Source organism: Hemicordylus capensis, chromosome 1, assembly GCF_027244095.1.
Source record: "Hemicordylus capensis ecotype Gifberg chromosome 1, rHemCap1.1.pri, whole genome shotgun sequence".
NCBI lineage: Eukaryota > Metazoa > Chordata > Lepidosauria > Squamata > Cordylidae > Hemicordylus > Hemicordylus capensis.
The window spans coordinates 334,907,397-335,195,754 of NC_069657.1; the positions used below are offsets into that span (position 1 = coordinate 334,907,397).

General features: G+C 44.2%; 2 long non-coding RNA genes across 2 annotated transcripts; one reads left to right on the forward strand and one right to left on the reverse strand.

Annotated features, from left to right (window-relative positions):
- Window positions 1–2,891: 2,891 nt before the first annotated feature.
- LOC128346338 (uncharacterized) lies at window positions 2,892–35,611 on the forward strand. The gene is made up of 3 exons (XR_008316910.1): window positions 2,892–3,013; window positions 6,403–6,477; window positions 35,566–35,611. It is a non-coding gene; the product is annotated as an uncharacterized LOC128346338 (long non-coding RNA).
- A 32,170-nt stretch (window positions 35,612–67,781) lies between these two features.
- LOC128340996 (uncharacterized) lies at window positions 67,782–231,843 on the reverse strand. Its single transcript, XR_008314137.1, has 4 exons — window positions 231,734–231,843; window positions 228,186–228,252; window positions 203,984–204,022; window positions 67,782–67,834 (listed from the first exon to the last, which is right to left on the reverse strand). It is a non-coding gene; the product is annotated as an uncharacterized LOC128340996 (long non-coding RNA).
- Between the last annotated feature and the right edge of the window lie 56,515 nt (window positions 231,844–288,358).

The following is a 288,358-nucleotide window of genomic DNA, read 5'->3' on the forward strand; positions in this document are numbered from 1 at the left end:
TTTTGACATTAAACAAAGCCCAAATGAAAGCTTGTTTCAGAAACTCCCTCACCCTCGGACAGCAGCTAAAGAGTCATTATGACTCACAGTTTCTCACATTCTCAGAGGGTGGTAATTTTATTGGCCATAGAGCCCTACTTGTTTATCCTCTACTCTGCTATGTCATCTCCTTTGGTAAGCCAAGTCCAACTTCCAGAACTTCCATTCCAGAGTGATTTGCTCCACTGAAGCGCTTTGTCCAAAGTTTTCCTTATTTATGTATATAGTGCCATCAATGTATGCTTCACAGAGTTTTGTAAACAAAAGAAAGAGTATGTGCCCCAAATGAAGTCATTATCTGAATTCAAGGAAGAAGACAGACTAGGATAGCAAGGGATGGATGTGAGCAAATGCAATAACAGACTTAGCGCTAAGTTAGCCAATTTACAGATTGTATTATCAGGGCATGTGTCACAGGACAGTCATGCTTCAATTTATTTATTTATTTATTTATTTATTTATTTATTTAATACATTTCTATGCCGCCCAAAACGCAAGTTCTCTGGGCAGTTCACAAAACAATAAAAACAGCCAATAAAATATTAAAACATTTCAACAATTAAAATTAAAAAGTTAAAACTATTAAAACACAATTAAAACCATATCTGATTAAAAGCCTGGGTGAACAGATGCATCTTGACTGCCCTTTTAAAAGTTGTAAGAGAAAGGGAGGCTCTTATTTCAGCAGGAAGTGTGTTCCAGAGCCTCGGGGCAGCAATGGAGAAGGCCCGTCCCCGAGTAGCCACCAGATGAGCCAGTGGCAACTGCAGATGAACCTCTCCAGATGGTATCAATGGGTGGTGTGGTTCATAGCGAAGAAGACGTTCTCTTAAATACCCAGGGTCCAAGCTTTATAGGTTATGATTAAAACCTTGTACTCTGCCCGGAAACTTACCAGCAGCCAGTGTAGATGTTTTAAAATAGGAGTTATATGGTCTCTCCAAGATGACCCAGAGACCAATCTGGCCACCACATTCTGGACCAACTGCAGTTTCCAGACTATGTACAAAGGCAGCCCCACATAGAACACATTGCAGTAGTCAAATCTGGAGGTGATGTACTAACGTTTTGAGGTCATTTAGGTTTGGCACTGAGTTAGACAGACAGTTGCGGAAACTAAAAGCCTGGTTTCCTGGGGGTCAGCCTCCTTTGGGACAACAGTAGGAAAATCATGAACCCTAAACCTGTGCAGAGAACCTAGGAAAGGTGGAGTCTACTAAAGGTGTGTGAAACAGCAGGATTCAATTGGAGGCCTGCCTCGCTACTTTAAGGAGGTCCTGATTAAAATCGGCACCGGCAGCGGAGGGTGCTTTTACTTAGCTCGAATCAAAGCATTCACAATTTGGAACCAAGGCTTCTCTCTCTCTTTTAAAATGCTGCAGTCCTGGGAAAGGCTCAGGGTTCTTTGGGAAATATAGTCTTTTCAGAGGCTTCTACAATAATAGAAAAGACCACACTTCCCAAAGAACTCTATGCCCTCCCCAGTTTAAAAAAACATTTTTTAAAAGTGAGAGAAAGCCATTTCTTCCTGCAGTTTTGAAACAGCAGTTGTGTGTTGCAGCTTCTGATTCTTCACCATGAAAGCATGCTGCCTCTCCTGCTGCACAGTCAGATAAGTACAGAGGAAGGGGAGGGGAGGAGGGAAGCTTCAGAGGCTGAACCAGTACAAATCTAACAGATCCAGCTTCAATTTGGTCCTGGTTGAAATCCAATTAGATCAGGTCAAAATAGGCAGAATTGGACCAATTTGACCTATGAAACATTGCATAGCATGCAAAGCATTCTGCAGATGTGCCCACTTCTAGATCTGTTCTCACCCAATGAGCCAGCTCAGTGATTACATAAGCTCTATTCAGATGTTATGTTGTATGAATGTACAGGTGTCTGTAAACAAGTACATGTATTTGTGTACCTGTACCAATGACTTTACCCATGTTCATTTTTAAAAGGCATCTCAAATGCATGGCACAGATAGAAAATATATTGCTGTGCTTGTGTTCAACATATGTATCTGTGTACATTGTACACTCCCAGATTTCAGTTAGGGTAGAAGCAGCATCTTCTGGGCCCATATGAGCCTTAAAGTGGGACATGTGTGTCTGTGTGAGGTGGATGAATAATTCAGAGATTATGTTGAACACTTGAACAACTAGTGTACAGTGTACATAAGAACAGCTCAGTGCACAGGTGCAGTTATTCACATGTTATGTTGAACACGGGTACAGTAGTACAGTTTATATATGTGTCATGTATTTGAGAGGCCTGCATCCAGGTTCACTTTTAAAATGAATGAAAGCAGGTTCAGTCATTCACACAAAAACTTGTACATAAAACAGAATGTCTGAATATTTATTTATTTATTTATTTGAAACATTTAATATACCGCCCACTCTGAAGGCTCCGGGCGGTACACAAAAACATGCAAAACAAGACAACATTAAAATTACATTCTAAATTAAAAACTAAAGTAACAAAAAAAAAGAAAAAACCAAATAGGTAAACTACAGGGCAAAAATGTGTGTATTATCTATATTATTATTTCTCCAAGACAGGCCATGCGTGGCGACGTGGTAGGAAGGAGGTGATTGGCTGTTCTCCAAGACTGGCCATGCGTGGAGACGTGGTAGGAAGGAGGCGACTGGCTGAGTTTGCAAGCAGAAGCACCTGATTGGGCACTGGGGATTCCATATGCAGAGTGTGCAAGCAGAAGCACCTGATTGGGCACTGGGGATTCCATATGCAGATAGGGAGAAGGAACCTGTGAGAGCAGAAGCACCATGGTGATTTGGTAGTGGGGATTCCCTATGCAGATAAGGAGGAGGGGCCTGTGATGGTTAAGGTCAGTTGGAATGCAGCTGTTACTGGTCTGAAGATGTTCTGGATATAAAAGGATAGCAAGCAGGGGTCTGCAAAAAGACAGGTCCTGAGGGAGGAAAGAGCCCCTTCAGGAGAAGGAGGATGCCGTTGTGTAAAAGTACAAAATCTGTTAACTCAGGGATGGAGGGAGAAAAAAACATGAAGGGAGGGGGAATAAAGAGTGGAGAAGACCGAGTGGAGGAGAGGGAAAGAGAAAAAGAAGGGAGGGGGAAGAGAGACAGAAGGAGGGCAAGGGTTGGGCCTGAGCCTGTCAGCAGCCTGACAGGGGAATGAGTGGCCATGGTGGCACTGGCAGCAAGGAAGGGTCCAGGCAACCACTGCTGCTGTTTGGGGCTACTGAGGCCATTGTAAGAGGGAGGCAGGCAGGCAAGGGATGGGCCTGGGCCTGGGCCTGTCAGTGGCCTGAGGGGAACGAGCAGCCATGGTGGTGGCAGCAGCGAGGAGCGGCCCAGTCAAACACTGCTGCTGCTCCTGAAAGGAGGAGCAGGAGCGGGGTTCAGGTGAGGGTGGGGAGGTCGCTGGGGATAGGGGGCTGCAGTTTGGCCAATAGGCAGCAGCAGTGCTGCAGCCATGACCAAGAAGGGTGAGGAGGATGGAAGCAACGGGAGAGCGAGCGAGCGGCGGGGGGGGGGGGGAGAGTGAGCGAGAGAGCTGTGTGGGGGAGAGCAAGCGAGAGAGCTGTGGAGGGGAGAGGGAGCTGTGGGGGATGTCACAGGCTCAGTACACAACAGCACAGATGCTCTGTGCGGTGTCAGCTAGTTAGTCATTTATTTAGTGTCTGTGCACACAGGAAGTCGGTTTCTTTAATATGAATGCAATACCACTTGACTTATGGCATAAAGACACATTCAAACAGAGCTGCACTTATATGAATAATAAATACAATTAGAAATACAAACCTAGAAAATAGAAAGAAAAAAGATTAGATTTTAAAAGTAAAAGTAAAAACTAGATTTAAAATGCAAGGTGGGGGTGGGGAATGAGCAGTGAAATGCCTAAGGAAGGAAGGAATATTATAGGGGGAAAGAATCAAAAGAAAATCCAGGTTTAAAATGCAAGGTTTGGGTAAACTGACAAAATAAAAGAAATGACTATTCAATACCCATTAAGCAGAGGAAAGTAACAAACTATTTAAAAGAAAAGTTTTTTAAAATCAAAGGATGACATCAAATAGCATTGGAAGTGGGGAGAAAGAAGGGGGGAAATGGGCAGAAGAGGTCTTTCTATCAAGTACAAACACACTCTTTCAAAAAAAGTAACTTAAGATATTGCAAAACTAGTGAAATCAAGAGAATGGGCAATACAGATTTGGGGAAAGAAAAAGACTAAGATGAATATTACAGCCACACACACACAGTAGATCACTCTTGCATTCAGCAATAAATGCAACGCTCTCGCTCTCTCGTCCTTCAGAGCCACTGCTCAACAGAATGACAAAAGAAGGCACAGGAAACCCAATACATACAGTTTATCTCTGGGGTTAAAAACAAAAAAGGCAGCCAGGATTGGCAGGTTCAAGTTATACTTATTAAAGATCGGTCCTAATTCCTCCCCTCCCCCTCCCCAATGTCTCAAAACAGTTTTAAAAACTATGTTCACAGAATTGATAATCAAGAAGCTATTCAACAAAATGACAGAAAACAATACAAAGAATGACGTGTCATTGGGATTTGCTGTCATTTCAGATGGCAAGCAAAATAACACAACATATGTTGTTGATATACCTCTGTCATCTTAAAATGACAGCACATCCCTACCCAGTATAGGGGGCAGAATGGGAGGTATTGTTGAAGACAGGAGACCTATTGCTAGTAGGGATGTGCACGAACCTGTTCGCTGAACAGGTTCGAGCACTGGGCACTTTGGAGAGTTCAAAGGCAGGGGGGATATCTTTAAAGGTGCACTTAACACACACACCCCAGCCGTGTTTCTCCCACTGGTGCTTACCGGAAAACTGGACTGGTGGGGCAGCAGTGTCCCTTCTCCCATTAAGAGTGGGAGAGGGTGCATTCCCCCACACCTTAGAACTCTCAGAACCACCCGAACCTGTTCGGAGTTCTGTAAAAGGGCCTCCAAACAGGTTCGTGCACATCCCTAGCTGAGGGTGCCATAAAATGGTGCAACAGAAGAGTATGTAAATAAGGAAGAGTGTCATTGTTTTCTGTATGATAGATATGAGGATTAGCTACTCCAAAATGGAAGGGGGGCGAGGAGAGAGAAAATGTATTGTAGTTGCAGAGCATGCAACCAGATACATTTCCTTCCTACACTGCTGTCTGAGAGTTGATTGTCAGTCCCAATGGGGCAGATTCCAAAGGTGTGGAGGAGAAACTAAGGTGGGTTTAGACATGGTGGCTGAGGAGAGACAAGGAGATAGAGTTTTCCATTAGTTGTCACATCAGATTCTTGCCATTTCTTATCCCAGAATGCTCCTGAGAATGATATCGCATCATTGTATATTGTTGTTCCTAGAGGCAGTAGAGGACCTCTGCTGCTGCTGCGGCTGCCACCACAAAACTGATGTGGCTGCTTTTTCTAAAGTCCCCCCACCTTGGGCCAGATGAACCTGGGAAGTGGAGCGCAGATTATCATTTTCCAGTTTGCCAGTTCAGGATCTCCTTCTGGATCCAGCCCTCCCAGGGGTCTCTTATCCTGGAAGCACAAAAAGCAGTTTGCCGAGTCACATATCTGCTTCTGGTACTTCCTGTAACATATAATGATGCCTTGGTATTTTGGGAACAATATAATAAATATCAAAGAGATGTCTGAACCTTTTAGAATGAACAGAGATCTCATTAAAAGTAAGAACAAAACTTCCCAAGTAAGAAGTAAATGCGGAGCAAAGCCATACTGTACTTTATCCCTGTTACTTTTCTTACTCAGAGATTTTGTTGTAACTCAGTCCAGGCAATTTAGTGAATCCTTTAAATGCCAAGCTTTGTTAAATCAGATGGATTTTAAAATTGTGATTCATACATTTCATCTCAGTATTTGCTGCTTCAAAAATTCACACCTTATATTCAAGATTCTTTTTTAAAAAAAACTTATTATTTTTCTCATTAGAGAATTCTTTCCAGTCTATATTTCATAGAGAGAGCAAATGAACAGTCTAAGAGAAACGGTGAAGTCCATTTGTAACTATCCAAACATGTTAGACTTGATTCTGCACTGCCAGCTGGTCATATTAAGTCTTACAAAGATTCAGAGAGGGCACCGAGAGTGTGTGTTAGGTAATAAATCTGCCAAAGATTATGGAGGTTTATATATTTTACCAAACTGTGATGTGACCTTAATCTCCCTAAATCTAAAGAAAAAGAAATTCTGCCTCTTTATAAAAGATCCATTATCTACTTGTAGATGCTGCTGCTTGCAATTTAATTCTGATGTTGACATTTATTTTTCTTGATGGGTATTTGGCATGTAATACAGAACAATGCAGAAGGGAGGAAAGTCCTGTAATAAAGCAAAACCATATATTTTGGATAGGATGAAAAAATGCTGCATGTTGTCTCCAGAGGCATTCATTTTTGGAAAGGAAACTGAGATTCACATTTGATGATGGTGAGTAGAAAGTGTAATTTACAAAATTACAAGCACATGAAAGTATTGGGAAAGTACGTTTTGTTTGGATTTTTTCCTGAAGGGGAATTTAGATTCAGATTATTTCTGGTATTTTGATTCCAGACATGAAAGTAAATATATACCACAATGTGACATTGAATAATGGAAACCGGATTCTCCTAGCATTATGTGAAAGAATAGACAGCTTTTAAAAGCCTGCTGTAGATTGACAGCTACCATTAAAACACACACACACACACACACACACACACACACACACACCACTAAGTTGAAAGTCAGTGTATTTTCAGAGATCATGGAAAGGCCAGCAAATACATCTGTACCCCAATGCAGCTACAGGCCTATGCCCAAGGAAGCAGCTACGCCATACCATATTTCGAGCTGGATAAAGAACTGTATGCATTAATGGGTGTGGCCTGAATCTAATTTCAGAGAGGCTCCAAATAGTGCCAATCAGCTGCACAGGATGTTGAAGAGAGATAGATTTCGTTTCAGACAACTCTCTTCACTGCCAAAACAGATCATCCGTGCTATTGCCATTGTCTAATAGGACTGCTTGTGTGCACTTCTGTTTTGAGTGCACATACAGGTAGGTGGGTTGGGACTATTATGTTCACAGAGTCCATATTCTGAACAAGATCAGACCAATTTGAAAATATGTTCCAAAAAGAAAGGCCAGTCAGAGTGAAACTCTGGCATGATCGTGAGATCCAGAATGCTATCTGTCATGGTCTGTAAAGGGTAGAAACTGAACCAGGGGCCCCCACAATTTAGAATGGGGTTGTGGTGAGGGGTTAAGAGGTACTACTCAGCAAATATGCTTTCTATCACAAATCAAATAGTAGCTTGGATAAGTGGGTTCCTATTGGGAAACTAGCATAGAGGGCAGAGGGGTTGCCCCATTTTCCACACGGTTTTCTAAACTGGGAGCCCCTGCTGCTGCATTTCCCCCTATAAAAGATTGCAAAAGATCTGATCACAGTTCTGCTCTCTTGGTTGTACTGGGAAACAGTACTTTTTCTTTCCATTCATACTTGTCTGACCAGTACTGTAAACTACTTATGTTTTTGTGGTTGTAAAAATGTCCTCCTCTTCCTCCTCCTCCTCCTCCACATTGCATTCCTGCCATTTAAGCAATTATGGTCTAACAAATACAGACTCCACCATGCTTTTCATAAAAATAACAGTTTGTTTAGAGAGGGGATGGCACATACTGCATTTTCGGAGTGGCCAGGCTCAAGTCCACACAGCAACTGTTGAACTGAGCAACTGTCAGACAGGTTTTCAACCTGGACATTCACTTAGCTCTGGCTAAAGGGAGCAACCGCAGGAAGGCTAGGCATTCCAAACAAGACTGGATTGCTGGCATCTCACCCTACAAAGGGCTGCCTTTTAAACAAGTATTCAGAAACACCCGTTTATCCAGAATGCTGGTGCCGGTTCTATGGCATACAAGATTCCACTTTTACCATTTTCACTAGAAGCTAGTTCTTTTACAGGCCCCACTGAAAGTGGGCCCTTACCTTTAATGCCTGCAATTCTTTGGGATCAAGATATTTTAAAGGGCCATCTCCTACAATGTAGTTTTATGCATAGACATACAGTATACATAGACATCCTGTGATGGAACATATATAGGAGTTGGTGAGTGAGTGTGTGAATGTGTGTGGGTTACCCTAGTAACCAGGCACAGAAGGTTCGGGGTGTGTTTTTTTTAAAAGGCAGTTGAGACAAAGAAGAGAGAGAGAGAGTTGGATTTAGTTGTCTGGGAGTAGGAGGGCTGAGAGATCGGTTGGTGTGTTCTGAACAGGAAAGATTGTTCGGGGGTGTGCAGAGGGGACTTGAAGGGTGAATGTATGGAGGCTGGAGAACCAGGAGCGTTCTGGGCAGCTCCTAATAACAGACAACAAGGTCTGGAGGAATTCAATAAGTTTACAATCCCAAGGTTAATTACCTCTGTCCCAGTTATCTCACCTCCTTATATGTTACATTGTATCCAGAACAGCTAGTGTACCTCGTAACTTGGTAAAGAAGCTTGTGTGCCCTACTTTGCAAAGATCTTTATTCTAAACTGTAAATAATAAACTTATTCTTGTTTTTCATTTCGTTCCTCTCCCATCTTTAGAGGAAGTGCCGTTTTATAAAACTTGGGGAACAAGCAGCCGGGAGACCTTTGGGGGGTGGGGATGGAGCAGCCGGCTGTTTCCTCTTTGAAAAAACTTTCAAGTTTTTTATACCTCAAATTTTATTTCATTTTATATCCTGAACATTTACACCTATCCTGTGCTCATGAGGCTACGCTGTCAAAGGTGTTGAGTACCAAGAGCAGGGTAACAATAATTTATATGGTGGCAGCGAGGGAAAGTAAAAGCTGAATGAATTCCCAGAACCTGGAGACTAAACTGTCATAGAACAATAAAATCAAATAACCTCCCTAGAATTGAGAGGGGTGTCAGGAAGGGACCCTGACAGGTCCATATAAAGATTATATACAACTAGCTTAACCTGTGCAGAGCATCTGTGTGCTAGTACTTGATTGCTCCCATCACCCCCTGCCATGGCCCCCCTCACCTCAGAGATCTCTCCAGCCTCAGCTGAGCCACACTCCTGCTCCTCTTCCTACATCTGGTTGCTTCCATCCCCCTCACCTCTCTTGGCCACTCCGCGATCCCTTTACTCCACCCCCTTCACCCTCACCCCTCTTGATCATGGCTCCAGCATTGCTGGTGCCAATTGGACAAGCTGTAACCCTTTAACCCCAGAGACCTCCCCACCCTCACCTGAGCGCCACTCCTGCTTCTCCCCACAGGAGCAGCAGCAGCAGTTGACCAGGCCCATCCTTGCTGCTAGGGATGTGCGGACTGGTCCGGTGGTCCAGTAGTCCAGTCCAGGGGTTTGGGGTTGAACCAAACCACCTCCCCGGTTCCGTCGGACTAGAACTGGGCCGCCGGGCGCAATTTTTTTTTAAAAGTAGGTTTTAAGTACCTTTAGCCCCTTAGGGGGGCCTGCTGAAGTCATGGTAGGGGGATCTGCATGGGTTCCCTCTGCCCCCACCGGCCTTCCTTATTACCGCCGCAGCCCGCTGCAGCCTGCCGCAACTGGGTAACTGAGCATTTTCTGCCCTTTCGGGCCTCCTTATGGATGCGCGGCCACAATTTTGGCAGCCGCCATGCATGTGCCAATGCCCTCTGTGAGGCCATGCGCGACGGCTGCCAAAATGGTGGCCACGCGTCCATAAGGAGGCCCGAAAGGGCCGGAAATGCTTAGTTACCCAGCCATGGCCGGCCACAGCGGTAATGAGGAAGGCTGGCGGGGGGGAGGAGAGGGAACCCGCACGGACTAAGGGCTAAAGGTACTTAAAACCTACTTTATTTATTTATTTATTTTTAAAATCACATACCAGTCCGGGACCGGACCAGGGGGGTTCGATGAGAAGCCGGACCGAACTGGCCTGGTTCCGTTTGAGGCCGGTCTGGCCTCGAACCGAACCTGGCCAGATGGTTCCATGCACACTCCTACTTGCTTCTGCCACCACCATGGCCCCTCAGTCCCCTCAGGCTGCTGAGATGCCTGGGTCCATCCCTTGCCTGCCTCTCTCCCTCTGCCAGTGGCCTCGGTAGCCTGAAACAGCAGCAGTGGTTGACTGGGCCCTTCCTTGCTGCTGCCTCCACCATAGCCACTCATCCCACTCAGGCCACTGACAGGCTTGAGTCCAGCACTCGCCCTTCCTTCTTTCTCTCTTCCGCTCTCTTCTTTTTCTCTCTTTCCCTCTCCTCCACTTGCTTTTCCCCTCTGTCTTTCTTTCCCTCCCTTCACAGGCTTCTCCTCTCTATCTGCATATGGAATCCCCACTATCCAATCAGGTGCTTCTGTTCACAAACTCTTGTGAGAGTTGCCACTCACAGGATTAGCCACAGGTACACCTTGGAGAATGATAGATAGATAGATAGATAGATAGATAGATAGATAGATAGATAGATAGATAGATAGATGCATAAGCCAAGAAGGGGCTTTTTAAAATCCTGCCACCAACTGAAATACAGCTGCCAGGATGAAGGAAATTGCCAGTTCCGTGCATATCAATATTAGCAGCCTGTATTGACTGAGCAGGGGGTGGGTAGTAAACAAGTCATAGGTGTTGGCTTGTTTGCACTCACCTCTCCTCACCTCGCCTCCACACCAGTGTGTTAACCATTGGCCATTTTTCACACAGGTCTTGTAAAGCCCCTTAGCTCACATCTCCTCTGGAATGGAGGCTGTGTGTTCACATATTGGGCAGATTTACCTTGAGGTCCCTGTGAGCCATAAGGAAACACTTCCCACACAATTTGGGTTTTTCACTCAGTGTTTGAGCGTAGCGCAATTTATATCTGGGGTTAAAAAAATCCACTTTTTGCATTATTTTTTGAGATAACTTCGAGTTCACAGTAAAGCCTTGCAGTAAACTCATGGTAAAGCCTGCTGTGTGAAGAACACCCTGGTATGCAGGCTGCTCATCCACTCTGTTCCCTAGTCTAGGCAAATGAGCAGCTTGTGCACCTGGGGTTAACACAGTGGTGGGAGAGGTAGAGCAGGAAGAGGTGAGTGGGAATGAGCTGCACCTGTGGCTTGTTTACCCAATCCGCCCATATGGGCTGCTACTGCAGAAAGATCAGATACTCCATGGCCCCTATAAATGTGTCTAGGTCAGGCTTACTGCTCTTGCTGACTGCCTTGCATTGCTTTACGCTATATAGCGGGTGAAGTCTGATGGAAAGGGTTATAGTAACAGAAATCCACTCATGCCAGTCTTAGCTTCATGTCAGTGGCCTTCACAAATTTAACACAGAAATTCTAAGGTGGAATTCCAATGCAAGAATACAAAGAAGCTAATTACCAACTATCAATCAGGAGCACAATATTACTTTTGATATATAGCAGACAAATGCATGCACTGACTACAGAGCTCTTAAATGCATGCACTAAAAATAATAGAAATACAATTTTAAGGAAAAATCATTGATCTTTGTGTTACTAACACTAGGAGTGTGCACAAATCATTATTTGCAATGCAATTAGACATCAAATCGAATAGCAAAATATCAAATCAATTCATTGAACCAGCCAGCCATAGACATCTTTCTTGGCTTTCTTTGGGTTGTGTGTTTGGCAAAATGTAGTATTATGTTCTGTGTTGGGAGGGAACATGTGTGCTTCTGTTCTGCCATGTTGTTTTTCAAGGCAGTATTGCAAAATGTGTGCACACTGTTTGTTTTGTCCATAGGGAACAATAGGGGTGTGCATGGAACCGTCTGGCCCAGTTCAGCTCGAGGCCGGACCGGCCTTGAACCAAACCGGGCCAGTTCAGTCCAGCACCCCATTGAACACCCCCGCCCCGGTCCAGTCTGTTTCCCGGACCGGTCCGCAACTTTTTTGTTTTAAAAATTAAATTGTTTTTTAAGAACCTTTAGCCCCTTCAGGCGGCTTGCTGAGGCCAGTGTGTGTGTGTGTGTGTGTGTGTGTGTGTGTGTGTGTGTGTGTGTGTGTTTCTGCATGGGTTCCCTCTCCCCCTGCTAGCCTTCGTCATCACTGTCAATTTTTAATTAAATTAAAATTTTAATTTTTAAAAAACAAAAACAAAAAATTCGCGGACCAGCCGGACCAGACCCAGCGGTCCGGTTCCAGTCCAATGGAACCGAGGTGGTGGTGGTTCAGTTTGCCCCCGAACCCCCCAGACCAGACTGCTGGACCGGTCTGCACATCCCTAGGGAACAATGAGGAACTTGAATACCCCATTGTTCCACATAGGTAGGTCCTAGGGGCACTAATATGGGTTGGGTGGTAGGGCATCACCCAGCCTACCTATCACCAAAATTACAAAACAATCTTTCAATCGGGAAATTTTAAATAAATTTTTGAATTATTATCTGGGTTAGTAGGTCAATGCCCTTTAAGATGGGTATTAAAACAGGCTGTGGGGTCAGGGGTGGTCTATATATGCTGTGTGTGTGTGTGTGTCATACAGAGTGCTATCTATAGCACTGTAGTGTACACACAGAAACTAGAAAAATTTAATCCCCCCAAATAAAGCAGGCTCTAATTGGAGTGGGGGGATGTGTTGCTGTTTTTGGAGGAAAATGAACAACAATTGGGCAGGTCTAAGTGTAGGGAAGGAAAAGAAAGGCAGGAGATTACTGTGGCCTCTCTCTAATGTACCGTTCCTGCCCTACAGTCCTGCCACCTAATCCCTCCCTTCCCCAAACTGGGCCATATTTAAAGAACTCTAAGTCCTAATAGCCTGACTGAAGTGGGGTGTGTTTGTGTGTGACTCACCTATCTGCAGTCTTGGGCTGAGTAGACACTGAGATTCAACAGCTGGGGGTAGGGCAGGTGGGCACCAGTCAGGCACTCATCCACCCAAACAATTTTTTAAAGACCAAAGAAGAGGGAGCCTGGTACCCAGGCCCAACCCACCAGCCTAAAAAACCCAAAATTAATTCACCAGGCACAGATAGCAGCAGCAAAGGTGGTAGTAGGGCTGCAAAATAACAACAACAACAACAATAATAATAAAATAACCACAGCACCCCATTTACTGAGAAACAACAAGCAAACAAGGAATAAAATTCCAAGCAGCACCCAGTTAAAGCCTGTGGGCTGCTGGTACAACTGAAATAAAATTAGCAGGGGGGGTGGTCACAGCACCCCAGTTATTAAAGGGAGATAGCAATGATATATAAAAATAAATTCCAAACAGCACCCAGTTAAGCCACTGGGCTGCTGCTACTATTTTAAAATAATTGGGGGTGGGGAACCAGCACACACAGCACCTCAGTTATTAAGGCACCAGGGGTGGGGCTGGTTAAGAATAATAAATTAAAATTCAAAGCAGAACCCAGTTAAAGCCACTGGTGCTGCTGATACAAATTAAAACAAAAAACGGATAGGAAAAATAATAATAAAGCAGCATTTGGCAACTTGGCACTGCAAATTATCTTATTTATATATTTATTTTTCAAATGTGTAGACTGCCCCAAACTTCCATCTCTGGGTGGTTTACAACAACACAAAACAGATTAAAAATTAAAACCTTAAAATAATTCAAAACCCCATTTCAGTTAAAAAGCTTGGGTGAATAAATAAGTCTTTGGAATCTTTTTTTTTTAAAGTTGCCAGAGATGGGGAAGATCTTATTTCAGGAGGGAGCACACTCCAGAGTCTCGGGGCAGCAACAGAGAATGTCTGTCCCTGCATAGCCACAAGACAAGTTGGTGGCAACTGTAGACAAACCTCTCCTGTTGATCTCAATAGGCGGTAGGGCTCCTTCATTCATTCATTTAATTTATATACCACCCAATATAGAAATCTCTAGGCGGTATACAAAATTAAAACATAATATAAAATATAAAGCATTTAAAATTCATAAAAAGATAACAATAATAGATTGTTAACACATTAAATTTAAAAATTTTGGTTTCAGTTAAAAGCCTGGGAAAATAGGAAAGTCTTCAGGGTCCTCCTTCACCTCTTCATGGTGAAGAAGGTGTTCTCTTAAATACCCAGCACCTAAGCTGTTTAGGGCTTGTACCCAGAGGCGTATCTATAGCGCTTAGGGCAAGCAGTGAAATTGCGCCCCTGTCCAAACATCTGACACTCATCTTTCAGAAAACTTTACCATAATATAGGTCAAAAATACAACTCCAGACACTTTCAGGAGAAACAGGTTGGAAGCAACACACACATGAATACACACATACAACAAATACATGTGGCACATATGTGCCAGTCACCTTCCCAAGGAAACGCAGCACATCCATGTGCTGGGCATGCCTCCATAGAGCTAAGCAGTGACAGCTCTCTTTAGCAAATGCTCTGTCACCTCAGCACACCTCACAACAGGTTGCTGCCTCCAAGAAATTCAGGGATAGGTTTTTTCCCCCCTGTCCAAACAGCTTTTGCCTTAAAGGGAGATGGTTGCAATGGGAAATCCTAGGGGCCCCAAACAATCTGAAATTATCCAGCAGCTTACAATAGGCTTGGATCCAGCAGCCTGATCAGGAAGAAGGTAGAAGTTGCAGCTAGCCACAGAACAGCAAAACAGTGTTATATTCAAATCAGAAAAATGGTGTGTGTGTGTGTGTGTGTGTGTGTGTGTGAGAGAGAGAGAGAGAGAGAGAGAGAGAGAGAGAGAGAGAGAGAGAGAGAGAGAGAATTTATAACAATAATCTACCCTGCACTATCATCACCAATTTTCTGTCTCTGCCACACTGCAAAGGTTTGGTAAAAGGCTTGCCCCTGCTCCATCCTCTCAAGATCTGCCTGGTATGCAGAGGGGAAAAATATTACCAGCTAGAGCAAGCTGGCTTCCCTGCAAAGTAGCTACAAGCTGAGAAAGGGGGAAGGCGCACCAAGGGCCAATGAAATAAATTAAAAAGAAACAAATTGTTCAATACAGAGGCAGGCAACAGGCAGACTGGACAGTAAACTTTATGTCTAATTTATCAAATGCACTAGTCAATCAGAATCACAGCATGACTATTCAATATGTCTTTTAAAAACAATGGTGTTCAAAGTAAAAAGGGAGTTGCACTGATTATTTTTAAGTCGACATTCTAAAATATAACTTTTTTAGAAGGCAAGGAAACTTGAGCAAATCTGCTTTGGATGCCCAGGCAATAGAAACCCGAGTACAACTCAGCTAAATTGAAGGGAATAATTTGCAGCACGTTAACCACTTCTTTCAAAAGAAAAGCCATTTCTCAGTATGGTAAGACTGCACAACACAGGGATAGCAATACATTGCAAATGCAACATTTCTGAGTGTGAATTCTTACAGCAGGTTTTTGTTTTTGTTTTAAGCACCACATAAGTTAAAGGCAGGCACTTTCCAAGTTTGAAATCTCACAAACCTTATAATCAGATGGCTTGACAAATATGCAGATAAAAACAGAGCTCTGTATAGAGAATTAAACAGCATGTGAGAGATGGTGGTTGTCTCAATTGCTGTATTTCTTATACATCGTCTTCATCTAAAATAGTGTCCACAGTTTGCAGCAGAAGACTGGACTGAACTTGTGGAGTCTACAGTTTGCTGCGAAAGGCTGGGGGGAAACAGCCTTCTTAACAACAACAAATTGCTATTGTTTACTACCACTCTGAGGCTTTTCATCTCCCACCTCTCTCTCTCTCTTTTTTTTTTTTTTGCATGCCTCATCTACAACTTTCCTTCTGACCCCTGCCTCCTTCTACTCCTAATCCATGTAGCTATGTTACAACAAGGAAGTGTATTTGAAACATGGCCTAGTGAGAACTCTTATTTCTCTTTTGGTCCTTTCATAATGAGTTTGTTTTTTGTTTGCCAGAAACCTTAGGTAATAGGTCCCTGCTTTTCCAAGTCCAGCACTGCCACGGTTGTGTTTCCAAGCACTTGTGTTGATTCTTAGTCACATCTGCATGGTTATAGTGCCCTGATTATAAGTTGCAGGTTGCATAAAGATAGTTGTGTCATCTTCTCCTTCTTTTCAATAGTACCCCAGCTGCCTGCAGAAGCGGCAGAAAGCGATTCACAAATGTTTCCAATGCCATCACAAGCAATTTGCAAGAGGGTCACTAGATTGGAGATAATTTTTTCCTCCTTCAAGCTGCAATGTGGTTGGTGAGCCATGAGACCTGAGGCTGTATTTGTCCACCACTGCTGTGAAATAGGCCCTCCAACCTACCAGAAGGAAAAACGAGGCAGCAGCTGAGGCAGAGGGTGGTTCCATTAGGATTGTGCAGGCATATGGGCAGCTGACTGGTCAGATGTGCCCTGATGGGCTGCTAGCACTGGCACAGTGTTGACAGAGCCACCTGCTGCCACAGTTGCTGTTTATCAAAGTAAGGATGTTGTCTCCTCCCCTTAGCTACTGCTCAGTGGATGTGGCTGAGTGCTGCCTCAAGCCCCATGCCTCACCAGCCAAAATGGCAACTTATATAGGAAAATATAAGCCTCCGGGTTCCCAATCTGGCAACCTTCTTTCCAATCAGCCTTAATGTTATATTAGTAGGAGTCATTCTGTGTTAATAGTATTCCAGATGCTCTTGTTTCATTGCATTAAGAACCAGAAGTCTGACTTTGCTGTATTTTATACAAGTGTAAACATTGTACCTTAGTATAAAGAGTGGCTCTGAGAACTGTATGGAAAACACAGTGGAAAACCTAGAGCAGAGCAACGTGTTAAAGAATGCAGAGGACTGAAATGATGAACTCACAGTGAGAGCCCCATTGTGCTGTAATGAAGTTAAATTAGGTGCTCAGAAAAGCAGGAAATGAATTAGATTTCTACTCAGCCAACAACAAGGGAACACACACAATGCTTTTGCAATTATATCCATAATAAACATAGGAAGAAAACTATTATGTACAATTCAACCAAAGCAACACTTTTATTATGTTGCTCTTGCCTTATTTCCCACCATTTTTGTCCTACTGAGTGCATATTCACACTTTTTCTGTGCTATTTATATTGTAATATGGGTCTTTTCAGACGGCAATAAACTGCAGGATATCCAAAGCTTTAGTGCAAGTTCCAAGTGTGATCTTACTCTCCAGACACACGCTACAAGTCATGACTACTTTTGTGGCAACTTGCTGCAACAAGTGTACAATGAGTAAGATCACACTTAGAACTTGTGCAAAGGCTTTGAAAATCCTACAGTTTATCATCATCTGGAAAGGCTCAATAAGGCTTGTGCAGAAGGTCAACTATGGTAGTTTAGTGAATAGACATAGAGAAGATGACCATATCCATTGACACATTGACATATCCATTGACACTGAAACCCTTCTGTAGTTTCAGTGTACTGAAATACACACGTATTGAAAGTGTACTGAAATACACATGCATAAGCTCTTTCCAAAATTAGGCTGAAAGAAACCATAGATGGGATATGCTAGGTGCACCACCTTGCATAGGTCCAAGACTTATATTGATTGGCTAGTAGGGATGTGCATGAATCAATTTTTTTGATTCAATTTATACCAAAATTGAATCACCTCCAATTTGTTTTAGGTCCAAATCTGACCAGCTAGCACAGGGGTGATTTGTTCTGTCCACAAATCTCCCAAAGCAGGTAGATTCGGGTACAAATAGTTTTGTACCCAAATCAGTTTGCACAGACAGCAGACACAGGCAGTGATTCTCTAAGCAGCAGGAAGGGGGTGAAAAAATTTTCTTCTACTCTTTTCCTGAATCAGGAAAGCAGGAACAATAAGCAGAGTATCCACTCCAGGCAGCAGGTGGGCAAGGCAAAGCAAAGCTCCTCTGGCTCTCGCTCTCTCTCTCTCTCTCTCTCTCTCTCTCTCTCTCTCTCTCTCTCTCTCTCTCTCTCTCTCTCCCACAAGGCAGAAAGATAGAAAGGTGGCTGCCTGCCTCCTTAAGTACATTTGAAAATTCGTCTTTGAACTCCCCACACCCTCTTTTTTTTTGACCCTTTCCCTAGCCAATGTGGAGTCAGTCACCCCTGGGAACACAAGATTTCAATGGAAATGAGCCAATCTGGAACCCGGGGGTGGGGGGGGTTGCCAGCCAATTGTTGCACACTGTAAGTCACCAATCTGAACCTTAGGAGGACAGGATTGTCAAAAACATTTCCTGACACAAAATGGAGACAACAAGAGAAATAACCACAAAATGGAGATCTGGATCTACAAATTTTTCAGGTCCGAAATCTGGATAATTTGTTTTGTACCCAAATCTGGCCAGCTAGCACAAGGATGATTTGTTTCGTCCACAAACTGCCTAAAATAGTTAGATTTGGTTACAAATCATTTTGTACCCGAATTGATTCGCACATCCCTATTGGCTAGCACTTAGGCATACAAAGCATGCAGCTTACATTTCACTTCATAGAATTTTAAAGACAATGGATACCAAAAAACTTGCAGCAAGTTTTCTGAAAACTTGCAGAAAGTAAAGAGTCTCTCTCGTTGGATTAAACTGGAGATAATATACCTGTAGACCCTAAAAATGCTGGAGTTCCTTTGCCAACTACAGCTTTGCAAAATCATTTCAGAAAACCAAAGCTAAAACTAATGCAAACTCATCTAGCATGCACAGCTTGTATTTCAAAAGTTGGGATATGTGCATCCTGACCTTATGCATGTTTACCCAGAAGAGTTACTTCCAAGTAAGTATACATAGGATGGAATGTTACCCTCCAACATGGCATAGATTAAAATAGACATCGCATAGATTAAAGCAGTCTCACTCCTATTTTCTTACCAAATATCACTAATTCATACTTTAGAAAAGCTTAAATTCAGACATATTCAATGACATGCAGGTAAGCATAATGTGAGCAGGTAGCCTGCTGGTAAAGCAAAATCTTGTTTTGTACAGCTGTACAATCTTCTCTTCAAGACTGAGCTTAGGAAAAATCTATTCTTACTGATGGTAGTTCCTATGTAGTTTCTTCCATGCTGTGTGTTCCTAGTAAAATCTTTGTCTCCCATCCCTGTGCTTAAGGCAGATAGTTATGTTCTATGCTAGCATACTAACCCCTCAAGACTTTATTTATAGAAACACACTCATATTAACAAAGTTGATGAATGAGTGATTAATGCTGTCAAGTCGGTATTGACTCTTAGCAACCACAAAGTTTAGATTCTCTCCAGGATGATCTGTCTTCAACTTGGCTTTTAAGGTCTCTCAGTGGTGCATTCATCGCTGTCCATCCACCTTGCTGCTGATCGTCATCTTCTCTTTCCTTCAACCTTTCCTATCATTATGGACTTCTCAAGGGAGCTGGGTATTCCCATAATGTGTCCAAAGTATGATAGTATGAGCTTGGTCATTTGTGCCTCGAGTGAAAGTTCTGGATTAATTTGTTCTATGATCCATTTGTTTGTTTTCCTGGCTGTCCATGGTATCCTCAAAAGTCTTCTCCAGCACCAAAGTTCAAAAGCATCAATACTTTTTCTATCTTGCTTCTTCAAAGTCCAGGTTTTGCATCCATGGAGTGTCACAGGAAAAACCATTGTCTGAACAATTATAATCTTTGTAGGTATAGACAGGTCATGGCATCTCAATATTCTTCCCAAGGTTTCCATTGCAACCGTACCAAGTGCTAGTTCACAGCATATTTCTTGACTGCTGGATCCGTTACTGTTGATGGTCGATCCAAAAAGGCAGAAGCTATCCACCACTTCAATGTCTTCATTATCAGTTCTGAGGCTGGTTGCTGTACCCATTGTCATTAGTTTAGTCTTCTTTACATTTAGTCGTTGTCCCATTTTTTCACTGTGATCCTTGACTTTCATTACTAGAGTTCGCAGATAATCTGCATTCTCAACTACCAGAGTGGTGTCATCAGCGTAGCGCAGGTTATTGATGTTTCTTCCTCCAACTTTAAATCTTATTTATTCAACTTATATGCTGAACTTAACAAATGTTACACAATACCTTTTCAGAGAGTTGAGGTAGCATGACAAAGCGATTAAAAACAAACTAGGCTGGACGTATGCAACTTGGAAGACAAAATATTTTGCAAATGTGTCAGAGCACTTCAGAGATTCACAAACATATAATAGTATTTTTATTGTTGTGCAAGAGAACTCCAGCACAGAGGATCTTGGGCCCCTGCCCCCATGTGGACCCCTGTTCCATTAAGATCCCCTTTATCACCCCGGGACCCCAGGAGCAGCAGTGATGCTGAAGCATGGATGAGCAAATTGCCTGCCTGGCTGCCCAGGGCTCCCTCCCAATGGGACTACCTGGGAGGCAGGAGAAGCAAGCTCAGATGTTTGGTTTAGATCAGGGCCTGGCTGAACCTTTGCTGGTGCAACAGCTCCATATTGGGAGCTCCTATAGAGTTTCCTTTCAAGACCTTTGCTCCAGCCTGACTTGCTTCAGCCTCTGCTTTGGGCTTGGCCCCAGTTCCTTCCTAACGTCTCCTGCTGTCTGCTCCAGCCTCTGCTCTGGCCCTGGCTCCCATCCCAGCTTTGCTTCCTAACATGGACTTTCTGTGCTCTGCCGGGCCTCAGCACTGACAGTAAGTTTGCATAAAGTGCCTTTTGTGGAGTGCAAGACTGGGAAACAAAAAGACATAATAAATATGCAACATCCTTCAAGAGAGTGAATATATTTGTCAGATTTATTTAACCAGGAAATATACTGTACTTGAAAGGAAATGTACTTTATAAGAATTGAAGGTTATTCCTGAAATAGAAAGTGGGTATATTTTGCTCTTGCATCACTGCAATAGAATAAATTGAATTCCAACATTGGTGAGGGATGTGATTGCTAACAGAAGGATTTCGGGGCGACACTATGCTGATGTGATAATCGGAACGCATAAAGTTCTAAAATGATACATAGTCAAAACATATTAAAAACTCAAGAGTGCTAAAGTAAAAACCATGAAGGTAACATGGTAGGTGCTCCAAGAAATGAGTGAGTCATTTGATATCGTTGTTGTACATTTAAATTTCCATATCTTTCCATGTTGCACCCACATCCAAGTTGCGATGCCAATAAAGACACAGAACACTAGATTGGGGGGAAAGGGCCACAACTTTACTGAACAAACTAATCTGGATTTGAATAACTCATCACACCCATATGGGGGAAAACTCGTCCCCAGGTGGGCCTAATCTAAACTGTGGGTCAGACAAATCGCCCTTCCCTGAACATTTGGGTGACACACCCAGGCTCAGAGCCTGGAATCACCACCATACTGATTCCTACTCATCTTTGCCAACTCATATGGGTCAGGATCCTTCATCATCTTCACCCCTCCCAAGCTACATAGCCTTTGGGGTATATGAAGTCCCAAAGCAGTTAAGAGTGTAAACTGTAATCTCTATGTTGTGATGTCTATAAGGACTAATTAATCACTCACCTGTTTTAACTAGTCCAAGGATGTTCACTGATGAAAACCCCACTGTTTCTGAACCAAACCCATTGCACCTGCTAGTTGTAATTAGAATGGGAAACAGAATGGAATAGGTGAAAAACAAATTCCCACCACTTACTATTCAGGTGGGAGGCAAAATATTCCAACTTGACCCCCCCAAAAAACAACCAGCAAAGCACACTCTGACTAAAGGGTGGAAGAAGAGGAGAGACCACACAGCAAAGACTGAACTGGGAGGAAAGCATCAGCCCAATGGCTGGCCAAGCCATGCCCCTTCCCTGGGCTCTGCCAATCAGCAATGCCTCTTGCCTCCCAAGTATTGGGGTGAGGCAAAACAAAGGCATGGGGTGGCCACATACTTTGAAGGACAAAATCCACATACTAGTCTAATAAAATATTGGCGGATATCCTGACTAAATTACTTGACAGCCATGGCATCAAAATTAATAGGATCAGTCATGGTTAATAATTTAGTCAGGATGTCAGCCATCCTTCAGCAGCACCAACTGTTTGTTTTAAGCAAACAGTTTTCAGTTTGACTTTTGCCCTGGGTTTGGGACTGAAACTCCTTTGGTTGCCTTGGTGAATGACCTATGCCAGGAATTAGACAGGGGGAATGTGTCCCTGTTGGTTCTGCAAGCTCTCTCAGGGGCATTTGATACCATTGGCCATGGTATCCTTCTGGATCACCTCTCAGGTATAGGGATTGGGGGTGGTGCATTGGAGTGGTTCTAGTCCTTTCTTGGGGGAGGTTCCAGAAGGTGGTGCTGGGGGACTTCTGCTCAACTCCTGGGCCTCTGGTCTCTGGGGTCCCGCAAGGCTCAGTATTGTCCCCCATGATGTTTAACATATACATGAAAATGCTGGGAGAGATCATCAGGGGTTTGGACTGAAGTGTCATCAATATGCAGATGACACTCAGAGCTACCTGTCCCTGATATCAAATCTTAGGGAATCACTGGATCTACTGAACTAGGGGCTGGAGGCAGTGATGGGCTAGATGTGGGGTAGCAAACTGAGGATAAAATCAGACAAGACAGAGGTGCTGACAATCACTAGAAAAGTCAACTGGGATAGGGTGATTCAACCAGTTCTGGATGGGGTTGTACTCCCCTTGAAGGAGCAAGTATGCAGTTTGGGGGTATTGCTGGGTCCAGCTCTGCTTTTGGATGCTCAGGTAGAAGCGGTGGCCAGGGCATGCCTTTGCACACTTTCAGTTAGTATGCTAGCTGTGCCCCTTTCTTGAGAAGGTAGATCTGGCCATGGGTACCCATGCCTTAGTCTCATTGCAGCCAGATTACTGCAATGCACTTTACCTGGGGCTGCCCTTGAAGAATGTTTGGAAACTTTATTTGACGCAGAATGCAGCTGCCAGGGTTTTCTCTGGAACTGCTTGCTTGGAGCATATTACTCCTATTTTGAAAGAGCTGCACCAGCTGCCAATTTGTTTCCAGATCCAATTCAAAGTGCTGGTTGTTACCTTTAAAGTCCTTAATTGTTTGGGCCCTAGATACGTGAGGAACTAGATACCGGCTCCCAAGGGTTTCTGCCCACCCAGCAAGGTTTTCAAAGGGCCTTTGATCCTTGTGCTGACATTGAGAGAGGCTAGATTGTCATGCACACGGGACAGGACCTTCTCTGTTGTTGCCTCCAGTGTCTGGGATGCTCTCCTAATGAATGTCCACTCTTTGATATCTGTGGCTGCTTTTAAAAAAGCAACTCAATACCTTTTTATTTGTTCAGGAATTCCCCACCCATGGGTTGTCAGATCTCTCAGCTCTCCTGCTTCTGTTTGTCTTTTTTATGGTGGTGGGTTTTGTTTTTTTTTTTTTAAATGGTTTTTATTGTTTAACTGATTTTAAGGTGTTAAATGTGATTTTTATGGAGGCTATTCACATGAGCATGCAAAACCAGGCTAAGGGAGCCCAGCCCAGTTTTGCATGCTCATGTGAACCACCGGGTTTGCTCCTGATCTTCGTGGCTACACATGCGGCAACGCATCCTGGCACCATTACCCCCGGAGCTGCCGGGCAAGCCACAGGTGAGCTGCCACTCATCTGGGCAGGTGATCTGCCCGCCCAGAGAAGGAAACACTATTGTTTGTGTGGGAAGGTAGGCTAAACCCACCTTCCCTGCAGCAGACCGCACCAGAGCTCTTCTCACCAATCATGAGAAGAGTTCCATGGAGTTTTATCACATTTAAACTTTTGTCAACCACCTTGGCATGCCTTATGAAAGGTGATATAAACATTGAACAATGAATAAATAAAATAAAAGGCCATAAACAGCTTGCACTATACAGACCCCTGAATTTCACATACACACAATATTCGACCCCCAAAGACCCTTGTCTATTTGACTCATTCCATAATCCTTATTTATGTTCCTCCTCCAACTTTGGTCACAGACCTTAACTTTGTTGACTCAGATCTATTTTTCTAGAAGATTTTGCTCCTGCTCTGTTTCCTATAGTGCCACCAGTCAAGGCTCCCCAATACAGGACTGTGCATAGAAGTGAAACAATAGCCCTTTCCTCATGCAGTCCTTATAAATGATGTGTGAAATTTAGGGCTTGAGTCAGACACTGAGAGCCAGATTTCTGAGAGATAGTGATCTGGAATGTGGATTGGATGTATGCAGGGTGGATAAAGTGGCTTCTGAATGGTAGGGAGGGCTGAGGACAGCAGAAGAACAAATGCACATCTTACAGTGGAAAATACTTTCCAAGAGTGAAGAGACACTCATCCTCACAGTTAATGAAGACCTGCCAATGGTGCATGCAGGCATATAAGTGGCCCGTTTGAAGTGGGGCATCAATGTGGTGTTGAGGGCTGTGTTGCATTTGTTGACAAGATATGCAGAACTGCTACTTGGGCCTCTCCATCCACCCTTATCAGGTGCATAAGGGCTGGTGCCAGACTATTTTGCACCCTAGGCAAGGCTAAGTACTTGCACCCCACCCCCCAAATTTCAACTTCGATTTTCAAAAACAGATGTTTTCTAGGGGCAAAAATGAAAAGCACAAAACTTGAAATTGCTAAATTTATTTTAAATTGCAAGCATAGGTAATACATCAATTTTTGATTATATTTCTCAAATACAAAAGAAAATATTTTGGCACACAAATCATTTTGAGCTAGAAGGGCACTCGGTAGAAGAAGAAGACATGCCCACCCAAGCCTGAGGGGGATAACCCCACCCCAGTTCTTTCAGTCCGAGAAAGCAGGAGGACACATGCACCAAATTCATAATAAGAGCTAGTAAAAGGAGAAAAGCACACTGAGGAGATATGGCTCCCAGACTAGTGTTGAATTGATTTCATTGGCAGCAGGCCAGAGCACCAGATATAGCTGGGTGGGCCGAGATGTCCCTGGCATCAGCAACCAGAAGAAGCCTTTTTGGTAAGTGAACCAATGCTCCATTCTCGATTGCTAGGATGCCAGGGACATCTCTATGGGACATACCACAGCTGGCCAACTAGGGCGGGAGCGCTCTGGCCTATTGTCGTGGAAGAACCTGCTGCAAGACTCGCCTACCGAAGGATGCCCGGGCTGAGGCATATTCATCGATTTTACAGTGCCTCGTAAGGGTGGATGGAGAGGCCCAAGTAGCAGTTCTGCATATCTTGTCAACAGATGCAACACAGCCCTCAACACCACATCAAAATTTCATTTTGCGTGCCTTTTCCTTTGCCAATTTTGTCACTTATTCAATCAAATCAAGTCCTGATGCCTGTTTATGTTCAACTGATATAGTTGCCAAGCCAACTAATCCCCTTTGCAACATTGTTGAGCATATGTAAGTTTTTATAAGTTTGAGCTTTGAGAAACTATGTTTACCACTTGCCACTGATACTGGAACTGTGAGAAGGATCCTGAGAGCAACGGAAGCATTAGGCACATTATCCAGGAGTTTTTGTTGTGGTATGAAGAGAAGTACTTCTTGTGGCAGCATAGGCTTTGGAAGTCTTCGAGCTATTGCTATAAGTTCATGACACAGATCTTCAGCATCAATATCTTTATTTCCATTATTCATCGATGATTTTCCCAAATCCTTGCATCTTCCGTAGTTTTTTTCTTTATAATGTATATATCATACAGAAAGCCAAATAGGGAATTATATTGTTGTAGCTGTTGGAATCTCTCTTCAGCAGATTGTACGGCCATGTCTAAGACATTATAGTAGAAACCTACTTTGAATATATGAGATCACTGTCATATAAATTGAATTAAGTTTAATAGTATTGTTAGTGTTGAAAACAATGAACTGGTTTCCCCCCTCATATTTCTACTCATATTACTCATATTTCTACTCATTATTCTGGTTTCTCACACTCTTAACACATTGACACTCTACACCCCTCTGAGGTCTGCACCCTAGGCGGCTGCATAGTTGGCCTAATGGTAGCACCAGCCCTGCATAGTATTAATTCCTGTCCAGCACATGGGAAAGAAGGCAGAAACAACATCCATTTCCATCATGAAACTAGACAAAGAAAATGTCATGGCAAAGAAATGTCGAGGCAGAAACAGATAAATCTGTCCAGAATTTCTTCATTCATACACTGAATTTTTCAGCTCCTGAAGAGAAGTGGTTGCCTTGAAATGTAATTGTATAAGTTATAGCGTAACATTAAATACAATTACAATATTCAGGATAGAAATCATGATAGGGAGACTGGAGGTGGGGCGGGTGGAGAGAACCCCACAAGGATGCATTGCATTCTTAAAGGGGTTTTCTTGAAGAACAGATGCTTTGGATCCTATACTAGATGTGAGACTGGAATTCAATCAAAGAGTAAATATTTATATTGTAATGGATTTTAATTGTAGACCACTTCAGTAACTCATCTCAGCTGGAATACAGTGTATAGATTTATATATTAAATAAACAAATAAACCATTGTCTCGGTTTTTCTTTAATGGAAGTTTGCATGGGGCAGCCAGAGAAATAATATATATGAAAATAGGAAGGAAAAAAAATACTATAGTTATTTTAAAAATTATTTATATTACTTAATGTAGCAATTACACTGGATTTACACAGATTTATTTACACTGATTATGTATGATTACACTGATTACTTTACGTAGCACTGAATATATTACTTAATATAGCACGCAGCCTAAACTTACCTGGCTAGGGGAGGGCTCAGGGGAAGACAGGAGCCTTCCTGCCATCCCCCACATGATCCAAGCCACTCATGGGCTTTCCAGTAGAGCACACCCACACAACCGGTGCATGGCAGCTCCAAGAGTGGCCAGGGAGTGGGAGGAAAGCAGGCTCTGGCCTCCCACATCCCACAATGCACAGCCTAACAAGTGCAGTGCAGTGGAGGATCTCCCTGCAACCTGGGCACTCTAGGCATTTGGCTCTGTGTCCACTTGGGCTGCCTACTAGCCAGAGCAGACACATGACTGAGGACCTGGGTAGAAGGGTGCACTCTCGTCCTTCTCCCCAGGTAAAAGTCTGGGGGAACTTCCCATGCTCTCCAGTGAGGCAACACCAGGATCAGCCATGATCCTGGTTCATCACACGAGCAGTCCCACCCTGGTAGGGCTGCCCGTGTGAACAGGCTTGTTATATTATTTAATGTAGCAATTAGCATTTAATTGAATTTATTCAATGAAACTTGAATAAGTTTCAAAAGAAACAATCAATTCCATACCATTTCTCTTCTACTATAAGACATGTTCATATATGTACATTTATATTGAGCCTAGCCAATTGGATCCTGCAGCCTGTTGGAAGCTCATAGATCTAGGTTGTATCCAAATAGTCCATGAAGAACTTCCTGCTGACATGATTAGGATCTATCAATCTCTGGAATGACAAAGGTCCTTATCAGTCTTTGGAATTAGATGACTCAGGTAGCAGACATAATCACTCATAAGTGCCCTCTACTACTAACACTAAGTGCCCTCTACTACTAACATTTAGCTACCGGGTGATCGGTACCCTAAGGAGACTGTGATGATGAAGAACACGGCAGTGTGAAATTAGTTTAACCATCATGGCATACCCCCAAAGAAAGTATACTTCTTTCTATGAGGCAAGGTGAGGTGGTTGCCACAAGCACCAGATTACTGTGGTGCTGGCAGGGTGGCAAGATGTTCCCCCTGCCACCCCGGCATCTCACTTACACCCACCATTGAAGCAGCGCTTTGCCCAGCCATGGCACAGCCATCACCTGGTAAAAAGCTACTTCATCCCTTCATCACCAGCACCACCTCCTCCACCTTTGTGCTACCACCACCGCTGCCTGCTTGCTTTGGCACAGGGCATGTGTGCCCTCTTCTCCCTCATGTGCTGCTGGGCTACTTATGGAAAGAGGGAGGTAGTGGAAGAGGATGTAAGGAAAGCACATGTTGCATGGCAGCAGCTATTGCTGCCACAAAGGAGAAGGAAGTGAGTATGCACACATGCACAAAATCAGGAAGATTTAGAAGAAATGAGGAGGAAGATATGCACCCAAAGGTGGGCTGGTGGTGACAGCATTTGATACCGTGCCTCTGGCACACAGAGGTCTTAGGCTGTTTTGGCGTGTGGGGAATGTTTTCAACATGCAGTGTAGATATGTATGAAGATGGCTAGAAGGACAATTTGTTATGGGGCAGCTTACGAATAAAGTTGTTTATTATTAATTACTACTACTACTCCTACTACTTTGACAGTCCATGCTATCCGTGCTATTGCTCTGTTAGATTATTGTAATGCATCATATATTTGATTGTCCATGAAGATGGTTCAAAACTTTAGTTGATTCAAAGCATAAACCTTTGACTGGAAGCTGTACTCCTGACCATAGAATACCAATCCTGAAAGATTAGCACTGGTTTGAAGTCTGTTTCTGGGATCAATTAAATTTGTTGGTTTCAAATTTGAAAGCCCTAAGTGGCATGGAGTGATGGAACCAAGGCACTTCTGTCTTCAACCAAGGCACTACTACTGTACGAACCTGACCAAGTTTAGATTTTAATTAAGCCTTCTGAGGCTTAGATTTTTTTTCCTGGTTAAAGTTCTTTCCCCCCCTCTATCTGACAATTCATGACACACAGTGAATCTTAATGCAGTAGAAGTGACTTAAAACTTGATCCATTCGCCTATTATGTGGAATTGGTTGGATTAAACCAACTCCCATGAACACACAGGGCACGGGCATCCTCATTTTTTCAATTTTATAGGATTGTGTCTTATGCTGTCTCAGCTCTACAGTTTGCTCAAAGACACAAAATACGTATCTTAAGATATTCCATAGTGGATCGCTGGGTAACATCTAAAAGGAGCAGTCAAGAACATTGCCAGTGTCTCTGAGACTTTCTCACAAAGATCCTGACATTATTTTATTATTATTTATTTGCTGTCTATAACACCCTTCCAAAGATGACTCAGGGTAGTTTACACAGAGAAATAATAAATAAATAAGATGGCTTCCTGTCCCCAAAGGGCTCACAGTCTAAAAGAAACATAAGATAGACACCAGCAACAGTCACTGGAGGTACTGTGCTGGGGGCGGATAGGGCCAGTTACTCTCCCCATGCTAAATGCCCTTTCCATAAAGCAACGTGGTACATATTGATGATAATTGTTGGTAATTAAACTACAGACTTAAGGAAGGGGGGATCAATAGTATATGCAGTACTCATGGCCTTAGATGTCTTCTTGTTTCCAACTTATGTAACACAGCAATCATATTATATAAGACATTAAAGTGACAGTGGCAAGCATTCTTGCTAGTTTGTTCAAGTTTGTTTTGTATGGAGTTAGAGTCAAATCAGATATTGACAGCAATGTGCCCCATCTAATTTGCTGGCCTTTGCCATCAAGTGATAACATTCTTTCTCCTTTATAATTTTGTCAAAATCTTCTGAGCACTTAACCGTTGAACAGACCCTGAGACTCTATTCTCAAGAGTGCATTTCTGGAGTGCATACTGTAGAGACGACTACATAGCATTGTCCATGTGATATAAAGCCAAATTATGTCCAGTGCACTAGCTGGTCTGTGCCTACTGCTGGGAATCTGACTATCTGACATACTCCAAAGTACTAATGGTATAAATGTAGGGAACAAACTGTGGCATCTCAACCTTTGGTGGTGCCTCATGCAATCTAGGGAATCTCCTTCTACATGCGGAAGCGGAGTTATGCTCATGTATGGACTTCTTCCACTTGTGAAATAGCCTGTGTGTGAGCACAACTCACCTTCTGCTCAGAAGGAAATTCTGTATGTGGTGTGTGTGATGGTTCCTGTATGGGCTGCCACCAGTTATCTTCAATAGTCCTCTCCTAGAATATCTATTGGCATGAGATATTATGCCAAAAGAGTAAGTCCAACTATTTTAAAAATAAAGAGGATGAGGTGATTCGCACAACCAAAAACTTCCCACTGACTCTAAATTCTAGCTTCTGAGGTTGATAGAACTCTCCCTGTCTATCCCAGTACCTAGCAACAGTTGCCATGCTTACCTCACTAACCCCCAGACTGAGCAACATATAAAAACATAATTGTTAACCAGTGAGTTCTTCACAGTGTCCCACACTGTGAAAGGTCTGGATGATAGATAGTGGCAGCACCCCAGCCCCCTCACCCCCCCCCCCTCTTCTTGTCATGCATCTGGGGCCACAAGTCCAAAGTCAGGACTGGGAGAAACAGGAGCTCACTGTGGTGAGGCAGGGCAGGCAGTCAGAAGCCAGAAGGTCAGACAGAAGCCAGATGTCAGGAACACAGCAAGGGTCAGAGCTGGGGAGTCTCCAGTATACTGCAGATATCAGAATACAAGAAACAAGCACCATTTCTTAATTCTGGAAAGTGTGAATGCATTTCGGCATATGTTCTTTAGAACTAATGAAGGTGCTACTTCAGTTCTTTCCACATCACTGTTCCTGAATATTTTTAAGGGACACACTTCACATTTTACATATACAAAGTGATCTTTATCATTTATGAGAAGTACTTGGATTCTGTTCTTGGTATTCATACACAAGCACAAAATGTAGCATAAAATAAGCACTTTGACATCTGGCTTATTAGTGGCAATAACAAGTTAAATTAAATGCACAATGTCACATTGTAAAGGAAATAAGTCTAACATGAATATTGCGGTGTCGTTGGTTACTTCTTGTTCAAGTACATACAAAACAGAATTCCTCTGCACAATACTTAAGCATGTTTTAGCAACAAACACCATTTCAAATGAGAGAAAACTTGTATAGTCATTACATTTCATCTCTCTATTTTATTTCATCTCTCTATCTAGGGATATTTTTGATGTCCCCAGTTTAAAAGGCATTGTTAAAATAATGACAAAGCCAAGTTAGAAAATAGAAATGTTCAAATAATGTAGTTACACTTTAAGTAATAAGGTCAGGCAGCCATCCAGATAGGATGATGCTAAGCGATGTCTGGATTGCAATTTCCTAAGAAAGCCTGCTTAAAAGAAGAAGAAAAAGTCCTCAGCACAGGCAGACACAAGCATCATGCCTAATTATCTCCACAGAGAGAAAACAAAGACTGCAGCTGGTTAACCTGAACATCACCATGAAGGGATTGGTTCCTAAACACTTTCTCTGCCAGAAGGAGAAATCATAGCCAATTACAGCCATCCTGCATGGAAGCCATGCAAACTTTCAAGTTGACCAAACCATTCCCTGTTGGGATGAAAGTGAGAGAATCCTGGCAGATCGATTAGTACTGTGTCCATGAGGACCCAATTGCCTGAGGTTTAAAAAAAAATAGCTCTGTACAAGGCTTACATTCAGAGATAAAGGCAGCCGATGGTTTGCCTTTTGCTCTTTCCTGCAGCACTATGAATAAAAAGGAAAGTGAGTAAACCTTTAGCAGTATGAATTAAAGCACCCTGGGCAATCTGGACCATCATTTACTAGCCTGCATCATTTTTCATGCTCTTTTCATGACAAGAGTTTGGAGGATGGTGACTAATGACCATTTTCAGAGAGACTTATTGTTACCAATCACACAGACAGCAATGATGCAGTTGCTTTTGAGCAAATATCAAAGGTTTTTTTAGGCAAGGAAAATGCAATCATATAGAGGAGGGACAGCAGGGTTAGTAACAAATTAGTGCTGGATTCCAGGCCTGCATCAGTGAAATAATGGTGTGTGAGATGTTTGCCATTACTGTGAAAGTAAGGGCAGCCCTCAGGTGTGAGAAAAACTTCCCTGCTTTTCATTCTTCAAGCATCAGGCCCAGTTTTGCTCTGGGGGAAAGATGGGCTGCTCTTGCTCTTTCAGCTAAAGGTGTGTTATCACTATCAGGAGCACAAAGACAACTGGTTCCAAGCATCACTGGTTCATTGCTGTTATTCAGAGCCAACTACCATATTCTCCAACATTTCACTGATGAAAAACAGGGCATGTTTGTGAAGGTGTAGGGAGTGTGGCAACCTGGGAAGTGAGGCCTACAACTCTGACAACAAGCATGCCACAAGTGTAGAACAGGTAATAAGTGCATGCAGAGTGTGGTATTCTAGATTACTAAAACAAATGAGCAAAATCCATATTTCCAATATTACACACACGCGCGCGCGCGCACTTGCAGCAACCAATTCTTATGCCAAGTATTACCGCTCAAGCCCCACCTCTAATAGTGCTTTGCTGGATTCCATCATGATATGCTATGCACTGCATAGTGTCTCTGTGTTATGCACCTCTTTACCTGCAGGTGTACTAGAGACACAATGCAAACGCCAGGGCAGTGCAGCTATGTCAGTCGAACAGGCATGTTGGACTGACATGCCACCTGTTGAGTGTTGTTCCATCGTGGGAGTCATCTAACAGTCAGAATTGTTGAAAGCAGTGATTTGCTTTATTCAATACTAGCCGACCCCGCACAGAGCATCTGTGCGCTCTTTGGGGCCGGTGGTTACCTCTCCCCCGCCCCTTCTGCCCCAGTCTCTGCTTCCGGGTCCAGCCACCTCTCCTCCCCACTGCCACTTCTGCCCCCTTTCTTTCTCTCCTCCTTGCATCCGTGGCCGGGCCCGCCACCTCTGGCCTCCATGGCCGGGCCGCCTCCACGGCAACCAATCCTCCTGGGTGCGCCTCAGCCAATCAGGCGTGTCTGCCGCCCAGCCAATTAGCCGGGCTCTGGGACTCACATTCCAAGGCACACCCAGGAGAATTAATATAATAGAAGGTAGTGACTTTTTTGATTGAGCAGGGAGAGAGCAAATGGACCTATCCAACCCCAGTATATCATCCATCCAGTGGCTGTTGCTGCTGTCTACCTTATGTTTATTTTAGATTGTAAGCCCTTTGGGGACAGAGGTCCATCTTTATTTATTTATTTAGATTTCTCTATGTAAACCACTTTGGGAACTTTTGTTGAAAAATGGTTTATAAATATTCATCATTGTAGTAGTAGTACAACTGTCCAAAGCCCCCTGCAGTTCTGGCAGAACAATGCAATCACCAAGGCAGGGCAGCTGTGTCAGACGATCAGGCATGCAGGTCCTGTTTAAAAGGCACCCTTATTTTCCCCCCATAAATTCTCTTTTAGGACCCCAAATGGCTCTGGGATTCAAAGTTTATTCTGAGGCTGCAGCCATGGCCTGTGCTGCTCATTGATCATTGTGTTGATGTTTGACCAGACAAAAGGTGCACTGTGTAGTAGCGTGCTAAGTATTTGTGAGATCTGCTTTTCATTTTGAAAGCTTCTGCTGTGGAAATATTTGCCCAAATAACCATGCCCTCCAGGCTTTCATGATTTTTTACTTGCCTGTCTGCAGCGATTGTTCTGCTAATCTGCTTTGGGAAAAAGTGGAAATTAGAGCTGGTTTGATTCTCTCCCTCAATTTTGATGCCCCTTTAACAGAAAGTTTAAAGGGGTGGTCATCAGTTTTGTGAGATGGTGAACCCACAATTTTTAATAAATTGTGTGCAGGGTGGGTGGGTTACAAGGTGGTGCCAGTTGCACAACTGCACGAATTGTGCAAATGACAATATGCAAGACTAAGACCATTATTTCCAGTGGACTTACTTGTGTACAACATCATTTGTGCAGTTTCATGATCTGCATGCATGCAACATTATTGGGCTGATGTACCCTCATGTGGCATGCCAGCACATGGAAGCATACTTTGAGGCTGTTCTCACAATCAGTCAAGCCCAGGATTAGGGAGCCAAACTTAGGCTTGGATGCCCCTGAGAACCACCAGGATCCATGCAGATCCCAGCAGTCCCATGGTGCCAAACCCAGTGCAGAAGCCTGACTTTTAGCTGCGCTTAAGGGCACAAATGTGCCCTTAACCCGGCACCCAAAATTGTGTGTCACCATGAGCTGCTTGCAGCTTGTGCTGACACATAGACAGGCACCTAGAGTGCCTGTCCAGTGGGGGAATCTCCTAGCATATCCACTCAGCACACAGTGCACTGTGGGATACTCACAGGCCTGGATAACAATCTCCGGGCTAGGGATGTGCAAAAAATTTCGGGCACAGATCAATCTGTGCCCGAAACGAGCAATTTTGGGTGATTCGGGGCTGAACTGAATCACCCCCGATGCTCCCCGATATTTTTCAGGGCCAAGCCGAATCATCCGAATTTCGGGGCTGAAAAATTCGGGTGATTCGGCTCATGACCGATTTTTTGGGAATTTTTGAAGTTTTAGTGACTTTGGGGGAGTTTGGGGGCATAGCATGGGATTTGGGCAAAAAGAGTGGGGTGGGGTGGTAGAGCCTAATGGGTGCAGGCTACCACCCCAATTTCAGGGGGATTGGCCAAAGGGCTGATTTTTGCGGAATTTCTGAAGTTTTTGTGTCTTTGGGGCAGATTGGGGCAGAAAGTGGGGCCCAGGGCAGAAGAGTGGTGTGGGGTGGTAGTGCCCAATGGGTGGAGGCTACCACCCCAATTTCAGGGGGATTGGACAAAGGGCTGATTTTTGGGGAATTTTTGAAGTTCTAGTGATTTTGGGGTAGTTTGGGGGCAGAAAGTGGATCTGCCCCAAAAGAGTGGGGTGAGGTGGTAGTGCCTAATGGGTGGAGGCTACCACCCCAATTTCAGGGGGATTGGGCAAAGGGCTGATTCTTTGGGAATTTTTGAAGTTTTGGTGTCTTTGGGGCAGATTGGGGGCAGAAAGTGGATCTGCCCCAAAAGAGTGGGGTGGGCTGGTAGATAGTGCCTAATGGGTGGAGGCTACCACCCATCCCCAATTTCAGAGTGATTGGGCAGAGGGCTGAATTTTGGTGAATTTCTGAGGTTTTTCTTCATATGGTGCAGTGTGCTAGATTGATCCATTCATCATATTCTTAGTAAATGAGAGTGTGAAAAAGTGAAAGTGGGGTCATGAGAGTTGTTTAATTGAAAAAAAATTCATTTGCTATCATAGAATGAGAATTCACACCTCAGAAAATAAGGGAATAACATCCCTTCAGAAAAACTTCTGAGGGGATGGGTGAAATTGGGGATGGGTGGTAGCCTCCACCCATTAGGCACTATCTACCAGCCCACCCCACTCTTTTGGCCCACCCCATGCTATGCCCCCGAACTGCCCCAAAGTCACTAAAACTTCAAAAATTTCCCAAAAATCAGCCCTTTGCCCAATCCCCCTGAAATTGGGGTGGTAGCTTCCACCCATTGGGCACTACCACCCCACCCCAATATTTTGCCCCTGGGCCTCTTTCCCCCTGAATCGATTCGGATTCAGATTCGGATTAAATCCAAATCCGAACCGAATCAAGGGTGATTCGGGTGGCCCATATTCGGGCACAAAACAGAACAGGGGTGATTCAGTTCGGGTCCCAAACTGAATCACCGAAAAGCCGAATTGCACACCCCTACTTCGGGCTCTGTTGATCTGAGCTGCTTCCAGCAGCATGGGTTGTGTGTGTGCATGACTTGCGTGCCACTGGAACTAAATTTATAGAAATACTTGGTGAATCCCAAATTTATAGAATTACTTGGTGGAATAAATCAAGCCAAAATTTATACTAGGGATGTGCACAGTTCTTCCCCCCACCCCAATTTGATTTGTACCTGAATCAAATCACCCCCGATTTGTTTTGGGTCCATCTTGCCAGCTATCACAGGGGTGGTTTGTTTTGTCCACAAATCTCCTGAAACAAGTAGATTTGGGTACAAATCATTTTTCGAATGCACAGGTGGCAGGCTCAGGCAGTGATTCTCTCAGCAGCAGGAAGGGGGTGAAAATAATTCTCTTCTCTTTTCCCCAATCAGGAAAGAAGCAGGAACAAAAAGCAGATAATCCACTCCAAGTAGCAGGCAAGCAAGGCAAAGCATATCTTCTCTCCTTCTCCCTCTCCCTCTCCCTCTCCCTCTCTCTCTCTCTCTCCTCCCATGAGGCAGAAAGGCAGAATGGTGGCTGCCTGCCTCCTTAAGTACATTTGAAAATCCCTCCTTCGAACTCCCCCACCCTTGTCCCTTCTTTGACCCTTCCCCTAGCCAATGTGGGGTCAGCCACCCCTGGCAACACAAGAGTTGAAGGGAAATGAGCCAATCTGGAACCGGAGGTGGAAATCAACAGCCAATAGTTACACACTCTAAGTCACCAATCTGAAGCTTAGGAGGGTGGGTTTTTTAAAAAAGAATTTCCTGACAGAAAATGGAGACAGCAGGAGAGATCACTACAAAATGGAGGTCTAAATCCACAAACCTTTCAGGTCCAAAATCTGGGCGGTTTGTTTTGTACCTGAATCTGGCCAGCTAACACAGGGGCAATTTGTTTTGTCCACAAATTGCCCCAAACAGGTAGATTTGGATACAAACAGTTTTGTACCTGAATCAATTCACAAATCCCTAATTTATACCATATGGGTAAATTTAAGACATTCAATCAAATAAAATAATTAGTTGTTGAACTAAGTTGTTCATGGTTTCAATTGTTACAACTAAAATAATTTCTTTTTTTCTCACCAGGTGTTACCCATGGCCAGTAGATACCTGACAGAATTTGAGATTTTTGTGTTAGAAAGTAGCTACGAAGTAAAATGATTGATTTATAAGCTCTATTCGATTGTGTTAAGACAAGAGTTAAAACCTTTAACTGTATGAAAATTTGGGAGATGGACATACCAAAGGTCTTTAGTGAAGGAGAGTGGAGGGAAATCTGGTCTAGTAAGTTTTTACATTCAGTTTCAGCTCAAATTAAAGAAAATTATATTAAAATAATCCATAGATGGTATATGACCCCAATGAGGTTAGCTCATTTTATTAAGAATACATCACCTAATTGTTTGGATAATAACTGCCAGGATTAGGGGACTTATTGCCATCTATGGTGGATGTGCCCAAGAGTTAGGATTTTCTGAGAAATGGTTTTTTTAGGCAAAAGTCACCAACCAAGCAGATTTGGCCGGACCACTTTTCAGCCTTGCTAGGTATTTTTTTCAGAACAAGAGTCCTTGAAATCTAAAGACTTATTATCTTATATGTTGAAATCTAAAGACTTATTATCTTATATGTTAATAGCAGCCAGCCTGATCATAGCTAAAAGTTGAAAAGAGGGAGTGTTATCTTTAGATGATTGGTATAATAAACTTTGGTATATAGCTACAGCTGTATACCAAATTAACCTATTCTTTAAATACTCCTAAAGGCATTTGATCATTATCATTCTTTATGATTTGGAATGACCTCATAAAAAGTATGGAAGTAAGAGAACAATTCAGTTTATTCAAGTTTGGAAAGATATATTTGTTTAAGAATGATTTTGATGTCATAGATTGTCATTTATCAAATGTTTTGTTTTTCTTTGGGTTTTTTCTTCTCTGTATTGTAATATTGCATGGTTTTTAATTTTTTAAATAAAATAAAATAAAAAAGAACTGGAAAGTCATGGAGAATTAGCATCATTACAGAGTGAGGTGCTTCACATGAGCCATGTGAAGTGACTTACTGGGCTCTGCAGCATCATGCCTGCAGCCCTGGGCAGCTGGATCAGTTGCCCACACGACTGCTGGCTCCATCACGGAGCTGGTGGGGGCTTCAGGGATAGGGGACCGCATGGCCCCCAGAATTTCAAGGATGCTCCACACAATAATGTCCCGAGGCCGGGAGGCTAGCTGCAGCCTCACAGTTGGGAGTTTACTTGTGTGTCGTTGCGCGCTGCGGTGGCACACAAACAAAAAAAATGAGGTTAACGGAGCGCACGCTCCATTAACCTCATTTAAGGGGGGGAATTAGGTGGGCTAGCTGCCTTGGAACCACTAGCCTCGCCAGCGAGCCCGGTGGTTCCCACAATCAGTAGAAAGCAGGCTAGGTCCCCTTAGCCAGCTTTCTACTGATCGTGGGAATAGCTTCATTGACTCTCATGGGGATTTTAAAAAGCAATCGCCTGGGGGAAGGTAGATTGAACTTTGCCCCCCCCCCACCTTCCCATCCACACATGCATGTGGATAGCCTCTTTTTATTGTATATGCCACACTCCTGTAATGGGTGGCAGCAGTACTGAAAGCACTAGTGGTTTTCCTGGTGGCTAGCTCCTCTCAGACACCATTTTTCACATTGCCATTGTCCAGTGCATTTGAGGGAGAGAGAAAAGAGGATTTTGTTTTTAAATTAATCAATAAAGTGATTATAAAAAGAGCATGCAAATGAGGATGTAGGATGAAGATTTATAAGATCTAAAAGTGCATGTCATACAGCCACTTGGCATGACTTTTAATGTGTATCTCCATCTACATTCTGCCCCAATTAGAGAACTAAACAGAACTGAGTTACATCATCCAGTAACTTCAGCAACAGCGAGGTGATCTCTCTTCCTTCACAACCCAGCCCCTTACATAACAGTTTCATACCCTTTCACAAAGAGATATGAAAAATGAAAACACCAAGAAGGAGGGCCCACATTTTACAGGGGATAAAAATGTTCAAGTTATACACCCCTGTTTTGGCTCAGGACCAGTTCTGCAGGGCAAGGGAGCAAACCATTTGGAGTCCAAGCAATGTCTTGTCCTTTCTTTGAACCTACAAGCACTGAACCTGCAATTGGCTTCTAAGATCAGAAGAGAGTGGGAATTCATTTCACAACACATAAAACACTGCTAATTCATACAGGATATACTTCATATCAGCAGAAATGATATTTTGCCCCATCAAAGCTGCAAGCAAAACTGTTTGAGAAATCCAAGCCTTCCTTTCTTTTTCTTCTCTTCTTTTACCATATCCAGTTACACACTCAGAGGAACTTTCGCTGAGTGGAATGTAATGAGCCCAGCTGGAATTTTGCCAGAGCCCTGGGGTTAATACACTCTTTGAAAGAAAAAAAATAAGAAGTCAAACAATCTTAATTACTACAAGTGGTCAGAACTGAGATTTAGCTTGAGTGATGACACCACCAACAATGAATAACACCTTCCAACCATACTGAAGGACTGCTTTAATACTCTGGTTTTATTATATATGCCAAGACTCATTCCAAAAAAACCATATGTTGACTCCAAACAGAGCTCAGTATCACATCCATCCAAATGTTCTGCTTTGAAAAAACAATATTGACTCAATTCAAGTGATAGCAAGGACAAAACAATCTGTTCCAGCTGATTTGCAACATTCTTCCATGGAGCATTCATTTTCTCCTGCTTTATCCATGGGAAAAGTGAACATTCACAGAGATTTATCAGTTTCAGTGCATTGCTGTTTGCAACATAAATTGTAGCAAAGAATCTAATGCGATAGATTAGACCTGCTGCAAATGAAAGTTCACTTTCTGAGGTTTTGGGGAACACTAAACAATTACTCCTCTTCATAAATATACATATCACCTAGACAATATTTATTTAATAATAATAATAATAATAATAATAATAATAATGAGGCATTAAAACATGTGGTAACTGTACAGTGAGGGAAATAAGTATTTGATCCCCTGCTGATTTTGTCCGTTTGCCCTCTGACATAGAAATGACCAGGCTATAATTTGAATGGTAGGTTTATTGTAGTTGTGAGAGACAGAATAACAACAAACAAACCCTCAAAAGCCCAGTCAGCGATGGATTTGCATTGTAGTGATGGAAATAAGTATTCGATCCCTTCACAAAAGATGTCTTAACATTTCTTGTAGTTGGCCACCAGGTTTGCACACAACCCAGGAGGGATGTTGTCCCACTCCTCTTTGCAGATCCTCTCCAAGTCAGAAAGGTTTCGAGGCTGATGTTTGGCAACCCGAACCTTCAGCTCCCTCCACAGATTTTCTATGGGATTAAGGTCTGGAGACTGGCTGGGCCACTCCAGGACCTTCATGTGCTTCTTCTTGAGCCACTCCTTTGTTGCCTTGGCTGTGTGTTTTGGGTCATTGTCATGCTGGAATACCCATCCACGACCCATTCTCAATGCTCTGGCTGAGGGAAGGAGGTGCTCACCCAAGATCTGACGGTACATGGTCCCGTCCATCGTCCCTTCGATGCGGTGAAGGTGTCCTGTCCCCTTAGCAGAAAAACACCCCCAAAGCATAATGTGTCCACCTCCATGTTTGACGGTGGGGATGGTGTTCTTGGGCTCATAGGCAGCATTCCTCCTCCTCCACACACGGCGAGTTGAGTTGATGCCAAAGAGCTCGATTTTGGTCTCATCTGACCACAACACTTTTGCCCAGTTCTCCTCTGGATCATTCAGATGTGCATTGGCAAACTGCAGACGGGCCTGTACATGTGCTGCCTTGAGCAGGGGGACCTTGTGGGCACTGCAAGATTTCAGTCCTTCACGGCGTAGTGTGCTACCAATTGTTTTCTTGGTGACTATGGTTCCAGCTGCCCTGAGATCATTGACAAGTTCCCCCCGTGTAGTTCTAGGCTGCTTTGTCACCGTTCTCATGATCATTGCAACTCCACGAGGTGAGATCTTGCATGGAGCCCCAGACCGAGGGAGATTGACAGTTATTTTGTGTTTCTTCCATTTGCGAGTTATCGTGCCAACTGTAGTCACCTTCTCACCAAGCTGCTTGGCGATAGTCTTGTAGCCCAGTCCAGCCTTGTGCAGGTCTACAACCTTGTCCCTGACATCCTTCGACAGCTCTTTGGTCTTGGGCATGGTGGTGATTTTGGAAGCTGAGTGATTGCTTGCTTCTATGGACAGGTGTCTTTTATACAGGTACTGTAACAAGCTGGGATTAGGAGCACTCCCTTACAGAGGGTATTCCTCATCTCATCTCATTACCTGCATATAGTGAAAAGACACCTGGGAGCCTGAAATCTTGCTGGTTGATAGGGGATCAAATACTTATTTCCCTCACTACAATGCAAATCCGTCGCTGACTTTTGGGCACTGGGCTTTTGAGGGTTTGTTTGTTGTTATTCTGTCTCTCACAGCTACAGTAAACCTACCATTCCAATTATAGCCTGGTCATTTCTGTGTCAGAGGGCAAACGGACAAAATCAGCAGGGGATCAAATACTTATTTCCCTCACTGTAGTTAGCATTTACAGCAAGCTGAGTGCTATGTGTTGAAGCTGTCTGACAATAAGGTGACTAAGTGTAGCTTAAGGACCACTCATAGCTTTGCTCCGAGTGGACCCAAAACACAATATTAAGGCTGCGTTACTACTAGAACCAACAATGTAGGATTGAAAGAGATATGGAATGATATAGGGCAATTTGAGAGACTACAAAAGAAAAAGTGGGTTATAATTTTCCTTTTATAGCCTCCCAAATTACCCTGTATCGGGTTATATATGCCTAAAATCAAATTCTCATCTGAGTAGAATTGTCACAAGAGAGTGGTGGACATGCAGGGTTGGATAAAACTAGGTTTTGTGATGAATCATGTAGACATAGAGTGGATTTATGCGTCCTGCTTCAAGTCAGAAAGTGGGAAACATGGTAAAATGTTGGGGTCCAAGTGGTGGGCATGACATCCAAACCAACCCAAGTCCAGTTTACACATAGTGTTACCGATATTTTCCTGACTTCTTCCGCTTGACTTCAAATCCTAGTTACAGAATTTTTGTGGAAGTTGGGAGAATGTCAGGCAGAGAATCTTGGGAACCAGGTTTTGGTGGGTTTGTAGGACCCACTCACCAGGAGAGCGTGCTGCCAGTTCTGACATTTCCCCTTTCCTTCCTTCCTTCCTTCCTTCCTTCCTTCCTTCCTTCCTTCCTTCCTTCCTTCCTTCCTTCCTTCCTATGGAACGTGTGAAGTTGCCCATATAGCTGCCAACTCTCCAGCATTGGCCTGGAGTCTCCAGGAGTTGGCATCAATTTTCAGGTCAGTATAGAAAGCATTCCTTGAGATTTTAATGGCTTGATATTCTGGGGTGGGGGTGGGGGAATGTAGGGGTGGGGGATCTCTAGGAATAGCTTCGGTTAGAGTTGGCAAACTAGAACGGTGGCAGGTCCTAACCCAATTGAATCCAGCTTAAATATCTGAGAACTGCTTCATGCATTTCAAGGAAGAAAAAAGGGGAAGTATGAATTATTCTTGCAGAAATTCCCCCCAAAAGAACCCCACAAGCCATTTTCTCACACTTCTTTAGAATGAATAGGTAAAGAATGACTCTGGGTGAAAACTCCCGAATAGCAGCAATAGCAAATTGCAGTGTAGGTTGAGGGCACAGTTGAAAGCAATGGGACTTCAGAAGTGCACACAATTGTATCTTGGGATCCCAGTCCACCTGAAGTTATGTTATAACTATCAGAGGTCATTCATATGACCAGCCTTACAGGAATAGGACAAGGCTACCCCCAGTAGGGCAGGCCCTGTGCAGTGCCAGGTTTGCTCCCAATCCTAGTGCTCAACCTCTGGGTAGCCCTGCTTTCAAACCCAGGCTAAAGTGAGGTAGTTGTTGGGTTGTGTGGGTGCTCGGGTTGCTGGCAACTCCTCCCAGGCTACCAGTAGCCATATTTTCCATAGAGCTGGTGGAGAAGGAGTGACCTGGAATCAGGAACTTTCCAAATGCACCATGCTGCTCTTGCAGTGCATTGTCGTATTCTTTGTGGCCCGGTTTCCTCCCCCCTTGCTCCCACTCACTATGCCACTCATCTGTCCATGCAGATAGTAGAGTTACCAGTTTCAGGGGAGTAACAGCAGGAGAGAGGGCATGCCCTCAACTCCTGCCTGTGGCTTCCAGTGGCATCTGGTGGGCCACTGTGTGAAACAGGATGCTGGACTAGATGGGCCTTGGGCCTCATCCAGCAGGGCTATTCTTATTTTTTGGGGAAGGCAGGTTACTCTTGCCTTCCCCCCAGTGCTACCCAACCCCATTGGTTGTGAGAATGACCTCATGGTCTCATGTGAAGTGCATGGATTCTAGTCTTCTGGATATATTTTCTCAACTTCAGGCCAGTGTACATGTAATATATCGTTTGTTACAAACAGAAACAACCAGAAAAATATAATCTTTATTTATTAGTGCAGTGTTGTCTCCCAGAGAACCTACCAAAAATTACATTCTCAATTTTCCAGAGCACGTAAAGAAATATTGTGGCGATTATAAATCCTCAAAGTGCACAGAATCACCATTTGGTATCTGTGAAATTCTCTGAATTATCTAAGAGTCTGGTCTAGATACAACAACTGACAAATCAATGGGATAAAGAATCTCCTATTGTCTTTTGTCATTTGTAAGTGTACACTCTGTACACTTTTTGCAAGTCCCAGGGACAAATACATCAAAACTTCCCTAAGTTCACAAAGATAGCTGCATTTATATCTGGAAAATAGGCAACTGTGTGGTGAAAAAGCAGGAAAATGGGATTAAGCTCAAGATGAAAGAGGGGGAAAGAGGCATGCAATGCCAGATGGCCTTAGCCATTCCAAAAATGTGTCCTGTTCTTATCTGTCAATATCTGCCTTAGAAAGCATGTAAGTATATTAGCACTGATCCCAGAGGGGGAAATATCCTTAACTATACATCTCTGAGAAAAGGACATATATTACTATATAAATATTTGCTTCAAGTTGAATGAGTTGTTATTGACACACCAGGCATTTAAAAAAATAGCCTCAGCTTTAGAAATGGTCTTTCTATTTAGAGACTTTTCTGTAGCTCTAAAGAAACTCATCATGCTACAAAATTAGGTGATAACCTGTGTTGTATTTGAATTTTAAAAAATATTTAAAAATCCAAAACAATCATTTTAGCTTGGAGATGCATACATATGTATGTGTGTGCTATGCATGCATTTCTGACAGAAGAGAAGGAACACATGCTCTAGGCTTTTTGTCATTGGCTTCGTGAACTATAAGGAGCAATACTGCAGTATAGAAATTGATACTATAGGTAGATTTGTATTCAGAGCATGCAGGCTGCAAAACCTACACCTATGCATATTGGGCATTTGTAAGAGGCAACGATAATGGATTGGGCCGTTGATGTGACAGATCTCTATGCCAGCACAATTTGGTCCCCAGGGTCAGCATGATGCTGAAGCAGGGACTTGTGAGTCTGCCTGAGGGAGCTTGAGAAGTAATTTGCAGTAATGGATCCAAACATTATGCAAGCACAGCTTGGACTACAAATCCAGATAGGCTAATCATATTCAACTCATTCCAAAGTGACCATTATGAACCCTGAAATTTTAATATGTAAAGCTCAGTGGAATCTAAGCCCCTTGCCATGCCACACACACACTTTCTGTCCCCATCTCCCACCCTCTGTTTTCCACCCAGTTGTTGACACCGAGCTTCCTCCTACCTCTCTTACCTTTTGCTACTCCAGCCTCAGAGGAAATAAGGGGATCTTTCTGATCAATAGTACTGGGAAAACTTTATTTCCCAGCACTCTTTGCCCCTGGCATGTAGTCATAGCTCTCTGCATCTAGCATGCAATGCAAGGAACTCTGTCCCTTTTTAGAAAATGGTAACTTCAAAAAATAGAGATGCTCTTCCCACAATCAAGCGGGAAGGGCTACCCTGTTCTGTGGGGAAGAAGCCTGAAAGTGCTTACATCCCCGCAGACGATGGGCACTTTCTCTCTGGGTGGGCAGATCGCCCTCCCAGATGAGCGGCGGCTTCGCTCAAGCGCTCCTGCGCCCACTCGGGTGTTCCGGAGGTTGGGCGAAGGGAAGCGCCACTGCACAGTGCCCTGCCCCCTGGAGCCCCAGTAAAGCACCGTGTGAGTGCATAGTTCATTTCTGGGGATCTCCCTACCCCTACCCTGAGTGTGCCTGCCATGGTTGCAAGCAGCCGTGGCAAACACATGACCAGGGGAAAGGGGTTAATGGAGCACTCGCTCAATTAACTTCATTTAAAGTTGAGGGTATTTAGGCGGACTGGCCGCTGCACCGCCGCTGGAAGCTGCATGGCTCCCAGTGGTTCTCACGCACAGTGGAAACTGGGCTGGGCTGCCCTAGCCTGATTTCCACTACACATGAGAATAGCCTTATTTGTTTTATTATGGGTGCTGAATAGAGGTTGCAATGATTTTCTTTAAACAGTTGATTTTTTTAACCAGGGCCATTTACTTTGTGCCGCAGAGCAGCAGGCTTTTATTCCTTTCTTAAATAATTTAATGCTGAAAAGAAGTGGTAGAAAAATGTTGGGTGGCTGCCTTTCAATGCCCTGGAACAATGCAACATCCAGAGCATTGTGGGGAAAACTGCTGACACTAGAAGCGGCCGCTGAAGGCTACCATTCCATTTCAAGCTTAAATGGGTTGGGTGGGGGGGACTGCTTCCCAACAAGATAAGCCCCACTTGTGGAAATGAATTAACCTCTGAATGAGTCAAATAGTATATATGCCATTTGGTTCATTTAGAAACTTTCCCCATTTGTTTTGTAACAAATGAAAATAAACCAAATGGGCCAAATTTGGACTAATTTTTAGCCTACTTTATTTATTTATTCATTTATTTGTTTATTGTTACATTTATATACCGCCTTTCATTAAAACAATCCCAGGGCGGTTTACAGCAAAATTTAAAAACAAGATGGTAAAAAAGACACAATTAAAATATTAAGTGAAAAATGTTAAACAAATCTGATTTAAAAATTTAAAACAAAAGCATAAAAGCAATACAGAGTACAAAGAGCAGCAGCAGAAAATCAAATAAAAAATGCCTGGGCAAAAAGCCAAGATTTTACACTCTTTCTAAAAGCTGTGATGGAGACCGAGGAGCAAATAGCCACCGGGAGAGCATTCCAAAGTCTGGGGGCAGCAACAGAGAAGGCCCTGTCCCACGTACACGACAACTGAGCCTCCCTCATTGTCGGCACCTGGAGCAGAGCCCCCTCAGATGACCTCGTCAAGTGGGCAGCAACCCTTTGGAGATACCAATCCTCAGGTATCATGGATCCAAACTGTTAAGGGCTTTAAAGGTCAAAACCAGCACCTTGAATTGGACCCGGAAACAAACTGGTAGCCAGTGCAGCTCTTTCAAAATAGGTGTGATGTGCTACCACCGGGCAGCTCCAGATAAAACCCTAGCTGCCGCATTTTGCACTAGCTGCAGTTTCTGGATATTCTACCTTTCAGTAGGCTTATGAAATCAGGCAGCATTCCGTGTGTGTGTGTCCATGTGTCCTTTCATGTGTGTGGTTCCCTTCCACGATCAACTTCACAATGCCTGGACCAATATGAAGCAAATAGGTACAGCTGCAGGGAAACATAGGGACACCTCAATGGCATAGTTTGTGATTATGTCATCTACACGTATTCAAGATGGTGGATGCATGAATGTTTGAGGTGCAAGAGGGCCAACTTGTGGACCCCCTAACTGATTTGAACCAAATTTGGTACAATTGTAGTGGGTGACACACAGGGACACTTCAACAGCCTGGTTTGTGATGATGTCATCCACCCCAATTCAAGATGGTGGACACATGAACATTTGAGGTGAACTGCCTAACTAATGGGAACTAAATTTGGTACAGGAGTACAGACACATAGGGATGGCTCACGGGTGTAGTTTGTAATGATGTCATCCATCCTAATTCAAGATGGCAGAAATGTGAACATTTGAAGTGCAAGTAGGAACCAATTTGGACCAAATTTGGTACAGTTATAGGGGCAGATAGGGACACCTCAGATGCATAGTTTGTGATGATGCCATCCATCCCTTCTCAAGATGGCGGACACATGAATGTTTGAGGAGCAAGTGGGCTAACTTGTGAACTGCCTAACCGATTTGGACCTAATTTAGTCCACTTGTAGGGATAATGAAATGAAAGGCAGATTAGTTCTTACTAGAACAATTTGTTCTTTCATTCTGAAATGAATGCATGCTCCTAGTGGTTTCTGTGTTTCAGTGGGCCACTGATTTAATTCATTTTAGGCCCGTTCTAAGTGATATGATGAAGCATCCACGACAGAAAAGCTCTGCACCATGAATACAACAAACTTTGGGCAGATAAAACATGCCAGCACAGATTGACGATTGGCAGATGACTATAGACCCTAAGGTCATGAGAACTGGCCCTGAGGAATAAGAGTAGAAATGGTTCCAAGGGTGGAGGAAACCACTTCATGTATCACTGTAAATAGTCAGCTAGAGTTTGCTCGGAATTATTTTAATAAATGTTTAAATGTTCATATACTTTTGTCTATCATGCAATATGGTCCATCTATTATGTACTATTTAACTGAAATATATACAAAGTATAAAATTCATCTTCACAATAAAGGAATTATCTCCTTCCCTCCCTCCCTCCCCTTCCCATATATCAGAACTGCACAACTTGGGCCCTCCAGCAGTTTATGTACTACAACTCTCATCATCCCCAGCCACAATGGCCAGTTATTAGGAATGATGGGAGAGATAGTTCAACACTAGCCAGAGGGCCCAAGTTGTGCCACCCTGAGATATATAATAAATGATTTCCTGTAATGTACTTAATTAAAACAATTTGTTTGGTCAGTTTGAACTTGATATAGAAGTATACAAGGACTGGCTGCAAATAGCCAGCACCTTACGAACAGTGTGGTAGTATGAGAGGATTAGAACATAGCTTCCCATAATACAAATGTACATTGTGCACATTTCCTCTCTCACACATCCCACCCACATCTGTCTGTCTTGCACACATGTGTGCACAGAACCGGGGCTGTAGGTCAGTGGCAGAGCACATACTTTGCATGCAGAAGGCTTAAACCCTGGAGAACCACTGCCAGTCATTGTAGATAATACTGAACTCAATGGACCAAAGATCTGGTATAAGGCAGCTTCATATGCCCTAGTATGGGCTCTGATAAAAATAGTTCAGTGAGGTTTCAACACTTTTATTATTTCTTGTTTACACAGTCAGACAGGTGTTTTTGACTGGTTTGTTTTATCCAGACATCGAGTCCTTCCCAAGGACCTGGGATGGCTAGATTTTATTGTCAATTGTTATAGATATCATCGCAGAATATAGGCTGTTCCCAGTAAAGCTGCTTTTTGTAATTGGCTGATGGTGATTTCTGTGGCCCCTATGGTGTTGAGGTGCTCTTCAAGGTCTTTTGGAACTGCACCCAGGGCGCCAATTACCACTGGGATTATTTTGGTCTTTTTCTGCCACAGCCTTTCAATTTCAATTTGTAGATCTTTGTATTTGGTGATTTTTTTCTATTTCTTTTTCTTCTTTTCTGCTATCCCCTGGTATTTCTATGTTGATTATTTTAACTTGTTTTTCTTTCTTCTTGTTATATCTGTTATATAGTTATATCTGACGTATTGTGTGGCAGATGTTTCTCTGTTTGCAATCAGAAATCCCATAATATTTTTGCATCTTCATTTTCTTCAACTTTTTCAATTTTATGGTCCCACCAATCTTTGGCTACAGGTAGCTTGTATTTTTTGCAGATGTTCCAATATATCATCCCTGCTACCTTGTCATGCCTTTGTTTGTAGTCAGTCTGTGTGATCTTTTTACAACAGCTGATTAGGTGGTCCACTGTTTCATCTGCTTCTTTACAAAGGCGGCACTTGCTGTTTGTTGTGGATTTTTCGACTTTTGCTCTTATTGCATTTGTTCTTAGTACCTGTTCTTGTGCAGCCAGTATTAAACCCTCTGTTTCTTTCTTCAAGTTGCCATTCTTAAGCCATTGCCAGGTCTTGGTGATGTCTGATTTTCCACTTATATTGTGCAAATATTGACCATGCAGTGGCTTATTTCTCCATTTTTCTGCTCGGTTCTTGACTTGTTCTTTCTTGTAGGCCTGCTTTGTTTAATTGGTGTTGAATAGTTTCGCGTTATTGACCATTGCATCTTCTTCACTGTCCTTGATATATTCTTCAAGGCCTCTTTTCTCCTTCTCTACTGTTTGATGGACTTGCAGCATTCCTCTTCCGCCTGAGCTACGAGGGAGGTATAGCCTATCTACATCACTGTGGGGATGCAGAGCATGATTGATGGTCATGATTTTCCTGGTCTTACGATCTAGCGTCTCTAGCTCTGCCTGGGTCCAGTCTATTATCCCTGCAGTGTATCTGATAACAGGTATAGCCCAGGTGTTTATGGCTTGTATGGTGTTCCCGCCATTGAGTTTGGACTTGAGGATTTTTCTAACTCTCCTGATGTATTCACTTCCAATTTTTCTTTTAACTTCAGTGTGTGCGATGTTATCAGCCTGGAGAATGCCCAAGTATTTGTAATGTTCTTTCTCTTCCAGGTTCTTGATCTTGCTTCCATTGGGCAGTTCTATTCCTTCTGTTTTTCTTATTTTCCCTCTGTTCATTATTAATGCAGCACACTTGTCTAGTCCAAACTCCATTGCTATATCGCTGCTGAATATACGGACAGTGTTTAGCATTCATTCAATTTCTGACTGGGACTTTCCATACAACTTCAGATCGTCCATGTACAGCAGATGGTTGATTTGACTTGATGTTTTAGATGTTTGGTATCCAAGGCCTGTTTTGTTTAGTATTTGTGAAAGTGGGGTCATGGCGATTACAAACAACAGAGGGGATAGTGAGTCCCCTTGGAAAATGCCTCTTCTAATGCTAACCTGTCCAAGTGTCTCACCATTGATTGTTAACTGTGTACTCCACATGCTCATTGCTTTTTATATAAATATTGGAATGTTTTTGCTGTTATTAATAATAATAATAATAATAACTTTTATTATTATTATTATTAAAATATTATAGCTATCTACAACAGAGGAACAAAAAAGGTTCAAAACCATATAGAACGAGAAAAAATATGTACAGCTGGAAAATATGTTTTGTTTGATTTCCTGAAATGCAAATGAAGCCCATCCCTTGATAAATCCAGTTTGTCTGTTGTTCTTACTGCGCTCTCTTATAAATCAACTTTGATGCTAATGCAGTTGTCATTACAATTACCTCTAAGGCAGTGTATGCAACTGTTGCTTTGAGTACATGATCTAAAATTAAGTAAGTCCCATCGTTTTGCTAGTTCAGTAGAGCAGTTCAAAAGGACCATATCACATATCTAGCCCAGAATATCAGTTTAAATCACCAACAGAGGTTCTGTGGATGAATATAAATTCAACTTATTTTATATCATACTGAATACTGAAATTGTATTATCAGTAAGTTCTCTTTCAAGTCAGCTGACATTGTTGGATAAAATGTTCCTCCATATCCATTTCCTATCTGTTATTTGCATTTTATTTTGGCCTAAATCCTTCTCCCATTTCTTCATATAACTTATCAAACTAATTATCTATATTCAAAAATACAGAGTAAAAGCTAGTAATTAAGCCCTCTGAGTTACCTTTCACAATTGATTCCAGAAAGTATTTTCTTACTCACATCATTATGACTCCTACATAACAAGGTAGGATTTGAACTGAACTCATAAAAACACAAATCCTCCTCTCAAAAGGGAGATGAAATGTGAATCAGTTGTTGGTAGGCTGTTAGTAGGCATCTAATCTCCAGTGACACATAACATAAATGGAGCCAAATAACACACATCCCTTTCCGCATCTAGAGCAGTTGTGTAATATTCAAGACATGTATAACAAACTTGGAGGAGCAACATCATGACAGCAGGTTCTGTCCCCAACCTACCTTCATTAGAGCATCTGTAGAGTGCTACCACATGTACACCTGTATGCATAGACTAGAGAACTCTTTTCATGCAGAATTCCCACTCACTTTTCTAGGCTTGATTGACACTACTTGTAGCCTAAAGTTAACCTGAGAGGTTAATTTAGAATAGAGTTGTAGCAAAAGTCTTGAAGCTCAGGCCTGGAAACCTGTTTTGCAGTTTTGAAGTCACACACACACACACACACACACACACACACACACACACACACACACAGCCAAAAGAGGGGCAAGCTCCCCAACAGCTTCAGAATTTGAGGTCAAAGAAGCTATTTTCCACCCCACAAATCCTTCCCACCAGCTCTCCATCCCCCTCACCAGGACCATGATCTCCCCACAATGGGGAGAGTGGGAAAGGGACTCCTTCATCCTGTTACCATGCTTGCTCACACCTATGAACACTCCTCACATCTGTATCTATGCCACTGGTTCCCACCTGAGTTCCTCCAGATGTTGCTGAACTTCAACTCCCATCATTCCCAACTACAATTTATTATGGCAGGGGATGATGGGAGTTGCAGGTGAGCAACATCTGGAGGAACCCAGGTTGGGAACCACTGATCAATGTTTCTAGACCAAACTGGAGCAATGTACTCAAAATCAAACTTGCAAGTTTGAATAACAAATAGATTGCAATCTAAACAGAAGGAAGCTAGTGTTAGGGTACCCCAGAGGAGGAAGCAGACTCAGAGCCAAGATTTTGAAAAGAACTAATGTTTGTTATAAAGCATTGGCACAATGTAAAATGTGATAATTGGCAACCTTAATGCAATCCTGGTTGCACAGGAAGTGACGGCAACTCCCAGGGAGAATTAAGAGAGAGTGGAAAGGGAGAGTGGAGACTTATAGTTTTGCAGTTGGTGAGTGCTGGAATGCAAGCAGAAAGAGGGAGAGAAACAGAGATAAAGTTAGAGTAAAGAGCAGCTTTTAATACCTGTCCTTAATCTGCTGTTTTGCAAGTGAAGCTGAAGGGACGTCTCTCACTGGAGGAGATTCAAGGGTCCCAGCCAAATTAAGAGGTGAGGGAAAACAGCAGGGTGCTGGCTTTGCACGGAGTTCCAAAGGCTATGGTACTCTGTATGCCCACAACAACAAAGTGAGCACTGGGTTTTCCAAGACAGTCAGGACAGTCAAGAGAGGAGAACTGGTCTTGTGGTAGCAAGCATGACTTGTCACATTAGCTAAGCAGGGTCCACCCTGCTTGCATATGAATGGGAGACTAGAAGTGTGAGCACTGTTAGATATTCCCCTCAGGGGATGGAGCCGCTCTGGGAAGAGCATCTAGGTTCCAAATTCCCTCCCTGGCTTCTCCAAGATAAGGTCGAGAGAGAGTCTTGCCTGCAACCTTGGATAATCTGCTGCCAGTCTGTGAAGACAATACTGAGCTAGATAGACCGAGCTAGATAGACCAATGGTCTGACTCAGTATATGACAGCTTCCTATGTTCCTATGCCCACACAAGGAATGACCCAGTCTTAGTGGTTCCATTCTAAGTTGAAGTGATTTGACTCTGAAGTTCGGGGGGTTCTGCTCAGGGAGTAAGGATCAGGAATTAGCCTATAGCAAGCCCACACAGAGCCACCTAACAGTGCAGTGGGGAAATGACTTGAATTTCAAGCCAGAGGTTGCCAGTTTGAATCCCCGCTGGTATGTTTCCCAGACTATATCAGGCAGCAGCAATATAGAAAGATGCTGAAAGGCATCATCTCATATTGTGTGGGAGATGGCAATGGTACACTGCTCCTGTATTCTACCAAAGACAACCACAGGGCTCTGTGGTTGCCAGGAGTCGACACCAACTCGATGACACACTTTACCTTTAAGCCCACACAGAGAATTACCCAAAGACTCTTTGATCCAAGAATGTCTAGGGCAGTCTTGTGTAGGTCTCTCCCACAGCAAGCCTATGCAAGGATCACTCACAGTTATTGTTTTCAAATCAGCAATTCTGGATTCTGTAGTCCAGGCTTCCAACTTTAATATAGGGACAGTAATTCACCTTAAGCAGAAGGGGTTTGAGTGTACCATGGACATCCAGCTGTGCAGATCTCTGGGTAGTAGTAGGCAGATAGTGCCACCAATCTCACATGCAAACTTTAAGCAAAGGGTTTGAGAGTAAATACTTCTTATGGTCCCCTCCCTGCCCCCTCTGTAGAAGCCCAAGGACTGGAAAACTTAGAAACAAAAAGGGAACAAAAGGGAACTTTCCAGCAGATGATCTAGATGAGATGTGTGGATGGGACAGTAATTATTCAAATGGATTGCAAAACTAAAGGGCTCTTTTGTGCTGAATCTAATTAGCTGCCTGCAAGCTTGGCTTGATTGCTCTGTAGGGTGCAACTGCTCAAGTTCCCAGGAACAGTCTTTTGTTGAAGAATCCTGGCTTGTTTTGCCTGGAAATCTGGCCTTGTTAGGTATACAAGGAATTCAGGATGCATGAGTCTCTTTTTCAGTGAGCTCTGCACACTGGCTTGGGTTTGCATTACACTTCTGAGTACTTGTTCCCTTCCTGGTGACAATTACCTGTCCATGCATGGGCCAAGGTTTCTAGTGTGGGAGAGAGGCTAACTCCACTGCTGCCCTGGCAGAGGTACTCCAAGAGTAAAGAAGGGGATGCTAACCAGGCATTTCTCTCTCTCTCCTTAGATTAGTCCTTTGCTCTGGTGACCAGGAAGGAATGTGGAGCTGGTAGGAGTTGGAACAGGCCCCACAAAAACTTTCTTCCTGATCAGTACAGCAATGGAGGAACTTGAGGGATGCAAAAAGGAAAAGAAACCTTGTGTGTGCTCCATACTTGACCCCTGGACTTGGTGTGCCTTAGCAATGGTGGCAGGAGGGAGGAGCCACTACTGCTGGAGTAAGTAAGGTGGATGGAGGACGACTGCTGGGAGGACTGCTGAAGGACATTTCCCAAACCTCATATTGGCTTGGAAAGACTTCTTACTTGTTTCCTTTTTTAAAAAAGTAGTAGTAGTCATCAGCTTGTTGCCAAACCAATGAGGGCTGAGCAGGAGATGGTTCACCCGTGACTAATGTTATTTTTAGGGAATCAACCAACAAGATTCTTGATGCCATTTCTCAGAGAGGTCACCTTTATTTGAAAGTGACATGGTGCAAATAGCCCAGTCCATGTGCGAGCATTTTCACCATGTTCACATGGGACAGTCACCACTTGGTGGCAGCCCAAGGATGCATTAGGTGAATGGAAGGTTTGTCCGTAGGTCCTACATCCCTATACAGTCTTCCTCTTTTGTTTGGTGAAAGTTATTCATGCTCTAGAGCACTAGTAAATTGGATTAAGGAATGAAGGATGACACAGACGTCACATTCAAGTAGCCTCCATAGGCAACCATAATACATAAACTGGCCATAACTTTGAGAACTTATTTGAGAATTTAGATTGCCTAAGGGTTTTCCCTCCAAACACAATAATCAAGTACCACCACTTATGTCCATCTACAAAAGTGGTGGTGGTGGAGTGTCTATTGGTGCCATCTTGTTATATTAACTGAAACCTGCATGCAACATGTCGATTCTCTGCATGCAGTAAGCTAAGGAAAATGTTAGAAAATCTATACCATAGGTGATATGAGATCAGGAAATTCCTGACCACCAAAACATCAAACAGATATGGACCTAACTGACATAGGTTGGAAATACAAACAGGTTTTTGGAAAGATCTAAGGTTTCCATATGGAACCATGCTCTCTTTTGAATGTTGCTGAGATAAATGAAAACATGCTATTAAATGCCTCTTCAAATCCATTTGACCCTATTTTGGCTATTTAGGTTAAATAGCTAGCAGAAGCTCATTTTGGAATTCCATTTTAATTGGTTTTAAACAGGGATCATTCTTCTTCTCTATGAGCCCCATCTCCCATTGAGGTCATCCAGAGAGGTTAATCTGCTGTTGCCACCAGCTCATCTGGTGGCTACACAGGGACAGGCCTTCTCTGTTGCCACCCCGAAACTCTGGAAGGCACTCCCTGCTGAAAAAAGAGCCTCGCCATCTCTGAAAACTTTTAACAAGTCTTTAAAGATACATTTTTTCACCCAAGTTTTTAAATGGTTTCAAGGTTTTTATGTCTGTTTTAATTTGTTTTATGTTGTAAACCAACATGAGACAGAAGTTTGGGGTGGTGTACAAATATAATAAAAAAATAAAAATAAAAAATATGAGCAAAATATGTGACAATTGAGATGTCGAGGACAGCTGTACTGTCATAACTGTGTAAGACTGTTGTCAAAAAGCTTAACAGAAATAAACATTAGCTTGGAAGTTTTAAAGGGCTTATTTCTCGTGCTTGTAATCAAACATGTACTGCTATCAACTACAGTATTTCACAAATAAAATGTATCTATAAATATGATCTGCTTACTTGAAAATTACATTAAACAGTGACTGGGAACTCTGATACATGCCCCTATATTTCACAATGGGTTTGGGTAACCTTCAGCATGCATGGGCATTGTGAGTAATGAGATGAGGAAGTATCCGGAATTCATAGTCAAAAGTGGCAGGGGGAGTCTCGTTATCCCATATTCAGTAAATTACTCCAGAAGAGATTACCGACTGTCTACCTGTGAGGCTAAGAGACATGGAGATAGAAAAGGGAGAAGTGAGACTGCAGAAAAGCTGCATAGCAGATTATGGCATGAACAGATGAGCACAGGCCTCATACAGAGAACATAGGTGGCTCCTGAAGGTAGAGTCATAATTCCTAAAACAAAGGCTTATATTTAAGAATAAGAGCAGAGTAGCATGGAATAGCCATGACTGATGCCAGGTGAAAAAATACAAATTCTGCTTTGTAGGACTCTTATAGCCACTGTGACCACACAGTTATCTTAAAGCTGTCTTTTAAGGGCTAATTTTCTAAAACTTTCCCTCCAAGGGAGTGTGGTTTACAGTCAACTACCACATGGCAGCAATCTACTAAACCATATGAATTCACCCTATGTTCAGCTATCTATTACTATTAGTACTATTACTACTACTACTACTATTACTACTACTACTTATATGCCACTTTTCAACAAAAATTCTCAAAGTGGTTTACATAGAAACATAAATAATAAATCAATAAGATGATCCCTGTCCTAAAAGGGCTTGCAGTCTCAAAACACAATACAGAAACCAGTAAAAGCCACTGGAGGGATGCTGTAATGGGGGCTGGATAGGGACAGCTGCTCTCCTGCTGCTAAATAGCATCACTTTAAAGGGTGCCTCTTTGTTCAGTTAGCAGGGGTATAGCTCCAAGCAAAGCAATTAAGCATCTGCAAGGCAGGGGACATCCTTTTATGAGGCGAGATGAAGTTGTTACCTCAGGCAACAATATTGAGTGCCACCACTGCTGCAAGTTATAGTAACCTCTCTGTTCAACTGACCATACTGTGAATGTCTTTTTCAGCTTCTAATTTTTCATACAGAGAAACCTTTATACTGTCATATTTTTGAATTAATGAATGATAATGATAATGATAATAATAATTATTATTTTATTCTCTGCATTTATAGCACATTGTAAGTGTTCAAACTCCTTTACACACAACTCAGTAATCCTTACAACAGCCTTGTTTGATAGGCCATTATTTTCATCCCACAATGCAGATAAGGACCTGAGATACACTGTGGAAGCCATTAATATAAGGCCATCCACTGAACTCCAGGGTGTGGTGACATCTGAAGCTGCAGATTCCCAGCTCACAGCGTACCCTCTTATCTGCTGCACTGCTCAGATATTTGCTTCACTGTTTACAAACTACACGGTTTCCCAGGATATTTTAATAAGTATGGCAATAGAAATCCTGACAGTACTATACTCTCATGTTCTCAGCTGGGTGCATCTACTGGTCTGCTCTCATAATGTGCCACATTGTCATCTGAGAGCCTGGTTTACAGAAAATAATAGTGGTCAGAGAGCCTTTGGACAATGCATCTCTCTCTCTCTCTCTCTCTCTCTCTCTCTCTCTCTCTCTCTCAATCTCTCTCTCTCTCTCACACACACACACACACACAACACTTCTCCTGTAATTTAATGCTTAAAATATTACAGGCAGTTTGTGTAAACTTCCCTGATTTTTCTGGCAGCAGTACAAGTCAGCTGTGATTTCCAAGCATAATAAATGCCTTGGTTCAGATTCTCCTCTTTGCTGCGTGTCGGGTTTGTCTGCAGCTCATTAAAATGCTAAAGGCTCTATCCAGAGTCCAGATGTGGTTTTAAATGTAGCTCAGTGAGTAATAATTGAATATAGTGAAGAATCTTTCCTGTCTCTTGCAGTTTACACCAAGTAAGTTTCACAACCAAGCACCCTGCTGTAAAATTATTATAGCCATCAGCAATTATTTTCTAAAGGAAGTAATGACCAGCAACTAGAGTTCATGGCATTTTTTTAAAAAAAACCAAACCCACACCCCAACACATTGCATTCAGCAATTCAGAAATTAACCATCTGCAAAAGTAAACCTTGAGCCTAACATACCTCCGAGAATTTCCTAACTTCAGCAAATATAATAAACAAGGCTCTTAGGCCTGGGCCAGTGGTGTAATGAAGTCAGCAGGGGCTGGTGATCAAATAATGAACATGGACCTCCACTCGATTTTTTTTTTGGTGTGCCTAGTGGCACCACAATCTTTTTTTTTCTTTTTTGGATTGTGGCAGCAGCAGTGGTTGCTAGCAGCCATGGCTGGCAGACTGCAGAGATCCTGGCCAGCAGTGATAGCTGTTGCTGCCGCCTCTGCCCAGCAGTGCCCAATAACATTCTCCTTCCCCTCCTGCACCTCCTCTGCTGCTGCCTCTTGCTCGTATGGTGCTGGTGAAACTAAACACCATGCCTGGTGTGTGAAAAGCCAGTCACTTTTAGTGCACACCTACCACCATTCCCCAGCTGACCTTTCACACACTGGGCACACTGTTTAGTTCCTCTGCTACAAGCACCCCAAGAGATGGTGGCAGGGCTGAAGGCAGCAATGGAGGAGGAGGTGGCCGTTTACGGAGCTGGAGCATGGCACCATAGCCCAGTGCCAGATTGCATGGCACAGGGCAGAGGCAAATGAGGGGCCTGTGATGGCATCCCTGAGGGCCCTAGTGTTCCCACAAGAGCCCTAGCACCCCCGTGGACTTATGGTTTGTAATAGCAGCCTAATGCACTGGAAGTAAGATGGTGGGATTCCCCCCCCCCCGTCATGAAGATGTAGTGATGGGGGTCATTTCACTGGGGCTGCACTTCTATAGACACAGTTACCTGGAAGTATGCCCTGCTTTCTAACATAATGTGTTAGAATAAAAGAGCTAATCAACAGAGTGAATGGATACAAAGGAGGGCAATCTGTGCCCTTGCAAGTTATGTAAAACAAATGATTTCCACAGATGTCACTTGTCAAGGGGGAGAAAATTTGAATTTCTTTCTTCTGCACAATTATAAGTGGTAGATGAATGCTGCACTCCTTTGCCTCTGCTCGCTCTAATGGTCAGTAAGCTCTCCTTGCTCTGAAGAAGGTACAAAAATAGCTCTATAGCTAGCTGCACAAGAAGGAAAGTAAGAGGAGTTGTGAAGCAATAAGTTATGAGATAAAGAGTCTGTAGGCAAGGAAGTTAGACAAGATGACTATTATTGCAACTGTGTGGAGGCATCCCACTGTTGCACTGCTCAATGAAACAAACTACAGAAAATGGTCCTTCAGAGTGAAGATGTTGCTTCATTCTGAAGAGTGAATGGAGAGAAACACTGAGAATGGGATTCCACAAACAAGCGAGCCATGGGACACATATCTCTGAATGTAACTGACCAGTTAATCAATTATATAGAAGAGAGATGTGGGAAAGATTGAGGTCTTTCAACAAAGAACCACAAATAGTCAAGTTCCTCTTATGCTGCAGTTGTATAACAAAAGATTCAAATAGGAGAGAGTTTGCAAGAGCATATATGCTCATTTTGGGGAACATTGAGAGAATTTGAACTGCAAGAGATAAATAAGCCAGAACCAGCAAAAATTGGACTTTTGAATAATACTTTGCCTAAACAATATGAAAATATTGTCAATTTTCAACAAAATTAAAGAAAATTTGACACAATTTTTTGTAGGAACATTTGCAAGAACATAATTTGAAAAAGCAAACAGAAAGGGAGCGATCAGTTAAAATCTAGGCTACAACATTGCTGATGGTAGGCAATGTTTTATATGTGGAAGTACCTTGCATTTGAGGAATGCTTGTTCTTGTAAAGAGCAAGGCAATTATTCTCGAAAGAGAAAAGGGAAGAAGATTAAATTCCAGAAAAATAGACTTTCTAACAAACAAACTTGCCATTGCAAATGAAAAAGCAATGAAAATAATGCCGAGAATGATTAAACATTGTGCGCTGCAAAATAAATCAACTGCAGGGTTCATGAAATTCAAAGTAGAAACAAAATATATTTGGATAGTGGAGCTACTTCACATTTCTTCAGTAATTTGCAAAATTTCTCTGAAATAAGCATGGAAAATAAAAGTTCTATATACCTTGCTAATGAGTAGCAAATGTTTGCAGGAGGAAAGATCTTGGTGCAAACAGAGTAAGAGAAGTGTGTATTCCAGAGACATACTATGGTCTATGTTTGCAAAACAGTTTAATGAGTGTAAAAACAGCTACAAGTTTTGGATGTAGAGTTCGTTTCAGCAAGGATCATTGCTTTATTTTCAATGGAGGAAAACTTCTGATGAAAGGCATGTTGAAAGGTGATCAACTGTATGAAATAGATTGCAAAAGAGAGAAAGCTGATGCTGCAAGTGAGTGTGCACACAGTTTATGGCATCACTGATCTGGGCATCCAAGCAAGGAATGTATTTCAATTTTTTTTTTATTTTAAATTTTTGTTGGCTTTTACCATAGCTTTACATTCAAATTACATCCATTTATTTAATTCTACACATAAGTAAATATTGACTTCCCACTTACCTATCTGCACGGTTCACGATAACCATACATATATACCATTGCTATAATAATTCAAAACATACATACTCCACACTACTACTCGATTTTACCCAACCCAACCTGCTGTTATTACTATATTTCAAACCCTACTGAAAAGTCCATATTAGAAAAATAGTTCTTGAATGTATTTCAATATTAGTAAAAGTACAATTGGCAAGAAACCTGCAAGTCAAACCATGCAAATCTGAAGTCAAATGCATTGGATGCTCCCTTTTTCCAAAAGGTTTAGCAGGAAGGAAGCCCTAAAGAGCTTACCTCCCGACAGACAACTGAGGGTGTCCTCTTCAGTGGGCGAATCACTCACCTGGATGACTACTGGCTGCTAGGGGTATACAACCAGGCTTGAAACTGAACCGGTTTGATATTGAACCAGTTCAGTTTGAAGATTTGGGGTCGAGCTGAACCCTCTGGTTTGGCTCGACCCTGAACCAAAATCCCACCCCCCAGTGCGGGGGTTCGACGAGCCTTTAATTATTATTATTTTTAAAAACCTTACCCCCTCTGAGGGGCTTCTCCAAGATGGCGGAGGTGTCCACGGAGGTTCCCTCTACCCCCGATAGCCTTCCTTCCTTTAAAATTCACCTGGTTTGGGCATCTTTGGTTCTTTCCAGGCCTATTCCCTGTTGCAGTGACCATTTTGGAGGCTGCCGTGCCTGTGCAGTGGGACCCTGCGTGGCCAGGAACCATTGGAGTTCCAGACCCACCATCACCTTGGAGAAGCCCTCCAGAGGGGGTAAGATAAAAAATTTTAAGGCTCACTGAACCCCCCTCAGACTGGACTGAAAGGAGGGGGGGGGGTTGAAGATGGCCAAAACCAAACTGGCCCGGTGCAGTTCAAGTTGGGTTCAAACTTAAACTGAAGTGGGCCAGGTGCTTTTGTGCACATCCCCTCTGGCTGCTGCTAGTAGCTCAGAGGGCCAGGTTGCTAGGACATGTCACACCATGTCACTCTGCCCCCTGGAGCTCCAACAATGCACCATGTAAGTGTGGAGTGCATTATGGGGATTCCCCCCTCCCCTCCCTGAAGCTGGCCAGGATCTCTGCAGTCTGCCAGCCGTGGCTGCTAGCAACCATGGCTGACCAACAATCATAGAAATGCTTGCTCTCCTAACCTCATTATAGAGGGTGGCTGCCCTGCCTAGGTGAGTTTTTCACTGAGGCACCACCGGGATCGTTCCCAATCCCGGCAGTGCACTTGCACAGGCAAAACCAGGCTGGGCTTCCTTAGCTTGTTTTGCCTGCATGTGTGAATAGCTTCAAAGAGTTAAAGCAAAACAACAAGGGGCACATAATCATCAACCACAGACAGGCAATGCAGTGAGAGTTTGGATTTGATCCACAGTGATATCTGTGGGCCCTTCCCAGTATAGACACCAAGAAAGAATCTCTATTTCCTGACTTCCATAGATGATTTTTCTCACTATAGTTACACTTCCTTATTCAAAGAGAAAAGTGAAGTGTTGCTAAAACTTACAGAATATGTGGCTAGAGTAAGCAACAAATTTGGAAGAAAACCTAAGACTTTGCACACTGAAAATGTCTGGGAATATACTGGGAAAGTAATTGAGCAATACTTAAAAGAACAAGGAATTAAATAGGGATGTGCATTTCATTTCGGGCACAGATCGTTCTGTGCCTGAAACAACGAATTTCGGGTGATTCGGAGCCGATCCGAATCACCCCTGCGCACCTCCGAAAATTTCTGTGCCCGATCCGAATCACCCCGATTTCGTGAAAAAAAATTCGGATGATTCGGACCTCCGTGGGCATGTCTGCAGCCTCCATTTTGTGGCTGCAGAATTGCCTTCTTCTTCCCCCTCCATTTTAATTCTGACAGCTCTTTGAATTTCCCGCCTTTTTTCTCCATTGACTTCAATGCAGAAAAATTTTCCCATTCACCTCCATTGAAAATAAAAGTTCCTACCTGCAGAGGAAAATGACCAAATAAGGTTTGGATAGTAAATCACACCCTCCCATTGGCCAGGTAGAGGTGGAGGTAGGGTCAAGGGTGGGGGTGATTTTTGGAGGGCTTTGCAGGAGGGTATTTAAGGGGCCACCAGTAGCCATTTTCTTCCTTTCTGCTGCCTTGCGTGGGAGAAGAGACACAAGAGAGAGATCTGCTGCCTTGCTTAGTAAGTCTTGCCTCCATTTTGATTTTGGATTTTTGTGGGTGCTGTTTTTCTGCATTTACGCCAGTGCTCTGCCTTGTTGGTTGGTTTTCTGCTATATTTAAGCAATTTTTAAAATAAAGAGATAAGAGGGTGGAAATTTTTTTTAAAGAAACCTCTGCCTTGCAGAGGTTTCCCACTGCTCATTTTTAAATCCTTGTTGGGGCTAGAAGAGGGGGAGAATTTTTTTTTTTCCTAAGGAAACCTCTTCCTTTCAGGGGCAAACCACTTTTCAATTTTTAATCCATTTTTGGATTAAAAGAGGGTGAGATTTTTTTAAAAAAAGAAACCTCTGCCTTGCAGAGGCAAACCCTCTGCTCATTTTTTAATCCTTGTTGGGGCTAGAAGAGGGGGAGATTATTTTTAAGGAAAGGATTGGAAGGAAACCTCTTCCTTGCAGAGCAAACCTCCTCTTCCCATTTTTTAAAATCCTTTTCTGGATTAAAAGAGGGTGAGATTTTTTTTTTTTTAAAGAAACCTCTGCCTTGCAGAGGCAAACCCTCTGCTCATTTTTTAATCCTTGTTGGGGCTAGAAGAGGGGGAGATTTTTTTTAAGGAAAGGATTGGAAGGAAACCTCTTCCTTGCAGAGCAAACCTCCTCTTCCCATTTTTTTTTAATCCTTTTTTGTGAAGAGAAGAGGAATAGATTTTAGATTTTTTTTTAAACATCTGACTGCCTGCAAGCATTGCCAGCCTGCAGCCCTTGGTGGGAAAGGAGGGTTTTTTTTCTCCTTTTGAATCCCCCCACCCTATTTTTTGCCAAACCACTTTTTTGGGCAATTTTTTTCTGCGGAGAGTCACTGCTGCCTGTGCCTGCCTGCCTGCCTGCCTGCCTGCCTGCACTCCAGGCCCGCCTGTGTGACCAGCCACCAGACCAGACCCTCAGAGGTGGACGCCAGAGACCCAGCGTTGGAGAAGCCTACACCTGAGTGAGATTGGCCCAGCCATTTTATATTTTACACACGCACACAACACACAGACACACGCACGTCACACACGGCATTCTAATCTGTAGTGTTCCATTCTTTAACTGTGCGTTTGGGGTTTATTAATTTTTCCCTGTTTTTAGGTTTTTGGGGTTTTCACTTTTCTCTATAGGTGTTGTGTGATAGTTGTTGTAAGATTGGGTTTTAAATAAATAGTGTTTTAAATAAACAGGGTTTTAAAGTGTTGTGATAGTTGTAAGACTGGGTTTTAAATAGTGTTTTAAATAAATAGGGTTCTAAATAACTAGGGATTGTGTGTAACCTTCCCCAGTAGCTAGCTATTAGGAGGAGGTTCAACTGTAGAGTAGCAGTAGACTGTAAGAGTGGCCTGGCCTAGTAGTGCTGCAACTTTATATTTCTGTTGCTGCTTTTGTGTATTTTGCAGAAATATTTTTTAAGGGCCTAGTCTGCCCACAGTTACTTTTCCATCTTGTTTGCCTGTGTAATTGACACAGAGATAATATTTTGAAACATTTTTGTAACTGTGTGCTACTTTCAGACCACAGAGAGAGTAACTTTCCCCTGTGGTGGAGTGCATTCGATACATTAGTAACAACAACACAAGTTACTTGCAACAAATAAATTCTCCAGTCTATTCCATTCAAAGTGACCAGCAGTCAGAGAAAGATAATATAACTAAACTTACTTTCACTTCTACTGACTAAGTGCACTGCACACTGTGTGCGCAAGGCTCCAGCCTTAAATAACTCCTCCTGCACCTGTGCACAGCACAGCAGCTGAGCTAGTATCTTAATTTTTAATTTTTACATTTTTTTGTTGCACAGCCTGCTTCTGTTGTATCGCGCATCAAGTAACTCCCACTGTCTCACAGTCCCTCTGTGGCTGACTGACTGTGTCGTGTGATACACATTCATTGCACGGTGTAAGCAACTTCTGACTGGGATCTTGCTGCAGCAGCATTTGTGCCAACAACAACAAGCCCTAAGCAAGGAGGCAGTCACCGGCACCGCAGCACATCCACTGTTTTTCTGGCCCTCTAGTACCTGCTGCCCCCTGAGACAACTACCCCTTCTTCACATTTTGAAATTTTTAAAAAAGTTTTAAAAAGCAATGGTTGGGAGGACAGCAGGAAAAGGGAGGGCGCAAGTAAGTGGGAGGCTTGTCTTCCCTACAGCTGGTCATGGCAGGGGGCGGCAAGAGGGGCCTACTCCCCAAGTCACCCCCGGCCCTGCTTCGGCGCGCAGGCTTGACTTCTTCTCGGGTCAGCCTGGCCCTATGCCAGGGCCTGCGTCCAGGCAGGATTTAGGGGGGGGGGGCCTCCCAGATTGCCAGGGAAGAAGATCTTCCTGTGGCAGCTGAGGAGGTGGTGCTGGTGGAGGAGGTTGGCAGTCCAGCCAGATCCACCTTGCGGACCCCCCAAACGGTCACTATGGGGGTTGGTGGGGGGCTCAGTCTGGCATCTGAGGGGGCTCAGGAGGAGGGAAGATCTTCTCCTGCCCCTGGGCCTTCCCATGCCAGCGCTGAGGGCATTGGTGCTGGTATGCCCGAGAAGGAACCAGCAAAAGTTCCACCAACAAAGCGACCTCGTGTCGCTGGGGAGTCTGGCAGTGTGGTCTGGGATCACTTTGAGCTTAGCCCTGGTGATCCCACCCATGCTGTGTGCACCCACTGCAAGGCACTGGTCAGCAGAGGCAAGGACCCTATGCACTTCACAACCTCGGGGCTGTGGTCGCACATGCGTCGGCGGCACCCAGGTGTGGAGACCTCTGCTGGCACTGGCAGTAGGCCCGGTGCCTCACCTGGTAGCAGAAGCAGTAGTAGTGGCAGCAGTAGCAAGCGGCCAGCGGCTCCTGCCCACAGGCAGGAAAAGCTGACCGATCATCAGTGGGTGCAATCTCTTGGGAAGCGGTCTGATCGTCCAAAGCCTCATCTCGTGACTCGGGCCATTGGTGAGATGATCGCTCTTGATGACCAGCCATTCTCCATTGTCGACAATGTCGGCTTCCGGCGTCTGCTCCAGCTGCTTTCTCCGGAGTACAAGATCCCCTCAAGGACCACTTTCAGCAGGAGGGTGGTCCCCTCCCTGTACCGTACGTGCAGGGGGGCCGTGTTGGCCAAGCTGCGTGCAGCTGGGCCAAACACCAGTGTGCATTTCACTGCGGATATCTGGACTAGCCGCAGTGGGCTGCACACTGCCTTCATGTCCCTGACAGCCCATTGGTGGGGGCATGGGGGTGAGGGGACATCTGGCGCTGCTGGTGCTGTATCCAGCTCCTCCCATGCATGCACGCCTTCTTGGGCAGTGTTGCATGTGGAGGCGATGGACACAGACCACACTTCAGATGAGTTGGCTGCCGTCATGGAGCGGCAGGTGGGGGTGTGGCTGGCCGGGGAGCCAACCCTCCGCTGGGGCTTCATGGTGACGGACAACGCAGCCAACATCACCAAGGCTGCTAGGCGGGTTTACGGTGTGAACATCACTTGCGCTGCGCACACCTTGAACCTCGTAGTGAAGGGTGCGCTTGGCCTCAAGGAGGCGCCGAAGAAGGCCAAGGAGCACCAGCATGTTCGGGGCTCTTCCAGTAGTTTAGGTCAGGATCCTGCTGCTCCCGTGGCCGCCCTGGTGGAGCGTTGCCGCCAGGTAGCGGGCCACTTCCACCGGAGTGAAAAGGCAAGGCGCCAGCTCAAGGCCAGACAGATCGAGCTGGGCCTGCCCGAACACCAAATCCCCCAGGATGTTCCTACCCGGTGGAACTCCACCTTTCTCTTGCTCCGGCGCATGCATGAGCAAGAGGGAGCACTCAACAGCCTGGGGACGCGTGGTTGCTTGGATCTGTGCAAGTCTCTCTATGATGACTGGCCGGTGATCCGCGAGCTGGTCTTAGTACTAGAGCCGTTCTATTCTGCAACGAACGACTTGTGTACTCAGACCGCCACGCTGAGCCTGGCTCTGCCCACTGCTATTCTCCTGGAGAAGGCAATGAGCGATCTCCAGACCACTCTGACCACTGGGGTTGCGATTGCCCTGGCAGGTCGGTTGAGGACTGGGGTAGTTGAGCGGCTCAAGACACCATGGGCCGCATCTGCATGGCATGTCCTGGCATGCATTTGTGACCCAAGGATGAAGGGCAGCGCTGTGCCTCCTGGCGAGCTGCCCAGGTGGAGGGGCCTCCTGGTCGAACACGTGAAGCGTGAAGAGGAAAGGAGGCTAGGGATAGGTGCAGCAGACGACCAGGAGGAGGGGTCTTGGTCGCAGGCTGGCACTGCGCATCCCACCCCCAGCAGCAGCAGCAGCAGCACTGCCACCACCCCCACTTCTTCCCAGTCCAGCGGTGTGGTTTCTCCGGCAGTGGGACCAGCAGAGCAGCCAGTGCGACCTCGAACCACCACCCGGTGGCTCAGGGGCTATGCTAGTCTCATGCCGGGGAGACGGGAGGAGCCTGTCCCTCGCCCCAGCCGTGCTGAGCAGACTGTTCTGCAGTACCTGGAGGAGGCGACGGAAGACGAGGAGAGTGAGCCGTTCCCCTTTTGGGCAACGCGTCGCAAAGTCTGGCCGGACTTGGCGTCTGTTGCTGTCCGGTTTCTCTCTTGCCCGCCAACCAGCGTCTCGAGCGAGAGGTTTTTCTCCATGGCCGGGGACGTGGTGACTCCTCTGCGCTCACGCCTGGATGCTGATTTGGTCGAGCAGCTCGTCTTCTTGAAGGCCAACCTCCCCCTGCTGGGCTACCCCGAACTGGCCGTGGAGGGCGAGTGACTCGCGTCACCCCCCCTATGCAGCGCCTCCCACGCCACGGCAGTTCATCCCGGCCAGAAGATGTGTCACAGTCCATCCCTCTAAGCCCACCCTGCCACTAAAACATGCCCCGTGCTGCTGGCACATCCAGACACGCATGCATACACAGGCACCGCTGCACTGTCAGCCTGGGATGGTGGACTGCCAGGTGAGTGCTCCCAGCATGAGGGAGGGGTTACCACAGATGTGGCAGAGAGAGACTACAACTCCCATTTCCCACTGTCCCGATGGCTGGCCACCATCAAGACTAGGGACAATGGGAGCTGTAGTCGCTGTCTCTGCAGAAGAAATCTGTGGTGGGCCCCCCCCCCCCGATGCTGGGAGCACCCACTTGCCCAGTGCTGAAGGCTGGGCCGTAGGGCAGCGCACCATCCATCCACAACCTCAGAGACAGGCTGCTGCGTGTGCGTGTGTGGGGGGCACAGTCAGGATTGGAAGGGACATCCCTGGGGGAGAGTAGTGGCTCTGTGCAATGGGCCTGTGCCTCCTGGCGAGGGGGGCACACACACTGTCACTGAGTGGGCTTGCCGCTAATTGCTAGCCTGCTTGCCTGCTAAAACTGTCATCATTGCTTCCTCCCATGAACAATTGCATTGAAGCTGAAATCTAAAAAAGGTCTGTCTGCTGCGTTTCTCAATGTGATGTAATTATTTCTGATTTCGGCTTGCTTGTCAGGTGATGTCTAGTTTACTTCTTTCTTAATCTTCATGCTCTCCTCTGTTCAAATCCAAATATGTGGTTTCCCTTGGTCTACTGAGCTATTAGGTTGTCGCCGCCGCCGCTGAGTGAGATGGTCTGCTCTGCTGCTGCCTGCTTTTTCTGGCCACAATGGGAGTAGTACTACTGCTGTGCCTGAAGCGGCACACACACACACATGCACCCCCCCTCCCCCCCTCCCCCCAAAAAGCTGTGTTGCCAATGATGAGCTTGATGCTGGTGCAGCCCTCACACAAATGTCTGTCTCACGCAGACAGAGAGAGCACACATTGCAACCTGAGGCGACACAGCCCTTTTCAGCCCTAACCCTCTTGCAGAGTGAGTGACTTGAGCAGCAAACCCGCACAGTGCACACACACAGGGGAATAAAGGCATCTTCTAGACTCCGAACTAGTGGTAATGTCGTATCATGTGATTGCACAGTCTTTCTGCCCAGTATCTGCGGCATGCATTGGGATGCAATCCGAAAAAGCCTGCAAAAATTCTAGCTTGCTTTGTTGCAGAGACCTCTTCGTGGTGTGTGGTGTTGTTGTGTGATGTGGTGTGGAGTGGTGTGTCCGTGTGGGGCCCAGTAAAGGACAGGACAGGTGCAATTCACTGTGCCTGTGCATGTGTGTGGGGAGATGCATCATTGCATTATGTTTCCAAATGAAGATCGGGTCATGTTTGCGAGTTGATTGACAGCATTTTATTTGAAGATTGTGCTTGCCGATACATAGATGCGGCGATCTCATGCCACAGAGTCAGACAGGAAAAGAAATGTCCAGAGACACGTGCGTGCTGCCATTCTCTTCTTATCTGCCATCATCATCCGTTACTCTTCAAAGCTGTGTGGGCGAGGAGGGGGCAACAACAACATGCAAAGCCTTGCTGCTCCACTTGCGGAGTGTTGTTGTCTTGTGTGCGTCCTCCACATGCTATGCGTGTTCCCTCCTGGCTGTGCCTGTCTGTTTACTGTAGTGGGCGAAAAAAGTTTGGATGAGGTGAGGTTCAGGGCAGGGCACTGTTGCTGGACTTGGAGTGGGATATGGGGCAGCAGAGTGGGGTGGGGTGGGGTGGTAGTGCCTAATGGGTGTAGGCTGCCACCCCAATTTCAGGGGGATGGGGCAAAGGGCTGATTTTTTGTGATTTTTTGAAGTTTTTGTGTCTTTGGGGCAGATGGGGGGGGCAGAAAGTGTGTCTGCCCCAAAAGAGTGGGGTGGGGTGGTAGTGCCTAATGGGTGTAGGCTGCCACCCCAATTTCAGGGGGGTGGGACAGAGGGCTGATTTTTTGTGAATTTCTGAGGGTTTTGTGTCTTTGGGGCAGATGGGGGGCAGAAAGTGTATCTGCCCCAAAAGAGTGGGGTGGGGTGGTAGTGCCTAATGGGTGTAGGCTGCCACCCCAATTTCAGGGGGGTGGGACAGAGGGCTGATTTTTTGTGAATTTCTGAGGGTTTTCTTGGGTGCAGCAGAGCAGAGTGCTAGATTGATTCATTCCCATACTCGTCATAGTAATTAAGGAGAGAGTGAGAGAAAAGTGAGAGTGTTAGGGTCATCTAGAGTTGAGAGTACTATATGTTGCATGAATGAATGAATCAATCACTCTGCTGCACCCAAGAAAATCCTCAGAAATTCACAAAAAATCAGCACTCTGTCCCACCCCCCCTGAAATTGGGGTGGCAGCCTACACCCATTAGGCACTACCACCCCACCCCACTCTTTTGGGGCAGATACACTTTCTGCCCCCCCCATCTGCCCCAAAGACACAAAAACTTAAGAAATTCACAAAAAATCAGCCCTCTGTCCCACCCCCCTGAAATTGGGGTGGCAGCCTACACCCATTAGGCGCTACCACCCCACCCCACTCTTTTGGGGCAGATACGCTTTCTGCCCCTAATCTGCCCCAAAGACACAAAAACTTCAAAAAATCACAAAAAATCAGCCCTTTGTCCCATCCCCCTGAAATTTGGGTGGTAGCCTACACCCATTAGGCACTACCACCCCACCCCACTCTTTTGGCTCCAGGGTCCTTTTTGCTGATCCGAATCGAATCGGATTCGGATTCAGATTAAATCCGAATCCGAAACAAATCGGGGGTGATTCGGGTCAGCAAAATTCGGACACAGAACAGAACAAAGGTGATTCGGCTCGGGTCCCGAGCCGAATCACCGAAAAACCGAAATGCACACCCCTAGAATTAAACATGAGAGAACAATACCTTAAATGACAGAGCAAAATGCAGTGGCAGAGAGAAAGAACAGAACTTTGATTGAAATGTCTAGAAGTAAGCTTCTCGACTCAGGTCTGGAAAACAAATACTGGGGAGAAGCTGTAATTACTGCAACTTATTTGCAGAATAGTCCTCCAACTAAAACTCAAGGAGTAACACCCACTGAAATGTGGAATGGGACAAAACCTAACTTAAAGCATATTAGAGTATTTGGATGCAAAGCATATGCATATATTCCTAAAGAACTAAGAATAAAATTAGATTGCAGGAGTGAAGAAGGAATATTCATGGGTTATGCACTGAATTGCAAAAGCTAAAGAATACTTGATCCTATCACTGAAACTGTTAAACTGCACACAGTGTGGCACATTTTGATGAGAGGCAAAAGTGAATGCCAATGTGATGTCTGACTGTGACGTGGATTTTCCAATATGTGAAAAGGCTGAACAGCATCCACAGTAACAAAATGAACAAGTAATCACAGAGTATGACATAATAGAGAGACTCAATAGAGAGGGGAGACTGAGACAGAGCTAGAAAGATCCAATCAACGAGAGAACCAAAGAGTTCCAATCAAGAAGGGGAGATTGAGATGGGACAAGAAGTGAGATGCACAAGGAGAGTTAATAAAGGGATTCCACTTAAAACACTGTCACCGGCAGCCAGAAAATGCCAGAACCTACAGACTGGCACAAAATTGAATGCATGCCAGATAAAGAGGCAGATAAATTGCTGCAATTGGGAAAGTAAAAGATAGCATTACATAATAAAACAAAACGTGAGACTCGGAATTCAAGAACAAGACAATAAGAAGGGAAATGTTGGGATTTTTCCATAGACATTGTCAGCTTCTTACTTGCTGACTTAAATTTAGAGGACTGTTAGCCTGTTTATTGCTTCCTTATCCTTTGTTTGGTAAGTAATAAATATCAAACTCTTGTTTCTTAGTTAAAGTGGCTTAATGTTCAATTACTTATTAAGGATAAGTAATTTCTCTGCAACAAGAAGTGCCACAATATGTTTCATTAATGAGTGCAAATCATAGGAAAATTGTTAGGAAGGGAGAAACACATTTTTTTTAAATGGAGGGTTCTGTGAGTTGGCATTTTCATATCTGTTAACTTGTAAATACCTTTCCCTTCAAAACAAACAAACAAACAAACATAGTAGGAATTATTTGGGACTAGGGACTAGGGTTGCCAACTAGGCATTTTTATAGAGGACATGTGACTATTTGGGTGACCAAATCCCATTATTTTTTTCTTTTGGCATTATGAGGATTAGAAAATATTTTGGGGACCAAACAACTTTTTTTTCATGTACTGTGTTTTAATTGTTGTATTTTTTTTTTAAAAAAAAATAATTGTTGAAACGTTTTAATCTTTTTATTGGTTATTTTTATTCTCTTGTAAACCGCCCAGAGAACTTGCATTTTGGGCAGTATAGAAATGTGTTAAATAAATAAATAAATTGTAGTGTCCCAAGTTCTGGGAAGCAGCTGGAACATTTTGTTGGCCCAGAACACGGCTCCCGTGAGCAGCTTCCCCTTTTCTGTCTCCTTCCCTACTGACCTTCTATCCAATAGGGAAGCCAGAGGAGAGGTTCTGCTTCAGTGGCAGGCAGGTTGGAGACCCACATCATGCAGTAGCAGAGATAGGTGGGCCTGTCAGGTGCAGCTTGCTTCCTTCAGGTGGTGGAGGAGTGAGAAGTTAGCAGTTAGCTAACTAATTTTACTCGATTAGCAATTAGCTAACTCACTACTCCAGCTAACTGAGTAAATAGGCACTTTTAAAAGTGGTAAATCTCTTCTGTTTATCATGGGGAGAGCAACTGGCCCTATCCAACCCCAGCACAGCATTCTTTCAGTGGCTGATGCTGGTGCTACACTGCATTTCTTTTTAGATTGTGAGCCCTTTGGGGACAGGGGAGCATCTTATTATTTATTTTTCTATGATACCCACTGTGAAACCTTCTGCTAAAAAGTCATCTATGAATGTTTGCAGTCATAGAGAACAGCAAGTGAGCAACCATGCATGCAACTATGCATGCACCTTGCACCAGCATGCAAAAAGGCTGGCTCAGCTGCTAGTTGGCTGCCCTGCATCAAGCCAAGAGGTGAAATTGCTGGCCTGACTGGGGAGATCAGGCTGGGTGACCGATGGGGGAAAAGAACAGAGGACTCTGTGTGTGGTAGACCTAACCAGGAGATGGATTTACAGTTAAGAAGCAGGCGCCTTGACAACTCTGCACCTAGGCGAGAAGGTGGGGTGCAAAGTAAGAAGGCTTGAACTCTGTCGGCTCCTCTGCCTTGCTTGGACTCTAACAGCTGGCCCCCTCTGTTTATGGAAGCTCCAGCTTCGTCTTCCAGCCTGGATGAAGGGCAGGCTGCCAGCCTGCCATCTTGTTCCAGCTGGCTGCCTTCCAAGATTGCCTGACACCGACCACCTGCCACTTGCTCGGGAGCTTCTTATGAGAGGAGGGGCTGCTGGGTTCTTGGAGGCATTTATACCAAGAAGACACCCCCGAGGCACAGCCATCGGTGTGGCCAGAAGTCTGCCTCTAGGGTGGCCGACTGAGGTCTATGGGGACCTTATACTAGGGTGGGGCAAGAGGTTTGGGCTGGAGTGTGCTGGTTCTCCATTTTTATTGGGCTGTGTCAGGCCACTCTGCAGGCATGTATAAATGAGACCTGATGGTGGAGGCTAGTGGTCTAGTGTGGGCTGAGATTCTCCCACCAGGCTACTCTGTTGTGGAGCAGGCTAGGGGAAGTGGGTGTGTGTGGAGTAGCTGTAGTCCATGAGAATACCATTTCCCTTACCAGGACCCCTGTGAGACAGTTAACTTATATTCAACAGTCATGACCCAGGCCATGCAGAGGCCCAGCCCCATTGCACAGGTGCGGCAGGCTCCAAAATGGCCACCATGCAAGAGGAAGGGCTGAAACGAGCTGAAGAATGCCTGAACAGGTCTGTTTTTTGCATAAAGGCAGGCGGAGAGAGAATCTCCATGGAACAACCCCACCACCACCACCTTGGAGAAGCCCCAGAGGGGGTAAGTTTTTTGTTTAATTATAGTAAAAGATCCAAGAACGCCCCTGAATGTGCGGGGGGGGGGAGTCGGTCCAGGGTTGAGCTGAACCAGGGATGGTTCATCTTGACCCCAAACCTTTGGACCAAACCGGTTTGATGTTGAACCTGATCAACATCGAACTGGTTTGCTTATCCCTCACTTCGGCTAATTCAACAGTGGCATCCATTCCTTGAAGAGGACAGTCTCAAAACAGTGGTGCATCAGCTGGTACTCTCCAGGCTTGACTATTGCAATGTGCTCTACATAGGGCTGCCTTCATATGTAGTTCAGAAACTTCAGTTAATTCAAAATGCAGACTGGTTGCTGGGGTAACCTGGGGAGACCTTATTATGCCTTTTTAAAAACAGTAGCACTGGCTACTGATGTGTTTCCATTCAAAATACAAAGTGCTGGTTATTACCTTTAAAGCCTTGGCTGGCTTATGTCCAAGTTACTTTAGAGAGCGCCACCTTCTGCATGATCCCCACCACACATTAAGGTCATCTGAGGAGGTCTGTCTCCAGTTACCACCAGTATGTCTGGTGGCAACTCAAAGGTGGGGCTTCTCTGTAGCTGCTCCTGGGCTGTGCAATGCACTCCTGGCAGAAATCCATAGTTTGAGTTCATTGTTGGCTTTCAGAAGAGCCCTTAAAACCTATCTGCTTGGCCTGGCCTTCCAGGGTTTTTAAACTGTTTTAAATATATTAATTGTTAGTGGTTTTGTGCTGTTTTTAAATTGTTCTGTAATGATTGTTTTTTAAAGGATTGATTTGTAGGGGGTTTTGTTGTTAGTGTTGTTATGCACTGCCCATAGCCATTTGGATGGGGTGGGATATGAATGTAAAATAAACAATAAATTAAAAAAACTAATGGACAGCAGACCAAGCAGATATACAGCTCACCTGGTCATCAGCTTCACAGTGGTGAGCTGTATTTATTCTCAAATTATCCAGTTTTTAATCAAAATATTCATATACACATATGCTAATTGTATGCAAAGTGGAAACTTTTTGGATACTTTTAAAAAAATACTTTTTTGGTGAAAAGCACCGTCTATATCCATCTTTTTCTTTTCTTTTCTTTTCTTCTGTTGATGCATATCAATGTTTTTCACCATCTGGACCTGGCAGCCCTATTTGGGACACTGTTTTATGAGCTTGTGGCCGCTACATATAATGCCGACATTCATGCAGATCATCTTCCTTACAATGTTTTGCAGCTGTACATTTAAATCTAATCACACTTGTTGTGAGTAAGATGTGGCAGATCCGCAAGTCTCATTTCACAGAGTTAATTTTGAGCAAGATCGCGGGGACCTTAAACTCCTCCAGCCATTGGAACTCCACTAGCAAACAGTCCAGCTGATCATCTGACTCTCTGGAGGTGCACTAAGAGGGTTAATGGTTTAGGGGCAAATTGCTCCCGGCTTAGCATTAATTGACTTTTAGCTGGTCTGAGATCACTCTATGATCAGATCAGAAGCCAGACTGCATCAGTTTCATTTCCTTTCTGTCTTTTTCAATTTCTTCCCAAACCTCTCTTGCCATTTAACCCAACCTGCAAACAAACAGATGGGGCATCTCTTAGAAGAAAAGGAAAAAGAAACCTCAGTAAGGTCTCCAGGTCCCAGAAGTAGCTGCTTAAACCTGACTCCGAGCACAGATGGTGGCGGGGGGGACAAAAATATCTGGTTACTTCACTCCAATTCCCAGGGCTTCTTCGAAACCGTAATGGACAGCAGGTAGTGCCACTTATGAGATGCCTTTTTCTGTGTTGGGTGCTTTCAACAAGCTAAGATGCGCTAACAAAACCATTTATGAACACCAAAAACTAGAGGGGCAGCTCTTTGTGATCTCAGGTCTGTGTGAAGAATCCTAAACTTGTTATTAGTATAATGATCTTGACAGCGGTAAAGCCCTCCCATCCTGCGACTTTGTGGAAGGATGTCTTGGCTTAGTCGCAATTAGCATCAATTATGATGGAGCTCATTGGGAACTGTGGGCCCAGTCTTCTTAGGCTGCAGGTGCAGGGTGATTATTTCAGTGACCTTTCACTCCCAGAGCACATATTGACGACAAGGATGGGAAACAGTCAGAAGCGAGGTTCATGCCTGTTCATCTTCCTTAAGCATTATCAGGTAGCTTAGCTATTCACACCAGATTCCAAGAAATGAGATCAGCTTCAAGAAGCGACAGGAAGAGCAACATGCTGTATCCAGGACACTGGCCTTCTCTGTTGGGGGCTTCTTTTCACATAGACGCCTCTGTCCTTTGTTGTTGTTCCAGGACAGAAATATTCTTCCTAAAACAGAATGCAAGCTCATAATGATATCTGTGAATGAAAACTGAATTAGAAGATCTATACTCACAAACAGATGCTGGATTGGCTGTCCTAGTTTCAGGCAGTGACATGCAGAGAACACATTTTGTGGGCATGCTCTGTTTCAAAACCTCGGCTTTTAGGTGCAAATGTGATCCTGTGACCTATTTGAGTTTGAATGGGTGCTGATTAGCCGTTGTCATGAAGTCAGAGCATGCAAGGCTAGAGATCTTTCAAATGACATGCAGAATAGGCAGGTGTTTCCTCCTCAAAGGGAGTAGTTTTGATGAAGAGCCAAACAGCTGTTTCAGGAATCAAAAACTGAGTTTAAAAAATGCAGTGCGCAACATGTTTTTTTAAAAAACAAAACAACAATAACCCTAAAGATTTTAAGGTTCATTTATCTGATTGTTAGATGATGGGTGGTGTTGGTTAGAAATCCATTTTTTAAAACTCCATTTCCCAAAGATTTAAGAGAAAAATTAGTGTTTACCCAACCTTAAGACTATAGCATACACAAAATAGTGTGACTAGAAGTAAAACACCTCACAACAGAAATGAAAAAGAAATATCTTGTTGAAGGTATAGCATCACAAAACACTCCAAAATAAAAAAGGCCACACAGACCTCCTAGTCCTGGACTGGGACGTCACTTTTGGATCACAATACCTCATAGTAATACCATAGTAACTAGATAATAGGGCTGGTCTGACCGGCTTGTTGAACCCAATATTCCAATGTAGGAAGTTTGTGGAATGAATTCCACCAAGATAATTGAAACTCCAATCCATCCTGTCCTGGTGGAATTTTATCAGACTTCCAACATGCCTGTCAGAATCCGCCCCCCTCCCCGCCGCCTATCTCCCTTCCTTGTTCCACCCTTTCCCACCTTTCTCCACCCTCTCCACCATCTCCCTCTCATACCAGGGATAACAAACACCATGACATCTTCACTCCTATGGAGCACTGTAGCTATCCACCTGGCGCACCCTGCTGCTGCTTCTGTTCAAAAGGCACATCCTCTTTAATCTCTTCAGCACCCCAGCACAGTATGTGTAGTTCTTTTTAATGGATGTGTGACTGCATCTGACACAGTCTTAACAGACTGGAGAGGGGGACGCATATCTGCCCTTCCAGCAATTTTCCTGTCTAGTTGGGTCAGATCTGACATTTTTCCTGATGCACAGGTCTGCTAGATAGCAGTGATAATAAATCTAAAGGCAAATGAAAACTTCAGATATCTATTATTATTATTTTACATTTTATATCCTGCTCTTCCTCCAAGGAGCCCAGAGCGGTGTACTACATACTTAAGTTTCTCCTCACAACAACCATGTGATGTAGGTTAGGCTGAGAGAGAAGTGACTGGCCCAGAGTCACCCAGCTAGTATCATGGCTGAATGGGGATTTGAACCTGGGTCTCCCTGGTCCTAGTCCAGCACTCTAACCACTACACCACGCTGGCTATCTATCTATCTATCTATCTATCTATCTATCTATCTATCTATCATATTTCACTTCTGGAGCAGAATTCTGGCTGACATCCAGACTAATGCTGCACTAATGTAAACATGTTGCATTAGTTGCACGGATGTTACATTCACTTTCTCAGGAGCTCAAGTCAGGAACTTGAGTTCTGGATTAATGTTGCACTAGTACAACAGAGTGCAGTCATGCAAATTCTGGTGTGCCATCTGCTATGAATTATCTTCCTTGTTTCCATAGATGTTGCAGGGAATTATGCAAAGCACTCTGCTACATTCATTGTTCAAGCACATTGCTTGCACAAGTGGAGTGAGACAACAAATGATTGTGCAATGTGGAGCATCCATTCATCTATGAGACCTTCTTGCACAAGTGCATCTTTGCTTGTTGCATTTTCATGCAAGTGTAGGTAATTCCAGCAATGCAGATGGGCTGTTGCAGGTTTCTACACAATATTTTGCATTGTTCCATAGTAGTAGTATTTTTGCCGACTTGCCAAACAAATGTGCAACACCAAACTCATATATTAAAAGAACAAAAAGGGAAAGTGCTATTTTTAAGGATTCGTCATAAGACTTGCTGGATATGTTGCTTGCTAGGCAAAATGGACAGAAGCAGATGTAGAGTCTAGAGCTCCTACTGTCGATGACAGTTGCAAAGCCACAAAGGAGGAAGCAGCTGCAACTCTTCTACGTAGTCAAGCAAAAATCTTGCTTGCTCAAGAAAGTGGGAGAAGAGGGTACACTGGGATGGCAGAAGCTGCTGGAGATAGGTGGTTTCTCCTAGTTGTCATATGGAAATGCTTGCTTGGTTTGGACAATACTTTTGCTTTCCAAACCTGATGAATGATTAATCATTAATACTTAACTAATGATTGATTAATCACATGATTAATGAGATTAAACTAGTCTTTGGGCCATGGGATTTGGACCATGTGGGTGCATAGAGTGGTGGTTCTGATGAACTGACTCCCCATACAATAAAGGAATGCACTGGGACATCCACAAAACATACCAGGATGTTTACTCTCTCAGCACAAGCCCCTTCTATTAGGGATGTGCACAAAACCAGCTGGCCTAGTTCAGTTCAAGTCTGAACTGGAGCCAAACCAGACTGGGCCAGTTTGGTTCTGCACCCACTCCAACCCCCTCCCTCCCGTTCAGTTCGGGGTGTGTGTTTTGCATCTATCTATCTATCTATCTATCTATCTATCTATCTATCTATCTATCTATCTATCTATCTATCTATATTCATTCACCCCCTCTTGGGGGGGCTTCGTGGAGGGGGTGTTCCTCCCAAGTTCCCCCTTGCCCCTGCTGTCCTCCATTATGGTAAAAATCATCCGTTCTGGGCATTCTTCAGCCTGTTCCGTGCGTGGCAGTGGCCATTTCAGAGGCTGCCATGAATGCCTATTGGTTGAGATTGGGCCATCAAGCTGAACAGGTTCAATGTCAGACCTGTTCGACATTGAACGTGTTTGCACATCCCTACCTTCTACACAGCATGGGTCACTTTGGGGGTGGGGGGGTGGGAGCTATCACCTGAATTGGTCCTGTGAGATTCAGTGCAGCACCACAAACATAACACTGCAACATTCTTCTGTAGACAATATGTCTGCATGGAGACACACATGCTAACCAAATGCTTAAGCTCAGATTCTTAGAATTCAAATGGTAGGCAAGTGCTAACAGCATATACAGGTTTACCTGCCTCCTTATAGTATTGCTTCAAAATATTTGAATTAAGACCAGGGAACAATAACCTGAACATTCTCACTACTTCTTGCATATGAGATCAAATTGCTTTTATTCCCAGGAAATACACCAGCAAAACCCGTTTTAAATCTATAAGGCATTCACAGAGGAACAAAAACTTGCTGTGGAATTACAGTTCAAAGGAAATGGAAGGGGAGCTGAATGGGAAGGAAAATCCTGTAATTTTATCAACTCACAAATGAAAGCCGCACTTTGTGTTAATTTAATCACTTTACAGAAGGAAACTGGAAAACAAGTTCTCGATAGGAAACTTGAAGCAATTCAGAATTCAGTGCTGGTCATTGTGGGCTGGCATTCCAAAGGCTCAAGGCACACAATTGCCGAGACATGCTAGAAGTACTACGTGACCAAATTCACTCTCTCTGCAATGAGGAGTGTATCTGTGTACACCTGCCTGTTTAAATCTTAACAGCTCACAAAGGACACAAACATTATCTGAGGGCTGCAATCAAAAACCTTTAGTTTACTCAGCACAAACACTTAGTAAACTTTTTAGATATTACCTATGGGAACAGTATGAGTTGAATATATACTTGTCACATCCGGCCCAACTCAAGAAGCTGTCCAATTATTCTGGGCTGCCAGAAATTCCATGGTGCGGAATCTAATTGGGAAATCCCTCAAGGGGAAACACAGGCTCTCACCCAGGCCCTTGTACAACAGATTCTGAAGACTAAGGGCAACTGTGAGCACCCCTTTCCCTCACTCCCTATACAAGAGAATCAAATGTAAGTATTTATTAACCTGGATGGAGCAGCAGGGAGGAAGGGGTGATAATGTGAAACCCTTCAAGGAGGAGAATACATTTCCTTCCCAGTGTGCTCTTGTCTCCTGGGGGAAATAATGCCTCCCTACATGAAACAAGGGAAGAGAACGGGTCACCGTGCGCTCACATGGTACATTATTGGGGCTTCTGGGACAGGGCGACATGCAGCAGTGTGCCCCGGCATCCTGAACCCTGGAGCTGCCGGGTGAGTTGCAGGCAAGCTGCTGTTCATCTGGGCGGGTGATCCTCCTGCCCAGGGACTCATCAGAGATCGTCTGCGGGGAAGGAGGCTAAACTCTCCTTCCTCACAGACAGCCTGTAAACTCTTCTCACCGATCATGAGAAGAGCTCCTACATACGAGCACTGAAAAATTTTTCCCTTAGGGGATGGGCTCTGGGAAGAGCCCTTTCATGCTTGCTCACAGAAGGTTCTAAGTCCACCAGCCCTGCCTGGCATCACCAGATAGGGCCGAGAGAGTTTCCTGGCTGAAGATTTGGAGAAGCCACTTCTTCCAGACACCCCTGCGTATACATCCATGAAATGCTCTGTGGAGTCCATCAAAGCTTGCAGGGTCATGCTGTAGTAGTGCTTATGGTTGAAGAACTCATCATGGCGGCACATTTCAATGTGCTCCCCACGCTTCTGAGAATTTGCAGTATTGACCGCCTCTGCTTTGATCTCATTCTGGCTACCTCCTCCATGTTTTCCAAGACCATTTCCATTGCGATGTGAACTGCCATGATGGTGACCTGGCCACCATTGCTCAAATCTTCTTCACTGGGAGAAAAGGAAGTGGATGTTACCCGTCATCCCTTCAGACACTTTACAGTGCGCAGGTTGCCAGCCAGGTGCAACCTCTGTTGTGATGAAGCGGATGGGTGGCCGTGTGTGCCTTGTCAGTTCCTCGAATAGCAGAGCAGAAGAGTCAGTGTCCCCACAGAGGACACAAGGAGAGTTCTCTTTGTTCAGTTGGAGGGTGGGGGAGATAAGTGGACACAACCTCCTGTGGCAGTTGTTCCTCTGGGGGGTCACAACCTGGAGAACCTGGAGGGAGAATTGTGAAAAAGGAGTAGGAGGCAGCTGTTAAGAACCATAGCTTGAACTTGGTTTAAAGTGGTTTGGAAGCAGCATAATAAGCGTGTTTGTAGGAATGTCTCCATAGACCACATGGTTATTCTTAAGGAATAGTTAAGAGTTTCTAGGAGCTGCAGAAAGTGTTTGCATCTTCTCTCTCTTTCCACCTCACATTACTTCTTCTGTGAACTATATATGTCTGAAAGTTGCCATTTGTTAGAATGTCAGCTGGAATCATGTTTCAAATGATTTTACATTAATTATCATTCTGAAACAAAATCCCTGCTCTAAAAGTTGTTCCCTGCATATTAAGGGGAGGCCTGGACAAACTGAGCTCTATCAGTGTTGCTGGAGGACAACTACTATCAGCTTCAGAAACCTATGGCCATGGCTGATGGGAGCTGTATTTCAGCTCCTTCTGGCAGACCAGTGGTGCACGGGCCTGTCCCAAGATAGTATCATGGTCTACAATTTGCACATCATTGCACCTGTTATCAAGTGTAACAATGAATGCAAGAGTAGTTTGTAGCCAAGATGGACAGTGTGCTAATTGGGCATTGTATTCTGTTGAGAATGCAGCTTGCATGTAGCTGTCCTTAAGAGCTGTGCTCCTTGCAACTTGTTCAATTTAAGAGGATGGGCACACTCACCAGCTATGTCTTCTTACTGCAGACAAAAAGAACCACCATCTTCTGATGCATTGTCTGAACCACCAACTCCTTCATCGAGCAAAGGTGTAGGTGGGAAACGCAGAAAAGTTGTAGCTGCCCGTCCTGAAGAACCCGCCAGTCAGGGAATGAGAGAACAGTTCCTCTGATTCCTGCATGTCCTGTGCTAGCTCCAGGAAACTGCTTGTCCAGAGTGGGATGCCCTGCACATGCTCCCGCTCTAGCAAGGAACCTTGGCTGTCCTCTTCCACATACTGGGTGGGCGTTAGGTGTTCAAGGGCCTCAATTTGGGTCTTGTTGTCTTCCTTCTCAGAGCTGATGGATTACAGAGCAGACTGAAGTGTCTGTCCCAGGGCATCTACAGTCTGCACAACCACAGGTGCAGTATGTTCTTTGCCTTCCTAGGAAGCTTCAGTGGCAGCAGCTTCATGCGTGTGCTTGACAGAAAGAGGAAACCTGTGCAAATGGCTTGCCACCCGAGAGCACCTTGCAACCTCTGTGGCCTGAGACTATAACATTAACATAGTTGCATGTTGTACCATGTCAGTGGTTGCCATGCATCTACCTGGATAGGCAGAGGAGGTGGTGGCTGGTGAGATGGTGGCCAACATAGTTCCCTGGGCAAGGGGTCCACTGCTCCCTGCCATGCTGGTCAGTGGTGCCATCTGGCTTGCCTTTTGCCTTTTCTGTGAGATGGGATGTCCACTCCCAGCCATGCTCCCAGGCATGATGTCCCTCCAGTCCAAGAGGACTGAGGCCAGCTGATCATGGCATGGTCCATGACTCCACTCCCAACATTTTGTTTTGGGTGATCACATCCTTGAATTTCTTCTACAGAAACTGCAGTCTTTCCTAGCACTGTGTCCAGTGCATTGGAAGCACCTCTGCACCATCTGCCTAGAGAGCCAGTTGAATGTGGTCTCGTTACAGAACTGCTGCTGCAATTGTGACTGGATATGGTTAGAGGCCCAGAGGCCCATGAACACCCCTGTCATTGCAGGAGGAGTTTGCACACAAAATCTAGGATCTAGTAGCAGCAGAATTCAGGTGATATAATGATGCCTTTGAACTTTAGGTTCCAGTAGTTAAACTCACAACCAAGTGAGAGTTCAAATACAGGTTTGGAAGCAAAAATTAAGCCACATTTGTGTGACAAAACTGTATCTTCACGCATTCAGACGATCACAAACTCTGACCTCTGGCACGTTTACCTTGGTTTTGGCATTATGTCCAAACAGGACCTATTTATGAGACTGGAAAAGCTTAACTTTCTAGGGTGCTCTAGTGACTTTCATGGAAGTATTTCATATTAGGTTCAAATAAAATGGACCTATCAGCCTCTTCCCCCCCCCCCCCCCACACACAGTTCGCTTAGGCAATCTCCTGTTCTGAATTAGTGCACTTCCTTGGGCACATACCCATTGGGCATATACCCACAGCTTTAGCCCCATTTTGTTAATAATAACACTTAAGTAACAAAACTTTTTTCAGTATCTTAAAGTTATTGCAATCTACTTAGGCCCATGCACATGTTATGCACAACACTCTTACAATGACTGTACAGTGTATACAGGTACAGATATGTATACAGGTACAGACATTCACATGTTATGTGGAATTCAGGTACAGAAGTAGCTTTCCTATCTATACCATGCATTTAAAGGGCTTGTACAGACTCACTTTTAAAATGAACCCAGGTACAGTCATTCACACAAACACATGTACAGGTGTATAGACTGTACAGTCGTACAGCATAATGTCTGAATTGGGCTCTTAAGTGCCAGCAATGGTTATTGGAAAAAAGTTTCAAAACATCCCCATCAAAAGCTACTTCATTTGAAATGGAATTGTTCAGACATTGTTTGTTCACTGCTTTGTGATATTTCAGCCCTAGTTAACATCCTATGGTAAATACAAGTACCATCTGTATACAGTGTATGCCTATATGCATGCATAGTTACATTATTATTATTATTTCCTGTTTACACAGCCAGACAGGTGTTATTGACTGGTTTGTTTTATCCAGACATCGAGTCCTTCCCAAGGACCTGGGATGGCTGAATTTTATGGTCAATGTTGTTGCTGTTGTTAAAGATATCATCACAGAATATAGGCTGTTCCCAGTAAAGCTGCTTTTTGTAATTGGCTGGTGGTGATTTCTGTGGCCCCTATGGTGTTGAGGTGCTCTTCAAGGTCTTTTGGAACTGCACCCAGGGCGCCAATTACCACTGGGATTATTATTATTTCTTGTTTACACAGTCAGACAGGTGTTATTGACTGGTTTGTTTTATCCAGACATCGAGTCCTTCCCAAGGACCTGGGATGCCAGAATTTTATTGTCAATTGTTATAGATATCGTCGCAGAACATAGGCTGTTCCCAGTAAAGCTGCTTTTTGTAAATGGCTGATGGTGATTTCTGTAGCCCCTATGGTGTTGAAGTGCTCTTCAAGGTCTTTTGAAACTGCACCCAGGGTGCCAATTACCACTGGGATTATTTTGGTCTTTTTCTGCCACAGCCTTTCAATTTCAATTTGTAGATCTTTGTATTTGGTGATTTTTTCTATTTCTTTTTCTTCTATTCTGCTATCCCCTGGTATTGCTATGTCGATTATTTTAACTTGTTTTTTTTCTCTTCTCGACTACAGTTATATCTGGTGTATTGTGTGGCAGATGTTTGTCTGTTTGTAGTCGGAAGTCCCATAATATTTTTACATCTTCATTTTCTTCAACTTTTTCAATTTTATGGTCCCACCAAATCTTGGCTACAGGTAGCTTGTGTTTTTTAAAGATGTTCCAGTGTATCATCCCTGCTACCTTGTCATGCCTTTGTTTGTAGTCAGTCTGTGCGATCTTCTTACAACAGCTGATCAGGTGGTCCACTGTTTCATCTGCTTCTTTACAAAGGCGGCACTTGCTGTTCGTTGTGGATTTTTCAACTTTGGCTCTTATTGCATTTGTTCTTAGTGCTTGTTCTTGTGCAGCCTGTATTAAACCCTCTGTTTCTTTCTTCAAGTTGCCATTCTTAAGCCATTGCCAGGTCTTGGCAATGTCTGATTTTTCCAGTGATACTGTGCAAATTTTGACCATGCAGGGGCTTATTTTTCCATTTTTCTGCTCGGTTCTTGACTTGTTCTTTCTTGTAGGCCTGCTTTGTTTCATTGGTGTTGAATAGTTTCTCGTTCTTGACCATTTGAAGTGCATCTTCTTCACTGTCCCTTATATATTCTTCAAGGCCTCTTTTCTCCTCCTCTACTGTTTGATGGACTTGCAGCATTCCTCTTCCACCTGAGCTGCGAGGGAGGTATAGCCTATCGACATCACTGCGGGGATGCAGAGCATGATTGATGGTCATTATTTTCCTGGTCTTACGATCTAGTGTCTCTAGCTCTGCCTGGGTCCAGTCTATTATCCCTGCAGTGTGTCTGATAACAGGTATAGCCCAGGTGTTTATGGCTTGTATGGTGTTCCCGCCATTGAGTTTGGACTTGAGGATTTTTCTAACTCTCCTGATGTATTCACTTCCCATTTTTCTTTTAACTTCAGTGTGTGCAATGTTATCAGCCTGGAGAATGCCCAAGTATTTGTAATGTTCTTTCTCTTCCAGGTTCTTGATCTTGCTGCCATTGGGCAGTTCTATTCCTTCTGTTTTTCTTATTTTTCCTCTGTTCATTATTAATGCAGCACACTTGTCTAGTCCAAACTCCATTGCTATATCGCTACTGAATATACGGACAGTGTTTAGCAGTGATTCAATTTCTGACTGGTATTATTATTATTATTATTATTATTATTATTAATTTTACATTTATATCCTACTCTTCCTCCAAGGAGCCCAGAGCAGTGTACTACATACTTAAGTTTCTTCTCACAACAACCCTGTGAAGTAGGCTAGGCTGAGAGAGAAGTGACTGGCCCAGGGTCACCCATCTAGTATCATGGCTGAATGGGGATTTGAACTCGGGTCTCCCCGGTCCTAGTCCAGAACTCTAACCACTACACCCACGCTGCACATTATGGTCAACACACATAGAAAAGTTCACTTTGTATCTGTAGCCTACAATTGAGGAGGCCTGTAACCAGTTTCATGTTTAAAATGAACACATATGCTATCATTCACACAGACATACACAGACAACCACATGTGCATATAAAATAATGAAGCCATTCTCATGGGCAGCAAAACCGGGCTAGGGAAGCGCCCCCCTCCCAGATTTTTGCTGCGCATGAGAACCACCGGGAGCTGCGTGGGTCCCAGTGGTTGCACGGTGGCAAGCCCTCTCAATCAGTCCGCCAGTTAGCCAGGGTTTTGGGGTGCGTGCACGTCCAAAAACTGGGCTAAGTGATTGTGTGTCTGCTGCGGCTGTTTGCACACTTGTGGGGGGGAGGGGTCCCAGTAATGCACCGTGCACTCGTACAGTGCCTTATTGGGGCTCTGAGGGGTGGGGCACCATGCAGCACTTCCTTGTGCCTGACCACTGGAGCTGCCAAGTGAGCCGCAGGAGAGCTGAAGCCAAACCACCGATTGTCTGGGCAGGCAATCTGCCCACCCAGGGAATGGTGAGTGCTCATTTGTGGGTAGGGTAGGGCAGGGCAAATCCGTTCTCCCCACAGACCTCCTTTCGGCTCTTCACACTGCTCATGTAAAGCACCTCAGTGTCTGGATGGGGTTCTAGTAAAGGTATTGACCTACTTTGGCATTTGGATTATTTTGTAATGGGTCTACATGACATCCTACAATATTTCCAGACGTTCTGAAATTTCAGGACGTTTGAAACTCATACTCATTTATTTATTACACCAGTATTCAAAAATGACTTTTCACTTAGAATTTAATCAAATCTTTGTAAGATTTTTAATTAATTGTAAACATGTATCAAGGTAGGTGTTGTATTTATACTGAAGCAGTTATATGCTTACAGTTGTCAGTGGGTAGACTCTTGGCTGAGTTTTAAATGCAACACCTGAAGATATCAGTTTAACTCTTATTAATGTCCTGCTTTTTACATTAAAAGGGTAAAGGTAAGCTAAACCTGGCAGATATTTCCTCTCTGTTTATTAGCATATGCCTAACCCAGGTTGTTTATCATCCCAAATAAGATTTTGGAAGGGTGATGCAAGTTATTCATGACTTACAAAGGAGCGGTTCTCCCTTCAAGAACTCCCCTCCCCCAGTATACCCACTTTGGTGTCAGTTGCATTCATTACATCTTTGCTGTTTTCTTTTTAAATCAGATTTATCGGCTTCAGCAGTTGGTACACCATGACCAAATTAGCTCAAGAACTTAATTAGCCATCTGGAATTAACCTCCTTTAATACATTTCACATTTTCCAACTCTTTGTCTACCATGCTTATTTGCCATTGTTATAAAACAAAACAAAGGGTCTAAAGTGTAATAATCTCTTAACAGCTGCTGTAACATTACCTTTATATGCCTGGTATATGACCAGAAAGGGAGTGCAGTCACAGCTATCCTCCAAGATTATTTCTGACATTTTGTGACTCTGGGTAATAAATCTAGCTATGGTGTGATATTAATTATCTCCTGAGCCCACAAGGGAGAAATATCACTTATTAATTGTAGTTATGCCTGCTTTGTTATTATTTGAGCAACTCTGTAAATACAATCCATTTGTAGCAGAAGTTTTACATATTACAAACATCTCAGTTTGAGGAACTTTGAAGAATAAGCACTTGTAGCATTTCTGGTAATATGAAAACCAATTATAATATGATTTACACAAAATGGAATTTTGTTCAAAGTCTTGCAACATTTCAGAATTTAATTTCAAGGGTTTTTTTTATCTTTTCTGTTTTTACATTTGAAAGTTGACATTGAAAGAGACTTAAACCTTCATTTTCTTGATGCACTTAGGGCAACAGTGAGAAGTATCAGCTTGCCCACTTCCGTGCTTTGTATCTTTTTGTTTAGTTTTGTGTACTTAAAATCTCTAACCTGAATGGTATTCATAACTGGGAATGTTGGGAGAGTCAGATTGGGAGATTAATGTTTTTTATAAGCAAATTCAAATAAGGAGATTAATAACTGAGATTTTATTTTTACTGGGATTATATTCAGATCACCATGCTATTGTCCATGATAATTGGCATTAAATTGTCAATGTTTTAGAAGGTGTGCTATGTCCAAGCAACATCTCTTGGCATACTTTTAAATATGATAGAAAGGCATGCCTTCTTCCTGCAGAAAGCAGAAAGAAATATATTTTAAAAATTCTGCCAGATCAGCAGTTGCTGGAGATATTTTAAAATGACATTATGCTGACTTTTTTTTTTTTTTACAATCTCAACTGCTGAAGGAGTGATAAAAATAAACTCCAACTAATCTGGTGGGACAGGCTGTAGGCTCTGGACTAAAGGTCAGAAATTCAAACCCCTCTTCCTTTTTTCTTTTATTTTCACCTTCTCTTAGCAGCAGGCTCCACAACTTTCAAAACTAACTTAAAAGAGCCAGAGCAGCTGCAAAGATATAATTTTCAAAGTGGTGCCAGAAATGAAAAGAACGGGGGGAAATGTCACCCAGCAAAAATAATTTCACAATTATGAAATAACTTCCCTGCATTCTTCCAGTTTTCTTGGGCTGATGTATCTAAGTTCTTCTGAATTCAGGACAAATGTTAGAGTAGTCAGGAAGCGGCATAGAGAAGTCTTTGCGGTTATGATGGAGATTCAATGAAATGGTTCCTTCCCTGGAACCACCATACTATAAAGAACACCACACTAATAATGAAAATGGGAAACATACATCACTGCCATGTCTCAAAGCACCCAGGCTGGGCAGATGAGGAGAAACTCCAGCTGCAGTCCAAACAGGACTCAGAGGTGTAGCAACACCACCTGTAACGGGGTTGGTTTCAATCACGCAACTCTCTTAGTGGGGCTCCTCCTGACTTAAATTGACTGATATAGCACTCGCCAGCACAGGCCCTCATCAGTAACTGGTTTCTCATCTTTGGCCAGTCTATCTTTATATAATACTGGGCAGTCTCTGCAAATATTGTGAGATCTCAGACCGAAATGAGATCTTGCTCAGAGATCTTACGAGAATCCCCACAAACAGTGCATGGCCTCAGCCCTGTTCTGAAGCTTTGGTGCTTTTCCCTGCTTGGGCCATCCTTGTCCCGGGCCAATGACAGTGGCACTGCTGCTATGCAGGCGGGCCAGGCAGTGTGACAGCTGGGCTTTCCCCGAGATCGAGGCAAGTTCTCTTGCTTTCTCCCGCCCCTGCCGGACATTCCCTGACAATCACATTCACTTAAAAAAAAAAAAAAAAAAGACCACTTCATATGGTCATTTATTCCTGATGAAAATGTACCCTCCCTCTCAAAGTGGATAATGAATAGATAGATAGATTAGATTCAATAAATCTATCTAATAGCAAGATCTATCAATCTAATAGCAAACTCAGGTAGTATAGTGTCTATAATTCTGGCAGGAAAACAGGGTTACCCCAAATTTAGTAGTGGCTTCTAGATATGCAGGGGCGTCCCTAGATATGCAGTATATAAGTCTGAAAATAAAAATAAATTGTTTTAAATAAACTCAAATGGCATCTGTGAGCTTCCAGGACCAATGAAACATTGAGAGCTCTTTAGCCAGAGTAGGTTTAAAAAAGAGGAGGAGAAGGAATAGTCATCTACATATAACTTATAGCAAGTCTCTGGAGAGATTATGGTGGGGAACATGATGTTGAGAGGGTAAAAATTTATTTTTTATTTTATTTATTTATCATCTTTCATATATGATAAATATATCCAGGTGGTGTACAAATTAAAACATAATATAAAAACAATATAAAACAGTTGAACATTCATAAAACAGGTAAAAAGAGTCATACTAAGTAAAAGCATACTAAAATTAAAATTTCAGTCAAAAGCTGGGAAAACAGGTATGTCTTGAGGTTCTTCCTAAAAGGAAACAGAGAAGGAGATGCTCCTATTTCAGCAGGGAGTGTATCCAGGGCCCTGGGCAGCCACAAAAAAGGCACAGTCTTGAGTTGCCACAAAACATGCTGGCGGCAATCATAACCAGACCTCTCCAAATGATCTTAATAAGTGACAGGGTAAAAATAGCATGATGTTGCAGGAGAAAGAAAAGGGGAAAGGGATACCTTATCCTTTTCCTACTTTCCAGAACGATTCTCCTTTGGTGGGGAATGATGCCCAGAAAACAACTGCACTGATAGAGTGGCTCCCATGGCATGCTCTTTATGTCTTGACTCTTCCAAGAAGTGGACCACTCCATTTTGCACCAGCTGAAGTTTCAAACCTGTCTTTAAAGGCAACCCACCTAAATCATCTTGCAGTAGTGAACCTTCAAGGTTACAATGGTATTGACGATATTTGCTAGATCCCGCTTCTACATCCCTTTTTGAACAAGCCAGCATACTAAAGGTGATTTAAGAAAGCTCCTGCCACTATTTGCATGCTTGGGAGCAAAGCGAGATTCCAGGACCACTTATAGGCTACATACATCCTACGAAGAGACCATATAACACCAGTTTTGAAAGAACTGCAGTGGCTGCCAATATGTTTCCGGGTGAAATACAAAGTACTGGTTATTACCTATAAAGCCCTTAAACCTGGTCCAGGATATTTAAGGAAGTGCCTCCTTTGTCATGAACCCTGCCACCAGTTACAATATTCTGGAGAGGTCTAGTTACGGTTGCCACCAACTCGTCTGGTAGCGGCTCAGGACTGGGCTTTCTCTGTGGCTGCCCCAGGGCGTTGGAATATGCTCCCTGCTGAAATAAGAGTATTACCCTTCTCTGTTTGTTTTCAGGAAGACCCTCAAGACCCTCCTGTTCTCACAAGCTTTTAAGTAGAATCAATTTTAATAATTTTATTAATTTGTTTAAATAATGGTTTAATACTATTGTTTTTATTGTGTCTTGTGTATTTTAATTGGTGTTGGGACTTTTTAATATTTTTAAATCTTGTACACTGCCTAGACATGTACATATCAGCCAGTAAAGAAATATGATAAATAAATACGTACATATTTGTTCCTGCTTTTCTGAAGTGGAAGATTTTGGAGAAAGTGACTTTGCTTTTTGATTTTACATGGCAACATGATATAATGGAATTGCATCTACATACAAGTCAACATATACTGGAAATATTTGGGTTGGTTCCCCCCCCCCCCTTTCCCCAAATTTTACCACATGGAAAGGAAATCTATGCTATTTTACCTTATGAATTATGAGGGAAAATTCCACCTCTGTGAATTTCATTCTTCAAAAAGGACCTTATGTAAAAGCAGCAGTAAAGACAGGTTGAAACAAAAATATCAAATCCATTTGGAATGGCAGTGACTAGCTAGGGCAATTCAAGTTCAAGGTGCACCCGTCAACTACTATCCTTTCCTCACTATAGCTCAGATGTCTGCATTGTGAAGGCAGAAATGGAGATTAGAACTGGGTCATGTAAGTAGTTCATGATCATGAATAGTTAATCACTGTTCCTCTTCTTCCTGAGTTGAGGAGCTGTAGGAAAAGGCACAGAAATCTATAATAATAAAATATCCAAGGCCTGGATATTCATTTAGAGGACTTCAGCACTGGTCCATGAAGTTGAAGTCCTCTTAAATGAATAATGTTCAAAGCAATAGATTTGTGAAACGACAGAATATTCCCTGAAGCAACCAGCAAAGAAAATGGTCTGTTGGGCCCAACAAAGAATATATGATAGAAAAACATTTTTTAACATGTAAAGCAATTCCTATTAGCATAATATATCATGTTTTACACATGAAACAGTGTTAGATGAGCATGGAAAGAAGCCGTGCAAAATAAAGCAGCTTTTATTGGTTAGGGAGGAAGCAAACATTCCTCACAACGTGAGGTCATTCACACAATCAAGAACTGTGTTTTTGGAAGGTAAGAAGAAAAACTGAGTAGAAGTGATTGTGTGGAAGCAAGGTAGGAGGAAAAGCTACCCTAGGTTTTCCTGAGTAGGGGAGGATTCCTACCTTGCTTCCATACAACTGAAAATTAGACACACACACACACAGAGCTCCCAAACCTGGTAGAACACAGTTTTTAATTGTGTGAATGGCCTCATTATTTCACATACTGCCCAACATGAACATTAATACCAATGGCCTAGACACAATCACTTTTTGTAATCTCAGTTGGGGTTCCCATGTATGGACCATTGGGGATTCCTGTGGTAATGAAGCCCTCCTCCTGGTAACTGAGGGCTGCACATCATGTTACCCTCTGTTATTAATCTCTACATATGGTTTTTTAAAAAGTCTCTGATCCACAGATCTGCATATTATAAGAAAATGCAGAACTTATTAAGTTCTGATTATTAAAGTCAGGTGTGTATTAGGGGTGTGCTCAAAACCAAATTTGCTGGTTCGGCTCAAATCCAAACTGGATTCAAGCTGACCCAGCCCAGCTCAGTTTTGGCCTGGTCGAGCTGGACCCAGCTCGACCGGCTTGGAACTTTACTGGTAAAGGGGAATACAGATTCCCTTTTACCTGTATGGGCAGGAGTGCTTCCCTAAGTATAGAGGGGGCGGGAGGGGAGTGAAAATGCACTTACAAGTGTGAACTGCAGATTTGGTGGTGGCTGAAGGAGTGGTGAGGTGGTGGGGTGGCTCACCACCCCCACCCCGCTGGCCTCCCCCTGAATAGCCTGGGCTGGCGGTGGCCTGGGTCAAGCCTTCTCTGACCTGGTTGGGCTTCTGCACACACTTGGGGGCCATTTTACTGACCTCTGCACATGCATAGAGGTCATTTGCATGGCCACACAGTAAAATTGCCCTCACGCATGCGCAGAGGCCTGAACTGGGCCAGAGAAGGCCAAACCACTCCGCTGCCTGGCTGAGCTACTCAGGGGGAGGCCAGCGGGGTGGGGCCAGTGGCGGTGAGAGGAGCTGCCACTGCTGCCCTGCTACAGCCACTAGCAAAACTGCAGCTCATTCGTGTAAGTACATTTTTACTCCACTCCCACCCACTATATGCTTAGGAAAGCCCCCTCCCTGCCTGTACTGGTAAAGGAGAATAATCACTGGATTCCCCTTTATCAGTATAGCTCCAAGTGGGCTCCGTTCGAATTGGCCCAGGTTTGGTCCTGAGCTGGCTCAACATCACACCTGGCTCAAACCAAGCCGGCTCGCACACCCCAAGTGCACAGCATCCTTTTGTGTGCACAGGACTGAGCCCAGAAGGATACACAGGCCTGAAACTGTCATCCAATACAAACATTGCTTTCACCAAATAAAGGTAAATGGCTGGTGGTATTACCATGATATTTTGGATAACATCTCTCCCCCATTCCTTGGGCAAGTCCTGTCTCATTCTAATCTCCCTCACAAGGCTGTGATGAGGATAATATGAAATAAAGTTAGGGTTATGGCCTGTAATCCTGTTTAAACCACTTGAGATAGGAAAGAAGATGAATAAATACACCTGGTCATTTATCAGCTTCTTCCTTATGTAAAAGAGTTGTTGTAGCAACTTCACAATAATGTCAGGGTAGTTCTCATTGCAAGCTATTTTTCAATGCCAAAGATAACTGGATGTTCTAAGACTGGGAGTCTATTCTCAGGTGCAAGCAAAACCAGGCTGAGGAAGCCAAGCCCAGTTTTGCCTGCACATGAGAACGCTGGGAGCCGCTCAGCTCCCAGCAGTGCAAAGGCAAATCCTCCTCCGAAACCCGCCTCCAAAACAAGGTTAAGAGAACAAGTGCTCCCTTCACCCCATTTTTCTGCTTGTCTGCCAGTTCCAGCTGCTTGCAACCAGAGCTGGGAGATTGTGGGGCTCCCAGCCGGCATCAGGCGAATCTTTACCATAAATGGGAGTTACAGGGGTGGAGTGATGCTTACCAGCTGCCAACCCTCCATGCTGCTGGGTGCAGCCGGCTGTGTGGACAGCCCACCCTCCCAGATTGTCTGCAGGAAGGTAGTTGCTGGCAGCCTTCCTCCCTGCTCTCCCTCAAGCCCTTTCTCACTGATCGTGTGAAAGGGCTCTGTATCTCCTGGTTGTTTTGTGGTTTCTGGCAACATTTCTAACAGTGCATCACCGAGTTGATTCAGATGATATGTCTGTTGGCCCTTCAGAATCACGAGGGAGAGGAGGAGCGGGTATGGACCTGCTCTTCTCCATTTTAAAGGGGCAGTGTAAGTCCTCGGTTTGAAAGGAATTGGGCCTGAAATTCTGACCCCGAATTGCATTCTGGCACAACCCTAGTGTAGACGATCTGCAGTGATGCCACAGAACATGGGTCTGCAGGATGCAGGAAAGATGTGTTAGAACTGCCTTCTAATGAATCAGACCATTGGTCCATCAGGCTCAGTATAATCTACACTGATTGGAAACAGCTCTCCAGGGCTTCAGAGAGGGGCATTTCCCAGGCCTACCGGGAGCTTTTTCAGACAGCAGGTTTACCACTAGGCTTTACTGTGAGTTAGAGGCCTAAGGGACACTCTGACATAATAAGAGGAGGTTTTTTTTACCCTGGACATAAATCGGGCTAGGTTCCAATATGGAGGGAAAACCCTGAAGCATGTTTGAAGTGTTCTATAAAATATTGCACAGACTTCAGAGTAAATCTGGCCGATGTGTGAGTGCAAACTCACCCTCCCAAAGTAAAGTTGCAGTAAAGTTGCCATCTCAAAAAGCTCCTGGGGAAGCTCTGGGAAATAGCAACAAAGGTGATTAAGATGATGGATGTATAGATGTGATGGAATCTTTTGCAAATTCTCACCTTTTTGCTACATGATTTATAAATGAATACTGAATGAAACTGTATCACAAGCTGCCCACACAAGATTGGTCTGGGTTCCAGTTTTAGCAGTCTGAAAGTATAGTCAGTTACAAATTAAGCATTGCGTAAGTGGTACAGCGGAGAAATGCTTGACTAACAAGCAGAAGGTTGCCGGTTCAAATCCCCGCTAGTATGTTTCCCAGACTTTGGGAAACACCTATATCGGGCAGCAGCGATATAGGAAGATGCTGAAAGGCATCATCTCATACTTTGAGGGAGGAGGCAATGCTAAACCCCTCCTGTATTCTACCAAATGAAAATCACAGGGATGATGGCTCTGTGGGTGCCAGGAGTTGAAATCAACTTGTCGGCACACTTTACCTTACCTGTTACTAGGAGGCAAAATTCTTCCACAGATATCTTCATTATAATATGCTACTCTTGCTAATTTCAGTTCTTTTTATTTCAATATAGGAATATATCACAGACCATCCTTTCAGGCTACATTTACTCTAAGACTTCCTCTAATACCTGCTGCTGTGTGCATGAAATCACACAGACCAATTTTATTCTCTGTTTTGTATATTATGCTCTTGTATAGTGACGTGAATGGAATTCTATTCAGAGAAAGCCTGCAAAAGAGACCCTGCATAAGTAAAAGGAATACCGAAACAATTGTAAACAGGTAACCTATTGGTTGCCAAATTTGTTCCAAGATTTTGGAACAAATGGATGAGAATTTCAAGGGAATGGATATGGCAATGAAAAATTATGGTTTGGATGAGGTAAGATATAACAAACCAGATGAAAGGAAGTAGTTTAAAATTAATGTTGGGGCATGAAATATGCTTATAATTCTCTTCCATTTTAAAGTTGGTTGTCTGCTTCTGCATTTTCGTCAACTATGTGGCAGAATAATCCCATGGATAAACTAAGAATTTGAAGCTTCTGGACAGACTTCCTTTCTGAGTGTAAACACAAAGTATTAGCCACAGAATATTTCCAAAGTTCACTTTAAGAGTTCATTGGGATAAATTCCTAAGGGGTAGCTGTAGAGTAGAGCAATCCAACATCCTGCTATGCCAGCAGCAGCAAACATGAAAAAATGCATCTGATGCACTCCCTGCAGCAAAATCAATAGCAAAGTGTTTATATGCTGGTACATATTTATTTATTTATTTATTTATTTACATTTATATTCCTCTCTTCCTCCAAGGAGCCCAGATAGTGAGCTACAACATAGACTATTGTCATATGAGGAATATGTTTTTTAAAAAATTAGTCCCTTGAAGATTTGGCCAGAGCTAGAAGTCATGATTCACAAAAAATGACTTCCATTGAAAATGACATCATTGTGTTTAGTTCTCCCAATTCTCCCTATGTAACATACAGTAGAACTTAACAGTATCCTCAGAAGCGGGCAAATGCACAATAAGGATTGGGGACCCATTCAAACATAATGAAGAACCATGGGTTCAATGGACCCACAGGTCCACATACCTCTCCCCCCATTCTCCCATCCACTTTTGGAAGTGCAGGAAAGTTGCCTCTCTGCAGTCAGCGAGACTGCAGAGAGGTGGGGAAGATGGCTGTGCGGGCTTCCTTCTGAAAAGGACAGCCTACACAGCGAATTGGGCCGGATTCAGGGAGGAGCTTCCTTTTTCAACTCCAGCTTTATGGGGCAGAAACTGTGGTGCCAGCGTTCAGATGTAACACCAGCAACACAGGACCAGAGTTGGAGGAGCCCAAGCTCCACTCTGAACCAAAGGTTCAGAATGGAGTTCAGGGAGGGAAACTGCAGGTCCCTCCTACCCTTCAACTCCATTTCCTCAAATTTGGATGTGTGTCCTAGGAAACTGGAGGTGAAAATACTTCCAGTTAGGGGAGTAACTATAATAGGGCAAGGGGAGACAGTTGTCTGGGGGCCCACTGCCTTGGGGGGACCCCCAGAGGCAAGTCACATGACTGACTCCCCCAGCCGCACACCCGCCCAGGCTTCCTTCAGTTGTATTCATCCTCAAAAATGGATGTGAGTGTTAAGACCTGGAGCTACCAGAACAGCATGTCTTTCTCTACTACCATTAAAGGACTTGCATCAGCCACAATTTACAAAACCTTTAAAAAAATAATTTAGGATGATTTTCTGTTGTGGTACAGGTTTTGTATATATAACTATGCTTTTTGTTACCACTATTCAGACTCATTTAAGATTTATTTACTTCATGAGCTGAGCTTCAGTGTGGGGGGGTGCATTTTAAAATCTTGTCTCTGGGCCCACTACAACCTTGCTATGCCCCTGCCTCCAGTTTCCTGTTACGTCTGAATTCAGCATGCAAAGCACTCTGCAAAATGAATGTAATGCTCAATATAAATGATATGTGGAAGTTCTGGTAGAACTTTGGCTGAACTTTTATATAGTTGTGTTGTCCCAAAAATATGTCAGGAAAGGAATCAAAGGAAGGCTCTCAAAAGGGTCAAACTAAAACTGAGAAAGCTCTAATCATTCTCACAATAACCAATAGTCCATTCTCTAGATGTACCTTCCACTTTACTTCGGAACACTGTGGATGCCTTACAAACAAAAGAATCCTTGGAGATCTCATGTCTGAATTTCTGAATACTTCCTGCAGCTAAACCTCAAAACCTGGCTTTCACTTTTGTAGGTCCTCACCTCTCCATATGCTAGAAAACTCACATATTTTGACACAGAGCCATTCGGAACTGCCAAGTTCAAGTTTGTGAGTGCTTGGAGACAAAAGGTGGTGTATTTGCCAGAATTCAGACATACACTCTAGAGGGAAATGTCAGTATTTCAATCAACAAATGTAGATATTCACTATAAAAGTAATGATGGAACTAAAAAAATGTGGGTTTTATATGAACAAGTCCCAGATTAGGTATTTTTGAGGAAGTGAGAGAGTTTACAGAGGGTGGGATTTTAATTGACCATAGGCAAGAACAAGAGAGAGAGAGAGAGAGAGAGAGAGAGAGAGAGAGAGAGAGAGAGAGATTTTTGCAAAGCAGATGTGCCCTTTTCTCATGGGTGGATGGATGGAAGTGAACATTTTATTATGCAGCTTCAGAACTGATCCATTGGCACGTAGACTTTGTCAAAAGGGAGTGCCTTTTTTTAAAAAAAGGGAAAGACATGACCCAGTCAAACTTAAGTACTTTTACTTCCCATTGATTTAAATGTGAGATGTAAGCACATGCTTAAGCATCTCCCATTGAATTCAACAAAACTCAAAGCTTAGCATTTTAAGCTTATCATTGACTACACTGGGTACTAAATGTTAAAACTCTCCCCTTACTAAATTTTAGAGACTGTTCTCTTCGTGTGCATGAAATAGAAATTCTGAATTTAACTGAGGTGTGGGGGCAGGAACAGGTCCTTTTCTGTTTAAACTAAGCCCAATCACAAATAAATGGAAAGCAGTGCAATGAGTTATATATGAGAATGACATTAGGGGTGTGCACAAAACCGGTTTGGTTGGTTCAGTTTGGAAACACACACCCCCCTCCAGTTTGGTTCTAATTCGAAACCAACTCGAACCTGTTCTAGGTATAATGTGGACTCGAACTGGCCCACTATTCCTATGCAGAGCACCTAGGGGCACAAAAGCAGGTTGGACAACTACCACGCAAACTCTAGCAATCAGACACTCCTGCGATTTTTCATGGTTTTAAAAAGATTTTTCAATTTTCATTATTTCCACCATAGGGAATAATGGGGATTTGAGGTGGCCCCAATTCCACCCTTGGGGTGTGTGCAGGTGCCCCAAAATGGATTTGAGGGTGAGGCACATAGGGCAACAACTCTCCCCTCAAACCTCAAGCTGATGGGCTGTATGTATGTTGTTTTTTAAAGGAATGTTTTTAGTTTGGGGCCTGTTTGACAGCTCTCTCAATGAATTTTGTTGTAAACTGCCCAGAGATTTGCACTTTGGGTGGTATACAAATATTTTAAATAAATAAATAGATAAATCCCTATGAGAAAAAGAACTTACTAAGCAACCAAGTATCCACACACTGTGGATTCTTGGTTGCTTTGTAAGTTCTTTTTCTCATAGGGATTTATTTATTTATTTGAACACATTTTTATAGCACCCAAAATGCAAGTCTTTGGGCAGTTTACAACAAAATTTCATTGCAAATAAATGGAAAGCACTACAGTGAGTTATATGTGAAAACGACATTAGGGGTGTGCACAAAACCGGTTTGGTTGGTTCGGTTTGAATTTGAACTCAACTCAAACCAGGGAGGTCAGGTTCAGATCTGGCAATGTTTGAAACCCAGCCCCACCCCTTTTGGTTCTAATTCAAACTCAACTCAAACCTGTTCTAAAAGATGCTATATTCATTGACACACTGGATTCTTGGTTGCTTTGTAAGTTCTTTTTCTCATTGGGATTCATTGGAAGAACTGTCAAACAGGCCCCAAACTAAAAAAAACATACACCCCACCAGCTTGCGGTTGGGAGGGTTAGTTGTTGTCTTATGTACCTCACTCCAAACTTGTGTTGGGATGTCTGTGTACCCCACAAGGGGGGGGGGGAAGGGCTGGTTGGGCCACCTCAAATCCCCATTGTTCCCTATGGGAAAAATAATATCTTTTTTTTTAAAAAAAATCCTTAACAATTACACAAGTGCCAGATTGCTTTGGGGTTTGGGTGGTAGTTGGCACCATGGGTGCCTACCACCTCACACCAGTTTTGTGCCCCTAGGAGATCTGAACTCAACAGACAGTGATGCAACTAAGAAGACACCAAGCTGCAAACCAAAAACAACCACAGAGACAGACCTGCCTGCACTAGAGACTGAACAACTGCAAAACCAAGCAGCACTAAAGACTACAGCTCTATCTAGCAAGACACACTAGATGGTGCAAAGCAGCAAAACCAACCCGGCACACAAACAGCAAAGAAAGAAGCCAAGGAAAGCAATGTAAAAAATACACTACATTGAATTAAAAAATTAAAATAATGCACCTTGAGATTTTTTTCCTTCCCTTTCTTCGTGCATGCGGCTACAATAAAGGAAAATCCACCTCAGACTGGCAGGTCGACCACATCTTTGCTGGAGGACACACAGGCCCCAGACATGTGGTGGCACCAGACCACTGACTCATTATTGGCAGTGCATGCATGTTTGGTGCATGTGTGTGCATGCTAGAACTGACTAGAGGAAAATAAAGGGGGGCCTATACGCACATTTACAACTATTTTATACAGAAACATCTTAATTTGTACAGCTATTTACACAGGAACTATCTACACAAACCAAAGCTTCCAAGACACTATCTACATACAGTAAAAGAAAGAAACCTCTCCACCACACACACACACAACAAAAACCTCCACACACACACACCTGCACACTTCTACACATTTAAAGCAGTTAGTTCTATATATTCAGAGATTTACACTTTCACACATTTACATTTTTCTACATTTATTCTACACATTTACAGGTTTACATTTTCTCTTATTTACATTCTCTCATACATACATTTTTAAAATTTTACATTTGCAAAACTACATTTTAATTTTTAAAAAACTTTTACAGTCTTTTTACACTTTTTACAAACTTTTACACTTTTACAGTCTTCTGCTGCCTGCCTCCCCTCTGAGACACCTACGAGTATGTACACATTCAAAAATGTACAAATGTACATTCAAAAATGTACAAATGTACACATTCAAAAATGTACAAATCTACACATTTACAAGTGTACACACTTACAAATTGAAACATTTACAACTATACAGCCGTACTCTGCTCAGATTCCCCCCCCCCCGCCTAGTGTTTGTCTGTATGCCCACGGCCACTCCGAGTGCAGCTTGCCACCTGATCCAGGAGATGTTCAGCATCACGGATGGTGCCAGTGAATGTATGTGCTGATTGTGTCATGTCACAGCATTAGCAGCACGCTGTGACACGGCACGTCTAGGAAAGACGGAGGGAGGGTTAGGGTCGACCAGAAGATGATGCCAGGCAGGAGACCAACACCATGGCTCCTGGCAAACCATGGCCCAATCACTCACCCAGCTCAACTTCCAGCTCAGAGTAGCCTAGCAGGGGGGAAGTTCACCTTGAGTAAAACCAAATGCTCCACCAAGCTAGGGTCCAGCTGGGAGCGATGGGGTGTCACCACATCGCCCGCGTGTGAGAACGCTCACTCTGGACACTAGTCTTGCTGACTGCAGTGAGGGAGCTCTCCGTTATGTCTGAATTCGGATGGATAAGGGCAGAGAGTGGAACCATTGGTCCATTGGACCTGTGGTTCCATGTTACATGTGAATGTGGCCACTGAATAAAAACCAAGCACATTATCTCAAATCATATGCTTAAAGTAACATCTAGTCTTTAATGCTTCCTTTTCCATAAATCAATTCCTATGACATGTTGAAATCTTGTCATCTTTTCAAAATCTTCAACAGATTGTAAAGAAGGCCAGTGGTTTAAAAGGAGATCTTATTGTTTTGTTTCTTAGCACAAATGGCTCATCTCTGAATACTTGATTCTGAGAGGAAATTCATACTTCAGTGATCATCACGAAAGAAACATTTCATACTATGTGGCCATTATTGCCACCACAGAAGTCACTCAGCATGGTGGCAATAATTCTCACAAGTCACTCACTCTATGTATCTGTTGGCTGTTCTCATGGAGATTCTTCAGGCTATCTTCAGAAACTGCCAAGGAAGTATGGCACTGGAATGGAGACTCTCCTCACAATCCATAGTCTCCATATCCACATAGTGATCCTAGTCAAGGTCATCATTTGGAGCCATCACCATGCACTACTATATACTGGCAATCCCCACAAGGTACAAAGTGGAAATAATCCTGGACCATTAGTATTAGAGGGAATTCTGACATTGACCTCAGTGAGATGAGGATTGCATCCAATCTGCCTGAATGCAATGCCTTTTTTTAAAATATTCACAACGGTTTTTCATTCCTGAAGAATTATTGTTCTTTGATACCTAAAGGCATATTAAGCTTATACGAGACCCATATTTAGAAGAATTTGGAGGTATATTATCTACTCACATTCCATGGCTAAACAAAAGAATTTAGAAAATGGTAAACAATGGAAACAGGCCCTTATTTTAAGAAAAGATTTTTTTTTTGTCACAACCAGTCCTTCCTTTACATAGTTCTTTTTCTATTTTCTTCCATCAAATAAACTTCAAACAGCATTAAAATGACAAGATAAGTGTCACTGCTTGTTGTCAGTAAGGTAAAGTGTGTTGTCTAGTCAATTTCGACACCTGGCACCACGAAAGCCCTGTGGTTTTCTTTTGGTAGAATACAGGAGGGTTCACCATTGTCTCCTCCTGCACAGTATGAGATGATGCCTCTCAGCATCTTCCTATATCATTGCTGCCTGATATAGTACCAGTGGGGATTCGAACCGTCAACCTTCTGTTTGTTAGTCAAGCATTTCCCCATTGCGCCATTAGGTTGTTGGTAGTCTGAGTTAATCATGCGACTTTATATCCCTAGGCAGGTATACAGTAACCATGTACAGTATACATACTTAGGGACATAGGAAGCTGCCTTATACCGCTTATGGCAGCGGCTTCTCCAAGGTTGCAGGAAGGACTCTCTCAGCCCCATCCTCAGATGCTCTTCCCAGAGTGGCCCCATCCCCTGATGGGAATATCTTACAGTGCTCACATGTCTCCCATTCAAATGCAAACCAGGGTGGACCCTGCTTAGCAAAGGGGGCAATTCATGCTTGCTACCACAAGACAAGCTCTCTTTCCATAGACCAGCTCTCTTCACAATGCCAACTGAAAGCCTCACCTCCTGTGCTGACCTGCTGTACAACTTAACCCCCTTGCCAGCCATTGTACAGTGTTTTTCTGCAGAGACAAATGCTATATATGGGGAGATATTTTTCCCATGATTAGGAACTCTGGCACCTCAGACAGTCAAAAATAATGTCAATGGCCAACATGCTGCACACCAGTGTTCCCTGTAACAGGGATTCCCAGATGTTGACTACAACTTCCATCATACCCAGCTGCAATGACCTTTGGGAATCCCTGTTACAGGGAACAGTGCTACACACATGCTATGGGGGAGGAGTGATTTTTGTTGTTCTCTCCCCTAGTTATTTATTTATTTATTTACTACATTTCTAGACTGCCCCATTCAAAGACTCTGAGCAGTGCACAACAAGTTTAAAAAGACATAAAAACAAATACCATTCAAAACATACGGCTTAAAATAATTTTAAAACAACTCAAAACCATTTAAAACCAATTAAAATACTAAAAACGATTTAAGAACCTTAGAAGTCCAGGCCAAACATGTAAGTTTTTAGGGCTCTCTTAAAGGCCAACAGTGAGACTAAACTGCAGATATCTGCTGGGAGTGCATTCCATAGGCCAGGAGCAGCTACAGAGAAGGCCCAGTTCCGAGTCACCACCAGACATACCGGTGGTAACTGGAGACAAAGCTCTCCATATGACCTCAATGTATGATGGGGATCATACAGAACAAGGCACTCTGTAAGGTAGCCCGGACCCAAGCCATTCAGGGCTTTTAAAGTAACAATCAGCACTTTGTATTTTGCCTGGAAATATATCGGCAGTCAGTGCAACTGTTTTAAAACAGGCTTGATATGGTCTCTCCAGGTTACCCCAGATACCAGTCTGGCTGCTGCATTTTGAACTAACTGAAGGTTCTGAACTACATACAAAGGCAACCCCATGTAGAATGCATTCCAAAGTCAAGCCTGGAGGTTACCAGCTGATCCACCACTGTTTTGATATCGTTCTCTTCAAGGATGATTTAGCTGGCTTTGACTCTCAAAAATAAGTCCCTGAGGGTCACAATCATCTACAGAGGGAAGAGGGGATAAATGAAAATAACTAATCTGTGTGTATATTTATTTAAAATAATTCTACCCTGCCCCTCCAGTGCACTATGGCTCAGGGTGGCTGTTGGGGAGGGGTTTTCAGTAAAATGAGGGGACACCTTCAAATGCTTAAGGGGTGATCTCCACCCCTGAAGAGATGGCATAGGCTAAAGTCCTTCGCACTGCTTCTTGGCAGTAAGACCTACTGAACCCAGTGGGTATTATGTATGAGTAAACATACTTATGTAAGACAACAAACACTCTGTCATGCTTCAGATTTGATGCAATTTCAGCTGGAAATTTCCCAGGAATGAATAAATTTGTCTGAATGTTTAGGTACTGTATGGGAACAATCCAAATACACCTTCTAAAACTCCTGAACCTACTTCACTAACACCACTTAACTTTCATTTTCTTCCCTTTATTTTCCATATTGTAGACCCTTGGGGATACGTTTACTCTACTTCTGCCAATTATACTAACAGTAGTATTCTCTGTATGACACACAATTATGACGAACCAGAAAAATGTGTGTAATACTCTTGCTTTTACACACACACACACACACACACACACACACACACACACACACACACACGGCTTGTTAATTTCTCCCTTCTGTGTATGGTTTCTTGACTTGTTTACAGCAGGAGTATGTGCATGTTAATCTCTCACAAATCTGGGTTAGTTAGTTAGTTAGTTAGTTAGTTTGTTTATTCAATTTCTATACTGCCCTTCCAAAAATGGCTCAGAGCGGTTTACACAGAGAAATAATAAATAGATAAGATGGATCCCTGTCCCCAAAGGGCTTACAATCTAAAAAGAAACATAAGATAGAAAACAGCAACAGTCAATGGAGGTACTGTGCTGGGGGTGGATAGGGCTAGTTACTCTCCCCCTGCTAAAGAAAGAGAATCACCACGTTAAAAGGTACCTCTTTGCCAAGTTAGCAGGTTTACTGATGGCTGCTTACAATCCTCTCATGAGTACATGCACGGCGTGAAACTGCCATTTTTCTGCTTGAGTTTAGCATTCCTGAATCAAAGGGGTTACAAAATTGCTTTTTCTTTTTTCTTTTTGCCTTGGAACAAGAAGTAGAAGGGGGGAAACCCCTTTCACTAATTAGCCAAGCTTTTAGGTTAACTGCTCTGTGAAATGGCAAGAAACGCTTATTATTTTTATAGCTTGCTTTTTATCTCAGGGAAAGGCAAGTCAAAGCACACTGTGAGAAATGGTCTCCCTTGCCTCAGGGGAAACACATAAGAAAGATTGTCATGTGTCTACATTTCCATGCTGCTTCAATGGAAGGTCAAAAGTCACTATTTATTTTGAGACAAGAAACTTATGGGGAGGTGAATAAATGATTATGTTACTTTCTCTCTCTTAACTCTAATTTCCTGTTCTGGAATGTAGGCAGATCACCCACAACCCTCAAAAGAATTGACACTGGAACATTTGTCTCAGTAGGATGAGAAATTTATGTTAACCCAAAAATGTGATGTTTGTTTAACTCGGATGCAGTTGCATGACCTTCAGTTGCCAGTGCCTGTGTCCAGTTCTGAAGAAAGGGACAGAAATAATTCAGTGCAGGCATGTCAAAAAAGCAAGAGACGTGATGAAAAGGGGGGGGGGGGCACTACTTAATAGTGGCCATTTAATGTTATGTTTCAGTTAGTACACATTAAAAAGAGCACATTAAAAAGATGCCTCTTTGCAGAGTTAGTAAACTCTTTGCTGAGGTACCTTGGCCTATTGCGTTCCTGAGATTCCAGACGTGTGAATGGGTCATTCTAATTAGATGTTTCCTTTCCAGGTGTCCTCAGGTCATTTGCATGGCTGCAATGGGACTGGGATATGCCATTCTGATTGCATCTAAGCATGTACAGAGAGTCAGGGCAGACCAGCCTAAGAGCACTCAAAGGAAACAAGGGGCAATGGAATGCAAGTTTCCTTCCCCTTTAATGAGTCTTTGCAGATAAGGTGAGCATCCAAGGACACTTATTCATCCTTTTTGGGTAGCCTCAGATGATTCATGCTGGAGAGAGGTGTGCTCCCTCTCATCTTTCTTTTTAATCTGCCTCTTTCTCAGGACACTTGTTGAAAACCCTTTTGTTTAAGGGTAACATCTAAGTGATCGCCCACATGATGTATTCAATGCTGACCCAGAATCACACCAGCCTGTAACACAGAACTGTGGGTCCAATGGACCCGTGATTCCGGTCCCCACTGGCTGCACTCTCCTGTCTGAGTGGGGCGGACGGATGGAACTGCGGGTCCATTGGAAAGCTCCTTCTCTGCAGAGTGAGACTGCAGAGAGGAGGAGGAATTGGTTGTGAGGGCTTCCTTCTTTCATGAAGGATAGCCTGAACAGCCAATGACAGCCAGAGAGAAGGAGAAGCTTCCTCCTTCAGCTCTGGCTGGAGTTAATGCAACCTGTGTCTCCATATTCAGATGTAATGCAGGCTGTGTTAAACCTTGGGTTGGAGTGCTGAAACTCATTACAACCCGATGGTCCAAACTGCAGTTCAGTGAGTGGAAACTAAGGTAACTCTCTGAGTGAAATCAGCATTCCAAGGGCTGCCTGCATTCAGACATAACAGTCCGGTAACCGCTGGCCCCTTCAACTTTGGTTCAGTGTTACATGTGAATGCGAACATTGTATTTGGAACAAGTACTTGAAATACTTTTGTTGGTGTCTCCCATGTTTAGGCCCTCAGGTCATTTCTTGGACTATAAGGTCTTTCCCCTATGAGATTCATGGGCTTGGGCTGGTGTGTTGGCTCAATACAGATACCCATGCTTGCTCCCTCACTTGTAAGAACACCCATGGAGACACACCCAAGTGGATAGAGGATTCCCACCTAGACAGCAGGTAGATATGGATGTGTCTGTGTTCTATCCCTTTCTCTAAACATTCACCCCAAACCTCTGCCTCCTTCCTTGGCGCAATAACATGATAAGTGTGTACTGTGGCAACCTAAGCCATTTTCAGAGAGTCTGCAATGCCCTTATAGGTTGCATTTTCAGCAACCCACAGGGCACTAACTCTTTTTCTCATTCTGTGTTCCCTTTTTTAGCTCTCAATAGAACAACTCTTTGTTTTCAAGATGTGTGTCAGTGTTCCTTCGCTTGAGCGTATCCTAATTTCCAGTGTACCCTACCATGATCAACTTTCCTGTTACCTTAAACTTAAGAAAATAGCTGTATGAATGTTAGCATCAACTGAGCCAAATTCCCCCCACTTTAATCAAAATATAGTCACAAAAGGAGGTTAACCATAACCCTAACCTGGTGGTAAAGTTACTTTCAAGTATACTTTTAAATAAATTGCTAAGTAATGAATAAGTATGGAGAGAAAAGGGAAAATCAAATGGAATTAGAATTCAGTGCTTCAGACATAAATCTCAAATATGAAATAATGGCTCCTCGAGTAACAACTTCCATGTGGTAATTTCAAAGTCAAGTTGCCCTGAAGTAAATAATGCAGTCGATGGTGGCAGCTACCAGTGTTAAACCTGAAATATATAAAGCTACAACCAGAGGCGCTCTTACACTTGGACTTTGGGGATGAAGTCCAGCCCCCCCCAACCCCTGGGCCCCCCAAATCATCTTTAGTTTGTCCTGGGTGGTGTGGTTTGTGCCCTCAATAACCTCAGTGTTAAAAATGATGCTGAAGTTGCAGCAGGGGGGCCTCCAAAGGCCTTTAGGTCCAGGCCCCAAAATTACCTAGGTGCACCTCTTGCTACAAACCTATGCTTAGTTATTTTGAAGCTGGCTCATTGACATTACTATCAATTACTATCACTCCCTAGACAGCACCCATGATGTCATTAAAACCATATGCAAAAGTCCTCCCCTACGCCTGCCCTATTTTGTCTACCCTTTAAGAATCAGTTCATAGGGGGGTTTAAGTCTTCAAACGCTTCAGATGACCTGAGGTAATGCAATAAGGTTGGGGTATAAATAAGAAAAACAAAAACAAAAACTGAGAGTATTTCTTGCTGTCCCACTCAGGTTTGGGAGCATGCAGAGAGCCAGTTTATTATGTAAAAAAACATAAAAACAAAAAACACCACACAACAACACTGAAGTCACTATCTACAACAATTCTCCTGCCATTTCAGATACTTCCCTTCCCTTCCCTTGCCTCTCCTCTCCTCTCCTCTGCTCTCCTCTCCTTTAAGCCATGCCAGTATGTAGAATCTTTCCTGCAATTCCCTAAATCCAGTCTGAAATATATGGTAAAATCTGAAGCAAGCTGCTGAAACAAGAAGTAAGGTCCCTGAGTAAAGTAATTCAATAAACAGGCCAATAAATTTATGTTTAAAACATGGGAGGTTCTAGAGATTCTACAGCTGAGGCTTTAAAAAAAAAAAAAAACCTTCAGGAAGATATTAGCAATTTAAGAAAACCAAGAGCTGCTAATGATTATAATTATCTTAAAGTGCAATGTTTTGTTGCTTATCCATTGCACACAATTAGAAGCCTTTGGCACACAGCCAATCAGACTGTCACACAAAAGCTAAGTGTACCAAGAGTGTACCATAGCAGAGTGCCAAGAAAGTCTAATCGAATTGCTGTTGGGGGAGGGGGGGAGGTGCCTAGCCAAGCCTGTGTTTAGGAAACAAGTACATTATTGTAAATTAAATAAATGTGTGGAAAAAACAGGGAATGACTAAAAAAAGTGCAGGATTGCTGATCACCATTCTGGCATCCCAAAACTACCCTGATCTATCTCTCGAGACAGCAATTTCTTGAGTTATTTCCAGCTTCAATGTGGTTTGATGAATGCATTCCTGATGTATCCTGAGGTAACACTCCAGCTGAAGACATGTTCACATATTGAAGGCACCAGTCCAAGTGAACCAGATTGGGGCCCTTTTCTTGTTGCAATTCTTTTGTTTAGTAGCTGACCACCAAGTATTGTATCTCATAATGGCAGTTTCCCTCCTAGACCAAATAGCAGTTGTGTGAAGATGATTTTCCACAGGTTTATGGCACAGGGGCAGTAGCCTAGGGAGGATGGTGGCAGCTGTAGGACAAGCTGTTAACATTGCCACCACTGCCGCCTGCCTTCACAGCAACCGCACTGCGCACCATATATCTGCATCTACCATGCCCCTTGTGCCAGCATCAGAAGCACACCAGCACAAAGAGGTGTGGCCAACAGTAGGACCGGGGTATGGCTAGTACATGGATGCGTAGCCCCTCACCTTTTCACAGCCAGCCAGCCAGTACAAGTCCCAGAGTCCATGAGTTCCTGCAGGCATTCCTTATGCACAAGGAGAATGAGCCAACAGGACCTGGCATCCAACTGGCAGGAGGAGGCAGAGGCATATCTAGGGGAAATAGTGCCTAGGGCAAGCACTGAAATTGCACCCCTGTCTAAACATCTGACACCCATCTTTCAGATCACTTTACCATAATATCAGCTCTAAAAAACCAATTCAAGCTCATTAATCTATTAGTTAACAAATTATGGCACTACATTCTGCACTAATTGCAGTTTCCGGACTGCACACAAAGGCAGCCCAACAGAGAGCGCAGTGCAGTAGCCAAGCCTGTATCAACATATAAGCACCACTGTTTTAAGCTCATTTATCTCAAGAAATGGACTTAACTGGCAACTCAAATGGGACCAAGAGGGAATGAACTAGATGATTCTGCAAGGTGTTCAATTAGCATTGTGGTCTATTTTCGGTGGAATCTTCTTGTGTGATGACTTGGCAGGGTATACAGGTCAGCTACATCATCAAACCTGTAATTAGCATTATTAATAATCACTGTGATGCCTGGGAACCTTGTGGGGAGGGGAGGGGATTGTAAGAATTCTACCATGTGGCATTGATTTTTCTGATGACTCAAAGAGGGAGAGACGCTCATTCCACATCAGAAAGCATTAACTCACCTTGTGTCAAAAGAATGGGTGAACAAACAGTAGAAAAGGGTGGGAAGCTGTATTTACAGCTCAAATACATTTTTGGCGAGATGGTGAAATGACGGAAGATACAGGAGGTGGGTCCTTTGGTCCTCATCTAACCCCTGTAGCAGGAAAGGCAGGCTTACCCCAAAGGCAGGCTTCCATGAAGGGCCTCTGCTTTGGATTTTACTCACAAAAACGTGACCATGTGCAACTTGGTCCCACCAGATCCTGGGAGTGAGCTGTTCCCCCTGTTTGTTCACAGACTCTGGCAGGGGTCAGAGCGAGACACACACAGAGTGAGCGCAGCTGGAAGGGAGAAACAGGCGAGGTGACACAGACGGAGCTCAAGACAGCGGGCAACGTTCATCTCCTGTTTCCTGCCAGGCACCTTGCTGAAAAGTGAGGTGGGAGGCGCGAAAAGGAAATGAGAATGGGAGATGTGAAAAGGAAAAGCTATATGATGGTGATGGGTGCTTAGCTTTCCTGCTGCCAAGCACTAATTTGTTTTGCATGAGGAGGAAATCCCAGCTCCATGCTCAGAAGACTGTGGTGCAGGTGAAAGGCAAACCAGCACCAAACTCAGAAGATAATATAATGCAACAATTAAAAATTATACAGGTTCTCGTCAATTAAACCTGCCTTGTGAGCCAGAGATGGGGGCGGGGCCAGAAGGAAAGCGAGCAAGCGCCAGCCTGCAAACTGCAAAATCCCTGCTCAGAAGAGCCAAAGAGGGGAGGGCTTGTTCGCTCACTCCTCCGTCCGGTCTAGGAAATATTCAGCACAGCGGACAGCCCCAGAGACCCCACACTGACCAGCCAGCCACCAGGACTCTTTACATTTGATTTGGGGGGAGCAGGAGGAGAGAGAGAGAGAGAGAGAGAGAGAGAGAGAGAGAGAGAGAGAGAGAGAGATCTTGAGCAATCAGTTTACTTACTTGGACTTGGGAATTCTAAATGTGTTAGTAATCAATCAGAGTAGAATGCAGCCAGCAGAGCAGGCAGTGGTGGTGGGCAAATTTGCAAAATAAAAGCAGGAATGATTCACGAACGTCAGCAGCAGCACTGTGCAGAAGAAGCACCAACAGCACACGACGATAATGCCCAGCCTAGCAGTCGCTGCTGCTGGTCTCTCTCACCCTCGTGGTCACGGTGCAGGCATGCGCTGATTGAACCAGCGCGGGGCCGCCAGCCAATGGGAGTGCAGTGGCCCGCGCCGCCCCTGCTGCTTGCCTGGACTCGGATCGGATATCTGCGTGCTGCTTGAGCCTGTGCCTGTGTGAGTCGGGGGGGGGGGGGGTGTGTGCAGGTGCTGCCCAGAGCCAGAGACTCACACCAGCAGTAGTAAGCAGTGGGCCCGCCCTGTGGCACGGCGTCCCCACCACTGGCTGATTGAATGGTGTGTGTGTGTGTGTATGTGTGTGTGTATATATATAATTATTATTTTAAAAATCTTGGTAGTGGGGGCAGGCAATTGCACCCCCTTCAGCTGGCACCTAGGGCATGTGCCCTGGCTGTCTCCCCTGGATACGCATCTGGGAGGAGGCACCATCATGATCAGGGGCACTGAGATCCTGAGGAAAGCAGAAATCAGTAGTGCTAATGCAGTGCACTAGTGCAGAAATGTGAGCTCAGAGTGTACATTCCTTGACTGAGAAGAACTGGGGTGGGGGGCAGTTTGGGGCTGGATGGAGATAAGGAAGAAATGTACAGACCCTTCCCCATTCCTCATAAGGCATGCTATGGTACCTGGACATGTGCCCATGTAGACCAAGGGGGTGGGGAGAGAGGAAAATAGGGGTCTGTCATGCATTACAGAGCCCTATGGAAACCACTTCTTGTGCTGGATTCATGTCATAGAATTATCATGTCCCTGATCAGAGACACTGGCTACCTTTATGACTTCGTCCTGTTCTAACCCACCAGAGTGAATGACAATATATATAAAGTGCGTATTTCCAGAGTCACCAAAATAAGGTAGCTGAAAGCTGTTTATTTCCAGTGGCTGACATGATGAGGAAAATGACTCAAAATAGTTTCATTGGAATTAAAAGGACAACTTAGGCAATGCCTAACTTGTCATTTTAATTTCAATGGGTCTCCGGGTCATCTCGGAGACACCACATTACTCCCTAGCTGATGGAGCTACAATGGCTGCCAATTGGTTTCCGGGCAGAATACAAAGTGCTAAGCCCTAAACTGCTTAGGCCCTGGGTATTTAAGAGAACGCCTTCTTTGTTATGTGCCCCGCCGCCCATTGAGATCACTTGAGGAGGTCCATCTCCAGTTACCGCCAGCTCGTCTGATGGCCACACGGAGACGGGCCTTCTCAATTGCTGCCTCGAGATTGTGGAATGTGCTCCCTGCTGAGGTGCGATCCTCCGCATCTCTGACTATTTTTAAAAAACATCTGAAGACTCATCTCTTCACTCACGCTTTTTCAGCTTTTTACAAATTTGTTGGTTTTAATTTTATACTGTTTCTAAATTGTTAAACTGTTTCAACCTTTTATATTTGTTTTAATTGTTTTTAATGTCATTGTTAACTGCCCAGAGATGAAAGTTTGGGCGGTATACAAGTTAATAAATAAAATAAATAAATAATTTTCCTCATCATGTCAGCCATTGTTTCTACAGTGGACAAATTAAAAGGACAAGTTGGGCACTTCATCACCAGTGGTTCCAAGGAGGCTGGCAAATTCAAAAAGGTGAAACAATACAACAATTACATCATTAAAATAACTATGCAGTAGACATGAAAACACAGCAGCCACATTAAATGAGGACTTAAACAAGGATTAACTCGACCCTTTACTGAACTTTAAAAAAAGAAAGAAAGTGAAAAGCCTGGTATGTATTTTAAAATGCATGCTGCTTCTACTGTAGTTTGTTTGACTAGGTCACAAAATCTTTCCACACAGCGTAACATGGATGGAACATAGCTTGGGCTAGTCTGATTATAGCTTCGTCAAAGCTGCAAGCAACATATAGCAGTGGATTAGAGTGAAATCTCTTTCATTGGCCAAGTGATACTCTCAGCAAAGATGCATCATCAGCATATACTTCCATTGTCACAAATTACAAACCTAGAGTTCTTGAAATCTAATTACACTTGACACCGACTGTGCAATTGCTAACCAATGCCAGTAATGAGAACACTTATTCCTATCGGAAATTTTTGTCTCTCCTCTGCAGCAGAGAAGTCAGGGCAGAGACTTGGAGAAAATTAACTGGAAACAGAACCAGAACAAATCTGTTTATCTAATTTTTACCAGATGTTCTAAGGTAATCTTGCAGAAGGAATAAAATGACAATCCCAGTCCAAGCACAATTAGTGAGCTGTATTTTTTAAAGGATGACTGAGCACAGGATTGTTCACAAGGCAAAATAGAGGTATTGCATTTTGTATGTTTTAGGAATATCCAGTGCCAGAAGATTAGCAAATTAGAACTGCTGTTAGGCCCCCCTGTTGTATTCTATCTAGCAGTCCTTTATGTTTTCTTGATTATAAGTTTGTCCCAGTGGAACAACTTATGTAGAGATTGTGGGGGTGGGGGTGGGAGTCACAATTAAACAGGAGGGAAAGGAGAAGGAGAAAATTGAGTTCTTCCGGGAAAAAGGTGGCCGCATTTGCACATAACATGAAACCGGGGTTTGCCAAACCCGATGCTAATTTTTTAAACTATGAATTGCATTGCAGATGTTCATCCAATTGCAGCCTGGCAGCCTCTGGTTTCAGGGTAGGAGAGCCCCTCTCCCATCCTTGTCTGCCAAGGCCACATCCCAGCAAGCTCCATAGCGCTCACGTTGCCAGACTGTGGTCAAAGTGTCAGAACGTCTGCAGAGCAGAAGCCATTGGCCACAAACTTCAAGGAGAGTAGTCGTTGGTAGGGGTGTGCATGAACCAAAGTAATGGTTCAGCTCGAATTCAAATCAAATTTGAGCTGAATCGCACACTGCCAAACCAGTTTGGTTAGACCAACCAGCTGGTCTGGTTGGACCAACGGGCCGGTCTGGTACATTTCACATAACTGCTTCAGTGCTTTGGGCAGCTAATACTTGTAAAGGGGAATCAGGTGAGGATTCCCCTTTACAAGTAAAGGGGTGGGGGACCTGGAATCCTCCAGGTTGGGGTGGATGGGCAGGTACAGAGAGAGAGGTAGAAATGTTCTTGCCGAGCTAGTGTGGCTGCTGGCACTGCACTCCACCCCACCCCACATGCAGCCCTAAGTGCTCATGATGCTTTGTTTTAGAAGATGCCCGTGTGGTGGCGACGAGGTTCTGAACCATATACTGCCAAACTGGTTCGGTTGGAGCTACTGGCTGGTTGGATAGCCAGTGAACATTCCCATTTACAAGTAGGAGTGGAGATCCTAGAATCCTCTAAGGGGCAGACAGGCAGGGGCAGCAGGAGAGCTTGGCATATGCGGACATCATTTGCATGGCCATGCAATTTGTATGCAAGGATGCCATGCAAATGGCCTCCACACATCCACGGAGGCTGGAATCTTGCCACTGCTGCGTGGGTTGCTTCCTAAATAGAGCACCATGTGTGTGTTTGGGGCCATGGGGAGGGGTAAGTGGCAGCACTGGCAGCTGTACTGGCCCAGTAAGTACTTTTACCTCTCTCACTGCCTCCACGCACCTGCCCCTTCACTGCTGAACTGTTTCTCCCAGTTCAGTCTGTGATTGAACTGCCGAACTGACCCGGTGTGAGCCAAACCGGTTTGGCAGCAAATGGTTTGTGCAGACCCCTAGTCCCTGGGAGAAGGATTATCATCACACATTATTAGCAATTCTACCAGTTCCCTGTGTACTCCTGGATGGTCTTTCACATGAATTGTGAATGGGTGTCTCCAATGCCTTCCACTCTCATGAGAGAGTGAACCGCTCTGGAGCAGCATCCATCCTCATCACATAGGAGGAATCTCTCCTTTCTTTGGAGGCAATGCTGCTCCTGCTGAATGTTTCTTCTTGTGAGTAAGGCTAGGGATCACACATATTAGCCCAAGGGGAAGGGTCTGCCCACCCCTTCTCCAGCTTTATTATACAAAAAAATAGAGCAGAGCCTTTCAAGAATTTCTGGTTGTGGCTGCCTTTTAAATCTGACCCTGGGTATCACTGTCCTGCCATATGTTATCTTTGCAGCAACTTAATTGTGTTGGCCGATTTATGGTGGCACTCTGACTGAATGTGCTTGTGAACATACTTCTTTATCGATTCATTTTTTTGGAAAGCAAAACACATAGTGCCCATCTTGCCATCCCACCCTCTTCCCTTCTGATTGCCAGAAGGGACTCAGTGGGAAGCAGGCACCCCTCCATGTGACGTCTCTGTTTGACACGCTTAGAAGCTTGGGATGGGACATGGTGCTGGGCAACAGTTGAGTAGCTCAGAGACAAGGGGAGGGGCAAGTGCCCAGAGAGGCGGACATTGAGAAATGTGGCAGGCATGTTGTTGGTCTGTTCCTGGTTGGGTCTGGGCTGCCCTCTCTATGATTTTGGTTCCAGAAACAACATGGAACCACAGTTATGGCAGCATTGGCATTCAGTCATAATGCTGTCACTCCTAAACTTCAGGCTGGAGCAGCAAAACTCACTACAAACTGAAGGTTCAAAATTGGAGTTTGGCTAGGGAAACCAAGGTCACTTTGGGTGTGAAACCGCAGCTTCAGGTGTTTGGACATACAGGAATTCCAACCTCTGTCCCATTAAACTCCGGTTTCACATTATATGTGAATGGGACCACTGTTAAACAAACATAGGATTACTTTGTATTTATGAGGACAGCAGCTATAAAACATTTGGTGATGAAGGTGTGATTTGAGCCATGCTGCCCTGTGCAGGCATCCAGTGAACAACAGAGTTTGGGATTGATAAGGAAAGTGTACCTTCAGGGGTTGTGCAGGTCAAGAAGCTGGAGAAACCATCAGCAGCAGCAATAGTAGAATGAAGCAATGTAGACCCAGCGATGCAATGAAAGGAAGAGGCAGGAACCTTCACAAGCTTTGCTGGCTCACACGCATAACTGGTTCAAAATCTCATCACCAAATGTTTTATAGCTGCTTCCTTCATAAATACAAACTATTCTTGTGTTTAACGAATCCTACTACCACCTTTCTTCTTGCTCACCCCAGGAGAACTTGCTCTTCCCTGGAAACAATGGAGGTCCTATTTCTGCTATTACCTCAGCTTCTCATTATACAGATCCCTGAATTTACTCCAGCAAAGGAGAAAGGCTATATTGCTTCACTGCCTGGGCCCTGAATAAATAATCATTTGCCCTTCCTTACCAACTTAGAGGGGATGTCAACCCTTATGAAGCTGCTCTTTTAGCCTTAGATGATCATTTCAACCCTACTTTGAATGTGATTGCAGAACGTAATAGGTTCCAGTCCAGCTCCCAACTGCCTGGTGAATCTGTCAATCAGTAGGTCACAGCACTGCATGCCTTAAGTATAACGTGAGTTTGCCAACTTTACTGATGAAATAATCAGGGATCAGATAGTTATGAAACCAAACTGTCCCAAATTGTGTGAAAAACTGCTATTGGAGCAGAAACATACCTTAGAGATGGCTAGGAGGCTGGAAACCGCTCTTTACTATGCCAGATAGCTCTTTTTGATACCCCCAAAGCAACTTCCTGAAATCCAGGCTGTTCAGTCTAAATCCTTCCAAACCCAATCTTCTCATACGGCATTGCCCCAGAAAGAGGCAGCACAAGAAAGGAGGAGCTACCAATGCTACTGATGTGTAGACTCTGCCCACAAAGCCAATTTTGCTCACTGTTCTGCACGGAAGGTCACTTGCAACAGGTGCAAGAAAAGAGAAAACTTTTCTAAAGTTTCCAAGTCTGCTGTCCTCTCCATTACTGATTCACTATATGAAAAGGATGGGGCAATTGAACCACTTCCTGACAGCGTTTTAAGTGTGACAGAATCAGAGCGTGCTTCTTCACATTGTCAAGTAAACTTAAAGGCCATGAAGTATGGATGATGGCTGATTCTGGTTCTCCATACACTATCATTTTCTATATGCTAAGAAACTCCTTACTACATCAGATCTGCATGTACAGCCTTCAGACATCCACCCATAGGAATATGGAGGTTCCCTTATTGGCATAAATGGATACTTCACTGCTGTCTTGGAATATAAAGGATGTACTGCAGAAGAGAAAGTGTATGCTTCACAAAAAAGGAGTTTCAGTATTGGGCTGGAAACATCAGAAACATCTATGGATAGTGTTAAATATTCTGTGCCAAATGCTTGAGTAACAAGCAGAAGGTTACTGGTTTGATACGGCTAGGATAGGGTTGAGAGAGTCCTTTCTGCAACCTTGGAGAAGCCGCTGCCATAAGCAGTATAAAGCAGCTTCCTATGTCCCTGAGTATGTATACTGTACATGGTTACTGGATACCTGCATCCTATATAATAAAGCCCTTGAGTGTGCGCCCGTGTCTCTGGTGTCTGCGCCCGTGTCTTCCTCGGCTGTTCTGGGCATGCACAGCGCGGGATGACTGGGGCCGATGGTGGTGGCAGCGAGAAGACTGGTCCCGGCCCGCTGGCGGCGGCGGCCGCACTCGGCCCCGCCAGAGACAGAGGGAGCGGGAGGAGAAACGAAGGAAGCTGCGTCTGAGCAGCAGACTCGGGGCCCAAGTGAGTGGATGTGATGTGAGGAGGGGGAGGGGGAAGGGCAAGAGTGGGCAGGGGGGAGGGGAAAGGGCAAGAGGGAGTGGGGCAGGAGGCTGACAGGGAGGGGAGGGTGAGAGAGGGGTGGGAGGAGGAGGGAGGGCAAGAGAGTCTTCTCTACTAGCGCCCGTTAATGAAACGGGCTTAAAGCTACTAGTAGGGATATAAAGTCGCATAATTAACTCAGACTACCAACAACCTAATGGCGGAGAAATGCTTGACTAACAAGCAGATGGTTGGCAGTTCGAATCCCCACTGGTACTATGTTGGGCAGCAATGATATAGGAAGATGCTGAAAGGCATCATCTCATACTGCATGGGAGGAGGCAATGGTAAATCCCTCCTGTATTCTACCAAAGAAAACCACAGGGCTCTATGGGTGCCCGGAGTCAAAATCAACTTGATGGCACACTTTACCCTTTACCTTATAATAGCATGGAACCCGTATAACAGTTGATGGATTATCTATATACTGACATGATTGCTCATTTCCCAGATGTTTTTCAAACATAAAATACAGATGAAGGCAAATGCAATACCTGTACAAAACAAAGTGAGGAAGCATTGCACCAACTACTTAGAGAGGAGCTTTCAAGACTACAGCATGCTGACATCATAGAGCTTGTTGATTCACCAGAATGAGTATCTCCCATTGTTCTTGTATGAACATCAAATGGTATAATTTAGATGTGCATAGATTTAAGAGATGTGATCTCCACATGGTACTGGATTGTCATCCATTACCCAATATCAATAAAATGCAGCTTACTCTGAAAGAGGCCTCAGTGTTCACAACTTTTGGCTGGTCTTTGGCCTATCATCAAATTCCTCTGCTCAGAAGTTCTCGCCTTCATCACCCCAGAGGGTCTTTTTCAGTTCAAAAGACTGCTCTTTGGATTAGCCTCTGCAGCTTCAGTATTTCAAAGAATGATGCATGCAATTTGGGGGGGGACTACTTACTTTAAGGATGACCTTTTTGTGTATGGCAGAACCATTGAGGAGCATGATTATAAAATGACAGAAGTCTTAAGAAAAGTCTGACAACACAGACTTACTATCTCTGCAGATAAATGTCAGTTTTGCACACACTCAGTGACATATTTGGGACACACAATGAAGCTCTTCTCACAATCGGTGAGAAGAGCTCCCTGCAGGCCTGTGTGAAGAGTGGGTTTGCCTGACCCTCCACACAGATGATCACTCACCATTCGATCACCCACCCAGATGAATGGTGGTTTGCCTCCGTCCTACCCACAGCTCGCCTGGCAGCTCTGGAGATCAGGTTCAGGGAAGTGCCACTATGTGCCCCCCCCCCCCCAGAGCACAAATAATGCCCCACGTGAGTGCATGGTGCATTACTGGGAGCCCCCCCCCCACCGCCTGAGTGTGCACATCATGGCTGCAAGCTACAATTGAAAACATGTTGGTAAGGAAGCGCTTGCTCCCTTAACCTTATTTAACGAGGAGGCTTCACAGGTGGGTTTGCCACCATGGTGCTGCTGACATCAGGCGAGATCCCGGTGGTTCACATGAGCATGCAAAACTGGGCTGGGCTCCCCTAGCCCAGTTTTACACATTCATGTGATTATCCTCAGTATCTCAGAGTGGCCTACATCCCAGAACGAACTTGGTGAACACTATTTGGGAAGCACACCTCTCTCTCTCTCTCTCTCTCTCTCTCTCTCTCTCTCTCTCTCTCTCTCTCTCCATTCAGTTGTGTCCGATTCTCTGTCACTCTATGGATCAATGCACTCCATGCTGTCCTATCTCATACAGCTTCCTTTAATTCCGCCATGGTCATTCCAGTGTCATTTTTTATAATATCCAGCCACCGAGTACAAGGTCGTCCCCTTCTCCTTCTCCCGCTGATCATTCCCAGCACAATTGTCTTTTCAAGTGAATCGGCTCACATGACATGACCAAAATATGTCAGTCTTTGTTTGGAATTCTTAGCTTCTAGCGATATTATTGGTTTAACTCAATCTAAAACTTCCTTATTCGTAATTCTAGCTGTCCATAGGATCCGCAACAGTCGCCTCCAACACCACATCTCAAAAGCCTCCATCCTTCTCCTATCTGCCTTCTTCAAAGTACAAGTTTCACAGCCATATCTGGCTATTGGAAATATTATTGCATTAACTAATCTGTATTTGGTTAGGAGACTAATATCTTTGCTCTTCCAAATTTTACTCATGCTGATCATTGTGGTTCTTCCAAATGCTATATGCCTCCTGATCTCAGGGCTACAGTCACCACATTGATTGATTTTAGAGCCAAGAAAAATAAATTCCTTTAGTACCTCAATTATCTCATTATTGATCTTCACTCTCACTGGCGTATTCTCTGCAGTCATCAATATCTTTGTTTTCTTGATATTAAGGTGTAATCCAAATTTTTCACTTTCTTCTTTAATTTTTAAAATTAACCATTCTCAATCTTTCTTGCTTTCTGCGGGAAGCACCAGAGCCTATCAAATCAGTCATTTCTGAAAGCCCTGCTCTCACTTCTTTTGACACCAACAGGGACACTATTGCAACCACTGATGCTTCTGAACATGTTTTGCCTGCTGACTTGACCCAGCAAAAAGGGGACAGGGAACATCTATTCTGTCATGGGGTGGGGGCCAGGTGCTAGCACATTTCTGGGCAGTGGAAATGTTCCAGCACTTCAGGACTTACTTGTGGGACAGAAAATTCACATTATGGTGAGACCATAAACCACTATCTGCTTTATTTAGGTTGAGTCAAGCGACCCCAAGAATAGCCAAATGGATCACCAACTTTGATTTCCAGGTAAAATATCTGTTAGTTATTCAGAATACAATTGCATATTCTTTATCTCGACTTCCACTTTCAGGCCAAGAAGAGATCCCAGAAGACAAGGATGATGGAGTAATAATTGTGCAAATAGCTTCATCCACTTGTGTAATAATGACATCGTCTGAACAGAAAGCAGCTCTCAGTGCTGATCACAGGCTTACTGAACTAAAACCTCACATAGCTAATGGATGGCCATGCAAAAACAAGGTACCTGAATATATTCAACCATACATGCACATAGCGAGTGAGCTCTCTCTTCTCAATGAGCTAGCGCTGAGGACTGATCGTTTGGTGACGTCAACTTCCTTACAAGCAAAAGTGATCAAAATTGCCTATGAAGTTCACCTGGGTATGAGCTTGACTAAAAGGTGAATCCAAGAATGTTTCTGGTGCCTAGATATGGACAAACACATTGAAAATGTAATCAGGCACTGTATAACTTGTGCTGCATCTGACAAATTGCAGAAGACCTTTCCCATCCTCTTGACTCCAGTAGAGTAACCCAATGGTCTTTGGGAAAAACTTGATCTGGATATAAAGGGGCCTTTTGATGAGCAACCCACAATTTGTTATAGTCATGGTGGATTCAGAGGTGCATGGAGGTAATTTGGGAGCCTGGACCTAAAGGCATTTGGAGGCCCCCCTACCCTGCAAATTAAGCAGCATCATGCTCCTCCGGGTGACCACACCACCTAGGACAGACTAAAGAGGATTTGAGGGCCTCCAGGGGCTGTGGAGGCCCTAGACTTCAGCCCCGAAGTCCTTACCATCGAGAGGTAAGAACGCCTCTGGGTGGATTTCTATTCCAAGTGGCCAGAAATTTCATTTGCTGACCACATTACTACGAATAAAGTGATTCCGTTCATGGCTGAAGTTTTTGCGAGAGTTCGCTAAAGAACTAGAGATGGACAATGTTACACAGTTTAACTCATTTGAAATAGAGCAATATTTGCATAACCATGGGATAAAACACGAGACTATTTCCTTGTACCATCCTCGAGGGAATGGCTTAGTGGAAAGAATGAGCAGATTAGTGAACAAAAGTTTATAACTGATTTGTACTCAACAACAACCCTGGAAAGAGGCAATCCATGAAACTATTTGCTTATCAAAATACTCCTCATTCTATTCCAGGGAAATCACCTTTTGAACTTATGAATGGATTCAAAGCTAACACCATACCCTATGGGAACAACTAATAGGGCTTTCCATGCCATTTCACCCAGATGATAGAGATTCATGATTGGATAAGGGAGAAAAAAATTTAAAATATAAATTGAATAGGGATCAAAAACAGGCTGTGAAACAGCAAACATTTCAAGTTGGGAACTTTGTGTATGGCTTAGGGATGTGTAAACAGGTTCGATATTGAACGTGTTCAACATCGAACCATTTCATTTTGACAGTTCAGGGTTGAACTGAACCAACCACCCCCTTTTCAGCCCGACCTCAGACTGACCCCCCCCAAGTCCATTCGGGGGTTCATAAATTTGGTTGTTTAAAAAGATTTTTTTAAAAAACCCAAAAAAACCCTTATCCCCTCCTGGGTTCTCCGATGTGGTGGTTGTAGGGGTCCATGGAGGTTCCCCCTCCCCCACCTGGCTCCCATCCATCCCAAACCGGCCTGTTCAGTCATTCTTTGGCTACCACTGGCACAGTGGCCATTTTAGAGGCCACCATACCTGCACAACGGGCCTGCGGGGGGAGGGAGAACATCTGCGGACCTCCACCCTGCCACCTTGGAGAACCGCCCCAGAGGGGTTAAGTTTATTTTTTTTAACTGTTTTTTAAAAAGCTCACGGACCCCACCACCACCACGAGGGAGGTGCCAGACCAAACAGGACCAGTTTGGGTCTGGTTTAGACTCAAACTGAACCCAACCAGCTGGTTCCATGTACACCCCTAGTACAGTTGCTTTATAAAGTGAGAAAGGGATGTTCCCAATTTTTTGGACCAAGACAAATCAAAGTCCGAGTAGATTCTTGTTGTCATATATAAAAGCTACAGCTTAGCTTGTTGTATAGTTTGCATGCAATCTACAGGTACTACAAAGCCAAAGGGAGCACTATATTCCTCTTTATTGATTGGGCTATCTACGAGTCTCTATTCTCCTTCATGTTCTTGTTTGTTGCTGTTCCTTTGTGTATGAGTCAGCAAGTTCTTTATTGACCTCTTAGTGCCTTTGTCTCCCAAGTAAAGTTATCTTAAAAACCTTTCACTGGTGTTTGCTCTGTAATCCATGCAGAGAGAATACACTCTGCAACAATTCTGTCATATTGGATGATGGAAAGAAATGGAACAGCTTGAGACTTTCAAGCATGCACATTATGAGAAAAGAGAGGAACTGTAGAGGAATTTGATCTTGGTTTCAGTTTTGACCCCATGGATGAGGCTGATGAAAGTGACAGACAATCCGCTACACCAGAAAACAAATCACTAACAGCTCCTGTGACAGAGAACCCAAGAATTAGTGACAGGAGACCAGCTCAAGAATTTGTCACCAAATTTTAAATGAATTCAATTGTGTTTGTTATAAAGGGGAGGAATTTTTTTTGTTATAAAGGGGATGGATGCTAATTAGCATTCCTTAATGTTCTGTTTATTAGAAGTTTGTCCCAGTGGGGACCCTGTAGAGAGTGTGTGGGGTGGAGTCAGAAAGAATGAGGAGGGAAAGGAGAAAATGAAGTTGTTCCTGTAATAAAGTCTTAGTTAAACAAACCTAAGATTATTGTGTATTCATGAGGCAAGCAGCTATAAAACATTTTGTTATCCATTATTTTTACTTCTTTGTCCCATGGAGCATATAATATAGATTCAGACACCATGTTTGATGCTGAGCAGTACAGTTTGCCGAATGTATGATGTATAGTTATACATATTGGAATAGAAAATGATGTATGAAATAAAATATCACAGCCCAATGCACAGAGGACATAGTGAGTATACAGCACAATTGCTGCAAGTGGTGATGACAGACTAAAGAACTCTGCTTAGCACTGTTTATGATGAGCATCACTTCCTTTATATACATAATTATATAAAATTATAGGACATGTCATTTCACAAACTTCTTATTTAGATATAAAAGTCTGTTTAGACCGATGCCACTATTGGTCTATCTAGTCCAATATGTTCTTCATGACTGGCAGTAGTTTTTGAAGATCTGCCTCCAGTCTTAGAGATGACAAGAGTTGGATGTGGGGTCTTATATATAAAACATGGGCTCTGTCACAAACTGTGTCCCAAATTGCACCCCATTTGCTTCATCGTATAGAATTCAAAGTGAACCATTGAGAACCAGACCTGATTCTATTGGTCTCGGATCGTGTTGGACACACTAGAGTTTAAACAGGGTTTTACAGTGTAGAGGATTACAGGGTGTGCCAACACATCAGCACATCCTTTAGTGATGTCAATCAATCAATCAATCCTTTATTACAGTCAGAGACCAGCATAAAATTAATACAGGTTAAATATTACATGTTATATGATGATGTTATGATGATATCATGACAAGGCTAAAATTAAGGATGACTGCATTTTTAAAAAGCAAGTTAGAATACATATTAGTTCATATCATCAAAAGGCTAAAACTAATAATAATTGCCGTTTAAAAAGTAAACTAGATAGAATATACATGTTAATACTAAAAAAGCTAAAAACCTAAAATCCAGAGTCATCAAGAATCGGATTAAGGGGGTTCACAGCCTATCATCCTTTGACGGATTCTGATTACAGCAGCACAGAACTTGGTAACGCTATGTGTAATGGCAGGGTTAGAGTCAGAGAGCAACAGAAAACTGTAGAATTGTATTGAACATCCTGGGAACTTGTTTAGCAATGGGAGAATAAGGGTGGCAGTATAGAAGGACATGCTCAAATGTTACGCTCTGTTCTGAGCCACAGGGACATAATCAGGGATGTGCACAAAACCAGTTTGCCTGGTTTGGTTTGAATTCAAACCAGGTTCTAACCAGGAGGGGAAGGTTCGGTTTTGGTTTTGCTCGAACCTCCCCCTGGTTCGGTTCAAATTCGAACAGTTTTGAATGAGTTCAAACTGGATCAAACTGGTTTGAACCTCCAAAAGTGGGTGTGGTGGTAACTGGCACCCATGGGTACCTATCACCCAAACCCCAAAGCAATCGAACACTCACACGATATTTTATGATTTTTGAAATTTATTTATATTTTTTCTCATAGGGTTGAATGGGACTGGAACCAGACCATTATTCCCTATTGTGGAGCACCCATGGGTGCCAACAGCCAATCAAATCCCAAAGCAATTGGACACTCCTACGATATTTTTTATGAATATTTGAAATATTTTTAATTATTTTTCTCATAGGGTATAATGGGACCCAAACCAGCCCATTACCCCCTATTGTGGAGAACCTAGTGACACAAAAGTGGGCTGTATGGTAGGCACCCAGGGGTGCCTACTACCCACAAAACCCCAAGGCAATTGGACACTCCTCCAATTATTGGTGAATTTTAAAAGTATTTTTGAATTCCTCATCCTATATAATAAAAGGCTAAGTGAGTGGCCGTGGCCTTGGAACGTTGGGGATCTGTGTCCCTGCAAAGCGCAGGCCCAGAACAGCCCAAGGGAGACAGGACCGCAGACACCAGTGTCCCAAAGCCACGGGCGGCCATTAGCCAGCAAACACCCGACCTCTTGCCGCGGTCCCACGGGCACCCATTACGGGCCAATCGCTGCCCGCCCGCCACCACCGTCCGAGACCCACCGGCGGCCATTTCGGCCCAATCCCCGGTCCTCTTTTCAAGCCCCCACAGGAGGCCACTTCAACCCAAATGCTGCCGCTGGCCGGCCGCCCGCCCGCCATCCCTCCTTCCCGACTCCTGCGTCCCCGGTCCTCCTTTCACAGCCCCACAGGCGGCCATTTCCACCCAAATACTGCTGATGGCCGCCCGCCCTCCCTCCCTCCCTCCCGAGTCCTCCTTACCCCGGCCATGTCCGTCGGGCGAAAAACTCCTAAAATTCAGTGAGAGAGAGGAGCTCGCAAGCAGAGCTCCTCTCTTTGCAACGGCTCTGCCCGAACTGACACTATGGCCGTAAAGGATGCAATAGGCGTCCTTTGCATCCAAACTGACAGTACGGGCAGAGGCTTTGCAAGAGAGAGCAGCTCTGCTTGCGAGCTCCTCTCTCTCTCTGAGTTTTAGGAGTTTTTCGCCCGACGGACATAGCCGGGGTAAGGAGGGCTCGGCAGTTGGGAGGGAGGGCGGGCGGGCGGGCGGCCCACGGCACTGTTGGGTGGGAAATGGCCGCCCGTGGGACCGTGCAAGGAGGACCTGGGATTGGTCCGAAATGGCCGCGGGTGGGGCCGGGACAGTGATGGAGGGCGGGCGGGAAGGCAGCGGTGGCGGCTCCGTGGGCCAATTTGGCCCGGGCTAAGGATTCCACACTTCGGAGGAAGGGCGGCCGGGAGGGCAGCGGAGCCGGCGGCAACGGCACCATTTCCATGGGCCGATCTGGCCCTTAATACTGTGGGAGGGGGGCACTCGGAGTAACACACAAGCACACACACCCCTCAAATCAAATAAAGTTTCAAGCAGTGGCCAGGTCCAACGTCCCCCCCCAAGTGTCAAATGAGCGTCCACAGCCACCATTCCCTCCCCCTCTCCCCGGCCAGCCAATAGCAAACTCTAACAAAGGGAACTAGCGCCCGTTATTTCAACGGGCTTAACAATACTAGTAGGGAATAATGAGGATTGCAACAAGTGTAATGTCATGTCAGGGGGAAAGGGGTGTCCTAGAGTGGAGTGTGGTGGGTGGTAGTGCCCAAGGGGGGCCAGGTAGCTATCAGAATTATTTGAAAGGAATTGGGCAAAGGGCTGGTTTTTAAGTGATTTTTGAAGTTTAAGCGTCTTTAAGGTTTTTCTCCACAAAGAAGCATGGAAGTGTCAGCAAATGTATAACTTCACGTTGGGGGCAAAGAGGTGGCCTAGAGCAGAGTGTGGTGGGTGGTAGTGCCCAAGGGGGGCAAGGAAGCTATCAGAATTATTTGAAAGGAATTGGGCAAAGGACTGAATTTTAAGTGATTTTTGAAGTTTGTGTGTCTTTAGTAGTAAAGTAAATGAGAGTGGATTCATGGTTTGTCATTGAAAATCTCATATGCTACCAAAGAATATACACTCAGAACACCTCAGAAACAACAAAACCCAGTACCCCATGGGTTAGCAACACATGGGGGTGGTTGGCACCCTTTCTCTGGGCTACCCCAGCACCCCCCCCCCAAGTGCAATTATGGGGCTGCTGAAACCTCCAATCTTCCCTATGGAGAAAAACCTTAAAGCCACTTGTGGGGTGCTGGGGTGGCCCAGAGTGAGTGGTGGTCTAGTGCACAGAGGGATTAAATTCACCAATAATTGGAGGAGTATCTGATTGCCTTGGGGTTTTGTGGGTGGTAAGCACCCCCGAGTGCCTACCACCCACCCCAATCTTGTGCTCCTAGGTGCTCCACAATAGGGGATAATGGGCTGGTTCAGGTCCCATTATACCCTATGAAAAAAATAATTAAAATATTTCAAATATTCATAAAAAATCAGAGGAGTGTCCAATTGCTTTGGGATTTGGGTGGTTATTGGCACCCATGGGTGCTCCACAATAGGGAATAATGGGCTGGTTCAAGTCCTATTATAACATATGAGATAAAAATAAAAATACATTTCAAAAATTCATAAAAAAATTGTGTGAGTGTTTGATTGCTTTGGGGTTTGGGTGATAGGTACCCATGGATGTCAGCTACCACCCCACCCACTTTTGGATGTTTGAACTGGTTCTAACTGGTTTGAATCAAACCACTCCTTTGGTTAGAATTCAAACCTGCAGCTCGAACCTGATGGCTGAATTCGAACCTTTGAACCACCCCCGGTTCAAATTCAAACCGGTTCAAATTTGAACTGGTTCACACATCCCTAGACATAATTACTCTGCAAATGAGATCTTTCTGTAATAGCCCTCAAGCACTACTGTGGGGAGACCATGTCATCGAGCCAAAGTGAATGCCCTTCTGTGGTTTGGGACCTCCAGTTGAGTGAGAGATGCTTCAGGAGAGGCAGTATATTAGTGATGTCAGGATGAGAGCATTCTTGATGCAGCCCTGGCAGTATTGCGTATAAGGGACCAATGGAAGTTGTGTTCATTTGAACTGGTCCACAGTAGCTTATGGAGAATATGATAAATCCATAATTTGCATAATGTATGCTGGTTGTACAATTCAGCTTTTCAGGATTTGGGTCACCTTGACACAGAAACCCTATTCTAAAATGAGGTACATTGTATTCAGGTACAGGGTGAACAAGAGCATGTTAGCAAACTCCCTTCCCCATGCTGACGTGATCCAAAGCAATGCCCCCTGCTCTGAGGAGGGCAGCACTGACTTAAGGGCACTTCTTTCATTTGATACCACATGGTTCTAAACTGCAAGGAGAAAGTGCCCCCAGGTCCAGTCCTACCCTTCTCAGAGGACGAGCAGGGACAGGGCTAAGGAGCCTGTGCATATGTGGCTACCCAGCATTCTTCTACTGTGGTTCAGCACTGGCATTTTCAGAACTACTGAAGAGGGCTAGAAGGTTAATGGTTTTTATTTGTTTTGTTTAAAGCAGAGTACACACAACCCTGGCTGATATCACAGCTGCCTAGATTAGATAAATATTTTCAGCTCTTACCCATATTTAGGCACAAAGGAACTTTTGAGTTTGATAACACACATTAAAAGTGTTGGCAAAGTGTATTTACGTGGCTCAAATAAAGTAATGAAAGTTGGAAATTTCTTAATGAGGCTCAGTTCCCTTCAGTAGCTTTCCAAAAGCCTATTATGATTTGAATTATAACAATCCTGCCATGAGTGCAAATTTCTTTGATGAATGATTTATATGAATGAACAAAATGGCAGTTTCTTACAGAAAGACTGGACAAAATTGTGTTTGTAGTAAATGCTATGTTTTGGAAATACTTGCAGTCTGAGTGCCCAGGACATAGCTATTTGCACCCACACTCCAAGAAGACATGAGTATTATGGTGAAAAGGGCCACAATTTATTAATATAAAATTCAATGAAACTGCAATAGAAAACTTGGATTGGTGCTCCACCCCGACAGTGCGGCTCCTAAAGGCATGCCACCTCCGTGGAAGCCTAGCCTAATTCACACAGGAAAAAGAACTTTGGTTCCATGCAGCCCCATTGCTCTAAAGTGGAGGCTGCCAATCTTAGCCGACCTAAGGTCAGGTCTCTGCCCTTGGCAGCACACACACACACCCGCAAGCCACCAAGCCTTTGCAGGGGATGTCACTTGACAGAATAGAGTGGACTAGGTCAGACTTCCCTGATCTGCCAAGCTTCTAGGAATCTGATTGACTGCTCCATAGCTAAACGCTTACCTAAAGGTGCTCACGAAGGCTTAGATGTTATTTCCCACTGCACTGTACCATGGTGGGGATTAGCCTAGCTTAACACCTCACACCACTCACCAACCACACAAAACCACAGCCAATCCCTTCTGTAGGTCCTCCAAGAAAATCTTGGTGCCCTGAGGTGATAGATGGACCCCATCACCCCTATACAATTCAGGCACTGAAAAAAACTATATCTGGGTGCACTAAGCCACCACCACCAATGGTCTGTAGAAAAAGGGCCAAGTCTGCACTGATCTTTCTTCTAGCCCTGGATTGCTCGCTCCCCTCCATACCCTGCATTATAACAGGTCAGACCAAATGACAATCAAGTCTGGGAGCCAGCTCTGTACAAACTCAAGATCTGCATGAGCCTTGTGAATAAGGGAGAGCCCCAACTGTCTGACTAAATTATTCCCCCCCAGATGGACCACAAGAATATCCAGAGGTGGATTATCCTCCAGGAATTCCAGCAAAACCCGCAAAAATTGGGCCTACCGACTGATTAACAAGGTCAATGCCCACTCTCCCAGTCCCAGCTGTGTTCCAGGTTCTGCCCCACACACCTTCTTGTGGGCCCAGAACACAATCGAGTGCCCAAGGATGAGGGTCCTAGCCCGCTCGTCTGGCAACGCTGGTCCTGCAAGGAGAAGAATGATGCTAGAGACTGCAGTCATGCTCTCTAATGCACATATCGCTGGTAGACCCCTGAGCGCAAAGGCCAAGCCACTGAATGGCTATTCCAGGGTAACCCAAGTGGGAGTATTCAGAAGCCGCACCTATCTGGAAAGAGTGCAACAATGGGCGAGCTGTAGACACTCCAGCAGCTCTCAGGGCCTTATGCACAAGCGCCCAAAATTGAAACTGTGAGAGTGGCCATGTGAATGAACAGGCACCCCCCGGCAGACCTTCACAGGGCCGTAAAATGTTCCAGGGCCCTCACAGGGCACAAAAGATGGTTATCAGATCTATGCAACATAACCAGGTGTCCCTGACCCTTCTGGTTGGTGTTGAAAAAAAGTAACAGCAACTCAACATGTCCAGCCTTGAAGACAAGGTATCCCCATTGCAGAAGTCTAGAGGATAACCTACCCTTGCCCTTAGGGAACAACTCACCTGCACGGAAGGCTCCAAAGAAGGTGACCAAGTGGCTGCTTGGAAAAGTGCTGCCTCATAAGGCTATGAACAGGTAGACCCAAAGTGCCCCATAGCACTCTGAAGTGCCTCAGGAGTAAGGGGCCACCATCGGTTTGACCTGGCCAGCACCTCTTGGACCCAACCTTCCAGCATGCACGTCATCCTAAAGTCACCCATATGGTACTACAATCTCTGTGATTTAGCAAAAAAGGTGAAGGCCACTAAGTGGCCTGCCAAAGTACTGGGGGCTAAACCCCTGGACCACAAATGTACCAGGTAATGTATAAGGTGTTCCGGTGGGGCAGGCCAAAGCTGGTCGAGTCCTACTTGAGACCTAAATTCCTGGAAAGCCCTGAACTTTTTATCATAGGTGACCAATGTGCATGGGGCTAAAGAAGCATTAATAGCTCTGCACGCTTCTACACGTGAAGGCTCCAGAGCCATTCGGGCATGTGATCGGGCCAAGCTGCTGCTCCCGGTGTCAGTTGGTGGAAACAGTGCACCTGAAAACAAGACAGGGCATCTGCAATGCCATTCTGGGTACCAAGGACATGACGTGCCACAAACAGGATGTTGTGTTTCAGGCAAGCAAGAATGAAAGCCCTGACTAATCCCATGATTCTGGGGGACTTAGATGTCTGATAATGTATAACATGGACTGTGGCCTTGTTATCACACCAGAACCTGACAGGGGAATTCTTGAACAGGTCTGACCAAATATGGACTGCCACCACTATGGGGGGAAAAAAAATCTAGGAAAATCAGATCCCTGGTGATGCCACTATCAGTCCAGTCTACAGGCCATCATTCAGAACACCAACGGCCCCTAAAATATACTCCAAAGTCCAGGCTGCCAGCTATGTCTGAGTACACCTGCAAATCTGCCTCGACTAACTGCAGATTGCACCAAAAAGCCATCCCATTATAAGTGTCAACAAAGGAAGACTAGTGTCTAATGTCCTCTCTCATGGGGGCCGTGACCCTCATATGAAGATGGGGCTCATGCACCCACTTTGTGGCATCATATAAGCATCTCAGAAAGGCCCAGCCTGGAGCCACCACCTTACAGCAAAAACTGAGATGCCCAATCAACTTTTGCAACTGCCTAAGAATGACCTTCTTTGCCTGTGCACATTCAGACAGCAGATCTTTTAAAACTGCCAGCATCTTGCTAGGCAGATGGGAACACTCAGCCCTTGTGTCCCATTTGATGCCCAGGAATGTAAGTTTTTATGTAGGACCCTCAGTCTTTTCCCAGGCAAGGGGGACCCTAAATCTGAACACAAACCCATAAAGGATTCCAGCAGGTAGGCACATTGGTTGGTGTCACTTTTGCCCAAGAAAACGAAGTCACCCAGGAAATGGGTGGAGGTTTGAAGCCCCGCCCTGCAATGTGCTGCCCATTCCAGCATGGAACTAAATGGCTCAAACACAGCGCAGGACATCGAGCAGCCCATGGGCAAAGCCTGGTCAATGTAATAATAATTTCCCTGAAATGCAAACCCCAATAGATCAAAATCCCTAGGATGCACTAGGGGTGAGCAAACAGGTTCAAATCTGAACTGAATCAATATTTAACTAGTTCAGTTTGAAGATTCAGGGTCAAGCTGAACCACTCCTGGCTTGGCTAGACATGGGACCAAACCACACACACACACACACAGTTTGGGGGTTCGTTGAGCCTTATTGCTTTTTTTAAAAAAAATAATCTTTTTTAACTTACCCCCTGGGGGGGGTGGTTCTCCAAGGCAGCAGTGGGGTGTGTGCAGAAGTTCCCCTCCCCTGTTGGCCTTCCCTCCTTCAAAAGCCCCATGTCCACAGGAACAGACCATCTGAACTGCCTCATCAAATGAGGTATACCAGACAGACCAGAGCTCCACTGGGATTCCATCATTAACTGAGAGCACAATGATGATAAAGAAATATTCTCCATGCACCTTCTTCAGGACCACCCCTTAAGGGGAGATCTGAGGTGTGGGCAATGGAAGGACCTCAAATGGGCCAAGTACGCTACCAAGTGCTACCCCATTTTGGATTTTCCTGGCCACTACATCTTCCATACTCTGTTGTGACTTCAAATTTGGGGCCATACTATGCTCCCTAGAGAATGTGCAAGGAATCCTGAAACCAAAAGTAAAATCCACCAATAAATACTCAGCATGATCCTGGTCTGGGTAGTCATTGAGCAAGTGGGCTAAAAGGAGGAACTTACCTGGGCTGGGCCCCTTTTCCATTGCCACTCCCTTGTGGCACTCCACCACCTATCCTGTTCTCTGTGGTCTGGTCCTTGAAGCTACCCCTGAATCCCTTGTTGAGTGGGAGCACTTACCACTGCTATTGAACTCCCTAGACATCAGGGAGCTTTGAACACCCTGTGTACCTGCTTGCAAAGTAGCTTTTGCTGCAGATGCCTTGGAAATTATGTACCCACTATCAGACCCATCTCCCTTAACAGGCCTGGAAGGAGTCATTATCTGAAACCTCAGTTCAGTGTTGCTTATTCCAAGGAATCATGGGATCCAAGGCCTCACGCATGCGAAACGAGCGGTCATAGTGCTCCCAAGCATTACCCACAAAGTCCATATATCCCCTTTGAATTACCGTATTTTTCGGACCATAAGACGCACTGGACCATAAGACGCACCCAGTATTAGGGGCCGAATTGGTCCAAACTACTGCCGCCGCCGCCAACCACCCACCCGCCCGGATTAGGGGCTGAATCGGCCCAAGCTAACTGCCGCCGTGGCCGCCCCCGCCCCCGACCGCCTGCCGGCCTGCCCGGATTAGGGTCCGAATCGGCCCAAGCTAACTCCCAGGCGTCCTTTGCGGCCAAAGGGCCAGTTCGGGCTGAGGCTTTGTAGAGAGAGGAGCTCTGCTTGCGAGCTCCTCTCTCCTTCTCCAGTTACCAGTATGGGTCCCTGATCGGGCTTAGAAGGTTAGGACTGAGCAGCTGGGAGGGCGGTCGGCGGCGGGGGCGGCCGCAGCGGCAGTTAGCTTGGGCCGATTCGTCACCTTATCCGGGCGGGCGGGCGGGCGGGCGGAGGAGGGGGTGGCCGTGGCGGCAGTTAGCTTGGGCTGATTCGGCCCCTAATCAGGTGGGGGGGGCGGCGGGGGCGGTTGGTGCACAGCCCTACTGGACAGCATTCGGACCATAAGATGCACCCTCATTTTCCCCCCACTTTGGGGGGGGGGAAGTGCGTCTTATGGTCCGAAAAATACGGTATGTCAAAATATTTGACTAACGCAGGGTCCTTTGCGGGCTGCACCTGCAATACCACCCCATATAAACCATGAAAGCTGAAAGTCCTTTTCTTGTTCATGTCAGTCCTGACATCCTGGCTTTTTACCTTGGCTTTGATTCAACCTGACTTATCTAACTCCTGCATAGATTTAATTTCTTGGTTCCTGACATTGGCTTGTGGTAGACCTGACTTACCTTCCTCCTACATAGACCTGTCTTCTTAGCTTCTGGCATTGACTTGTTACTGAACCTGACTTACCTTGCTCCTACATAGACCTGACTTCCTGGCTTTTAACTTGACCTTGACTTATGCCTAGCAACCCTGGTGAGTTCTCACTATGAGACTGGCACTGCCCAGCCCTGCAAGACATGATAAACTCTATCAAATAGGGTTTGGGGGAAGGAGCAGGTGGTGCAATGGGAAGGGGCTGCATGAAGAAGAAAGGCAGAGGCAGGGAGAAAAATGGTGAAGGGCATGGGGTGAATGGGAGGGGATTTAAACTCCCCAGTGCCAGGGATGAGTGGCTGGCCAGAGTACTTGTGGTCCCAGAGTGGAGCAGGCATGAAAGGAGAAGGCTGGGCAGGGCATGGAGGAAGGACATGGTTGAAAAACCACTACCCCTTCATCTCCAACTTTCAGCTAAGAGGCACATGGGAGTAGTGTGTGCAGGAACCGATTCCAGTGGTTCGGTTTAAGTTTGAGCCGTACTTGAACCAGCCTGCCAGCCCATGAGCCAGTTCAAGTAGTAGGGGAATCCTAATGGGGTGGGTGAGAGGGTACCTGTAGTCTGAGGAGGGTGGTGGCGGCACAGCTTCTCCTCTCTGGCCCTGGCCCTGTGCTCCAGCTGGAGTGCTGGGCCCAGTCTGCAGAAGAGGAGCTGTGTTGCCACCGCCGCCACCCTCCTCAGACTACAGCTGCCCTCTTGCCCACCCCATTAGGATTTTTCGGTAGGTAGGAAGAATTCTGCTCTTGCATGTAAAGGGGAATTCTCACCAGATTCCCCTTTACAGGCATGCCCTCAAACTGCCAAACCAATTCCAAACTGGTTTGTTAGAACTGGGGCTGGTTTGGCTCAAACTGAGACTGGCACCCCTTCAGACTGGCACCCTTGAACTGAGCCAGTTCTCTTCCAACCAGGTTCAAATATAACCCCTACATGGGAGAGGCTAGCTCAGCGCCTTCAGCAATGGCCAGCAAAGGGGGGCCAGCCACACAAACATCCAGACATTAACATTTTACGAACACCCATACATTTTTAAAATTATCTGAATTACTGGGCCTTTAATAAGTATCAGAGCCAGGTGCGATCACTTAATGAAAAGTTATGGTCTTACACTATCACTGCACATGCTTTAATTTTGCAAATTAACAATTGAAAGCAAAAGCTCTGAAAGCTCACCAGAATTTAATTACTATAATATAGGTGATGTCCTTTAGAATATTCAACCTTTCTGTTCCGTTCTTGGCAACAGTATCCCTCCATGATTTAAACTAATTTCCCCTGCTACATATATTATTTTGGAATTAAGTGTCCAAAAGATTTTTGGAAGCACAGTGAAATGAGAAAATAATCTCTATTCTGTTCCAATGTGTGGGTGGTTAGGAACAAGATATATGTTTAGTAAAACATGTAGCATCATTACATTCCAATGCAACCCAAGAACAATGAAGCATAAAAAACCACTTTACCAAGAAAGAGAAATAAGCATAGACTTGATTCATACATTTATTGTTCCAGCAAGAATCCTTGTGTAGTGGAGAAGTGAACATGCTTTCCTCACCATCAGCACACAGATAACATCACTGTAATTCAGGTGCTCCACATGGAACACAATCATGCAGATGCACAGGCACATAATGATTCCTCTTCAAGAGACAGTGGGGAGATCAGGCATCTCCATTGATGCCTATCCAGAATATATGTGGAGCTGTCCCAAACCAACACAATAAATACCTGGCCAAATAAAGTACACCAATTCTCCACAGCCAGGAACAAAAATATATCAAACAAACTTCTCCTTTTCATCTTCAGGTAATGGCACTCATTCTCTAAACGCCTGCCTGAAGGCAGTAATGGGCTGGATGAGGGATAACAAATTGAAGCTGAATCCAAGCAAGACGGAGGTGCTCATTGTGGGGGCTCAGAATCTGAGGGGCAAGTTAGATCTTCCTGTGCTGGATGGGGTTACACTCCCCCAGAAGGAGCAGGTGCGCAGCTTGGGAGTACTCCTGGACCCAGGCCTCACCCTGGTATCTCATGTGGAGGCCATGGCCAGGAGTGCTTTCTATCAGCTTCGGCTGATTCGACATCTGCGCCCATTCCTCGAAGAGGATGACCTCAGAACAGTGGTGCATCAGCTGGTAACCTCCCGGCTTGACTATTGCAATGCGTTCTATGTGGGGCTGCCTTTGTACGTAGTCCGGAAACTTCAGTTAGTTCAGAATGCGGCAGCCAGGTTGGTCTCTGGGGCAACCCGGAGAGACCATATGATGCCTGTTTTGAAACAGCTACACTGGCTGCCGATATGTTTCTGGGCAAAATACAAAGTGCTGGTTATTACCTTTAAAGCCCTGAACGGCTTGGGTCCGAGATATCTTAGAGAGCGCCTTCTTTTACATGATCCCCACCGCACGTTAAGGTCATCTGGGGAGGTCCGTCTCCAGTTACCACCAGTTCGTCTGGTGGCGACTCAGAGGCGGGCCTTCTCTGTGGCTGCTCCTGGACTGTGGAATGCACTCCCAGCAGAAATTCGTAATCTTAATTCTTTGCTGTCATTCAAGAGAGCCCTTAAAACCTATCTGTTTGGCCTGGCCTTTCAGGGTTTTTAATTTAGTTTTAACTGTTTTAATCTTAACCTGGTTTTCAGGGTTTTAATAGTTTAATTGTTTTTTAAGATGTTTTTAAATTTGATGTTTATATTTGTATTTCTATTTTGATTGTTTTTAATGATTTCTGTTTTTTTAATTGTAAACCGCCCTGAGCCAGCTTGGAAGGGCGGTATAAAAATCGAATAAACAAACAAACAAACAAACATGTGAGGGCATACATATGAACAGCCCTACTTCGGCTTGCGCAATACTACCTGGGTAGGGCTGCTCGTGTGGGGCACCGGGATAGGACCCGATCCCCATGCTGCCCCACCGGGTAACCTGAGTTTTTACACAGGCTTTTACTAAGGTAGAAGACTGTGAGTGAACCCTTCAACCCCAGTCTCTGGTTGTGTAGCTGTTTGAGCTGCCTGAAACCCAAGCAACCACAGAGCCTGGTGGCTAGAGCGTCAGGTGATGGAGAAATCCCCCAATGCACTGAGCTCCTTGCATGGTTCCACTTTCCATTGCTGTGGAATGTGGGAGGCTGCAGCCTTCTTTTGCCCACCCCTTGCCGCTCCTTGATCATTCGCACCTGGGTTGTGTGAGTGCATGGCACGAGTGATCACAGAGCACCGTGATCATGTGGGGAGACTGTCCTGCCTTCATCCTCTGCCCTTCCCAGTCCTGCTCAGAATGGTCATGAGAATGGCCTTAACATGTTATGTACTAAGATGTTTATTTAAGTAATTATTTTAAGAATACAAATGTGATAAATAAAACATCCCCAAAACATAAATACTGTATAAGACATTGAATATAATAATAATGAAGACACAAAAGAGACCTGATGTTTGCACAATAAGCATAATGAGGTAAATTCCTTGCCAGCCACATTTTGACCTATCCTAGTTCCACTTCAGTGGCCTAATACATCAATTCCAGAACTAAAGTCTACAGACTTGTACAAATCCTCAGAATCATCACTGCAAGAGGGCACCTGTAGTCTGAGGACGGTGGTGGAGGTGGCAACACAGCTCCTCTTCTCCAGACTGGGCCCAGCACTCCAGCTGGAGCACCGGGCGGGGTCCAGAGAGGAGAAGCTGTGCCGCCACCACCCTCCTCAGACTACAGGTACCCTCTCACCCACCCCATTAGGATTTTTCTTTAGGTGGGCAGGGTTCCCCCCTTTCTTGTAAAGGGGAGTCCTCACCCGATCCCCCTTTACAGGAATGCCCCCTCAAACCACTGAACTGGTTCCAGTTCCAAATCAGTTCAGCCCAGTTCATACTCTATTGACACTTGGACTGAACTGTGACCAGTTCTACTTGAACTGGCTCATGGGCTGGCAGGCTGGTTCAAGTACGGCTCAAACTTAAACCGAACCACTGGAATCGGTTCCTGCACACACTACTCCCATGTGCCTCTTAGCTGAAAGTTGGAGATGAAGGGGTAGTGGTTTTTCAACCATGTCCTTCCTCCATGCCCTGCCCGGCCTTCTCCTTTCATGCCTGCTCCACTCTGGGACCACAAGTACTCTGGCCAGCCACTCATCCCTGGCACTGGGGAGTTTAAATCCCCTCCCATTCACCCCAATGCCCTTCACCATTTTTCTCCCTGCCTCTGCCTTTCTTCTTCATGCAGCCCCTTCCCATTGCACCACCTGCTCCTTCCCCAAAACCCTATTTGATAGAGTTTATCATGTCTTGCAGGGCTGGGCAGTGCCAGTCTCATAGTGAGAACTCACCAGGGTTGCTAGGCATAAGTCAAGGTCAAGTTAAAAGCCAGGAAGTCAGGTCTATGTAGGAGCAAGGTAAGTCAGGTTCAGTAACAAGTCAATGCCAGAAGCTAAGAAGACAGGTCTATGTAGGAGGAAGGTAAGTCAGGTCTACCACAAGCCAATGTCAGGAACCAAGAAATTAAATCTATGCAGGAGTTAGATAAGTCAGGTTGAATCAAAGCCAAGGTAAAAAGCCAGGATGTCAGGACTGACATGAACAAGATAAGGACTAGGCTAGGAGCTTTTGCAATGATGTTGCTTCAGCAAAGTCCTGCAGCAGACAGAGCCCTTATGAAGGGGAAGTGCAGTCTGGCTATACCTCTTAGACTGGAGTGCTGGAAGGCTGAAGAGGCCCATGCCATTTTATGTAGTTGCTGACTTTGGTGTACCTGCTGACTCTGGTGTAGCTGAACAACCAGCAAAGGAGATGGTGTGGCTTTGGCCTCACCTTCTGAACTGGAGGAGGAAGAAGAGGGCAAGTGTGCATCCTCAAGTTGAATTGGAGAGTTCAGGGGGATACAGGATTCCTTGAATCCTGGAGTGTGTGGGGGACCTTGCATCCCACTTCTTCCTTTGAGTCCTCAAGGTCCATCTTGTATGAGGTGAGACTAAGCTTGGGGATCAGGCCAGCGTTTGTGTGGCTCCTGTGCATGCTTGTAGCCTTGGACCCACCTCTGAACACTGCCTTGTCAGCTTCCCTTGGCAGCACATCCTCAGCAACCAAGGGCTCAAGCTTCGACGGGCTTCCCAAGCTTCCTGGTGTGGTCATGGTCCCGCAGAATATCGTATAAAAATGTTCGTATCTGCATGCTCTATTGATACTTGGTTAAACTCAAGGCAAATCCAGCAGTTCAGACCTACATCCCTTATAGGCTGGAATACAAAATGGACTTTGGAGATTGTTTCTATTCTGTAGACTGTGATTATGTATACACCTGAATTCTTTGGCCCCTGCCCAGAGACTGCCAAATAACCTAATTGTTGTGCTACCAGCAGAACTTGTAGCAAATCCCCATCCTCATTGGAAAATAAACTCCACCTCCAATTTTGGGATTTTGTAGGATTCAGCAGTACATAATAGGCCCATTCAGATGTTACTGAGTGACACTGTTCACGGTTACAGTTAATGGTTGCAGCTGTGAAAGTGGGGAGGATGCCCCATGTTGCTGCTGTCACTCACCCCCTCCTGTCAACTGCTTATGGTTACGGCACTGCTTGTGTGAAGGGAGAAGCACCATAACCCTGATGACTGGCCCTTCCATCAGCAGCAGCCTGGATCACCTGAAGCTGCCACTCATGGAAGTGTTGGGCATTACGGTTACAGCACTTCCCCTTTCACACAATTGGGACTGAAACTGTGAGCAACTGGCAGGAAGAGTGAGAGACAGTGGTGGTGTGGGATTTCCTGCTCACTTTCAGAAACCTAACCATGAGCACTGCTGTGCTCGATAACATCTGAACAGGGCTTAAGAATGCACTACCTATTATTTTTAAATGACTTTATGCATCTTGGAACAGTCAATCCTAAACAAAATAAGTTCTTACTTTGTTTTTCAAATTGCTCAAGTCTACAGTATCATTAAACCTCCTAAGCATGGTGAGATCTATTCATTTTTATTTATTTTTTTGAATGGCTGCTTACCAACCATTTCATATGAGCTGTTCTAGATTTTAGCCAAATGTATCTTCTCTTTTCCTGTCTTAACCTCCTGATTACTTGATAGATTTAACAATGACTTGTTCTCAACAACTGAAAACGTGGAATGAAACAGCACATTAATATTTCATTTGTCCTCCATTTAGCAATAATCCTTTGACCCACACTCTAGTCCACATACAAGAATGTAGTACACAGAGTTTTCTTCACTGCCATAAATCTCAAATTAAATACCCTCCAGAAACTCAACAAACCCTGCTGTGGTGGCAAATTCTACTTCCTTTTAAACTTGTTAGTGTAAAAATATTAAAGAAAAAGGAGGAATATTAATGTTCAAGGACTGAAATTATTTCCAAGCACAAACAACCACCTCATAAATTCAGACTGAATAATTTACCTTAAAAATATTAGTTCATATTCAGTCAAAGGAAAGGGATATATTACTCCAAGCTTTTCTATGTGTTCTTTGGGTGAGGGACAGGAGGACAGATTGTGAATATTCATCAACATCTCCTCTTCAGAAAAGAATGGTCAGACTAAAGAGGGCATGTGTAGCCTTTTGTTAACTCCCAGAGCTGAACAAGTGAAGTGATGAGTGAGTATGTTTGAATATGTTCAGAGTGGCCAACATCCTAACTAACAAAGCAGTGGTGCTCCATAAGATTCACCAGTGCTGTAAGTGAGATTGACTAATACAACACTGGCACTTTCATGAGGAGGGAGAATTTCATTAATCTCCTCTTCCTTTGGAAGCCCTCCATGTCATTTAAAAACATGTCCCTGAGTGGCACACAGCCTTCAGGGTCATATTTTTGGGGTGACACAGAGGACTTCTGGGGAAGGGGAGATAATCAAAATTAACTAACCCCTGTGAACACTGGTGCTGCATTAATCTGGTAGTCATCTGCAGCACCGGTGCAGCTCACAGAGCATAGGTGTTTCGTTAATTACAATTGTGGCTACTGACATTTCCTTGTCTCTGTGGGCTATTTCACACATTATGAAAACAGCCTGTACACATCTATACATCACGGCCCATATCCAGACTAAACCTCTGCTGACACACCAGGTTTTTCCATTGCAGAGGGAGGAAGTGAGATTTTCAGTTATTTTCTACAGTTGCCTATGCTTCTCAAAATTATGTTCTTAAGGGCCACTGCAGAATTATGGCCTCATTATGGCTGCATGCCATGTGTGCAAAGAAGACAGGTGCTCCTGTGTTACCTGTGATGGATGAGGAAGTTTGAATACCATCCAAACTGGTCCTTAGGCTTTAGGAAGCCATAATTGATTCCAGGTTTCCCATAGCACATTAAAAAAAAACCAAAAAAACAAGAAAACATGGAAACACCACAGGTGTGCTTCTAGGCAGACCTGACACAGCTAATTCATGTAGTTCAGGTCTGCACAACTTGTGATCCACAAACAGGACAAACCATACCAGCCATATGTTATCACCTCCCAAAGGCCTGACAGGCAGCTTTTTGTAGTCCCCACCTGACAGAAAAGAAGATAGGTATATCACAAGTTCTACAGGCCTAGCATGTAATGTGTGAAGTGGCCCTAAATAATTCCTTAAGGCACCACACATCTGATTAGTTGGAAAGTGTCTTAAGAAAAAAGCCTGCCAGACAATCTTGAGATCTCTTATTTTATGAATTAAACATTGGACCATGAGTTCAGAATCAGGCTTTTTAAACTGTCATCTTTTCTTTTGGAATGTTTATTTTGGAATGCATAAACCAGGTCTGGACAGCATGTGACCTATCAAACAAGTTTCAGTCACAAAGCACATATGGTGACCTGCCATAGACTCAATAAACTTCCTGGTTTGTTGCCTGCTTAGAATTGTAAAACTGGGAGTTGCGGGGAGACTAAGTACTTCTAAAGCTGTAATGCAGAGCTGGTGAGCTGGTTAAGCTTGATGAGTCAGAAGCTATGCTGGTTTGGTTTGAATACCACTGTGAAAAGTCCCTTGCTCTAGGGAGTTTGCTGTGTTCTATAGCAGGTCTTTTCTTTAAAGTGAAGTGAACACAGGGTAGACTGTGGACCCATTCACATGTAATGCCAAACCGGATTTGAATGGGGAAGAACTTGAAATTTGTACACATCCAAATGTGTGAAATTGCAGTTCTGCAGCAAAAGTAAAGTTAAAAGATCTGTAGTTTCCCTTACCAGTTTATAGTGAGTTTCGCTGCTCCAACCTGAGGTTTGAAGGCAGCAGCATTACGTCCAAACACAGACATAACTGCAGTTTTGTGCCGTTCCTGGAACTAAAATAATAGAGAGGATGGCCCAGACCTGCCCAAGAACACGCCCGCTCCATGCCTGCCATACTTCTCACTGGCCCACTCTCTGAGCACTAACCCCATGCCCTGTCTCTGTGCTCCTGAAGCCATTGCCGGACAACAGGGACACCACCTTGTCCCACCTCAACCTTCTCAGCCTGTCAAAGTGAAAAGTCACACTGGGGGATGCCTGCTCTCCACAGTGTCTCTTGTTCCCCCCTCTCTGGCAATCAGAAGAGAAAGGGGTCGAGATGGCAAAACAGGCACTATGTGTTTTGGTCTCCAAAAATGAATGGATAAAGACGCACATGCAGTCACAGTTGCACCATGAACTGGACAATCCGATTAGACACCTGCAAAAATAACATATGGCAGGGAAGTGATACCTAGGGTTGGGTTTAAAAGGCAACCCCAACCAGGAATTTTTGTACAATGAAGTTGGGGAAGGGGGCTCAAGCCCTTTTCCTTTGGGTAAAAGCATGCAGGCTCTGATGTTACTCATGAAAAGAACCATCCAGCAGGAGTAGTATTGCCTCCAGTCAATTGAGAGATTCTTCTTGTGTGATGACGACAGAGGCTACTCCAGAGTGGACCACTCTCTCGTGAGAGTGAAAGACCACGGAGACACACATGTGGGCTGGACGGCAGCTGCCGCCCAGCCAGGTAGCTTGATACAAGCAAGCCACAGGGATGGGTACCCCGTAACCCCACAATTAGTGACTACAGTGAAGAAGCAGCCCAAGCAGGCCCTTTGCCAGTCCAGTCACCCATTGAACATATCCATGTTTATTTTTGCCCAGCACAGTGACCCTACTCTCCTGGGATCACCAGTAATCCAGGCTAACCCTCTCCCATGATTCCCCATGGTGTCTGATCTGCATATGCTGCAACACACATCTGAACCCCGGAGATTTGAAAGAGAGTGAAGATCTATCCCCCGTCCCAGTTTTCCCCTAGTTTGTCCACACACATGGAGCAGCAAATTCTCCTTTGGCTGCATGATAGGGTTGTCTGGAGAGAAGGGGGTTACTGTGCAACAGTTCTATTATTAACCAGAGAGAATGCCCCTCCCCCTTAATTTGGATGGCCTACTTCATGACAGCACAGTCCAATTGAGACCCAAAGCTCACCAAGCCTTTGGCCCTCTGATGAGAGGGTTAATCCCTGGGAGGAAAACCAATAAAAGGGTAGGACTGTGCTTGGGTGTTCCTGGACCGCTTTGCTGGAGTCTGCCATCACAAGAACATCCTTAGTCACAGTAGACCAGAAACCAGGATCCTTTGACCTCCCTCATATACATATTCCCTCCTAGGAAGTCATCATGATCCCTTCCCAGAGTAACAGAAAAAATAGTGCCCCTCTGCACTATTGCCAGCAATTGTGCTTGTGCAAGACTGTTTGCTGCAGGGCTCTTATGAAGTCGGCAGTGCAATTGCTGCTAAGAGAAGGGCTTAAATGCTATTTAAAGGGCTTTAAGTACTCTTTCCCTGCCAAGGGTGGGTGGTCCATTCTGGAAAGGCATGATTGCGCTTGGCATGTCCCCTTGAAGATCATGCCCAATGATTGGTGGCCATTTTGGAGGCCGCTGTGCATGCGCACTGACCATTTACGTGGCCATGTCATTACCCGGCCAGTGTTCATGTGCGGCGGCCTACAAAATGCTTATTGCTGGCACAGAGAGACTCAGAATGGGTCAAAAATGGCCCAAAATGGGCTGCTTGAGACCAGGGGGAGGCCAGTGCACCCCCTGAATCCCCACTATGGTGGTAAGTCTTCAATTTTTTAAAAAATCCGGAATCAGCCCTGGGCTGGCCCAGTCCGGGTTGAGGGTGAGCCCACGAACCAGACCAGTTCGAGTGTGAGCCAGCTCAACCTTGAGCCAGCTTGCACATCACTAAAGCTTGCTCACAGACCAATAAGAGGGAGTGACTCCCCTGCCCTGAAACTGGTGGTTGCTCAACTATGGTTGGACGAATGTCTGCAATGAGATTCATGGTTAGAAAAATTCACCTCAGTTTCATCTACCCTTGGTTTGCCGTTACGTGTGAATGCAGCCAGAGACAATATACGCATTGATTTGATATTATGATTGTAGTGTTTGTGTTGTATTGCTTTGCCGCCTTATGTGTCTTTTTAATGTGGTGTTACTGAAACCTATTCTTTTCAGTAGGGTATCTCGAGACTCTGAAAGATTATAGCTTTGCAAGATATTTTCATGACTGTAATTGACTAGCAAATATTTCCCCAGAAGCATTTATTTTCTGATGCTTATTTGTGTGCATCTCAACGATTAAACAATTTCTTCACTAAATACATTTCACCTGTCATCAAGCTGAAGAATGTATGAGCTAAATAAATTTAAGTATGCAGCTGTTTTCCTGTGGACATTTATGTTCATTGAGGGCTACGTGTTCTCAGTTTGTCCCTTGCATTGACTGAAAACTAAATGAATGTTTTGTTTTTGTTTGCATTAATTCAGCATCACTGTATTTAATTCAGTTTCATTTTATTTGTCACTTGTGAATCATTTTGGCTTTGTCACAGCTCTGGGGCTACACAAACTATAGGAGCAGTTCATATTTTAAATGAAATACATTTCCAAACAATTTCCCAAAGTTTCCTGTGTTTTCTAGCTGTGCACCATTTGTCAATATGTGTTTCCAGAAATTGTCATGTATGATGTCTGAACTGCTGTGAAAACAATATTGATTTAATGGCAGCAATTGACTGTAATCTGAACTGCTTGGAAAAACGTATTGATGAAATGCAGGATGGTACAAACAGTGTCATCCCATTTTTGTCATATATCATGTTCAGTAATATTATTTATCGATGTATGGATCTAATTTTAATTCAATAGTATGTAAATGGAAGATAGTGACTTTTGTGTAAATACTGACTTCATCTTTCAAATTTAAACAAAAGTCCACTATCTTCCATTTAGTTGAGTTGAATAACTGGACTCTAATTACAATATGTTTCTATGACTTTCTCTTTAAACTTCACAATACTGGTGTCCTTTTGAGACTGTTTTTGCGAGTTTTACACAAAACTCTGTATTTGTGAATTTTAAAAAATAAAATTGAAAAACTGAACACTAACTCTGATTCACTAAGCCCTATTTATTCACTGATTTCCATAAGCCCTATTCAGACATCATGTTGTACAAGTATATAGATGTCTACATACTCGTACATGGTTTTGTGTGGATATTATATCTGCACTTATTTAAAAAGTCAACCTGGTTACAGGATCCTCAAATGCATGGTACAGAAAGGAAGTGTACTGCTGTATCTGTGTTGAGCATAAGATGAACTGTATCTGTTCAATAACAGTACCTGTGTACAAATCTGTGCCTATATACAATGTACACTCATTGTATGAGTGTTCAACATGATGTCTGAAAAGGGCTGTAGTGATGATCTCATTCCATTACTCAAAAATGGAAAATTCCCTAAAATTCACCTGAAATAATTCCCTGAAAATTTCCAGAAATTTTCTGAAATTCCCCTGTCTGGCCACATGAGCTAACCAGCCCTTCCCCCACTAGCTAGCTCAGTATCCTATGCCAACATGCTCTTGAGCCATGCCCCATTCTTCTCAAGCTCAGTGCTTGACTGAGGTGGGCAGCACAGAATCTAGAATTGCTTCCCCTGGATATTTCAGGGTTCTAAATGATATAGAGGAGATGTCCCCATGTACTGAGGGCATGTGCCCTTCTATCAGTCTCTCTGGCAGAATTTACATGTAACGTGGAACCAGAGGTCCAATGGACCCACAGTTCCATGCCCCCCTCCCCCCACTCTCCTGGCCAAATTCAGACATTCAGGAGAGCTGTCTCTCTGGAGTCAGTGAGACTGCAGAGAGGAGGAGGAACTGGCTGTGTGGGCTTCCTTCTTGACAGGAAGACAGCCAATCGGACCAGAGTGAGGGAGGAACGTGCTTCCTCAGCTCCAATTCCACGGGTCCAAAACTGTGGTGCCAGCATTTGGATGTAACACTGCAACCATAAAATCTGATTTAAAGGCAGTGAAATGCCAATCTGACCAAAGGTTCAGAGTGGAGTTCGGGGAAGGAAACTGCAGGTCCCCTTTCACCCTTAACTCCAGTTTCCATTTGGATGTATGGCTACAGAAACTGGAGTTGAAGGGACCTCTGGTTTCCTATTACATCCAAATTCGGCCTCTGTCTCTCATTCCATCTGTCTCTGTCTCACACAGAAGCCACAAAACCAAAGTTTCTTTGGCTTCATACACCAGCTTCACCCTTAGCTTCATTTTAGAATGACAGAATAGGGGTAAATAAATTCATATTTTCTTAACACATGAATTAATGAGACAAAGAGTTACTTCTGTATAAATTATAGAGTTTTAATGTGTACATTTAAAGCCCAGGTTTTATACTTTTCTCTTGGCTCAGATGACTGTCACTGGAAACAGAATCCTGCAGACTGGTCCTCCATCATCTTGAATATTTTTTATTTAACTCATTACCCTCAATTATAAGTGAATTTGAGCAAAGCAGTCAGAAAAATAAGGTCCCATCAGTTTCAAATTAATGGCTATTTCACTTTTTCACAAGTGTTGAAACTTTTACTACATGCAGTTGAGATATTATTCACCTAATAAGTGTTAAAATTAGACATGGAATGTAATTGCAAGAGCCATTTTTCACAAAATTCCAGAAGTACAGTAAAAAGACTCTAAAAGCATTAACTGTTCTACAACAGCTTTTCTGCTGCATTATTCCATGAAGTTTTATAGTTCTGGTTAGCCATGTTATATTTTCAGACATGCCGCAGAACCCACAACTTTCAATTACCATTGCTTTTAGACATAAAAGAAACATATGGCAAAATAATTAATACCATTGTAATGTTAATGGTTTCCCTTGACTGCCTATTCTTGCAGTTTCTTTGTTCAAAGTTGTATGCTACTGACCAGGACAGTACTCATGAATCAAGCTAACAACAGTTAATAGTATTTTGACAGGATCCAAAGTGATCCACAGTCACAAAGAAGTCCCATTGGACCCCATGAGTTTATTCTGAATGAAAGGAGTTGTACCCTGTAAAACAAATACTAAATCTGAATGGGAGTGGGGCAATCTGCATAATTTTTATTGGATAGAAGTACACATGTTCCTTGAAAAAAATATGCAACAGGTTTAGATATAATATCAGAATGTGGTTCCCCATCTCCTATGAGTGGAGTATCTCCTTTGAATGCAGAAGGTCTGAAGTTCAATCCCCAGCATCTCCAGGTTGGGCTGGAGAAATCTCCTGTCTGAAATGCTGCTGGGCTTCTGCCAACCAGTGTAGGTGGAACTGACCTAGATGTACCAATGGTCTGACTTTGTGGGTGAGTTCACACAATCCACTGTAAGTAAGGAAGTCAGGGAAATGTCAGGAATTCGCAGTGTGTACTCCTAATGGATGGGACATCTGAACCCACCCAAGTCCAGTTCATGAGGCCTCTGCCCAACCTTGTCCTGAGACTCTCTACTCAACTTCCAAATCTTAGTTATAGAAGTTGGGCATAAGTCAATAAAATGTTGGGTGGAGGATTAAGGAACCGTACTTGGGCAGGTTCAGATATTACACCTGCTGGGAGTGAGCACTGCTGGTAGGGCTGTGCTGTTGGGAGTATCAGAACACCCAATAGTGCCATTCCCTCCCCCATCATGGAGAGACAGTCAGTCATGGTGGAGCAATTGCCCCGGGTAGTAGGGTGGAGGGGGTGAAGCACTGGTGTGGGGAAACCCAGCACTGGTGTGGGGAAGGTTGGGCAGTTGGGGAGAATGCTGGGAGCATCTGTGGGAAGGACAGGGAGTCATGCTGGCAGGCTGTGAAAAATAACAGGGATACCTGGGGACTGTAGTTACTCCTAGTGCTATATTCCCAATAGCACAGCCCTAGCTGCTGGTTCCCTCAGCTTCATGGAGGGCAGGTCTATCAATAGCAACTGGTCATCATCATCATCATCATCATCATTGTCAACCAAAATGCCACAAGCAGGAGAAAGAAGGGGTGGGCAGCACCAAAAGGAAAACCTTATTTCCCTCCCCAAATTGTGTGTGTGGGGAGGAAGCCTCAAACTGATGTTCAGAAGTAGGAAAATAGACATGCCCAATGTTTTGATGCATCTTCTTCAGAGGGAAAAAGATCCTGTTATCCTAACTTGTTCTACAATGTTACAGTAGCAGTACACTTGGGACATGCTATGTGCATTGTAATCCTAGACATATTTACTCAGAAGTAAATTATACTAAGTGCCATGCACCAAGTACTGCTATCACAAGATAGTGGGAAAAGGTAACACAATAAGATATTTCTTTTGAAGAAGATACAAAGGCCATTCTCATGACGATGTCGGGGGGCGGCGGCGCGGTTGGGTTGGTGGGGAGGCAGGCCCTTAACAGCGCTGCTGCTTGCATGACATACAAGTGGTGTGGCAGTGAGTGGCAGAGACAGGACATCCCACAACACTCCGCACCAGAAGCATGGCGCATTGCGGGATTTCCCCATTGCTGGGCACTCTTGCTGCTCGGCTCTGTGGATGCTTGGGCTGCAGGCAGCCTGAGTATTCAAACAACAAGGGAGTAAGGTAGAGGGCACACTCATCCCCTTCTACCTCACTATTAGCCCAGGTACAAAACCTGGGCTACCCAGGGATCGGGAATGATCCCCATGCACCACATGAGAAGCCCTACCCAGGTAGGGCTGCTCGTGTGTAGACCCTTACTATGTCAAAAGGCACTGGGCATACTAAGAACTGTAATACAGTTTTTACTGAGGATCAATTTGAGGATTTGACTTCCCTTTTCTTTAATTTCAAATGTCAACACCCATGAACTTTCAGAATGAACAATAACAAAGTATTATGGATGGTTTTGCTTCCCTCCTCTCCCAAATAGCCATGAACCTTTCAGTACATCTCCAACCAGAGAACATTTTCCAGTTAAGCCGTAAATTAAACTTCCCTAGCAACCAATAAATTGTTGGCAGGATTGACCAAAGAAAGGGGTGTTCCCAGCCTTGGGGTGCGATTTCTTCTATCCTCAAAAGAATAATATACTTTCCAAAACACAGCTGTATGCAATATTCTTGCTAAGGAGGAACTGAGAAAAAGCATCTGTTGTGTCCTCTTAACCCAGAGTGACAAAATAAGCCAAGAATGAAGATTGGAAGCAATTATTTCAGTTGTTCTGACCTCGCAAAGCATAAGGAAATTCACCTTTTCCCTTTTGCAAAGTAACACACACTGCCTTCCAGCAAGTCGCTTAGCAAACTGTAAAACATGCCCTTTTTGCTTATATCATGAATCTAGTAGATTACCTTTGAGGCTAATTACAATTAAAAACTCAAAGATATGCTATAGGAAGGGTTTGAGTTGTAATAAAGTAAAGTGTGCCGTCGAGTTGAGTCGGTGTGGGGTGTTTTATCAGGGGCTAAGACTACTGCTCATTTCTAGAGATTATGGATAGATATACTAGGGGTTGAGATGGAGATTTGGTTTACAGACCAGCTCTTTCATGCTATTTGCACTGTCACCACCACTACCATTGCTCTCTGCAGTTTTCGCACATATGCCCGCTGTTGCCACCTCAACCAATTGGGCTCCATTTCCACTTCTCAGAACATGACACTGCAGAGATCGGGTAACTCCACTGAAGGGTAATAGATTTATTTTACTATGCTGGTCATCCATTGTTATATACAATCACCCAGAAACATTAAATTCAAAACTGCATTTGTCTGCAGTGTCAGTGGCAAACATGAGAGTAGGCAGATAAACCACTAATAAAGTAAGCAGTAGGCAGTGGGCAAGGGTAGTGCATTTTGCTTTGTTCTTGAGATTCAGATCTGAGCCCATATTGGTCTAATGCAGTGCACATGCCCAGATTTGAAAATCTACAATCTGAAATGTTACCCGTAATTGGAGTTGCTACATTCATTGGAAAGAATTCCTGGACACAACTGACAAAAGGCAGTAGGGGGCATATTTTAAAGCACTATTATTTTGACAAGGATTGGAAAGATTTCTCAACAGTGAAGCTTAGTGCCTGTTTCACGCATTCTTCACTCTAGCATTCTTTGCACAGGAAGGGGTTAAGAGTGTTTCACCTTAATTAAGACAATCAAATATGTAAAAAAAAAAAAGACAGTAACCGCAAGTACAGGTGAGAAATAAAGGATACTGGTATTATGTTTTAAGGCCTGTTGCTCCTTGCATACTTCCTGTTGCCTAAGACAGGCCTTCATAAGACTGTAGGTGCTGCTTTAGGCAATGACTGTTCTAGAGAGAAGTGGGACCCCCACAATTCCACTAGAGAAAAGGGGGCTCTCTCTCTCCATATACTTCACAGCTAAACCTAGAGGCTCACTACCACCCATGCTAACTCTAGAGATGATCCCGAAATGAGGGGAAGGGGTTAATGAGCCATATACAGGGAGCTACCCTAGCCAGTTAACAGCACTGATTCCAGAGAAAGCGTAAGAATATAGGGCTTTAAAACACTGAAACCATGTATCTCAATGCCTTGAGAAAAGCACCATAAAAATGGGTATAATTTGTTAAAACAATCTTCCTGCTCTAATTCCTAGACATTTCTTATCCAGGATGACACTTTCCCCACAGCCTTAACAAGATGTCTGATTCCTGGACTGTCCAGGTCAGTTCTGGACATGTGGCTACCCTATTCACAGTTCTGTCTGCACAAAAACAACCCTGAAAAGTGAAGTCAGTTGAAGGCTGTTTCAGTTGTGACATCCAGATTATGGAACTCTTGTAATATATTGTTTTATCAGGATTGTCATAGATTGTTTTGTGCCTGCTTTGCAGATAAAGGAGGGATGGACACTTTATTTTAAATAAATGTATTAGGGCTGTGCATGTCTATAAAGGGGGATTTCCAATATCAGAAATCTCCGTTTACTGACATGCACAGCCCTAAAATGTATAAATATATAAATGAATATGGCACAGCATAAATTAGTGAAATATTTACTTGATCTTATTAATGGAGCTTATGGTCTACTCATTCTCGGCCTAGATGTTAGTATTAGTGCAATGAACAGGGTTGGAGTGGGCAGAGGTACACCTAGGTAATTTAGGAGCCTGGACCTAAAGACCTTTGGAGGACCCCCACCCACCCACCCTGTATTTTAAACACATTTTTAATGTGACCACACTACCCGAGACAGACCGAAAAGGATTTGGAGGCCCTCGGGGAGTGTGGAGGCCATGGACTTCGCCCCAGAAGTCCAGGGGTAAGAGTGCTTCTGGGAGTGGGTACAGTGGTGGGTAGACGACAACAAGGAAGTCTTACAGGCTGGAAACCTGCATGTTGTTTTCTATATTGACAGGAAAGAAGGAAAGCAGAGCACTTGCATAAGTGGGAATGCACCAAATTGAAAAACTACTTCTGAAATTCAGTGGTAGATGTTGAAATTCCATAAAGTTTATCAGTGTGGAAAACATCTTATAGATATTTTTAAAATATGTATGTGTGTCTGTCATGCAAAAACTATTTACCCATCACCAGCTGACATTTTGGTCACTCCATGGCGGACAGCTGTATGAACCAACAAATATTCTAGTCATGAATCAACACCTTTAGCAGACCTGATTTTATTCAGACTGACCTAATTCACACTGAACCTTGATTAGAATGCATGCTTAAAATATTTTTCAAAATAGATTCCCATTTGATCCCCACCACCAGGTGATTACAAAAGTCCACCCTCCATCCAGCTGCAGTGACCTATTTTAAAGGAACCCATATTCTATATCAATACAATCACATCAAGACTGAAAGCAATAAAATAAAAATTACAGACTAATCTTTTATTACTAGTAAAGTATTTTCCAAATAGGAGAAAAGGGAATTGCTATGTCTTTCTCAATAGCTGCCTGTTAATCTTATCTTAGATACCTGCAAATAGTATGAATGCATGTTATGGATAGGTAACTAGTTGACATGCATTAGATAATTAATTCAGACTGGGAGTAGCTTTTCACCATTGATCTAGGAATGAGATCGTAACAGCAGGCCCCATCTCTGACCTCTGCAGGTAGATCATGTATTGTATGCATGTAGGCTCTCTGTATGCATGATTTGGGGCTCTGCATGTTGCAAGGTCCTGGATCACAAAAAAGGCTATGACCAAATAAGGTTACACATTTAAGTGACACTATTCTGGAGATCTCCCCCTCCCACCCGCCACAAATTTCTCCCCCATATTTTTCACAATATCAAGCCACAATATCGAGAGGCTTGATATTCTACTCTATGGCCGTAAAATGTGTGGGTTATGTGGATCCAGGCTGGGCTGGGCTTGCTGCTGTGATTCGTTTTCCATTCCACCGAGGCACTCTTACCTCTGGACCTCTGGGTGGAAATCCAGGGCCTCCACATTACCTGGGGGCTCCCAAATACTCTTTAGTCTGTCCTGGGGTTTGTGGGCACCGCACCGCTGGCCCATGCTGCACAGACCTGTGACAGGCAGCTGAGCGTTACTTCTGCTTTGCGGCGGGGGCAGGGGGGTAGGGAAAGAAATATGTGGGAAGGGAATATGTTAAGTTGTGTGTTGAAATGTTTCTGCTAGTGCATATTTGCATGTATGTAACTGTTGCATATTCTTACATTCTTGTGAGTTCAGTTGATGTTTGTGCCCTCAGGAATCCACATGTTAAAAATACCATCAATTAATGTTTATTTCTATCAAAGATCAAATACGTGTTAAAAATACTGCAGGGGTCACTGTGTATAGGCGGATGATGCTTAACTTGCAGCAAGGAGGGTGGCGGGCTCCAAAGGCCTTTAGGTCCAGGCTCCAAAATTACCTAGGTGCACCTCTGACCCTGTGCAACTGTCTGCATAGGGCTATTGTATAAATACTGTTACAGTTATGCTTAAAATTGGAATCTCATTTAGTCAAGTAGTCTTGAGAACGACAAAACATATAGGAATTGTAACTTCAGATAATGAAGAGTGCTCTTTCCATAGGACATCCATAGGATAATGAAGCTTGATATGAGGATAGATGGGAAACACATGAAGATGTTTAAAATTTGGAAAATATGGAAGTCTATTGAACTTGTAATAGAATTTACATCTCGGTTCTAAGCTCTTTGGAACCACCATGTGCATGCCATTTTAATCCCTTTCATGGCAGCTGTCTTCACATTGTGAACTATTCCTGTGCACTAGCTTGCCATGTATATTACTGAAAGACCAGTGTGCCCTGAGAGGAAGGCAAGAAAGGAGGCACCCAGACCAGAGAGCTCTTGTCCTCAGCTCCTGAAAAGACCAACAGCTGGAGATAACCTATTATTAATTATTTGTTTCTTTTCTTTTCTTGTCTTTCATTTCATTTCATTTATTTGCTTCTTTTAATATTGTAAACCACTTTGGGTGCCTTTCTCAAGGCAGAAAGGCGGTATAAAAATGTAGTAAATAAATAATTCATAATATATTAGGCAATTTTCTCCCCAAACATAAAAAGCATGGGGGGGGGGATCAGTGGTATGAATAAAATTGCTAAGTCAATGTGGGCTAGTTGGTGTTTGAAAATGACTTACCCACTTGACAGCCTCCCTAGGGAAGGGTTTAAATGGCCACAAGGCAGCTGTATCATGTGTACTTGTCTTAACATCCATTAATTTCAGTGGCATTTACTTCCAAGCTACTATGATTAGTAGCACAGCCTAATACTAATAAAATATTTCTGTTGCATCAGATATGTGTCCTGAGGAATGTGATAATCATAGATAAATATGCTGTGGCTCCTACAGAAGATAGCATCTCTAACTGTAATTTAATAAGAGAATTAAACCATCACAGTAATTTCCTGAAGTAACTTGTGCTGACTGATGAAATACTAGCCCTGCCTGATATTACATGTTTACTTTTAGGATTGTTGATTATATTTATTACATTTTTTTGTTTTCTTTTTTATTTATCTGTTCCCTCCTTGCAAAATAAGATGTTAAAAATTATCCCCATTTTAGAGATAAGCAGCGGAAATTTTATAGCTTGTCCTAGATCAAAAAGTGAGGCCAAGCAGACCTAGAAATTAAACCCAGATTTCCTAAGCACATTCCATTGTTTCAGACAAGAAAGCACACATGGGTTTCTAAGAGGATCACGGGCTATTTTGTTAAGCACTGATGGTATGTTTGCTACTGAATTAGATATAGGCAGCCTGATATAGAGGAAGTGCGTAAGACTTTACTTTCTGTGGCAAAATGGTTCAAGAACCCAAACCTAAAGACTCTAATTGTTGCTTATAATAAAACCCAGCATACAACAGGAAATAAATGTGGTCTAGCTGGTGGAGCTGTACCTAGTAGAGTCAAGTCAAGTGCCATCTTATTCAAGGGCTCTTAGTACTTAAAGGACTTTTTTTCCCCTTCAAATTTCCAAGGACTCTTTTTAAAGATAGAAAAGAAAAGGACTTTGCAAGGTGGAGAATGACTTGACTACTGATTTGCCACATATTTACAAATGAAAATTCAGCACTACCTTATACGGAAGCATTTTGTTCGTGATGGTTTACTTAGATATCTGAGAAAAGTAGTGTCCGCTCACTATTTGGCACTCATTCAAAAAACTTTGTCCACTAGTCACTTGGTTTATATTGTAAGGATTGTGAGAAAAATCCTCAAACCACTGCTATAATTATATTGGGGTTTCACTGCAATAATCACAATCTTATTCTGAGATATGGGAGTGCTTTAACTGAATAGTAGGGATGTGCAAAACGTTTCAATGTCAAAATGTTTTGACTCAAAATGGGCCATTTTGAGTTGTTTAAATAAAGAGCCTGTTTCAAGCTTGAAACAAAACTCTGTTTCAAGTTGAAACATTTCAATGTTTCAAGTACCATTTTGAAGGCCTGTTTTTCCCTTGCTGATTAGTTATCTGGCACTGGCTTCCAATTGGCTTGCAATCTTCTTGTTTCTTGGTTTGTTATCATACAAACCAAGTGTTGTCATGGGCAACTGTGTCCCCATTGGCTGAGGGGTGGGAGGAGGCAGGGGAAGCCCAAAGGAGGAAGTTATTCTAGTTAAGTGTTATGACTATGCTTGCTGCTAAGGGTGCTGTTGTGGCAGCTGTTGCAATGCTAGGAATGTAAGTAGTCATAACTGTGTGTGAGAAAGCAACTTGTGTCAATAATGTTACTGTAGCACTGTCACTGTGGCTGGCACTGACTTCTAGGTCAGTGATTTTTTTTTTAACCATTTCTGGGCTGTATGTTTCACAAAATGTGGTGTTCTGTGTTGGAAAGAACTGTTTGCTTCTGTTCTGCAGTGTTTTTCAAGGCAGGGTTGGAAAATTTGTGCACTCTGCTTGATTGAAATGAGGAGAGGAGAGCTGGTCTTGTGATAACAAGCATGACTTGTCCCCTTAGCTAAGCAGGGTCCACCCTGGCTGCATATGAATGGGAGACTTGATGTGTGAGCTCTGTAAGATATTCCCACTTGGGGGATGGAGCCACTCTGGGATGAGCAGAAGGTTCCAAGTTCCCTCCCTGGCATCTCCAAGACAGGGCTGAGAGAGATTCCTGCCTGCAACCTTGGAGAAGCCGCTGCCAGTCTGTGTAGACAATACTGAGCTAGATGGATCTATGGACTGACTCAGAATATGGCAGCTTCCTATATTCCTATGTTCAGCCATAGGAAACTCAAAACACCCCATTGTTCCCCATGGGCATGTCCTAGGGACACTAAAGTGTGATGGGTGCTACCTACCACCCAACCCACAAAATAAATGGGCAAGCAGGCATTTTTTAAAACATCTCTCCCAAACCCCCATGGGAAAATTGCATGCTTGCCCATTTCTTTTGTGGGCTGGGTGGTAGGTAGCACCCATCATGCCCTACTATCCAACCTACTTTGGTTTCCCTGTGTAGTACTCATGCGGAACAATGAGGTGTTTTGAGTTTCCTCATTGTTCTTTATAGCCAAAACACTTAATCTGTTCAGAGGTTTGTTCCATCAAAACAACTGGTTTGACCACTATTTCAACAAAATGTTTCAGCCATCTACATTTTGTTTCAAGCTTGAAAGAAAATGCAACATCCACTTCATGCACATCCCTACTAAACAGAATATCTTAAATGGCCATCCCCATGATGCCTAGCTGTTGAATAGTAATTCTGTCTGTCTTGTCTGTCTGTCTGTCTGTCTGTTATATTTGTACACAGCCCCAGACTTCCATCTGTGGGTGTTTTACAGCAAAACTGCTGAAATTTCTTTGATGTCCACTGACCAAAATTACCCATAGGTTATTCTAGTGATTGTGATAGGAAATGTCTGTTTTTAGTTTGCAGATAAAGAAATACAATGAACGTATAGGCTCCTTACTGGCTTCTTTTTTCATTGTCAAAAGTAGCTAGTGTGGGAATAGAAAGAGCAGGCAGACATTTAAAAAAACAACAGGAAATACCATATTTAATAAATCTCATTTAAGGATTTGATGGACACATAAATCTTTTTGTGAGCATGTGATAGTGCTACTATAATGTCAAATGAGAGCTTTGAGCATTTACCAGAGATCTAAGGTCAACCTGTTCACTGTCTTTCCATGTGTCTCTCCACCACTCAGTCATATAGCCAAAATGTTTATACTCAAACAAGCATTCCTAGAGCAGGATATTGAGGTCATAAGACTAAGGAGAGATTGACAAGACTTTGTGTAAGAAAGAAATGAAATTCTCACCAGTGCTTAACTGCATTGGGACTCCCTTTCCCCTCACATCCTCATTGAGGAGGGGAAACAGGCCAATCCTGAAGCACTCTCACTTCTCAGTTGGAAGTCTGCCTACGGTAAATTGACTTTTGTGCATTAAAACAAATTGGGTCACTCAGTAGTTAATGAACTCAATTAGCCATTTGTTTTGGTCAAGCAAATAATGGGACACAGGATGGTCTCCTTTGAAGACAGGTAACAACCCTGTTCTAAGGCACCACTAAATACTAATGAAGATGAGTATATAGTGCTGTACCAACACAGGGTTCCAGATATGACAGTGACACTATAGGAAGAATACTCCAATATTGCAAGAGGACACAAGACTAGAGTGAACAATTAGAATCGGGGTATCAATTGTCTGATCATAAGAGTATCTATATTTTTATTTCTCCTAGGAGTACCCGTGGCTAATCCCATGTGGGGCAGCTCTCGTGAGAGTTCATGAGCAGCTGCTAGATAGGATTAACAATGGGGATGAGGGAAAATAGGGATGCAGTCTGGGCCGGCCGGCAGGAACAGGAGGCAGTGGCAGCGGCGGGCTGGCCCGGCTGCTGGGAGGTGGCGGTGGGCTGGCCCAACCCACGGGAGCAGGAGGCCAGTGGCCTGGCCGCCGGAAGGAGAAGGCAGCGCCGGGCCAGGCTGACCCGCGGGAGCAGGAAGCAACGGCGGGGTGGACCAGTCGGTGGAAGCAGGAGGTGGTGGCAGGCCAACCTGGCCCGGACAGCCAAAGCAGGAGGCGATGGTGGCTGGGTCGGCCACTGGGAGGAGAAGGCAGTGGCAGGCCAACCCGGCCAGCAGGACTTGGCAGCCACTACCAGCAGTGGGAGGGCAGGTGGGAGGAGTGGCGGACTGGCTTTGTGGCTGGTCCGCCAGCCAGAAACTGTGGGGTGGGGGTGAGAAGCAGGCAGGGGCAGAGGAAGCCTGCCAGCCGGCCCGACAGAAAACATGGGGATGTGGACAAGAAGTGGCTGGCTGTCTGGCCAGAAAGCCGGGTGTGCTGGAGGTGGGGAGGGAAAAGTGATGGTGGGTGGGCTGGCTGGAGGTGCAGAAGCACTGTGCCTGGCCCAGCTAGTTCTAGTAATGCTGTAAACTAGTAATCCAGTAATACTGGATTTGGCCTAATTTTTCTGATCAGTTATTGGTCTGTTGCAGGCCTGCTCAACTTAGGCCCCCCAGCTGTTTTTGGACTACAACTCACATAATCCCCAGCCACAGTAGCCAATAGCCGGGGATTATGGGTGCTGTAAGCCAGCATCTGCAGGAGGGTCGGTGTTGAGCAGCCTGTTCTATTGCATCATAGCTTTGAGATAAAATGCTACATTTTCATAAACCAAAGATCTACATTCCTGGTAGAATTAAAATTTGGGACACTGACATGAATCCTTTTAATATGCTACTTCTTCATGAAAATATTATTTTGCATCTTTGCTTTCTCTGACCTCAGTGTGCACTGTGCCTTTCTTTACCACCTTAAGCCTGAATTATTCAAAAGCTCAGTGCTACCTGTCATCTCATAAGTGTCAGGATGTACCAGACAATCCATGCATAATTTTTGAATGTCTGTGTATCTTGTTCTTACAACTTCTGATGCATTTATCCCATTTCCAGGTTTGGGTGTCCACTAGTAAGTAGATCGAAAGGGGAAACCTGCCCATTGCTTTAGTGGTAGCACTGCCTGTGAGATAAGGAGAGGGACAGCAATGAAAGCAGAAGGCTACATGTTCTGTCTTGGTTAATTTTTGCTGAAATTGCTGTGAATTTCCAAATTTTATTTCTAAAAATCCCTGTATTGAAATATCCAGATGTAATGGTGGTATTTGGGCATCTCTTTTTCAACATATCAAATTCTGTATATCCCCACTTCCATGGACCACCTAGCAATCAGCCATGTTAATGAATGCCTTATTTCAGAGCTGCAACATACACAAAACTGACTGTGGTCATGGACTTAATCTTGGATTACCGTGGGAATAGAATGCGTAGCCATCTTAGCGTTTTTCAAAAGTTACCCTCCCCCATCTATTGGAAGCATGGAGGGAGGGCACACTGGTGAGCCACGTTCTTCACACCTACATGCAAGGTGCCATATTGCATGAAGGAGCACTTCCCATGTTCAACATTGTCCTGTGTAGATAAACACTGAATGCATGTATGACCAACACTGAAGGACGTTGGCAAGGGGACATAATTGGCAAGGCTAACTTCTGAAGAACGCTGTTATCCGTGCGATTGTGTGAAGATGAATCTCTATCAGAGATTCTGTACTATAGATATGGAGGTTCTTCATCAACCGCTACCACCTCCCAAATCATACAATGAACTAAAGCTGCACCTTGATTAATTGGTTAAATTTGAGGATTAACCAAAGTTTTAGTTGATTCATTGGCAGGGGCAATTTTAATCATTAATTGGTGAGATCAACAGGTAAGAGCATACTTTGTGAAGTTACATTTATTTATTTATTTATCCTATTTTTGCACTGCCCAAAACTTACATCTTTGGGCAGTTTACAACAAGATTAAAAAGTAAAACATTAATTAAAAACAAAAACAAAACATTTAAAAGCAAGAAATTTAAAACACAATTTAAAATTTTAAAGCAATATTCTAAAAACAAAATTAAAACAATCAAAACAATATCAGTTAAAAGTCTGGGTGAAGAAATGCATCTTTAGAGACTTTTTAAAAGATGTCAGAGATGGGGAGGCTCTTATTTCACTAGGGAGCGCATTCCAAAGCCTACATGTCATTGACAATTTATTTATTTATTTTATTATTTATTTATCATATTTCTATACCGCCTGACATGCATCCTAAGGTGATGTATGTAAGTATATACACTGCCTAGTACATAAGACTATGGCATGTTATCTAGATGATGAAAAGTTATCTACTTTTCATTCTACCAATGACTGGTAGCTTTTAAAAATTATATTGTAAATGGTCTCAGATTTCCTTTAATATTTCAGAAAGGAACCTATACTGAGGTTTATTTATATTGGCTAACATACTTCACAGTACACTGCAGACCCACAAGTGAGACATATGCACTGCTGCAAAGCACTCAAAAATATGCCTGAGCTGCTTGTTGAGACAGGATTGCTCTGTGCCTAAGTATTGTGTAATCACAGTTGAGACACAGCTCCCTTTGGGAATGATGTCAGCCTTTACTAGGTAAGGTACAAATATATTTAAATGTTATGGATGTATCAATCAATCAATCAATCAATCAAGATATAGGTGATTAATTTAAAAAAACATATATTACTTTGACAGTCCTGCTTCGTATAGGAAACATGGATATAGATGTGAATTATGTCTACTATCCTCAAAGGGCTTTGTATGAAGCTTGCTGGAAGTAAAATTGCCTCGATATGATGTTGTTTTTCCTTGCAACAATTATTGTGCTGTTCACTAAATGTGTTTCAAAACCAGAGTGTTAAAAAAATCAGTTTTGATATAGGGAAGGGTTGACAGAGGAAATGGTTGATAGAGAAGTTCCCAGAATAACTCCCCTGTGTTGTGGGTGTATATTAGGGATGTGCACAGAACCGGTTTGAAGAACCAGCAGTTCCACTGGTTCAGAGGTGGGGAGGCCTATCATTAAGAGCAGGGAAGGGTGCACTTACCCCTCCCGCTGCTTCCCCCCCACCGGCATCCGTGTTTTGAAAAGCCGATTGGGGTGGCAGTGTACCTCCCTGCTGCCCTGTTGCCTTTGTCTTCCGGATATGACTGGAAGTCACCGACGCACCTGGTGTGCCAGCACAGGCATGCGTGCGTGACGTGCGCGCACTCATGCCAGTGCACGCAGGCACATTGGCGACTTCCAGTTCTTGCAGGAAGACAAAGGCAACGGGGCAGCAGGGAGGTACGCTGCCACCCCAATGGACTTTGCAAAACATGGATGCTGGTGGGGAGAAAGCAGTGGGAAGGGTAAGTGCACTCTCCCCCACGCTTAAAGATAGACCCCTGCTGCCTTCGAGCCTCCCCGTCACGTTTCTGTGCACATCCCTAGTGTATATGTGTGCACATGCTTGTGTGTGTACATGCATACATGTGCCTCTGGATCACACCACATGTGCTCAGCAACAGACAGCTCTGGTTGCAAAATCTTCCAGATCACATCAGATGGACATACAACACACACAACTGCGTGGGTGGGCGGGTGGGGTGGGGAGAAGGCAGGGTTCAACCTACTTTCCCCCAGATTATCAATCTTTGTTTCTTCAGCTCACAAGCCCTGCACTCACATGACCCATGTTGACGGGAGCAATGCAGATCAACAGGGCCAGGACTTCTTGTCCCAGCCTCCAGATATCCCACGAGGCACCATGTGGCAAGTGCAGTGCCTTGGGGTATCCCTCCATCAGACATGAGCTCTAGGCACCTGTCTCTGTGTCTCTTCCATGCAGGGACAGAGGCACCTGTCTCTGCGTGGAGCCCATTGTCCCCACACCCCAGCCCTAGACACAGACAAAAGCATTATGGGTATAAGGGCCACAACTTTATTTATCAATTAACTCAAATTAGCAGCTGTAGGAGGGTCAGCACTCCACCACCCCCAACAGTGTGGGCCTAGCAAAGACCAGGTTCAGACTTCACAGTCCTTCCCCGTGCCTTGCGTGGGTGACACACCCTGACTCAGAAAAGAAGCAGGTAAAAACCCACTTCATTCCCTTCATAGTCAACCCCCAAAGGGGCCTGGACGACTTCTAGATCTTCGCAACCCCTGAGCCGTGCAGCCCTGAGGTTTGTGAAGCCCTGAAACAGGTTTCATGGCAAATCAGTATCCCTGGGCCGCCAAAACCACAAGGGACTGATTGACCAATCTATCCTTTTAACTGTCCAAAGGTGCTCACCAATATTAAATCCTTGCTACATTAACACCCAGCCTGCACTGTCCTTGCCACATTGGGACATAACTATCTACAACTAGGAACAGCAGAACAGAGTAGGTGGCGGGGGGGAAGCTCCCAACAGGGCCAATGCATTGGGAGCCAAAAATTCCAACTTGGCCCCCCAAAAGACGACCAACTGAAACCCATTCTACCTCTTGGGAAGGGAAGGAGGGAAAGCTAAAAATGCCCAACTGAAGCTTGGGGCGGGGAGCTGCCTGAACAGCCGTCAAAATCCCGGGCCCACCTAGCCGTCGCCCAATACTCTCTGATCTTGGGGCTGCCTGGTGAGGGAGTGGAACAATCACCCTCCCAGCAGCACGAGGCCTCAGGAGGGGAAATCCCAGCAGCACTTGCACCCTTAACCTCAGCTAAGAACCAGGCTTAGGAGTGGGTTGATTCCTGGCTGGAGCACTGGGATCCATGCCGATCCCGGTGCTCCACATGAGCAGCCTAGCCCAGCAGCTAGGCTGCTTGTGAGAACTGCTGTAATATCTATATCTCTAGATCTAGGTGTATAAAAGGCAGTTGACCTTTTCTTAGAGTTATTAGGTTCTCTTGGTAACCAAAGTTAGCCAGCACTGGCCTTTGCTTTGAGTCCTGAACTTATATGTTGACTTTTCATGCACTGACAACTTCTGTTTCACTTTACTGTTATGTTATGTGGTACGATCAATTTGACAACATAAGTGTTTTGGGGTGGGGGTGGAGTCCATTGCACACCCATCTGAATCCACTGAAATTCTCATTTAGTGTAGTAATATATCACAATTACTTAAGCTCTTAGCAATTACATAAATCTTCTGGGTGATGAGTCAAAACTACTTTGCTACAGAAGGAATGAAAATACCGCACATTCTGTTTAAATGAGTACAGACTCCAGTAACACACTTGCCAAACTTGATTATTTCTCCCCAAATCTGAAAGCAGAGAGTCAATAAGTTAATGGCATTGGGCAGCCTCCAGATTAAGTTAGTCATTACTAAGGCTTCACACATAATGGTGCAAGTAAGTAGGAGAAAACCAACAGTTCCTATCAAACACATGCTCCTCCCGGTACTGTCACCTCTTCATCTTGTCTGAACCTGCCACTGTTGGGTGGACAAGGTCAGGTTCCCTCTGCCACCTGACATTCTGTATCCAACTTCAAATGTTGGTTACAAATTTCAGGTGAATGTCGGGTGGCCGAAGGAATAGTATTTTGTCTGCATTACACAGAAGAGGCAGAAATACTGGAAGTGCATCCTTTCCAGTTATTGGTAGTTTTCTCCTACTTACTTGCCACCCTTAAATGTGAAGCCACCCTAAATCTAAATGAAATTAAGATTTGAATGAAATTTAAGTTTGTCATTACTAAATTGTCTCATTGATTACAATGATGTCTAGTAGTCGTAACTAATATGTGCAGAACATTTGGCTCTCAAAACGTTTTGACTGAAAATGGGCCATTTCGAGTCTTTCAAGCTTGAAACAGAACACCCTCTAAATAAAGGGTCTGTTTCAAGCTCGGAACAGAACAACCCCATTTCAATTTTAAAAATTGATGTTTTGAGCGCAATTTTGTAGGCTTGTTTTCCCCTTGCTGTTTGGTTTTATGGCACTGGATTCTGGTTGGCTTGCAATCTCCTTCATTTTTGGTGGCTAGTTATCATACAAATCAATTGTTGTCATGGGCAACTGTGCCTCCACTGGCTGGGGAAAGGGAGGAGGAAGGGGGGAGCCCAAAGGAGGGAGTTTCAAAGTGTATTGAAGGGGACTGGGAGGTAGAGAGAGCCCTTATAGTGTACCTTAGAGAGCTCCGGCTATAGAGCGGTATATAAATGTAAGTGCTACTGCTATTGCTATTGCTACCTCTCTTAAAGAGGATACATCAAAGGAAGGATAAGAGACTGCATCAGTAGAAGTGAGCAGACTGGTGTTGGTGGCCTGGCCTTCCTTGCCAGGAGAGAGACAGAGAGTGCCTGCTGGCTTATCTATCTCTCTTCCCCCATTTTTGCAATGCCAACTAACTGCTTCCCCCCCTCAGATTAAAAAAAATTGTACCAGCAGCCACAGTGGCTTTAACTGGGTGCTGTTCTGGATTTCTTTTCCTTCTGTGGGTCTTTTTTCTTTTTTAGTAACTGTTGAGCTGCGATGACTGTTCTTTCTTTCTTTCTTTCTTTCTTTCTTTCTTTCTCTTTCTTTCTTTCTTTTGTTGCCCCAGGCTGCACCTTTGCTGCTGCTGTGTGCCTGGATTGCACTTCATATTTTTTTTTGTTGGTTGGTACATTCTATGACATCTCTCTGGTGCCCAGCCTGCCAAGCTCTCTCTGTTTTGTTTCCCTGGTGTGTGTGTGTGTGTTTTGTGGGAGGGCAGGTTTTTTTAAAAAAATTTTTTTGGTTGGGTGAATGCCTGCCTGGAGCCTACCTGCCCTACCCCCAGCTATCGAGTCCCAGTGTCTGCTCGGCTGGCTTGCCTCCAAGAGCAGCAGCTGGCCAGACTCCAGCAGAAGTGCTGAAACATAAGCCCCTCCCCCCAATCAGATTAGAATTCTTTAAATAGGGCCTAGTTTGCGGAAGGGATTAGGTATTAGGTACGCAGGACTATAGGACAGGAGGGGTGGGTTTAGGAGATGCCACAGTAATCCCCTTCCCTTCCCATCCCATAGAAGGGAAGGAGGGTGGTTCTGCTACACGGGTGACAGCTGAGCTAGAATTAGGGGGGAGGTCCTCCCATGTCAGGGAAGAAGCTCTTCCTGTAGCAGCAGAGGAGGAAGTGATTATGTCATCTGCTAGCCCAGCCAGCTGCTAGCCCAGTCTCACCACCCTCCCCAATCCCACTTGTCAGTTTAAGCCCCATGGTCTGAGTCTGAGAAGGAGCAGGAGGAAGTCATTGGACCGACTCCCGTGGCAGCATGGTGTGGGACCATTTTGAGCTCTGCCCTGTAGACCCAACCCTTGCTGTCTGCAGGGCACAGGGAAGGACACTAATTGTCTTGGGACATTGAGGATGCTGAAGCACCTGCAACAACATCACCAGGCCCCCTCTGCTCCAGCTGGCAGCAAAAGGCTTGATGTGTCCTCTACTATTGGCAAGACACCTGCTCCTGCTCCCAAGCAGGGGAAGTTGCTAGTGTCATAGGTGCAGTCAGTAGGCAAAGTGTCTTGTTGCCCAGAGCCTCAGCTAATCTCCTGGGCTACTGCTGAGATGATCACTTTGGATGACCAGTCATTCCAGGAGGTAGAGAACGCCAGCTTCTGCCGGCTGCCCCTACTGCTTGCCCCTGACTATAAGATGCACCTCCTTCAACAGGCTGATGGTGCCCTCCCTTTTCTTGGTGTGCAGAGTGGCTGTGTCAGGGCTGCTGCATGCAGCAGTGCCTGACACAAATGTGTACTTCACTGCTGATCTGTGGACCAGTGGACATCTGCTGGTGGCATTGCCAGCCCCTCCCATTCAGCAAAACACAGGTGGGCTCTGCTGCATGTGCAGGTGCTGGACATGTGCAGGTGCTGGAGCTGTTGGTAGCCATGGATCACCAGGTGGAGGGATGGCTGTCCAGGCAGCCAAACCTTCACTTAGGTTCATGGTAACCGACAATAATCTGAATATAGTGAGGGCAGCTGTGCCCTCATTTTGTGCCCGTTCTCAGTGCACACTCTGACCCTGGTTGTGCAGGCTGAACTTGGCTTTTCTGGGGCTGAAGCCAGGCGAGACATCATTGCTGAAGGCACTGAGAGCCAGTCTGCTGCTGCCATGGCTGTTCTTATGGATAGGTGCTGCAGGATCACAGCTTATTTCCACCAGAGTGAAAAGGGTAGGCATATGCTCAAGGAGAGGTAGCTGGAGCTGGGCCTACTTGAACACCTGATCCCTCATGATGTTCCGACCTGATGGAACTCCACCTTTCTCTTGATGCAGCACCTGCAGGAGCAAGGGGCAGCCATCCATGACCTAGCAAGGAGGCATGGCTTGGAAGTGTGCAACCTATCCACCCAGGACTGGGCACTCATTTCCAAATTTGTCGTGACACTCAAGCTGTTCTTTGTTGCCACTAACAGCTTGTATGCTGATACAACAACATTGAGCCAGTCTTTGCCCGCTACTCTTCTCCTTGGGAAGATGGGTGAGCTCCAGTCCATACTGAACATTGAGGAAGCAATTGCCTTGGCAGGTTGGCTGAGGACTGGAGTGGTGGATCAGCTCAGGACACCCTTGGGTGCATCAGCAGAGTATGTTTTGTCCTGCCTATGAGACCCAAGGATTACGGGTGTGCATGAACCAGTTTGGAGGCCCTTTTCCAGACCTCCAAACTGGTTCGGCAGTCTGGTGGTTTGGCTGGTTCGGCAGCGGGAATGAACCTTTATTTTAAACTATAAGCAGGAGGGAGGGTGATGTTACCCCCCATGCTGTGTTTCCCCTGCTGGCATTGTGCCAAAGATTGCTGGCATGGGGCAGCAGCATACCCTCTTGCTGTCCTGGTCTGATGCTGACTGGAGCAGCAAGAGGGTAATCTGCCACCCTGTGCCAGTGATTTTCGGCACAGCACTGGGAGGGGAAATGCGTGTGTTTGTGTGGTGGGGGTAAGAGCACCCTCCCTCCTGCTTAAAGGTACCCCTCCACCACTGCCAAACCGGCCATCTGACACTTCATTTACATCCCTACCAAGGATGAAGGGAAAAACGGTCACTGACTAGCTACCCAGGTAGAGGGATCTCCTGGTTGAAGAGTTTAGGCGAGCCAGGAGAGGAGGTTAGGATGCAACCAGTAGGAGGGTGCCCATTTTTTGTGGGTTGGGTGGTAGGTACACCCATCATGTAGGTACACCCATCATGTCCTACCACTGAACCTCATGCCCTACCACCCAAGCCACTTTGATGTCTCTAGGAGCAACCCATGGTGAAAATTGGTGGTGGGTTTTGATTTGTTTTTAGTTTCCCTATGTTTTCCTATGGTTGAAACACTTGAAATGTTTTGGGTTTTGTTCCATCAAAGCAGACGGTTCTGCCTCTGTTTCACCAAAATGTTTTGGTCAACTGTGTTTTTTTTCAAGCTCAAAACAGAACATAAAATCCATTTCATGCACACCCCTAGTCATAACTAGTTTGGATGCTACCTAGTGACTTAATCAGTACAGAACAAACGAGAATAACGGAGAGAACTCAGATTATTATAGTCAGTTTATTGTGATGATATTTTAAAACGTTTAAAGCTTCTATACCACTTATTTTGTGTGGAGATATTTTTCCACTCCCCCACCCCACAAAAAAATCTCCTCACAAAATAAGTCATAAGTCTGATGGAATTTAATGGGACTTCTATCTACTATTATATGTGCTGAAGATTGCATTGCTCTACCACTTACTTTGTGTGGATTTTTAATGCTATTTTTCTCTTTTCTGTTGTAGAAACATTTATATATACATTTAAAAAATCAAGAGACTGGTTATAATTTTAGTTTAAAATAGATACTTTAAATATTATGGCTATTAAGAGGAAGGTTGAAAGAATGTAGCAGCAAAACTAAATTAGCTCAGCTTATATGCTATATTCTTGGGTCTTGGCTTTCCAGCAGTGATGTTTTGGAACTGCAGCAAATGCTAGTTATATTTTCCAATTCTGAGTGCTCCCTCACTGCGGGCTTTCTTGTTATGAGGCCACCTGGGATCAAAGCTATTCTCCCTCTCCTGTGGTCTCAGCTAACTCCATTAACTCTAATTACAAACACTTCTGCAATACTACCCAGATTTTATGGCTCCCAAAGTTTGAGCCTTGTTGTATTCTATCTCTAGTTATATTTTGTGTTTTTGTTGTTTGGAATGACCCAGTGGGGATCCTGTAGAGACTTGTGTGTGTTGGGGGGGGGGGTGGATTCAGAAAGAAAACAGAGGGAAAGGAGAGGGAGAATATGGAGTTGCTTCTGGAATAATGTCTTCGTTAAATCCAAATAAGATTCCTCTGTGCTTACAAGGGAAGCTGTCATAAAAGGTTTGGCAACAGGATTTTGAATCAGCTATGTGTGTGAGCCTACAAAGCTTGTGAATGTTCCTGCAACTTCATTGCATTGCATTACTGGACCTACATTTTTGGACTGCTTTCTATTATTGCCGCTGCTGGTTCTTCCTCCAGCTTCCTGAATGGCACAACTCCTGAAGGTACTTTTTCCTTATTAATCCTGAACAGAACTTCAAAATGGTAGTGGTTTGTTATCCATAATCCAATATCAAATGAAATGCTGCTTACTCTGAAAGAGGCCTCCATGTTCACAACTTTGGACTTGTCTTTGGCCTATCATCAAATTCCTCTGCTCAAAAGTTCTTAGATATACACAACCTTCCTTACCCCAGAGGGTCATTTTCGATTCAGAAGACTGCCCTTTGGGTTGGCCTCTGCAGTTTCAATATTTCAAATAATCAAACATGCAATTTAGGGGACTATGGATGGCATCATTTACTTTCAGGATGACATTTTCTTGTATGGCAAAACCACTGAGGAGCATGATGATAAATGACCTAAGAAAAATCCAACAACACAGACTTGCTATCTCTGCAGAGAAATGTCAGTTTTTCACACACTTGGTGACGTACCTCAGTGTGGCGTACATCTCAAAACAGCAGTTTGGGAAGCACCAGAGCCACACAAGGATGCACTTTGCTCATGTTTAGGACTCTGTGGGGTGATTCTCATGATTGCCCTGGGCAGGTGGGGTGAGCGTGGGGGGAAGGCCAGTTTCCACTTACCTTCCACCCAGAAGACCAAGCAAGTCAGCTTCGGCACACCACCCGTGCGCCCGCACAGACAGCCCTGCTCCATGCAGCTCCATGTAGCACAGAACAGGGCAGAGGGATCTGGGACTGAAACTTGTTGTTCTGGCCTCCAGGCATCTCTCAATGCAATGCGTGCATGCACGTTGCTCTGGGGATTTCCCCCCTCAGATGGGTACTCTATGCACCCGTCTCTGTGATTTTTCGGGCTGCACGTAGCCTGAGAAATTGCATCATTCCCAGTAACCAGGTTAAGGGTACAAGAGCATCCTTAAATTTGGCTAAATGCCAGGGTTATTAAGGAGGTTAGGCAGGAGGGGAGCGGAGGTATCTGCGAGGATCCCGCCACTTCTCGCGACCAGCCTAACCCTGCTTGTGAGAGCCAAGGGTTAGGCTAGTCATGAGAAAAGCCTCCTTGAGTAAATCTATTAGATGATTTGCCTCAAGAGTTTTCCCGTTGCATCTTTCTTTTAAAAATAATGTAGTATTTAACTAGGTTGTATCCTGCAATGCTAGTTTTCAGACTATTAACTTGGCCATTGTTTCACTTATTTTGGCACCAACAGGCACACTTTTGTAACCACTGATACTTCTGAATATTGTTTGGGTGCTGTCTTGACTAGGGATGTGTGAACAGCTTCTACGTCTGATAAGTTCGATGTTGAACCTGTTCAGTTCGACAGTTGAACCCCACCATCTCCTGTTTGGTCCAAGCCCGGACCGAATACTCCCCAACTGTTCGGGGGGGGGAGGAGGCTTGCAAATGTTTTCAGTTAAAAATTTTTTGTTCCTACTCCCTTCGGGAGAGTTGCTGGAGGTGGCAGAGGTGGAGGTCCACTGAGGTTTCCTCTCGCTGGCTTTTTTTATGCCCCACTCAGCCTGGTTTGGCCACTCTTCTGCCGATTTTTGACTTTTCCTGCTCAAAGTGGCAGCCATTTTGGACACTGTGAGCCTGTGCGATTGGCCTCTGCATGGCCTGGGCCTACCAGGAAACAAGAAACCCCCACCCCCCCACACCATATCAGAAGCCTGCTGGAGAAGAGGAGAAGAGGATACCATCTCCTCCAGTGTGTGAGACTGGGGTGCCTGCCTCTTATCTTCTGCCCTCCCTGGTTGCCATCTGCCTCCCCTCAGGACTGCTTGCAGAGAGGCTTTGCAGGACTGGGGCTGTAAGGGTGCCTGGGCAGTTTTTCCTGGTTTCACCTGCTGAGCTTATTGCTCAGCCTATATAGGAAGACTGCCGGTGGCGGCGGGCCCACCACCGGCGGGGTTGCCACCAAAGGGGCGACACCAAAGGGGGTTGCCCCTTTGGGGGAGCCACTTCGGGGGATAAACGAGGGCGAGGGCTGGACATTTTGTCCAACCATTTGTATAGAGGGAGGCATTCAATAGTGGGGCTTCTGTTCAATCAGTTTTAAGTTGTGCTGAGGTTGGGTTGAAGTTGTAATGTGTGTGGGTTTGTCTGGAGATGGGGATCCAGGGAGTGCCTTCGTTGAAGGTGGGGCAGCTATTCCGGTGGTGTTGGGGAATAGAAGAAGAAACGTTGGCAGGTCAGCAGGCTGTTCTAGGGGAAGGGTGGTCAGAAATCTAGTAGCTGTTCCCCTTTCCAGCTGTCCTGCCAGCTCTTTGACCTCGGGGAGCACTGCCAACATCCCACATAACCTTGCCTTGCTCCTCTGCAATGCCAAGTCGGTCCAGAATAAATCAGATCCATGATTTGATCATGGATGAAGGGGCCGACCTGATGTGTATTACTGAGACTTGGTTGGGGGAGGCTAGTGGTCCAGTCTGGTCCCAGCTTCTCCCTCCAGGATATTCTGTAGAGGAGCAGGTGAGGGGACGTGGGCGGGGAGGTGGAGTGGCTGTGGTCTATAAAGATAACATCTCCCTTGCCAGGGTTCCTGTTAGGGTATCGGACCATATCGAATGTGTGTACTTGAGTTTTGGGACCAGGGATAGATTGGGACTTCTTTTGGTGTACCGATCACCCCACTGCCCAACGGAATCCCTTACTGAGCTCACGGACCTGGTCGCGGAACTTGCGTTGGAGTCTCCCAGACTTTTGGTGCTGGGGGACTTCAATGTTCATTTTGGGACCAATTTGTCCAGGGCAGCTCAGGAGTTCATAACGGCCATGACGACTATGGGCCTATCTCAAGCAGTCTCTGGATCGACGCATATTGCAGGTCACACGCTTGATTTGGTCTTTTATTCTGATCAGGGTGGTGTTCCTTGGGTGGGGACTCCTATGATTTCCCCATTGTCATGGATGGACCACCATCTGGTTAAGGTTGGACTTACAACTGCTTTCCACTTTCACAGGGGCGAGGGGCCTATTAGAATGGTCCGCCCGAAGAGGTTACTGGATCCGGTAGGATTCCAAGAAGCCTTGGAGGGATTTAATGTTGGCTCTGCTGGTGATCCTGTTGATGCCCTGGTTGAGAACTGGAACAACTTGCTCACCAGGGCAGTAGACACTATTGCTCCTAAGTGTCCCCTCCGACCTGCTTCAAAATTGGCCCCTTGGTATACGAAAGATCTACGGGGGCTGAAGCGGCAAGGTAGGCGACTGTAGCGCAAGTGGAGAAAAACTTGACTCGAATCCAACAGATTACGACATGGAGCACATTTAAAGATCTATGCTCAGGCGATAGATGCGGCAAAGAAGCAGATCTTTTCTGCCCGTATTGCCTCTGCAAGTTCACATCCAGCAGAGTTGTTCAGGGTTGTGAGGGGACTAGTATCTGCTCCCTCTCCCTTGAACCAGAATTTGGAGGCATCAGTTACCTGCTGTGGTGTGTTTAATGAATTTTTCGCAGACAAAATCTCTCGGATTCAGGCCAATCTAGATGGGGACTCCACAATTAATTTGATGTCTGAACTAGAGGTGTCCGACAACTCCTCTTATACGGTTCGACTGGATCAATTTCAGTTTGTGACTCCTGATGATGTGGACAAGTTGCTTGGAGCGGTGAGGCCTACCACTTGTCCTCTTGATCCTTGTCCAACATGGCTTGTTCTACCAGGCTTGTTGTAGGCAGCCTGGTAGAAATCATAAATGCTTCTCTGAGGGAGGGCAAGATGCCTCCTTGTCTTAAGGAGGCAATTATTAGACCTCTTCTAAAGAAGCCTGCGTTAGATCCCTCAGAGTTGAGCAATTATAGGCCAGTTTCCAATCTCCCATGTCTGGGCAAGGTAATTGAGAGGGTGGTGGCCTCTCAGCTCCAGGCGGTCTTGGAGGAAACTGATCATCTAGACCCATTACAAACTGGTTTTCAGGCGGACTGTGGGGTGGAGACTGCCTTGGTCGGCCTGATGGATGATCTCCAATTGGCAATGGACAGAGAAAGTGTGACTCTGTTGGTCCTCTTGGATCTCTCGGCGGCTTTCGATACTATCGACCATAGTATCCTTCTAGAATGTCTGAGGGGATGGGGGTGGGATGCTCTGTTTTACAGTGGTTCTGCTCCTACCTCTCAGACAGATTCCAGATGGTGTTGATTGGAGATTGTTGCTCTTCAAAATCTGAGCTTAAGTATGGTGTTCCTCAAGGCTCCATACTCTCTCCAATGCTTTTTAACATCTACATGAAACCGCTGGGAGAGATCATCAGGGGATTTGGAGCTGGGTGTTACCAGTATGCTGATGACACCCAGATCTACTTCTCCATGTCAACTTCTTCAGGAGTTGGCATATCCTCTCTAAATGCCTGCCTGGAAGCAGTAATGGGCTGGATGAGGGAGAATAAACTGAAGCTGAAGCCAGATAAGATGGAGGTACTTATTGTGTGGGGTCGGAACTCTAGAGACGATTTTGATTTGCCTGTTCTAGACGGGGTCACACTTCCCCAAAAGGAACAGGTTCGCAGTCTGGGAGTACTTCTGGATCAACGTCTCTCCTTGGTTTCTCAGGTTGAGGCGGTGGCCAGGGGTGCTTTCTATCAGCTCCGGCTGATACGCCAGCTGCGCCCGTTTCTCGAGATCAGTGACCTCAAAACAGTGGTACATTTGTTGGTAACCTCCAGACTAGACTTCTGTAATGCGCTCTACGTGGGGCTGCCTTTGTACGTAGTCCGGAAACTTCAGTTGGTTCAGAATGCGGCAGCCAGGTTGGTCTCTGGGTCATCTCGGAGAGACCACATTACTCCCTTGTTGATGGAGTTACACTGGCTGCCAATAGGTTTCCGGGCAAAATACAAAGTGCTAGTCATAACTTATAAAGCCCTAAATGGCTTAGGCCCTGGGTATTTAAGAGAGCGTCTTCTTCGCTATGAGCCCCAGCGGCCGCTGAGGTCACTTGAGGAGGTCCGTCTCCAGTTGCCACTAACTTGTTTGGTGGCTACACAGAGACGGGCCTTCTCGGCCGCTGCCCTGAGATTGTGGAATGCGCTCCCTGCTGAGATACGATCCTCCCCATCTCTGGCAATTTTCAGAAAACACCTGAAAACACATCTCTTCGACCAGGCTTTCTCAGCTTTTAAAACTTGTTTTTAAATTGTTTTGATTATTTAATTGTTGTTTTATGATGTTTTTAATTGTTAATCATTGTTTTATGTTTTATAACTTTTGTTTAATTATTAATTGATTTTAATGGTGTTTTAATGTAAACCGCCCTGAGCCTTTTTGAAGGGCGGTATAAAAGTTTTAATAATAAATAAATAAATAAATATCAGTTACGAGCTCTGCTGAACAGAGGTGTTAAAAGGGGGGCCTTTGTACAGGCTAAAGAACAGTATCTAAAACCCAAATAGGGAATCTATGAACAGGAGATGGTTTCAGAAGAGAAGTTCCCTTTAGGAAAAGCCTGATGTATGGGAGAATGGCTAAGGATGACTGCATATTGACACATGACTGAGGGGGAAAATGCAACCTGTCATTTGAGGATATAGGGTTTCAAACCCTTAAAGGCAGAGGCGGACAGGCATAAGCCCTCTGTGGGTGACCTCCATTCCGATTGATTATATCTTTAAATAACTGAGGACATGGAATGTCTGAGGAAGAACCCTATTATGTGAGGGACACTTCCTGCACTCCCTCAGCCTCTTAGGAAAAGGAAACAGGGAGCTGAGTATCAAGTTCCAAAGAACTCCGTATACACCTCTCAAAGTAGTCCAAAAACCTCTTGCATAAAAGAGAGGGCTGGCTCAGCTCCTCAGCCAAAAAAAACCTCCCCCTCCCCCCTGTCTGAAATGTCATCTTCTCCAGGTTGTCTGGGGAGACTGGAAGGGAGGGGGGAATCCTGATGAGACTTGCTTTTGGAAAGTTGAAGGGATAGAGGCACGCTTTTCTCTTTTAAACCTTGTGACGGGGTTGGGAGATTCCTAATCAGACCCCCCAGATGAGTGGGAATGCTAAGACCTAGGGCACCTTATGAAGACCTTTCCCTCTATTGGAATTATTCCCGCCAATGCACATGGATGAGCTGTCTGAACTGTTTTTGGTGGGATTTCTCCTTTTCCCTGAGAAGCCAAGAATTCTCCCAGTGAGAGGAGTCTCCCAGACCTCAAACCTGGTAGCAGTTTTGTCCAGCTCCCCCCTTACCATTTTCAAGATCCAGTGCCATGAATTAGAGGGCAAGGGCCCACCACCTCCAGGGGGATTGTTCTCACTGGGTTCTGACCCCCTCACAGAGGCGCCTTTCCTCTTCTTGGAGCATGAGCTGTCTACAATTTCCTCAGGGACTTCCAGCACATGTTCGTGCTTCCCCCTTCCAGCCAGGGGGAAAAGCAGGCTCAGGAGCTGGGAGACACTGTGTGGCTCCTGTTGTGCTCCCAACTCCCCCCTGAGCCCAGAAGAGGGGGCATGAGAGAGCTGAGTAGAGAGAGAGGCCCAGCCAGGATGGGGGCCAATTGAGGGCCCACTGTTGCCGTCAATTCCATCTGCTTAGTACCTCTGCCTGGTATTCCTCATGAGGGGAGGGAGGCTGTTCAGTTGTAGCCCTGTTCAGTGGGGCTGTCTGTCACAGACATGATGAAAAACACACACACCCAAACACCAGCTGAGCAGCACCATCCCTCCCCTTCCGCCCTGCCTGGCTAAGCCAGAAGGGGAGAGCAGGGGAAAGAAGGGTTTTTATACTGGCTGAGAGCGCCATGAATAAGAAACCCTATCTAGAGCAAGACAGGGCTGAACAGAGAATGCTAGTGGGAGCTCCTGCCTGTCATGCACAGTCCCTCTTCAAGTTTTGAAATCCTGTCTTGGAGAGAGTGGAGGAGCTTTAATCCGTTCATGGATGCGCTCCTCCACCGCCTGACAATACCCCATATATGGCACATTGCTCTGGCCAATCACGACTCGAGGAGTTTGTTAACAACCAGGAGGTTGTTAGATGGGTGTGAAGTTTCCATCATAAAGAAAGGAATTCAGTCAATGGGTTGCATCTCTTTCCACCACCTGGCACCTGTATAGTTCTCTAACAGAGAGGGCAAAGTTATGGCAGATTTGGTTATGACTGCCAGAATTTTTAGAGCAAGATTCTGAATTGGAATCACAATCTGCAGTCCTAATTCCATTAGTTTAATTTCAGAAGCAGTTCTAACGATGGTAACCCTTAGGGCTATGTGTTGTCCAGCAGACCTGTTGCACCCAGCTGTGCTGAATGGAATTCTACCATGACAGCAGAGAGCCTGTGACAGCTGGAATGGTTGCGAGGCTCTCTGCCATTGTGACAAAACTCTGTTGGGGATCTAACCGTTCTGTTGGATCCACCATCCTCATCCTCCTTCCCCTGCAACTGGATGGGGGCAGGGGATGGCTGTGTTGCTTTATCCTTGCTCCAAATGGAGCATGCACACACAGAGAGGAGCCTAGTGGCTTGGGAATTAAAGGGGTTTCCTTTCCTTTCCCTTCTTGCCTTTCCTTCTAGGTCCTGTGAGTGATGTGGGTCCTTTTGGAAACTAGAGTTTATTTTGAGGCTGCCATCATAGTTTCACCATCAGAAGAAGAAGAAACAATCCAAGCAGTGCCTGCACTACTCATGGGACCTAGATGGAAAATTAAAGAAAAGGAAAGAAAATTCCTTTAAAGCCCAGCTGTGGAAGGCCGCTCCCTGTGTGTACATGTTCCCTCTGGAGCAAAGATGAAGCAATGCATCCTGCCCCCTGCCCTCATCCACTCACAGGGAAATGTGGAAAACAAAGCAGCAGAGGTGACCCACCCTGACAGTTGTGAGGGGCTGACATGGCCCATCCTGACTGCTACTGATGGTTTAGATTGTTGGAGATGGAGTCAGTGGTGGATTAAAAGAGAGGAAGAGTAGGCATTTGACTACTATAGACTATTTATAATATTAATATTATAAATATTAACAGAATATTTCTAACCTGGTCTGAAGTTAAAAGATCCAACAGGAGCCTCACCATATGATTTTGTTGTTTGAATAGCTTGGTTCTAAGCTTGTGATTTTGAGTTTGCATTATAGTCTTCTGCCCTGTGGACAACATTTCAAGTACAGGCTCTGCTTTGGGTAATGTAGCTTGAAGACCTGGAAATATTACATACCATTTGTGTAACTGCCAACACATTTTACAAGTTACATTAGCAATCATTGGAAAATGTGGTGCACTCAGGGTTTTTTTGGTTTTTTTTTTAAACATTCCTTCCTCTCGGTATGTTTATTTTCAGTGAACAATATGAAATATTTGTTGGCATGTACTGCTGGATTTCAGTATTACTGCACAAAGACACTTACCATAAATTTTCAGCTATGCCAAAAGAATTGTCCTCTGCTAATAAAGTAAAGTGTGCCGTTGAGTCAGTGTCGACTCCTGGCGACCACAGAGCCCTGTGGTTGTCTTTGGTAGAATACAGAAGGGGTTTACCGTTGCCTCCTCCTGCACACAGTATGAGATGATGCCTTTCAGCATCTTCCTATATCTCTGCTGACCGATATAGGTGTTTCCCATAGTCTGGGAAATATACCAGCAGTGATTCCAACCAGCAACCTCTGGCTTGCAGCTAATTTGATGGAAGGGGGTCCAGCAGCAAAGTAATACAGCCAAGCAGGGGGCCAGCAGAACAGGGGATTAGCCAGCAGCAGAGCAAGGTAGCAAGGCAAGGCAGGCAGCAGCAATGCAGCAAGGCAAGGTAGGTATCTCCAGAATCCAGAGGCAGAGTGAAGCCAGGCAGACACTGCATGGCTTTAAATACACTTTGATACTGCCTCCTTTTTGCTCCCTCTCACTCTCCCCAACCCACCAATGGGACAGAGTTGCCCTGACAACAATCAGATTTGAATGATAACAAACCAACCAGGAGAAAGGAGATTACTAGCCAGTCAGAAGTCAGTGGCAGAACATCAGTCAGCAAGGAGAAAAGCTTGTAAACACGCAGAGAAAATGGCAGCTGTCATGCCATTTGGATCTTCGAACAGGGATTGGTTTCTTCAAACATGGACTGGTCGCCTCTTTTTGAGGCTGGTATGGTTCACGTTCGAATAGGTTGAACCAGCTCCTTTAGAACTGAGCCCAGTTTTGAATCGATCCAGTTCTGTACACCTCACCAGAATCCGAATAAATGGTGTGATGGTTGAAAAACAAGGCATAATATATTCTGCATAGTATCAAGAATATTAACAGGATGTTACTGTCTGGCTCAGTTCGTGAAGTCTGAGACAATCCCTGCTGACAAGCTTGATACAAAAAATGAGCCATTTGTTCTTTTCCTCTCTCAAACTCAAAAGTGCAATTGAAATAATACCCCAAGAATAATAGTAACTCCAGATACATTCCTTTTCATTATGAAATCAGAGCAGCAAGGTATCTAGGTCTGAGAATAAATATAAAAATGTGTTCAGCATTCTTCTTTAAAAGTTCATTTATTTTTTCATCAGATTTGAATTCTGCCTTTTTTCCAAGAAGGTGAAGTTGGCACACATGGGAGGCATCCCATTTTAACTCACAATAGTTCTGGTTGTGATGGCTTAGCTTCAGTGAATTGCCCAGGGTCACCCAATATGCTTTGGCTTTATAAGACTTAAAACATGGCTGGGTTCACATGTAATGCCAAACTGGGGTTAAAAGTGGCAGAGGTTGTAACTCCAGTACGTTTGAATGCATGAAACCACAGTTCCATGCCAAAAGCGACTTCCGGTTTGCCTCAGCAAACTGCAATTTGAACCTTCAGTTTGCACAAAGGTTCACTGCCAAGACCTGAGGTTTGGCTGCCAAGGCATTACATCTGACTCTGGGCGGTGCCCTAACCATGGTTTCATGCCAATTTCCAAACCACAATCATAGAGGAGGTGGCACAGACCCACCTGAGAATGTGGCTGTTCCCTGCATTTGGGGCTTCTTGCTGGCTGCTTTTCGGAGAATCAGCCCCATCCCTCCTGTCAGTTATCCAGCTATGGAGTTGCCAGGCAGCAGGGATGCTGCAGCACCCCATTGCAGCCTTGCCATCCTCTCAATGGGTATTCCCTGTGCCAAATCCATCCCTTGCTCCCCCCTCCTGGCAAGCAGGAGGGAAAGGGGATGGGATGACAGGATGGTCACTAAGTTCTTTGCTCCCCAATAAGGGAGTGTCAGTGGTGTATGCACACAAGCACAAACATTCCAAGTGGCAACATAAGCAGGGCACTCCATCACAGCACTGGGAGGGGAGCATATGGCAGTGGGGAATGCCCAGGATTGGCTCCAAAAGGTAGAAGCAGGCAGGGATTCTCGAGCAGCCAACTTCTATTTTTATAACAGAAAGTTTGAGAAGGGGGGGCAGCACCTTCCCCTTGGGGGCTAGCGATCCCTAGGCTTACTCATGAGAAAAAACATCAGTAAGGAATAGGTGGGGGTGCTCTGAAGTGCTCTTGTTGAACACTAATTCCAAATTTACAAGATGGCATTCCAGCACTTGCCTCCCATTATCCCACAGACCACTCTCTCATGAGAGAGCTAGGCCACTGGGAGCTCAAGACTGAGCAAGGATGGAGGAAAGCCGTGGGGGTGGGTTCCATGGAGACAGCTTTCCTTGTCTTGGTGACTGCCGCCAACTAACTCTCAGAGCACTCTCCCTGACATCCTGTCCACCCATGTGGAAATGTGCACCCTTGCCCATGCCCCCAGGGGCAACTCCACTGTCCAGGGGAACCTACTAAACCCCATGCTTGCAGATCTGCAAATGGCACAGCACTAGAATGGAAATTTTGAATGGATGTAAAGGAACATCAAGGAACCTGGTCTCTCTACTGTCCACACATGTGGGCACGCCCTGACACTTGGCCTCCTCATGACAAGGATAGTCAACATGAGTAGGGCATCCTTTGGGGACAAATAATTTGGGGAGGGCACTTCTGTTTGTGTTCAAGAGGCTGTTACAAGGAGAGGCTGTGGAACTGAGAAGTTCAATTTTTTTCCACAGAAAGTTTGGGGAAATTGGGGATGTTTTCTCCCTAGGGGGGCCACTAGGGTCAGTAGTGCTCCACCATAAGCAGAGAGCACTACTACTGTGAAGACAGTTTCATCCGACCCTGGATGGACTGCTCATTTACAAGAGGGCTAGGCCGTGGAACACCCCCACAAAAGTCATGAGAAGAACCATCAGAGGGGAGGTGAAAGAATTGCTGGGCACAATCTCTAATCATGACCTATGATCTGTCTCTGTATATGGCAGCTTCCTATGTTCCTATCTTCCTATTATGATTAAAAGTCATAACACGCACCAAAGAGTGTGTTCTTGCTAAAGGAAAAAAAAAATCTCCCTGGCTTGTGGGCTGGGAGGTAGTTGGCACCCAATGTTGACTACCCCCCCCCCTGCACAATCCACTTTGGACCACAGTGAGTAATGGGGCTGCTTTGAATCCCTATTATGGCAGGAAAAAAATGAAACCTCTGAAATTCCTAAAAAAATCACCTCTTTGCCCAATTCCTTTGGGGTTTGGGTGGTAGTTGCCACCCTTTGGGCACTACCACCCTACCCACTCTGGTGCCCCCTGGCCCTTTAAATTCCCCCCAAATCCATTCAAATTTGAATCAAATCTAATCTAATCCAAATTGAATCTGGGCGAATTCGAGAGGGCAAGATTCAAAGTCGAATCAAATCTGGCTTTTTCAATTTGACTTGAAATTGAATCACAAAAAATGATTCATGCACATCTCTATTTGTCCTCAGTTTATCCTTGCTTTCACTTTGCTCCCCTTCCTGTTGTCTCCCTAGTGCCAATTTTAGATTATTTGCTCATAACTGAATATTGCCAGATGTTATGTGCATCTGGTTCTATTTAAATAATACATTATTATTATTATTATTATTATTATTACACAGTCAGAAAGGTGTTATTGACTGGCTTGTTATTATTATTGTCATTGTCATTGTTATTGTTATACACTTGTTCATTCAAATCCCTCACAGGAACAGCCCCTTAATTAATCACTGAAAGGCAAGTAAAAGCACAAAAACAATATAATCTGTAGGTCAAGTAAAAGCACAAACAATATAATCTGTTGGTCAATTACATGTGTCATTATGAGCTAGCTAATAAGTGAGTTAATCATGCATTTAATATTTTAAATAAGAGGGTGCTATTAATTAAAGAAGAAACAGAGCATTAATTTCTTACTGTGTTATTTAAATTACATATGGGACTGGAAATGGTCACAATTCCTAAAACCCAGGTAGAAACATGATAATTGGTCTTGCAAGGTAATAAGAAGCCTACTGAAATCTCAGCAAATCTTTTCAAGGCTGTTTTTAGTTACACTAAAATGGTTTAATATAATGATTTAACCTTTGTTATTATTTTTATGTTCATTCCCACTCTTTCACTTCACTCCAAATGAACCTTCAAGGAGCCTTCAATGAGGCTCACTTCAAAGGTTTGCTTCTCACATTACAGTTATAATGTAGATGTGTATTATGAAAGGTTTGTATAACCTCTAAAAACAGAGGCTAATTTACAGACTGAGTTACTCATGAGTAACCTGCATAGACTGTTGGAGCACTACCCTGCTTTATGTAAGGATCACTGAATCTGTATTCTGTTGTGGACATGTCAATCCACTCACCTTTCTTTTTTCAGGTAGATTAGCTGGCCATCATTTGGAGCTGAGTAAGAAATTTTGTGCTTGATTCAAAATGAGCTGGGAAATGAGCATATTCTTGTTCCCTGTACACTGTATGTTTTAGATCTAGTATCTCATGTAAGCACAGAAAGGGCAGTGGGCCATCAGGGCATATACCTAAATGGCATCATTAAACACAAATGTGGAGAATCCTTCTGAGAAATGTTACTAAGCTTATCATATCAATTTCATCTTCCTCAAAACGCATCAGGTGTTTCACCTGAGAAAAAACTGTTCAGTTGCTTCCACACTAAGGACACAAGGCAAATAAACCATGCCACCACTTTTTTTTGAGGGGGGGGGCGAATATGAAGCCACAACTTTATTCTAATTATAACATAACAAGGATGCAGCAACTCCAGCTCAACATTCTGGGCCCACAGTTAGGCAGGAAGTCAGGCAACAGTGTCCTTCCCCCAAGCCTCAAGGATGATCACATCCTTGCTTAGAGCAGCAGGTCAACCCAAGGCAGATCCCTGCTTCTCCTTGCAAGGGATCAGGGTAATTTCAGAAGCTTCACCTCCCACAAGCGATTCAGCCTTTGAGATCAGTGAACGAGGAGTTTCAATTACAGGTGGACCTCATTATCTGTGGGGGTTCTATTCCCACAGAGTACAGCAGGTAACATGGATAATGAGTTATTGAAGTCTATGGTACTACAGGGGTTAGATTCCCAGACTTCAAAAAAACACTTGGTGGGTTTCCTGGCATCCAGCAATGCCCCCCAAATACTCCCCAAAACTCCCAAATTGAAGATAAAATTGTGGATTTTTTCTTTCTTTTCGTCATTTTCCTGATGAAATAAGCCACAAAATAGTTCCTGCAGACAAAATGGTGGCCAGATATTATCTACAAAATAATTTCTGCCCTCCTAGGAACCACAGATACACGTGTTTTAATTCTTTTTCTATCCATGGAGGTAGGGTGCCTTTTTGTGGACCGTGAATACATAAGACCATGCTTAGCAGAACCGTGTATAGCAAAGTCCACCTGTATAGCCCTCATAATGTAACACCTCAATGGCCCAGTTGACCACTCCACTCATTGACCAAATCTGTCCAAGGGTGTTCAGCCATCAATTGGCCATCCCCTTGCTCCTAACCCTCATTGAACCTTCCAGTTATAACCTAATCTTACAAGGAGTAGGTGGGAAAGCTCTCCGATTCAAGTCAATCTGCCAGGAAGCAAAGAATAATTTCTTTTTAAAATCCTACTTGATCCCCCATAGGAGGCCCACGGAAGCCCAATCTGTTCCCAGGGCAGACAGGAGGGAAACCATGCTATCAAAGACTAAACTGCTGGTGGGAGAACACAATGGAATGGAATGGGCCTACAAGCCACACCCACTGGCTTCCCAACAACCATAGTTGCCTCATGCCCCTTCAAGCATCAGGTGAAGCAAAGCTGCACACTCCCAGAATGAAGTTGCGGAGTGTGCAGTACTTTAAATTTTGCCTCATCAGAAATGTTGGTGGCAACTGTTTTCTAAATTGGTATCTACAGTGTCCTGGGGAATAGAACAAGCTCACTCTGAGTCAAGCAATCTACATACGCTGTAGATTACATGGGGCTTCCCAGTATTGTCCCTCAACACATCTTGGATTTGGGGAGGTAGCATGTGAATCACTTCCAGGTCCTCCCAGTATATGTGAACTGGGATAGGCATAGAACTATATTTGGGATTGCTTTGATGCTCTGAGTCTGTAGGAGTCTGCGCAGAGAGGGCAGGTGGTGGAAGAGAAGCAAAATCACTGTCCAATCCTAAGAGAAGTGTAGTTGCTGGAATAGTGATTCAGGTAAGTAGGGGCCAGTAAGCACGTTATAAAATCCATTGCAATTTGTGTGTGCGGGGGGATGAAATTGTGTTCCTAGTTCATCCCAATTTTATGCATTTTCTTTTCTTTAGTATACTGGCAAATCTTGTTTCATTTTTTGGTTTCAACATCCAGGTTTCTGTGGATGACTGAAGAAGGAACTTCATCATCTTCCCTGATACTGGGCAAATAGAGAAGGTGGAGTCATACCAACTTATCAAAGCACATCTGTCCTAAAGACAGATTTGACCTTTATGTGAGCTAGTCCAACCTTTTTATTCCTCCTTAAGCATTTAAGGAAATAATCCAGGATCAGCTGCACTGAGGTGGAGAGTGAGGGCTCAGAATAATGTGAGGAATAAAACTGTTCGGTCAGATTGGCAGTTAAGTTGTTATGATATATTTGCAATGGATCACGCCAGAGGAATTTTTTCTTCCAAAGGTCATAAAATAAGAAAACTATCCGACTTTGCCAGCCAATGCACAGATGTATGTGTATTGATAAATCTGCATGGATTCCTTAATGAAGTCTAGTTGGGACTGGTTCTTTGGAGACATTATTGGTAATTGCTTGTTTACCTGTGCTATCAATAAAATCTGAGAGAGAAAATCTCTGGTGTGACAAAACAAATATTTATTCCTTTTCTTTTCTTCCGTTCTTTCTTTTGGCTGCTGATAAATCTGTTGGATGTTGGTTATAAACGCTGAGAAACAAAATTTACTCAGTCTGGCAGCATGTAAATCCAATTGTCATGTTTTTATTTTTCCAACCAGTGTCAGTGCTAAGGTCAGCTCCAGGCTATTTGGTAAGACATATAAAAATATTAACACACTGACTGTGTCCTCCACATGATATTTGTCGAGGCTCTCAATCTGTAGTGTTGTGACAGGATAGTCTACATGTTTAATATGAGGGATGTGCGAATTGATTTGTATCCAAATAGATTCAACTTGAATCTGGCTGGTTCAAGCAGTTCATATTTGAATCGAATCAGCCCAGTTTAGATGAAATCGATCTGAATCTATTCGACTTCTATTCAGCCTTTTTTTAAAAAGCCAAGTGGTGCTGGAGCCAGTGTTCCTCTAACAGGGATTCCCCGTTGTTGTTGACTACAACTCCCAGCATCCCCAGCTGCAGTGGCCTTTGGTTGGGGATTCTGGGAGTTGTAGTCAACAACATCGGGGAATCTCTGTTAGAGGGAACACTGGCTGGGGTGCTGGGAAATTACCTTTACTGTATAGAGCCCACAGTAGGTGGAGGGGAGGCAGTGACCCAGCCCACCATCCCCCATGGCATTCTGGCCACTGCTTTTACAAACAAGAGGGGTGGAGGTGCCTACTGGGAGCAGTAACTGCAGAACTAGCAGGGAGATATTCCCCTGAGGGGATGGAGCCACTCTGGGAAGAGAATCTAGGTTCCAAGTTCCCTCCCTGGCTTCTTGAAGACAGGGCTGAGAGAGATTCCAGCCTGCAACCTTGGAGAAGCTGCTGCCAGTCTGTGAAGACAATACTGAGCTAGATGGACCTGTGGTTTGACTCAGTATATAACAGCTCCCTATGTTCCTATGTTCATTGTGTGATCGTCATATAGGTATGCCTTTGTATGTGCATCTTTAAAACTACCACGTATATGTGCATTTTCTGATCCACCTGAGAAACATAAACACTGAGGCATTTGATAACCTAGGTGTGTTTGTGCTTCTCATTTTCACACACAGGAACCTTTGGATGTTTTAGGAAAATCATGTATGGGTGTGGATGCCCTACTTATTTTTCATTCCCTACATTGTATCACCCGAAACCTCCAGGACAATATTATTTGACATGTAATCATAATCTTCACTGTGACCATAAGGTTTTGTATGACTTTTATAGATGATCAATTCAAATTGTGCCTCTGCTGCATCAAAATCTTTGTGGTACAGTCCCAAAAGTCCCAGCTCCATTAATTGTATCTAAACCTCATCTTCCACTGGCACCATCTTACAGTCACGCAAGAAGAGAAGCATGTGCTGCCTCTCCAGCATCTCCCTATACCCCTTGAAAATATGTTCCAGATGGCTGGGGGACTTTCACAAGCGGGTTTGTGGAGGTGTGTGTGCCAAGGGCTAAGGTGGGAAGGTTGAACTGGTGAAAACCATGCCTTCTCTTGCACAAGCACAAGGCTGTGTGAATAAAAAGCAAGGTTTGGATACAATCCAATGGAAACTGCAAGATATATCCAGTACACACATAATAGATGAGGAGGAAAGTAGCCCACTGCAGAAAGAAATAGTTTTGCTGTGGAACAGCCTTGCTACCTCATGTACTGTAATGGTGGCAATCCATGTGGTAAGCCACTCTCTAGGTATCACACCCATTGTGTCCCCTCTTTTAAAGGAGAGTAATCATGATGGCAAAGCTATTTTCAGCACTTCCCTCCCTCTTATTGCTGTTCTAATGTGTGCTCACTCAAAGCCTGAATTGTTTGAGCCGCCCTGCACCCTGCCTATATTTGTATAAGCAAATACATGCTTCTCAGCTGATAACATTGTACTAATGCTCAACCTGATGACATGAAGCTTGTTTTGAAAAGGGCAGAGACAGAATGGGCCCGTTCAGGCCCATGGCTTGCCTTAAAGGCATGCTGAGGAAGTTTCTGAGGAAGAGGCGACTGGACTTGGCCAAAAACTGATGAAAAACAAGACCCACTAGCCTCCTATATTGCAGGAGGTCAGTGGGTTTTGTTTTTCATTGGCTTTCTGGGAGCTGGTAAGTAGACTTCAGTTGTAATTGTGTCTTTTTGCCCACTCACACTGCACCCAAAAATCGGGCTGAGAGGTGTTGACACTGTACATTTAGGGCAGTGCCCCAGCCTATTCATGAAGAAAGGTGAGGCAGACCCCTCAGACAGCAAATTATTGAGGCACCAAGGTGCCCACCGCTGCTGCTATAAGAGCAGCTCTTTGTGGGGTGATCTGAGCTTAGCAAGCAGCCCCTCTTCACACATTCCTTGCAAAGCCTGCAAGAAGCACAAGGAGAGAAGAGGAGGCTGTCAGCAGCCTTCCCTCCTCTCCACCCCCTTTATTTTCAAAGCTTGCAAAGGTTGGTTTTGAAATGGAGCTTGCCCCAACTCGAGTCATGGGGGACAGCAACATTTGGTGCTTTGCCTCAGGCACTGCAATACCTTGGGGCCCCCTTGCTTTAGGGTCACATAGGTATTTCATCTGGACTGGATATGATATCAGAGCAGTTGCTGGAAGCCATTTTTTTGTTTCGAGTGTTGGACTAGGACCAGGAATATTCGAGTTTGAATCTCCATTCAACCATGAAACTCGCTGGGTGAATCTGGGCCAGTCATGTATGTCTCAGCCTAGCCTACCTCACAGGGTTGTTATGAGAATAAAAATAGCCATGTACACTGCTCTGAGCTCCTTGGAGAAAGAGTGGGATATAAATGTTTTTTTAAAAAAGCTTCCTAATGCTGCCTTTATTATTTATGTATTTACTTACTTACTTACTTACTTATTATTTAAAATATTTCTGTACTGCCCAAAACTTGTGTCTCTGGGCAGTTTACAATCAAAATCATTTAAAACATCAAATCAATTAACAATTAAAATCATTTAAAACATTAAAGAACATTTAAAACATTTAAAAAATTTAAACTATAGATCTAATTAAAAGCCTGGGTGAATAAATGTGTTTTCAGTGCCTTTTTAAAAGTTGCCAGAGATGAGGAGGCTCTTATTTCAACTAGGAGCATAATTCCATTGCAAATCATTATTTTCAGTTCTTTAGGAAATACAGGACCTGTGTTCAAAATTCACATACTGTACATGACCTCAAAACATTGAATATCTCAATGCGAAAGTAATTTTAATTTTTTTAAAATCAAAGTAACATTTTCTAGAGGTTTTTAAAAATACCCTAGCAGCATCAAAGTTCAACTGAAGTGGTTCAATAGACTCCTTAGTTGTTGTTTTTTGTTGGAGGCTGCTCATGAGAAAACAAATTAGAAATTAGAGGGCCAGTCTAATTTCTAGGGGTGTGCATGGAACCGGCTGGTCCGGTTTGGTTTCAGTCCAAACTGGACTCAAACCAGACCAGGCCAGTTTGGTCTGGCACGCCTTCGAACCCGCCCCCCCACCCAGGTCGGTTCGGTCCAGGTGGTTCACGGACCTTTTTTTAAAAAAAAAGTTTTTTTACCTTACCCCCTTTGGGGAGTTTTTGGAGGCAGCGGTGGTGTGGGAGTGACTCAGGTCATGTAGGGGCCAATTGCACAGGCATGGTGGCCTCCAAAATGGCCACTGCACCAGAGGGGGAAGGCCTGAACGGGCCAAAGAGTCGGCCGAATGAGCTGGTTTGGGCTGCAAGGAAGGCCAGCAGGGGAGGGGGAACCTCCACCCACCCCCCACCTCAAACAATTCCTCCAAAGGCAGTAAGGTTATATATATATATATATATATTTGATTTTTTTAAAAAAAGGTCCATGAACCCCCGAACAGCCGGGGATGTTCAGTCCAGGGTCAGACCGAACAGGGGATGGTTCAGTTCAACCCTGAACCTTCAAATCAGACAGGTTCGACGTCGAACGCATCAGACGTCAAACCTGTTCTACATCCCTACTAATTTGAAATGCTCTCCAATTCCTCAAGGATTTTTATTTCTCATGCTTTCGTGTGTTTTTGTAACAGTTGGATTAGCACTATGCACTGGAGCCAGTGTGAGCTGTAAAGTCAGGAAACTGTGAACTATGAGAGATTTACATAATAGGCCATATTGCTTTCCCCCAAGCCATTTCAGTCCAATGATTAAGTATTATACACAAGTCATAAATTCTGGACACATAATAAAATATAGTTCCTGATAAACAATAACTAGTCCAAAGAAGAGAATTTGCTCCACATTATTTAGACTAGCAGAGAAATATACATGGAAAATTTGAATGAAATCATACATCTTAACTCTTTAAATGACATTTTACTTCTCAGGGCTGAACCAAAGCAATTGTGTACAAAGTAAGTATTTGCTTCACCTTGATGAAGGGTGAAATCATTGTTAGATTTTTGGCGGTTGTCAGCTGATTTCAGATTTCAATTACTCTTGTGCAAGTATCACCTAGCTCTTTTCCTCTGTTTCCACTTAATGCTTAACAAGGTAGGTTTGGGCAGCTGTGTGCTTGTCTATCTTTGGCTTTGATTTCACATATCCTGCCTAGTCAGTCTCTGAAAGAAATTATTCCAGCATTAAGATCTTTGGCATTTACATAAATCTATGATCAATAGTATGTCTGGAAACACTGAAACAAATACATTTCCTAGGAGGAAAATGATCAAGACGACAGTAAATCTCATACAAGATTTCTTGCCATCACATTCTGGCACGTGGATATATAGATGAGGCATGCAGATATGTGGCTCACAGAACTTTCTTATTTGTGTATGTTATATCATGCTTGCTGATGCTCCATGTTTTGAGATATGTGCAGAGTTTTTCTCTGGCCTACTTCTCAGAAACAACAGATGGTGTGGTAAACCTTTGTCTGGTCTGCACACATCAGGCTGCAAGTCAGAGTCTCATGAGAGAGAATATTTCTCCATATTTAAAACAACAACTGCCTGCATATAGAAAATCAGACGGCAGGATGAAAGCAAGGTGCTAGTCTAGCCTTTTCTGACATAGTGTTGCTTGCAGGATTTGAGTCCGTTCATTGTGAATGGTCATCTCTTTGTTTGACTTAATACTGATTAATATGCCAAGAGGCCCATAGGATGTTCCTGAATGGCACTGCTTTTGATTCTGTCATCCTGAGGGGGAAGTCATAAGTAGAATCATGGCACTTGCATATCCAGGAAGGGGCCAAAGGTAACATCTTCCCATTCCTCGCCTTTCCCCCTCAACCAAGGGCAATAGGTCCGTGTGAAAGAAATAACAGACAACTTCTAGGTGAGAGACAGACTGATTTTTTGAGGAACCTGGGATGCATAAGCCAGCAAGAAGGACAGCAGCAACTTTTGGGGTGCAGGGTTTGCTCTCTGGGAACCTAATGTAATCTGTTGCTGACTTTTAGGAATGCTTTGCTATCTTCCAGCTCTATCCGCTATTCAGTTAATGTGAATAAACTGTATGTTACAACGACACCATAAAACTCTAGTGTACTTTTTTCCAAGGGTAGCTAGATCCAAGAAGCCCCACACCCCTAGAACGTCTCACCACTCAGAAAAGTGGGTCTGGGGATGCATAACAATATTTTTCTATGTGTGTATGTGAAATATATGGTGGAAAATTCACTTATGAGACATCCCTGCTGCCTATATTCTCAAGTGCCACAGTCCTGTCACAGGTTTGCCTCTGCACCTGCTGTTTGTCAGAACAAGGACACAGATTCTAGTCCTCCAAATCAAATACGGCTCCAAATGTGAATAGCCAGTACAGTTGCCATATGGAAACCCAAGTGAGCAACAGTACAGGAGTTTGGGAAATTGAGGCAAAAAAACCCATTCCTCATTACACAGGACTGCTTGTCTCTAGGCCCTATTCCCCACCATGGAGCAAAATGGAAAAGGGTGGAGTCAAATCAGCTGGGGAGCAATGCTGGGGCTGGCTCCCAGCTATAGCTCTCCTTTGTGGCCACATTTCAATATACGTTCCCTCCATTTGGTGGGCATCTCATTAATACATGCTCGCTCTGCCAGGCGCGTCTCATGAACACGCCACTGGGGGCGGGGCAGCGGGAGGCTTCTTTAAGGTAAACGGAGCCGGTGCTCCGTGCCGCCCAGCAGCCCCCCACAGCGAGGAATCGCCTCTGCCACTCACCTGGCTCCCGTGGAGGCGAGCCCCCGCCAGCGGCCAGGTGAGTGGCAGAGGCGATTCCCTGCCGCGGGGGCTGCTGGGCAGCATGGAGCAGTGGCTCCATTTACCTTAAAGAAGCCGCCCGCTGCCCCCCCCCCCCGAGGCTCGTTCACGAGCTGTGCCTGCGCTCTATCTATCTATCTATCAGGCATATTTATATACCACCCAAATCTCATGTCTCTGGGCAGTTTACAATAAAACTTAAATTAAGACCAATGCTTAAACTGCATCTTTGCACCTGACCTATTTTCTTCAGAAATGTTGAGGCAGCACCCAGGTGCTTGGTACAGGCAATAACCAGGTATTTGCAACTCTGGTCTTGTCACCAAAAGTCAAGTCCTAGATTTGGAGATTCTGAATGGAACAAGGGAATAAGGGATTCCTAATGGCGCAGTGGCGAAGTAACTTGCCTAGGGAGCACGAGGTTGCTGGTTCGAATCCCCTCTAGTATGTTTGCCAGAATATGGGTAACTCCTATACAGGGCAGCAGTGATATAGGAAGATGCTAAAAGGCATCATCTCATACTGCGTGGGAGATGGCAATGGTAAACCACTCCTGTATTCTACCAAAGAAAAACCACAGGGCTCTGTGGTTGCCAGGAGTCGACACCGACTTGACAGTACAGCATTACTTTAAGTATATAGAGCTTATATAAAATGAAAGAAAAATAAACATGTGAACCAACAATCAGGCAGGAGGCCTGAATGAAATGAGAAACTTTAGAGGTTTTTAAAAGGATATTTTTTCCCTTTGGTTCTAGCTCTTAAGCACAGTAACTGTTAAGGCTGCCCCAAACTGAAAAAGTATAGCCAAAACACATCAAAGCTCCATGCATTAAAACTCTGAAGTTTCAACTTGAATTCAAACGCCATTCTTTCTGAAGTCTAATTCAAAAGACTTTTGCCTATAAATCCCATTAAAGCCAATTGGGTTTATGATGGGGAAACTTCACCACATAGCCCCCTCACCTGGCAACTGGCCACCCTACAAGGTCCCTGCTGTTTTCCATGAGGCATGGCTGTTCAGAAAAAACTGTGAGAGAGTTCCATTTTCAAAGTGTTGACAGGATACTGTGGGGTGGCCTCAGCTTCCTGCAGTATCCAGTGGTGCTGCAATATAAGTTCTCCCCCCCCCCCCAGCTAACTTAGAACTGTGTTTGTTTCCTCAGAGAGAGGAGCAGAAGAGTGCAACCCTCAGCATAAGCAAAGGCTGCACAGTTAGATTGACAGGGGAAGGCTGTTGACTCCAGCTAAGGTAAAAAAAACCTATAGGCTTTGCAGGTGACGCTACAAATGGATTGCAAAAGGAAGAATGGACACTGAATGAGTAAGACAATGGCAGGAGAGACAGAGCAAGTACTCTGATTTGTTTAGAGGGCTTAATGTTGTACAAAGCAGGGGCAGAGCCACCATTGGGCAAATGGGTTCAAAGAACCTGAGCCACCACCAATCAGGGGCCATGAGTGCGGCTGCAGACATGCCCTCCACGTCTGACGTTAGATGCTGGGACATTATTTTGGTCCCAAATGGGGCCACGTGGCCCTATTTGGAGCTGAAATTGGCCCGCACTATGTTGGCACTATGTTGGCACTATGTTGGCACTATGTTGGCAGTGTGGCCGGAGTGACTCTCCCTGCCTTAAAGGCAGAGAGAGCCGCTCCTGGTCACTGTTGTAAATCTGTCAGGCTAGCCAAATGAAGCGTAACAGAGGCAGAAGCAGAACAGCAAAGTCATACAGGAATAAATTCTCCAAACCAGGTCCAGTCTGAGTCAATCCAATAAATGCAAGAGTCCAAAGCGAAATCCACAGGCAAGGTCAACACACTCCAGGGTCCAAACACGGTCAAGGTAATACACTAACACAGCCGACTAGCTCACAGGAAACTGAAGTTGCTATCAGCAGGATAGCTATGGTACAAGCATCTTAAATAGGCTGAACCCCGGTGCTGTTAATTAAGAGTTGCTGAGTCAGCAGCTTTGCCTGTTGTTCTACGCATGCGGCTCCTTAACTCTTGCTGCCTCTTGGACCAGCACCTCTCCACAGCTGAGACTAGTCGCGCCTCCTCCACAAGAGCTGCCTTACCTGCTCTAACTCAATTTCGACTCCTTGTGCATCGGACCCACTCTCCCTTTCAACTTCTGGTCCTTGCCCACCCTCCTCTGCTGCCTCCTCTGCTGTCAGCACAAGGAGGCAGTGGCCTCCAACTCCTCCTCGGAGTCTTCCAGCATGCCCATGACAGTCTCACTGCCAACGCAGTGGGGTCAATTGATCTCCTTCCCAAACGGGGCCGCGCGGCCCTGTTTAGGAGAGAGATCAGCCTGCACTGAATTGGCAGCGTGGCAGGAATGTCTTCCTGCCTGTCGCTCCGGCCCATGCTGTCCAACACAGCACGGGTCAATCTCCTTTCCAAGAGGGGCTGTGCGGCCCTGTTTGGAAGGGAGATAACACCCCCGCATCTGACATCAGAGGCGAGGGCATGGATAGCCAGGCCCCACATCTGATGTCAGATGTGAGTGGTGGGGCCAGGGGCTGTGGTGGCATCCACACACGGGCTGCCACCAGCCTCGCTCCGCTCCTGATACAAAGCCACTGCTACACACTCCCGGGAAGCAGAAGAATGTTTTTATTTATTTATTTATTTGATTTCTATATCACCCTTTCAAAAATGGCTCAGGGTGGTTTACATGAGAAATAATAAATATATAAGATGGATCCCTGTCGCCAAAGGCTCACAATCGAAACATAAGATAGACACCATTAACAGTCACTGGAGGTATTGTCCTGGGGGTGGATAGGGCCAGTTACTCTCCCCCTGCTAATTAAAGAGAATCACCACGTTAAAAGGTGCCTCTTTGCCAAGTTAGCAGTGGTTATGCATGTAAGTTAGGGGTTAGCATGTAATGACAATGATATACTTTGAAGAAGTGCTCCCTCCAGTTCATAACAGTGAGTTTATTAGAACACTTCCAAATCCAGTGCTATACATGCGATAGAAGCATACCCTTCCAGCTCTCTCTCTCTCATTCTTCTAAGAGGACATCTTCTTTATATATATTTCTCTAAGACATACCCATGGCTAATCCCATGTGTGGCAGCTCTCATGAAAGTTTGGAGAGCTGCCAGATAGCCACAGGTGAGAGGGAAGAAAATGGCAGTGGCAGCTGTGGCAGTGGCTGGCTAGCCAGCTGGCTGGCCGGTTGGGGGGGGTGGCACCAAAAATGGCAATGGTGGGTGGAAGGAGGCAGCGGGGACAGACGGGTGACAGGGACAGACAGGCGAAGGGCTGTAGAAGGAGGCGGCAATGGACGGGTGATGGTGGAAGAAGGAGGCGGCAATGGTTGGCAGGGGGGAAGAAGGAGATGGCAACAGGAGGGCGGATGAGGGAAGAAGTAGGCAGCAATGGGTGGTTGGGAAGGCAGGGAAGAAGGAGGCAACAACGGGTGGATGGGTGGACAGGGGAAGAAGGAGGCAGCAATGTGTGGGCAGGGGGAGAAGGAGGCGGCAACGAATGGGAGGAGAAGGAGGCGGTAGCAGGCAGGTGGGAAGGCTGAGGAAGAAGGAGGCAGCAATGGGAGGGTGAGCAACAAAACAGTGACGGGGGGGGCACGGTGACAGGCGACAGGCAGTGAACTACAGGTTCAGATGCTTTGTGCCCAGCCCAGCTAGTTGATATAATATTACTAGAAAAAAGTAGTAAATTGATCTTTGTTACATTCCTGATGATATTAGATTTTCAAATTTAGTTGAATCCTATATGGGGCTATTTTCACCAAAACAACACAACAGCTGAGTGCCACATTTGCAAATATTGCTATTTTTGTTCTTCAAATCTCCTGTTATTTAACCTGCTGATAAGCTAGAAATGAACTGCTTAACTATTCATCAAAGCATGATGTAAACTGGGAGCTAGTTGGTTGAATTTTGACTTACAATACCTATGTCATATTGAAACAAGCTTCTTCTGGTAAGAACTAATCTGCCTGCTTTCCTTTCACTATCCCTACAACTGGACTAAATTTGGTCCAATTCAGTTAGGCAGTTCACAAGTTAGCCCACGTGCCTCAAATATTCATACATCTGCCATTTTGAATTGGGGTGGATGACATCGTCACAAACTAAGCATTTGAGGTGTCCCTATGTGTCCTTACAACTGTACCAAATTTGGTCCAAATCAGTTCCCACTTGCACCTCTCATGTTCATGAGTCTGCCATCTTGAATCAGGGTGGATGGCATCATTAACTATGCCCTTGTGCCCTACCTATGTGTCCCTACATCTGTAGCAAATTTGGATCAAATCAGTTAGGCAGTTCACAAGTTGAGCTTACTTGCGCCTCAAATGTTTACACACCCGCCATCTTTAATTGGGGTGAATGACATCACCACAGACTATGTTGTTGAGGTGTCCCTATGTGTCATGCACTACAACTGTACCAAATTTGGTTCAAATTGGTTAGACAGTCCACAAGTTATCGACTTGCACCTCATTCACACATCCACCATCTTGGATTGGGGTGGATGACATCATCACAAACTACACTGTTGAGGTGTTCCTATGTGTCCCTACAACTGTACTGGAATTGGTTAATATCGGTCCAGGCATTGCGAAGTTGATGGGGGACACACACACAGACAGACATGCAGGTGCAGACTGCCAGGTGATTTCATAAGCCTACTGGAAAGTAAGCTAAAAACAGTCCTAACACAGGGATTACTATTAAGCTTCAATCTGTCTAGCAAGGAAACATAATTCACATCTAGGGGAAAATAATGGAATAATTTTGGAACTTGAGAATTGGAAAGATCTTGGGAGGCCTAATTGTTCACCCCCGCTGCTTATGCAGGAAACTGCTACAACATTCCTGACAGTTGGCCATCCAGTTCTATTTGAAAAGGAGCAAAGGAGAGTCCACTATGGTGCACTTTAGACAGTTCAACTATTACAGGTCTTAGAGTCTGGAAGTCTTTCTAATGTCTAGCCTGAATCTACTTCCTTGTAATTTCAACTTTTTGGCTCTAGTATTGCCCTCAGGAGCAATAGAGAACAAGACTGATCCAGTTTCCATTGTGACAGCTGGTTGCTTATCTGGGGCAAAGCAGAAGATTTTTTCCTTACCACAACTGGCCTTTTAGTGTTGATTTTTTTCACCTACTTCACATTGATTCCACTTTGGGGCAATTTTGGTCCTTAGAGCTTGTGGCCTTTAAAAACTGTAGTCACTGGTCACACTGGCTCACCTGATATTATTTTATTTATTTATTTAACAAATTTGTATACTGTCCAAAACGGTGGTTTTCAACAAAACAATACGACAAATAAAAAGGTTAAAACATTACAATAATTTAAGATTTGAAACAACATTAAAACTATTAAAAACCATCAAACTATTAAAAACCATCAAACTATTAAGAGTATCTAATTAAAAGCCTGGTGAACAAATGTGTCTTGACTGCCTTTAAAAAAGTTGTCAGAGATGGGGAGGCTCTTATTTCAGCAGGGAGCGTGTTCCAAAGCCTCGGGGCAGCAACGGAGAAGGCCTGTGCCTGAGTAGCCACCCAACAAGCCGGTGACAACTGCAGATGAACCTCTCCTGATTATTTCAATGGGTAGTGGGGCTCATAGTGAAGAAGACGTTCTCTTAAATACCTGAATACTTAAGCAGTTTAGGGATTTATAGTTTATAACCAGCAGTTTGTATTTTGGCTGGAAACCTATCAGCAGCCAGTGTACAACTTTTAAGATAGGAGTGATATGGTCTTTCCAAGATGACCCAGAGACCAATCTGGCTGCAGCATTCTGGACCAGCTGCAGTTTCTGGACTACGTACAAAGGCAACCCACATAGAGCACATTGCAGTAGTCATTTCTGGAGGTGACCAGCAGATGTACTACTGTTCTGAGGTCATTTGTCTCAAGAAATGGACGCAGCTAGCGTATCTACCAAAGCTGATAGAAGGTACTTCTGGCCACTGACTCAACCTGGGATATCAGGGATAGGTTGTGTCCAGAAGCACCCCCAGACTGTGTACCTGTTCCTTCTGAGGAAGTGTGACCCCATCCAGAACAGGCAGCTCAAAATCATCTTCCGAGTTCTGACCACTCACAAGAAGTACCTCCATCTTATCTGGATTCAGTTTTTTATCATTCATCCAGCCCACCACCACCTCCAGGCAGGGATTTAGGGAGATTATGCCTTCTCCTGATGATGTTGACATGGAGAAAAAGATTTGGTTATACTGATAACTGCACCAAGGGGTCAAGAGAACAGGTGGTAGGCCGTACCACTCCAAGCAGCTTGTCCATATCCTCAGGAATCACAAACTGGAACTGATCCAGCCTGACCACGTAAGAGGAGTCGCTGGACACCTCTGATTCAGACAGTAATTGTGGGATCTAAATCCAAGTCAGCCTGAATATAAGAGATTTTATCCACATAAACCTAAACACATCACAGCATGTATAAATATGTCACAGTTGATAATAGATGGTTCCAAGTTCTGATTCAAGGGAGGAGAACACTTAGTAGCCCTCTCACAACCCTGAACAACTCCACTGGATATGAACTTGCAGACACAATATGGGCTGAAAAGAATCACTTCTTTCCCACCCGTATTTCCAGAGCATAAGATCTTCAAATGTGCTCTGTGTTGTAATCTGTTGGATTCAAGTCGAGTCTTCCTCCACTTGCACTCCAGTTGTCTACCTCGCTGCTTCAGTCCCTGTGGTTCTTCTGTATACCAAGGGGCCAATTTTGAAGTCAGTTGGAGATAGGGTTGTGCAAACTGGCTCGATGTCAAACTGTTTTGACATCGAGACATTTTGCACATCCCTATCTCCAGTTCGACAGTTTGGGGTTGAACCAAACCACCTTGGTTTGGTTAGCCCCCAGACTGAACCACCCCTGGCCCTTCAGGGGGGTTAATGAATATTGGTGTTTTTTAAAAATTCTCTTACCCTCTCTGGTGGGCTTCTCCAAGGCCACAAGGGGATGCATGGAAGTCCCCCCCCCGCCACTGGCCTCGGTTATGCATTAAATTGCCCCATTCGGGCAATCTTTGGCCCTTCCTGGGCCTTCCCTCTGTCTCTCCTATTTGAAGGAGGAGAGGCACGTATTAGCGCTCCCACAACCCTGAACAACTCCGCTGGTTGTGAGCTTGCGGATGCAATACAGGCAGAAAAGAATTGCTTCTTTGCAACATGTATTGCCTGAGTGTAGATCTTCAAATGTGTTCTATCTGTTGGATTTGAGTAGACAGAGTTGAGTAGAGTCTTTCTTCACTTGCACTCCAGTTGTCTGCCTTGCCACTTCCGCTCCTGTAGTTCTTCTGTATACCAAGGGGCCAGTTTTGAACTGGGTTGGAAAGGATGCTTTGGAGCAATCATGTCTATTAGGGATGTGCACAGAACCAGCGGGGGCTGGTTCAAAGGTGAGGGGAATAACTTTAAGGGTGCGGGGTGCACCGGATTCCCCCACTGGCACTCTCTGGAAAACCATTCCGGTGGGTAGCAGCATACCTCCCTGTTGCCCCATCCACTCCTCAGACCAGAAGTGACAGGAAGTAGCGTGCGTGTGTGTGTACATTGGTGCAGCAGATTCAACACACACAAAGTGTACACACCTGATGTGCACACAAGTAAGGCTTCTGGCAATATTACGGAAGGCAATAATTGCCTGTTGAAACTGCCTTTACCCACCGTTTCCTAACCACATTTATTTATTTTATGTATTTATTTATCATATTTTTATACCACCTGATATGGACGTCTCTAGACGTCAAAGAACCATTCTTCCATTTTGGGGATGGAGGGGGTAGAGGGTGGCTTCCTTCCTGTTGTAAACTAATTATACTGGATCTTTTGTGTTTGTGTAACTCCATGAATATTTCCAATGTTTTAACATCTAGCTATTGGTGGGCATCCCCAAACTTTCTTCCAAGAGTCTTTGGATAATTTTGTATTGCATGGCTGATGGACTTGGATTATATGAACTTGGATTATATGTCCTTATAAGTGAAGGGCAGTGAATTGTGATGATACAATCACCACACTTGTCCTGTTTCATTGTCCTGTTTCATTCCACAGCAAGTTACCTTATTAAATAAATATTTGGTGTGGATCAAATATATAGCCATTCATCATAAGAAACCACTACAGAGTAAAGCACAAATTTAGTCCATTAAAACCAGCAGTTTAAGGTTGCTTAACCTTATGCTGGACTGTGGCTATAATCTATGACTAAACCATAATCATATATTTGTTTGAAAACAGAAAACAAATGAACAGAGACATTTGAAAAACAGATCAAAAATCTGCATAGTCAAGGTGTCAAGAAACAGAATAAGGTGTGTAGTAATGGGAAAGATATTTGAGGGAGGAATACACATCACTTAGAGCAACTGCTGAGAGGCTGGACCTTTCTATATAAGGGGAGAAGTCCAGAAAATTCAAAACAGAAGGACCAATTCAGAGGACTGGACAGGAACTGCACACACAGCCACCTACTGGAGAGGAGAAAGTTTTGTTCTGTTAGTTAATTTTGTCACACATATTCACAAAGACATAACATATGAATGTCTGTATTTCAAAATTCCATATCAAAGACAGCTTTTTAATAAAGAATGTGTCAGGCCTACCAGAGGCCTCTCAGATCATTCAGTGAGGGTTGTCAGTAAACCAATGGTGTTTATTTTATTTTTGTTCTGTTAGTTAATACTGTCCCAGCTGATGAATTAGTATTTTTGTTCTGTTAGTTAATTCTGTCCCAGATGATGAAGAAGCTGGCTGAGAGCTGCTGGGGAAATGGGAAGGCCGCAGCCTAAGAGTTAGGACCAGTTCAGTTAGACACACGAGAGAAGTTATTTTCCTTTACTGTATTGCTTGAAATCTGAGTTGGCAGGTTAATGGTAGCTCTCTCTTTTACAATCTGCTTTATGAAAAGACAACTATTATCATTGTTTACTTTTTTCTTTTAATCTAATAATAAATCCTTGTTGCTGAAGTGTGATACTCTTCATTTTGGGTCTCCCTTAGTCACACACCTTTGGAGGTTTAGGACTCCAATGTATACCAAAAAGGAGGAAAGGTATCACTAAGTCCAGGAGGATGCCAGCAAGGCTAACAGGTAAATCAAGGAAGCCATAAAGAAGAAGAAATCCTTCTGAAATTGGAAGGCCTGCCCAAATGAGAACAGAAAGCAACACAAACACTGGCAAAAGAAATGCAAGGTGACAATAAGGGAAGCAAAAAGGAAGTTTGAGAAACATTTAGCTAAAAGCATCAAGGGGAATAACAAAAACTTCTTTAAATATATCAGAAGCAGGAAACATGCCAGGGAGGCGGTTGGACAGTTAGACAATGGGGGAGTGAAAGGGATTATTAAGCAGGATATGGAGGTTGCAGATAAGCTAAATGAGTTATTTGCATCTGTCTTCATGGCAGAGGATACTGAGTATATACCTGTTACTGAACCAGGCTTTTCGGGGATGGAGGCTAAAGAACTGAGTAAGATAGAAGTGACAAGAGATGATGTTCTAAACTGTCTGGAAAAATTGAAGACTAGCAAATCACCAGGGCCAGACAGCATCCATCCAAGAGTCCTTAAAGAACTCAAATGTTAAATTGCCAACCTCCTTGCTAAAATATATAACTTATCCATACAATCAGGCTCTGTTCCAGAGAACTGGAAAGTAGCCAATGTAACACCGATTTTCAAAAAGGGATCCAGGGGTGATCCGGGAAATTACAGGCCATTTAGCTTAATGTCTGTTCCAGTCAAACTGATGGAAAGCATTCTCAAGGATAAAATTGTAAAGCACATAGAAGAACAGGACCTGCTGGAGGAGAACCAGCATGGCTTCTGCAAAGGTAGATCTTGCCTCAAAAACTTTTAGAGTTCTTTAAGAGTGTCAACAAGTGTGTGGATCAAGGTGATCCAGTTGACATAGTATACCTGGACTTCCAAAAAGCATTCAACAAAGTTCCTTATCAAAAACTCTTGAGGAAACTTAGCAGTCATGGGATAAGGGGACAAATACATGTGCGGCTTTCTAACTGGTTGAAGAACAGGAAATAGAAGGTAGGTATAAATGGAGAGATTTCAAAATGGAGGGAAATAAGAAGTGGGGTCCCCCAGGGATCTGTACATGGACTGGTTGGGGTAAGCATGGAGGTGGCCAAATTTGCAGATGATACCAAACTCTTTAAGGTAGTGAAATCCAAAACAGATTGTGAGGAGCTCCAAAAGGATCTCTCCAAACTGATTGGGTGACAAAATGGCAAATGTGGTTCAATTTTGGCAAGAGTAAAGTGAAGCACACTGGGACAAAAAACCCCAACTTCCAGTATATGCTGATGGGATCTGAGTTATCAGAGACTGACAGAGAGAGGGATCTTGGGGTCATGGTGGACAGCTTATTGAAAATGACTCAATGTGTGGCAACTGTAAAAAATACCAATTCCATGCTAGAGATCATTAGGTCCCTGATATTATAATGCTAATATTATGATCTGCTAATATAATACTAATAATATAATCTGCCCCTATACAAAACTATGGTGCAGCCACTCTTGGAGTACTGCATCCAGTTCTGGTTACTACATCTAAAGAAGGACATTGTAGAACTGGAAAAGGTGCAGAAGAGGGCAACCAAGATGATCAGGGGCCTAGAGCACCTTCCTTATGAAGGCCCTATCCTAGACTTGCCCTATCCAAACACAGCACAGAACCACCAGTGACAGTTGCTGGTGTCTATCTTATGTTTCTTTTAGATTGTGAGACCTTTGGGGACAAGGATCCATTTTATTTATATATTATTTCTCTGTGAAAACTGCCCTGAGCCATTTTTGGAAGGGCAATAAAGAAATCGAATTAATAATAATAATAATAACAACAACAATTATTATTATTATTATTATTATTATTGAATCCCCCAGTGAGGCAATACCTTGGCGTGGTTGTGGGGCTTGTGTGCTCTGATCAAGGTGAGAGCTATGCCAGAGGTCCAACCATACTGGACAGGTCTCACCAGAGGAGCCAGACAAAGAGTGCCTCTCCCATCAACAATATGGTGAGATGTAACTTTAATAAATCTATACCGGATCGGTCGTCACCTGGGTCAACAAGGACCGCGCCAGGTGCTATAGTCCCTGGACATCTGGTGGCAAGTAGGTTACAGGACTCAGGATCTTCAGTTGAGCAACCAGGGCTGAAGACAGCAAAGTTACTGGAAAAAACGTCACTTAACAAAAAAAAATATACAAAAAATGCCAACAAGGAAATAATGATCTGCTATTACAAGTCTAGTCCAACTAGAAGAGGTTATTTAAAAGAATGTACCAAATTTGGAAAGAGAAGCATCCAGATACAGAAATAACAGAACAAAGGCTAGCAGACCAGAGAAGATTCATCATAAGAAATAAAGTATTCACAGGAGTTGAGCTGGAAGAACTGCAAAGAGCAACACAGGCTCAAGATATGGAAGAAGAATTACCACCAACAGAAGCAGTTGCTCAGGCGCAGATGGAGGAGGTTTTGGAAATAGAGGATAACACCGTTGCTGAACTGTTTCAAAATCAAAACCAGGTAACCTCCCGTTTGCCTTCACCTCAAAAACCCAAATGCCGTTTAACAGAAAAGCAACAAGAACTAAAGCAAAAAATAACAGAGTACACGAACCAAACAACCACCAGGGTTCGACTTCCCGCTCTAAAAACAGTTGCCAAAAAACAACTTGCTCAGGCATTAAAAGATGTCAATGCTGCACTTGCAGAAATAACAACCAAAAATTTGCAAGAAACAAACCAACTAATGTACAGTGCAGCAACAATAACAACACAAGAGCTCAGATATAAGATCAGTGGACCTGTCAAAAAAGAAAGCAGTACATCACCTAAACGGAAGATTAGATTAGAAAATAAAAATCGCCAGGCTCAGCTCAGATGCTAGTAAATTGAAAGATATGAAAGACAAGAAGCTGAAGAATGAAAACACCAAACAGTATCTGATCCAAAAATACCACCTAGATTCAAGGAAAATTAGAGAAGTCCTGGAAATAATAAAGCAGCAAATAACAGCAGTGTCAAAGAAGATTAGCAGATATGAAGCCAGAATTACACAACACAGGCAGAATCTCCAATTCCAGTCGAATCAGAGACGTTTCTACCAAAGCATAGAAGGAGAAACATCAAGAAACGTAGACACACCAAATAAAGAAGAAACAGTGCAATTCTGGTGGAAATTATGGGACAATCCAATAGATTATAATAAAAAAGCAGGCTGGATGAAAGAGGTCAAAAAATGTAACCAACAAATGCAAAATCTAATAATAACACCAGAAGTAATAAGTGAAAGAGCAAAGAAAATTAAAAATTGGACTGTGCCAGGCGACGATGAACTGCATGGCTTTTGGCTTAAACACCTAACAAGCCTTTATAAACAACTATCAAAACAGTTCAATCACATTATGAAAGGCGGTGATATTGAACAATGGCTAACAACTGGGAAAACTCATCTCATCATGAAAGACCCAGCAAAAGGTGCAGTTCCAAGTAATTATAGAACGATAACCTGTCTGCCAACCATGTTCAAATTATTAATTGGAATAATAGCAGATGAAGTGATGCAACACTTATTAACTAACAAACAGCTTCCAGTTGAACAGAAAGGAAATTGCCCGAACACCAGAGGCACAAAAGACCAGCTGCTGATTGACAAAATGATTTTAGAAAACTGCAAGAGAAGAAAAACAAATCTAAGTGTTGCATGGATTGACTACAAGAAAGCCTTCGATTCATTGCCTCACACATGGATACTAAAATGTTTAGAAACAACTGGTGTCAGCAAAAACATTCAGATATTTATAAAAAAAGCAATGAGCATGTGGAGTGCACAGTTAACAATCAATGGTGAGGCACTTGGACAGGTTAGCATTAGAAGAGGCATTTTCCAAGGGGACTCACTATCCCCTCTATTGTTTGTAATCGCCATGACCCCACTTTCACAAATACTAAACAAAACAAGCCTCGGATACCAAACATCTAAAACATCAAGTCAAATCAACCATCTGCTGTACATGGACGATCTGAAGTTGTATGGAAAGTCCCCGTCAGAAATCGAATCACTGCTAAACACTGTCCGTATATTCAGTAGTGATATAGCAATGGAGTTTGGACTAGAAAAGTGTGCTGCATTAATAATGAACAGAGGGAAAATAAGAAAAACAGAAGGAATCGAACTGCCCAATGGAAGCAACATCAAGAATCTGGAAGAGAAAGAACCTTACAAATACTTGGGCATTCTCCAGGCTGATAACATCGCACACACTAAAGTTAAAAGAAAAATGGGAAGTGAATACATCAGGAGAGTCAGAAAAATCCTCAAGTCCAAACTCAATGGTGGGAACATCATACAAACCATGAACACCTGGGCTATACCAGTTATTAGATACACTGCAGGAATAATAGACTGGACCCAGGCAGAGCTAGAGACACTAGATCATAAGACCAGGAAAATCATGACCATCAATCATGCTCTGCACCCCCGCAGTGATGTAGATAGGCTCTACCTTCCTCGCAACTCAGGTGGAAGAGGAATGATGCAAGTCCATCAAACAGCAGAGGAGGAGAAAAGAGGCCTTGAAGAATATATAAGGGACAGTGAAGAAGATGCACTTCAAATGGTCAAGAACGCGAAACTATTCAACACCAATAAAACAAAACAGGCCTACAAGAACAAACAAGTCAAGAACCGAGCAGAAAAATGGAGAAATAAGCCCCTGCATGGTCAAAATTTGCACAATATAAGTGGAAAATCAGACATCACCAAGACCTGGTAATGGCTTAAGAATGGCAACTTGAAGAAAGAAACAGAGGGTTTAATACTGGCTGCACAAGAACAGGCACTAAGAACAAATGCAATAAGAGCAAAAGTCAAGAAATCCACAACAAACAGCAAGTTCCGCTTTTGTAAAGAAGCAGATGAAACAGTGGACCACCTGATCAGCTGTTGTAAGAAGATCGCACAGACTGACTACAAACAAAGGCATGACAAGGTAGCAGGGATGATACACTGGAACATCTGCAAAAAATACAAGCTACCTGTAGCCAAGAATTGGTGGGACCATAAAATTGAAAAAGTTGAAGAAAATGAAGATGTAAAAATATTATGTGACTTCTGACTACAAACAGACAAACATCTACCACACAATACACCAGATATAACTGTAGTCGAGAAGAAAGAAAAACAAGTCAAAATAATCGACATAGCAATACCCGGGGATAGCAGAATAGAAGAAAAAGAAATAGAAAACATCACCAAATACAAAGATCTACAAATTGAAATTGAAAGGCTGTTGCAGAAGAAGACCAAAATAATCCCAGTGGTAATTGGCGCCCTGGGTGCAGTTCCAAAAGACCTTGATGAGCACCTCAACCTCATAGGGGCCACAGAAATCACCATCAGCCAATTACAAAAAGCAGCTTTACTGGGAACAGCCTATATTCTGCAACGATATCTATAACCATTGACAATAAAATTCTGGCATCCCAGGTCCTTGGGAAGGACTAGATGTCTGGATAAAACAAACCAGTCAATAACACCTGTCTCACTGTGTAAACAAGAAATAATTGAATTATTAATAATAATATTAATAATCGAATTAATAATAATCATCATCATCTGCAAAAAATACAAGCTACATGTAGCCAAGAATTGGTGGGACCATAAAATTGAAAAAGTTGAAGAAAATGAAGATGTAAAAATATTATGGGACTTCCGACTACAAACAGACAAACATCTGCCACACAATACACCAGATATAACTGTAGTTGAGAAGAAAGAAAAACAAGTCAAAATAATCGATATAGCAATACCAGGGGGTAGCAGAATAGAAGAAAAAGAAATAGAAAAAAATCACCAAATACAAAGATCTACAAATTGAAATTGAAAGGCTATGGCAGAAAAAGACCAAAATAATCCCAGTGGTAATTGGCGCCCTGGGTGCAGTTCCAAAAGACCTTGGAGAACACCTCAACACCATAGGGGCCACAGAAATCACCATCAGCCAATTACAAAAAGCAGCTTTACTGGGAGCAGCCTATATTTTGCGACAATATCTATAATAACCAACAGTATTGATGATAAAATTCAGCCATCCCAGGTCCTTGGGAAAGACTCGATGTCTGGATAAAACAAACCAGGCAATAACACATGTCTGACTGTGTAAACAAGATGATAATAATAATAATGACTACAACATCTGGGGCTTTTTAGTTTAGAAAAAAGATGACTGCAGGGAGACATGATAGAGGTCTATAAAATCATTCATGGTTCGGAGAAAGTGGATAGACAGAAATTCTTCTCCCTCTCACATAACACTAGAACCAGGGGTCATCCCATGAAACTGATTGCCACAAAATTAAATATCAATGAATGGAAGTACTTTTTCACACAATGTGAAATAGTCAACTTATGGAATTCTCTGCCACACGATATGGTGACAGCCAACAACCTGGATGGCTTTAAGAGGGGTTTGGATAACTTCACGGAGGAGAGTTCTATCAACGGCTACTGGTCAGAGGGCTATAGGCCACCTCCAATCTCAAAGGCAGGATGCCTCTGGTACCAGTTGCAGGGGAGTGAGAGCAGGAGAGAGGACGCACCCTCAACTTCTGCCTGTAGGCTCCCAGTGGCATCTGGTGGGCCACTGTGTGAAACAGGATACTTGGCTAGATGGGCCATAGGGCTGATCCAGCAGGGCTGTTCCTATGACTAGTCTTTCTAGGGGGAGATTTGCCACTTTAACCTTCCCCATGAATCGTATGTGGAAAGAGGTTTGTCCCACATTAAAATAAAGTGGATGGTGGATGGTGGCAGCCTACTTTGAATCCCTTGCAGTCAAGGATTCACCCAAGTGAACTCCCCCTCCTCCTCTGGCGGTAGGAGTCTGGTAGGAGTCATGACAGGGTGGTAATTTAATGTATGGTTTTGTCCTGCAAGCAAACATGTGGCTTTCCTTTCCTCTACCAGCTCTGGTAAAAGTTCTTACTGCATGAACCATGAGATGGTATGTGTATTTAAAAGTCTGCCCTTGCGTTAGCATATAATGTTGTGTGTTATTTGCCTTTGCTATATAAATGTAAAACTGATGAAGTAGATGATATCACAATCAATTCATATATATTGGGTTTTTTACACAGCACTTATAATGCTGATGTGCCCATTTGATTAGATATTCTGTAAAGTTTAGTAGCTTTAGATGACTTTCTGATTTCTTTTTATTGATTAAGCAGACATAGTGCTGTTAAATCATGCTTTTTAAGCATACACACAGAGACACTCATCCACACTATTGTAGATACAATGAAACACTATCTGGCATCCATCCATACTGGCAAGCTGTATGATGTTTTCAGCCGTTTGGCTGATTTATACTGTTGCCAGTTGCCAAACCTTTTGTCATTTGGTTTAATATAGCGTTTGTGCCTTTAACATTTTTTTTCTTCCATAAAAGATTTTTATTTTGCTCAGTAGGGCTATAATTCCAAGGTATAATTAGCATCTTGTTAATTGTCAATAATTAAACATGTCATTCAAAGAGCTCTTGCAAAGGGCATGCAATTCATTTAACAGAATTTCCTTAGGCTTGTGTTATAAAGCCCCTAATGAACAGAAAAGAGCAGGAATGGATATAATGATATGAATTAAAAATGGAAACACATAAACAATCTAAATTTAAATCCACTATAGACCAACTCTGAGGAAGCAGACAAGAAATGTAAGACATTATCAGAGTAACAAATCGTATTTTGCCACACATATTCAAGCACACACAACATATGAAAGTCTGCATTTCAAAATTCCATATCAAAGACAGCTTTTTAATAAAGAATGTTTAGGGCCTGCCAGAGGTTTCTCAGATCATTCAGTGAGGGTTGTCAGTCTGTCTGTGATGACGTACAGTTATAGGCACTGTGGTTGAGACAGCCATGTGAATAAGCCTGGAGCTTGACTTTTTCCAGAAGTTACGTAAACCCCTTTTTGTTTGTTTGTTTGTTTGTTTGCTTGATTGTTGACGGGAGAATCAATAGCCCTCTTCAGTCATTTTTTTAAAAAGACACTCTACTGCCTAGAGATGTACATATCAGGCAATATAGAAATATGATAGATAGATAGATAGATAGATAGATAGATAGATAGATAGATAGATAGATAGAAAGAAGTAAAGCTCTACAAGCTTTATAGGTAAAGTAAAGCAGGTCCAGAAGTCCCAAATTGGTGTGTCACTTACCTTCTCCCCTGTGCTGCCCATGATTTCAGTAGCTGTCATCTGAAGAGGCAAACATCATAATTGTGAGGGTGGGCATTTCCATGACGGGCAGCTTTGGGATGTTTCCCCATAGCCCAGAAATTGGTTCACATCAGACAGTACACTCAACAAACAAGCCAGTAAGCTCAGCTTGGCACTTGGTAGGTTCCCTAGGTGAACACATGGTTCACCCACCCCAAAGGCTGGCCCTGATGTGAATAGCCATGTATAGTTGCATCTGCATAGGGTTTGTTCTTATTAGGCCATGGCATGGCCATGCTAGTTGGGGCAGGACCACAGGGGTGTTGTTGCTTCTCCACACATTGATTGAATGTATGGTGTAAGAAGAGGACAATAGCCTTCAGTGTGGACAAGGCTCTCCAAGGCCTTGATCATTGGGATGTGCACAAAACTGGTTTTTCCAGTTTGGTTTTGCTCCCTCCTGACGAGGACCCCGTTTCGGCTCTAATTCTGGATCCAGTTTGATTTGAGGTCAAGCCAAATCGCTCAGCCCAGTTCGGGCCTGGTTCGAGGGCAGGGAACTGCCCTAAGTATAGCTAGTAGTAAATCGAAGTACTCACAGTTGGCACTGGAGGTGGCTGTGGTGGCCGCAGGGTAGTCTGTGGAGGCTCCCCTACCCATGCCGCCCCCCAAGTCTCCTGGGCCACCTTTTGCCCATTTGGGGCGTGTTCCATGCCTTCATTGTCCCATCTTGGGCCTCTGTGCATGTGGAGGCCCTTTTTTACCTCGGCACATGTGTACTGGCCATTTGCATGGCTACACAATTTGCGTGGTCATGCAAATGGGCTGTGTGCATGCACTGAGGTTAAAAAAAATTGCCTCCATGCACATACAGAGCCCCAAGCCAGCCCGGGAGACTCAGGAGGAGGCTGGTGTGGGTAGGGGGAGCTGCCACAGCTTTCTCCCCACCGTGGCCCCCACAAGAGCTAGTGAAACCAACTGTGAGTACTTTGATTTACTACCTGCTACACTTAGAGAAGCCCCCATCCTCAAACTGGGCCTGAACCTGCCTGAGTAGTTCAGCTCATCCTTGGATTGAACTGGACCCAATTTGGTCCAAGGTTGAGCCTTCGAGCTGAACTGGTTCGAGTTCAAATTGGCATGCTTTTGAGCCTTGTTCACATGATTTTCCTCCTTCATAAAATGGGAAATATCCCACAAACTGGGCCTCTTAATCACCAGACACTCAAACAGAAAGCTGCATTCAGACTTTTTGTGTAGCGGAAGGGATGAGTTCATCCTGCCCTTCTGCCATGTGGTGACAGACCTGCCCTGGCTGAATGTTATTCCAGTGCTTCCAGTTGCCCTACTTCCAGGAGCAGTAAGAAGTTTCAGGGGCTCCTAGTACACCTTGGATTCTGGTTTTGTGTGCAAGGACAATCCCAGCAGATTGATGGCATCTTTGGTATCTTTTCACAAATATATAGGGTAAACATTGGATGGACATGGAAGTTCATTCTTAGTAAGCATCAGCAGATTATGTCAGAGAGGCCAAACTCTGCATCCTGGCATGCTACAGTCCTTTGCCTTGGATGCTGCATTCCAGGCTCTCTGAAAGCCTTCCTTTAGTCTACCCATAGCAGATCATTTGCTCTCTCTCAACATTGTCTTGTGATTGTCATTACAAGACAATAAAAGCCATTGAAGCTATTCCCAAGATCAGTAGAAAACAAGCCAAGGGAGCCAAGCCCTTTTGCTACTGATCATGGGCAAGCCCAGTAGTTCCAAGGCAACTAGTCCACCTAATTCCCCCTCCCTTTAAGCAAGGTTAATGGAGTGAGAGCTCTGTTAACCTCAGTTTTTTGTGAGTGTGCCACCGTGGTGTGCGCTGACACATGAGTAGACCTCCGACTGCAGCCAGCCGCCTGGCCTTGGGGGTCTCTCCAGAATGCCCCACACTCTTACGTGAGGCATCCTGGAACTCCTGGGGGGGCAGGCAGCCCCTGATCCCTGCCGCCCCCACTGGCTCTGTGATGGAGCTGGCAGTTGTGTGGGTGGCCGATCCAGCCACCGAGGGCTTAGAGGCTGCTCATGTGTGGGGAGAGCAGGCTAAGAAGGGAAGGGGCATTGCCCTGGATCCACCAGTGGAGTGGAGTGGAGTGGCAGGGCCCAGCACCGACATATGCATTGACAACCCTGGCTCCCTGTGCAGGGTCTGTGCCTTAGCATGAGGGGAGGGTTGGGTCCACTGGTGAGGCAGGGTGAGTATTGGGGGAGAATTGCCACCACAGTGGTAAAGGGGGTCCTAGTGGAGACCTTGTTCTATTCTTTACCCATGTTGATCTGGGTTCTAGGACCCTCACTGGCCATTCTAGCTCATGGTGAGTGGGCTCTCAGGTCTGTCAAGTGGGACCCTGGAGGGCTGGTATTTACCTATTCCCTCTCAGCTGAGGTGGGTGCCGGCTCTGCCACTGGATCAGTGGGCTGTGCAAATGGTCCAGCTAACCCTTGCTAGTGCCCCCTCCCTGGCTGGGGGTCAAGGGACAGGGCACCACCTCAGGCAGCCACAAGGTTGGCGCTGAAGGGAACATAGGAACATAGGAAACTGCCATATACTGAGTCAGGCCATTGGTCTATCTAGCTCAGTATCATCTTCACAGACTGGCAGTGGCTTTTCCAAGGTTGCAGGCAGGAATCTCTCTCAGCCCTATCTTGCACACTGGCTGGCTAATTACCCTGAATTCACAACAGTATGAACTAGGGCAATGATGGGACATAAAGTTGAATGTGTACCATGGGTGATGAAAGCTTTACAATAATGCCTTGCTTCTCAAAACCTCTAGTCTGTAGCAGCTTAACTATACCATTCGGAATGCTGCATGGAAGGCTGCAGATAGTTTTTATTTGACCTTTAACTGTACTGAAGAAGAACTGAAGTAATTTTTGTGTTACTAATGAGAAAGCCCAACACAAGACAAATTGAATTAGCTCAGCACTAACATACAAAGAAACAAAATTGTCTATGTGGGGATTCAAAAGTAATGTGCTAAATTGTTAGGTTTTTCATTGTACTCCGTAGGATTATTAACAAAGTTGCAACTTTCATTGGCCCTGTATGAAGACAGATGAGTCTCTTGTCCTTTGTGACATTTAGCCCATCTGCTAATTATTCTGGCAATATGCACGTCAGATTAAAATCAAACTGCTTATTTTACATAATAAGAACACACTAAAATTAATCCATTGAAATCACTGAGCCATTCAGCAATACAAAGCAAGATATCAGTTGTGGATGTCCTTTACATTCCAGAATGCTAATGAGCCTAAGGGCAGCCATGCCCTTTATGCATGTGTGCTGTGACCAGCACCCCTATTTCCCCACAATTCCCAGTTTCATGAAAGCTGCCTGTCATGGAACATGTCTTCCTTAATTTATTCTAAATCCAATTATGGTTACCCTATTAAGATTTATCTAGAGAGAGAGAGAGAAAAGATCTGATAATATGAAGTGTGTGAACCCTCTACGTTCTACCCATTTACCTTCTGTTTTAAATTAGTAGTCGCTTATCTGGCTATAAATTGTCCATCAGAAGAACTCATTTCGGGTTTTGCCAATAGAGTTGAGGGATCCATTGTGCTACAGCTGTGAATAGCAGAGAAACAATGTTGTGATTTGGTTTCTCCATTAGTTAAGCCAAGTGTGCAGTGACCATGTAAAAAAGGAATTCAACAATTGGGGTCTCCAATTATTTCTTCCCTCCCCTCAATGTGGCAGAAACAGTGCACCAAGACTCCACAGGTAATGGGAGATATGCATACGCCTTATACATCTCTTTCAACACACCCTCTGTACATATGCACTGCACCCTTTTGTCATGTGTCATGCCTTTTGTGTTTCTTGACATGTGCCAGTAAAATGTTTGATATGACAGTGTGATAAGGCTTTTTTTTTATAAGTGCACCCTGCCATGATAAATGTCATCCTTCACGGGTTAATGGTGGAAATGGGGATGGCTGTGGTAACTTAGTAAATACACTTCAATTAAACCTAAGATGAACCGTACTGGAACAGACCACCAGAGCTTCATCTAGTGGGGCATGATGCCTCAGTGGCCAGACAGATGCCTCCAGGAATCTTCTAAGCAGGCCTGGAGATAACTGGGATGTCAGAAATTCCATTACAGTTCTGCTTACTTCCCTTACTTTGAGGGCCAAAATTCCTGGTGTTAAAATGAGATATTTCAAGTATGGGGAAGCTGGATTTGGATGCGTGTAACTCAGCCATATTCTTCCAGCTGCAGTTCTGTCGTCTGTTTTTACTTGAAGATGTTTCCCCTCCCCCACCCGTCTACAACAAATACTTCAAAATAATTAGCTTTGAATGATATGAGACACTTTAACTGACTCTAAGCAAAAATAGTTGTTATCAAAGGAGCAATGATATGTGGAAAATTCATTTCTCCTGACAGTGCCATGCAACACTTATAGAAAAATATTTGCTAAGCTTTAGTACAGCAGAAGAATTTCGGTTTTGATTTTACTAAGATTCATCAAATCACAATGTTACTCCTTTACCATTCACAGCCGTATCACAATGGATCCTTAAATCTATCATTAAAGCCCTTAAAGAGCAATTTGTCCCTCTGATTTTGTCTTCCCTTCACCCCTGGGATCTATTGCCAAAATAAGGAAATGCTGTCCTCTCTCTCTCTCTCTCTTTCTCTCTCTCGGCAGAAAACTTGCATAACCAAAAGCTTTGCTGGGGTTAAATACTAGCAGCTGAGTTCCAGAGCGATGTATAAACAATGTTCAAAAGTAAAAATTATTTTATGAATGCATTACTAACATATTTTCTTTTACAACTGCAGTATTTTGTGCTTTCATGTGAGAGCCAAAGATCTTTTCTGTGCTTGTGGTCACCTTTGAGTGACTTTTACCACATTAAATAAATTGGCTGGCATCCACACTAACACAGTGCTTGCAGAGGCACTCTAACCCCTAGCCCAGGGATTATCAACCTTGGGTCCCCAGATGTTGTTGGACTTCAACTCCCATAATCCCCAGCCCCAGTTGTCTTTGCTTGGGGATTATGGGAGTTGAAGTCCAATAACACCTGAGGACCCAAGGTTGAGAACCTCTGCCCTAGCCCCTGGGGCCCTGGTCGGTGGCCTCCAAGGTCTGGGGAGCCTCCAAATGGCCAGGGGGGAGGTTCCAGCAGCCACCCCCTGCCCACCCCACCGAACCTCCATTGTTTAATTTTTTATTACAGCCACCACATGGTTGAGGAGTGGCTGCCAGAGGGTGAGTGGAGCAGTCCTTCTCCCCCCCACCCACCCGCTGCCACTTGGCAGCACTGGTGGAGGCCAGAGTAATGATGGGCCTGTCTATTTTGCCCAGCATCTCTTGCTACCTGCAAGACACGCCTGCGCAGTTGAGAGAGATTGCTGCAAGCCCATGACAGTCTCTCTCAACTGCCCAGGTGTGCCTCACAGTTAGCAAGGGATGCTGGGCCGAACAGACAGGCCCAGTGCTGCTCTGGCCGCTGCCACCAAGGGAGCGGAGCAGTAGAACTGCTCCGCTCACCCCCTGGTGGCTGTAATTTAAAAAAACACAGAGGTTCCGCATGGCGGGGTGGGCTTGGGGTGGCTGCTGGAGGCCCCCCGGCCATTTGGTGACTGTAATAATTTTTTAAAAAACATAGGTGGGGTGCCTCACAGTGGGAGTGAACTGGGCACCAAAATGACCTAGGTGCATCCCTGAGTGCTTGTACTGCTAATGTTGTGCTGGTGCTGGGGGGAGGAGGTGATTTTCATAATTCTCCCATTAACTCTGAAGCCCAATGTGTCTGCTGAAAATATGTCCCCAAGGGCTGTGCAACCCCAGGGAACATATTTTTTGTTATGTACAAGAGGTTCAGAGTGAAGGGGAGATCAAACAAAATCACCCCTCTCCCTAGCAGCCGTGCAGCATCAGAAGCACAAGTCTGGAAGTCAGCCAGTGTTTACAAACTGTCTCATTGTTTCCATTAAACGAGGCTTCAAACATGAGAATGTATGAAGGTGCCTTATTCTGAGTCACACCATTGGTGGCCCAACTAGCTCAGCACGTGTCTACACTGACTGACTGGTGTTAACTGACTGGCAGCGGCTCTCCAAGGTTTCAGGCAGAAGTCTTTATCTACCTGGAGATGCCAGAGCTTGAACTTGGGACCTTCTGCATGCAAAACAGATGCTCTTCCACTGAGCTATAACCCCATCCCAAATATGGAATAGATGAACATGTTAGCAAATATTAGCCTGGATCTTGTTATGAGTTCATGAGGTTGCTCTCCTGCCCAGGCAAAAGCCCATCCTGGTTTTGTCTGTGCGTAAGAACTTCTGGGAACTGCATGGTTTCTGGTGGCGGTGCAGCAGCAAACCTGCAAGGGAGCAAACGTGCCAATAGCCCATGCTAACTGTTCGTATGTCAGTGCCACAGCTCCGCATGGCACCCACATACCAACAGCCTTCCAGGAAACTCCCCATAATGCACTGCACACTCTAATGGTGCATTATGGGAGTTCTGGAGGCCTGCTGGCTCCCAAACCTCCCTGCTGCCAGCAGAAGCCAGCAATCATCTGGGAGGCTGATCTGCCCACCCAGCAACAGGGAGAGGATCGTCTGTGGGGGAGGTAAGCTTTTCAAGGCTTCCTCCCCTTGCCCCTTCAAGCCCTTCTCGTGGATCATGGGAAAAGGCTCAATGAATAGAATAACTAAGCCGTGTCCTAAGCAGACCTGCTGATTCCCCTCTTCATCAGATCTCTTGATCTTTATTTCGATCCAGTTTCATTCCATTGAGGCTTTTACAGCATACCTTCAAAATCTGTAACAAACAGAGAAAACAAATGTTTCAGCGACTTTAAACTAGTGGCAACTAATGCTGCCCTGATATTTTGCTGTTCAAGAATATCACCAAAAAACAAAACAAAAACAAAGCAAAAGTAATCCCTTTAAACCCAGATTATTTTCACCCAAAGTCTATTTTTATATGTTGGTTTGTTTGTTTTGGGTTGTAGTTCACTTCTAACCTCAGAACTTGGGCATACTATTAAAAAACATTTCTCTCTAAATATATAAATAAAAATAATACCAAAATAGATAAAGTGCTCAAATATCCATCAACATCTCTCTGGCCTAACTCCAGACACAAAAGCCAACATAAATAATATGGTTTTACAACATTACCAATGAGTTCCTTGTTAGTGGTCATTAGGAAGGAGCCTGAAAATAAAACTGCTACTATTATAATGCCATTATACACAGTTATATGGGGCCACATTTAGAATGCAATGTACAGTTGTAGTCACCACATCTCAAAAATAATATTATAGGATTGGAAAAACTGCAGAAGAGAGCAACCAAAAAGTGTAGTGGGTAGAGCTTCTTTCTTATGAGGAATGGATGCTACATTTGGAGCTTTTTAGTTTAGAAAAAAAGGTGACTAAGGAGACACATGATAGAGATATATAAAATTATGAATGGCATGGAGAAAAGGACAGAGACAACTTTTCTGCCTCTTTTCACAACCCTTGAACCAATCTTCACCCAATGAAATTGATTGTCAAGAAAATTAGGACAGACAAAAAAAGAAGTACTTTTTAATACAATGCATAATTAGTCCATAGACATTTATTGTCATGGACCTCGATGATCATTTTCACTTCCAGTTGTTTCATCATGGTGTAAAGTCTTACCTTGTAGCAGGGCTGAGATGCATTTTAAATTTCTTTAAACTATTTAAAGTGTAAAAGGAATTAGAGATGTGCACATCGATTCAAGTTCAAATCAATTGAGCTTGAATTGGGCCATTTCAAGTGCTTCAAACTTGAATCAAATCACCCTTAAAATAATGGGCCTGATTTGAGTTTGATTCAAGTCAACCCTGATTGAAGCTCGAATTGATTTGAGGGATTCAAGCACCACTCTGGTGGGCTTTCCCCCCTTGCTGATTGGTTTTCTGGCACTGGCTTCCAATTGACTTGAGATCTCCTAGCTTCTTGGTTATATTGTTATGATACAAATCAAGTGTTGTCATAGGCAACTCTGTCCCCATTTCCTAGGGAGGAGGGAGGGGAACAAAAAAAAGGAATTTCGATATGTATTCAAAGGGCTTGGGGAGGGGAGGCAGAAAAAGCCCTTATTGTGTCCTCAAAGAGGATACATCAGGAGGGGAGGAAAGAAGGAAAGGAAGGTTTGATTTTGTGGTTTTCTTTCCTCAGCACTGAGTATAATATGCTGTGATATTGCTGCTATATTATTAACTATCTGGTTTGGCTGGATATCAGATTGGCATAGGCAGAACCTGGGTACCTTCCTTCCCTCCTTCCTTCCTTCAATTGTTATTTGGTCTGTTTGTGCAATGGTATTGTGGTGAGAAATGAACAGTGACAGCTCAGCATGCTCTCTCTCTCCCTCCCTCCCTCCCTCTCTCTCTCCCTCTCCCTCTCCCTCTCTCGCTCTCTGCAATATTATTTGGTGATTGCTGTGATGAGCTCCATGTCTGACCTTGAGACTAACTTGTGCTTCACTCACTGCTCTGGCATCCTCTTCAGTATGCATTGCAAGGTGTATTCTGTCAAAATGTGGCTGACGTTATTCTAGTTGTGCTTACAGTTATGCTTGCTGCCAAGGGTGATGCTGTGGCAGCTGTTGTAATGGAGTCATAACCATGTTCCCTCTAACAGGGATTCCAGATGTTGTTGACCACAACTCCTATAATCCCCAAAAAAACTCATTGTAGCTGGGGATCCTGGGAGTTGTAGTCAACAACATCTGGGAATCCTTGTTAGAGGGAACACTGGTCATAACTGTGTGTAAGAGAACAAATTGCACCAATGATGTTACTGCAGCACAGGCATTGTGACTGGCAGTGGATTCTGGGTCAGTGATTCTTTTTTGGCCATTTTTGAACTGTGTTTGGGGAAAAATGTGTGTTGTTCTGTGTCAGGAGGAACAGATTCCTTTAACTGTGTGCTTCTAATCTGCAGTGTTTTGCAAGGCAGGGATGCAAAATACATTTCAAATTGCATTTCAAATGCAAAACTTGTCATGTGCACTCTGTGAATGCAATTTGTTTCTGTCATAGGGAACAATGAGGAACTTGAAATGCCCTATTGTTCCCCATGGGTAGCTCCTAAGTACACCAAATTGGGTTGAGTGGTAGGGCATGATGGGTGCTACTTACCACCCAAGCCACAAAATAAATGGCCAAGTAAGAGATTTATTTTTTTTTTAATTAACCTTTTCCACGCAAGAAATCCATTTTAATTTTTCTAACCTTTCCCACAAACCCCCATAGGATTCTATGGGGGATTGGGGGAAAAGTTAAAAAACAATTAATCGCCCACTTGCCCATTTCTTTTGTGGGTTGAGTGGTAGGTAGCACTCATCATGCTCTACCACCCAACTCACTTTGATGTCCCTAGGACCTACACATGGGGAACAATGGGATGATTCAAATTCCCCATTGTTCCCTATGGCTGAATCACTTGAATCTCTCTAATCAATTCAAGATGATTCATCAAAACATCTGGCAATGGCCGTTGTTTCAATGAATCAATTTGAGGATTTTGCAATTTCAAATAGAATCGTAAAATCCAATTCATGCACATCTCTAAAAGGAATGTCAGTGCTCTTCCTGGAAGTTACTATGGATTCCCCTCATGTAAACAATGGCCATTTGAGGTTCTGCTTTTCAGTTGGTTTCCTTTATTATTGGAATCAGAATGGAATGGGTTTTTTTCATTCTCTGCTCATTCTCGCTTCCCTCTTCAGGGTTCATTTGTCTCCCTATGTCTCAAGCTCTTTCCCCCCAGGAATATGTGTTTCCTTTACTTCTCCTGTGATTCAGTATTCAAGTCTTCCAGGAAAACTATAACAGTGCCAGATTCCAAGAAGAGTCAGGTGCTGCAATGCTACCAATCATTCCTCATCTTGAGAAAATAACAGAAGCCACGAAAGACAATGTGCATAGCATAAGGACAATCTATGGAAACTCTACTATGAATTCTGCACCTTTGGGATATAAGCAATTCCATCACCATGTTAGACCATTGATCCAGCACTGTCTGTTCTGAGTAGCAGCATCTCTCCAGAATCTCAGACAGGGCTCTCAAAGTATTCCTTGAGATCTGCCTTAACTAAGATACCAGAAACTGAACCTGGGACCCATCCGATGCAAATGTGCTCTACCATTGAACTCTGATCCCTTGCGTATTTTAAAGAACCATTTCTGCTTTGACCAACATTTAAAATGAAAGTTTGAGGCTAATGATTTATATTGCTTCTGTTTTATATTGATGTTTCTGTGGCCATTGTGGGACTAATGATAGGGGCTTGTGGCTTTAATATTAGTTTTGCGGATTGTTGCATGAAAGTCATTTGTTTTTAGGACAGGTTTTACTGCTGCCTGCTTTATTAGTATACACTGCTTTGTGCCTGTTATGGAAAAGTCGCTTTAAAAATAAATAATGATAAACAGGCTGAACCTTGGCATCCCCTCACAACAAAACCAGCACACGACTTCCAGGGGCGTATCTAGGGTGGGGCAGGCAGGGCACGTGCCCCGGGCGCCACTTGAAGGGTGGCGCCATTTCTTAAAATTAAAATTTTTTTAAAAATGTCCACCAAAATCAAAATGGCCACTGGGCATGCTCAAATGGCCTCTGTGAGGCCCTAGGCCATGCCAGGCTCGCAGAGGCCATTTGAGCAAGTGTGGTGGCCATTTTGTTTTCAGTGGCCTTTAAAAAAAAAATTTAAAAAAATGACCACTGCACATGCTCAAATGGTCCCTGCGAGGCCCTAGAGGCCAGAAAAGGGAGGGGGAACCTTTGCAGACCCCCCCCCCCGGCCTTTAGGAAGTCCCCTGAAGGGGCTACAGGTAATTTTTTAAAAATTGTTTTTAAAATATAATATAAGTCACTATATATTCAGACTGGCACTATGTACAGAGAATCAGGCTTGTGAATACTGAGCTGAAGTTTATGAGCTAGGTTGTATTCATTTGCTCTTACTTTGCTTCTTGTGATAAGTAAGTTAAATGTGATGTCTTAATAATATGGCTATTAATGGCGAGTTTGTCTTTGAATCAGTGTGATATCATTAGTTAAGGCCCACTGGGAGTTTCTTGCTCTTTCTCTCATTTTAACTGTCTTTCTGAAATACTAGAATATATTCCAAGCAGTGACACAGTTTTCTCTGCATATTGTTTAATTATTTTCAGAGTATCTGGGATCTAAGCAATGATGTACAAAACGGCAGCTTCCACTGAGGCATCATGAAGAAAGGTCTGAAACTCAATTGCTTTGGTCTTTTACCAAGATTGCCCATCCTGCAGTTACAACGGAACCTACAACTAAGGGCCAGAAATGTATCCTAACTGTACTAATTCAAAGGGAGAGAGAGAGAGAGAGAGAGAAATAACTTAATATCCCTGCACTGCAGTAGCTGCAGCCTGGATAGATCAGAATCTTCGTGGGAGAATGCATGGTTTACATGCAGAAGGTCCTAGGTTCAACCCCTGCTGTTCCTAGATGAGAGATCTTAGGTAGCAGGGCTAGGCTGGGGAGGATACTGGAAAGCCACAGCATAGAAAAATATTGGAAAAGATACCACAAGCTACTGCATTTTTTAAAAAAAAAGCTATACTGATGCCTCACAGGATTATTAGACCAATAGTCTAACAGTATAAAGCAGCTCCCTATGTTCAGCGTCACATTCTCCAATTATACCATTATTCTAGATGAGTCCTCTTTTTCTGATTTTCCCACCACTTTTATCCCTCAAATTTTACCAAATGTTGAAGCCATCATCTGCAGAGCAACATCTTCCTGCCTTATTTCATATATTCTGACTCCTCTAATAGGCATTCTGGGACTTTTATGCACAGCAGGTTTTACCATGAGTTTACGGGGAGGCTTTGCTGCAAACTTGAAGTTGTCCCCCAAAAACAACACAAATCATGGATTTTTTTAAACTCCGGATATACATTGGGTTACACTCCAATGTGCAGTGAAAAACCCAAATTATGTGCTCCCCGATAACCCACAGGGACTTTGGGGGTAAATCTAGCCGAAATGTGAACGCACCCCCTCCATTCCAGAGGAGCTGTGAGTTAAAGAGCTTCAAAGCCCCATGTGAAAAGCTTCCAGGAGGAAAAGAATACTATTCATTATTTGCTGAGAAATCAGCAGTGTTTTAAATTTTGGGTTTTTTTGCTTTGTAGCCTCTTACAAAAGTCCAAAAAGTAAAATAGTTTTTAAAACATTTAAAACATTAGCATTGAAAGTGATAAACTAAATTTGTGTTTACAAAAACAAACAAAACAAAAACAAAACAAAAATCCCACTATAGAAAATATCCAGACTACCTCAAGCGGAGAAGATACAATCAGGGTGGGGGGATGGCTTTAATGGTTTTTTGTTTTTTTTTAAAGTTTATATCCTACCTTTCTGTCTATGTCCAAGGAAACTTAGAACAGTCAGATTAAACCAGTAAAAACAATATAAAACACTCAAATGCTTAAAAAAAGACTTATTATGGAGACAGAATATTGTATTTATATTTTATTTATATTTTATTTATTTATGTATTTATTGTTCCATTTCTATACTGCTTTTCATTAAAATAATCCCAAAGTGGTTTACAATACAATTAAAACAATGCACACTTAAGATACAAATTAAAAATACAGATGTTAAATATTTAAAAAATCTCTTTTTAAAAGTTTAAAAATCTATATAGAACAGTAACACACAAAACAGCAGCAGTAAAAACTGTCAAGTAAAGGTAAAGTGTGCCATCAAGTTGGTGTCAACTTCTGGCGACCACAGAGCCCTGTGGTTTCCCATAGTCGGAAAAACATACCAGCGGGGATTCAAACCAGCAACTTCTGGCTTGCTAGTCAAGTCATGTCCTGCTGTGTACTTGCATATAAAAGCCCTGGGTGAAGAGCCATGTTTTTACTTGCTTTCTAAATACTGTGGTGGAGGCTGAGGAGCGGATGCCAGAATATGATATGCAGGTCAACAAGATCCTTCCAGAAACCATCAAGGCAGATTAAAGCCACCACACAGCAGCACGCTGCCTGTCAAAGAGGGATACACACACACACAGAGAGCTTGCAAGCCAGCCCAGGGCCTTCCCTTGCTGGAAGCAGAGGTGAGGAAGGCCTTCACTGCCTCTGCTACCGGGCTCTTGGCTGGCTGGTATGTCACTACATGGTATGTCAGCCACTTTAAATAAATACATTTTAAGACTCCCTCAAAAACAGCAGACCAGGGGGGTGAGATATATGTCCTGGGGCAGGGAGTTCCACAGCCTACGTGTTACAAGTGTGAAGCCCCCTCCCCCCCAATACATGCTCAACAACTGCCATTCTGAGAGGTGGGACATGCCAGAGGGCCCCTCAGATGACCACAGAAGAGTGGACAGATACAACCTCACTGGTCAGGTGGGACCTACCTAGCATAGGCTAAAGTCTGCAATTTGTATGGACTCCTGGATTGAGTTCTATGAATCACCTCAAGGAAAAGATATATAGAAACAGCAACAGTAATATTTTGAATGCTTGGTTGTTACAACTACCAGAAGAGTGGTGATTATCTTATATTTAGCAGGGGGAGAGCAACTGGCCCTATTCAACCCCAGCACAACATCCTCCAGTGGCTGTTGCTGATGTCTACCTTATGTTTCTTTTGAGAGCCAGTGTGGTGTAGTGGTTAGAGTGCTGGACTAGGACTCGAGAGACCCAAGTTCAAATCCCCATTCTGCCATGAGACTTGCTGGGTGACTCTGGGCCAGTCACTTCTCTCTCAGCTTAACCTACTTCACAGGGTTGTTGTGAGGAGAAACTTAAGGATGTAGTATACTGCTCTGGGCTCCTTGGAGGAAGAGTGGAATATACATAATTTTTTTTTTTTTAGATTGTGAGCACTTTGGGGACAGGGCTCCATCTTATTTATGTATTATTTATTTTCCTATGTAAACTGCTTTGAGAATTTTGTTGAAGAGTGGTATATAAATATTCTTCGTCATCGTAGTAGTAGTAGTTAGTACATGCTGGGGCCTTCCAGACAGGCCAGTCCTTACACAAGCACTTCTATAGATCTCGTTTTAAAGTAAATGTTGCAATAGTTCTTCACAGAACCACACCCCTCTTTGTCCCAAACCATAGGGGGAAAGCAAAATGCTTAAGAAATCATTTTTATAAGCAAAATGTTTATTGACTCAAGAGAGGCACATTGTCCAGTGTGATGAGAAACAAATGTGAAAGCCCTTGGCTCTGCAATTCTTCTACCACACAGAGAGCTTAACAAGCAAGTTGTACTTTCTATTTTAAAAGAAGAGAAAGCTTGAGTTGGAGGTTGTTGCTACTTGCTGCAACAACTTGCTGCAAAGAATTAAAAAAGGAAACATAAGGGGAAGGGGAATCATTCTAAGAGTTTCCTACAGTCTGTGAGAGTTGCCCAAAGAGGCAGTGGCTGACATGATGAGGAAAATCAGTCAGTCAGTCATCTTGTAATTAAAAGGACAAGTTAGGCAATGCCTAACTTGCCCTTTTAACTTCACTGGGACTCCTTTGTAATTAGTAGTCAGCTTTTCTAATATGTTTATTTTATCATCTTGTTTAGATGATGCACACGTGTTGGCCATTTATGTGGTGTCGCTGAACGGGGGTGCAAGGAAGAATGCTGTAGCCCCACACCCATGGTTTTTAGCAGAGCACCGGCAGGGAGAAAGCAGTGGGGCAGGGTTGGGCAGGTAAGAGGCACCCTCCCTGACCCTTAAAGGAAACCCCCCCACCCTCCCAGGAGTGCATGGAATCAGTTTCGTGCACATCCCTACTCCGGATGAGGTCTAGCCAATATGGAATAAAGTAGAACTATCACATAACACCACATATGGTGAAATTCCAGTTTTCCCAAGAGGTCAGTCCATGGCAACTCCAGAACATCTCACACAAGCCTTTAGGCTTCCGTCTAGATAAAATGGCCGCCACTGTGTGTCTGCTTTTACTGCTGCAAGATTGTTGTTAGCCAGAAATGCCACTCAACACAGTAACAACATTCAAAAATCATTGGCTACATTACTTCTCTACTAATAGAACATCGTAACCAAACTCCACCATCAAGATGCTTCAATGTTGCTGATTGCCAGGGTGCTGGCAACACTTAACTTATTTCTACAGCTTCCTTCCAGATGTAGGTTAGTGAGAACTGCAGGGTTGGCAAACACTTTCCCAGTGCCACTATCCAAATGCCAAAGCATACCAAAATGGTCTGCAAAATGTTGTGATGGTGTGGTATCAGGATGTGCAGTGAAGCACTTAAGCATCTGCTTCACAATGCATGAAGACAATTAAACAAAGAACCTTCACACTGCATTCACTTGACCCACATCTTACCTCTTGGAAAATTATTATATGAAATTCAACAAGCTTCATGCTCAGTTCCTTATCTGTCAATAACTGCTGTGAGGATGAATGATGCTAGGACAGGAAGAATAGAAATTGCTTGAGTTCAGAGCAACAGTTACAATTCATGTTATTTCTCTTTGGTGTAGTTGCCATGTATGAAACCTGTACTGCAGTAAAGGTAAAGTGTACCATTGAGTTGGTGTCGACTCCTGGCGACCACAGAGTCCTGTGATTGTCTTTGGTAGAACACAGGAGTGGTTGGTGGCTTACCATTGCCATCTCCGGTGCAGTATAAGATGATGCCTTTCAGCATCTTCTATATCGCTGCTGCCCAATATAGGTGTCTCCCATAGTCTGGGAAATATACCAGCGGGGATTCGAACTGACAGCCTCTTGCTCGCTAGGCAAGTTATTTCCCTGCTGCACCATTAGCATTGCATAAATCTTGTAATAGTATTGGGACAGGTTAATCAGACAGGGCATTCTGCCAGTCCCCAGGAAAGTGTGGCACTAACATGAGATGTCTCAAGCATTCTGGAAGACACAAAATGACCAAATCTCACTTCATATACACATGCAGAACTCTAGAGGAATTCACCACTGGAAAGGGTGTGGGGACAAAACAATATCTTGGGTGGGACCTGTGTTTTGGGATCCAGTCATGAGGAAAGCAGCAACTATACTACAGATGTAATGCATAAATCAGCTCAAATGTGTCCTTCTCAGCTGTTCTTATATCTGAATGTATCTTCCTATCCTTGAGCAAAAGATAATGGTGGATTAAGTATGTCCAAGTGTTAGTAGATTAATATAATCCAGCTGTTTTAACGATGTGTATATGTTCATAGGTCAAGCTGCAGCTTCAATTGCATATCCTGATCTCTATCCAAATGTATTACAATGATGTAATAACTGCGATGTAATCATTGTAATCACATTTTCAGTTCTTAAATATCCAGCCCTTTCCTCTTATACTTCAGGTTTCACTGGAAAAATCACAAAAACAAAAACTCCCATTTCTCTTTTCTCTTTTCATTCTTCTGATCTGAATACAAAGTCCAAAGACTCATCGATTCCACACTTCCACATACTCACAAGACTGCGCTAGACGTAACTGCCATTATCAGGCATATCAGGCTTTTAGAATCAATTGTTGTTTGACTGTGTTTTTATTGTGAGAAAGGCCCTCTTTCAAAGTTGCTTTTTATTTATAGCAAATGACATTTTGAATATGCTTTTAGACTGCAGTGAGTACTGCAAATAAAAACAAAGTGTTTTCCCCAACTGCACTTCAGTGTGACTGTAGTTATTTTTCAAATCCAATTTAGTTTGTCTACACACTTCAGTGGAGATAGTGTGTTGTTCAAAGTAATGGGGCCATCTTCTGCTAAGAAATCCCATCTTATTTATTGTGGTGTAACACCCTAACTGTACAACAGCTTCCATTCACAGGAGATTTCTCTGCAAGCCATTTCCATGATAAAACCAAGGATATGGGAAGAACGTATGTCCATGTTTAACTCAGACATAAGTATTTCACAATGCCACCAAAGCCTTGGCATTCCACTGCCAAGGGCCAGATCTGGCATTGGCTGACATGGTGTGCAGCATGTTGGTGATGGTGTGGACTGTGCTGAGGCTGCTGCAGACTTGTAAGCCAGTGAATGAACAGAGAATGAACAGTTGTGCAAGCAGTGCTACCACAGTTATTTCTGTTGTCGTGAATGGGAATAAATCCAGGAGGGTTGTGCGGACTGGTCCAGAGGTTCGGGGGTTTGGTCTGGAGGTCCGGAGCTTCAGGGGTTCAGGATCGGAACTGAACCTCCGGAAAAGTCCACAGTTTTTTATTTATTTTTAAAAATAAAATAAAAATACCTGTAGCCCCTTTGGGGAGCTTCCTGTAGGCCACGGGGAGGGGGCCCGTGAAGGTTCCCGCTCCCCCGCTGGCCTCTGAAATCACCGCTGCAGATGGGTTAAAAGGCCTCTTTTCGGCCCATTCAAGCCTCATAACTGCGCACGACATTTTGGCCACTGCTGTGCATGCGTAAATGGCCTCTGCGCATGCACAGTGGCCATTTTGGAAAAACAAAACATTTTGGAAAAGAGGCCTTTTTACTCAGCCATGGCAGTGATTTCAGAGGCCAGCAGGGGGAGGGGGAACCTTTGCGGACCCTCCCCCCACATCCTACAGGAAGCCCTCCGAAGGGGCTACAGGTATTTTTATTTTATTTTAAATTTTTTTTAATTTTTTTTTTTTTAAATTTAGGTATCAATGTGGGCCAGGTATCAATGGGGGCCAGACCGAACTTGGCCGGTCTGATTTGAGTCCAGTCAAGACTCAAACCGAACTGGGCCAGCTGGTTCCATGCACATCCCTAAAATCCAGTAGTGCTACTTGTGCCAACCACTCATTCTCAACAGCATCAGGGCTGCCTTAAAAGTCCTTGGCAGCCCCAGTGTTGCTTACGCCATCACTGGTATGCTGCACATCATGTTGACCATAATCTTTAGTTGTAATCTTTTAGTGGGAATCAGTGCAGCATGACTCCATCTTGCACCACGTAATATAAGTCAATGACTAACACCACAAAATGCAGGTAGTTGAGCACCATCAGCATGATGTGTCCAAACTCCACCTTCACTATTGTGGAAGAATTCTGATTCACCAGCTGAGGGAGTGGCATCCTCAGGCACATTGGTGAGCATTGCACAGCATAAGAATGTTGAAGAGAGGGTTACCTAAACCAACTTCTTATTGCTTGTTGGTTTAAAGGCACCTACAAGAGGCAGGAGCTTTGGGCTCTGGTGGCTTCACTTATCTCAAGGGAAATCTCTGGCCTGGTCACTCTTTTAAGGTGGCCCTGGTAGCATCACAGGCCCTTGGTCAGTAACCTTGGCAGTAGTTGGTTGGTTGACATCCAGACTAATGAAGCACTGGTGCTACAGGAGAAAAACTGGTGTAGCACAGTGCCTCTGAAGAGTTCCAGACTAATGCTGCACTAGTGTTTGGATTGGTGGAGGGGGATGAACTGTGAACCCCCCCCCCTTCCCTTGCTAACACTCCCTGCCACTGTGAGGACTATGCAACCCTCTAGGTCATATCTCTGGGTGGCATTGAGTGCTTCTGGGGGGAGGGAAGGTCACCAAAATTTGTCCCCACATATATTCTGTCCCCACATACACATGCCACTTCTTTGGACTGTGGCCTTCATTGGCCCTCCTCATAGCTTTGCATGCTTCTTTTTCTCTTAGCTACCACTCTGTCTCCCAGAGAATGGAATGGGGTCGATGATACAGCTACCTTGCAAAAGCTAAGCAAGTCTAGGTCTGTTCAGTGCTTGGATGGGTGACTTCTTAGGAATCTTACACATACCATCATTAGTTCTATGAGGTGGCAAAGGGTATGTTGTAAATAAAAATAATACATAAGTCAGGAGTATATCTTCCAGTGTCCATTGGGGTAACATAATGGTGATGATAGAAACTGGTCTTGTGTAGCAATCTGGCCTTGTGGTAGCAAGCATGTCTTGTCCCCTTTGCTAAGTAGGATCCACCCTGGTTTGCATTTGAATGGGAGGCTTCATGTGTGAGCACTGTAAGATATTCCGCTTAGGGGATGGGGCCGATCTGGGAAGAGCACCTGCATGCTTGCATGCAGAAGGTTCCAAGTTCCCTCCCTGGCACCTCCAAGATAGGGCTGAAAGAGACTCCTGCCTGCAGTCTTGGGAAAGTTGCTTCCAGTCTGTGTAGACAATACTCAGCTAGATGGACCAATGGTCTGACTCGGTATAAGGCAGCTTCCCATGTTCCTATATTGTGAATGAAGCACCCTATGATTTGGATCTCAGACTCACATCTGCCATTATTCTGCTGCACACTGGAATTCAAATGGCAGTACCTTCTATGCAGATCTCCATGTGTTTATTTTACTCTGCTCTAATTGCCTTTCTGACAGTTGTAACACCAGCTCTGTAAAGAGCAGCATGCATCATCCTTGATGCCTGCCTATTCAGCACTCTTCCTTGTTCTGGGTAGCCTAACCCTTCAGGCAGAACCACAAATCTTTTGAATTTTTTAACCAGCTTTGCTTGATGCTAAGAATTTATTCTTAGTTTTTCTGTGATTAACAGAATACAGATTAGACCTTTAGTAGGACCTCTATATGAGGTAAAGTGTTGTGAATACTTGATGTATTCAACTGTGACTCACTGCACTTTGATTCAGCCCAGGATCCATATGAGCTCATTCACAATAGCAGTCAAAAGCACATCAGAACAGGGAAGGGGGTGGATAATTTGTGTTTACTTCACTTCACAGCCATATCAATTGGCATTAATTGGCATCTGAGCATTAATGGCCAAAGTGCTGTGTTTTCAGTCTTCTTTCTATTGCCATGCATATGTGTATTGTGTACATGCTTGAGTGTGCACATCTGTGTATTTGTGTGCACATAAATCCCACAACATGGGATGTGCTTGATGAAATCTAACAAATGACCCAATTATGACATGAGGAAACACAACTTGAGCCAAAAGGTGGTATGTCTATGCCACCTAAATCAAGATGTTCTGAACACTAATTTTAATCGCTTTGATGAGTCTAAATGACAACCCTTTATATTTATCACCCAGCATAGAACTTAAAGGATATCACCCCTTAAAGGATATTTCAGGCACTTTCCTTTTGTTTTTTCTTCAATCTCATCCATTTTCTTTTTGCCCACTCAGTAGGATTATTCACACAATATACAGTACTCCTTTGCAGACAGTGGAGAGGTCCAGGAGAATTAATATATCTGCCTGGGCACAAGTTTTCCATTAGGCAATCACAGTAGTTTTAGTACCCAAAGTGTGCTGAAAACCTGACTAAAGTCATGCTAATGTCCCATCATGAGATTTCCGTTCTCCTGCTCCACATCACTACTTGCCCCAGAGTAGGGAAGCACAATGTTCTGTTATCCCAACACATTAAGAAGTCATTTGGGGGGACAGTCCCATGTCTCCCATAATCTCAAGTTCTGTGCAAGGAAAAACCAAGAGCAGTATACATGCCAAACTTCCCTCCTGAGCAGTAGTTAACCTCTCCAGTTCTTGAATGCACATCTCCCATATGATTTAGTTTCAACACATTTTTAGAAGTTTGAATAAACATTTCCACTGCCGTGGAAATGAATACCTTTCCTTGATATATTCCTGTCTATTATATTTGCCCTGATATTATTTATTTCATTTTTCTCCCATCATTTTTCCATGATGGACCTCAATATGGAGTATATGTAGTTTCCCAACCAGGCACTGACCAGACCCTGGCTTAGCTTCAGTAAGCTTGCATCACATGCTTTCAGATCATGCCCTAAAACTGTGGGTGTTAGATTAGAACTAAAGGGAACAAAGCACTATGGGGGAAGTCAGCTCCCATTGCTCAGAAATTATTGTCTGTACAAGACTAACTCTTATATCACCACTGCAACTATGCACACCAAGAGTGACTTGAATGTATTGATAACTAAGCATGACATGTCACTGGTATTGTTAGCAGGACAGTAGCTCTCGTAGTGAATGACAGCCTCTGTCTGTGGATGTTGTATTTCCTGCTTGATATATCTATAACCTCGTATGAGTGATTTAGTGAAGCTTCAATGGTATATATATATGGTTATTAATAACCCATACACAACAGTGACAGCTGGATATGGTTGCCAAACCAGACGAAAGCAAGCAAGATTTGTGGTCAGCATTCCTCACACACTTAATGAGAGACAGCTTCTATTCCATAGAGTATGGCTGCAAGCTGACTCACCCAAAGCTGACTCTCGAGTTTCATCTCCTTCCAAGTGACTCGAGTCCCAGTCCCTTAATTTATGATGGGCTTCAATCAACGAGCAGAAAGTGGTGGCAAGATGTAAAAGGAGACAGGAAAGGGGAGGCATTATTTTCTCTTTCCATAGCCCATAGTAAAAAAAGGTATTTCCTGTGGCTCCATGTGGGTCTATTAACAGTTCGGTTGAGAAGCACTGGAAAGGTTTATTTGAAAAAGATGTATTTATTTTCCTTTGCAAGCTGGGCTTTTCAAATGTGGAAATGGAGCGCAATTCATGACAGCTGTCATTCTGTTTCACTTGCACTTCCCCTTTTGCTCATTTTGCCCATGGGAGCAAAAAAACCAAAAGCTTTTTTTAAAAAATACACATACAAAAAATAGGTGCCCACAAATGTCTGTTGTAATTTATGTCTGACTTTGAGGGGTGAAAATTCCAGACTTGCTTGGCCATAACGGACAGCAGCACCTAACCAGAGTATATTAGAGCAGTTACACTCAGCACTAAATGACAAGTTCTAGTCTAGATGTCAGTAACATTGCAAAATTTCCTGATTCTAAAGCTGTCAGCAGGACTCCATCTCAGAAGCACATGTACAAGAAGCAAGAGCAAAAAACAACACCAAAAACCCCAACAAAAAACACCCCGCTAACATAGATTGGGGGGGGGGACCCTTCTCTATAGCAGGGATGAAAGTGCTTTTAAAAAAATGCCAGTAGGTAAAACAGCGCAAAGATCTCTCTTGAAATTTGAATGTGTATGCAGTACATATAAATGATTTTGCATTCTCACTGATTCTGTCTTCATTGATTGCCCACTGCCCAACTTTTGTTTAAAGAAGCACTTTTTACAACCCATTGGATGACACAGATGAAAATAACTGCAATATGTACATGATAACCTTCTCTTTAAAAGTTGGGTTTATGAGGCTTTGGGGCCATTTATGAACACATGAAGGTTTTTAGAGTTTTTTCGAAATCTGACTCCACTCATGTAAAATGGAAACCAGTTTTGAAATATGTCCATCATACATCCAAGATTCACCTCTCTCAGACCATTAAAAGGTCATTCACACAATCAAAAACTGTGCTTTACCCAGGTTTGAGAGCTGTGTGTGCTCCCAATTTTCGGTTGTGTCGAAGCAAGGTAAGAGGAAAACCTGGGTAGCTTTTCCTCCCACCTTGCTTCCTCACAATCATTTCTACCCAGGTTTTTCTCTTACCTTGCTTCCACACAACTGAAAATTGAGAGCACACACAGCTCCCAAACCCGGGTAGAACACAGTTTTTGATTGTGCAAAGGACCCCTTTTATCTTGGGACAGCACAGCAAACACAACAGTGCCCAAAGAACTCTGGTGAGGCAGCTGGACTTCAAATCTATGACAAGTCTGCTAGAACCCAAGACCAGTAACATTTTCCAAGTGATACCTCCAAAACTGAACAGCAAAACAAAGATGAGCACCAGATAAGCATTTTCATCCTAAGCTTCGCACAGAGAGAACTAAAACACGCAAAAAGACAAAAGTAACATTTAAAGAGCAGCCACAACTGTGTTCTTTAATCTCTTGCCCGACACCTCCCTTTAAAAATTGGGAGAGCTGTAAAGTGGCACAGATATGTTAATTTGTATATTACCATTCTTCACCTTAATAAGGCCCTCCAAACATCTTGGAAAATAATGATGCAGAACTTTTGGAAGAATTGCAGGAGGTAAATTCACCAGTAAACTTAATTCACAGCCACTAACCAATCTTAGACTGCTACTGCCAATTCCTCACCCCACCCCACCCCACCCTGCAAGCTATGCCATACTAAGCATGAGAAGATAGCCTGTTTAAATTGGAAATCATTTATTTATGTTTGTTTGTTTGTTTGTTTGTTTGTTTGTTTTTAATCTCTGTGTGTGATGGTAGCTGACCATGTGTTTTATGTTTTAGCAGTCTATTGGATAGGATGGATTGTCTAAAGCAGGGCTGCTCAACTCCGGCCCTCCTGCAGATGTTGGCCTACAACTCCCATAATCCCTGGCTATTGGCCACTGGGACTGGGGATTATTGGAGTTGAAGTCCAAAAACAGCTGGGGGGCCTAAATTGAGCAAGCCTGGTCTAAACTAATAATACCCCAAACATACTCAAAATCAGATAGTGGCAATGTTCATTTATATTTATTTATTTTATTTAAAATATTTCTATACCTCCCAAAACACACATCTTACAATTAAATGTAATTGTACAGATTAAATGTACTTTTAAATGTACAATTAATGTTCTCTATGCTTGGTACATCAAGGCTAAGAACTTGTTGGCCAAGACAATTTACTTAAACCAGTAAAGTCTTATATGAGTAATTGCAATGCTTGTGAAAAGCCTTGGATCCAGTTCACATGATACATCCAAAGTATGGTGTTTCACATGCAGTCTGGGAATGTGAGTGTGCACATCCTGCTCTCTCTTCACAAGTGTCTTTCCATTTTTCATAATTTAGATAATAAATACAAATACTTTAAATCACATGTGCAGGAGCGGTCCTGATAAATCACCCCTCGTGAACTTATGAAAACTGCAAAGGCCCACTGAGTGAAGATGCAAAACGTGTGCTCACATTGCAAATCATATGTCTGTTGGGCCAGTTGATGTATTGTCCAAACCAGCCTATTGACAAATGGAATATTTTAAATGCAGAACAGAAGAGTTCTGGCTGTCTGGTAGCATATCTATGGTGTGTGTATTCATTTTGTAGCCATGTATCAGAAATTCATTTGATTTTTAAAATAATGTACACCACATATTGGTGCAACGAGGTGGAAGAGCTCAGTTATAATAGCAAAGATATAGCCGGGGGCTGATTGTAGAACCGTTCACAAACTGCTCATGTGCAAGTTACAAGTTAAGCTAAAGCAGAAAAACAAAGCTATCCAGCTTCCACAATATGATCTTGTGAACGTACTCACCATTTTAAAACAGAACATCAGGAACCGCTTTGAAGTTCTGAACCGCTTTGATAGGGAACCAGAGGAACTGTGGAATGAAATCAAGGAAGTTGTTAAGGATGAATGTGAAAAGAGACTGCCAAAGACCAAGAAACAGAAGAAAACAAAATGGATGTCAGAACAGACAGTGGAAATTGCCCAGAAGAGGAGAGAAGCCAAAGTCAAGAAAGATAAAGACCTCAGGCAGGAACTAAAAGGGAATTCCAGAAAGCTGTTAGAAGAGACAAGGAGCAATACTACAATGACATCTGTAAAAACCTTGAGGATGGAAATAGACATGGAAAAACAAGACAATTTTTCCAAAAGATCTCAGAACTGAGAGGGAGGTTCCAACCTTGAATTGGTATGTTAAGGGATGCCAAAGGACATACAGTAACTGACTCAGAGAAGATAAACAGACACGGAAGGAATATACTGGAAATCTGTACAACAGGGACATCAACATCCAAGGTACTCTAGAAGATACTCCCTACTTGCAGGAACCTCTAGTATGGGAAGATGAAGTTAGATCAGCATTCCAGTCATTACCAAGTCGGAAGGCTACAGGAATTGATGGAATAGCTAAAGAAATATGGCAGGCAACAGAAGAATCAGTCAAGGCTCTAACCAAACTATGCCAGCCTTTTGAGAACAACAAATTTTGTTCTCAGATTTTGAGAACAACACAGTGGCCAACAGACTGGAGGAGGTCAGTCTACATACCCATACCAAAGAAAGGAGACTTAACAGATTGTGCAAACCATGCACAATATCCTTAATTTCACATGCTAGCAAAATAATGCTCAGGATCATCCAATGCAGATTAGAGTCCCATTTGGAAAGGAAAGTGCCAGATGTTCATGCTGGTTTCAGAAAAGGTTGAGGAACAAGAGACATCGTTGCTGATGCACGCTAGATTATTGAGAAAGCCAAAGAATACCAAAAAGAAGTAAATATGTGCTTTATTGCCTACAGAAAAGCCTCAGTTTGCATCGACCAAGTCAAGTTGTGGAATATCCTTAGGAAAATGGGTGTCCCAGAACATCTTATGAGAAACCTATACACAGGACAGGAAGCCACAGTCCAGACAGAACATAGTGAAAAAGACTAGTTCCAGATCGGCAAAGGAGAAAGACAAGGCTGTATACTTTCTCCTTCTTTATTCACTTTATATGCTGAACATATACTGAGAGAAGCTGGATTGGAAGAAGATGAGCGTGGTTTTAAAGATGGAGGAAGAAACATCAATAACTTGCTGATGACACCACCCTGATAGCTGAGAATGTGGATGATCTGCAAGCTCTTGTAATGAAAGTCAAGGAGTTCAGTGAAAAAATGAGACTACAATTGAATGTAAAGAAGACTAAACTAATGACAATGAGTACAGCCACCAGCCTCAGAACTGATAATGAAGACACTGAAGTGGTAGATAGCTTTTGCCTTTAAGGATCAACCGTCAACAGTAAAGGATCCAGCGGTCAAGAAATACGCCACAGACTAGCACTTGGTAGGGTTGCAATGAAGGCATTGAAAAGGATATTTAGATGCCATGATGTATCTATATCTACAAAGATTCAAATAGTTCAGACAATGGTTTTCCCCGTGACACTCTATGGATGCGAAAGCTGGACTTTGAAGAAGCAAGATAGAAAAAGCATTGAGCTTTTGAACTTTGGAATTGGAGAATACCATGGACAGCCAGGAAAACAAACAAATGGATCATAGAATAAATCAATCCAGAATTTTCACTCAAGGCACAAACAACCAGTTTCAAACTATCATACTTTGGACACATTATGCGATGATTCAGCTCCCCTGAGAAGTCCATAATGTTGAGGAAAGTGGAAGGAAAGAAAAGAGGACAACCAGCAGCAAGGTGGATGGACTCGATTACGACAGCAATGAATGCACCACTTAGAGACCTTAAAGGCCAAGTTGAAGACAGATCATCCTGGAGAGAATCTATCTATGTGGTCGCTAAGAGTCAACACCGACTTGATGGCACTTAATCAATCAATCAATCAATCAATATTACACCATCAATGTGCATGGTGGTTTACAAAGTGATGGAGCCACTCTGGGAAGAGCATCTAGCTTCCAAGTTCCCTCCCTGGCATCTCCAACATAGGGCTGAGAGAGATTCCTGCCTGAAATCTTGGAGAAGCTGCTGCCAGTCTATGAAGACAATACTGAGCTAGATAGACCAATGGTCTGATTCAGTATGTGGCAGCTTCCTATGTTCCTATATATGTTCCTAAATGTTGGCTCTCTGACATTTAGCAGATGTCCCTATTCAGGCCAGTACAGCATCCCACCCAGTAGATGTTGCTGGTGTCTCCCTTGTGTCTCTGTTTACATTGCAAGCCCCTAGGGGACAGAAAACCATCTTCTCTTTCCTCTTGCTGTGTCAATCATGTTTAGACTGGTTTTGATGTTGTTGGAAAGTGGAAGAAGGGGAAGGGGAAGGAGAAGGAGTTGGCAAGTCAGTGATGAGAAGAGACTTTCTGTCACTGCTTCCAAGGGTGAACCTACACTATCCCAATATGCTTCCAAATAATGAATGGCATCAGTGGTGTAGGGAAGCCAGTGGCAGCCCTGGTTCAGCCCACCGCCAGCGCCTTCTCCCAGCCACGCTCCATGTGTCTGATGTCAGATGCAGGGGGCCTGCTTTTGCTCACAAATGGGACAACACACCCTGATTGCAGGCAAATTCCAGCCAGGACCACATTCGCAGTGCAGCCAGGAGTGGCTCTCCCTGCTTTATTTATTTATTTTATTTATTTATTGTTGCATTTATATACCGTCTTTAATTAAAAGACAACCCCAAGGTGGTTTACAAAAGTTAAAACATACAATAAAAAGGCAATAAAACATCAAGCATATATCTATATCTATATCTATATCTATATCTATATCTATCCATCTATCTATATACACACACACACACACACACACACACACATATAAAATACAGGCATAAAAAAATTACAACAGATAAAAACACACAGAAGCAGCAGTAAAAACGATTATGTAAAAGCCTGGGTAAAAAGCCAAGTTTTAACAAGCTTTCTAAAAGCCGTGATGGAGTCCAAGGAGTGAATGGCCACTGGGAGAGCATTCCAAAGTCTGGGAGCAGCAACAGAGAAGGCCCTGTCCCGAGTGCATGACAGCCGGGCTTTAAAAGGCAGGGAGATGCACTCCTGGCCAGGCTGGGAAGCTGGCAGTGGCTAAGCTTCTCAAAAACCAAGCCACACAGGGGGCATGGCTGGGCCACTGAGTGTGGCACAGTCCCTGAGTGCAGCAGCCTGGGTTCTTTGAACCCGTTCGCACAATGGTGGCTCCACCCCTAACTGGCATGTAGACACAGGTGACAGAGGACTCACCTACTACTACCACCCTCCAAAACCTGACTGTCTTCCATAGTCTAAGCTGCTACCACTGAGCAAAGAACTAGCAGAATTGGGCTTGATTCTGCAGGCATACAATTGTTCATGCCATGGCAACTCTGTCCTGGATTATAGGAAACTTACAGGAAGGAAGAAGATCCCTTTTCATCCTTTGCCTGTCTCTTTACATCTCTCCCAAGCCTGGTGTTTGAAAGCAAAGGAAGAAATACGTTCCTCATCTGCATGGCTTAGCTATTCCTTCTCTTTTCAGCTTCCTGGCTGGGCTCATGCATAAGCAGATGAGCTCATAAAACTGGAGAATGCAAATGAGGAAAATAATCCCCTCCTCACTCATGGACCCCTCTGTAATTCCATCTCCCTTCAGCTTCCCAACTGGCCATGGTAAGTGGATGGAAAAGAAGAATGCTTTCTGAATGGGACTTGGAACTTGGATCCTAGAGCACACATGCTTAGTTCACTTGAGGAACTGCTCACGCTCTTCCAGCCTGGCTGGCTACCCAAGCATATTATTAGTGTATAATGGGGTGTGTTTTGCTGCACATAGTCAGTTTGCTAAGGGAGCCAGCCAAAGGAGAAGCGAATTGGCAATCCAAACAAACCAATAGTGGCAAGAGCAGTAAGCTAAAGAAAGGAGGAGGGTGAGAGGTCTTCTTCCCTTCCTGCTCCATCATTGCCTCTCTCCAGCCCAGGCTCTTGATTAGTGAATGAAATAATCAGAAGTGAAGCATTGTCCATAGCAGGAATAACCTGATTTGCTTCAGCCTAAAGGAAGAGTAAATAAAAACCACTTAAGAGGTTGGCATGCCAATATTTTATTGACTGGCATACCAATTTCGCTTAAGCTGGGGGAAAAAGAGTTCCTAATAAGAACTTACCACAATTTCCCCCACTGGGTTAAACAGCTGAGACCTTTGGGATTTCCCTTGTGTTTTTAAGCAATTTACTTCTTGAAAACAAATCCCTTCCTTCCTCTTTCAGCAGGGAAAAACATGTTTTATTGCTGCACTGCTTGGTTTTGTGATGGCACATTGCCATAGAAAATTTTCAGCAACCATGCAAAACCAGCATGATAATGTCTATAAAGTTAGAATGAAAAGGAGAACTTTAGTAATGACCACTAGCTTGTTCCAAGCAAGTTCTTTCTGCGTTCAGTGTCAACTCAGAATAAGTATTGGTTCTTCTGACTATTGTTTAAGGACATGCTGAATACTTGCTGTGTGGAAATGTGTTGTATGCCCTCTTAATTTCTAGGCCAAAAATGTCATTTGGAGGAGGGGGGGGGAGTATGTCCTATGAATACCCTTAATGGTCACCAGCTTACATACTGTGCAAATATGGAAAAGAGAGGCATGGGTGCTACTCTCCTCAGGAGAGTAATGTCACAGTGGAGTTTTTCACAAAGGGCTTTTAAAGTTTTTTAACTTGCATCTCCTCCCGAATGGAGAGGGTGCGTTCACATATCAGACAGATTTACCCCGAAGTCCCTGCGAGTTATCGGGGAGCAGTTCACATACAATTTGGGTTTTTCACAGCACATTGAGTATAGCGTGATTTAGATCCAGTAGGGGTGTGCACAGAACCGGCTGTTCCAGTTCAGTTTGTGTGCAAACTGGACCCAAACCAGACTGGGCCACTTCAGTCCGGCACCCCCTTGAAACAGTTCAGTTTGGTCCGGGGGTGGGGTTGCAAGGGTTGGGTTTTTTTTTTTTCATTTGTGTTTTAATCAGCATGACCCAGGCCACTCAGGCCTATTGTGCAGGCATGGTGGCCTCCAAAATGGCTGTGCACCAAAGGGGACTGAGTGAAGAGTGGCCGATCGGCTGATTTCTTAAATAAGGGAGGCCAGCGGGGGGAGGGTGAATCTCCGGACCCCTCCCACCACCTCAGACAACTCCCAGAGGGGGTAAGATTTTTTTTTAAAGGTCACAAACCCCCAGGGGGGTTCAGTCCAGGGTTGGGCCGAACAGGTGGTGGTTCGGTTTGACCCTGAACAGTTGAACTGAACCGGTTCCATGTTGAACACGTTCGACATCAAACCTGTTTGCATATCCCTAATATCCAGGGTTTTAAAAAGTCTGCTATTTGTGTCAATTTTTGGGACAACTTTGAGTTTGCAGTAAAGCCTCCCCATAAACTTAGGGTAAAGCCTGCTGTGCGTAAAAGTCCAATGGCATCTTTTTAGTAGGTATGCAGCAGCCTACAATGCTTAGTAGGCATGTAGCTGCTTCATCTTCAGAAGTGGCATGGACATGCTTTACAGTAGCTTGGAAGCAGCAACCACGCCTCAATTCCATGGATGGAAATCTACATGGTATGTAAACCACCTTTCCTTAACCCTCTTCATTATTGTCCATCACCCTGACTGCCAAAGTGCCAGTGCAACAGTGCTGTGTTCCAGATTAAGGCTATGGCAGTGCACAAGGAGGAGAGAAATATTTCCCCTTCCTTCCCCAGCTGCTTGTGCCATCTGAAACTATGTCCCCGAGTCTTAGGGACATAGTTTGGGGTAGTGCAGACAGCAGGAAAAGGAAGGGGAGATTGTTTTCCCTCGTTCCTATATGTACTGGTGCAGCTGTAGTCTGAAACACAGCAGTGTTGCATCAGCACTTAAAGATGATGGCCAATGTTCATTTTCCATTCCTCTGCTTTGGTGTTATTGTTCTCTGCTTTACAACTTCTCTCTCCAGCCAGAGGTCACTTAGTGAATATGATGACAGCAGGTTTGGCTGTATAACTGAGGACAAATGAAGTGTGTGCAATGCTTCCTGAACTGGTCACATGGGTGATTTCAGCCAGTTTGAGCATTGAGCATTGACTGCCCTCAGCTTGCATAGATGGAAACTGGACAGATTCAAATGACACATCCACTGGCCCTTCTGCATAATGTTGGAGAGGTGAAATGTGGGAGGGGTGTGTGTGTGTGTGTGTGTGTGTGTCCTTCTCCCCCTTATCCAGCATGTCATCCCACTGCTACATAATGGGGATGGCTTGTCTAAAGTGCCTACAACTTGAGAATTAAATAATTCACATGTTGATGGGCAGTTTGGAAGAACTGTATCCCCATGTAATTATGCAATGGTAGGACAGTACCACAGATCGGGGGAGATTATGCATATATACTCCTCTCCCATGTGATGGATGTCTCCCCTACATCAGGAGCCAACTGATGTATCATCTGAACTGGCCCAATTTTGTTTGGCCCAAGATTATGGGAAACACCTATATTGAGCAGCAGCGATACAGGAAGATGCTGAAAGGCATCATCTTATACAGCATGGGAGGAGGCAATGGTAAATTCCTCCTGTATCCTACCTAAGACAACCATAGGGCTCTGTGATTGCCAGGTGTTGAAACTGACTCGACAGCACACTTTACCTTTAATACAGTCCCAGAACAATCCCAGAAAAGGAATGGATGCTTTTCACCACTAATAAATATGTACTTGAGTAGAGCTTCCACCATTTGACTTAGCCCTATTGCTATTTAGCCAACTTCTTTTTCATTTGGCCTAGATTTACTGTACAAACTCCCACTGCTGGAAATTGCTGTTTTCTAGTGAGGTTTCACTGGTCAGCTTGATTCTCCTGCAATGGGAACCCACAATGGAATAATATCAGTTGCTGATATTGTTGGGAATTCTCTCTGGTAGGAGAAACCCTTTCTCCTTATAGCAGAGTGCACAGAGGCACAACACAGCAGAATTTAGTTAAGGCATGCGTGTATGCTGAAAGTAAACTAACTTGGAGCCAGTTCATAGTTTCAAATTAATATATATATGGCATTTATTAGAGAACTCCATTCTGGATAAGAAAGTGAGGAGTTAGGATCTCTAATCTAGCTAGCTAGCTGGATGCAGATGGATTCTGCATCTCAGTACACATGGTGCAGGGAGAGGAACTTGCATGTTGCAAGGTAGAAGGAACAGGAAGAGAAGGAACTCCCTAAGATTAGCAATCTACATTCCAAAGAGATAGTGTCAGAGCAGTAGAGAAGGGATGACCAATGCCTTGACCCTCTAGCCCTCTGACTCACTAGTCTGTCCTCCACTGTCATTAAGACAAGAGACAGCACATAGTCCTTTACTTCCAACAGATATTGTCCCACAGTCTTACAGTCCTTTCAGTGCAACAACCATATCCTGATAAATCTTTAATTCCCAATATGAGAAAAGGGGCAGAACTACCTGTTACAAAAAGAACCTAAGGCTGCTGCTGAAAATGGGTGCAACACTGGACTCTGTTCTATTTGGGGTGTTCTCATCTGGGGATGAGGACACTGTATCCTGTTCCTGTATCCTGTTCCAGGCTCAGCTGGAATTAGGGACAACTGAACAACACTAATCTCCAAGCTATACTGAAGAAGCAGCAAAAACTGCTAGGAGTTTTTAGATAAATGCACAGTAGTCCTTAAAAGCACAGCACTTTGCCTGTCCATAATGGACAAGCTGGTGCCACAACTGCATTTCATCAAGGAAAAAGGTGCCTCAAATCAGGTCTGAAAAAAACATGTGAGTGCAACAAATAAACATTTGGATTCAAATCTGGCAACAAATCTGACATGATGCACAAGTATCACAGGGACAGAAGACATTGGTGCCACTGCTGCAGTAGACACAGGCAGTGGCACTGCTGTTTTCGACTGAACAAGCAGCATCCAGGTGACACAATGACAAGTGACAGCATCCAGCCACAATGGAGAACCTGTGAAGATACTACTTGCACAATCACCAGTCAGAAACTGTGTTGCTGCTTCTACCTTTCCACTGCAATAGTAAACCCATCTTCTTTCCCTGCTAGACTTGCACATCATGTCAGCCATTGCTTGTATCCTCCTCTAAAAGTGAGCAAACGATGACAATTCTAGAGAAAAGGACTAGTGTGGAAGCAGTTGGCATTACAGATGTACTGAAATGGTACCTTAACTTTCCATCTAATCATTTCTACTAATCTAATTATAGATCTGCAGTCTATGCTTGAGAGTACCTCAATGTTTATTTTATTTTGAAAACACAGTGTGTCTGGTAAGATTACAACACAGCTTACAATAAACCTAACACAATATATCCAATAATATAATGCAACAACAATACAACAGGGTTAGTCACACGACCACATGCAAGGGCAGACAGGTGGGCAGTGAGGAAAGTAGGGTTCAACCTACCTTGCCCCAGATGATTGCTCTTTGCCCCTACATTGAGCAAGCTGTGTGTCCACACGACCTGCTGGGAGCAGAGCAGATTACTATCTGTGCTGCTCCCAGCAGCGTGGATCAACAGAGACCAGGTCTAACTATCCTAGCCTCCGAGAATCCAAGCAGCTTGTGCTGGCACACAATCCCAGCAGCTGGGTTGAGGGCTTCAGCATTAGGTTTGGCACCTAGGCTTTGGCACTATGTTTGGCACCACAGGACCACCGGGATCTGCATGGATCCCAGTGTTCTCATAGGCAGCCAAGCCCAGGCTTGGCTACTCGTGAGAACAGCTGCAACGAAAAGCAATATAAACTTGTATTCTAAACAGCATGTTTGGCTGAAGCTGGGTGCATTGTGATTGGACTTCAGAATAAGGCCGGTTCTAACTTTAGTTGTAATAATTTGACTATCCCTAAAATTCAGCAATGAAGAGCTTCACTAATCAAATATTTGCTTGCAGAAAAAGCTATTTGCTGGCGTTCGCATAATTGACCACAGTAATTATAGAGAAAGCTATTTGTGTGTTATTTATAATTCTGCTGGATAGCTTGTTTTGGCAATATGTAAAATTTAAGTCTTTAATCCATAAGAAAGATGTTTTCAAAAGCCAAACTGGAAATTATGGGTTGTGGGGTGGGGGTGGGGAGAAGTATTTGTAGTTCCTCATATATTCCATAAACCATGCAGTTCTAACTTTGTACTTGGAGTTTTCATGAACTAAAAAGCAGTGGGCATTGAATGGCAGCCCAGCTAGGCAGCCTAGACAAGGGTAATACGAGCTTACCACACCAACTGTCCAATCAATATGCCTTAGCAATGACCTGGATGGCTTCTATCCAAAGGTGAGGAGGTCATTCCAAATGTCAACAAGGCCAATTGGAAAGCTTGGATGTGGACACCATATTCTCATTAACAGACTTAAGGCAATATTCCGTTGTCATATGGCAAGAATTTTGGTTACCATACCAACCTAGACCAAATTCAAACCAGTGACCTAGAGCTGAAAGGCTTCATATTATATTGCCAGCCCTCTGGGCCATTCAGAAGATGCAATTGTAGCTTTTAATACTTGGTTAGGAATTAATACAGCAATTCATGCAAGAGACAAAGAAAATTAAAACTGTCTTCTTCTTCTTCTTCTTCTTCTTCTTCTTCTTCTTCTTCTTCTTCTTCTTCTTCTTCTTCTTCTTCTTCTTCTTCTTCTTCTGTTGTAGGGAAGCAGACCCTTCCCAAAGGTAGAGTCATTTAGAAAGACATATGGAATGTGTCAAGTTTTTGATACTGCTTTAGCATTTAGCTGTTGAGCATGTCTTAAAATCTAGATAGGTGAACACATTGCAGACCAAACATTTTGGAAGCAATTTTTGCAGTTAATTAGTAATTAACTACTAATGTTTTAGTAGCCATGATAGTTCCATGGGGGGGGGGGACACACACAGAACAATGTTTAAACCAAAAGATATTTTAACAGTTGGAAGTGACCTTCCAAATAATAAATGGAATCTTGATGTACATACCATTTTACAGCATCTAAATGATGGCTCCATTTGAAACCTAGAATAGAGACACACATATATAAAAGTACTAGTATTGTCATTATTATTATTATTATCATCATCATCAGGGTGCAGCAGTCTGGGCAACGGCCCAGGGACAGAATTTGCCACCACATTTCTTTCCCCACCGCCCCTTTTCTCTCCTTGCAGCCCTGATTCTCTCCCTGCCTCACCTGCTAGTGCTGCCCTGCTTCTCTTCCCATTACTGCCTCTGCCCCCATTTTTCTCCTGGCCACCCTAGCACTGGGGCAGCATTCCTCCCATTTGTCACCACCTTGTTCCTCCTTCCAGGTGCACAGGTCCATGCTTCACACAGAGACACCCACATCCTTGTGGAGAGTGCTGGGAAGGAAATCCTGGCTGCCGCCAACCCTCTTCAGCCCTTGACGCACTTGCTTCATGCCAGCTGGATGGAAGGAAGCATCTAGCTGGCATGAAGCAAACACTTCACAGACTGGAGAGAGCGAGGGGGCTGCTGGGCTTCATTTCTTTGTTCACTTGGCCTCCACAGCGGTAGGAAGCATGCCAGGTGGTGTAGGGTTGCCAAGGCTGCAGCAGTGAGGGCACAAGAGAAATGAGGCCAATGAAGTGGGATGGCAAGGGTGAGGGGGCACCATGGCAGCCCTCTAGGTCCCCCTTTCCCAAGGACTCTTGCCCCTACCCTTTGCTCCATTGCCAGGAGGAACTCTTGTCTCTCTCCACCCCCCACCCGCCCTTGCTCCATTACCTGATAATCATGTATTAATATATTGCTGACTTCTAATGGAGCATGTGGATAGGCACAGAGTCTCTGCAAGCTCTTGTTAAAGGTCAGGGGCATATGGGGGAGTTGGGAGGGACCACAAGGCATGCCCCAAAATGTAAGTGGATGGGAAGCATGGACCTGTGCAGCAGAACAACAACAACAAAACCCATCAAAAAAGAATCAGAGATCACATATGCTTTGCTGCCACCAAATGCTTGAACAAAGTTTCTGAAAGGAGACTCTTCTGTCAATCAACGTTGGACGTTTGTGGGAGGAGGGTGAGAGAAAGAATTCAATTCTGACAAGATCCTCCCAACCCCACATTTTGCCTTCCTGATGCCCATCAATGGCCCTATTCAATTCTTTCTTCACTAAATCTTCACACAAGGGTTCAGATCTGGTGTGACATTTTTATCACATGCTCCACTTATTATTATGCTTCAGCTAATGGTCTCCAAGGGCTTCCAATGCCCGTCTGTCTTTGAAAAAGGCAGGGGGTGGCAGGGGAATCACATTTCCTGTTCTTTCATCCCCCCCCGGGTAGATTAGCTTTGGCAGGGCAGGCAGGGAGAAGAGAGGTGCCATGGGGTATACCTCTCTGGCTGGGACAAGGTGTGTACACGGAACTGATTCTGGTGGTCCAGTTCAAATTCAAACTGAATTTGGACTGCAAGCCAGTTTAAGTCAAACTGTCCCCCGGTTCAATTAGATGGTTGATTCGGGTTCGACCGGTTTGGAACCGGTTCAATTTTGTTCAAGGGTATGCTTATAAAGGGGAATTAGGTGAGGATTCCTCTTTACAAGCAAAGGGGGGAACTCTGCCTTTAATGCACTTCTAATGGCAGCTGGATGGCAGCGAGAGGACACCTTACTATGGTTGGCAGCGGCGGCAACAGCAACAGCAGCTCCTCTGAACTCTGGACTGAGTCTGGCACTCCTAGCAGTGTGGCCCAATTCCAGCCTCTGCACATGCGCTGGGAGTGCTGGGCCCAGTCCAGAGTTTAGAGGAGCCACCACTGCTGCCGCCATCACCACCACCAGTGGTAAGGTGCCCTCTCACTGCCCCCTCACTGGATCCCCCTTTACAAGCATACCCCTCAAACCGCCAAACCAGTTCCGAACCAGTTCCATTAAAACCAGGGTCAGTTTGGTTCAGTCTGGCTCTCCTTTTGGGGGTCTGGACTGGTTTGAAGCTGAACCAGGTTCAAATAGAACTTGTCCCATACATCATTAGCTAGGACACTGCCTCCATCTCATCCAATCTGCTTCCTCACCACATCTCATTGGTAGACTGACCCTGGCCTGCGCATCTTCTAGACTGCCTCCTCCCATAAATATCTGCCTGAGATTTGATATTATGATCTAAGTCACTGCTCTGTATTTTGCCTCTTTTAGAAAAACATCTGCTGGTGTCCTAACCGAGCCTATTTTGCAATAGCCACCAAGCGAAGTCATACTGGAATATCCTTCCTTTGGATAAGATCCTCACTCTGACCACATTTTAGAACCAAGTTAAATGTTTCTACTCCAACGCGCATTCCCTGACTGGAAGGTTTTATTGACTATATAGACATAACTGTCCTGCTGGTTTGTGTTTCTGATCATTTTTATGGTTATCTTGTTTTTAACTATTGTCTTAATATGGGGTTGTTGTTGTTTTGGTACTTTTACCTGTTGTGCACTGCTCTGAGCTTTTAGGAAAAGTGGCACATAAATTTAATACATCATAATAAATAAATGAATGTAGAAAAGAAATGTATGCAGCTGTTGTAGACTAAACCACCTAGAGTCTTTGGAGCCAGGTGGTATATAAATAAAGTAAAGTAAAGTAAAATAAAATAAAATATAGAGCAGTTAAAGGTTGTTGTTGCTAACTATGGGGAGCATTTTGCCTTATCTTTGACCATCATGTCAATTCTACTCTCATGGTTCTGAATACCAAGGTGGAGAATTGGCGTGCCCTAATGTAATTAGTCTGGCTCATAAGCCACTACAATGAGAAGAGCAGTTCAAAGCTATTCAAAGATATGAGTATACAAGGCTGCAACAGACACCCCTACAAGATGAGACGAAATGTAGAACCCTGAATCAACTTTCAGTTTCCTTGTAGAAGGACAGACAAGGAAACCCTTGCCTTAAGGTTGTTTGTTTTAATTTGTTTGTCAGTTAATCTAATTTGCTGATTATTTAAACAGGAATTTAATTCTTACTGATGCATGGGAGCTTGTCTATTGCAGGAGAAAGTATTGGCAGCTGTCATGCCTGCCAGCTCCTGTTTGGACATTAAATCAGACTTAACTAATGAGGAGAGCCTTCCATCTGGTAAGCTCTGTGTGAGCGCGTCTCAGAGCCAAGTTGTGAACCAAGGCCGTTAGTGGTCAACTGGCATGAGATGGACAAAAACAATGTAGAGTAAGTGGTCAGTCTTCTTTTGTCCTCTCATTGGGCTCAGAGGAAATGAAGTACAGCATCTAATATTGCTAAGAACACCCAGCCATGTGATTTTAGTTATTTTCATCTTTTAAAAAAATCATGTATGTTCTGGACACAAAGTGATTTCCCAGTCTCATGCTTTGTCACATTAACCCTCTGAATTAAGCCACTATCATTCTCATGTTTGCATATGAAGGAGTTAAACCTGAGAAACAATGACTTGTGCAAGACCACTTGGCGACCCCATTCCTGAGCAAGGAGTCTGCTTGCAAATCTCAGGCCTCAAAGCATAGATCTACATGCCCAGAGAAAGCATGTGTTAGATTTATTTTGGTACAATCACAATCCCCTTCAGAATGGAGATTGGCAATTGTGTGATTGAATGCCTCTCTATAGACTAAAATATTTGCTTGCGGAAAGTTAGAATTTCAGGAGAAAGATTTTAGACTAGGCTTCTCCCTGACTTGCTTGCTGATAATTTCTCACATGTGGGGCATTACAAAACACTGGCTGACACGCAGACTAGCACTGCACTAGTGCAAACACATTGCACTCATGCATGGACGTTGCACAAGCTAGTTCTGCTATGTTGGGAACTTGAGTTCCAGACTAGTGTTGCAGTGGTGCACCAGGGTGCACTGGCACAACTTGTGGTTGCCTGTTCCTCCTCACCAACACAGAGGCGCTCTTACCCCTAGATTTTTGGGTCAAAGTCCAGGGCCTCCACACTCCCTGGGGGCCCCTAAATCCTCGTTAGGCTGTCCTGGGTAGTGTGGTTTGTGCCCTCAAGAACCTACACATTTAAAATGATGCTTAACTTACAGCGGGGGTCGGGGCTCCAAAGGCCTTTAGGTCCAGGCTCCAAAATTGCCTGGGTGCACCTCTGCACCAACACCTTGTGCTATGCCATGCCTCCTCAGTCCATACATGTTGCAGGGAATAATGCAAAGCTATCTGATATCCTTGTTGGTATGTGCTATGCCATGCCTCCTCAGTCATACAACACCTCCTCATACAACACCTTGTGCTATGCCATGCCTCCTCAGTCCATATATGTTGCAGGGAATAATGCAAAGCTATCTGATATCCTTGTTGGGCAAGCAAAGGGGGGCCCCATTAGCCCATTAGGTCCAGGCTCCAAAATTCCCTAGCTGCACAAGCATGGTGTTGCTGGCCACGCCAATGGCCTCCACACCCTGTTTGTTCATTTCAGTAGCACACTGTTGATCTGGATGTCAGCTGCTTTCATTTGCCTACATCCGAATAAGTACAGAACCTGTTTACCAGCATGACCTCTGCTCCAGGCAGCTTCCTGTGATGGCACTCCCCCGCCGCCCACCACCCAGCAGCCCAATCTTGTGCAGTACAATCCCAGCAGTTCTTTTTCTTGGAGTATAGATCTGCTTGAATATTCTAATCACTGGCTCCTTATTTGAATTTCATGCATAACACGTACATTACTGTGCGCTGGCCTGTGTGTTCAGTAAGTCAGTACTTCATTGTCAGGACATTTGATTTTAAAATTAGAAAATAAAAGAAGTGCTGATAAACAGTATGCTAATCATTTGTGAAGAAGTACACAAGGCAGCTAGCATATGACCTGTCCCCAAGGGATGTGGTTTAAATTCCATATGTAACATCTGCTCATTAGCTATACAAAGTTTTTTTTAAAGTCCTAATGGCATGTGTAAGAAATTTCTCAGCATACTTTGCATGTCATTGCCATTTTTTTTAATTATGCTTGCAGCTGGACCCTATCGATCTTTATTCAGTAAATAAAACTAAGTCCTGATAAGTTAAGTGGGACCAAGTAAGTGTGCATAAAGTCCAATCCCTGCTAACTAGGCAAAGAGGCATCCTTTAAAGTGGTAGTTTTCTAATTTGTATCAGGGGCATAGCCTCTGTCACTACTCAAGCCAGCACAGTGTCTCTCCCAGTGTTTGCTGCTGGTGTCACTCTTGTGTTTTCTTTTAGATTGTCCCTTTGGGATGTGGTACCATTTTCTCATTCCCTTTTGTTTTGTAAACCACTTTGTAAACTTTTTGTTAAAATACGGCATATAGGTATTCTTAATAATGGACCAATTTGGATGATATTTTTGGCCTTTCTGAGCCAGCCCACATGATTGAAATGGGGATGCACAGAGAATATTTATTATTATTTCTTGTTTACACAGTCAGACAGGTGTTATTGACTGGTTTGTTTAATCCAGACATCGAGTGCTTCCCAAGGACCTGGGATGGCTGAATTTTATTGTCAATGTTGTTGCTGTTGTTATAGATATCGTCGCTGAATATAGGCTGTTCCCAGTAAAGCTGCTTTTTGTAATATACTGCCCTTCCAAAAATGGCTCAGGGCAGTTTACACAGAGAAACAAACAAATAAGATGGAACCCTTTCCCAAAAGGGCTCACAATCTAAAAAGAAACATAAGATAGATACCATCAACAGTCACTGGAGGTACTTACTATGCTGGGGGTGGATCGGGCCAATTACTCCTCCCCCCCGCTAAATAAAGAGAATCACCACATTAAAAGGTGCCTCTTTGCCAAGGTAGCTGTTAGAATACACATGTCCTTAGATTTTTCTGGTACATCCTGATGTCCTTCTAGCATCCTTTCTTGCATGGAGGGGGGCAGCTTGTCCAAAATGCTGCTCTACACACAGCCCAAATACTAATTTAAACTAGCACATTGTCTGGGTTCAGATCCCAGGATGTGGGTTCTAGCAGGATGGACTGGCAAAGCCCAAGCAAGAACTGGAGGGTGTCAAGGGGCAGGGAAAGTTCAATGAAGCCTGAAGCAGGGACTGGGATGCTAGGAGAGGACAGTGTGGTAGGACAGCTGTGGCAGTGGAAGCTGTACCTGTGGCCACTGAAGTCAGCTCCTGGAAGGCCCTACCCTCCTCCTAGTCCCGTTCAGTCTCTCCTCCCACAGCTGAGCTTGTTCCTGTTTCCTCCTCCTGAGGAGGCTCCTCTGCATGAGAAGGAAACATTTTCTGAGCCAATCTGTGGGCTGCCAGGCAAGTGCTCTGCTACCATTACCTTACCTGGGCCCATGTTTTGCAACAACAGAGCTCCTGGAGTTCTAGGGGCAAAGCTGGGGATTCCTTCAATTGAGGAGGGGCCCATGGTCTCCAGTATGCAGTCTCCCCCAGGTGTACTCTCACCCAGTTGTTCATTGGAGCCATGAGGGGGACTCTGGCTCTTGATTAGGGGTTCTGCTAGTCATGGGTTCCTCCTCTGAAGTTTCTTCATGGTTCCAGCAGTGGGGGGCCCTGACATGCATGCAGAGGAGCTGTTTGGAGGCACAGTCTCATCTCATGTCATTAGGAAAAGGTGCAGGGCCATATCTATAACTGAACAAAGAGAGGGGGGATGTACCTGGGCCCTGAAGGAGGGAGGCCCACTGGCTGGATGACAGCTTGCTCTTTGCTCTCCCCTTCATGCCTCTCTAAAGAAGAAAGTGGGGATCAGGGGCCCAACTTCACTTTTGATCCAGGGTCCACTTCAGTCTTGCTACACCCCTGGAAAGGTGCTTTGTTATGCTGTGTGAAGGGGAAAGACATTCCCACTTACAACACATGCTTGTGCTCATCATGTGTGGTTGGTCCGGTCAGAGAAGTGTTGTCTGTAGAAGCCCATTAATAATATTTATTCTGATCGATATTGACTGTTTTGTAGGGGTATGCATGGACCACAGTTCAGGTTATGATTCAAATTGTCAGTCCATACCAGTGTGACTGTTACTCCAGACAGCTTCTCCCCCCACCCCCCGTGCACAATGACAACATGGCTCTGTCACTCATCTGGCCTCTGTGCATGCATGGAGGCCATTTGTGTGGTTGCAGGCTGACTATGCAAATGGCCTTCATGCATGTGCAGAGGCCAGATGGGTTACGGAGCCACACTGCCATACATGGGGTGCTGGGGGGAGCACTGCAACAACAGGAAGCTGCCTAGCGTGGCAGTTACTCTTGTAAGTACCAGCATCTTTACTTTTAAAGGTGCTGCTCGCTGCCCCACTCTCTGGTGCCACCTCAAACCACTGGACCAGTCCACAGTCTCCAAATAGGGCCAAACTCAAAACACTAGAATCAGGGGTCATCCCATAAAACTGAAGATTGGGAAATTTAGGACCAACAAGAGAAAGTATTTTTTCACACTGCACATAATTAATCTATGAAATCCTTTGTCATGGGATATGAACATAAGAACAGCCCTGCTGGATCAGGCCCAAAGCCCATCTAGTCCAACATCCTGTTTCACACAGTGGCCCACCAGATGCCTCTGGGGAGCCCACAGGCAAGAAGTATGTGCATGCCCTCTCTCCTGCTGTTGCTCCCCTGCAACTTGTATTGAGAGGCATCGTATCTCTGAGGCTGGAGATGGCCCACAGCCACCAGACTAGTAGCCATTGATAGACCTATCCACCATTAATTTGTCTAAGCCCCTTTTAAAGCCATCCATGCTGGTGGACATCACCACATCCCATGGCAAAGAATTCCTTAGATTAATGATGTGCTGTGTATTAATTATGTTCTGTGTACTTCTTCTTGTTGGTTCTAAATTTCCCAGTCTTCAATTTCATGGGATGACCTCTGGTTCTAGTGTTGTGAGAGAGGGAGAAAAATTCTCTGTGTCCACCCTCTTCACTCCATGCATAATTGTATACACCTCGATCATATCTCCTCTTAGTCACCTCTTTTCCAAGGTAAATAGCCCTGGATGTTGCAGCCTAGCCTCACAAGGAAGGTGCTCCAGGCCACTGATCATCTTGGTTGCCCTCTTCTGCACCTTTTCCAGTTCTACAATATCCTTCTAAAGATATGGTGACCAAAGCTGTATGCAGTACTCCAGATGTGGCCGGACCATAGATTTGTATAAGGCATTATAATATTAGCATTTTTATTTTGAATCTCCTTCCTAATTATTCCTAACATGGAATTAGCCTTTTTCACAGTTGCCGTGCACTGAGACCACACTTTCAATGAGCTGTCCACCACAACCCCAAGATCTCTCTCCTGGTCAGTCACTGACAGCTCAGATCCCATCAGCATATATATCAAGCTGGGTCCCCCCCCCCCCAGTGTGCATCACTTTGCACTTGCTTACATTGAACCACATTTGCCATTTAGTTTGGAGAGATCCTTTTGGAGCTCCTCACAATTTGTTGTGGATTTGACTACCCTAAATAGTTTAGTGTCATATGCAAATTTGGCCACTTCACTGCTCACCCCAGCTTCTAGATTGTTCATGAACAAGTTAAAAAGCACTGGTCCCAGTACAGATCCCTGGGGGACCCCACTTCCTACCTACCTCCATTGTGAGAACTGTCCATTTATTCCTACTCTTTGTTTCCTGCCCTTCAACTAGTTACCACACATGAACCTGTCTCCTAGATCCACACATGAACCTGTCTCCTTATTCCATGAATGCTACGTTTACTCAAAAGCCTTTGGTATGGAACTTTATCAAAAGCTCTTTGGAAGTCCAAGTATACTATGTCAACTGGATCACTTTTATCCACATGCCTGGTGACACTTTCAAAGAATTCCAAAAGGTTAGTGAGGCAAGATTTTCCTTTGCAGAAGCCATGCTAGTTCTCCTTCAACAAATCTTTTTCTTCTATATGTTTAACAATTTTGTCCTTAAGTATCATCAGTTTACCAGGCACCAAAGTTAAGCTAACCAGCCTGTAATTTCTCGGATCATCCCTGGATCCGTTTTTGAAAATCAGAGTCACATTGACTACTTTCCAATACTCTGGTACAGATCCTGATTGGAGGGACAAGTTGTTTGTGTGTGTGTGTATGTATGTGTATTTGACATTGAATTCTTTCAGAACTCTTGGGTGGATGCCTTCTGGCCCTGGCAATTTGTTAATGTTTAGTTTTTCAAGACAGTTTAGAACATCTTCCCTATTGTGTGGTGGCTATCATGTGGTGATCGCCATCAGCTTGGGCAGCTAAGGGGCTTAGACAAATTCATGGAGGACAGGGCTATCAATGGCAGGGTTGTCCTTGGGGCACCCTGCCAGGGCTTTCTAAGGACAGACCTCATCAATGGCTGCTAGTCTGGTGGCTGTGGGCCATCTCCAGCCTCAGAGGCTCAATGCTGCTAAATACCAGTTGCAGGGGAGCAATAGTGAGAAAGAGGGCATGCCCTCATCTTTTGCCTGTGGGCTCCCCAGAGGCATCTGGTGGGATGCTGTGTGAAAGAGGATGTTGGACTGGATAGGCCTTGGGCCTGATTCAGCAGGGCTGTTCTTATGTTATGTTCTTCTATTAAATTGGTTTGCTGGACCACAGATCAGTCCGAATTCAGGCCATGACCCAAACCACGGTCCATTCATACCCCTACTGTTTATGATATTTTGAGGGCAAGAGCCTCACAATGAGAGAATTCAATCCACATTTTCTATTGCATTCATGAAAGCTCTTTCAGTAAAAAATAAGTTGCTTCCTTGGAAGAAGTTGTTCTGCTCTCAGTATGAGTCTTTGGGTGAGTGTGACCTGGAGAACAGCAGTTAGGTTTTCTCAGAAAGTCTATAACATTCAGAGTTCCACAAACTCAACCTTTAAAAAAGGAGGGGGGGGGGACAGAAAATAACATTCATTTGCTTCATAGCAATTATAATTTTGTACTGAAAATGTTTTCCTGTTGACAGTCCTGAAACAATCCTGAAACTTGTTGCATCTAAAAGTACCTAAAGAAATGCAGAAGAGAAACTGTTGTAAGTTTCACTTTTAAAGGGCCTCTTCTGCTCTGTTATTCTTTTTTCAGTACACTTACATTCTGGCTAGATGCTGTCTCCCCCACGCAAGTCCTGCTATGCTGCCTCATCGTGGCAGGGGTGGGGGCTGTTCCTGGGAGGGATGAGCGAAGTACACTGGGAGGTATACTCCCAGTAGGGTCACCCAAAGCATGAAGGTCATCCCAATTGCCCAGCTAAAGCAAGCAGACATCTATATTGGGCAGCAGCGATACAGGAAGGTGCTGGAGGCAGACAATCGACGTACTCAACATGCTACTGAGGAAGAGCTGAGTACCGATAGTGTTTATGATGTGGTTAGACTAAAGCCTTTTGGATGTCTAGCAGCTGATTTGCCATGTGGGAAAAGAAAATCTGAAGTTGGAAAGACAGAATTACAATGAGAATATGGAATGGAAGAAGCATGAATATGAGAAAGCTCGACACAGTGAAAGATGAAATGAATCAACTACAGATTGACATCTTGAGCAGCTATGAATTAAAATGGACTGGAATGGGACACTTTCAGTCAGAAAACCATACAATTTACTACTCAGGAAACACAAACCAAAGGAGGAACAGTGTTGCTTTCATAGTCAGGAAGGATTTATCTATGACAGTACTTGGGTACAATGTGGTCAGTGACTGACTAATGTCAATTAGATTTTATAGACAACCCTTTAATATGACAGTTCTTCAAGTCTATGCCCCAACGACTGATGCAGAAGAAGAGGAAGTTGATGAGCTTTATGCTCAAGTCCAGTCTGAAATTGACAGAACATGCAAGCAAGATGTGATGCTGATGGTTGGAGACTAGAATGCCAAAGTTGGAAAAGGTAAGGAGAAAAACATAGCCAGCCTATATGGCCTAGGAAACAGAAACGAAGCAGAGAATGACTTATTAGTTTCTCTCAAGCCAATGATCTCTTCATTGCTAACACATTCTTCAAACAACCAAAGCAACACCTATACACATGGACATCACCAGATGGAGTACACAGAAATCAAACTGATTACATTATTGGTGCAAGGAGGTGGAAGAACTCAGTTATAACAGCAAAAACATGGCTGGTGGCCGATTGTGGAACAGATTACGAACTGCTCATGTGGAAGTTCCAAGTCAAGCTAAAGCAGAAAAACAAAGCTATCCAGCTTCCATGATTTGATCTTGGGAATGCACTCACCATTTTCATGGAGATCATCAGGAACCACTTTGAAGTTCTGAACCTCATTGATAGGGAACCAGAGGAACTGTGGAATGAAATCAAAGAAGTTGTTAAGAACGAATGTGAAAAGAGACTGCCAAAGACCAAGAAACAGAAGAAAGCAAAATGGATGTCAGAACAGATGGTGGAAATCGCCCAGAAGAGGAGAGAATCCAAAGTCAAGAAAGATAAAGACTTCAGGTAGGAACTTAATAGGGAATTCCAGAAAGCTGTTAGAAGAGACAAGGAGCAATACTACAATGACATCTGTAAAAACCTTGAGGATGGAAATAGACACAGAAAAACAAGACAAGTTTTCCAAAAGATCTCAGAACTCAGAGGGAGGTTCCAACCTTGAATTGGTATGTTAAGGGATGCCAAAGGACAGATAGTAACTGACTCAGAGAAGATCAAACAGAGATGGAAGGACTATACCTTCTGCAGGGGTGGAGGGACTATTACGATGGTCCACCTGAGATAAACCTAGTAAGATTCCAAAAAGCCTTGGAGGGTTTTTATGTTGGTCCTGCTAGTGATTCTGCAGATGCCCTGCTGGGAACCTGGAATAGAGAACTCTCCAGGGCAATAGACACGATCGCTCCTAAGCGTCCCGATCTGCTTTAAATGTGGCCCACTGGTATACAGAGGAGTTGCGGGGTCTGAAGCAGCAAGGTAGGCAACTGGAGCACAAGTGGAGGAGAACTCAGCTTGAATGTAACAGGACACAGCATAGAGCCCATTTGAAGGTTTATGCGGAGGTGGTGCATGCAGCAAAAAACCAATTCTGGTCTGCACACATTGCTTCTGCAGCTTCACGTCCAGCAGAGCTGTACTGGGTTGTAAGGAGGTTCAGGGTCTTTCCAATTCAAATCAATCCCCAGGGACTTTGTTCTGCTGAGATGCTTTCAATGGGTTCTTTGCGGACAAAATCTCTTGTATTCTGGCCGACTTGGACTCCACTGTTTCTGCAGGGTCTATTAAGGTGGTGTTCAGCAATCCCTCTTGTAGTATTAGATTGGATCAGTTTCAATCTGTGATGCCTGAGTATGTGGACAAGCTGCTTGGTGCAGTTCAGCCTACCACTTGTTCTCTGGTTCCTTGCCCAACTTGGTTGCTTCTATCTAGCAGGGAGATTGTTGGAGATGGCCTAGTTAATATCATTAACCCATCGCTGAGGGGGGGTAGGATGCCTCCTTGTTTGAAATAGGCAGTGATTAGACCACTTCTTAAGAAGCCTTCCCTAGATCCCTCAGTGATGGATAGTAATAGGCTGGTCTCCAATCTCCCATGATTGGGCAAGGTGATTGAGAGAGTAATGGCTAACGAGCTCCAGGCAGTTTTGGAGGAAACTGATTATCTAGACCCATGTCAAACTGGCTTTAGAGTGCACTATGGGGTTGAGTCTGCCTTGGTCAGACTGAAGGATGATCTTTACCAAGGAATCAACAGAGGGAATGTGACTCTGTGGGTTCTTTTGGATCTCTCGGTGGCGTTTGATACCATCAACCATGGTATCTTTCTGGATCGCCTGGGGGAACTGGGGATAGGGGGTACTGCTTCACAGTGGTTCTGCTCCTATCTCTCAGGCAGATTCCAGATGGTGGAGCTTGGTGACAGTTGCTCCTCAAAATGGGAGCTATTATATGGAGTCCCTCAGGGCTCCCTTCTGTCACCAATGCTTTTTAATATTTAAATGAAACTGTTGGTGAGGTCATCAGGAGTTTTGGTGCTGGGTGTTATCAGTATGCTGATGATACCCAAATCTATTTCTCCTTATCATCAACATCATCATCATCATCATCACCACCACCACCACCACCATCACCATCATCAGGAAATGGCATTCACTCCCTAAATACCTGCCTACAGGCAGTAATGGGCTGGATGAAGGATAACAAATTGAAGCTGAATCCAAGCAAGACAAAGATGCTCATTTGTGGAGGATCAGAATTTAAGGGATGAGTTAGATCTTCCTGTGCTGGATGGGGTTATACTCCCCCAGAAGGAACAGGTACGCAGCTTGAGAGTGCTCTTTGATCCAGGCCTCACCTGGTATCTCAGGTGGAGGCTATGGTCAGGAGCGCTTTCCATTAACTTCAGCTGATTCAACAGCAGCTTCCATTCCTTGAAGAGAACAATCTCAGAACTGTGGTGCATCTGCTGATAATCTCCAGGTTCGACTACTGCAATGCGCTCTACATGGGGCTGCCTTTGTACATAGTTCAGAAACTTCAGTTTGTTCAAAATACGGCAGCCATATTGGTCTTTGGAGTAACTCAGAGAGAACATATTATGCCTGTCTTAAAACAATTGAACTGGCCACCAATATGTTTCTGGATGAAATACAAAGTGCTGGTTATTACCTTTAAGGCTCTGAATGGCTTGGGTCTGGGCTGCCTTAGAGAGCGCCTTCTTCAGTATGATTCCCATCGCTCATTGAGGTCATCTGGAGAGGTCTGTGTCCACTTACCGCCAGCACGTCTGGTGGAGACTTTGAACCAGGTCTTTTCTGTAGCTGCTACCGACCTATGGAATGCACTCCCGGCAGATATCCGCAGTTTAGGCTTGCTGTTGGCCTTTAAGAAAGCCCTAAAAACGTATTTGTTTAGCATGGCCTTCCAAGGTTTGTAAAGTGTTTTTAATTGTAATTGGTTTTAAATGGTTTTAATTGTTTTTGAATTGTTTTTATATTGTTTTTAGCACTGTGTTTTGAATTGTGTGTTTTTATATCTTTTTAAAGTTGTTGTATACCACCCAGAGCCTTTGGATAGGGTGTTTTATAAATGAAATAAATAAATAAATAAATAAAATGCTGAAAATCTGTACAGCAGGAACGTCAACATCCAAGATACTCTAAAAGATATTCCCTACTTGCAAGAACCTCTAGTACGGGAAGATGAAGTTAGATCAGCACTACAGAAATATGGCAAACAACAGAAGAAGAATCAGTCAAGGTTCTAACCAAACTATGCCAGCAAATTTGAAGAATGACACAGTGGCCAGCAAACTGGAAGAGGTCAGTCTACATAGCCATACCAAAGAAAGGAGACTGAACAGATTGCACAAACCATCACACAATATCCTTATTTTCACATGCTAGCAAAATAATGCTCAGAATCATCCAACATGGATTAGAGCCCTATGTGGAAAGGGAAATACCAGATGTTCATGCTGGTTTCAGAAAAGGCCGAGGAACAAGAGACATCATTGCTGATGCACGCTGTATAACTGAGAAATCCAAAGAATATCAGAAAGAAGTCAATATGTGCTTTATTGCCTACAGAAAAGCCTTCGATTGCATCAACCATGTCATTGTGGAATATCCTTAAGAAAATGGGCATCTCAGAACATCTCATTGTTCTCATGAGAAACCTATACACAGCACAGGAAGCCACAGTCCAGATGTAACATGGTGAAACAGACTGGTTCCAGATCGGCAAAGGAGTAAGACAGGGCTATATACTCTCTCCTTCTTTATTCAATCTATATGCTGAACAGGGGCGTAACTACAATAGGGCAAGGGGAGACAGTTGTCTGGGGGCCCACTGCCTTGGGGGGCCTCCCCAGAGGCACGTCACATGACTGACTCCCCCAGCTGCGCACCCGCTTCCTTCAGTTGTATTCATCCTCCGAAACTGATGTGAGTGTTAAGACCGGGAGCTACCAGAAGAGCATGTCTTTCTCTAGTACCATTAAATGACTTGCATCGTCCACAATTTACAGAACCTTTTAAAAAATAATTTCGGATGATGTTCTATGGCACATAGGTATATATATTACTATGCTTTTTGTTACCACTATTCAGCCTCATTTAAGATTTCTTTACTTCATGAGCTGAGCTTCAGTGAGTGGGGGGCCCATTTTAAAATCTTGTCTCTGGGCCCACTCCAACCTTGCTACACCCCTGATGCTGAACATATACTGAGAGAAGCTGGATTGGAAGAAGATGAGCATGGTTTTAAAGTTGGAGGAAGAAACATCAATAACCTGTGCCACACGGATGACACCACTCTGATAGCTGAGAATGTGGATGATCTGCAAGCTCTAGTAATGAAAGTCAAGGAGCACAGTTAAAAAATGGGACTACAAGTAAATGTAAAGAAGACTAAAGAAATGACAACGGGTACAGCAACCAGCCTCAGAATTGACAATGAAGACATTGAAGTGCTGGATAGCTTCTGCCTTTTAGGATCGAATGTCAATAGTAAAGGATCCAGCAGTCAAGAAATATGCTGCAGACTAGCACTTGGTAGGGTTGCAATGAAGGCCTTGTAAAGGATATTTAGATGCTGTGATGTGTCTACACCTACAAAGATCAGAATAGTTTGAACCATGGTTTTTCCTGTGATACTCTATGGATGAGAAAGCTAGCTTTGAAGAAGCAAGATAGAAAAAGTATTGATGCTTTTGAACTTTGGTGCTGGAGAAGACTTCTGAGGATACCATGGACAGCCAGGAAAACAAACAAATGGATCATAGAATAAATCAATCCAGAATTTTCACTCAAGTTCACATATGACCAGGGCCAAACTATCATACTTTGGACACATTATACCCTTGAGAAGTGCATAATGCTGGGGAAAGGGGAAGGAAAGAGAAGGAGAGGACAACCAGTTGATGGATTAGATTACGACAGCAATGAATGCACCACTGTTAGACCTTAAATGTCAAGTTGAAGACAGATCATCTTGGAAAGAATCTATGTGGTCACTAAGAGTCAACACCGACTTGACAGCACTTAATCAATCAATCATTCAATCAAGATGCTGTCTCCAAATAGTGATATTGCCAAAGTTTTAATGACTTAGTATGCAAATGTGTACTCAGCTTATAATGCTCAGCTGTATTACAAATGGAGCACTAATTATTCCAGCTGAGAATGTTAAGCAAGTTTCTGCACATGCCTGGTCAGCATTCAGCAAATGATGCCCAACTCCAGCTGTTTTGTAGTTGTGTGCCCAGAAGTTATTGAATGTTAATTCTTGATTCGCAGTGGAACACTTGTTTGCTGTGCAACTACATGATGTACAAAGCCAACTGATTTATAGGCATATGTGCTCTTCAGTGCTGTTAACCTGTTAGTCTCAATCAAACTCTCCTATGATGTGACCAGAACTGCTGAAAATATCACCTTTTGTTTGATGAGTGAAATGTCTCTTCACCATGGCTGATGCTGTCATGTATTTTAGGGTGGATGAAATCAAGCTACCATTCCTGGGGGTAATACAATATCATACATACCCACAGTTCTATCAGCACATTGCATCAACTTTAAGAGTTGATGGACGATTCTTGGAAAACAGACGTTTATTCCCCATGAAATGCTTGCTGAGAAAGCTTGATCATATTAAGCTGATTCTGAATCAAGCTGAAAGAAGGGCTCGCTGATCACCAAGCACAAGTATGAACGCCAGATTTAGGCACCAAAAAAGACTTCTGGAGCTTTTAAGATACAACCTCAGAAAGAAAATTATGCTTGGTGCAGCTTTTGTTGTAGCTATTGTATTTTTATAATAGCAACTGCATCAGACATAATTCTCCCTTTTGTGCTACAGAAGTAAAACTGCAGAATGTTTCTCTGTGTCTACTTGAGTCAGAACTCTACTAGGAAGATTCACGCAACGTTTCCTTCCCCTATATATAGGGAAAGTCCATATATGGCAAAGACTGAAAATAAACATTTCTATAACTTTCTATACATCTCTTGTTGTGCAAGCCCTTTCTTAATTTGCCAGATGTTTCCATTTCATTTAGCACTTGCAGGGTGAAGGCGCTGATATGGCCATTCAGTCATGCATTTTTCATATTGTATTTCTTTGCTTGCTTTTTGAACTTAAGTTATTCTACCATAGAGAACTCTCACTTTGCTGCTACATGAATTTGACTCCTGCAGCATGGAAGCGACACATTCTCTCTCTCTCTCTTTCTCTCATATTAGATACATCATAAGAGAAACTCAATCATACGTCCTAAGAATATTATCTTACCAGGCAAATAATGGGCATATTTTAAGTAACTACCACACTCTTCTGTTTGGTGTATTATTTTCTACATCCTTATCTCTCATCTGTGATTTCATTTTGTTTCTGTGCAGCTTTTAATCTGTCACTGGTTGCCCATAAAACCATTGTGAATGTTTTTTTAAAAAAGCTCGACAGGTTTAATTTCCTTTAAAAATTTATTGTAGGAAAAGGAAGACTAATTTCTTTTACTGGAGGAAATATGACCTTTGTATCTCTTAAACAAATCTCTTAAAACCATTCCTGTTAAGCAAACTTAAGCCATTAGTGATGATCCAATGTGATATGTCACTAAATGGTGATCTTTAATCCTACTTCAGTGTAATTCCCCAAGGCATCTCCTATCTTTGACATATCACATAATTCATGGCAATTGTAAGTAGCAGCTCATTCTCAAGATGAAGGATTCCTCCCACTAGTTTATTCACAGCTCTGCTGTCTTCATTCCCCCAGCATTTTTAATTGATTGATTAATTAAAATTATTCTTGTTACACATACTTATTTGAAAGAGAGAAAGAGAAAGAGAAAGAGAAGAAAAGATAGGTATAACTGCCAAAAAAAATTTCCCAGGGTTTTCACACAGCTTTAATTTATGCTGCAGTCACACCAGGATGTGGCTGAAAGAAACTTGCCATTTCCTGCTTATGCATGCTTGGGATGCATAACCTCAAGATGTCAAGAAGTCAGTGGGTCATGGGACAAGGCCTGATTCACAGGTTATGTTTTTGTGGTTTGCTGATAGAAAACATGTAAACAACCTGTGAAGGTTCATGTTTCATAGAGTTCACAGTGCAAGGAAATCCACTGGGTTAGTTTGTGGGTGTTTCTGAAAAGAACTCACTGCTTATTCTGAATTTCTAACTTCAAGGGACTGTTTAAGTTCATAGTGCCAAAAAGGAATATTAAGGGAAACACATGTATTATTATAGAGGAGCAAGCATTATGAGATGCATCAAGGAATATCTGAAACTAGCTGGGCTGGGTGCAGAGTATTTGCACCTCCGGCCAGCCCACCCACCACCACTGCTTCCCCCCACACACACCGGCATGCCCGGCTTTCTTCCCCCCAGCTTGCTTCTCCCCCACCCCTGCTTTCTGGCAGGCTGGCAGGCTGGCTTGCTTCCTCTCCCCTCCACCCTGCCCGCTTCTCCCCACTCCCATGGTTTCTGGCTGGTGGGCTGGCTGGAAAGCTGGCCAACCACCTCCTCCCACCCACTCCAGGTAGCGGCCACCTCCTCCCAATGGCTGGCCTGCTCCGTCGCTGCCTCCTGCTCTTGCCGGCTGGGACAGGCCAGCCCACCTCCTCCTCCTGCTGCCCAGACCGCTGCCACAGCCTCCTGCTCCTCCCGGCCAGGCCAGCCCGCCACTACCTCCTCCGGCCAACCGGCTGCCACTGCCATTGTTTCCCCATCCCCACTGCTATCCCCCAGGCAGCGGATCGCAAACTCTCATGAGAGCTGCCACGCATGGGATTAGTTATGGGTACATTTAGGAGAATTATATACATAGATTTGCTACAAGTGCTGGATCAGGTTCTGAGAAGCCTTTTAATAGTCTGGTACAGGGTTCTTCATTGTAAGGTCCCATCAAACCTAAGTGCAGATCCCTGACTAATTATTTATTGGGCTTTTCAGAAGCTTCAGCCAGGGGCGTATCTAGGGTGGGGAAGGCAGGGCATGTGCCCCGGGAGCCACTTGAAGGGGGGCACCATTTCTTAAAATTAAAATTTTTTTAAATGGCCACCGAAAACAAAATGGCCACTGCTCATGCTCAGATGGCCTCTGTGAGGCCCTAGGCCATGCCAGGCTTATGAGCCAGGATTGTATTCATTTGCTCTTACTTTGCTTCTTGTGATAAGTGAGTTAAATGTGATGTCTTAATAATATGGCTATTAATGGTGAGTTTGTCTTTGAATCAGTGTGAAATCCTTACTATTAAGGCCCACTGGGAGTCTCTTGCTCTCTTTCTCTCATTTTAACTGTCTTTCTGAAATACTAGAACATATTCCAAGCAGTGACACAGTTTGCTCTGCATATCCTTTAATTATTTTCACAGAATCTGGGAAAAGTCAAATTCTCCATTTATTTTTAAAACTTATATAATAGTGATGCTAGTAGATGCATAGTAGAGAATTAGACAGGCACTTCTGTTTAGTTTTCCAAGTACACCTCCACATAGTATTTGGGTAGTTCATGAGCCCCAGCATACTGAAATTTGTAGTTTTCCAGCATTTTTTGGTCTGGCTACATCCACTGCTAAATAGTTTTTGAAATATTAAAAGATTAACGAGCTTGACTTGTATTTTTCAGCTGATATTATGGTAAAGCAATCTGAAAGATGGGTGTCAGATGCTTGGACAGGGGGTGCAATTTCAGTGCTTGCCCTAGGTGCTATTTTCTCTAGATACGCCTCTGGCTTCAGCTGAAGCTGAATACTCTGCACAGTTCCCCTGGAGCCATGCAGAGATGACCATTCCCACCTGTGCAGTGCTATGCTTTGCCCAGTTCCAGTGGGCTTCTTTAAGGAATGGAACCCTTTTGAGCCCTGCACCATCTTGGAAGGCATGCATGGAATGCTGGGAAGGCTACCCTTCCCTCTGTTTTCCCTATAGAGCTCCTAAGAGAGGGCTCTGTCTCTTTAAAAGCCCTCCCAGCATTGAGAAAATTGCAGGACTACTGTGCAGAGGTCAGCACAGTGGGAAATGGTTCTGACTTTGAAGGCTTTTTTCCAACGTGGCCCCTGCTTGAAAAATAATAAACACTGGTCTAGTGTATCTTCCACTTGATTTTTCTCATGAATTGGCTTATCAAAGTGTACATCACCTTTGCAATGAAAAATGTCCTAGAGTCTATGGTCACATTTGCACATAACCCCAAAGCAGAGTTGAATGGGACAGAGGGTGGAATTCATGTATGTTTGAATGTGTGAAACTGTAGTTTCGCAGCAAACGTGGTCTGTGGTTTCCCTCTCCAAACTCCAATTTGAACTTTGAGTCTGCTCCAACCTGACGTTTGAAGGGGCCAGCATTACATCCGTATGGCATAACCATGGTTTTGTGCTGTTTCTGGAACCAAAATCAGAGAGGGCAGTCTAGACCTACCCCGGGATTGCGCTCACTACATGCCTGCTGTGCTTCTTGCTGGCTGCCTCCCCAAGCACTTGCCCCATCCCCTGTCTCTGCGCAGCTCAAGCTATTGCCCAGCAACAGGGATGCAAGCTTGTTGCATCCCAAGCTTCTAAGCCTGTCAAAGGGTGAGGTCATCCGGAGATTTGGGGCTGGGTTTTATCATTATGCTGATGACACCCAAATCTACTTCTCCTTTTCACCTTCATCATCAGGAAATTGCACTCATTCTCTAAATGCCTGCCTACAGGCAGTAATGGACTGAATGAGGGATAACAAATTGAAACTGAATCCAAGCAAGACAAAGATGCTCATTGTAGGGGCTCAGAATTTGAGGGATGAGTTAGATCTTCCTGTGCTGTATAGGGTTACACTCCCCTGGAAGGAGCAGGTGTGCAGCTTGGGAGTCCTCCTGGACCCAGGCCTCACCCTGGTATCTCAGGTGGAGGCCATTGACCAGGACTGCTTTCTATCAGCTGTGGCTGATTCGACAGCTGTGTCCATTCCTTGAAGAAGATGACCTCAAAACAGTGATGCGTCAGCTGGTAACCTCCTGGCTTGACTATTGAAATGCGCTCTATGTGGGGCTGCCTTTGTACATAGTTTGGAAACTTCAGTTAGTTCAAAATGTGGCAGCCAGATTGGTCTCTGGGGCAACCCAGAGAGACCATATTATGCCTGTTTTGAAAAAGTTGAACTGGCTGCTGGTATATTTCTAGGGAAAATACAAAGTGCTGGTTAATACTTTTAAAGCCTTGAATGGCTTACAGTAGGTCCGAGTTATCTCAGGGAGTTTCTTCTTCTGCATGATCCCCATTGCATGTCATCTGAGGAGGTCCATCTTCAGTTACCACCAGCACATCTGGTGGTGACTCAGAGGCAGGCCTTCTCTGTAACTGCTCCTGGGCTGTGGAATGCACTCCTGGCAGAAAGCTGTAATTTGAATTCATTATTGGTTTTCAGGAGAGCCCTTTAAATCTGTTTGGCCTGGCCTTCCAGGGTTGTTAATTTTTTAAAAAATGTTCGACCTGGTCCTCTAGGGTTTTTAAACTGTTTTACATGTTTTAATTATGAACTGGTTTTATGTTTATTTTATTTACATTTTATATCCCGCTCTTCCTCCAAGGAGCCCAGAGCAGTGTACTACATTCTTAGGTTTCTCCTCACAACAACCCTGTGAAGTAGGTTGGGCTGAGAGAGAAGTGACTGGCACAGAGTCACAGTGCTGTTTTTATAGTTTTTGTTTTTAACTGTTAATTGAATGTAATTGTTTTTATTTTAATGTAAATTGCCCTGAGCCATTTTTGGAAGGGTGATATATAAATTGAATGAATGAATGAATGAATGATAAAAGGGGAAAGTCACATTGGGGGATGCCTGCTTTCCACTCTCTCTTTCCTCCCCCTCTGGAATTCAGACGAGAATAGGGATGGGATGGCAAGCTGAGCACTAGGGGGTTTGTTCACCAGAAATAAATTGATTAAAAAGGATGTCCACAAGCCCATGGAGTCATGGTAGCACCATAAACTGGGCAAACTGATTTGATTGCTGCAAAGATAACATATGGCAGATTATATAACATATAATCGCTATGCCCGGAGTTGGGATTAGAAATCAGCCCTACCCAGGAATTATTAAATGGCTCAACTATATTTTTTGTACAATATAGTTGGGGAACAGGGGACCAAGCCCCTTCCCCTTGGGTTAACATGCGAAGTCCCTAGCCATACTCATGACACGACAGAGTCTTCCTGTGTGATGATGACGGATGTTGCTCCAGAGCAGACCACTTTCTCATGAGAATGAAAGACCATGGAGGCATGCATTTGGCAGATGCTGCCCTGCCTGGTTTTCTTGACACAAGAAAACTACAGGGACAGGTGCTACAGCCACATCATTCCCTACCCTGGCTACTGGCATGAAGAAGCAATCCAAGCTGGCCTTTTGCCTGTCTGGTAGTCCATTGGCACACATCCATGTTTGCTTTTGCTGAGCACAGCGGCCCTACTTTCCTGGGATCACTGATAATTGGGGCTCCCTTTTTCCATGATTACCCATGTTGGCCAGTCAGCATATGGTGCAACGCCAGTCCAGTCCTGGCAAATTTGAATTAGAGAAAGGATTCCTGGTATTTCCCTAGTCTGCCCACCTGGTACCACCTGGACACATGGAGTGACCACTTTCCCTTGGGGGTATGAAAGGATTGCCAGGAGAGGAGTGGGTCCCTTCTTGAAACCGGTTGGATGAACATCTGCAATATGATTCACAGTTTAAAAAATTAACCTCAGGTACATCTACCCAGAATTTGACATTGCATTCAAATGTGGTCTAGATCTAATTGTGATTGTAGGCACTTCCAGAGCTCCTATCTAGTATATAGGCTTCCATTCATTTCAGTGGGAGGAGAAATTGTTTGCCCATATAAAGGAAGTGAACATATAGCTGACCCTTTGAAACTCTGGCGACATATTGGAGTACACCCTCAAAATACTGCTTTATCTGGATAAATATGCTGAGATACTTAATGCAGCTAATATTGAAATTATTGCTGTCGTGAAAAGAATATTTTCTGAAAACACTCCCCACACATAAAAGAAACAGTGGGGATAAACCTTCAGAGAAAATGCCTTTGATGGAGACACACCCTCTTCAAACTCTTCTGTCCCATGTCAGTCAGATGATACTTTTCTCACCAAATAATTGCTGAGAACTTTGCTGTTGCCCTTGAAATAAGTAGCCTTACATAAAATAATCATTACATGTTGAATGCAGATCAACTTCACTAGAGGAGCTATCTCCGGGAGTGCCTTACTCTCTTTTCCTCAGTTTTGCTGAACCGTGGCTCATATGGCAGAGGGTGGGGGGTGTTGTAAGAGTTCAGTTGCATCAATACTTGCATCCAATAATCACAGTTCCCAAGCAAATGCACTGATCTCTTTTTACCTATATGAGAGGAAGGCGGGGAGGAGGAAGAGTCAGCATAGGTGGCACAATCCACCTCTGAATTTTATACAAAGCCCCAGACATCCATTCTGAAGACTACTGCTTCATACACATTGGGTTTAGCACTACAACACAAGACTATTGCCACACCTCCAGCTTTGTATTTTAGTGGCGGCTTGGCTCACCTGACCTTTGATATAGCATAAGGCAGTGTTTGGCAGGGAAGTGTGGCTATGCATAGCTGTTAGCAATAGGGCTTAATTCGGTAGCATCTTTGGCTGTAAGAGGAAATGGCTGTGCAGTTCTCTACATATGGCCTGTTGAAGAGCAGTGACAGCATTGGTTATAGAGAGCAGCACTGGCTCATCAGATGGGAAGGCTATTGGGAAGTACGGTTAGACAGGGCATGTGGAGTGAAACTGGAAAGGAGATTGTGTCCCTCTTTGGAGCCAGCAGGCCTTTTGGTGAGAGGGTGAAGAGATGTGCTCCATAGCATGGAGGGGGGCATGTGATTTTAGGGAGACTGAGAGGACATGGCATAAAGTTAATAGGGACCAGGGAGGGACGTGATGGTGATAGGTGATGCATTTCTGCCCATGTGGAAGTCATTCACTCATGATCAGAGTAGTTTTGGCTGATGGGGTCCATTTGACCCCCTGATTTCTGATGTATATTTGAGAGATTTGCAGCAGGGTCTCTATCAGATGTTCTTAAGGGTTGGTGGGGTAAGGAAGGCCTTTGTTAAAGGCAATCTTCCTCTGTGGCAGGTTCAGTGCAGGCAGACGATAGCAGCAGGAATAAGCTAATGGTGGGCACCTTTGGCCATGCCGAGCCAGGGGCAAAGTGGTCCATTAGCCCTTACTGGCTTGTTGGCTATTGGCTAGGGCATGCCCCACCCACTTACAAGGCTGAATGGCTTGATGTGAGGTCTCTGAAATTATCCTGACTCCTTAGGTGTTGGTGAGGAGGAACAGGCATAAAAATTGTACTGCTTTGCTGCTCTGAGCCAGAATGTGATCACCCAAGCAAACCTGCGGGAACAATGCTAGTGTCCTACTTTGTCTGAGTTTAGTCTGCACTGCTTGGGGCCAGGGTGAGTCAGCACTTCCTGAGAACCACCTGCTCAGACTAGCCAACTCTGGACCTATATAGGAAAGTTGTCTGTGGTGGTGGACCTGCCAACAGTGGAGTTGCCACCAAAGGGGCACATCAAAGGAGATTGCCCCTTTGGAGGAGCCTCTTTGGGGGATGGTGAAGGTTAGTTCCACTGGCCCAAGAACGTGTGTGTGTGTGTGTGTGTGTGTGTGTGTGTGTGTTCTGCTTGTGTGGTAATGGAGTAGAGATCTCAAATCTGTGGATTGGCAGTGCTGCCCAAGGTCAAAGAATTGGAAGGACACCCATAGTAGATTTCAGCTCATAGATTTCTGATTTCCCTTCTCCTACAACGGACTGCTGACCTGACAATGTTACTTCTTCTATTCCTCACCAACACTGGAACAGCTGCACCATTATCAGTGAATATTACGGATGTGCAGAACGTTTTGGGTACAAAATGTTTTGTACTCAAAATGGGCTGTTTAGGGTGTTTTGTAGACAAAACAAAACATCCATTTTCCAAATCCGAAAGTTTTGTACACAAAACAAAACGTCCCTGTTTCATCTACAAAACGTTTTGTTGTTTCAGACCTCCATTTTGTGGCAGTCTCTGAGTCAGTCTCCATTTTGTGTTTGACATCTCTTTGAATTTCCTGCCCTTCCAGCCTTCCAATCGGTGACCTAAAGCATGGGCTGACTGCTGAGGATCCCTCCTTGTTCCCCATTGGCTCTTTTGCCTCTTGCCACTCTTTACTGACCCCACATTGGCCAGGGGAAGGGTCGAAGAAGGTGCAAGGGTGAGGGGGAAGTTCAATAAGGGGTTCTCAATTTATTCAACAAGTTAGTTACTCATTCACCATTCTGCCTTTCAGCCTCGTTGATGGGAGAGAGAGAGAGAGAGAGAGAGAGAGAGAGAGAGAACTAGTTTGCATTGCATGACATGCCTTAAGTTGCCATGATGATGCCATGCCATTGCCTATGCCTGCCTGCCTTGTTGCCAGCCTGAGTCCAGCCTGCCAGCCTGCTATGGCTACTGATTGCCAGCCTGGGAATAGATTTATCTGCTGCATTGCTTTTTTGTTCCAGAAGAATTTTTTTCACCCCCTTGAGAAATGCCATGCCATTGCCTATGCCTGCCTTGTTGCCAGCCTGAGCCCAGCCTGTAGATTCTCTGGCAGCATATGAGATTTTCAACGACAAACCATGAATCCACTCTCATATGCTACCAGAGAATCTACACACAAAACATCTCAGAAACAACAGAACCCAGTATCCCATGGGTTAGCAACCCATGGGGGTGGTTGGCACCCTATGTGCTCTACATCACCACTCGCTCTGGGCCACCCCAAGTGCAGTTATGGGGCTGCTGAAACCTCCATCATTCCCTATGGGGAAGAGCCTTAAAGACGGATAAACTCCATTATATCTTTAAAAATCAGCCCACTATCTAATTCCTTTGAAATAATTTTGGCAGCTTCCTTGCCCCCACTGGGCACTACCACCAACCCTACTCTGCTCTGGGCCACTCCCTTTCCCCCCCCGATGTGAAGCCATACCTTTGCTGTAACCTCCATCATTCCCTATGGGAAAAATCTTAAACTTCAAAAATTCACCAAAAATCAGCCCTTTGCCCAGTTCCACCCATTGGGCACTACCACCCCCACCCACTAGTTTTTGCCACAGGGCCGTTTTTTAAATCCAAAACATTTCAGATGCGGATTTTGCAATCCGAATCCGGGTGTTTCGCATTGGATTGTTTTGAACAAAGAACAAAATGGGAGTGTTTCAGATTCAGGCCAGAAACAAAATGGGGCGGGGGGGAGCACAACCTTAATGAATATGCACCCTGTCTTTCTTTCTCCAGGCAAACCCAGACATATTAGAAACTAATCTCACCCAAGACTTAAAGCAGAAGCTAAAATATAAAATGCCCACCCACTATTATTGGGGTGTGAGAGCCAGACCGGGTTCAGACCAGCTTGGCTTTGGGAGCTGGTTTGTGCATGGACTCAGGTATATTTGTAAAGGGGACAACCCTACAAGTAAAGGGGGCATCCATAATCCTAATGGTAAAGGCATTGTGTGGAGTGGGGATAAGCAAAAGAAAGCAGCCTCCATTAGCCTCCGTACGCTGTACATTTATAGGAGGTGGAGGCAGTGGAGAGGGGGTGGAGAAGCAGCGAGGGCAGGGGGCGGGGGCTTCTCCAACCCCCCTGCCGGCCTCCCCAATGACAGCATAGAGGCCATTTTTGTGACCTCTATACATGTGCAGAGGCATGAACTGGGCCACAGCTGGCCCAGGCATTTATTTAGGAGGCTGGGGGGCTTAGAGGAGCCCCCCCTGCTGCCTCCTCTAAAGGTATAGAGGTCGACAGAGGCCACTTTCTTTCACTACCCCTCCCCCACCCACGGCCTTTACTATTAGGATTAGGAATGCCCCCTTTACTAGGATTAGGAATGCCCCCTCAAGGATTCCCTTTTACAAGTATACCCAAGCCGGACCACAAATTTGCTGGAGGCCGGGATTGATTTTCCTGGCCTTCAGGAATCCCTCATTGCACTGTGCATGCTCAAGCTGCATCCAGACCAAGCATACACAGCACCCTAACCTGGCTAAAGGCTGGGGTTAAAGGTCGGGCTATCCACAAGGGCAGCACTGGGATTGGGCTTGATCCCGGCAGTGCACACAGGCAGCCAAACCTCGACTGGCCTGCCCTAGCCTGGGTTTGGCAGCTTGTGTGCATAGCCTTATTATCTAATCAATCAGGACATTGGACATGAATATATAAACAGTTATTTATAAAAGAGGATAGAGCTGTTGTAAGTCGCCTGATAAATTTTAATTATTCATTTAACCATTTTAACAGATGAGGATTTGGGTGTTTCAATCTATATCCACATGTACTGTGACTGTCACATTATATGCTCAAGTAGAAAGAGTGTCTTGCTTTGGAGTTGAGATTATATGATCAATTTTTTGAAGGAAACAAATGCCACAGCAGGGTGGAGTTTCCCCATTCTTTTGCTACTCCTTCTTATAAATGTGCTTCCATATGGTGAAATCAGATAATCATGAGAAATACAGCCATTGAAAATTAGTTTGTATTTGCAGGGATGCTGTGACAGAATTATTTTGCAATACACCCAAAAGACAAAGGAAGCAGAAAGGCGATTGCAAACAGAACTCTTTTCCACATCGGCCCCCAGCATTTTAAATTATAAATAACGCCCTGCACCTCTCAGAGGTGCAGCTCTCACTTCTTCTCCTGAAATTCTTTGTCGGTAACAGTGCGAGAGGTACTGTATGAGAGCTGAGAAGGAGAGAAAAGTAATACACTGGCTGGCATAACGTGCCATGCGAGAACCCACAGATCCAGGAGAGAGGTATGCACACTGCTGCAAGGCACTCCACAGCATGGCTATGCTCTTTGTGGAGGCAGGGTTACTCTGCACCTACGAAGCATTGTGTCAGTGCAGTTGCAACACTGCCATCATCAGGAAGGGTGGAAGTAGTGTCACCATTCTACTGACACAATGTTCAGCAGGCACAGAACAGCCCTGCCTCCACAAACAGTATGAGTGCCTCACAGCAGCGCATGTATCCCTCTCTTGGGTATGTTAGCCACTGTGTTTATGGAATATACACTCTTTTCTTGGGAGAAAACCCCCACATGCCCCTTCCCCCTAGAAATGAGAGAGAGAGAGAGAGAGAGAGAGAGAGAGAGAGAGAGAGAACTGTTTTTGCCTACCTAAGGGAGATAACACTGACCTTGTGACATCACCCATTACACCAACCCACCCACCACCCACCCCAGGTAGCTCAAACATATTTGAATGTCTTATCTAACAATCCTTATATCTCATACTTTAAAAAAAGCAAGAGCTAATGGGCCAAAGTGGCCCAAAATGGATGTAAGCATAAAGATGTTAGCAACGATCAGCACAATTATTATCTGGAATACAACAATGCATGAGTTGAGAAATAAGAGACACAAAGGTCATTGACACAACCATGGTTGGGCTTGGGAGGGAGGATGAGGGGAAGGCAGGGTTTAACCAGACGATCTAGGAAAGCCTGAACAGCGCTGTGCCGCCGCACACACAATCACTGCAGCAGTGACCAGCGCAGCATTCTAGAGGCCAGGAAATACTCCCCAGCCTCTGAGAATCCCACAATGCACTCCACACCAAGCACAGTGCATTGGGGGATGCCCCGGTCAGAGGGACACCCTAGGCACCCGTCTCTGTGTCTCCTTGGGCTGTGTGCAGCCCGAAGAGACACATGATCCTGGCAGCTGGGTTAAGGGCACGCTTGGGCCTTTAACCTCGGCTAAGAGCCGGGCTTCAAAGTCAGGTTAGGCTGGATTGGAGCACTGGGATCTGCATAGATCCTGGTACTCCACATGCGCAGCCTAACCCAGGCTGGGCTGCCCAAGCCTGGGTTAGGCTACTCATAAGAACAGCCATACATAGTCTGGAATTTGCAAACTTAGATGGGCAACTTATTAGCCACTGGGATGGCCTACAATTGGCTAGGACTGAAGGCATGAGGGAAGGAGGGAGGTGCCTGAGTTAAGGATGAAGATGAGACAGGGGACAGAGGTGTGGGTCCAAAAGAGCTAAGAGAAGGAGGAAGCAGGGAACAAGGAGATGACATCTGGGGGGAAGCCAATTAGATAAGGAAATTGAGACTTGCATTCACTTGCTTTCTCAGAGCCCATATTTATGACCCCATTTCCACAAACCTTCTCACCATTTCAAAAGTCAAACATTATTGTTATACAGCCATTAGCCTTAACAATAGCAACAGAGAAGTGGATTTTGTCATGTCACACATTCTAACCATTTGGAAACAGAAAATAGAAAAATAATGATGTTGAGACCTGGGTTATCAGGAAGTCACTTTGGATGAGATAGTTTTTTAAATACCTAATTACCTATCTTACTTCTGAAGTATTTTTATTATGAGTCATTTTAAATGATACTTCTGAGCTGGCCCCACCACCATGCAATTAGGGTCATTCACAAGCACATTTTGTTCCTCTCCTGGTATATCTAGCCTCATCTCCTAATTTGGGATGGTTTGGCTGAATTGCCTTATTTTATGCAGACTGAATGCCTAATGATGATGATAGTAATTATTATTATTATTATATTAAATAATAGAACTTTATTTGTTAGCTGATTGATTGATTAAGTGCCGTCAAGTCGGTGTCAACTCTTTGCGACCACATAGCTATATTTGACCATCCATGTGGTTTCTTGGTAAAATACAGGAGTGGTTTACCATTGCCTTCTCCCACACAGTATGAAATGATGCCTTTGTCATTGTCACTGAAGTGATTGTCCACCTCCAGCGCCTTCCTATATTGCTGCTGCTCAATATAGGTGCCTGCTTGCTTTAGCTGGGCAGCTGGATGACCTTCATGCTTTGAGTATCCCTCCCAGCTTACTTTGCTCATCCCTCCCAGGAACACACACACACACACACACACACACACACACACACACACACACACACACCACAATGAGGCAGCATAGCAGGACTTCGGGGGATTTGTTAGCTGCCCCATAACAAATTGTTCTCTGGGCATAAAACAACAGTAAAAAAACACACACCAAAAACCATCATCCAATAAAAACACATAAAACAAGACAAACAAATGGTTCTTCCTCACAACCCCTTCACATGCAACTTAAATATTACATCACATGTAGTATTTAGATCCTGTGTCAGGTTCAGATGAACCAATCTCCATATGTGATTAGGAGAAAGGGAAAGGCATGCAAAAAGGGGTAGCAAGACTGTGCATGGATCATTAGAGTTGTGCATGGATCAAATTATTGGATCCTTTCTGATTCCAATCTGATGCAAGTGATTATTGTATTGTTCATCTGATAGTAATACCAGCCCTGATCAAATCGGCTGATGAGTTCTTATTGGATCAATGCATCATCCCATGAAATATGATAGCACATAGGAAATAATGGTAAATCACCAAAATGTCTATAAATATATTATTGTAAGTCAGAATGGGATGAAACTTCAAGGCATGATAGACCCTTGTTAGGATTTTATAGTGGACCCTTTTTAGGACTTGACACCACTTCTATTTCATACAGAAGTGTCAATGTTTCAGAAGCAGGCAAACCTTGCCCCGAACACCATTTCATACTTCTGCTTTGACTAGATATTCACATGCTTGCTTTGGTTGGAAGCCTGAAGGCATTTGAAGCCCTTCTTGAGAGCACTTTGTTCCCCCAAGTACAGGCTGGTATGCGCCAGGGTGCCTGAGAAGAAGGTGCACTCGAATTCTCATTTCTGCTTTGCTTGGATACAAGTGCGGTGACTGAGCAGAACTAAATCAAGGCTGGCGGGCAGGCAGGCAGAAATTTGCTTGTGGTGTGCTACATTGTGGCGGAGTGAGAGGCAGGCCAGGCACAGAGGGAGCATGGGAGTGGAAACAGGTTGAATGTGGAGAAATTGTGCCAAGGCACAGATATTCTCTTTTGCAAAAGATAAAGCATTAGTTGAACTTTTGGGGAAGGAGAATTATTTAGTTTGCTATCAGTATATCAAACTGGATAATGTTTTTAATTCCAGTAGACAGAAAAGATTACATCAAAACCAAACATCACAGCATTAAAGTGCAAGAGGGCACATGTTTTGGCCTTGAAAAATATTCCTCTCTCCCCAATTGCTTCCTAGAATGTGGCCAAGTATCAAAGAGCAACATCTGCCCTCATTTTAACTTAACAGCAAGATGTTGCTTTAGGGCGGCTCTTTAAGATGATCGCTGCCTTCAGGCTTAGTTAAGACTTTGAACTATGTAGATGCTTGCTATTCAAAGCCTTTCTTCTCAATTTCCTCCCACCCCTCTCATAAAAGCAGAAGCTAACCGTTGCTATATCTTCATTTTTACATCCAGATGCACCAGCTCACATTCTGTCTCTGTCCCTGACTCTTTCTCTGCCCCCACCCTTCCACCCTCTGAGTCTCTATCTTTGTCACTGTCTCTGTCTCTCTCTGGCTGCCCTTGGACATTGTTAAGAACTGCAGGTTCCGTGAACCCATGGTTCTCTTGCCCATCCCCTGACGCACTCCAGACAAGCCGGGGCTGCGGCCTCTGAGCCTGCAAGTGGGTGGAAACTGGCTATGTGGGCTTTCTAGGACTCAGGAAGGAAAGACATACCAGCCGATTGACTTTGAGCATTGGGAGAAGCTTCCCTCCTTAACTTTGGTTTGGGCAAGTTGCCCAAACCAGATGACATGCCCCAGCCTCCGGACCCTCCAGGGGTATAGCCCTAATTGAGTGGATGGGTTGAAGGAACCCAGGCCCCCCAACTCCTGAGGGCTCCCCAGCTCCATTCCTCCCTATTTACTTCATTATCTCCCTCACTCCAAGGGGCCACTGGAGAGAGGGGTGAACATGGGCCCCCTCTCCCCTAGCTACGCCCCTGAGACCCTCGGTTTGGTATAAGTGAACTTTACTTACCACCAAAGATTCAATCGGAGGGTGGGGGTCAGGTGGGGGTTGGGGTGGGTCCCAGAACCACTGCTCTGACTGTTTGGACGTCACGGGGGCCAACCTGAAATGAGTTTGCCTCAGGTTTCCCGTGATGTCCAAAGCCAGCCAGAGTCTTTCTCTTGCCTCCTTCACACTCCCTCACCTCAACCCTCATAAAATTATCAGGCCAGAGCAACTGAATGTCACACAGACACACATGCACCTAAAAATAATATTGTCACCTTGGCTTCCTTTTTTGTTATCTGGTTGACAGGAAACAGTTAAGAGAAACAAGATAGTCTGCTGGTTCAGTGAATAGGAGCTTTTAGAATCTATAAAAAATAAAGTATTTTGTATGTAAATTTACAGACAAGCCATCCATCATGGGCAAATGCAGTTTAAGCCTTTTTAAAAGTTATGAACAAGTAATTGTCGTAAGAACTGTGTTTCAAGCCAGCCACTAGGTATGCTTCCAAAGGTTTTAGCAATACTTGAGTTGGACTTATTTTTCTCTACAGTGGGTGGCACCCAGACCTTTGGTACAGTGGCATGGCATAGGGGGAAACTCCTTCATGAATAGAAGGAAAACTGTCGTTGTGCAAGGGGTCCTTGTGCCAAAGGTCTGGATGCCAGTCAATGCGACAAAACTTTTTGTTGGAAGCCACTTTTCTTGCCAGTGCTACTTTAAACTAGAAGTTGGAAAAAGGAAATGGGGTAAAAAGGCTTTTCCTTCTTTATTGTATTCAAAGGTGCAAAGGGGAAGGGAGGAAGCTCCAAATTCTGGAAACACTGAAATGCTTCTATGAAGTATGTTTTATCAGTAAAATGATTTTAAATTCTCTATATAAGTTGGACTACCCTTTATTGTTTAAATAGGGCTTCCCTTCCAGCAAGATTTTATCTCGTGACTAGTTTAAGTCCCATTGGCTTACATGATGCGCAGTGTTCCAGCTCGGTAATGCTGTGTCCTGGGGCTGCTGCAGACTTCCAAGGTAGTCTGTGGAAACACTGCTTCTCCAGCCGCCCCTACTGGGCAGCATCAGGGCTTGCACTGAAGTCCACAGTGCTTTTTGATCAGGCAGAGGGCCTGACATGGTAGGATGGGAGAAGGACAGCAGAGGTGACTGGAGAACTGCAGAGTCTGCGGGCGGGATGCTTCGGGTGTGGCAGTGGTCTGGGCGAGGTGAGGCGAGTGGAGGCGGCAGCAAGCTGTGGAGGAAGCCAGTCCACCACCTCCTCCACTTGAGGAGACCACCTTACTTCACCTCATTGCGGAGGCGCCCTGATCATAAGCTTCACAAGTCTTGAGAAATGGCATGGACTCCCCCTCCCCACCAACCAAGCTCCAGAACACGCTCTGTTCATGGCCAAATAGCTTGAAATCCATGAAGTCCCCAGCCCGCTCCAACCAGGAATAACAGCCACGGATGGCTACCAAGTCCAAATGAAGAAGAGAGGTGCCCTTGATCTCATGGCATCCTGAAGTGTTAGCCTTTGGGAAGCCCCCTGCTCCAGAAGTGGCCTCAAAGAGGTTTGAAGAGGGGAGTCCTTACTGGGTGAGATATGGCGTAGGGCCACCAGGCCATGTTGATGCCTCTCATTCCAGCTGATAACATTATAGCTGCATTACATTATAGAATTTCAGATGTTTCTACCAGCATACCAACCCATTTGCTTCTGGAGTCATATTGTAGACTTTGTGGGAAACATAATGAAGAAAAGTGGCTGACATCCTGACCGATGAAGTGCTTGCAGAAGGACCTCACAAAGCTGTTGTACAGGCCTGCGCTAAGTCTGGAGCTTGAATTCCAGACTAGTATTGTGCTACCACAAGCATGCTTGTTCTTACACAACAGTGCACAAATGTGGTAAGTCTCATTTGTTTTGAATTGAACTTTTGTGTGATAGCACAAATCCCTCTGGGTGTTTTAAAGTGCAAGTATAGAATTTTTGCGCCCTGGCAGAACTTTGCTCATTATACAAGTGCTTTGTTAGTTAGGATGTCAGCCTGTGTGTGTGTGATTTTATGGGGCTGGAAGTGAGAGGGAAGTCCTTTGCTTTTTTAAAACAGTGTAGGAAAGAGTTACTATCACTTGTAGGTGGGAATAACTTAGATAGTGGGGCAGAGGCTAACACACAGAGCAAGGATGCACTGGTACAGTGAGAGAGCAGCCTAATGCAATCCCAAGTAACTGCAGTGATGCAGCAGGGAAGTGGCAATTTTTGATGCTTCCTCATTCTCCAGGGAGCCTTTGACACTCAAAAGTATGTCCCTGAGGATTATGCAGCCTTCAGCAACATATTTTTGGGTGGTACAAAAGGCTTCCTGGAGAAGGGGAGGGCATCAAAAATTGCCACTTCCCTGCCACACTGTAGCAGTCAGTTGGTAAGTTCTGTTAGGCTGATCTCTTACCTCACCAATGCATCCTCACTTACTATGTCAGCTCTTATATGAGTCCTCTTCTGTGGAAGAATGAAGTATGGTATGGTATGGTGTGGTGTGGTGTGGTGTGGCGTGGCGTGGTGTGTGTGTGTGTGTAGAAGCTACTTCCTCTTTCTGTAGTTTCACATTTTAGTCTGTTTCAGGACTCCTAAAAATTACAAGTCCAAGTGTTCACCTAAAATGTGAAATGTGTTAAATTTGCCTTACTTGTGTGTGCCTTATTTTTCCAACTAATGTGCCTTATTTTTCAAAATATGCCTTATTTTCCCAATAATCAATAAAGAAAAACAATTTAAAACAAAAATATTACTCTCTTTTTATTGCTGTCTTTTTAAAACCTAAGTGTAATTTATGGGTTTAGACATTATCCCATATTGGTACAAGTTGTTTTCTCATTCTTCAGTCAATGGCTAGTTGATAGTTTCCAATATTTAGTCTAACAGAATTCAGATGCAATGATCATGTACTATATTATTCCTTAAAATAATATAAGCTCATTCTGGGTATACATTAGGAAAACAGTGAAAGGTAAGAGCAAAAACTATGGAAACAGTGAATTTATCCTGTGCTCTGTGTGTGTGTTAACATAACATTAGCATATTAACATTAACATAGTAATATGTTAATTATTTCCAGTACTTTTTGGTATTTTTAGGTTCCAAGGAAAGAGGCATTTTAACATTAGCATATTAACATTTAACATTTTAACATTAGCATATTAATATTAACATAGTAATATGTTAATTATTTCCAGTACTTTTGGTATTTTTTAGGTTCCAAGGAAAGAGGCATAGTGGCGTACAATACTCAGCCTCCTATAGTCTCAAAACCACCACGAAACAACATCTTTGAAGACACCACAAGGAAGATGAAATTTGGAATAGATGGGTGTCTAACATGTGCCTAACATACAAAGTATACAGCTGTTTATTGTCATGAAGCTGATTAGTTCTAGTCACCATGTGACTTATTTAGCCCTAAACAGCTGTATCACACACAGCATCTGACAGTATACTATAAGGAGCTGATTAGCATGATTTGGGGTGTATCCTCACATGCTAAATACTAGCAGCTGCTAGCTCTGAATGTACAGGAAGACCAGAATAGGCATGGAACATTAAATATATCAGAATGTTTTTTTACAAATAATAGTAGCATATTACCACTACTTATATTACTACTAATTATTAGCAATAGTAGTAATACCATTAGTAGTTCTACTACTATTAATACTAGCAACATAGTATCAGTAGCTAGGTAAAAATATATCAAAATATCAGAATAGACATGGGATATTAGATATATTACAAAGATTTTTACTAGTAATACTAGCGTACCATTACAATTACTACTTATATGGCTACAAATAAAATACTCCAACTGCTAATACTAGAAATAGCTTCTAGCTGCAAATATATAGCAAGAGCAGAATAAACATAGAATACTATCACTGTTGTTGTTGTTGTTGTTGTTGTTATTATTAATAATGCTTTTCAATTAGCATTACATAAATTAGAAATACACTAATATATTAGAAAGGTTTTTTAACTACTTATAAAATAAAGAGCTCTGATCCAGGCAAACATAAGCATGCTGAAGTTCCACTAATTTCAGTGAAAGAAAGTTGAGCACATGCTTAGTTCTTCCGCTGAAACCAATTAGACTGACGTGCTTACCTTAGGATTGTTGGCAGGATTTTTTATTGTAATGAATATGCCAGCCAGAAAAAATAATGATCAGCATCCACAAAAATGTGCTAGTGTAGTGAACGTGCAGCGTATGCTTTGTGGGATGGGTGATTTTCATCAATCTTCCCTTCCTTCTTAAGCCCACTGTAACTCTTGAAAATATAGCACTGAGGGCAGCAAAGCCCTCAGGGACATATTGTTGGAGTCAGTCAGCTACAGAGGGAAAGAGAGATAGATGAAAATTGCCCTCTCATGGAACATGTATGATGTTGCTGTACCCGTGCTTTATTAGTGCACTGGTGCAATACTCCCCATGGAAAAATATTGACATTTGGAAAAATATTGACAAGGATTATATATCCTTTAAACAGAAGTGCTGCTTTGGGTTGAAAACCATGGATTGTTCATAAAAACTGAGTAGCAACTGCATAATTATTATGCTAACAATAACTGGGCATAATCTGGTCAAATTTAAGAAGGTTTAATTCCCATACATCAAGACAGAATGCATTAAAATATTTCCAGTGGCAATCAATTGGATGTAGAAGTCATTACTTATGGTTGAATCCTGCCAACTCAGTCCATACTTTATTCATATTTTTTCTATTTTATTTGGAATCTCTACCAAAAGCTATAATCAATATCATCGCATCTATTTTTTAAAGTAGTGCAATGTTTAATCAAGTGTTGGAGTTTGCATTTCCTCTGACTATATGAACACATGAAACTGCCTTACACTGAGTCAGACCACTAGTCCATTTAGTTATGAGGGCGCATTATTTTAGGAACAAATGGAAAAAAAAATCTATTTTTGTTCATTTTAAAATTTATTCCAAACTATATGCCTTCAATTACAAATGGGGGTTTGAACTAAACAAATGGCACACGCAACAAGCGTATTTCCTGGTAGCTACTATTTTGTTCTCCCTGCAATACCTCATATGCAGCATTATCCTGCAGCATGTGGAGAAGCAAGCCAATCGCAGCCGCTCTAGGCTGCGTGGCTCGTTTGCCTCAGCCCCCTAGGAGGAGCACGTGACTCTGGGAGCTGACTCCCATTCGTCAGGCATCCTCCTGGGGGCGGGGCCAGAGCAGGCCTATGGCCTGCTTGCAGGCACCCGCCCAGTCCGTCTCTCGGAGCTGCAGAGAGCAGACAAGTGTGGGTGGTTCTCCCAGGCTGGCTACGAGCACGTGGCCAGGCCTGTGGAGAATCCAGCTGCACCGGGGTCTGTGGAGGGGGGATTGGGCTTGTAAGCCCTCCCGCCCCACAGTTAGGCGGCAGAGGGGGAGATTTGGGCTTTTAAGCCCTCCCACCCCACCGGTAGGCAGCCTAGGCCGCTGCACTTTGGCTGTAGCAGCAAGTCCTGGGCTCTTAAGCCTGTTGCTTTTTAGCGGTGGGACCACCGTGCATGCACCCGGGAAGCCAGGCCGGCAGCCGCCAGTGGGATGTGGCCGCCATCTTGGGTGAGCACATGGCCTGGGTTCGGAGGCTGGAGCTCGCCTCTCCCCTGCACACAGCAGAGCAGAGGGCACAGCTTGGCCTGCTCCCCCTCGGGGCAGCAGAGCAGCAGTGGCGGCAGCAACTAGGCCGGGTTTTATCCCGGCCTCAGGTTTGGAGGCTTGTCTGGGGGGTGGACTGCCACGGGCCGGGATAAGGCCGGGTGGGGGGGCAGCTTGGCAGAGGGAGGTGAGCGAAGCATCCTTTGGTGCCAGGTCCCCAGGCCCGATTGCTGCCTGTAGCTGGGGGAGAGAGGTGGGCTAAGTAGCAGGCTGTTGGGTGCTGCGTGCGTGCGCATGAGGCACGGAGATCTGGGTTCACACTCCTTGGTGATACTCAGTGAGTTTAAGGCACTGCGTGCACGCGCGTAAGGATAGAAGCTTAGGTTTAACACACACTCCCTCCCTGTGTTTTATTCAGTGGGCTTAAAGCACGCTGTGCGCACGCACGTGTAAGGCACAGAGGTTTGGTTTCACGCACACTCCCTCCCTGGGCTTTAATCAGTGAACCCTCTGTGCGTAGGGCATGGAAGCTGGGGTTTAGCACATCCCCCCCCCTCGTGTTTTTACTCAGCGAATTCAAGGTGCTGTGTGTGCGTGCGCAGGGGTTTGGATTCCACACACACTCCCTCCCTGTGTGTTTTTTACTCTGTCAAGGCACTGCGTGTGCGTGTGTAAAGCGTGTGTAAAGCGCGTAAAGGGGAGGAAGCCATCCCATCCCCATAAGAGGCCCCCAGCTTTGCCAGACTCCTCTTCAGAGGATGAGCAAGATGAGGAGCTGGGGGCCATCAGGGCGCTTATCACTTGCCTGGAAGCGTTGGAGAAGGAACGGGCAGCGCCAAGAGGGGACGATGGGGGAGGTGGCCCATCTGGGGTGCCCGCGCAAATACAGAGGGTGTCCAGGGCTGCAAAGAGAGCTAAATTAATGCAGGGCTTTGCTGATCGCCTAGCAGCGCTCAAGGCTAATGCATTGCCATCACCCAGTCCGAGAGGACATCACCCATGCCAGGAGGCGGCACAGAGGAACCTGACGGGCGAGGGCCTGGATTAGGTGAGTCACCCCAAGGGTCTGGCCATGGGGTTTGCCTTGCAGCCCCCCTGCTGGGCATTGTGGGTGGTAGTCAGGCCCGATGAATTGGGCATCACCTCATGCGACCTGTAATCAGGTCTGGCAAGGGGGGGCGAGTTCCACCCCTGAGCAGGCCGGGGTGAGCTCTGCTGCTATGCAGGCTGCCACAGCAAACACAAGCAGCAGCGCTGATGATGGGCCAGTTCCTTTAGGGGACCACCTATTGCCCCACGTCAAGGAGCGCATTTGGAAGAGCGAGTACATAGATGTCTTCCAGTTGCTTTTTAAGAAACCAGAATCCGTGGGCAAGGAGGGGGAGCGAGAAAAGGACAAGGAGTGGACCAGACGGAAGCCTGTAGAATGTAATTGGAATAACTGGGTTTCTGGGTTCACCATATACATGGGAGTGGTCACTCAGAAGTACCCTGACAAGGGCCCTGCTCTTGCAAAGAGGCACCTTTTACCATGGTGATTCTCTTTATTTAGAAGGGGGAGAGTAACTGGCTCTATCGACCCCCAGCATAGTACTTCCAGTGACTGTTGTTGGTGTCTATCTTATGTTTCTTTTAGATTGTGAGCCCTTTGGGGACAGGGATCCATCTTATTTATTTATTATTTCTCTATGTAAACCACCCTGAGCCATTTCTGGAAGGGCGGTATAGAAATTGAATTATTATTATTATTATTATTATTATTATTATTATTATTAAGTATTTTGACACCTTTCATAGCGCATTCATGGACTTTGCAAGCAATGTGTGGGAGGAGTATGGTGTCGAACAATCCAGGGCTGTCATGGGAAAAGCAGCATTCTGAGCTGTGTATCAGGACACCATCCAGGCCCTTGACTGGGGAGCACACGGAAAGCGGCCACTTAATTTCCAAAACTCCAGTGGCGTCAGCGGCCTCGTCCGCGGGCGCCCAGGGGGTTCAAAGTCCCCTGGTTTGCTGGGAGTTTAACAGGAGCGGGAAGTGCTCCCGCTCCCCGTGCAAGTATAGACATGAATGTGGCTTTTGTGGAGGCCGGCATGCAGGCCTCCGCTGCCCCCAGACAAAGGGTTTTAGAGGGGGAGGTGGGTGCCGCCGCTCAGGTGGGGGAAAGGGGCCTGCAGCCGCCCAAGGAGGCGGTGCGGGAAAAGGGCCCCACCCCAATTAAGATGCTGGCGCTTCGGCGGCTCCTGCGCGACTACCCAGACAGGGAGCGCGCACACTACCTGGAGGCTGGTTTTTCTGAGGGCTTTAGGATTCCATGCCAGTTTCCACGTAAGCATAGTTTTGCACACAATTTGAAATCAGTGCGAGGGATGGAGCAGGTAGTTGCTAGGAAAATTAGCAAGGAGGTAGCCTTGGGACGAGTACTCGGCCCTTTCACTGCTGATCTGCAGCGCCTTTCCTGCAAATTTAATCTTTTCGGGAGTTGTAGGTGCCCAGAGTGGGACCTCAGTTCAAATCCCCACTCAGCCATGGTTCTTATTGGGTGAATTCGGGCCAGTCTCTTCTCTGGGTGCAACTCGCCCGCAGGGTTGTTGTGTGGCTGGCCCTGGGTTGCAGGGCTGCAACGCTGTTTTTTTGCAATTAATCTTGGCATCAGTTAAATGCACGCAGACCTGGCATCAGTTAAATGTACACAGACGGAGACCCGGGTTCAGATCCCCATTCAGCCATGTATTCTTACTGGGGTGACTGCGGGCCAGTCTTTCTCTGGGTGCAACCCGCTCCGCAGGGCTGTTGTGTGCTGGCCCAGGGAGGCCGGTCTGCAACACTGTTCTTCCTGCAACACCTTTCTTGTGATTTAGTCCTAGCATCTGTTAAATGCACCAGGACTGAGACCTGAGATCAAATCCCCACTTAGCCATGGTTCTTACTGGATGACTGAGGGCCAGTCATCATCATCATCAATTTTATTACGGCCATTGGCCAGCAGAAATAGGAATAACAAATATACTCAATACAACGATCAATAAAACAATGCTAAAACACAATAAAACAGAATACAATCACTCATAATAAATTACTTAAAAACAATGTCAGCTCTCGCAGTTAAGCACTTAATAGGGACCTTAGCCTGATTGCAATGTAGAAAAATTTAGCTACAGTTGTTGTAATCCCAGGGCTTGAATCCGCGAGGCAGTAATGTGTATAAAAGAGCTCACACCTTCCGGGAAATTTGAGTAACAGAGGGGAAATAAGTTCTTCTCTAGCATCCCGATACAAAGAGCAATATAGCAGTTCATGGATGACAGTTTGCAGAAGGCCGATGCCACAAGGGCAGAAAACCGCAACAGGATGATCTTTAGCAAATCTCTGTTCCAAAAGAGAAGAGGGCAACACATTAAACCGGGCCTGAGCAAATGAGACCCGAAATTTAGAAAAATGCAGTGTTGTTAAGTAATTAGCACCTCTATCTCCCTAAGGTGGCAAAATCCCAAAACGTAAAGGGGAGCAAGTCCTATTGGCCTGCGGGCCAGTCATTTTTCTTACCAGCTTCTCGGGGCTTCTAGGTGGCTTGCCCCTTGGCTGGCAGGGTCTCCCCTGGTTGCATGCAGGTGGGGAGACCTGATGGACGAGGCCTGAGTTGGACTCCTCATTCAGCCATGATTCTGGCTTGGTGACGCCTGTCCAGTCACCCCTCTCGCAGCCTAACCTGCCCCACGGGGTCAATGGGAGGAAGAACTGTTGTGTAGTGGACCCTTTGGGCACCCGGGGGGAAGGGCAGAATACAACAGGTTAAGCCAATAATAAATAAATAAATATTGGGGAGTAACAGCTGCAATTCTTGCTGGGTCACTCCTCTTGCAGCCTAAACCTGCCCCACAGGGCAGCTGGGAGGAGGAACCAAGTAGTGTAGTGCACCCTTCGGGGCTCCCGGGAGGAAAAACAGGATATAACATGTTAAGACAATAATAATAATACATAAACAAGGATTGAGGATAATAATAATTCAACATGATGCAGTTGTACAGGTTAATATTTTTCAGATCCCCACTCTACGGGCTCGACCCTCCATTGCCAGGCATCTCAGCGACGTGGCATGTAACACTGAATGGCCCGGGGTGCGGGTCTCAGCAACATGCTGGAGAATGCACAGTGGTCTGGGATGTGGGTCTCAGCCATGTGGCTTTGAACGTGGAATGGAACACCAAGTGGCCTGAGACGCGGGTCTCAGCAATACAGTGGAGAGCGCACAGTGGTCGGGACGCGGGTCTCACCCATGTGGCTTTGAACATGGAGTGGAACACCAAAAGGCCTGGGACGCGGGTCTCAGCATGTGGTGGGGAGCACACAGTGGTCTGGGCTGCGGATCTCAGCCATGTGGCTTGGAGTGTGGAATGGAACACCAAATGGCCTGGGACGCATGTCTCAGCAATATGGTGGAGAGCGCACAGTGGTCTGGACACGGGTCTCAGTCATGTGATGTCTCCAACGGAGCGGGCCAGAGTCCTCGTCTGGGGCCACGCTTTTGTTCGGGGTGTTCAAATGGGTGCAGGGCGCCAAACCCAGAATGCAGGTGGGCCTGGGGCTGTGGGCCTCAGCGGAACGGTTTGGAGGAATGGGCATGCAGAGGGCCCAATTTCTGCCAATGCTGCGCGAAGCAGCCAGCCGGGATTATCACTGTCTCAGCAGACCATACCGGACCTGGAGGAGGTGCTGGCATGGTGCCTGGAGAGGAATATACTCTCGTCTGACATCATGCAGTATAGAGTATGGAGGGGGGCACGTAAGCAGAACAAGATCGATACAGCTAGACAGAGAGTTAACGCAGCAATGACACGAGGGGCGGTTGCACACCACACAATGACACACTCTTGTCTCAGCCCGCACTCTACAGGGGTGATGGGGTACACCTTTCACCTGAGGGGATGCGGCTACTCATTGATGACTGAGGCTGGGATTGGCAATGGTCCTGAAGGGCCTGTGGGGTGCGGGGCGTTAGGCTAGGCTAATGCCCGCTGTGGCAGGTACAGTGCGGGTAAAAACTGGGAAATAACTGGTGCAGCACCTTAGGTAAGCTTTTGGGCTTCAACTAGGAGGCGCTGATCCCCTGAGGCTTGACAGATCGGGGATGCAGCTCAACTCCTACCCCACTCTAGACGGCTTCCTTCTGTATGGCTGTGCAGCATCGGAGGGATAGTGCCGACAGCAGGGACCTGACATTAGGTCGGCTGAGAAGGGCATTCCCGCTTGTCAGCGGTCAAACTGCCTTGAGCCAAGGTGCCAGCGCCCTAGGCCTTGGAGTAAGGCGGCCACACACATGGCCGACCTGTGAGTGCCCGCACTGAGGGGGTGGAATGACAATCCCAGCTGAATGCCTTAACAAGTCCACTGCAATTGGAATGTTAATAAAGAGGCCAGTTTCACCAAATGTAACTGCGTCCGTGTCTCCTTGGGTCTGGGTGCAAAAAATGGTGGCTGCCTCAAAAACATGGTGGCTGTTGCCATACTAAATCTAAGACTGCCCATAATAACAATGATGACTAATGGGAAAATGTAATATTTATGAGTGAATAACTAAGTAAATGTAATTTTGACAAAGGAATAAATAAATGAAACATTTAATAATGAAAATGAATGGATTCATGAAACAAAAAAAGCTCTAGCAGCCCTACACATAGGTCAATATTATTTAAATGGACTTACAGTGGCTTCCCAGGGTTTCAAACAGCAGTCTTTCTCAGGCCAACCTGGAGATGCCAGGAATTGAACCCAGGATATTTTGCATGTGCTCTACCACTAGACTGGGGTGGGCAACCTGAGGTTGGACAGCTGTTGTTGGAGTACATAATCCTCACTTGCAAAGTATTGTGGCTAGGGATGATGGGAGTTGCAGTCCAACAACTGCTAGAGAGCCTTAGGTTGGCCATCCCACTACAACTCCTCTCTGAAAATATCCAGGCAGGCATTTTCATTTCAGGCATTGCTCACAATGATCCTGTTTCTGCACTCGTGCCAAGATTTCACCAACTTATACCACAGGAAGTTGTTGATGCAAATTGCCTCAAATAAATTGAAATATGGCAAAATTTGAATGTGTCATATTTTAGGGATTTTAGAATGCTGTAAATTCATATCTGAATATATGACAATAGAGGACATAATGAAAATGCCGTGAAAAATTCCAAATCCAATACTGGTTTCACTGAGCTCCAAAATACACATGGCCAACCCAATACTTGTTTCACTGAGCTCCAAAACACACATGGTAGGATCTTTGGACTCCATTCTAAATGCTCCTATTCCAGCACTCCACTCCACTCCAAATGCTCATATTTCACAAAGATGTGAATGTTATTGTGGCACCAGCTATTGTAAACTATGATGCAAAAGAGCACCAAAAAAGCCATGGATAAAGACTGGTAGAGAATCAGGACTTCTACATTTAAGGCAACTTAGATATAGGATGACTGGCTGTATAGAAAGCTAGTATTCTTCCCCACCCATTCTATTGTGGAATGTATTTACAGGGTCTATCACAATGGAATTATTTCAATAGCTTGGAAGGAATGAGGTCTCATTCCAATGAAATGTTTTTCTCCTGCGGTTTTTTTTTTTTTTTTTTTTTTAGGAAACATCTCTTAATTTGCTGTTTCTTGTGTAATTTGTCTCATTTGTCTGGAGTTTCAGAAGAATCTTGGTGAAAAATATATAGGAAATAGAATATAGTTAAGATATATTTTACAGGCAAGTAAGAGAACTTGCAGAGAAACAAGAATGTGCAAGAATTTCCCCATCAGTTGGATCAAATAAAACCCTCATACTTAAATTTTTCTTGTACGCAACTAATGAAGCAAAGAAAGCAAATATGGTATCCTCATGAGTGTGGTTGACCTTGCAAACAGGAATGAGTTTTCCATGAAATATCTCAGGGAACATGCAAGTCTATTCATTTAAAGTACATTAACAGCTAAAACACATTTATGCTCATTTGGGGGAGACCACTATTTAACTAGCTCTCTGTGTACACAGCCATTAAAAAGATACAATGCAAAGCTGGCAAATAGCAGCACGACACATGTTGCTTTGAGTCCACAGTGGTTTCCAAACTGCAGAATGATTCTTTCCATTTTGTGTGGCTGTTGAGACTTTATTGCTAACAGGAGAGCTAATGAAAAGGAGAGAAAGGAGAAAAACAACAGGAGGAACTGAACACAGTCCAAGCTGGAATTTTGATGGCATGAGCAAACAACAGATCTTGTTAAGCAAATGACAATGTATACTATTCATAATGAAGTGCAAATATTTTTGTAACAAGAGGCATTAAGAGAGGACTCAATTAATGGACTTGAAGCCTGGCCCAAGATGTTCTCCTTCTCCAAGTGGGGCACAATCTGTTCACAATCCAAAAAAGTGTGTTGCCGGTCCTCTGTGATATTGCAAGGATGTACTATTCAGATTGCACATTGGTTCATTAGTACCCAGCCACCTGTCCCCTAGCACTGCTGTCTCAAACCATTGATTGGTTACTTGTGCTGTTGGGTCAGCATTGCTATGAAATAATCAGTTTCAGTATGATAAATCTACCTGATGATTTGGAACAGCAAATTGCTGGTCCAAGGCGATAATAATAATGGTCTAACATATATTTGGTGTCCAAAGTACCCTAGATATATTGGCTTTTATCTGAACTTACTAACCATGCATATTAGGAAATTCTGTGTGGATGGTGGGGGCCAGTGTGCAATTCCCCACATCTTCTCTGCACATGCTGTTGTGCCACTGGGTGAAGCTTCCTAGCTCTGCTTGGGGTACTCTAGAAGTGCTCTGTAAGAGAGGAAACACATCACTGAGGGTCAGCAGATGGAGTACATAGCTTTAAAAATTGCGGATCCTACTGATCCAATAAACATTTAAAGTCCACTCAGAGTAAACAACAGATAGTAGGAGAGCCCACTTATGAATGTCCTCTTCCATTTTTCTGAAGTTAATTTCTTCAGTTAAAACATGGAAAGACTTTTGTCTCAATGCTAGAAAGAGTTGGAGAATACAAGAATCAACAAGAAAAAAACAAAAAACAAAAAAAGTCAAATAGTACATTGAGAGGGAAACACAAGAAAGAAAATATGAGTTGTTAATAATTTCTTAATGTGAGATACATAGATCAAGTGCTACAGAAATATGATGATAGATAGATAGATAGATAGATAGATAGATAGATAGATAGAGAACCAAACTAAATATTTAAAATTTTAAAGCAAGAGAGTTCCATGCATAAGAGACTACATGAAAGAAAGCATGGAGACAGAAATAGCACAAGAGATCTGCAGATCCATTCTTCCTCCTTGCCTTATGACTGACTAGCAAGATGCCCAGGCCCTCCCTCAGCCTGACTGACAGGCCCATTAGCCAGCATTTTCTTGGTCACTGAGTCTTTCAATCAAGCTGAGGGAGAGCTGAGCTTGAGCCTGGCCTGATCACCTAGCCAGCCAGTATGAGAAGATAAGGGGTGTGTGTTTGTGTGTGTGTGTGTGTGTGTGTGTGTGGCCAGACCAGGGGTATGTTGTGGAGCCCTGGCCACAAGGCTCCAGAGCATGGGGGAAATCCATGGGATCGAGTTGTGGGGCTTTTTAGTTTTAGTTTTTGCCTAGATCAGGTCAGATTCACTTAGCCAGAATCTAGCCAGCCAGTACAGTTTCTTGCCACCAGCATGGCAAGCTTTACTTGTGGGGGCCTGTCACAATTCTTGGCTGCTACATCAAAGACAGGAGATAGGGGAAGGAGAGAAAGAGGGGGGCATCTTCACTTGTGCTGGAGCCCATTCCAACCTTGCTATGCCCCTGGCTTTAGTCACATTGGTAGATGTTTTAAAAATTGAGATGAATATTGGGAATGTTAGAGAAAACTGACATTATTAGAGAAGAAATGTGAGATGAAAAAGAAAGGGAAAAATAAAAGATAATGCAGAAATTTCTAATTTGTCAAGAAGACTGAACAGCGTTGTTGTCTATTGAAAGAAAAAGAGAAGACAAAGGTGAAGATTTAGGGAAAAACAAAATTCAGTGTTGCCTTCTGCATATTACGGGGTAAATAAGATCTTCAATACAGTTTGAAGTAGCTGTTAGAAAACTGGCAATTAGGGATTGCACAAAACCAGTTTGCCCAGTTTGGTTCGAATTCGATCCAGGTTCAAACCAGGAAAGGGAGGTTTGGTTTTGGTTTTGCTCCAAACCCACCCACCCCGGGTTTGGTTTGAATTAGAACCATTTCAAACTGGTTTGAACTGTTTGGACCATTTCAGGTTTGGACCATTTCAAACCTCCAAAAGTGGGTGGGGTGGTAGCTGGCACCCCTGGGTACCTACCACCCAACCACAAAGCAATCAGACACTCGTATGACTTTTTAATGAATTTTTGAAATTTATTTTTAATGGGACTTGAACCAGCCCATTATTCCCTATTGTGGAGCACCGATGGGTGGCAACAACCATCCAAACCCTGAAGCAATTGGACACTCCTACGATATTTTTTGTGAATATTTGAAATATATTTAATTATTTTTCTCATAGGGTATAATGGGACTCAAACGAGCCCATTTTCCCCTATTGTGGAGCACCTAGGGGCACAAAAGTGGGGTAGGCACCCAGGGGTGCCTACCACTTACAAAAGCCCAAGGCAATCGGACACTCCTCTGATTACTTGTCAATTTTTAAAGTATTTTTGAATTCCTCATGGGGAATAATGAGGATTACAGTAAATGTATAGCTTCACATAAGGGAGTGGGGGAAGGAGTATCCTAGAGTGGAGTGTGGTGGGTGGTAGTTCCCAAGGGGGGGGGGGGGGCAAGGAAGCTATCAGAATTATTTGAAAAGAATTGGGCAAAGGGCTGATTTTTAAGTGATTTTTGAAGTTTACGTGTCTTTAAGGTTTTTCTCCATAAAGAAGCATGGAGGTCTCAGCAGCCCCATAACTGCACTTGGAGGGTGCTAAGGTGTCCCAGAGCGAGTGGTGGTGTAGTGCACAGAGGGTGCCAACCACCTCCATGGTTTGCTAACCCATGGGGTACTGGGTTTTGTTGTTTCTGAGCTGTTCTGAGTGTAGATTCTCTGGTAGAGAGAGCCAGCGTGGTGTAGTGGTTAGAGTGCTGGACTAGGAACGGGGAGACCCGAGTTCAAATCCCCATTCAGCCATGATACTAGCTGGGTGACTCTTGGCCAGTCACTTCTCTCTCAGCCTAACCTACTTCACAGGGTTGTTGTGAGGAGAAACTTAAGTATGTAGTACACCGCTCTGGGCTCCTTGGGGGAAGAGCGGGATATAAATGTAAAAATAATCGTAATAATAATAGTAATAATAGATTCTCTGGTAGCATATGAGATTTTCAATGACAAACCATGAATCCACTCTCATTTGCTACCAGAGAATCTACACTCAGAACATCTTCGAAACAACAAAACCCAGTACCCCATGGGTTAGCAACCCATGGGGTGGTTAGCACCCTCTGTGCACTACACCACCACTCGCTCTGGGCCACTCCAGCACCCCCCCCCCCAGTTCAGTAATGGGGCTGCTGAAACCTCCATTCTTCCCTATGAAGAAAAACCTTAAAGACACGTAAACTTCAAAAATCACTTTAAATATCAGCCGTTTTCCCTATACATTTGCTGACACTTCCATGCTTCTGCTGAAAGGAATCATCTCATACTGCGCAGGAGGAGGCAATGGTAAACCCCTCCAGTATTCTACCAAAAGACAACCACAGGGCTCTGTGGGTGCCGGGAGTCGACTCCGACTCGACAGCACACTTTACCCAATACCATAGTTATGAACATTTTTGCATCTTTTAAAAACAATACGGCTGCAGTGGTGGATTTAAGGAGAGGCCCATGGCGGCAAAATTTGAAGAGCGGCAAATCTTGCCGTTCCCCAAATTTTGCTGCCCCTCTCTGGGGGCGAGGAGAAAGTCCCTCCTTTTTTCCCCTAAAAACCACCACTACATGGAGGGGTGGGGACAGCGAAGTTCACACAGCGGCAGCTGTGGGGCAGGGCGAGGGGAATGTTCCCCTTTTTACTTTAAAATGTCGCTGTGCAGTGGGATGGGGCTGCAGCAGCTGCAGTGGGGATGGTGGTGGTGGTGCGAGGGGAAAGTTCCCCCCTTTACCTTTAAAGCATCACCACTGTGTGGTGGGGCAGTGAGGGAGAGCTCCTTCCAGCTCCCCTTCTCCTTCCCAAATGACTGCACACCCCCGGCGGCAGTCTATTATGGGCCTTTCTTTATGTGGAGAAAGGTCCATAATGGACTGCAGATGAGGGCATGCTGTCATTTGGGAGGGAGAAGGTGAGCTGGAAGGAGCTCCCCCTCACTGCCCCGCCACACAGTGGTGATGCCTTAAAGGTAAAGGGGGGAGCTTTCCCCTCACCCCCACCCTCCCTGCTGCAGCCACTGCTGCCCCATCCCCCCCTGCAGCGGCATTTTAAATTAAAAGGGGGGACTTTCCCCTAGGAACCCCCTCCCCATAGCCACTGCTGTGCGGCCTTCGCTGCCCCCATCTTGTCACACAGCAGTGGTTTTTAGAATTTAAAAAGGGTTTTTTCCCCTCACCACTCCTACTCTCCCTGCAGTAGTGGAAGTGGCAAATCCTTGGCCACCTACGGGTGGCAAAAGGCTTAATCTGCCCCTGTAAAGCTGAGATTTAGACTAACAAAGTGTCAGTGCTGTGGGAGAAGCAGTGATACTGCAGATGGCTTTGACTAATGCAGCACCAGCACACATGTGCTGAGGGGATGGTTTGACATCACCCCTTCCCTTGGAATGCTCTGTGCCACACAAAAATATGTCCCCAAGGGTCGCACATAAGTTTGTGTGGCACAGAGCAATTCCAGAGGAAGTCAGGAACTCAGTGGCAGCACTGCCGTGTCTCTCCTAGCACCACTGCTTTGACAGTCTGGACATTGGCCAATACGATTTCTAATTTAGTGTTAAGAGCTGAAAACTGAAGGAAGGTTCTGCATTATTTGGCAAGTACAACATGAAACTCTGAGTAAATCAAGGCATTTTATTCTGATATATGAATTCACATTTTTATACAGTCTCTAGTGAACAACTAGGAAAATGGTTCTTCCCAAGAGATAAATAAAGAAGAAAGCAAGGGAAAGAAATTGATTGCAGCACACCAACACCTTCATACAATACTGTTTATTTTTATACATTGTTTTTTCATACAAAAGTCTAACAAAATGGTTGAAGTTAATCTATATACATGCCTGTAGACTATAAGCAAACTATTTCATATGCAGGAAGCATCTGTCGATGCTAGAGGGCAGGGGTGAAGTGGGAAACAATGGTACAGTTTAAGGGAGAATGATTGACTACAGGGAAATCAGGAAGTTCAGACTTGAGGCGAGATCCATAGGTCCCACTTAAATTGCAGGGAATCTGAAGTGTAAGGTACTGGTGCTCATGTAAGTCTTGCAATTTAAGTAATATATGGAAATATTCTGGTTATTTTTAAGGGAAATGAAGCAATTTCTTATTTAAGATATTCAAGC